At 44.4% G+C, this 288,358-nt stretch overlaps 1 protein-coding gene and 1 non-coding gene across 3 annotated transcripts; both read right to left on the bottom strand.

The window, feature by feature from the left end:
• Positions 1–46,685: 46,685 nt before the first annotated feature.
• On the bottom strand, positions 46,686–202,488 carry LOC147678090 (hydroperoxide isomerase ALOXE3-like). 2 transcript variants are annotated; one of them, XM_086945958.1, is made up of 14 exons: positions 202,234–202,488; positions 175,011–175,215; positions 170,854–170,935; positions 156,067–156,186; positions 155,801–155,904; positions 144,293–144,465; positions 140,878–141,021; positions 120,082–120,285; positions 95,524–95,610; positions 95,273–95,442; positions 80,693–80,814; positions 78,461–78,561; positions 51,994–52,164; positions 46,686–48,552 (listed from the first exon to the last, which is right to left on the bottom strand). In XM_086945958.1, the coding sequence occupies exons 1-14, from the start codon at positions 202,378–202,380 to the stop codon at positions 48,373–48,375; spliced, it is 2,010 nt and encodes a 669-aa protein (XP_086802084.1). In that variant the 5' UTR covers positions 202,381–202,488; the 3' UTR covers positions 46,686–48,372. The 2 variants fall into 2 exon arrangements, with proteins under 2 accessions (XP_086802084.1, XP_086802083.1); XM_086945957.1 differs by having other exon boundaries at positions 95,273–95,610.
• Positions 202,489–283,446: 80,958 nt separating this feature from the next.
• Positions 283,447–283,518, bottom strand: TRNAA-CGC (transfer RNA alanine (anticodon CGC)). Its single transcript has one exon. It is a non-coding gene; the product is annotated as a tRNA-Ala (tRNA).
• Between the last annotated feature and the right edge of the window lie 4,840 nt (positions 283,519–288,358).

Raw genomic sequence — 288,358 nt, 5'->3', positions numbered from 1 at the left:
ATAATCTATTTGGAGACAATTCAAGACTCAGACATGGAAAGTTCAAAGGCTAATTCTAAGTAATAAAGGGGTATGCAATTCAAAAAATTCAACACTATAGCCAGTGCACTGACCTAATAGTGGTTTTGAAATTGATGTGTTAGCAGAAGCACAAACTAAATTTTAGATGTCGTTCCACTAGCAGGCCAAGAATGTGGGTATAATATTAAAATGTAGTTGCACTGTCAGGGTTATAGACAAAATCTACTTCTTTTAGATTCGAAAATGATGACTTAAGTTACTCAAATAATATTGTCTAGCCTGATGAATACTAAAATTAGATGCTATGTTGAAGATCTAAGTTGATTTTCTCTGATCCCCATTGAATTGTTTTATTGGAGACATTCATAATGATAACTTCTCCTAGGATTGTAGTTTAATGGTTGTAAATTTGACTGATAAAGTAAGGACTTCTGAGGATTGTTTATATATGTGCGAATAAGTCATTAAAATCAACATATTTGCATGGTTAACAATTTGAAAAAATGCACCAGTTAAATTTATAGGTGTATATCAGTTATCGTTATTATTATTATTGATGATATTCTGGGTGGAGGGTTTGGGGGGGGTTCTATGCAAAACCACAGGGTGTCCCACTATTACAGGCCGGAGGCCTAAGCAAAGAAGGAATACTATCTGTCCCTCTATGTATAATGAAAGACTCAGGACCCAGGGTAGACCTTTCTCATGATGTTGGGAAGCGGAAAAGGTAAAAGGCAAACAAATATCTGGTGTGTGGCTGGTGCAAGATTACAATAGATACCCACATATTTACAGTTCCTGTTGCTTGTGGCAAAAATCAATCAAATAGGCTAATACCAATAGATTTTAGTAGAAAAAGTGTACAGATTTTATTGTTTCACATATAATATCAGTCATTTAATAGTTATAAAAACAACAAGGGTAATTACACATCGTATTATTATACACAGTTCATAAAAATTAAAACATAATACATAAAACAAGAATCACAGGTAAGTCGACGCAGCGTTTTGTTTTCTTTCTTTATATAGCACTTTCTTCAGGACAGATTCTAAGTTAAAATAAAACACAGAATTACCCACCATTCATAATCATGGTATTATTCATCTGTACACATATTACATTTTTCTTACATAAGGAAGAAGCAAGTCCTACGCATACTGGTGGCTCCTCCGCACAGTGTGTAACGCCAGATGTATAACTAATAAAGGTGCCAAAAAACCTTTATATATTTCTTTTGTGCGAGGAGAATTAAGGATTTAGATACTGATAATGATACCATGTTTTCCTTTTCTGATGTATAGATACTTCCAGTAAAGGAAGCATCGGAAGCTAACAGATCCTATAAGACTGAGGCAAAATGAACCACAATATATAAGTGGGTCCAGAAGTAATGATTTTATTTTTGAGGTAGGTGACCCCCTGGGCTCCTCGTCAACTTAAAAATGAAAAAGATCATTTGGGTAGAGATGGCTTTCTGAACTGACTAGGACAAAGGTAAAGGCAACATTTTCTGATGCAATGTATCTCTTGAAATAAAAGGCAACCAATCCTGTTTAGTTACAGTGTGTCACTTGGCTAAAGTGAATCCCGTGTAATAAAAGCCTTCCAGGATTAAAAGAATAGCGTTGATTTGACATAAGAATTGTGGGCCCTTGCAAACCAAGATAGACCATAAGAAAAAGGTAATATGTGTACAGATAAATAATACCATGATTATGAATGGTGGGTTATTCTGTGTTTTTTTAAAACCTAGAATCTGTCCTGAAGAAGGTGCTATATAAAGAAAAAAAACGAAACGCCGCGTCAACTTACCTGTGATTCTTGTTTTATGTATTATGTTTTAATTTTTATGAACTGTGTATAATAATACAATGTGTAATTACCCTTGTTGTTTTTATAACTACTAAATGACTGATATTATATGTGAAACAATAAAATCTGTACACTTTTTCTACTAAAATCTATTGGTATTAGCCTATTTGATTGATTTTTGCCACAAGCAACAGGAACTGTAAATCTGTGGGTATCTATTGTAATCTTGCACCAGCCACACACCAGATATTTGTTTGCCTTTTACCTTCCCGACATCATGAGAAAGGTCTACCCTGGGTCCTGAGTCTTTCATTATACATAGAGGGACAGATAGTATTCCTTCTTTGCTTAGGCCTCCGGCCTGTAATAGTGGGACACCCCGTGGTTTTGCATTAACCTCCCCCTGGTCCTAGATACAAATAGGGGGCATCCTTACTTTTTCAAATATACACTCGGCTTGTTAGCTGAGGAGGGAACCTGTCAGCTCTGTTTATCAAGAGCGGGTCTTATGTTATGTTATGTTATGGGGATGACTTATAGAGCGCACGGCTACTCATAGTGTCCCGGCGCTATATAGATCTGTAGAAGAAGCCAGGAACACAGCAGACTAAAGGCTATACAGCCAGGTTTTCAGACCCTTCCTGAAGGCCAGCAGGTTGTCTCATTTCCTAAGAGAAAGTGGGAGCTTATTCCAAAGTTGAGGTGCCAATAATCTATAGGAACGGCCCCCAATTCGGGCACGCTTGGTAGTAGGAACAATGGCCAAGGCTTGAGTGGCCGAACGTAGTGATCTGGAAGGAAAGTAAAATTGAACGCGTTTCCTAAGATAGACAGCACCAATACCATGCAAGGATTTGAAAGTCATGGTCAGGGTCTTGAAAAGTATGCGCCTTCTCACTGGGAGCCAGTGGAGCGAGTCAAGAAGGGCTGAGGTGTGAGTCCTACGACTAAGGCCAAAGATGGCCCTGGCAGCAGAATTCTGAACAGTCTGCAGGCGAGCTAGAAGGTACTCTGGGAGCCCTAGATAAAGAACATTAGCATAGTCAAGCCTAGAGCCGATCAATGCCTGGACTATAATTTTCCTGTGAGAGACAGAGAGAAAAGAGAGAAATTTCCTAAGAGTACGCAGCAAGGCAAAGCATTGGCCAACCAAACTGAGAATCTGGGGTTTAAAAGTTAAGCCATTGTCAATTTTGACACCCAGATCTTTGGCGACCGAGGTGCGTGAAGACGGGGGATGCATATCCACAGGCCACCAGGATTTCCAATGAGTGTCAGGGGCGCCGCTGAAAAAGATAATTTCAGATTTATCTGAATTACATTTTAGCTGGTTACACTGAAACCAAGCGAAAACGGCCTCAAGGCAGCTCTTAATGGAATCGCCATCAAACTCAGTGTTCTTATCGCAAGAAAAAAGAAGCTGCGTATCGTCAGCGTAGGTCACGATTCGGGCGCCATAGGGCTCCACCAATTCGGTCAGGGGGGATATAAAAATATTAAAAAGAGTGTTACTCAGTATCGACCCTTGTGGCACACCTACTGCCATTGGAGGAACAATCACTGAAAAAGGAGGGACCCAGATCAGTTGTTGGCGCTCGGACAGGAAGGACTCAAACCAATTTAATACCGTCCCTCTAAGTCCAATCTCCTGCAATCTTGCGAGAAGACTGTTATGAGGGACGGTATCAAACGCCGCGGAAAGATCCAATAATACCAGCATAGCCTTCCCTCCGCGATCAGTCACCTCCTCGATTGACTCAGTTACCTCCAGCAGTGCTGTCTCTGTGCTCAGATTGGAGCGAAAACCTGACTGGGTGGGATGCAAGATGTTATGTGTCTCTAGGAAATTGGACAGAGTGGAATGCTCATGTTTTTCTGCGAGTTTAGCCAAAGCAGGGAGCAGTGAAATCGGTCTATAGTTTGAATGTATCAGCGGGTCTAAATTAGGTTTTTTTATCAATGGAACAATGTGCGCCTATTTCCATGCCTTAGGGACAACACCTGAATCAAGAGAGGCATTGAGAATAGGATTAACCAAAGGATTAAGAACACGGGCCATTTTTGCCAAGATTTTGGCGGGGCACGGGGCACTGCAACTCAATTTTCAGACAATCCGAGAGGCTAATGGAAGGAATAAAAACCTATAGCTTCTCGGAAGACCAGTTCAATAAGATAATTAATGGGTCATCTAAAAACGTCACTTCGGTCAGACTAGATAAAATGGATGAGGAGCAATGGCGCACCTTTTGGAATCTAAAAAAGAAGGAATTCCTTGTGGAATATTGTAAAAATGGCATAATACCCAAAGGGCTACAGGTGACCAATGAGCCGGGTATCTTTATCGCAAATAAAAAATTTATTGAAAACTGGACTCTAGTGTCGAACCGCTGCAGCCGAGACTGGATGCTGCTGATCATAGAGATGGCACGCGAGGTCTTGATGTTTGAGCGGAGAGAGATCGAGGAATTAGAAGCAAAACTAAATGACAGTACAGCTTTAGATGAAGCAAAACTCAAACTTCAAGATATACAAAATGATATAGCAGGGTATAGTGAGTACCTGGTTAATAAAAAAAAGTAACAAACTCAGGAAAGATATTACAAACTACAATCGAGAGTTTGTATATCCTTACCTTCAAAAGGATTTTTATGAACGCCCGAGAGAACAGTTCCAAGCACTTAAACAATGGCAGCAGCTACCTCGGAACTTCCCTAAGAAGAAGGTGAGGTTCTTTGATACATCCTATACAAGTTCTGAATCTGAGGGAGAACAGACAAATGACAAAAGAAACACTAAAGAGAGGGACATCCCAACAGGTTCTAATACGGAGGGGCTGTTGTTGTATTTACCTAAAATGTAATGTTGGTACATTCCAATTCCCACTCTGTTCTGCCCCTGTTGGGCTGACCCCTTGTGCTGTCAACATTCCAAGGCGCACTCCTGTCAGTACCTGACTGGCAGGGTTATGGATGTCGTTGTGTTCTTACTTCAATAAAGTATCTGAACTTATTGTGGTGCGGTCACTTTATTACACTGGCGACGAGGATGGGACGAGAGAAATGTAGTGTTAGAAAGACACAAGTTTTATGGAAGAGTACAAGGGCAAAATGAGAAAGTAGGGAACTACATTGCATGCCTGAGAAGGTTGGCAAACACATGTGAATTTAATGATTTAACAGAATCACTCATAATCGATCAGTTGGTGAGGTGTACCAACAATAAGAAAATTCAGGAGAAGCTGCTGGTTGGTAATCCAGATTTGAAAAATGCAATAGATATAGCCAAAAGTGTGGAACACACAGCAGAATGCGTGAAAGAAATGAATATAAATGAGGGAGCCAGGTAAATGAAATTTGTGACTGTAGGGAGAATTATAGAGAAGTGTACGCTGTAAAGAATAGAAAGGGAAAAGAATTAGATGAGGAACAAAATTATGAGCGATACAAGGAGGAAAACAGACTTAAATGTTTTAGATGGGGAGGTATTTCAGACAGTGCAGGAGCTGTACTAGTAGTGATAAGACTACAGTGAGCAGGGAAGACTGCATATTGGCAGTTGAGGTACCAACCACACTAGAGGAGAAATCAGTACAGGACATGGTAGGACCCCGGGAGGCAAAGGAAGGGGAAGCTAGATGCAACAAGTCCCCGGTTGGCTATCACTCCAGAGGAGTGGGAAAAAAGATTGTAGAAAAGGGGACTGTTAGCTTAGTAACCGTGTGTTGTCAAGAAATGTTAAGGAATGAAGGAGCCTCACGAACATTGGTGTTGGAAAATGGGGTCCAGATTGTCATATCTCAGATGAGTGAGGGACAAAATAGTTTGGTTACATCTCATCAAAGTCCAACATTGTACCGTCCTAGAGTGAATGGAATATTCGAGAGAGTAAATCAGATGATCGAAGAGATTATACAAATGGTTAGCAACAGTAGGGTTAATGTGAGAAAAGCACTCGAGGAAATAATATGGTTGTACCTAATCATGCCATCCGGCGTGACGAGGTCATCTCCATTTGAATCAGGAAAGGCAAAAGGACCAGGCACTAACATGGGTACATTAAGGCTTAAGGGGAAGGAGGAGGAGAAGGATGACAACGGACAGAAGCAGGAAGAATAAGGAATATTAGGATTGGTATTCAAGATGTACTCTCTGACAGTGTACTGGGAAGGGACATGGAAGAGTGCAGACAAGGTAAGTTTGTGTTACTTAGATCTCTTCACTTGGGATGTTCTAAGTTTTCTGGGAGACTAAAATTTTACATCTTGTGCAGTTACCCTGGTGTGCTGTTATGGGGTAGGAGATGTGTTGTATTTACCTAAAATGTAATAATGGTACATTCCAATTCCCCCTCTGTTCTGTCCTGGTTGGGCTGACTCCTTGTGCTGTCAACATTCCAAGACGCACTCCTGTCAGTACCTGACTGGCAGGGTTATGGATGTTGTTGTGTTCTTACTTCAATAAAGTATCTGAACTTATTGTGGCGTGGTCACTTTATTACAGCTGTCTTTTTTGGAATAGCGCCATCAGAACTTTTAATTTTTATGAACTGTGTATAATAATACGATGTGTAATTACCCTTGTTGTTTTTATAACTATTAAATGACTGATATTATATGTGAAACAATAAAATCTGTACACTTTTTCTACTAAAATCTATTCGTATTAGCCTATTTGATTGATTTTTGCCACAAGCAACAGGAACTGTAAATCTGTGGGTATCTATTGTAATCTTGCACCAGCCACACACCAGATATTTGTTTGCCTTTTACCTTTTCCGCTTCCCAACATCATGAGAAAGGTTTACCCTGGGTCCTGAGTCTTTCATTATACATAGAGGGACAGATAGTATTCCTTCTTTGCTTAGGCCTCCGGCCTGTAACAGTGGGACACCCCGTGGTTTTGCATTAACCTCCCCCTGGTCCTAGATACAAATAGGGGGCCTCCTTACTTTTTCAAATATACACTTGGGGGGGTTCTAGCCCTTCTCTTTCATTGCTCCCATGTAGTTCCTAATTCAGGTAGGAAGGCAAGAGTGGGAGGTTTATTGTGCTAGGGCAAAGGGGTTATGGAGGAACCCCACTGTTGTGTTGGCTCTAAGTCTGTGTTTCTCCTTTTTAGTCTTTTTTTCTACCCTCCTATTCCTTTCAATTATCTCACTGTAAAGACGGTTGGTTTTGATGTTAGAACATCCGACAGGCAGTGGCTTAGTGAACCCCCGCTCCAGCAGCTTGAGCGGGGGGAAGGGAGGATGCTTCTCGACCTACAGAGCACTTTGCGCCCAACCGAGAAAAGCTTGTCACTGACAGAAAGCTCTTGCTTGGTTTACTCGTGGCAGTAGGTGAGGTTTATGGTTGGTCGTAGTTCGCAGGCCCATTCATATTGTTGGAGACTTGCCTGTGTTCACCTACAACTCCCAGAGGGCCTCTAAGAACCGGCTTTTCTCCCAAGACCGACGCAAGACAAATTATTTGAATCTCCGAAGTCTTGCTTTGTTTTAACCCCTTGGGCGTGGCCGCGATTCTGCGCCTGTGCGGCCGTTTTTAAGAGTGGGCGGGTTCATGACGGCCACCAGCCGTCATCAGCACATGAGCACCGTGATGCATGACAGCTGGGGGCCGTCATCAGCATGGAAGGGGTTAATAGCATGCAATAGGTGCTGGAAAGTAGGATGATTCTGCAGCATGCACAAAACAGCATTGCTTGAGTTCCAAAGGTGAATGTGCAACGACCAAGCCAGTAAATGTTAGTTTTATCCTGTCAAGTACAGACAGAGGTTAAATGTCAGGCTAGTACTGGCAAATTGATGTTTGTTCTTTGAACTTGTAGCTTTGCATTTACTTTTCTTCAACTGCAGAGAGTATTTTGAATAGTGAACCACTTGGAAATCTTGCTTTTGTGAAAAAAGGCTGTATGTAGAGTATCATTTTTTTTCAAACACACAAAATGTAATCACTAACAAATTAACTGTACACATGTTTAAAATGTATTAGCAGTCAGAAATGCACAAAACAGTCAGTTTTTCTTTAATTCCAAGTGTGATGGAAACAAATATTTTAATAGGATAAGAAGTAATCAGTTACTTGGTGTTGCGCAAATGACAAATATTTGCTGCAACTCAAATCCACACATTGGGCCTTATTTATGAAGGACTTGCGCCGCCGGTGCGTCACTTTTAACATGGGAAAAAGTGACGCACCGGCGGCGCAAGTCCTTCATAAATAAGGCCCATTGTGTTTTGTGCGCTATATAGTTTTATCAGTGAAATGTCAGTACAAATAAGTGAACATTTCAATGGAGAATGTGCTGTCTATAAAGGTCAGGGTGCTTCCTCACCATGCTTCCATAATATATGTGTGACAGTGTGATCCTAACCACACTGCCAGCTACATACCAGACCCATACCACTCTCTAGCTGAATAGACGTGGCCCATTTTCAACACTTGGTCTTTGTGTGAAACTTGGTTATTTCACAATCGGCATGAGTTTAGTTATGTAACATTGATGGGAGCACTCCCACTCTGAAAATTGTTACAGCACCGCTATTTGGAAAACGTTGTGGTAACAGGAGAGTGAGCGGAGCCACAGATGTCCTTTTCTCCCTCCTCTCCTTTAAACATGTGCATCAGATGGAGTGTTTTGTCCATGTGAGAAAATTGACCTACATACTCCAAAACTATTTCTTTTAGTCTCAAAACATATTTATGCTCTTTCTAAGCACTAAAAGTACACTTATGTAATTAATAATTTAAAAATGAGATCAGGGGATAAGACTGAAAGCTTGTTTCACTACCAGGCTTTAAGAATTGCAGAAAATATGTCACTCACTTTTTTATCTTATTATTATTTATATTAATCTTCCCCCTTATGGAGGAAAAATAACAAACAAGTCATTATTTTGTCTAACTTGCTTTATTTAATCAACTATGTTACTTTTTTAGTCCAAATTTGTAAACATAAGGCACAAAACAGGGGTACCACACTGGACCAAACTTGTTTATTGTTATTTCAACTATCCAGAAGGGAGGGAGATATAAAGGAAAGCAGAAGAATAAGTGGGAAAAACATGGCCAAATGGAGGGGTGTGATGGGGAGAAATAAGCAAATGGGAAGAGGTGGTATAGATGAGAAAAGGGAAGAGAAAAATCGAATAGAAAGATGAAGGGAAGACGAGGAGAGAGGCAAATGTTTGATTGGAAGTGAGAGATTGGGTAAGACAAGCATGGAGAGATGAGAGAAAAGGGGGAGTTGTAAATAGGAAGGGGGCAGGCAGGAGAGAGGTGAAAACAAAGGGAGGTTAAGACAAAAGGAGGAGGGAAGGAGATGAAAAGGTGGATTAGAGGAAGGGCTACCTATTAGAAGGGAGTGAAAAGAGAAAAGATAGAAAATATGAAAGAATAACCCATTTAGGGTGAAACAGTCTCATTCTCAGCCATTGTGGATGCATGTCCAAGTGGGGCATATATTTTTTCTGGTTACTCTCCTGCCTACAGGTTAGGGACTAATAGAACACGTGATTTCACAGCACACGTACTCTGCACTCAATTCATGGCAGCTGTAGCCTGAAACACATCTTGTGTCAAATCAGAAAAGTTAATCTATAAAAAAGGTGTCATTATATGCCAATGATGTCAACCACACTATAAAGAGGAGAAAGATCTCAGAATACTTATATACATTTAGATGAGATATTGTGTTTCTTTAAGAAACAGAAAATGCAATAAAAGAATCATCCTTTCTTTGCAGTGGTTGGGTGAGCAATGTAATTTGTCAATTTTAGTTAAACAGTCTAAAATATTGGTATTAGGAAACACAAAGACGAAGAGGTGAGATGGATCTTCAATAACCCCCCCAAAGCAGTGAAATAATTGTATACATTTAATATATACCCGCCTAATCTTATTTAGCTAAAAACTTGGAACACAATCAATGACCTCTTAGCTGTGACTCCTAAAGATGTCACGGTTCTTCTTGAAATCTCCTCCAATCTTCCTTTAGATTTAACAATAGGACACTTCTTCTAAATTCAGATTCCGACGACTCCGTTACATAAATTAATTGAGCATATTTGTGGTAAAATCAATGTGAGAGATACTTGGAGAGTTCAGCACCCAATTGAAAGTGCACGTATGTTCTTCTCCCATCTTTCCCAAACACATTCCAGAATAGATATATTCTAATACCCTGTAATATAGTCTACGTCATACTCAAAACCACAATTTAACCTAAAGTAATCTCTGATCACTCAGCCATTACATTTACAATTGACTGGAAAGGAAGTAGACAGAACATGGCATCTGATCCCAGAAAATGTGCAGGATTCCACACATTAAAATATTATAAAAGTGACAAAAATGTACTTCTTTAAAGAAAACTCCAAAGAATTTTATAGTGCACAAAGATAAATTAGAGACAATAAAAACAAAGATTAAACAATTTGAAACACAGCTTATTTCCAAAAAAGGCAACCAAGCAATTGATTTACTGAATAGTAAGAAGTGTAAATATAATAAAATCCTAAGTAACAGAGCTGTGCAGTGGATAATTAAATGTAACTCCCTAAAAATCTGTGAAAATAATAAGGCAAGTAGGGTTCTAGTGCGATATTGTAAATACAAGCAAAACGGAAGTCAGGCATTCCCAGTTAAGGACAAAGGAGGCATTGTTGTCACAGACCCCCAGAAGACCTCAAACATATTTTTGTTTTATTCTATAAATAGCTGTACAATACAAATAAATTCACATACCCGGAGGAAGTCAAGATGTTTTTAAACAAGTCTGCTGAAGCTCAATAATGACCAAAAAAAGTACAGAAGTAGCAGCATTTTAATGAAAGAAATATACCCATAAATAAACATCTGAAGTGTTATCATACCTTCAGCCGGCGGGGCAAGGGAGCCTTCTGTTAGCAAAGTTCTGCCAAAATCAGTTTCAGCAACATAGCCCCAACCTTGCTCCAAGAAGTACAGCAACTGCTATTCTAGAATCTGACTTGGTTCTGGACAGTTCAGGTGGGAAGACCGCTCTAATGTGAATGGTCAAATCTCAGTAATTATACATTAAACTCACCACTGCGTAATATGATTGTCAAGGGCCCACCACGTTCTGCCTGAACGTGGTGGGAAAATCCAGAAAGAATAAGAATTCTTTACATGCGAGACTACTATGCAAATATCTCATATGTGTAACAAACAGCCCTGAGATGTAGACATTTAGGACATTTTAGCCCGACCTACGTCTCCTATTCTGCTGATAAACTAAGAAGAAAACATTGTTGTTGAAGTTGAATGTTCATTCCTGTCATGAAAACTTGTAAATAGCACATTTAAGGCTGACAAAGAGGAATAACTAAAGTCAGGCTAACACTGAATACATTTAAAAATGGAGTCTGTTTCAGCAACCTAAAGCATTACACTATCACAACTATTGGGATGCATGCTGAAGTATTTGGTTACTCCCTTAATAACATAAATCCGAGGTCTGCCCGCTTAATATTTTCTGCAATAAATCCTCTTGGGTAACTCGGACCGGCTTAGCAAAAAGTTTCCTAAAATATCAAACCATTTAATTTAATAATGATTTGGGAGCATCCTTGGGCCCCTATGAGAACTTGGTGATCAAGAAGATCTTTTGCTCACTTGGTGGGGCCTGATAGAATCAGTTAAAATGATAATTACTCCCATAGTTAAATATTTTGTAAGCATGTTGTCCAATATATGCTCTGAAGAACTTTTTAAGATCATAGGCAAAGTAATTAACAAATTCCTGTGGACAGGAAAAAACATGCATTGGAGAAACAAATCAAGATGACCAAAGGAAGTAAAAGATGCAAATCTAGCAGGTTTTAGAAAATTTCAGGGTTCTTCTCTAATCAATTTGCAACCATACTTTACATGCTGTCTGAAGAATTTTCAGCCTCATCTTTTTAAAATATTTCGGATCAGAAATTTTGAAAAAAACAGCTGGATTGTTCCGAGGGGCCAAGAGTGAGAGCTTGGAAAAATGGTGACAGTTCAGCGGTATCCTTTAACAATTGCCTGAATTTTTTTAAAAGGAAGTCTCTCTGATATTGAAGGAAATCTGGACTTGCTATGCCTCTGTTTTCCTTTTTTTCCCTGAACTTCCGGCAAGCTATTCTAGGTATTTTCTTCCCCCAAATAAAACTAGAAAAGAGGCCTTGCACTTTCTTTATCCATTCTGTCTTAAACTCTAGCGGAATATAATTAAATAGGAAAGTATATTTGGGTATTATTGACATTTTAAGAAGATTAGACTTGCCTAGGAAAGATAAAGTTGAAGATTCCCTCTGTTGTAGTTGTTTCTTAACATTAGAGGTGACCTTATCAAAATTTGTTTTTGCTAGTAAATCAAGAGTCTGGACCACCTCAATCCCTAGATACCTGATATTTTGTCAAACTAAGTCACTCCTATAGTTTGTGTTCCTTTGCAGAATCTCATTCTTTGCTGGGTTAACAGAATATTCAGATACTTCACCAAATTTCTCCAACATTTCCCATATGGCTGCGATTGAGTCCTGTAACTGGCCAGTAACTATCATCAGGTCGTCTGCGTAAAGCTCGATTTTCTCTTCCCACCTGTTACAGGAGAATGGTATAATATCCCTGCACGCCCTTAGTTTATTGGCGAGTGGTTCAATATACAAGTTAAATAATAGGGAAGAAAGAGGACAACCTAGCCTAGTGCCCCAACCTATTTTAACCTGATTAGATAAATTGCCATTCACTAAAACTCGGGCGGATGGGTTTTGTAAAGAGCCTTAATTGCAGAAACAAAAGTGTGACCCAAATTAAAACGCTGGATTACCTCTTGAAGAAAAGGCCAACTAACCCTGTCAAATGCTTTAGCAGCATCACATGTCATCACAGTTAAGGGGCTGGCACTTTCCATTGTTAAGTCAATTGCGCCAATTAGTTCATGGGTCAAATCATGTAAATGCCTGCCCTCAATAAAACCTTTCTGGTCGCTGTGAACCAAGAGGCCGACATCCGATCCAACCTTTTGGTGATTATCTGTGTGTACAATTTATAAACACTGTTAAGAAGGGAGAGCAGCCTATACGATTCACATACCCTTGGATTTTTATTGAGTTTTAGCATTATGACTATTGTGGCTAAGTCCCGGGGATTGGAGGAAGATCATGTTTTAAGATATCGGCCGCGTTAAATAGTAACCCTGGGCGAAGAACTACGCTCCGTTTGCGGAGTTTGCGGAGTTTTGGCAACTCCGCATTCCGCGGAGTTCGCGTAGCTGCCGATAACTCCGCTATCCGGTGCGGAGCGTAGTTGTCGCGCGCTAAATAACATTGTCGCGCGCTAAATAACATTATCGCGTGCGCGGCAATGGCTTACCTTGGTTCTGCGTTCGCTTTTTCCCGGTCGCGTCGGCCACCATGTTTGTAAACCCTTCCGTGCAGCTGTGCGAACGCGATAACGTCATTGGAAGCGCGATAAAGCCATAAGGACGCGCGAGTATGTTTGTTGGTAAGATCGAGTTGCCGAACACGCAGAACCTGCAATCTTGCACAGAATAACTCGCGAGCATGTTAAAAGTTAAACCATAATAATAAATTACCATTTTGGTTAGCAAACAAGTGAGAAACCCCTCAAAGTTGTACCTTTGGATGTATTTTTTGGGGGGAAGGAGTCCTCTTTCTGTTTCTACTGTATTTTTGAATATTAAGGAGGAAGGGCTCTGGAGTTTACAACTTCCTGTTCCTGTCCACCAGGCTCCTCCCAGTGCTTTGTCCATGAGGTGGTCACTATCATTTGGATTTTGAGCTGGCAGGATCACTTTCTGTGTGTGTTGGCTGCATTACTGCTTTTTTTGAATCTTACTGAGGACTTTTGGATTTTGAATTCTCTTTTTCAAGTAAGTTCAGTAATGTATGAGTGAGTATGATGTTGTAGACTTGTGTTTGTTTGATTTAAAATGTTTTAACTACAGTATTCATTCCTTGATTTAAATTATTGATGGGTGCCTACTTTTATGAGGTCCCAACTTGTATTTCTTTTTAAATTTCATCCAGGCTACATAGAGAGGTACCCATGGGTAAAATCATAATTCTGTGTTTAAATTTTTATTCAAGTTTGTAAACAAACATCATGGCTGGCATTGGATTATGGTCATCATTATGCAATAGCAATGTCTGCTGTGGAATTTCTGTTTGTGTAATGAAAAAGTTTTTTTATTTTTTTAAGCCAATAGCTGACCCTAGTACTCCATGTAGTTAGTGTGTAGGCATGTTTGAGTTCATTGTAATAACTTTCTGTGGTTGGCCTGGCCATGTGTTGTTGGCGGCCATTTTATGTTTCCCAGCCACTTTGGTCTTGCCATAGGCCTCCAAACTTGTGGCCTACTCTTCCAGTAGGCCAGAGGTACTAGTCATAGGGTCATGAAAGGTAATCAACTGTTTTTCTGGTGTACCTCTAATTAGGAAATCATGGATGGACTGGATTGATTTAGAAAATCTTATGTTTATGTGTGGGGTATGTCAGGTTTCGGGTGTCTGTCAATTTCTGCCATTAGGTAACCCTAGGAATACAGCTCGGGTAGTTTTGGTAACGTCGCGCCGTGTGAGAACGCGACCTTACCTTTTTTGTCTTGTTCGCGCGCTCAATGTACTGGCTCGGGAACGCGATAACGACTTTTTACTCGATTCGCGTTGCCGAACACGCCGATTTTGCATTCTCGCGAACAATATGTCCCGAGTTGCATAAAAGTTCCTCGAAAATGTTTAATGTGTCCCCTGTGCTACCAAAAAGTCCTCATTTTTGTGTTATTTACTTATTTGGTTGTAGTTTTGTCTTCCTGGAGCATGGGCCACTCCCAGTTCCTTTCTGTCCTCTATGTAATGATTTCTTGTTTATGGTTGGGGTGACCAATTTGGGGGGTGGTGTCTGGTGTGTTCATTTTGTGAAGCAAAGCATTGTCCCTTTGGCATAGGCATTTATTGTCTGTCCTCTCTTTCTTTTCATGTAGTGGTGAGGGCCATTTTGTGTGTACTTACTTCCTTTGTGATGATTCTGCTATGTTGTTGTTGGTGGGCAGGCCATGTGGTGGCGGCCATTTTGTGTATGCTTCCTTTGTGACTGATTTTGCCATGTGGTGGAGGCCATTTTGGGTGCATCCCCTTTCCATGTTGTTTTTGGGTGTCCCTGTCCTCCTGGCCCTATGGAGGCGGCCATTTTCTGTGTCCTTCCCTGGTTCTCTTCTTTTGCCATAGCCATCCAAGGCTTTTGTAGGTACTACCACTCAAAGCCATAGGTGCATTCAAGTTAATCAACTATTTTTGTGGTGTAACTTTAATTACACCGTGTATGGCTTTGGATTGCTTCACATTTTTTTGTAATGGTGGTACTTTTAGTTTTTTGGTTGTTTGTGTGTAGCTATTATGGCACTCCCTGCCATTAGGTAACCCTAGGAATACAGCTCGGGTAGTTTTGGTAACGTCGCGCCGTGTGAGAACGCGACCTTACCTTTTTTGTCTTGTTCGCGCGCTCAATGTACTGGCTCGGGAACGCGATAACGACTTTTTACTCGATTCGCGTTGCCGAACACGCCGATTTTGCATTCTCGCGAACAATATGTCCCGAGTTGCATAAAAGTTCCTCGAAAATGTTTAATGTGTCCCCTGTGCTACCAAAAGTCCTCATTTTTGTGTTATTTGGTTGTAGTTTTGTCTTCCTGGACAGGCCATGTGGTGGCGGCCATTTTGTAGGTACTTCCTTTGTGCATTTATCATTGGCCTCCCTGCTTTTGGTCTGATCTGATAGTAGGACAGAGTCCCAGAGGTGGTAGTTAGTTACTAGTTAGCGGGGCTGCTTTATGTAGCTGTTTCTATTTGGTCTATTTAATTACCATCATTACGGCATGTGTGTATGCCATTGCATTTCCAAGTTGGTTGTCTGGGCAGGGGGGTAGGTAACTTTTTTGTGTGTGTAATAATTTTATGACTTGTATGTGTTTTTGCAGTGAAGTTTTACAAACTCTTAGCCATGGGGTATTTTGATTTTCCTTGCATTAACCTGTCATGACTCATGTGTAGCAGGCAACCTCCTTTTTCTGTCCATATTGGTATATGATAGGCCTGCTTGACTTTATTATTGGTTATTTCTGGCTGGGAGCTGTGGTGCTCGTACTATTAGTCTTCTTTTTTGTGTTTTATACATTGCCCTGTGTGTCTTTCAATTGTTCATGTGTTGTTGGCTTACTGCTTGTTTGACTGACGTTTTCTGTCTTCTTTGCTTGTAGGTGCACAGAAAAAGACTGAGGAGGTGCTGGCTGTTTTCATCCATCGCCCGTTCAACTGCCAGACGGACGTCCTTTAATTGTACGCCACGTGTGGTGTGTGACTCATCTGACCACACATCTCTGCAATTTGTGCTACTGAGTGCTGCTGTGTGCTGCTGACATCAGAAGAAGATGGGTCCTAAGAGAGCAGTTACCAGGTCCTCCACCACCAAGAAAGTTGCTGAGAAGAAGGTACAGAAAAAGGAAGTGTCACTTAAGGCTGGTATGGACCCCCAAACCTTTTTTGGGCCCCCAAAACGTACGCCTGCAGCAGCGGTGTCCGTGGTGCAAGCTGGAGCCAGCACATCCGCATTAGCGGGGGCAAGCCACCAACCCAGGGCCAAGCACATGAGGGTCGAAGAGGTAGCCGACCTAGTGTTACAAAGCAGTGATACTGAGCCTGAACTTAACTTATCGCTGTCTCAAAGTAGCACACAATCCACGCAAGATGAAAGTGCTGAACAACCGCCGCCAGCAGTAGATGTTCAACAACCACAACCACTTCCCGCAATAGTTGTTGAAAAACCACAACCACCGCCCGCAATAGTTGTTCAACAACAACAACCAAATCCCACAGTAGTAGTTGTTGAAGAACCACAGCACGCTATAGTACTTCCTCAAGAACAACAACCACCGTCTCCGCACGCAATAGTGGAAGTTGTTCCTCCCGATGTCGGGGCAGTTCAGGAAGTAGAGCCTCATTCCGAGCAAGAAGAAGAGGAAGCCACTTCTGGAGGTGATCTACTGTCTTTAAATTTACGAAAGGAAAGGAGGGTTAGTGGCAGTGCATCGAGTTCTTCGCATAGCATCCCTTCAGATGACCTTGATAAGGAATGGCATCCACAACGAAGAACTGAGCATTCAAAGGAGAGGCATCAAAAGACCAGGCTGGGAAAAAGGAAGGATCCGTCAAGGCTTGAACTTCCGGAGTTCGATGTAGGTGAACAGGATACTGATGGTGATAAAGACGGGTCTGACACTGACAATGTCATCATCACAAGCGTTATTCCTGGTGCAGAGGATGTAGAGACCAGCATTTTCACCCTATCCAGAAGGGCTGCGATTAGTGATGAGCAGGTAGCACGTGTAACTCCTACACACTCAGCGCCCAAAGTAACACCAGCTCCCATTTTTGCATCAGCGAAGGCCCGGCAGCGTGCGACATCCAGCGCAAGCGCCACCTCAACAGAAGGAGGTAGTGGCAGTACTAGTACTGAACTGTCACATAGGGAAATGCAACAAAAAGGCTCCAGTTCATCCGGGATTGGAAGTGGGTCCTCCTCTTCCTATGGCAGGAGACAAAAGTTTAGTTCCCCAGTCTGGGATTTTTTTACGGTTCACCCACATCAGGAGAACATTGCTATATGCTCCATTTGTCACACCAATGTTAGTCGTGGTAAGATTGGTACAAACTATGGTACTGGAGGCCCAACGACCCATATGAAAAAAACACACACAATTGTATGGGAGAACCACCTTGCAAGCTTACAAAAAGATGTAAGCACTGGTGTTGGTGGGGAGGATACAGTACTACAAGGTCCACTCATGGAAGAAGAGGGAGACGATGACCTTCTATCTGGGAGTGGTACACCAATGAGCCCTGTCGCCAGCACTGGAGTGGTGCAGTCCAAATCCTCAGCATCAGCAACTTCTCAGTGGCACCAGAGTCAGCCGGAGACACCAAGGGCAAGGAGTGAAAAGTCTGCGTTGAAAGGTGGTCCATCTAGCAGAACAGACAGAATTACCAAGCAGCTTACCAATACTGGCATGTTTAGGCAGGAGGGAAAGTACGAGCGTAACCACCAAATAGCACGTTTGTACAATGCGAAACTTGCAAAAATGTTGGCACTGGACCTTCTCCCATTTTCATTTGTTGAGGCAGTGGGATTTCGGCAATTAGTGGCAACACTCGCCCCAAAATGGGACGTTCCCAGTCGCTACTATTTTGCAAGAGTTGCTATTCCAGCACTACACCACGACGTGCTGGGATTGATTGGGAAAGCCTTACAACAGAGTGTTGTCCATTGTATCCACCTGACAACCGACATGTGGAGCAGTCGCGAAGCCACAGCAGATTACATGTGCATCACCGCACACTGGATCTCTTTTGCAGGTGTGAAAGACAAGTTAACATCAGGCCTTCTTGATGTTGCTGGGATTTTCAATGACACTCGCAAACATGCAACTGTAGCCATGTTTGGTATGGAGAAAAATCATACTGCTGACAACATTTTGTCTGACTTTAACAGCAAGGTCTTTGAATGGCTGAAACCAAGAGGCCTTAAGATTGGTTTTGTTGCCACCGACAATGGCAGTAATGTAGTGAGGGCAATGAAAGATGGACAGTATTTCAGGGTACCCTGTTTGGCACACTGCATTAACTTAGTCGTGCAAGACTTTCTGAAAAATGAACTCAAAGTCAGCACCATACTGACCATCTGCAGAAGAATATGCACGCATTTTAACCATTCTTTCAAAGCGCGGAAGCTGCTACGCGTCATTCAGCGGGAGCATAATTTGCCAGTCAAAGCACTGATCCAGGAGGTCCCAACACGTTGGAACTCGACTTATTTCATGCTTGAGCGTCTCTTTGAGCAGTACATACCACTGAATGCTTATGTAATGTCAAGAAGATTAGTGGATCCTACTGTTAATCTTAAAAGCCTGACCGTTGAGATGTGGCAGTGGGACATCATTAAATGCTTGACAGAGATGCTACAACCTTTTGAGGTGTTCACACGTGCAGTTAGCAGGGAGGACTGTACTATGGGCCAAGCCATCCCATTGTTGTACATGCTCGAGCAACAGCTGAAGGAGGTCTGTGAAACATACGAAGGTGACGAAGAAAAAGTTGATGCATGTACCTTGGCCAAGGCCTTACGCAACCGCTTATCTGTAAATGCAAGGCTTAAAATGATTGTGTCAGATCCAAATTACATAACTGCAACAATCTTGGATCCACGGTACAAATTGTTTGTCAGCAGTAGCGCAGTCATTCCTTTTTCAGATGGGGATGTTGCCAATTACAAAAGTTCCATAGCTGTGGAAGCTAATGATTTCGAAACTGAACGGCTGTTACTTAAAGGCCTGACAGTGCCAGCCCAGGACAGTCAAAGTACTCCAGGCCATCCTCCTGAGGCAACTCTGGCAAGTTCATCACAGCATGAGAGCGGTGCGTCCGCTTCCCAGCAGGCACCAACAGTACCAAAAGCAGCACCTACACGATCTGATTCAGCAGACACAACCAAAAGCATAACTGCTTTTTTTCTACAGAAGGGAATGGGTAAGTCCGTTGCTGTTGCAAAGGGGAAAGAGGAGCAGCATAGCCGAGCACCAATGAACACTGAGCGGATGGTTCAGGCCTATCTGGATGACACAATGAGGTTCCGTGACAATTGTAAGTGGCGTTTTCGACTCGCACGAATATGGTCGAGTCGGGTATCTATGAACCGCAAAAGACGAGTTTAGTAAGTGTGCGCAGTTTCGCTGTGCTAGCTTAAACCGTTCGTTTGTTATGTGGGTTTTTCATCTGTACCCACGGGTTCCATCTTAGATACGGCATCCATTTTGTCTCTTGCCCTCAAGTAGCCAGCGAACGGACGATGTCCGCTTCGCGACCCTGGGACTCCCAAGATATTTGCGGAAGACACATGTTCTTTGTGAGTGTCTTTATTACGAGGGGGTTGCTACTGTAAGGCAGATGGCGCCGCTCGAGGCTCATCTTGCCGCACGGACTTATTGTCTCAGCCGTGCATCTCATTAGGCACGTCCCTTTGATGCCTGTATCTCGTGTTTCCCGATACCTCCCCTTTTACACCCTTTCCGATCTCCCCACTGTCTCCGTCTTCCTCTGCACCTGTCTTTGTTCCTATTTCGATCTGTTTTACTGCTGATTGGAATTCACTAATAGTGGGAAGATGGTTTTTACAGTTGGGAACCGCCAAATGTTTCCGCACTTATGTTCCGGACCTCATGTGTTTCAAAGTGACCAAAGCGACCCCTCTGGGGGATAATGATGGGAACCGGGTTGTAAACTTTTGTGTTCAATGTTATCCTATGGGTAAAAACTGTATAAAAGGAGCGATCCACAGAACCAATTTGAAGCAGTCTCCCCAAGTTGCACGTGGTGTACTTGTCGTGATCTCTGTGTTCCCTGCAGCAAATAAAACCTTGAATCTTTGACGTCGAAGGAAGTGTCCCGTGTCTCTGTCATTCGTACGCCGGAGCAGGTTACCCACGAAGGTTTCAGGTGTTGTGCCCTGGCACCGCTGGGTCTTAAAGAACCCAGTCCTTCAACAACAGAGGTGTTCATGGAGCAAAGCCCATTGGTCTATTGGTATGAAAGAAGGAGACAGTGGCCAGTGCTGAGCAGGCTGGCGATAAAGTATTTGGCTTGTCCTGTAGCCAGTGTCGCCTCTGAGCGGGTTTTCAGTGCTGCTGGTGCCATTGTGACATCGAAAAGGACCAGTCTCTCCCCCAAAAGCGTCGAGAGGCTGACAATGATAAAAATGAATCAACACTTCATACCACCAGACTATACTGTACGTGAATCAGAGCAGGATGAAGAAAGCGAGCCCGAAGAATTCATCACTGCTGGGTTACATGACCTACTGCTGTCCGGACCCGCAGAGTTTGAGGACAAGCACCTCTTCCCTGACCAATAGGCTGTTAAATTGTGACTTTTTCCCTTCTTTTATTTGTGTTATTTATTTTCTTATTAAAAATGACTTTCTGGTGCAAAACTGCTAATCTTAAAATAAAAAGCTCAACCAAATCCATCCCCACCACTCATTCTTTTAATGTACCTACTGGAGTTGCACACCTGTGCATTTTATTTTCGCTGTATCTTTTTTAGTTACCTCCTGGAGTTGCACGCCTGTGCATTTATGTTCCATGTTGACTGCACTCCTCAGAGTCTTGCTGCATCTTCTTGACTCCCACTCAAGTCAATACAATTCCATCTTGGCAGCCATACATTTGATGTTGTAGATGGAGTATAGTACAATAACAATAATGTAGCCTCTAACAGTCCCTCCATAATAAGTGAACCGTACATGACTACAGCCATCCTCTATTTCATTTGAAATCTGCAACTCATAATAACTGCCTTGCTGAGTCTTACTGTTAAGGCTACCACCTCTGTCTGCAGGCATTCAGAGACGACTCTTCTGTGTCAAAAGAAACTTGAGCAGGCATCCACAACTGAAGTCAACTTGTTGTGATGACTCGCATTACAAAGGCTCAGCAGCATCTGTGATCAATCTTCTGACAGTGAAAGAGAAGAAGAGCAAAACAGGTATAAAAATGAATGATGCCATGCATTGCATTGGATGTATTTTTTGGCTGACTCTGAGCTAATGTGCATGGAGTTGAAGTATACTAGTAACTTCAGTTCAGACTCACGTGATAGCCAATTCTTCCATGTTATTTACTAATAATAGAAATTATTTACGCACTTGTGTTCCTACTACTACAGATGCAGTCAGGACTTAATTTATCTTTGCTGTCCGGCGGTTGGATCTGAGCTGATTGATGCACGATGTTTCTTGGAGTGGAATACAAGGTAATAAATAAATACAAATAAGAGTCACAGCACAGTAAACCCAGGCTACTACATGTTTGTGCACAGTGCTGTGGTAGAGTACAATAGTGGTATGATTGATGACTGAGAATGACGCATTGATTTTGTTGATTAATTTTGTAAATGCTAGGTTGCTTTTTCAATTTCATTCACCTTTCTGTGGCTCTGAAATTTTTAGGGAAATGCAGTTTGTATAACGGCCAAACCTGTGTCGTCGTGGGCCTGTTGTTGTGTGCTTGCTCCTGTCTTTTTTTGTACTTCTACATTAAAAATGATATGCAACTAGTAGACTTATACAAATTGTATCCAAGCCGCCTCAGTCTGAAAGTCCTCTCATACGACTACTCCTCTTGTTTTGTATTGTTTTATCTTCACTGTATTACAATTTGTTTAGGTCATTCACATTCTTTTGTATTTGCCTTTTCTTTTTCAGGCTGGACATCTTTCACGGTTCACCCACTGCTTTATAGTATGAGCATCAACTCTCATCCTTACCACAGATCCTCATCATCAAGCAATTGGATTGCGGGAAACCAAGAATCATATTCAGCGTGTCCTTTTCTTACGTCCATTGCTTACAATCATTAGCTAGCTGATCAACATCATAAATCATCGTCTTCATTGTTTTGCTTTTGTTGTCTCCAATCTCCATGCGTACTGTTTTTCTTTCTCAAACCTTTCCCAAAACCCCCATACCCATCCATTAAACAATCCCTAACCCTCTTCCCCCGGGCTGCGTGGTTACATTGAGGTGTGATGTTTCTTACATTAAATATACACCAACAATTTGATCACGCGCTTGCTGGGGCAGATGTGGTCAAAGCAACAATAGTGAAATGTCAACAAGGCATGGCCAGGATCTTCTGCGGCTTCCCAACTCAAGCTCTGTGTATAACGCCAAATAATTTACCATTAACATCAAACAACGAATGCATCTAATGAATTGGCGTAATTTTTTGGGTTTAAAGTGTAAAGCATTATGATTTAGAAAAGTTTGACGTTGCCGTGAGTACTACAAGTAAAGTTAAACTTCTTATCTTCTCTTGCACTTTGTTTCCAGTCCCCAAAACCATTGTTTTGTTTCAGTTTAGCAGTTGCAATATTGGGTCACCCATGCAATGTACTGTACTTACTTATACTACCCCCACATTGTCTGTCACGCAAATGACTGTCTCTTTCTTTTTGTCGCTACTGGCAGGGTCTGTCTACTACTATCACAGAAGTTCTGATTCTGAACCACAGATTCTTCGCCATTGTCTTGGAAATCAAATGCAGCCCTTGCAGTGCCACACTTCATGATAAATCATCATCATCTCATCAGCAATCACAGGTAAGATAAGTTTGCAGTGAGGTATAACGCAAGACAGACTGGTCGTTCTTCTAATACTACAAATATAACTCGGTGAGGGTTTACTGCATCTATCTGTTTGCATGTTAAAGAAAGATGTGGGCAATATATTTAATTATTAAAAAGCACTGTCCGCCGACCTGCATGGCCAAATTAAACCTTGCGAGGTTGCACAACGTACATTATTTGGTGAAACACTCCCCCCTCCAACCCCACAAGAAACGCAAATGAACTTCAAATGTTTTCTTTTTAACATAACTTTGTGTCTCGTTTATTTTAACATAATGTAATATATAACTAAAGATGATACAAAAATAAAATATATATAAATCCTACACCAAGCTGTCCCCCTACCCGCCTCCCCTAACCCCAACCAAATTCCCACGCTCAATGTCATGTAAAAAAAAAGTAAAAACCCAACACCCAATTCCCACCCACCAACAAAAGGATTGAAAAAGGGGCAAACAGGGTCCATCTCATAGCCGGCGGGCTTTTAAGTGTTGATCCACCAGGATCTTTACACGCTCCTCTATCTGTTTTTTAGTCTGACTGCTTTGAGCCTCCAGCCTGGCTACCCGGAGGAGAATTTTTCGCTGGAACTGGCGGCACCTACATTGGCAGCCATGTTGTTGTGGGGGGGTGGACGATGCGGGGAAAATCTGGCGGCGGGGGGCTGCCTGAGCACGCCGACGTACTCCTGCAGGCTTGGGGGCCGGGGCATTGGAAGAGGCAGCAGCTGCTGCCGCCGCCTCCTCCTCCTCCTCGGCCTGAGCCACCAGCCGGCGGTAGGCCTCAACGATGGCCTGCAGTTTCCGCTGACGGGCCCGGACTGCCAGCTCCTTCCTCGTTGGTTTAGAAGGAGTAACTATAAAGAAAGAGACAGAATTGTTGTAATCAAAAATCCCAGCAAATAAAGAACGCAAAATGGATCCAACACATAGTGGGCGGCACAGTACAGTAGCAATAGCAAGCAAGTTGAGTACCTAAAATGTTGTTTTATCTATCTTGAACATTCTACGCCTTATATACTTCATTTGTCTGCCTTTTTGGCACGGCATTATGCCTGCCCTAGTAACATAGTATGGGTGTACTTCAACGGTCACATACGAACACCTGTCTTTTTCATATCTCGTTTTTTTATATCATATACTCTGTGCTTCCGGGAAAAGTGACAGTCTCAAACTAACATTAAATTAACAGTGGCCAGCTAGTACTAATAAATGTCTACTCTAGAGACTATCATTCTTTATATCGCCAACAAACGTTAGGTGGTTTGTGTTTCGCCAGCAACGACCCGGAATGCATCCAGTTGTCCCCTCCTTCCCTTGCCTTTGTGTTTAACCAAAACACCGCTGCCAACACTAGTATCCACTATCCACTAACCACCAATATTGGATGTGTCTCCCACCCACGCAGGCAGCTGTGTTTTCCACTTTCTATGCTTCCACAACAACCCACGCATCCAACTGCTCTCAAACACCTGCATTGCTGATTCCAAAGTATCCTTCTATATTATATGATTAGAGCTTTTTCCTTGCACCTTTCATCATACTTAAAATCAATCTCATGTTAATCCATCGCGGTCATGTAATGTTGTGGATAAGACTTTTTTAGTCTGCCACCAACCTTTCACAGCTGAGTTGTAGTCACATAGAAGAGGCATGTATAACTAATTTTATCAATTCTGGCCGGTGGTAATGCTTTTGCTAAGCTTGGTAATGAGAACAGTGGCGTCATATATTGTCCAGTAGAACTTCAAGTTCACTATAAATATCAGAGTACAGTGAGGAAGTTTTCCCCACCCACCAAGTAATGCGGATCACTATTGAATGTAACTTACCATCGCCCACCGTTGTTGTCTCCTCCCCCGCTGCTGCCGGTGCTGCTGTAGGTGCCTCTGGTGGTCCTCCATTCCCCTCCGGGATCGCCTCTGCTGACGGCGTTGCAGCGCCGCTGCCCCCGTCGGCACTGGTGGATGGTACCGGTTCTGCAAAAATAAAAATAAGTAATTAAGTACACCTTTTTAGATGGATGCACAGCCCCCATTGTACTTGTTCACCAAGAACGGAGTTCTGCAAAACAGTTAAGTACAACGTAATCACTAGTAGTCCACATTGCCTAGTACAGCAGAGTAAGTAACACACTACACATATCAGCATTTATTTGGTATGGTATGGTACCCAAGCTCATCTCATCTATACTGGTACTCTAGTCCTTGGAAAGTTAGACTGAACCATGTAACCTAACCAGTTTACTTTGTACATCAATGACATGTCTACAGTTTTGCGCATGCTACCTCACAGCTTGTTGCGCAGTACGAGGAGACGCCTTTGAGGCCACATGATAGTTCAAAGCATACACCTGAAGAGTTTGGAAAATAGAGGCCCGTATTTACTTTTTGAATGTGGATTGTGGAGTCCAGTTTCCTTACAGCCTCAGGTTACACCTTTTTTTTTGCATGACAGCTAAAAAGTTGAATAAATGTATGTAATGTTTTCATACTGTCTAATGTGCACCACTTTTGTCATTATCTTTCGGCAGATGAGAAGATTTACTTCTACGAAGCAAAGATTTGCAGAGCTTACCAACAAGAGGCATATGCAACCAGTATACGTTCAATGGTGAGGGGTCTCGGACATTTCCCACATTTCCCTATCGTGCACTGGTAGCTGTACAAATGTAGAATACTTTTTATTGAGCCTTTTTTAACTCTGGATTTCTTCTGGTGGCCCTGCCCTTGACGTATTTGACAGAACAACTTAAAAACATTGATGTTACTTACTTAGTTACTTCTAACAAAATAAAGGTTTTGAAGTACCACATTGACTCGGAAGTATATTTTCAGTGTCTGTTGTCTTGTAGACTTACACGAGAGAGTGAGAAAAAGGGGGTTACTTAGGTTATGGATTGTGTAATAAAAAAAGCATTTGGCATCTTCATATTGGGGTTCAGGAAAGGGGTAATTGAATAATTGACCAATGACTGAGCCCATATAGGTTGTCGTTCATTGAATTGTGGGTTCCTCTGAGTTCTGTGACTGAGGTGTAAGACTGTAAGTAAGTAAGGTCCAACCTGCCTATCAACAACAACATCCAATTTTGGGGTGCATACATAGTTATGTATGTCACTGCATAGAAGAATACCCGCAAGAGTAGTAGTGGTATTCATTACTAACGCTTACAAAATAGTAGACCAACATCTGCATGCATACTTGGTTGGTGTCAATTGCCAAAGAAGAGACATTACAGAGGAAAAAGCATAAGACAGGAGTGGACCCTGTGCCTTCCGCTATTCGATCACAGATTTTTTGAAAAGATTGATACCTTAACTAAACAGTTAGGTGAAATGTCATTAATCGGTTGGAAAAAAAGCTCCGTTAGAAAGTTAGGGAAATATCATTGTTCCAAAAGAATACACTGTTGGACTTACTAGGGACAGCAGCAGGATCCTCAGTAGAGGAGCTCTGTGCCTGTGGTTCACAATCACGTTCACCCGCCGACTCGGTCCCAGCCTTCTGCTTGCCCCTGGGTTCTGTGGTTCATGTAAGAAATAATAAAGAAAGAGAAAACATTGAGTGCTGTGAAACATAGACAGCAAGCATTTCAAAAACCACTGCTACAACATTAAAAGAAACAAACATTGGTCTACCAAATGACTACTGCCTTGCATGATTCACTGACTAGTGTACTTGGTGAAAACAAATCAAATGTTCCATAAACATTCTGATTGCAGATTACTAAGTAACACAGAGGCAGTAAGACCTGAACAACACCACAGATTCAAGAATGTAAGTAGCCATTTCTTTTTCATTTTTTGCCAGCAAAATACATAGATCGCAAGGAGGAGACAAGCTTAACTTTGTGCATACTAACTAACACGAAATTGTACGTTCATGGCATCATATTTTGTTTTGCTACTGACTGAATGCTACTGCTGCCCTACCCACTCAATAAACAAACTACATCAGTTCTATGGAGGGCTGAGGCAGGGGCGGCTATAGGCTCATGGTGGTCCTGGACTCCTGGCCAGGGAGCGTAGGTGGGGGGCCCGGAAGAGGAGGTCGGGGCGGAGCACGGAGGCCAGTGAAGAGGGGGGAGTCAGGGTGTTTGGAAGTGGAACAGAGCCGGAGGCACCAAATCCCTGCCAGGGGCCGCCACGCAAATATGTATCCATCCTCTGAGGATTATTAAATTAAGGATATATATTGGTGGGGTGGCCCCTGGCGTTTGGTGGCCCTGTGCAGTTGCACAGCTTGAACATGCCTAAATCCGGCCCTGGCTGAGGTAAGAAGAACAAAGTAACTTTTGCATTCATTGCCAGAGGAGTATTATTCATGCAGAAGAGAAGGCCGTGAAAAAAAGATACAATATGCATTGCAAACACGTACAATTATCCATCAACGGCTATTTCACTGACGGACAAAGGAAGGACAAGACTCTATTAATAGCATTAACTAACTTCAGTTCTCTACAATAAAGAAAATCTCACACCAATAAACAGCAAAAGCTAGCGCCAAATTGAACACGCAAGAGTCAGTGAAGATGAAGAAGCGCAGCATAGACCAGTGTCATACAATTACAGTAGATATAATAACGGAATACATCGGAAATGTAACTAGGAGCACCAGTCATTGCGTTACTTATTCAGCCAAGATTTACAAAGATACAACAACAATACTTATACTACTATAGAGATATATTATACACACACTTTTTTTTTTGGGTAGCCACTCACCAAGACCCACGACCTCGACGCCAAGCAGGTCCAACAGGTCCTGCTCCCGGTCCAAAATGTCTGCCCAACGGTGGGTCAGCTGGTGGTGGGTACGCCGGATACCGGAGCAGCGGAAGACTGCCCGGCGCACCTTCACCCACCGCCGGAGACGCTCCTCAATATGCTGGTAGCCGGAGCCGGGCCTGCCACCTGCTGCCAACATCAAGGGGAGGTAGCGCTGGATAAAAAAAAACAGGGCAGCCACCTCCTCCTCCCCAAAAAGTTGGCGGGGCCTCACCCCTTGGGGGCGCATTCTGCCGCAAGGCAGCCTAGTTTTTTGGGGCACTGGCGCCTTGCCCTTTGAGCCGCCGCTGCTGCTGGCGCCCTTGACCATGGTTCTGGGTGGAGGGTAGAAGAAAACTAAAAGTTCAAGACAAAAAGGTAGGGGAAAGAAGAAGCAAGGTAAAAGAACAAGAAGGAAGTAAAAAGCAATAGAAAAGTTGTAAAAGTAGAAATAAAATGAAAAATATAAACCTAGGCACAGAGAGAAATAGGTAATAACTAAAGAAAGTTAGAAAAAGTGGGTAAAAAGACAAGGATTAAAGAGATTTTAACAGGATGCAAAAGTAGGCCCAAAACCATAGCCAGAGTGTGTGATCCACAAGATGGCTGCGCCCATCGCGACCGCATGGGTAGGTTCGCGCGATATTTAGCGCGATCACGCACTTTTGTAGTGCGAACGAGAAGATGAGTTCCCGAACATGTCTTGCACAACGCGACCACGTTAATTGTGACCCGGAACAGGAAATAAGGGAACGCAAGCAGGCGGGACAAACCTCTGTGGTAATTTAGCGCGCTAGCCATCCCGAGCATGCAGGCAACGCCCCGAACACGCGCACCGCGCTCCCGAAGACGAAAAACGGCGCGCGAACGGGCCCAGCAAGCAACTCCGCATGCTTGCGGAGCTACGCGTAGTTCGCGGAGTGCAACTACGTCTTCGCGTAGCTCCGCGGAGTCCGACTCCGCGAACTACGCCCAGGGTTATTAAATAGGTTAAGCAAAATAGGAGCCAACTCTTCTCTCAAATAGAAATAGATTTTGTTTGGGGGGGCATCAGGCCCTGCAGCCTTGCCTTTCTTTAAGTTTTTATTGCACGTTAAACTTCTTCTATTGTAAAGGGGGCAGATAATTCTTCTCTAAGTTCATTACTAAGGAGTGGGAGATTTAAATCCTGAAAAAAAGCTGCTTATTGATCCTTGTCCGGATTTAAGTCTTCTGTATAAAGTTCTTGAAAGAATTGGGCAAATGCCTGTTTGGTCTCCCCATATTCAGAGATAACTATTGCCAGCAATGTGACATTTTAGTTCTTTAACAGCATTTCTGTCCTGGTCGGCTTTTACCTTCCAGGCCAAATGTTTGCCACAACCTTCCCCGTATTCATAGTTAGCAAGTTTACTTGCTTCCCATTTTTGCTTTACTTTAACTTCCAAATAATTAGTTAGATTGACTTTTGCGTTTGCTAACTCAGTTTCAAGACTTAGATTATCAGTTGGGTTTGAAGTACACCCTATACTTGTATTATTGTATGTATTGTTGTAAATGAGTTTTCTAAAAGTTTAATCTCCTTTTTGACCTTTTTATTATGTGAAACATTAATGCCGACTAATATGCCTCTAAAATACGCTTTATCAGTGTCCCATGCCATATTTAAGGAAGCTGAGTCAAGGTTAAAAAGAAAAAACTCTTTTGTTGAATCTTTCAGTTTGTCAATTATTGAACCATCAAATTCCAACGCCTTTCAGCTGTCTTTTCTTTTACCAGAATTTGAAGTGCAACTGCAGAGAGGTCGGATAAATGCTCTGGGATATGAACGGCACTCAATGTGGTTACTAATGGCAGTTGTTACCAAGAAAAAAATCTATCCACGATCGGTGACCATGCTTTTTTATTATAGAAAGTATATTTTCCCGGTTCTGCCCCCGACTTTACGCCCTTTAGGGACCAAATATCAACAAGACCAAGATCTTGGATTATTTGTCTTAGGGCCACTCTTATTTTAGGTACAGAAACAGCCGCCCTCTTAGAAGTTGTGTCCTGAGCAAGGTTAAAGGCTACATTAAAATCCCCCCCCCCATAATGATAGGTTCATTTAACTCAATTAAATGTAAAAAATAGTGTGGTTAGAGGAGCAGAATCATCCAGGTTTGGCCCATAATATCCCACGAATGCAAGCCAAATTACCTGGATCTTTGCCTTTATTATTACCCATCTACCTAATGGATCAACTCAGGTTTCACCTAAAATACAATGGAAAGCTTTTTTAAACAAAATTGCCACCCCTTTTACTGTAACCGTTTGAGTGGTGCACATACAATGCTCTATCCATGGATGGCTTTTTAAAATTTCCATCCATTCTTCTCTTAGGAGATGTGATTCTTGAATAAAAAAAACATCCGAATCACACAACTCCAAATACTCTAATATCCTCCTCCTTCTTGGTGTCACCCTCAGCCCAAATTTTCAGACATCAAGGATTATTTAGCCCTGCTATTTAGTGAGTTAACTTTCTTGTGTTTTCCTAGGTAACTCCGGGATTCAGACAGCGAAGGCAGCCATAACACTACTGGACTAACTGCAAAATTAAACATAATTGACATTTGAGGACTTTTTTTGTATTTTCTCCCATATGCTCTCCCAAGCTTTATGAATCTTTTTTTTGATTTTTCCTATATTTACATTTTGTGGCTGTGTCCTTTCCAACCCTCCCTGGGGAACCCTCCCTAGCAACTAGAGGTATACTATCAACACCTCATTTTGAGATCTCCTACCTCCTGATGGTCTTACTTATATTGCTGTTATACCGCTTGTGATTTAATCTGTTCTATAAAAGCTTTCACATCATTTGGATCACGGAAATTATGCATCTTGTTGTTTCTCATGACCCTTAGAAATGCGGGAAACAAGATATTTGCAGTGGTGCCAAGATCTCTTAATTCCTGGATATATTTACCAAGCTCCCACTGTCTATCATCGGTTTGTACGAGATATATCAGACCTGATACGGAAAGACCAATCATTTTTCCTGTATGATCCAGCATTTAATGCCCCAGTAAGAATGCCTTCTTTTAATGAGTATGTTTTGAAGTTTACAAGAATCCTTCTAGCTGTTTTCCTGCTACACGAAGCACAAAGTGGTCTCAATGGACTCTTTGTATATCCTCTTCCAACGTCGATTGATCAAGGTCCCTATTATGCTATAATAGAAGGGAACCTACAAAGGCCTTGACGCACCACCGGGCAGGGAACATGGCAGCCGCTAGACAGTAACAGTCATGAGCTCTCCTATGCCAAAGGTGGCCATGAAACAGTAGAAGCTGTAGTTTGTGCTTACCGCAAGGGCCTGGTGGTACAAACTTGGAGTGAGGGTGTTGCGGGGTTGATTTTTTCTTTTAACGGCTTTGACTGCATTTGTTTCCCTGCCGCGTTTCGGAGTCTTGGTGGCGTAGCCGCACGGTGTGGTGGGGAAGAATCGCCAGTGAGACGCTGGGAGGATTGTGGGGAGAGGCGGCAGTGCTGCTCGGAAGGAGCAGCCGCGCTGCAGCAAGGACTGGCTTTCTCGCAAAGAGGCATTGATGGAACTCGAACACAGAGTGCCGTCCAGGATCAAGTAAAGGAAAACCGCAGAAGGAAGCGTATGTTTAAAACTGCCTTTTCAACTTTTAATCAAATGGCGCAGGAGCAGGTAAATGCAGACGGAACAACGCCGATGACCCCGGTAAGGAGGCAAAGCTGGTCTTACAAGAGGATGGTGAGTCTGGAAAGGGGGCAGGAAAGAGAACTGAAAATTCTGGACTAATCACAACTACAAAAGAGCATAAGGAGAAAAGGGATAAGAGGGGGGATAAGGCTACACCAAGTAACATGAAAACTACAAATAGGTACACACTAAGGAGTAGAGGGGTTTGGGGAAAGGAGGATCCTACCTTAAGCACTGGGGGTACCAAACCTAAAATTCAGGTGATTTCTCCAACCACGCAAATCAAATGTCTTGCTGATAACTCATCTACATTAGATTTGAGAAAAGGGCTTGCAGAGAAACAAGGGCATAACCAACCTAAAGAAACAAAGATGGGGAAACCCAGGAAAGTAAAAATCACCTCCTCTCTGCATTCTTATTTTAAAGTACAGACGCAAGCATCCCATATTTTATTAAAAGATCACCCTAGTCCACAACAACCCCATAAGGCTATATTAATTGGTCAAAGGGAGGAAATTATGGCTACAGGTGCCAAGGAATAAACGGAATTTCAAATATTAACAAAAAATAGATTTGACCCTTTAGCAGGCATTCAAGATGGTCCAGCCCTGCTTCCAGATAACATAATGTCCGCGGTTGAGCAGAATGTAATTGCCTACCAGTCCTCTATAGAGCATCATGCACAGGCCATTCCGGGTGATTTAGGAACAACAGCGGCACAACCTAGTACCCCTGATCTAGAAAACACAATGTCAACATTGTTGTCTGAAATAAGGGAGAGATTAGCTATTTCTGAGAGTAACCAACAAAAAATCCAAGGGCATTGTGAAACTATGGAAGAAAAAATCAATAGTTTAGTTGACCGAGTCAGAGCTATCGAATCTACATACGAAGAGGTCTCAATGAAGGTGGCTGATAACCAAGAAGAGATCTCGAAGTTAAAGAAAAGCAAACAAGAATTAAGAGACAAGCTAGAAGCCCTTGAAAACAATGCAAGGAGAAATAACATAAAACTCCTGAACGTTCCTGAGGGGCTGGAAGGAGGGGTACCTACTTATTATACATTATTAAATGTTGAATGATTTAATTAGATATTACCATTAAGAAATGTAGCGTAGTATTGCATTATGTTGCTTATGGAATAAAAATGCCAAAGGGAGATGCCTATCAATTAAAGTCTAACATAAATTTCAAGCCATTCTACTTACTCGTTGCACCTTTTCTGCACTCATGGCGCCCTGCAAAGTAGTTTGAGGTGAAAACCAGAGCACCGTGAACACAGCGTTAAATAACCCATCTTTAACTGGCTTGTCTTTCTTGGCCCACATGTTTTTGCACGATAGACGCCATCTTTGAAAAGATGTCGGATACAATGTGGCTCTACGCCATAATTTAGAGTATAGCATATCTTAATATCATGGTCAGAATAGCACAATGGAACTCTAGGAAATACAAGGAGAAGATTTTGTTCGTTATGTGTCAACATGAACTATGGGAAATTAAGTATGCAGTACGCATGATTCTAAAAGTCAAAGCCATTGGTGGTCCAATCCTGAGAGCCATCTTAGAGTGATTAGTCGTCCACATTCCTCATGCTTTAAACGCTAACCCTAAATCAGCATGTCATAGTGTCAATAAACGCAATAAGGTATATATCTTTTATTCATAATAAACTGTGAATGACAAATTGTCAAGAATAATTCAGGGAAGTGGTTAGTGAACAATTGAAATTCTATTTGGTTGATGTCAAAGGAGGAAACAGTAAGGAACTGCGATGGGAACCTGGTTCGCTCAATTCTATGCAAACCTTTTTATGGGTTTGTTTGAGATGGAGCATGTCTGGTGACGTGGTGCTGATGATTGGAGCAATAACATAATTTTCTATGGAAGATACATAGATATTGTGATACTTATCTGGAATGGTGGCGTTGAGGCTCTCCTCACATATCATGGGTATCTGGATAACAATAGGTTTAATGTAAAACTAACTATCAAGTATTCTAATAGTGGAATGAGATTTGAGGGGTTCAGCTTTGTGGTTTTGGTGTAAAAGGCCCTGGCGGTCTTATCAGCGAGGCTCGGAGCTGAGACCTCCAGAGGAGATGTGATTAGTGACTCCTGGGTAATACCATTTTGAAATATCCCAGCATGCTGTGCAGGAGGGTTGAGACAGGGCCAGGGAGCTGAAATGGCACTTTAGGATTGGCCAGGGTTGACTGGTTCCTAGAACGTTCTGCCCACACTTAAAATGTTTTGCACAAGGGCGAGATCTCTCTCTTGGTTGTGCTTTTTGCTGGACACTGGGATTGGAGGAGGCCCCATGGACAACTGCAGGGCAATCCGAACTAAGGACTGTGGCTACAGTTGACCCCACGACCAGCGGGGCTCCCCCAGGACCAGGGATGCTGGTCCTCTTACACCCCCTAAGAAATGGACTTCTGCACCAAAGAGGAGAGAAGCACCAAAGGAGAAAGGGGAGAAAAGATGGAGCAGGGAGCCAGTGGAGCCAGCTCCCTGAAAAGGTTGCCACCTTGGAGGCTGGGAGGCCTAAGTAGAGTATTTCAGCTGGTGAGGGCTTGCCACCAGAAGCACAAGAAGCCCAGCAACAAGATAAACAGCTCACCAGGACCCTATATATGAGGAGGGAAAGGATTTGGCATTTGACCTCCGCAGCTGGGACACACAGAGAATGAAGCTTCACTGCAGAGTTGCTAAAATCCCCCGGGGTGGGCTAAGGCCCGGGGGTGCAAGCAAGGAGGATTTGCCAATATTAATCCAGGAAAGGGTGTGCATGGGGCCTCCTCCTCTGAGATCTAAGGTCCTAGGGATTGCAACCCCTGGCCGGATGTCATTCACAGGGGCCTGGGACCTCAACTCCTGGCCCCCACTACCATAAAAGAAGAGAGGAGCACTGTGGCACCTCTCATGTTCAGGACTAGTACCTGGGGTCCCCAACTTTGAACCCCAACAGAGAGTGGAGGGATGGGGAGTACTGCTGCACTCTCCTCATCATAGTGAGCTTTCTGTACTCCCCCTGCCCGTTTCTGAGGGAGTGGGGGGTCATCACACGAAGTAGCGCACCGGCCATAGGTGAGGACAGTAATGGAGAACTGCAGTAACACAAGAAGTGCTGCCCATGTGGGGAGTCGACCGAGAAGCCAGGTAAGGTCTCCCTGGGCTGCCCCAACATTGGAAATCATGCAGGTGTCTGAGTGAAACCAATCACCTCCAAGACCATAAATGATGAAAATAGAAAGGAAAAAGAACACGCCACATTGCATAACAAAAAAAAGCTTTTGCAGCTACTGATTAATATTAATGCTCTTGAAGGGAGCGCCCAATAATGCCCTGCAGATCTGAAGTTTTCCAGCAATTTTCTACTGTTGGCTGACAGGGGCCACACCATAGACAGAAAAAGGGCACCCGGGAGCTTCAGGAGTGTACAGCCCTCCTCACAGAAAGTCCAAGTACTGGGAGAGGAAACCTTAAGTTTGCGGGACCAAGCCAGGATTTTCTTTCTATTTTGAAGCACTCCACAGGCAGGAGTTTCAGCTTAACAGCTGGGAATGCAGTGGAGCACCCACTAGGGTCTGGATCCATGGCTGGATTTTACGTGGTCTTAAAGTGGTACTTTCTAGGGGCTGTTTCTATTATTGCATTGTATGCAATCTGAAAGTATATAAAAAGCACACAGAAACATGTTTAAAATGCTTTATGGATATAATAGTTTTTACAGTAATTAATTATCAAGGTTGATATGCTTTATTGATATTACTCATTGCATTGACACATGGATATTATTGACTATTGCATTTAAGATGAACATGATGGTGTTTGTTCTTGTAACATGCTGACCTTGATGAGGCTAATAGGCTTGTTTTATTTAAAGTAATGCCCCCCTTTATTGTGAGGTGTAATCTGGTATAGTTCGGGTGTACAGTGATTTTAGGGGGGCATGATATTTTGGGGTGAAATGTGATTACAGAATGTCATCTGTAGTGTTTTCAATCAGCGTTGTGTATGTGTTTGTAAATTAATAGATAGCATTTAGTAGTGTGAGTGTAATAATTGTACTTTTCCTATTTCTAATGATTACTAGCCCACACCACCTGCCCTGAGTAGGACTTGAACTGCTCTGCTTCACTACCTAGAGAAAGTCAAGCATTACAATGGGGAGCTAGGTTCCTAGTAAAGGGAAATTGTGGTCATATTACTTGCACATTTAACTACTCAATTTCCTATGCATCAGTTAAATTTTAAACATATCCTAGTTCACTAACCCGCCCTAAATTCATTCATTCCTGAGTATATGTGAATCCAATTAAAATCATAGAGGCATACCATTAGGCAAGGGAACTTTTTTCCTGTGTTGCATTGTGGATTCACAAAACAGTCAGCAAATTTGTAAATCTGCTGTGCTTTGATTTTCTGCCTGTCACAGAAAAAACTTTTTACAACTACATTACTCAACATGGTGCACCGAGCAAAGCATTGGGCAAAAAAAAAGAAAATGGGCAATTGAAGGCAGGATAAAATACCCCGACAAAGCAACTATAATGCAAAGTATTGCCATATACGCTTATGGCAATGATTTATAAGAATTACTTTCACAAAAATATTTTAAATAAAACATATTTATTCAAAACATCCATAAACCTGTCTGTGAGGTTTCCTTTAACACGCTTTAGGGCACAAAAAGCAGCCATAGGACCAACCACAAGGGGTTCCTGCACTCCATTTGAAGTGTATGCAGCTCCAGCTCAGGCGGCTCCAAAAATGTTGTTAAACTGTCCTTGGATAATGTATTCTATGGCCCCAGAAACTTACAGTGAATTTTTTAGAAACATTCTTGAGGGGGGGCTGATGTGCTCCTTCAAGCCCACCACCATACTTAAATTAATTGTAGTGCCATTGCTCCTCCTTGTAGTGAACAAGGAACACAAACACATGAAATACGCGCTCTTAGGGGATTACAGGGCTTTCTTCTATGTCACTCTACTATATTTAAACATGGCCTTGGGCCATGAATTTATTTTTTATTTTTCTTCTTTCTTAATTTAAATGGTGTGGGTACCCCGGTCCCACCCAGTATGTTGCTTGGCCTCCCGGCCCCTAGATCTATCTAGCGCTACACCTATTCTGGGTTGTGGGTGCAGGAGTCTAACCAAGAGACCCACAATGTTGTCACCGGTTGGGGGCAATGCAGAGAGTCCGAACACCCCGCAACCCCACCAGATCACTGTGTGGGAGCCAGCCACTGTTACATTTTGTTGGGTACCCAAGTCCTACCTAGGGCACCTAAAACACCTGCATTTGTTGGGGGCCTCAGGTCACCCGCCAACACCTATACATGGGTGCTGCTAAGAGCTGTAGTAAACAAAGAGGAGCTTAGAGGGAAAAAAAGGATTGATCATAGGTCACCCTCCACTCAATTATGTGCATACAAAACAAGACCTAGATCAAAAAGGCATAGAAATTTAAATATATTAATGGTTTACCATCAACAGCAAAAACTTTTTTGCACAATACTCCTCTCTTTTCATAATTGAGGTAGGAGGTACAACCAAAATATGCCAGTCAATAAAAACTTTGCCCAACCCTTGAAAGAACAAAAGACAGTTGTGAGACAACCAATAACACACACCAATGTGTCCAAGTAGGAAAATCAAAAAAAGTTAGAAAAAGTGTGTGTGAGCGAGATGGCACCTCACGGGCGAACCACCAATGGGAACCTGGCAGGTACTCACCAGGATTACCCTGATCTCATCATTGGCGCCATCAAGCTCTAAAAGAAAACAAGTGTCCACAGAACAAACAAAACAGTGTTTGTGAAAATATGCAGTGTGTGAAACAAACAACCACAATACGGAAGACCAAACACATATATAAAAGCCACAAGCAACACAGGACTTATCTTTATTCTGTTTCTTTCGTGTTGGTTATGGAATGTAAAACAGTGAAAGTGGCTAATTCCTATCTAGCCATGTTCCACTGTTTTGTTTGTTCTGTGGACACTTGTTTTCTTTTAGAGCTTGATGGCGCCAATGATTAGATCAGGGTAATCCTGGTGAGTACCTGCCAGGTTCCCGTTGGTGGTTCGCCCGTGAGGTGCCATCTCGCTCACACACACTTTTTCTAACTTTTTTTGATTTTCCTACTTGGACACATTGGTGTGTGTTATTGGTTGTCTCACAACTGTCTTTTGTTCTTTCAAGGGTTGGGCAAAGTTTTTATTGACTGGCATATTTTGGTTGTACCTCCTACCTCAATTATGAAAAGAGAGGAGTATTGTGCAAAAAATGTTTTGCTGTTGATGGTAAACCATTAATATATTTAAATTTCTATGCCTTTTTGATCTAGGTCTTGTTTTGTATGTGCTGCTAAGAGCTGACAACATTGAATGTGCTTCTGCTGTGAGAGCAGCCCTAATTCCTGCTCCCACAGCTGGATCTCATTTAGTGTTCCCTGTCCGCACTCTGGCGGGTAGGGATATATATAACTGCTCCCTGAGACTCTGGGTGACCATAGGAAAGCTTGGCTTTCTCTTGCTTGCTCCATTGCACAATTTCTGCATGATTTCTTTGCATGGTGTGCATGGGGTGATGTTCCAGGATCCTATGGTGAAGGTTGCGCACTTGATGAGAGATTCTCCCTTGTGTGCAACACATGCTGTGTGCCCCACATGCTGCGCCCAGAGCTGCTGCCTTCCTCAGCATCACGGGGAATGGCACAAGCAGGTTTGTGGTGAGATCATCTGCTGCTCTGCCACCAGCAGCCGAGGTGTTCTGGCCTTGGCCACCTTCTCCCACCCTGAAAAATGCCATCAAAGGAATTTTAATTAGTGAGGCCATTGAGAACGCTGTTGAAACTGTTGCTGAAAATGGGACCAACACAAGAAAGGACAGATAAAGATCCGGAAATCTGGAGCTACTTAAGATTTTCTTTCCTATAGATCCTATACCTAGTCTTATTCTGTAAAACATCATCCCTTCCTTGGATGAAGATGATTTTTTCAAGTCACTATCTTTTCAGCATAGTTCAGAAGATCTAGAATTGTGATGTAACAAGGAAGATAAAAGCATGGAGGATGAGAAATATGTATAATGTATAGAGATGTATGCCAAAAGAGAAAGCACACATGATGGAATCAATGACACCAAGGTACACTCATTTGTCTGCTTGCAAAGAATGGTGCACCATGAATTCAACAACTACAGCTAACTTTGAATCCTCAGTTCAGCAGGCAATCAGAGCTGTGCCCACCCATCCAACACTTACCTGTAGAATTAAGTTTAGTCCCATCATAGCTAATTCTACAGAAAAAGGCATATTCAGTACAAAACAGTAAAGGGTTTAAGCATGAAGAAAAGTAGAGAAAATAAGGCAAATAGGAAGATTGTTACAGTGCCAGGTGAGGGCCCCACAAAGCTGGATTCTGTACTATATCTCACCATGTTATCTCAAATCAGTGCTTAATTAGAGCTAGTGGTTGCAGGTGGTCTTCAAACTTTCATCCCAGAGCAATAGAGAGAGAAACACAAGGGGGAGAAGAAGGAAGGGAAAGACAGGAAAACAAAATTTGGGGAATAAGTAGGTATGAAAAAGAACCTGAAAGAGTGTGTTAGAGTAGTAGTGAGTACCTGGTGGTGGGTTAAATAGGCATTGGGAGGAATGAAGACTATGCAGCTTTTTGTATTTGACATGTTGACGTTTCATAGCATAGCTGCGGGCATTTGACACGAAATGTAATCCCACCACGTATTTGTTTAAAATTTAAGCACTGGATATCATGTTATTTTAATTTTTTTTATTTTAGAGAGCTCCTGCGCTCCCATCAATATGCCCTTTAATTTCACATTGTTATAATCAGTGATGTATGGTAGAACAGATTTGGTTGTAGTATATCAAGTAGAGAATATTGGTATACCTTATTATTGTGGTCAAAATATCAAGGACAAAAATATAGAAAAGTAGTTGCGTATAGGTAAGTATAGATTAATTATCCTTAAGGCTACGTATTTACACTGAAGTTATATATCATCAAGGTCCATTCTTCTTTCATGTAGCTTCATTCAGTATGTTACAGATAGTCAATGAAGTGGACTTCATTACCTAATGACCATTTCATTTTTGCCAGATAATCACCAGGCTTGCGGTTTGCACTGGCTTTGTGGAGTACCTTTCACTTTTTTAGGCTACTCAGTAAATATAACTGTGTACTTTCTATGACGTCACAAGATAACCTCAAAACGCTATTTTTCTCAATCAGTGGAAGCAATTTTCACCACTTGATTTGCAGGCCATGTGGACCACATGTTATTGACCCTTGTATTGTGACATTTGACTCAAACAATGTTGAGAAACTTTTTGATGCTTCTCTCTGAAAGGTTTTGAAATCAGTGCTGAAGGGGCATTATGGGTACGGTGTAAAGCATAAATAGATGAAATGTAGTCAGTTTTATTTCCAAACCATAGCGCCTCTTAATTTACTGCCCTGCTGACATGCCTGCAGTAGTCGCTCGAGAAGGTAGTGCAGAGAAGCGATAGGATATGTGCATGAACTGCGGTGGGACCTTAAGATTAGAAATCCTGCTTACATTATCTGTGGTACAGGCTGCAGCCTTGCCCAGATGACTCTGGTTCGGGTTATGGACAATGGACTAAGGTCATGTCCTTTGAATAGTACATCTACAGGGCATTATGATAGAATGATAGGTCAGGGACATCAGCCTTGCCCAAGAGCTCTGCCAAAGATAATAATGACATAGGGAAAGTCTCCATTAGAAAGAAGGGTACCAAGGTTTCCAAACCCTCTCTTCTTAGATATGCCTAATACTACAGGGTCTGAAAGAGTAGACTTCCTGAAAAACCCCTTTGATTTCTACCCCATGTCCCCATGCATCTTTATGGCCCCTCTAAAAGTCATGTTTCTTACTCCTACACAGAATCTGAATCTAGGCTTTTTTCTGGATTCTATTGTGAATTTCAGGTAAATAGTTTCATGAAACTCACTTGGAAAAGGAAGCACGTGACAGTTAAGCACAAAAGGTACTCCTATGTTGACCTTCAGAAGTCATGAAGGGAACTTTCCACAAATGTCCAACTTCTGTCATTGCCATTACATCTCATTGTTGCTAAGAATCTAGCGGTTTAACACGACCTCAAAAGAGAGTGCAGGATAAACCCCACAAGTCCTTCATTGAATTGCAAAAAAGAAACCCTTATCTCGAATCTGGGTGTATGCTCAATAACTTTGGGCATATTAGCAAGGGCGATATTGCCGCTTTACCGGGACTTTTTCCCCGCAAAAGTGGCAATATTTTTATTGCCCTTTAGCAAGCTGTTGCTAACAGCAGTTAGCGACAGCTTGTAGGCGATAGCTACAGGTTTGGGGCCCGCTTTGCATTTCAGAGATATTTATTGCTAATGACATGCAAAGTGGGTGTACCCAACCTGTTAGCAACTGAAAGCAGTCGCTAAGCTAGCTATTGCCTATTAGCAAGGCAGGCGAAGCGATAAAAAACTTGCGCTAAGCACGATTATCGCCAAAACCAAACACCTGCTCAGACCACTTCTTAACTTGTATAGCCAATTGGAGGTGGATATTCAGGTTAAGTCCCCATTAGCGATAATGCCTGAATATCGGTGGATTTCCAGCAATATTCAAGCATTGAGCCGCTATCACTGGATATTTTATCGCTTTGGAGAAATCATTGCTAATAGCACGTTATCTCTGCGATAATGTCCGGCGATAGCCGGCGATAAAAAAAATGCGCTAAGCACATTTAGTGATAATTATCGATATTTGTGCTAATATGCCCCTAGGTTAATAAGCATTTGCTCTAGGTTACTGTTTTCCACTCATTTTTAGCTCAAGCCTATAGGCAGCATGCATCCACTGTCGCTATGGCGATGATCTATTGTGTTTAGAAATTAGAAGGGGCTTTTAGCCCGCCCACACTCACCATTGGTTAACTGCATAATCACTCTACTGCGCTGCCTACCAAATTCTACAGAAGTCATGATGCGTCACTACCTGTGGCTTGTGTGGACCACCGCTGAACTACAGGTTGATTAAATTTAATTTGGGTCCCTCGGCTGCAAGCGCTGTGATTGAGGTACTATTTCTACTTTCGCATTCTGGAGTCACATAAAACATCTGAACGGACAGCATCTCAGCATCGATTTACAGCCTAATGGTAACATTCAGCTCCTCACTACGCCCAGATCTATGAGGTGAACACTGCTACATGGCAGATCTGCTTTCAGAACATGCTAAGATGCACAAAAATACAGTGAAAGGCAGCAGCAGGAACCCCAGCTACAAGCCAGCATGAAGGCTGTACAAGAAGATTTCATTTCAGCTTGGGCACGTGGAGTCTAAAACGTAGCATAGGCTTTGATAAACATAAGATATACTGCCTCCTGCTCTGTGCGGCTCCAGTGCCAGAAGACCGGCCAAAAGACACTTGTACCGCAATAAGCTCTTACAATGCAGAATTCTACTGAACACACATAGCTGAACGAATAAACAAAGCTGAGAACTCGTCTAAAGAGCTCTACCATATTCTAAAGGAATTTACCTCCTTAAAAAGTCCGCAAGAAATGCCAACAACTAACGAATGGACGGAAAACCTTTCTACATTTCTAGATGAAAAAATTTTGAAAATATGTAAACCCTTTGAGACAGAGTATATATCCCTCCAACACCTGGAACAGGAGCTATACGCGACTCAAGTGATACACACGCATGATTCATCTCCGAGCTGGTCCACATTTGATCAGCTGGATAACGAAAAAACGAAGCTATTAGGATGTACAATTAAATCAGGCTCCCCTAGCGATCAGCTGACTTCAAAACTATTTACCATTTTTGCACCAGTATTAGCAGCTCCTTTTTCCTGCCTTTTAAATACATCATTGACAGAAGCGGAATTTCCCAAAATTTGGAAGGCAGCCAGAGTCAAACCTTTATTGAAAAAGCCCGGTGCCGATGCAAACACCTTGTCTAATTACCGTCCCATCTCCCTGTTGCCCTATCCAGGAAAAGTACTGGAGGCATTTGTAAATGAACAACTGGTAACATATCTTGAGACAAATAACCTACTCGACTCCTCACAATCTGGTTTCCGTGCTGCTCACAGCACGGAAACAGCCCTGGTCGAGGTTGCCGACAGCATCAGACTTGCTCTAGACAGACGCCAATCTTGCATTCTGGTGCTTTTGGATTTATCGGCTGCCTTAGACACCATCTCCCATCAGATCTTGATTAGAAGACTGTGGGAGTGTGGTGTCAAAGGGCAGGTTTTAAAATGGTTTATCAGTTATTTGTCTAATCGGACAACTACATTACAAATAGGGGAGACCCTGGCCAGTACCCGGCCTGTTACAAGAGGCGTGCCGCAGGGCTCCATTCTTAGCCCCTCGCATTTTAATATTTACATTGCCCCTTTGGCCAAACTGATCAGGACATACGGATTTGACGTGTTATCATATGCGGATGACACGCAAATACTGGTTACCCTTGGCCCGGACGTAAATGACACCAAAAAGCGTTTTAAAATGTACCTGACAGAGGTAAAAAGCTGGATGAGCTTAAACCATCTCCAGTTGAATGGCACCAAATCTGAAGTTATGACCTTTGGGCAAGCAGGCAAACACTGGACCCCTGACTGGTGGCCCCCGGAACTGGGGGAGTACCCCATCCCAAAAGAATCAGTCCGCAACCTAGGATTTCACATGGACAATAAATTGTCCATGAAGGACCATGTAAATCACACTGTAGGCTCCTGTTTTGGAATCATGAGAAGTCTACGAAAGGTCTTCAAATGGTTACCAGCAGAAGCACGCAGAACCTTGGTTCAGGGACTCATATTAAACAGGCTAGATTATGGTAACTCTCTTCTTCTTGCCATAAATGAGTGCCATATTAGGAAGTTGCAAGTAGTGCAAAACACGGCTGCTCGCCTGATCCTGGGTTTACCCAGACGATCCCCCTCTATGCAATGCCTAAAAAGTCTATATTGGCTCCCTGTTAAAAAAAGAGCCATATTTAAAACCATGTGTCTGGTACATAAACACATGTATGGCTCAGGACCAAAATACTGGAATCAAAAACTGACATGGTACCAGCCTGGTCGACAACTGAGATCAAGTTCTAAGTCACAACTTACTCCACTAAGAGTTTTAACTGTTAGAAATGGAGGGCGCGCCTTCTCCTTTATGGCGCCATCTCTATGGAACAAACTCCCCCTAGCTATACGCACGACTACCGAACTCATGTGTTTTCGAAAAAAACTGAAAACATGGCTCTTCAGTTAAAAAATCCCATTTTAGACCTATCTTTTTTTTTTCTGGGACCGTCTGCATGCGCCACGAGACTCCCTCAGGAAGTGATATGTTGCGCAATACAAATATCCAGACTAGACTAGACTAGACTACTGCAGCTCTGAGGTTTTATCAAAGACCACATTTCAGTTAAGCTAAAGGAGAGTACAGGTTTATTATACACCAGCAGGACATTAAAGGAGTAATTTAAACTCCAGTGCTTCTGTAAAACAGCGCTCAAAACTGTATTTGTACAAAGTAGGTTGACTCTTTTGGTTGGTCAAGCAAAACCCAACAAGCCATCGCCAGTGATATTTGCCCATGCACACAACACTGATTTGGGTAATATTTCAGTCAGAACAACTACAAACGAAGTCTGAGCTCATTATTACCTATTATTTTACTCAAATTACATGGGATGACACCTCCAATGTGATGGGAACTTTGGATGCCATATTTTACGCCTAAATGTAAATATTCCCAGCAAATCTCCTGTTAAGTTAATATTCTGGTTGAAACAAAAGAAACCTTATTTTTAAACATGGACCGCGTGAGAATTGATTTACTGGAGAGATAATAAAAGAGCTACTATCCGGTAAAAAAATGGGTATATCTTTATTTCCCGCAGTCTTTTCTTAGCAACAAGCTCGGGCACATAGAGGTTTCTCTGTACTAAATTAGCAATAGGTACACTCATGTTATTTTACTTACCTCCATGCCAACAGGATCGGCTGGAGGGGGCCGAAAGGCTCAGCTTCCCGGACAGCCAGAATGCTGTAACAGGGAAGAACCTGGTGCATCAACCTGCCAAAGATTTACTTATCCCATTTGAAACTCAGTTTCAACTTTACTGGCTATCCAGTTGATGCATCAGCACTGGGGGCATTCATTTCTTTTTAGCTACTGACAGCTACCTTTTCCTAGATATGGTTTTGGGGCAAAATCTGGTTGGAAGGTGATTACTCTCATATATCACCCTTTTAGCACCCATTACTGCTCGCAATATTTTACTTTAAGCAAAGCCTCAAAAAATTGTCATGTTTTATCGCCACCAACATTTATTCCCAGTTCCATGGTAAGTCTGTAGGTCTTGCACTACCCACTGTTCTACTTCCTCAGACCCCATCAGATGCCCTACCATTTTTTGCAGTCTTATGCATATATGTGTGGAAAAGTTACCACAAACCTTTGCTGGTGGGGCACTGTAATAAGGTATATGTAATAAGTAATATCTGTATTTCAGTAGTGCACATGCTGTGAAACTGCAGTATTTTGAAATTCATATCTAAGGGCCTGATTCCGATGTCTTTCGGAAGGCATCCGAATCGGATTTGGCTTTCCCGGATCCGATCCATAGCCCTTTTTTCCAACCGAATCGTGCACAGGTTTGAACAAGCAAGTACGATGCGAGATCACATACGCATCAACCTAAACATTTCCAAACCCGATCCTGTCCGTACGACTCATTCGTAGCCAAATCGTGTCGCACAATGGAGCCGGATTCTGTATGAGCGAGTACGATGCACCATTCGGACAGCCGCAGTGACTCGGTCAAATTACCAGAGGAAGTGGTTCACTATGGTAGATGAGATTTCATCTCTGGATACTCCATCTTATTGAGAACTTTATACAAATCTACTTAAAAAGGTAAACACTAACCTATGAATAATTCACAATTGATACATAAAATCCACATATAAATGACTCCTCACACATCACAGAGGAACATCAAGTTACCATCATGGGGAGTTCATACACACACTGGCACAGACACCCCTGCCGCTTCCTAGTCAAGTTGTATGTACTCTATCCATATAACTTTAAAATTATAAACACCTTTTTTCTACTCAGCAACGTGTGTACTTTGACCACTTAGTTTATTTTAACATAGCTATATCTTTACTGTACAGTAGCTCTGAAAACATAAAATATGGTATAGTGTGCACTTCTTTTCTTTAAATGAATAATCTACTGCAAAAAAATACATAAGAAAAAATATTGCCACTTACAATGCCAGTAGCTCTAGCTTTCACAAATGCAAGACCGATTGCATTGCAATTGCTTGTTCTTCCTCTATTACCTTTATAAAACGTGTTAGCAACCAGTCTTTGAAACATCAGTTTCTGACTTATCTCATGTAGAGGCTGTGACGTCACATCTAATAGAGGTTTACTTTTCTTTTCAGTGAATATTGAAATTATTTTTGATGTACAGCACATAACTTGAATCATCCAGTTTAATTGCATATGTTGTAGAAATGTCATTGCTATGTGAGCATTCATGTACATATCTTGTTGATAGAAATATTTTTTCTTTTCATTATATAAAAATACGCTTTTTGGTAAACATGTTAAAGGGTATGTGTTTTTAATTGTATTTTCAGATAGTCTCCGGAATCGAGTAACATGTTTTTGAAAGTGTGTATTAATATTGGTATCGCATATGTTATCTTAGTACGATAATTACTTTGTTCTTTCATGAATGGGATTTTAACTTCTGTAGCCTAATGCACAATGGCTCGCTTCTTTTTCTTTTTTTTCACAGCTCTTCAAATGTGCATTTAAATATGTTTCCTTTGTTATATCTTCTTTGTGTAATGGCATAAGGATATTTCTCAAAGTCAGCTCTTCTGCACATGGATCTTGTTTTTTTGCATGGTAATCAGTTCGCCTGATGGTTATAGTGATACTGTTTTTGTTTTTCATCTCTACCTTTTTTTTCAGATTGTATTCTTTGTTTTATCACTTAACGTCTTGCAAAGAGTTTTTACAGAGAATCGATGCATAAACTTGTATTTCCATTTTCTTCCTTTTTCAATTTCTTTCTTTTAGATTCTACATTTCTATGTATTCTTGCTCATTATTACAGTCATTGTACATAGGATTTAATTACGGACTGGCCCTGATGAAGCTACGTGTGCCATGGAACACATGTTGGCCCTTGTGGTCGATTTATATTTGAGAAAATAAAAACTCACCCTGTAAATTCTCTTTCAATAATTGGCAGATGTTTATTGAATCATAAGACCGTAAAACCCACTCTCTTTTTTACATCTAATTTCTTGATTTAGGGCCATATGTATCAAGCCTTTTTCGATTCGCAAAGGCCGGAATTCGGCGAATTCCGGCCTTTGCGAATCGCAAAAGGCTGTTTTGCATTTTTTGATATGTATGAAAAAATCGCATCATAAGGAATCGTATAGATCTGCGATTCCTTATTTTGCTATAGCATTTAAGGAATCGCAATTTTGCAAAGGTCTTTCCTTGGGATTGTCTGCGGTGGGTCACTAGGCGCCATCATCTCTTTAGTTTAGTCTAATAGACCAACAAACAATACTCCCTTGCTATTTGGGATTACAACAATGATCAGCCAATAAATTAAGCTGCATGTCTGCAGGGGCTTTTATCAAGATGGACTGTGCTGACTCAGCACAGAGCTGGCTCCTTTTTTTCTGCTTGCAGGGCGTAAAGTGAATTCATTTAACCCCATATTTATTTAAGTTTGTGCTTTATTTTCAGTTAGTACAGCACGGAAACAGAGAGTAAGATGTGCCTCCTTCTGTATCTGAGCTGTGCTGTTTGAAAATAAAACACTAACTCAGGGAAATATTGTGAAATAGATAATCATGGTACTAGAGGCAGATATTGTGGGGTTACTGGTTGAAATGCACCACCACCAGAGGGCATAACACAGACCCCTGCAGCATCTTCGGTCAAATGGGGATGTCTGATGCAGCTCCTAGGGTGCAGTGGTGGACCCCACCTTCATCAGTCCCTGTTCACCTCAAGAGAATAAATATCAGTAATCTACTTTGGAGTGTATGGGGCTCCTTGCGCGGTCCTGCAGGGCAGCCCATCATTTTGTGTTCCACCACGGACGGCCACAGACGCTGTTCTCCCTTTTGAAGTATGCTGTGTTTGCTGAGTAGTGCAACTTTCTATAACTAAAGGTGGGTTACTGACGGGAGACAACCATTACACCGCGATACCTTTACGACGCGGTCATCACAACGCAAGTCGTTACAACGACTTGCGCTGGATGGCGCTATATACTAAGGAATAGTATGATTTACTATTCCAACACCTTCCCTACTGTTACGTGGATTGGAGTTGGAATAGTAAATTATACTATTCCAAAATCCAGCGCCTCTAGCGCAAGTCGTTGTAACGACTTGCGTTGTGATGACCTCGTCGTAAAGGTATCGTGGTGTAAAGACCACGTTGTAATGACATACATCCGTTACTGACTGGGACACAGGGGAACAATGAATCTGCTTCACAACTAGGAGAACCTGGGTGAGGATTTCAAGGTGATGTCACTGTGCCTAGAAGTACAAACAATAAGCGTTGACAAGAGAGAAGTAAATATGGGGCAGGCCAGGCATGGGGGTGAGTGGGAAGGGCTGGGTGACGAGTAAGGTCTGCTGGAGATCTGTCACCAAAGTTCTGCAAAATTGGAAGGAGAACCAAAATGCATGTTGGAAGGCCATGTCATATCATTTTCCTTATATGGAAATGCTGTTCTCTATCTCTTTGGGGTTCAGGTAATTGTACTTCAGGGCCAGGGATCTGTTCCGCTCCTCGATGCGCAGGGCTATCTGGGCCACACGCTGCCGGAAGTCCTTGATGCATTGCTTGGGCTCCTCTTCGGTGAAGTATTCTTCAGGATACCAGCCCAATGGAGTCTGTCAAAAGAGACCAGGATGTGCAAAATGAGCATTTGCAAGGACTCAGATACATAGATATGTCCCCAAGAATACCCAACATTTTACTGAATATTACCTTCTATTTTGACTAATCAAAAGAGTACATGTATAATTCTTGCATTAATTTAAAAACCACCCAGGTATCTTTGGATGTGGCAATTTTTAACCTTCGTTTCATTGGATAGTGTATAACTGAGGGAGGCGTGTTAAAAAAAGACAATGCTGCATCATGTGACCAGAAAGATTAACTACATTTTAAAATCACTCAAGCGGAAATATTTAAATTCAACCGAGGGCATGTATGCCACACAAATCTGCTGAGATGTAAGTGCAGAATCTCAGTGGAGAGCACATATTTGGTACAGTTCACCAGGGGACATATTTACGAGGGCCTTGCATCATGCCTGCACCACGAAACGTGATATATGCAAGACGCAAAGCTCAAAGTCATATCCACGAAGCCACTCAATGCCACTTTGGGAGGCTTTGAATGATTTCATAAATTTGGAGCCATGCAAAGCAGTGCAAATTGCTTCATTGCATTGATCTGAGCAAGGGAGGGGTTCCATGGGCACTGCAGTGGTAGTTCCCAAGCAAATCCCATGGTTTTTGGCGCATTCACAAATTCACCAGGTCTGGTAAACTTGGCATTGCACTAAAAAGATACGCCTCCCCAGATGAGGTGTAGAAAGGAGAAATACATTTATTTCTCCTAGTTTTTTCCTCTTTCTTTGGGGGCTGCCGCTATGGATTGTTTTTGTGCAGGAAGGTGCTTGTTGTCAAAGCCGAAAGGTCTGCTTTATATAGGTTGATGTGCAGAACCTTTATTGTGAGGCAACGTTACCACTGTACTGTATGTATTTATGAAAAAATTTGCTAATAAAATCTGTTGAAATTTTAAAAAAAACAATAAACCTGCCTTTTATATTTTGGTGTTTTGACCCTTTCAGAAAGCCAGTAGGTCTGCCTTACATAAAATGACATATCTTTATATTGTTACTTTCCATTAAAAATAAAAATAGAAATTCACTGAAAAAAACTAAGGTTAATGTGACGTTGTAATTAGGTATGTTTATGATATCCTACTTTATGTTAACATAAAAAAAAAATTCCCTGAATTTTTCAAAGTTTAATGTGATGTTATAGTTAGGTGAAAATGCCAGTTAAAACATAACTTTTTCAACTCAAATTAACACTGACATTCACCCTGTTACACCAGTAACTGAAGTAACAATATCCCACACCCTCATCATGCACGACTTATGACTCACATATTACAACACTGATAACATTTTCTATGACATCATTGATAACATCACTGACCAAATTAGAAATTACATCATTGATGAAAAATTGCATGAGTGCAAGTTGAGGTTGCTTTAGTTAACTATAACTGGAGAATGTCAGTGTTCTCTTTTGTTTAAAATGTTGCGTTTTAACTGACATTTTCACCAAACTACAACATCACTTCACTTCACCTTTGCTTATTTCAATGTGTGTGTGTGTGTGTGTTTGTGTGTGTTTTATATATAAACCTAAAGCCAAAGAACCTCAGTGTTTACAAACAGTGAACACATTTCAATAGCCTGGTGATGTGCATTCTGGGAGGCTCAAATTCTGGTGCCTCGGTATCACCTCACATCTGAACTGAAACCATCTCTTCATTTGAGAGGCTACGGGGTGTGAGGAATGTCTCCTCCAAAGAACCTGAAGCAGACAGAGGGTATGTCTTTGTCTCCTATCTTGATTTGTTAAGGTTTGGTGACTTTTCATCTAGTAGGGCTGGGATCTTACATCCTGTGAACTTGAAGTAATGTGTTCCCATTTGGGAAGACCTAACATTGCTAATGGCATTGTGTGCATATGCCAGCAAGACGATGCATTGTACGGCAGGCAGGCAGCTACTATTGTACAGGCAATCCATCTAGGCCAGGGGTCTCCAAACCGGTCCTGGAGGGCCGGATCCATGCCAGATTTTTAAAATAACTACATGTATCTCAATGGGGATATCCCAAAAATCTGGCATGGATCCGGCCCTCCAGGACCGGTTTGGAGACCCTTGATCTAGGCTATGAGACTCATCTGGCTGTGGTTCCTTTGCACCTGGACTGGTTGCCACTTCGAGTCGTGTTGGGGGAGGGTGGTTGATCTAAAAGTACCATCAGTCATGTATAGCATAGTTATGTAGCTTGTGGAGTCATTATGCCATGCGTTAGTGTGGATTCTATCGTCAAGACTCAGATTATGTGTCAGGGTTCTAGGGAAATCACAACAAAAGAAAGTGATAGAAAAAGTGAGGTAGATGTTAGAGTCACAACTCCTACACATTGATGCCACTTGTAGATTTCTTTAAGCCAGCTGGTTAATTTTTTTTAAAGCTATCAGTTATTAGGATTTAAGGATTATTTGCTAGTTACTTCAGAAACTGCCACATAGCATCTACCAGGTGGGTGTATCTTTTCAAGACCTTGAATTGTATCTTTTTCTGCCACCTGTTTTGTTCTTGTCCCTCAGGGACGGCTCAAGGCACCATCAGTAGAAGGTTTCCCAAACAAAACAGGTGAAGCAAAGGCAATACAGTTCACACATCTCTTACACACAATACAGATTTAGTGGCATAATGCTACTTAAGGTTTAAACATGACTTACTATGTCTTTTAACAAATGACGGAAGGCGCACTCATTGAGATATCTCAGAGACGATGCTTTTAGTCAAAATGGTTATCTTCTTTATTGTGTTAATTATACCAGATAAAACACACAGCCAATGCGTCTTTCCCTGTTAGCATGCCGGGATCCTGTGTTTTGTTGACTGAGCCCATACCGCCACTTAAGAGGTGAATTAAGCGTCCTCTGGGCCCCTTCTTATCGTTGAAGACCTACCAGGTTGTAAGACCTTCTGACTGTGCAGGAGCCAAACTTGGCACCTTCTGATACTCATTTCTCCAGTACTCTGGGAATAATGATCTATTAAGGGGCAAGAAGAAAAAACACGCCTTCTTTCTATTTATAAACTTCTCGCATAACTGAATTGAATCTGGGGCAAGTATATCTACATGGCTCATACTTGATGACCCTCCCCTGTGATTCTTGATACACCTACCATCTCTCTGATTGAACTCATGCAGCCGAGTTCATGCCCTGACGAAGTTCCACCAAAGGAACCAAACACGTTGGCTGTGTGTTTTATCTGGTATAATTACCACAATAGCGAAGATAACCATTTGGACTAAAAGCATTGTCTCTGAGATATCTCAATGAGTGCGCCCTCCGTCATTTGTTAAAAGTATTTTGATCGGGAATTGTGCATTGGGACGACAGGCACTGGAAGTGTGCAGCACCCCAATAATATTGATTACACTACTGTCTTGGTTGTGCTAAACCCTGGTCAAGTTGTCCTGTTCGTTTTTCATTACTTACTATGTCTACGGGCCACCGAGTAAGCATCCACAGGACCGAGATAATAGTGCAAGTGCTGTTCACCTCTGGCAAGGTCTCCAGGACACTCTCCAAGGTGGCCAAACCCTTCGCTCTTGGTGGAGGATTCCTCATGGAGGACGGAGCATTGGGCATCCAGGAACAGAAGTCATACTGCAGTGGTAAAATCAAAGGCATATGGGATTCATAAGGAAAAGAGAGTTAGTCTACCTAAATGCACATTTACAAGCGGAATCTTAGTAGATTGAATTGAAAGCTCTTCCGCCCAAATTCAAAACTTGTAGGACATGTGTTTCAGGAGAGATTGAAGTAATGTCTAAGCCCTGAATCCTGAAGGATAGTACTGTCTCAAGGATTTTTTATTAAATAATTATCTGTTTATTATTTATCAGCATTCTATGCATCACTTCACATCCACAGTGTGCTTGTATACATTGCATTCCACCATTCAAACATTTAGAAATGGCTTAAACAATAAAAACAATAAAAAAGAGAACTGATAATGGTATGTTTACTATGTTCATTCCTCTGCAGAGTTGATACCTTACAAGGATGTCAGCCACCTTTCCCTCCAGGCCCAGTTCCTTTCTCGGCTAGTCCCATCTTTGCCTCATTTTCGGGAACTATTCATCACATGGCAAAAAGAGCAGTCATGTTTTGGGATATTCAGCAGCTGGGTAGTCCTGTTATCCCCCCCCCAAACAATCCAGGAGTCATCAAGGCCTCAGGGCAGTCATGAGTGATCCCCCAACCCCCTCGGTTTGTCCTGCATGCTAAAGGGGCTGTCTCTTGAGATTCCACACCTCTTCCATCCTCAGCCTTTTGTTCTGTGACCATAGTTTCTGTTACTACAACCAATGTTTCCAAGTCCTTTTTCAGCTTGTCATCCCTGCAACTAAGCTTCATATGTATTTCCACAGCAAACACCCATTTGTCTACATCCCTACACCATAGTGTTATGGAAGGAGCCCTAGCACTGATCCATCCAATAACAACTCTTCTCTTAGCTAAGACTAATGCCAGCTTCATAAACTTTCAGTGTATTTACCCTTTTTTAATAATGCCATGCAGGCACTCTTTGAGCAGTCCTTCGATTGTCAACACAGTCACCACCCTCAACCTCACAATCACTCCAAGTCAAAAATGTCGCACCCTCGGGCACTCCCAGGCCACGTGTAGGAATGAGGCTCCCTCCCTTGAAATCGGTGGCAACCCACCCCTCTGTCCGCATACTTCCTGCTGAGATTGACCGGCTTTAGGTAGGTGCAATATACAAAATCACAAGACTGTCTTAACCAGTGTGCAGGTTGCGTCTCATTTTGGAACTGGTAGACTGGTCTCCAAATCCTCCCCCCATGCCCTCCACATCACCGTATCTCCCCGGGTCCTGTCCATCTTGAGTGTCTTGCAGATATGTGTTACCAAATATCTTGCTGACGCCGCCATCAATAATAGGTGGAAGGTTTCTGTATGCTGGGGTGCTTTTGGGAATTCAGTTAAAATTCCTCCTGCCGTACTTGTCAATTTGGCGTACTGAAAAAATCGACTTACCCCCAGCGCAAAAGCCTCCCATGACTCCGCAAAGGTGAGAGACGTCTCCCCCAGCTATAAGTCACCCAATTTTTGCATCCTCCTCTCCATCTCATTATGGACATGTCCTCCTCAATACAACTAAATGGGAGTAGCGTCCATAGCACTAGGTCCGTAGCAAATGGAGTTCACTTAAAAACCCTCATGACCAGTCATTCTCACTCCTCTGCCACCAGATAGGTCAGCTAAGAGGTGCATGGTGGTACACGCTTGACACGCATCAGTAGAGCCATCAAGGAGTACTCGCCATATGTGCCACGCAGTACCAATGTCTCCCGGTTTTCTTCCCTGGACACCCACATTTCAGCAGACTGCCATTTAGATGCATAGTAGTATTTGTATTTTGTTACATCGGACATTTGTGGTATCATATTTTTTAGAGTGTAATTTGACTCTCCCTTTTATGATATGTATTTTTAATAAAATATTGATGACATTTTACAAATGTATTTTATCTATGATGGATTATTGTAATTCTCGGTTCTATGTGATGGGTAGTTTAACATGCTTTTATGGTTTTGAATAATTGAATAAAGTGATTTTGACTGACTGACTGCATAGTAGTATAATTCTAAGTTCATGCCATGCCATGCTGCCCTCCGACTGGTCCTGCTTAAGCTGTAGGAGAGTTTATGAAACAAAACATCTTAGCTGTTAGCTCTCAATACGCCTTCTCAACCTGTGTTTCATATCCCGTCCACAGGCAGCGACCCGCAGCGTACAATTTTTCCACGTATTTCCTCACAATTCAGCGTTTTGGATTTTAGAGGGTAAGGACTTATGTTTTTCACGCAATTTAGCTAGTCGACTAACCATTTGCACTCGAATTTGTTGTACACGTCGGGTTCCTGGCCTTTTTTTCACCCTTTTTTACTCGCTTTCCTAACACCCACACTTCTCATTTTTTCTCTTTTAGCCTAATCGGTTGCTTTCCATGATCGCTTATATTTAACTGTGAACTAGTTATATTCCTTCCTGCAACTCTGCTCTAAGTTTGTAGTTTTTTTTGCTGCAAGAGACATACATATTATAATGTTCATTATTGTTCTCTACAGATTCCCCTGAAGAAGGGCATATGTTAATGCCCAAAATGCATTGGGACTTTTAATTACATTGTGTCGTCCACAGGACTTGTATAAAGTTGGAATTTGTGAATTTCTCAACAATTTCCTTGAACTTTGAAATTTCATTCAATAAATGTCAAATCAACGTTCGAAGATTGCAGACAATAATCTTTTCCTGAAGTGGTGTTATAAATGTACAATAGTGCTTCACCAATGAATGACATTGAATAATTGCAACCAAATGTTTTTTGCGTAGTACACTCGGCTGAGTGACTTTAGCAGTGCACTAAGTGTCTCAGACATCTGTCTGGCTATTCATTTTCTAAGCTGTAGGAGAGCCACCCTACTTCACTTCCCCGCCCACACAAGGAAAACCATCAGGCTGATGAAAGTCTTGAAGAAGCTGCCACACAGCGTATCGAGAGCATTCTGAAGTACATACAAGCATCTGGGTAGGAACACCATCTTCGCTACTGCAACCCTCCCTGCCATGGACAGCGCAGTGTGAGCCAGAATCATACGGGATTCGTCAGTGTGTTGAACAATGGCTCAACACAGTACTGACACTGGACCTCTGTGGTATACCTGTAATACCTAGATAGCAGAACAAGGCGGTTTCCTATTTCAGGCCTAGCGGGGGCAAATCATCCCTGTGGGTGCCTGCCAGGGGCAGAGAGGAAACAATAATGATTTATGCATTTTAATGTGCAAGCCTGCTACCATGCCGAATTATTCCATATGTGCCAAGAGCAGGGGGACCAAATGCTCCAGGCGCTGCAGGTAAAACAGCACATCATCTGCATATAGGGCTGTCAGATGCGGGACCTCACCCACCACAATGGTAAATTCTTTCATGTCTTTCGGAAGCTTTGCCACTAGTGGCTTCATCGCCAGGGCGAAGAGCCGCATGTCCTCCTTACACTCCATTCTTCAGTTAACATCCCCCCACTGCACACCCTAGCCCTGGGCAGAAGAGGGGTCTAAATCCCGTTCCCCGGAGAACAAGCTATAGATATTGCCACTCCACCGTGTCAAATGCTGTCATAATGTCTACTGAAACCAGAGCCAGTGCCCGGTCACTATAGTGCACTGAGTGCCTCACACGTGCAAGCCTTCGCAAGTTCAAGGCTGTGCACCTCCCACGATTTGAACCCTCACTGGTGCTCGTGGACCAGGGTTGCCACCTCACCCTTCAATCTCTCAGCTAGAATCTTGCTGTCTCAAGTATTTAAATGCTTAGAGTCACATTTGAACATTGGGAGCTGTGTTGTCATTCTTCCATTGTGGCAGATGTTTTGCCTCTGCCACATAGGTGGCAGAGAACCCACTCATTTAAAGGTCTAAACCACTGTGGTGGGGCTTTATCCCCATACAGTGCTATCACAAGCATGGCATGAGCCAGTCAAGGGAAAAAAGTCAAAATTCCTCCATGCCTGTCTGGCACGGTGGAACTGCAGTAACTAATATGGGTACTGGAACTGTACCCTCAACGTGTGGGTATATTTCCTGTACTGAAAGGATAACTGGGTGTGATGAGCTAGGACTTTTCTTCTGAGATTTTAAGGGCCTTTTCGACTCCATAACACACTGCCATGGTTCACATGACTGCCATAGAGGAGATGGTGATGGAAAGTCATACATAAGTTGAGCGATCAGTCTACTGCAGTGTTCATCATCCCTCTATCACAGACATGGTGATGCTGCCACCTGTGTCATTGGAAACACGGGCTTCCGCTGCTTCCGCTCTTAGGAGGTGAGATTCAGGGCAGGTTCTAAAGGTTGGGCCAAGCCCACCAACGGAAGATCCTGGCACACCCAAGGTCATTCAGAAGTAAATAAAGCAGGTCCATATACCTATACCGACTGTCCTGCAGGTGCACTACCTGAAAGGCTGTTACAGCTTTGGTGAGTGTGACTCTAAGCAAACCTCAGGGGCAGGCCGGTCCATTGTCATGTGCATAATGTCAATAGCCCGGCCGAGGAGGCGCAGAATGCCAATGGCCAGCTGAGGAGGCACAGAATGGGGTGCACCTCCTCACACCCCAGGCCTCAGGAGATGCCATTGAGTCCTCGGGGAGCTGCAACTTTTGAGCAACACAATTGGCAAGTCTTGTGCAGGGGACTTGGGCTTTAGTCCCTCCCAATAGGCCACAATGATCAAATAAAAAAGATATGGGCCCCTTATGCCAGCCTTTTTGGTTTGAAAACTGTGCAGTGGTATGCCAGATTGAGATTGGGAGTTTAGCTCTCATGAAATTACATCTGTTTATTGAATGGAGAAAGTGCTGTGCACAGCTCACACGGAACTTCAGAAAAAACACTTGTACGCATATTTGTGTAGATTTTGCATCACCCTTGCGCTACGAAGGGGGCACAAGGCTGACACAAAAACTAAGTAGGATTTATCATGCCATGCAAGGCCACCTTGCATGGCCCTGTGTGGCTTGATACATCCAGAGTAACGCAACGCACTGCAAATTGCTGCATTGCGTTACTCTGCTCTGGTAAGGCATTCCATGGGTGGAGCATGGGTGTTCCCACACATCTACCATGGATTCTGAAGCATTCCCAGATTTACCGATACTGGTAGACCTGGGAATGCATCAGAATGCAGGTAAGTACTAATAAGGACAGGATGGATCAAGGCCTCACACACACGTCATAGTTCTAACAATACAGCAATCTACAGCTTAATTTAGAGGTTGGCAACACCTAGAGGAAAAGAGGAATCGAGCGTAAATCCCAAGCAATGAAGAGTAGGGTTCTATCCCTTCAAGAAAGGGATAGTATGATAAATGCAATGCCACCTGTGGATTCTCCGCTGTTTTAAATAGATGGATGTACCTTTACTAGACTATTATGAATCAGACTTTTTGTCTGTCCTCTACTAAAAGTAGAACACGGCCCTCCGATCTCCTGAACAACCTTTGGAAGCATGCAGAACTGAAAGCACTCACAAGAATAGGATTTTCTTTAATGTCTACAGAGAATGGTCTTCTGCAAATGTCAAGGTTTGCTAAAGCAGGAAGTTACTGACAGCAGAAAGTCAGTAAATGGGACACCAATGCTGGGTGAAGGACACAAACAAGTTCAATCCTAAACAAAAATGAGGGTGACTGACATGAAAAAACACAATTGAAGAAAGGGAGAATTTTCAAAACAGGTTAAAGTACTGAAGTAAAACTCAAAAAGTCAATAGAAGTCAACACAGTGGGTAATAGGGACATGAGAGGTAGGAAAACAATGAAGGATAGAGCATATGCACAGGAGACAGAGGAGTGAGAGGGGGGATTTATAGAATAAGAGAAAAAGATGGCAATAGTACAGCGGTGTTGGCAATGGGGAATATCAGAGCAATTAAGGGGTGGAGAGAGAGACTGGAAGAAAGAGAAGTAAAACGAGATAGGGGAAGAATGGGAAGGAGAATGATTCAAATAGATACAGGGGTTTGTAGAATGAGAGAAAGGCAGAAGGCGGGAGACAGAGAATTAAATACAGCAAAAGCGCTAGGTGAGAATGTGATAGTGCAGGTGAAATGAGAGGGTACAGAAAGGGGAGAGAGGGATAAACATTAGGGCTATTCACATGTGTGGGTGAGCGAAAGAGAGAGCAAGGGTGGAGATAATATATAGATAGAAAATAGAAAAAAAGGCTGTAGTTGAAGGGATGTCTTGCAGCATGTCATGAAGGTTCATATCATGTCTCTTCCACATGATATAAAAGTCTAGTAAAAAGCTTTGTTAGATCCTCAAGAAATCACACACAGTGAGACTTGTGTGTGGCAACCAAAAAGGTTCACAAAATACTTGGATGTGTACAGCCACTGAATGCCTGATGTTTAGCAGGGAATTTCCTGACTATCTAAGAGTGGACAGAAACCTCAGCAGACCTCAATATGACCAGGAAAGTCAGTGATCTGACGGTAAGCAGGAATATATGAGATCTGAAATTGAGAAGGATATTCAGCACCATGAGGATGAGCATGTGCCCCAGAGCCCTAAGATGAGCAGGAGCTTCATTTGTCAATATCCCTGGGAAAGATCTTCTGGGACTTGAGCATTGCCAGGAGCTACAAGTAAATGACAGTGAGTAGGAGCATTGGTGCCCCCTGGTGAGCAAGAGACATTGAGACAAACAAGAGCATAGAAGACCTTAGAGTGAGAAGGATTTTTGGGACCTAAGAGTAAGCATGAATCATAAGAACCTGAAGGAGAGTTTAAGACTCAGGGACCTCAAATGAACAATGCCCCTGAAGCATATGGTCACCCCCAATTCCCACTGCAAGGACCGAGGGTGAGCAGGAGCTTTAGCACTCAGGTAGTCACACCACATGCCCTTAGAGCAGCGGTCTTCAAACTTTAGTCAGCCGAGCCCCCCCATCTAACCCTTTTTACAGGTCAAGCACCCCACCGCCACTACCCCCTGACAAAAAAGTTCTGGAAGCTGGTACTCTGCATCATTGATGGCCATTCCCTCCTGCAGAGCCCAGGTTGTATAGGGCAAATAATATTAAATAAAGTAAGAGTGATTAGTAAACTGAAGTTTTTGTAGTGCATGTGCTTATTCTAAAGTTGAAATGCAAAGTCTCCAAGAAAAAAAGGAGCACAAAAAATTACATTGTTGCTTTATTTTTCACATTAAACTCAGAATTTAGGTTAGATTAGCAAAAACACTCCCAAAACACAGGGGTGGGAGTGCTTGTTTTTCTCCAAAGAGACAATATGTGGATGGATTCTTGCTTCTGCCATCCTTTTGAGGAGTGCCTGGAAACGGGAGTACTCACAACATTTTGCAATATATTGTTTGTAGTTTCATATAGGGCGAACATGACCTAAATGTATTGGAGCGCTTTACAGGAGCATCTTTTACATAACACAAGCACACATTCATTTTTTGTAAGCACAGGGAGATTAAGTGATTTGCCCAGAATCACAGGATGTTGAGCAGACATCAATAATTGAACCTGGATTACCAGCTCTACAGTCATCAGCTCTGGCTGATGTGCCACATCCTTGCCTCTAAACAAGATATGAGAAAAAGAAGTTTCACAAAACATGCTTTCTGACACAATCGAAAAATCCATGATTATGTGGAGTATGGCCAGGTGTTGCCAAGTCAGTAGGAGGCCAGCCGCAGTTTTCCAAGAAGGCCTAGGGGACATTTTCATCATACACATGTGATATAAGTGGTTCAAGAGGATATAATCATCTTTATTCTCCAGGAGCATCAAGAGTCAATTTGTTAGCATAGTTGGCTTATAAAGAAGAACCCCTTCCAAAGCTTCAGAAATAACTGCACAAGAAAGCATTTACATTTGGTCTACGAAAGAAGCGAGGACAGATGGTAGGTACACCTCACATTATTTGTTATATTTGACTCGTGGACACAGCTCTAGGGATTGGAACATGTTAAACAAGCACCAGCGACTTTAATCAAGGTCAAATTCATTTTTCGGAAGTCACTGGTAAATTAAGTGATTTTCCCAGGATCACACGATGTTGAGCCGAACCCATGACTCGAACCTGGGTCCCCGAACCAAAGGCAGAACCTATGGCATTAATGCCAAATCCACTCATCCTTGAAATATCCAATGTTCCCACTAGTATTGGGACGAAGGGAAAAGGAGCAAGGCTTTAAAAAAATAATACAACGAGCTCTTCACTTTTACCTGCCAGAGAATGGAATCTTCAGGAAGGATGTAACCATTGTAAACTCCTTGCAGTGAAACGTACTTCCGACGTGGGAAGCAACATGGGACCCAACTAGACAGAACTTCGGGCGGGGGGGACTAAGATTACCATCCAGGGCTGGCCCTAACACTGATCACACACATGAGAGGGACAGGTGATTGAAGTGTCGCATGAGCAGTGTGAGTAGTGTGCTCGTGTGACTGCAGGGTGAGGTACAGGGTAAACAGCACAAGAGTATTGTGAGTGCAGAGTGATCACTGTGAGTGCTAAGTGTGCGGTGTGCTCATGTGACCGCAAGGTAAGTAGAGGGAGAACGGTGTAAGTTCATGGTGAGTGGCATTAGTGCAGTGTGGTCACTGTGAGTACAGGGTGAGAGGGTGGGTTCAGTAAATAGTGATCAGTGGGAGTGCATTGTGATCCCTGTGAGTGCAGGATGAGTGTGAAAGTGAAGGACGAGAATGAGGAGTGAGTTGTCCGAATGCAGGGTGCATTCCCAGACACAGTTGAAGTTACTCAGCATGTTATTGAGGCTTGGCATAGGGTTTCAGATATAAGTTAAACGATTGCTTTTATGGCAAGGTCCAGGATCAAGGGTGGGTGTAAATAAATATTGTGCTCATCCTGCAATAAACGTCCAGTCTTGTGATTAGGGTTGCCAGCTCATTATATTGATGTCCCAGAAGGTACAAAAGTAAGCAGTCCCCTAAAGCCTATTTTCAGCACTGATTGGTGCACACTTGGAACAGCAAAAATACATAGAAAGTATTTTTAATTGTGTTCTAAGGCTGCCTGAATGATCTATGACTTATAATTAAAGGGAACAAAGATTTGAAACGTCACATTACAAAATAATACATACTATTTTATATATAACCCTATTTAGTGTCAAGACAGGGCCTTTGCAGACTCTTTAAACAGCACATGGCTGGCATTTTTATTTTGGTAACCCTACTTTATATTCCTTTTCATGAAATGCATTCTCACATTAAGGCAGTAAAAAGTAAAATGTAAGGAATAGGCAGAGTGGGGACACAAGGGGTACTGGAACCAGAAAACAAACAACCTCTTTAATCATTTTACAAAGGTATGCAAATATGCACATGGGGGCAGATTTACAAGCCCCTTGCGCCACTTTTGCGTCACTTTTTCTATGTTAAAAGTGACGTAAAAGTGGAGCAAGGGGCTTGTAAACGATCCCCATGGTTTTTAACAGGCGCACAACGCCCATGGGTACAAAAGGCTTCAGCATGCCTCCCGCCCCCCCCCCCCCCCCCCCCACCTGTCGTGTGTGTCAGCCCGGGCTGAGACAGCTTGGGCACAGACACAGACAGTTTTGGAGCTGCGCACCTGAGTACTTCACAGATCTTTAAAAGACCATTTAAGCGTTAATGAGGCTTTGTTGTATTCCTTCCTTTTTTAGAGCCCCTGCATCTCCATGAGAATTATCCCCCTACCCCCTCTGAAATCGTCTTGCCTCTGGCCTTTCAAGACCTGTGACTCTTGACACTCTCAGCCGAGCGAGCCCCCAGCAGCTGCAGCAGCCTGGGCTGAGAGGCACGTCTCGCGCCTGGAAACAACAGTGTGGGGTGAAGTGCGCGCCCCCCTGAAGGGATGCAGTGCCCCCCCCCCACGGGGGGCGCGCCCCACAGTTTGAAGAGCTATGCCTTAGAGCCTTAGTGTGAGCATGACATCCAGGGTGCTACACAGAAATATGGGTTTTGTGAAATCTCATGGTGAATATGGTCCCCAGGGAAACAACGGGGTTCTGGAGTGTTAGAAATGGGATTTCTGGTTGGCTAAGACTTGCGCCAAAGCCAGGCAAAAACCACCACTCTAGTCAGGGCAAGGGAGTTACATGCCAAAGATAACCCCTGCTCACCCCCTTGGTAGCTTGGCACGAGCAGTCAGGCTTATCCCGGAGGCAATGTGTAAGGCATTTGTGCAACACACACACACAGCAGCAACACACAAGGCACACCACAAAAGGAACTCCACACAAGGTTATGTATAAAAATAGCCTTTGTATTATCATAAACACATTAGAATAGTAATCACAAAAAATACACTGTGCCAACTGGCACTAGGCAATATAAGGGGATTATATACACCTGTTAGGGCCAATTGAGCCACTGTCAGAACCATCACAAGCACAAATAGTAAATGTAGAGCACAACCAGTAACTACTGGCAAAATACTGCACTCGGCATCATCTCCTGCAACATAAATCATATTATGCAAGAATCATCACATTAAGTGTGAAATACATTCTGTGCCAACCTCATGAGCAGAAACACATCATGCAATAACCTCACCAGCCTAAAAGCATTAGTCCATAACCTCACAAGCATAAACACATTATGCAATAACCTGATGAGTCTAAACACATTAGACAATAACCTCACAAGCATAAATACATTATGCAGTAACCACATAAGTAGAAATCTCAGATTAGGGAATATCCTCCTAAACATAAATACTACAGGCATAAATCACAGTGCACAAATCACAGTACAGGAATCTAATTTCCTAGCACCACATAAATCACAGTAGGGCCTGGTTCCCTATCAACCTCACACTGTCCCACTGGCAAACTGGCCTTCTCAGAGGGCTCAACTGCCCAATGTCCAAAATGTCAGGGCAGCTGCCAATGCAGCAGGATCCACGTGCGCCATTGCGCTGGCACCAATGTGTCTCCTGGGTTTCCCCTGGGACTGCTCAAGATGCTGTGGCCTAAATGTAGCAGCTGCCGCTAATTGCCGTGCAGCTGTGATCACCGTGGTGGGCATGGCACTCACTGTGCCTTCTGGGCCCCCATTGGGGCTCTCTCAATAAATGTGCACCATCGTCGCAGGTGCCCATACTGGTGCGGTGCAGCTGGGGAAGGAAATCAGCAATGGCACCACTGTGCCTCTTCTGTCCCACTCAGGGACTCTACAACAAGATGCCTCCTAAGGAGTTAACACGGGCACTCACTGTGCCTTCAGGACTCCTGTTAGGGACTTTGGAAGCACATGGGCCAACGTTGTAGCTGCCCGCTACAGCGGTACAGCTGTGGCAAATAAGGCAGCACCTTTGGAGCACGGCTCTGGGCTCTCTAATGGAACTGCCCCATTGCAATAAAAATTGTCGCCGGCACTCCACGTTCTTTGGGATGCACCCAAACCCCACTCCGGGACTTGGTGAAACAGGTGGCCCCAATCGTGGGAGCAGCCCCAGCTTTTGCGGGTCCGCTCTGGACTAGGAACTTGCACTGTGCCTCGATTGGCACCACACTGGACCTGGGAGGAGCCTCACTCCCCCAAGTAACTTGGAGGCTCCGTCTCTTCTCTTCGCTGGTCGCTCTGCGGCCCCAGGCATGGACAATGTGCCTCTGTGGGGCCTGCCATCCTGGGGGCCTCGCCTCATCTCAGGGCTCTACCTCGCTCTTGGGAGCCCTGCCTGGTCCTAGGTTTTCACTCCGCCGCGCTCTGCCCACCGGCCGCACTGCCCCGGCCGCCTCTTCCTGGTTTGGGCCTGCCCAGAGTCAGGCAGACTCTGCCTGGCTTCCGCGTTGCGCCGATCGGGTTACGGCTGCGAATTCTACCAAAATGCGGGGAGGGCATCCGCTAATAAAATCAAGCACCAGCGGGGTGGGCACCCGAAATTTTAAGTAACCATAAAGCGGGGTGGGCTCTTGCTCAGAAACACGCAATTGCAGGGTGGGCACCTGCTTGGATTATCCATAAGTGAAACAAATTGTGTTTACCTATGCCTCCAAACTATAAGTTAAATAACACTTGATTGTGGATAAACAATAGTTTATTAGTTTACCCCGACAATGATTTATGTCTTTGAGTCATATCTTAGTTAGCAACAATTCTCTTCATTGTTTTCAAACAACAGACATGAGACCGCCATCAACCTCATATCTAGCCATATACAATTCGAAAAGTGATTTATGCATATATACAGTGCAGAATAAACAATACTATACATTTAAGGAAAAACATTCATACTCTGTACATGGACAAGAATTGTCATGAACAAAAATCAGAAAAAAGAACAGTTCACAGAAGCAAATCACAATTATATGGCGAGCGAGAGAAAACAGTTTTTTGTCAAAATTCAACCCTCAACTCGTCAAACACAATCACTATGTATTCTTGAGGAAAGAAAGCCCATTTTATGCATCAGTCGTATTGACCCTTAGTGACAGAGAAAATGCCGACGCGTTTCGAATCCTGGAACTTGTTTACAGGATTCTCATCAGGGCGCTGTGATTGTAGTCCATGGGAACTGTTTATGAAAAGAGGAAAAGGGGGATTTTATTAAAGTTTTGGTCCTCTAGCCACTTGTGACTGTAAACAACACACGCATAAAGATGCGGTTTACCTTGTGTTTTGATGCCACGAATGGCTCCTATTTGAATGAAGGATTGTCTATGCCACGTGGAGTTTGGGCTGCAACAGAGCACACTTGGTAAGTATTGTATCTTTGGACAGAAGTGTTGGCTGGCAATGAACTACGTGAAATTTGAAAGTTACCTTAGGTTCAAGCCGACCTTCGGCAGGTGTGCCAGTAACGGAGTTTTAATTCTCCATGCTAGCGTGGTATATCTGAAATTGGAGAATTTAAAGGAGGGTTGGAATAAATCAAAGTAGCTAAAGCCAAATGCAACGAAATTGGCATATCGCCGGGGAACTTACTTGTATGCGGTGACACATTGGCAGGCTCGCCGGTAATGAGAGCTGTTTGGTTTTGGATCTACGGAGCAAAGAGGGAAACGGATGTAACTTGTCTCATTTGTTTGGAAAAGCATTACGTACCAGAGACGAGTTGCGGGGGTCTGGGTCTTACCGTCAATTGACGCAGGGAACTCTGCTTGCTTGCTTCGAACCGGCACACTCTGTTTGTGTTTGTGGCTGTCCTGTACTGTGCCAGGCCGGTTTCCTGAAACAACAACCATGTGATGTGCACTCGTCCAATCAGGGACAAGGCCATTTTTGGTGCTTTATGGGAAATGGAGTCAGAATTCGGGTTTATGCCCGATTAATTTCACTAAGAGAGTTAAGTCCCGTATTGATGCTGTCAAATTTTAAAATCAAATATGCCTCTTTGCGAAGTAGCATAGTTTCCACATCTGGAAAGCGTTTGGGGTCTATCCAGACCAATGCTGTCCATTTAAAATCATTTTCAGTGTGATTATTGTTCAAAAAGTGTTCCACCATTGGCGCGGATATAACTTTTCTCTTAATGCGAGAACGGTGTTGGGTGATCCTCGCATTGATGGGTTGATTTGTTTTCCCAATGTAGACTCTGTTGCATGGACAAACCACTGCATAGACGATGTTTCGGGTTTTGCAGTTTGTGAACACCTCGTGTTTCCACTTGGTGCCGTGATTGATGAAAGTGTCACCCTCTAATGTGGTGGAGCATGATACACAGTTTCCACATTTGTGGTGCCCACGGGGAGGTTTCAAATTCCACTGAGCTATGAGGTCACTTTTAGGTGGAGGAATGTAGCTGTCTGCTTTTATAAGTTGTTGACCAATGCTCATATTTTTCCGCATTGCAAAGATGGGTTTTGAAAGGGGGTACTCAAGGGATTCGAATAGATGCCAATTCTTACGGATGATATTTTTGAATTGGTTTGTGTGTTGACCAAATGTGGTTACACACACCAATTTGTCCATTTCCTTCTTTTGTTTTACCTGTAGAAGTGTATCTCTGGGGGTATACTTTGCCCTGTTTTTGGAATGTTTGAGCAGTTTTGTGGGGTACCCTCTTTCAACCATCTCACTGCAAAATCTGGTTGCGTGTGAGTCAAAGTCTATGAGATCACTGCAATTGCGTCTGATCCTTAATAGTTGGCCGTAGGGCAGATTATCCTTTAGGGTTTGCGGATGTGAGCTAGTGTAATGAAGGATCGTATTCCTGTCTGTTTTTTTCTTATGCAAAGAGGTTGTCAACTTGGACTTACTGGTGCCTACTGTGACGTCAAGAAAAATCATTTCTTTGGAACTCGAGTTCAGCGTGAATTGGATATCGGGGTGCCTGGAGTTGAGCCATACATGAAATTGACCTAGTTCCGTCTGGCTCCCCTGCCACAGGAGCCAGACGTCATCAATGTATCTGAGCCATTGAATGATGTGGTCTGTGAAGGGATTATTGCTGTAGATGAATCTCTCCTCGTATTGTGCCATATACAGCACCGCCAGCTCCGGCGCATAAGGACAGCCCATGGCCGTCCCTTTGATTTGTATGAAAAAATTGTTCTCGAACTTGAAGTAATTACTCCGCAGAGTAATTTCAGCCAATGCAAGAATAAATGAGGAAGGCACTCGGTGGGGTCTTTCTCGTTGTTCTAGATACAGCTCAATTACCTCAAGTGCCTCGTCCTGCGGTATTTGGGTGTATAGCGATGCGACATCTAATGTCACCATCAAATCGGAGAGTTCATTGAATGTGCGCCCCTCAATTCGAGTGATAAAGTCTGTGGTATCCCTAAGGTGCGATTTTGCTTGTGTTATATATACATGGTTTCAAAAAGAAGTCAATGTATTTTGATATAGGTTCTAACACAGAATCACACCCGGACACTATGGGTCTTTCAGGTGGTGCCTTCTCGTTTTTGTGAATCTTGGGTAAGAAATAAAGGATTGGCGTCCTTGGTGACTTTCTGTTCAGGAATTCAAACTCTTTAGGCCCTAAGAACCCTTCGTCCAAGCCTGTCTGCGTAATTTTAGTTATTTTATCCTGAATGGCGAGGACGGGATCTTCTTTTGACGGTCTGTACCACTCCCAATTATTAACATGTAGTTGGCCTTCAGTGAGGTACATGGGGCGGGGCCAAAGGACCACCGCCCCGCCTTTATCTGCTTGCTTTATAACAATTGACGTGTCAGATTTAAGATCACCAATTGCTTTCTGAATGCCCTTACTAATATTATTTTTGACAAAGCTGTTTTTCTTCCCAAGTTTAGTGAGTGAAGACAAAACCGCCTGTTCAAAGGCAATGATTTGTTTCGGGATGTTTGTTGTCGGGGTGAATCTAGATTTAACTCTGAGTCCAGTAATTTCTTGTGTTGACGTCATTTCGGCACCAGCGAAGTAAGTTTTCAGCCTGACTTTGCGACAGAAGTCTAGTGCCTCCAATTTCAGTTTCGTGATATCGGTTCTCTTGGTAGGGACAAATTTAAGGCCCAGGTTTAGAAGCATTTCCTCATCTTTATATAATTCTTTGTCAGAAAGATTTACTATAGTAGACAAATTCAATTGTTGTAATTCTTGTTGCGAGTGCGCATTTGCCACGGTTGTTTGAAGCGTGTCTGTGTTTGTCCGCCCCTGGATAAAAAAGGAGTTGATCCTCCTCTTGCTCCTCGTGTTTTAGAGTTGGACTGTCTGGATTCAGAGGAAGAGTCGGATGAAGTGGTGTCAGAGAATGTAATGAATCTGTTTCTAGATCTACCTTGAAATGTGTTTAGGGCCCCTCTCGACTCCCCTGAGGTGTAAAAGTCTTCTTTAAGAAAAGGATAGTCCTGTTCTAGTCGGAATGTTTTGGAGTCCTTGTCGAATTGGGCTGATTTAATATTCAAAGTGTAGTCCTTGAATGAAGCGATTTCCTTTTCTATTTTGTCAAGGAGGGCCTTTGCCTCACTAGTAGTCTGACTGTCATTGATAGTTTTGATTAAATCTTCAATTTCCTTCTCTTCCTGACTGCAAATGCGTTGAGCTGTCTCTATGGTGTGAACCATTAAATCTCTACTGCATTTGGTGTTAATTTGGCTGAACCCTTTCTTATAATCAGCGTCCTCTGTGAAGATGATGGGAATGTTCTTAACCTGGAGGCCCCAGGGAATAGTCCCTGCTTTTAAATGTTTAAGTAAAAAGTAACCGTGAAGCTCAGTTCTAATGTGCTTCTTCTGAAGCCTAGTCAATTTGTCTGCCTCATTTTGTTGTTTAGCTGAGGTGCTAAGGGTAATTGAGGAAAATGGCGAGGACTCGATGAGGTTTTGGATATGGCTTTCCGTGAAGGACAGCGTATCTTTGTCTGCCATGTTACACAAGAGTCGGAACCCTTGCAAACACTTTATGCTGACACAAATCTGTAGAAGACGCTTGTTACGTCGCTCCCGAACCACTCGGGCAATTGCCCGCTCAGAAATATGGAAACAAAGGGGTGGCTGGGCCCAATGGGAGGGAGGGTAGGTAGGGCCACACTGAAGTGAAACAAATTGTGTTTACGTAGTTCATTGCCAGCCAACACTTCTGTCAGGATTCACCGAGTAGCCACTGTAGCTTCCTCAAGACTGTTGGTCCGCTCCCTGTCCTGGCCCCGTTCTGCACGATCTAATGTGTGGTTTCCTTGTTCCTCTGGCAGACTGAGAGATTCCAGAGGTAATCCGAGTCATTGAACTAAAGAACTGTTAAGACTGTATATAGTTCCCCTCCCTAAGATGGCCGCTCAATGTTCCATTTACTGTACTCAATAGATGCGCCCTCTAGTGGACTTCTGGAAGGCGCGCGCTTCTAACTGCGCACTTCAACGAAGATTCCGTTCGAGAGGCTTGTTCTTGTCGCTGCTCCGCGTCAACTATTCATGACGGGAGAATAACAGCAATTATCAAAGACGTTCTAAGTATCATAGTACTAGAGTTTTCAGAGACTTTCATGAGAGGAATCCTTGTCGTGCGCTCTCACTGCTCAGAGAGGCACCTTGGTCAGACAAAGTTCCCAGCCGCTGTCCCAGAGCTGTGACAGCTGTCATCCAAATATCCTGCGGTTCTTCAGGAGAAAGCGAGTGTCGAGGAGGACTTGATCTGACACGACGTAGTTGAGTATTCAGCTGAAGAGAATCTTGAACTCTACAAGTAAGGCGTTACATCTTCTCGTCAAGTCAGCAAATATCCAAACTTTATTGCTTCCACTCGCATTTCCCCACAGGACATTCTCCCTTGCGTTTCTCCTTGCCTTTCCTCCCCCTTGTACCTTCCTTTACCCTTTTTGCGTGCTTCGGTGATTCAGTGAACTTTTGCTCGCACTTCTGACCCGAGGATATCTCTGCACAGAACCCCAAGACAAAGTCTGACGAAGAACTTCACAGGTACAATTCAGGTTGATAGAGAGAGTGAGTGCAAGTGTAGAAATATTCGGGGTAGAAATACTAATGTTCGCATATGTCTTCACTGCAGGAAGTTCAGTCAGATAACATTCCTAAATATAGAAGAGAAGCAAATACCTGGGCAGAAACTGGTAGGACAAGTTTCATTTATCATTTACGAATAGTCAGCACAGTGTAAGAAGGTTTGTGGTATATTCTCTCTCTCTCCCCCTTCTGTGTATTAGGCACCTACAGAAACGACGGCGAGATGAATAGCAGTCGCTGGAAGTAGGGTGCCAGTCGAAGTACAGGTATTCTCTTCTCAGTCCACTTCCCCTTTCCCTGCTGCTGGTGGTCTTGCTCTTGAAGCGAGGGTACCGGTGGAAGGGTGATCGGGACATTCGTCAGTACTGCCCCTGCGAAGCGTTGGAGCACCTGGATATCGTGACAGTTTGAAGTGCCCACGTATTTTACCTTCGCCCAGGCAGTATGGCTGAGGGAATGGACTTGAGGGAATTAGGCGCAATCTTAGTAGGGATTCAGAGAGATTTGGGAGCCGTTCGAGATGAAAACCAAAGTTTAAGGTCAGAGTTAGTGGCTTCCCGTCAAGAGGCTAGGTTGTTAGCACAAAAGGTAGATGGTTTAGCTATGGGGAATCCCGTACAGAGTTCAGCGGTACCAGTCACTAGTGGTGCCGCTGTGGATCCAAAATCTGTAGCTCAGGTAATTCATTCGGTATCCCCGTTGATCCCATTGGCAACTCCTGAAAGGTTTTCGGGAGATCCTCAAAAGGCTCAATATTTTTTGACCCAATGTTCCCTTCATTTCATGTGCCGACCCACATTGTTCCCAGACGCCCAATCTTGAGTGGCATTTATCCTGTCATATTTAAGTGGAGATGCTGCCAATTGGGCCATGCCTTTAGTTAGTGAGGATGATCCTTTGCTTAGTGACTTCACTAAATTCAAGGCTGAGTTTCTTAGAATTTTTGATCGGAGAAGGATATCTCAGGCCACCGATAACGAATTATTGGAGCTGCGTCAGGGATCTAAAGATTTGATTACTTACCTCACACAGTTTAATAAACTGATCCTAGAGACTAGCTGGCCAGAAGAAAAGAGAGCTGCCTTGTTTTATCGTGGCTTAAGAGATGAAATCAAGGACACCCTGTCTCAGATTCCCAATCGACCCACCGAGTTGTCAGCTTTGGTAGATTTGGTTTTGGAATTGGATTTTCGGAACTCAGAACGCAAAGGTGAGAAGAAGAAAGATTGGAAGATAAATTTCCCGCGCTTTGACAGAGCGAAGAGCGAAAAAGGACCCGGAGGGAATTCAGAGTCGGAACCCATGCAAATTGGGACAGTTCGAAGCCCTTTGAGCAACGAAGAAAAAGAACAACGGAGACAAAATAAGTTATGTTTGTATTGTGGTACGGCCGGCCATTTTGTAAAGGATTGTTTGAAGCGTCCCAAGACTCCGTTTAAGGGAAACGAGGTGAACCGCCAGTAGACGGGGTCGCTCTGGTGGTGAAAGAAGATAAGACGACTCCAAAGTCACATTTGATTTTAAATACGCTACAGACCATGACTCCTCATGTAATTCTTCATGTAACCATGCAATTCCGTGAACATCAGATTTGTGGAGTGGCCATTATGCTCGATTCCGGTGCTACTGGAAACTTCTGTGATATCCGCTATGCTAAACAGATGGGAATTAAGGCAATCGCAAAAGATCATCCCGAGCCTGTACGTGCCGTAGATGGGACCAATTTGACCTCCGGACCAATTACTAGCCACACCGAAGAATTGGAAATTACTCAAGGAGAGGGACATCGGGAAGTGTTGCAGTTCAATTTAATCGATGCCCCCCAATTTCAACTGATCCTGGGACTGCCCTGGTTAACCCTCCACAACCCGACTATAGATTGGGAAAACCGGACAGTCAGTCTGCATTCAGAGTTTTGCCTGTCCCACTGCTACGGTACCAAGAATATTGAGAAGGAACCTACGCCATCTATGCTGTTGTCGTTTGGCGGACAGTCCATTGGAGCGATAGTGACGGAAGAAATTCCTCCTGAGTACCGAGATCTCAAGACGGTGTTCAGTGAACAGGAAGCTGAAGTATTGCCACCCCACCGTGCTTATGATTGCACCATCGACTTGGAACCGGGAGCCGCTCTTCCTTGTAGTCGAATTTATGCGTTGACTGAAGCTGAAAATGTGCATTTAAAAGAATACCTGGATCGATATCTTGCGAATGGATTTATCCGGCCATCTCAGTCCCCAGTTTCCTCACCCTTGTTCTTCATACCGAAGAAGCAAGAAGGTAGTCTCAGAACTTGCATAGACTATCGTGCATTAAATCAGGTCACCATTAAAAATAGGTACCCATTGCCGTTGATTTCTGTTCTTTTGGATCAGATTAAGGAAGCACAAATTTTCACCAAACTGGATTTACGAGGAGCTTATCACTTGGTTCGAATGAAAGAAGGGCATGAGTGGAAGACCGCCATTCGAACCAAGTTTGGTCTTTTTGAGTATTGTGTCATGCCATTCGGCCTTTGTAATGCTCCTGCAGTGTTTCAACACTTTATCAACGACATAATGAGCGATTTAATGGATAAGATTGCCATCATCTACCTGGATGATATCTTGATTTACTCGCAGAATCCTCAGGAACACACCCAGCATGTACGTTTGGTCCTAGAACGATTGCAAGCAAACCAGCTATTTGTCAAATTGGAAAAGTGTGTTTTTCATTTGTCACAAGTGGAGTTTTTGGGATTCGTTATTTCACCTCAAGGGGTGACCATGGGCCCAGGAAAAGTACAAGCAGTGGAAGATTGGCCAGCCCCCAAGAATGTGAAAGAAATTCAAAGATTTCTGGGATTTGCCAATTTCTATTGGCGATTTATTCAAGGATTTTCGCAATTGATAACTCCCATCACAGGTCTCTTGAAGAAAGGAGTAAAGTTTGAATGGACAGATGAGTCAAACTCCGCTTTCCTGAATCTGAAGAAACAATTCACCTCTGCCCCCATCTTACTGCATGCGGATCATGCCGAACCGTTTTACGTGGAAGCTGATGCTTCAGATCAGGCCATCGGGGGAGTTCTCTCTCAACGCCATCCAAAGACTGGACAGTTGCATCCCGTGGCGTACCGCTCCAGAAAATTGAACTCTGCTGAAATAAATTATACCATCACAGAGAAAGAGCTATTGGCAGTAAAGGATGCTTTTGAGGACTGGAGGCACTATCTGTTGGGGGCACGACACACAGTCACCGTCTATTCCGATCACAAGAATCTGCAGTTTTTAAAGACGGCTAAGACCTTGACTCCTCGTCAGTTGCGCTGGTCCCTTTACTTTGCTGACTTCGACTTCGTGATTACATACCGACCTGGCCCCAAGAACGGGAAAGCAGATGCGCTGTCTCGATTACAGACCGAAGAATCTGAGCATACTGTAGAAGCGAAACCAATCATTCCAGAAACAAAGATCGTGGGGGCGCTTACGTTGGACAATTTCAAAGAAGAGGTCCGTAAGAGTTTAACCTCAGAAGAAATTCAACAGTGGGTGCTACTAGGAGAAGACCGTCAGTGTCGACAGCAGTTACCATATGTCAAAGAAGCCTTATACCTTCCAACCCTTGAGCTCCAAGAGAAGGCTTTGCGAAACTGTCATGACCATCCTCTAGCGGGTCACAAAGGAATTGCCAAGACTCAAGAATTGGTGCAACGTTATTTTTGGTGGCCTGGAATGTCCGATCAGATCAAAAAGTATGTTCAGTCTTGCGAGTCTTGTGCTCGGAGTAAACCCACTAGACAGGCTCCCCAAGGGTTATTACAGCCTTTGCCCACTCCCCCTTCTCCTTGGCATACAATTTCCTTAGATCTCATCGTAGACCTACCGTTGAGCAAGGGATTTGATACCATCCTGGTGGTGGTAGATACATTCACGAAGATGAGTCATTTCGTCCCTTTGTCAGGAATTCCCACGGCAGTCCAATTAGCTAGAGTATTCAGCGAAAATATTGTCAAAATTCATGGTGTCCCTAAGATAGTGGTCTCAGACCGAGGTCCCCAATTTATTTCCCACTTTTGGAAGGCCTTCCTAAAGGGGATGGGGATAGAGGGTAGACTGTCCACTAGTTACCACCCAGAATCCGATGGGCAAACAGAGAGGACCAATCAAGAATTAGAACAGTACTTGAGGTTATTTCTATTGGATCAGGGTGGGGAATGGTCCGAAAAGTTGTGGATGGCCGAGTTTGCTTGCAATAATGCGAAGAGTGCATCTACTGGTTACTCTCCGTTTTATTTGAACTTTGGTAGACATCCTAACTTTATGGTGTTACAAGAGGAGTTAGATGTCCCCGCAGCCAAGAGGGCCCTTTTAGATTTGAGTTCTTTGCACAAATCCGCTGAAAAGAATCTAGAGAAAGCTAAGGCGTCCTACAAAAAGTTTGCAGATTCACATAGGAAAAAGCCCCCACAGTACCAAGCAGGAGATCAGGTGTGGTTGTCCACTAAAAATTTACATTTGAAAGGAAACAGAAAATTCCAGCCTAGATTTGTGGGTCCTTATATTATCGAAAAGGTGTTAGGACCAGTTACTGTAAAATTGAAACTCCCGGCCAAGATAGGTGTACATCCAGTTTTTCATGTATCCTTGCTGAAAAAGGTTCAATCGCCTATACGGCTTACAAAACCTCCAGATCCACTTAATGTTCAAGGGCATCCAGAATATGAGGTTAAGGATATTTTAGATTCCAAGTACGTACAAGGGAAATTGAAGTATTTAGTGGATTGGAAAGGGTTTGGCCCAGAGGAAAGGTCTTGGGAACCTGTCAGCAACCTTCACGCTCCACAACTGTTGAAACGTTTTCACTCCAGATTTCCACACAAACCAGGACCGATGAATTGGTCCTTGAGAGGGGGTACTGTCAGGATTCACCGAGTAGCCACTGTAGCTTCCTCAAGACTGTTGGTCCGCTCCCTGTCCTGGCCCCGTTCTGCACGATCTAATGTGTGGTTTCCTTGTTCCTCTGGCAGACTGAGAGATTCCAGAGGTAATCCGAGTCATTGAACTAAAGAACTGTTAAGACTGTATATAGTTCCCCTCCCTAATATGGCCGCTCAATGTTCCATTTACTGTACTCAATAGATGCGCCCTCTAGTGGACTTCTGGAAGGCGCGCGCTTCTAACTGCGCACTTCAACGAAGATTCCGTTCGAGAGGCTTGTTCTTGTCGCTGCTCCGCGTCAACTATTCATGACGGGAGAATAACAGCAATTATCAAAGACGTTCTAAGTATCATAGTACTAGAGTTTTCAGAGACTTTCATGAGAGGAATCCTTGTCGTGCGCTCTCACTGCTCAGAGAGGCACCTTGGTCAGACGAAGTTCCCAGCCGCTGTCCCAGAGCTGTGACAGCTGTCATCCAAATATCCTGCGGTTCTTCAGGAGAAGGCGAGTGTCGAGGAGGACTTGATATGACACGACGTAGTTGAGTATTCAGCTGAAGAGAATCTTGAACTCTACAAGTAAGGCGTTACATCTTCTCGTCAAGTCAGCAAATATCCAAACTGTATTGCTTCCACTCGCATTTCCCCACAGGACATTCTCCCTTGCGTTTCTCCTTGCCTTTCCTCCCCCTTGTACCTTCCTTTACCCTTTTTGCGTGCTTCGGTGATTCAGTGAACTTTTGCTCGCACTTCTGACCCGAGGATATCTCTGCACAGAACCCCAAGACAAAGTCTGACGAAGAACTTCACAGGTACAATTCAGGTTGATAGAGAGAGTGAGTGCAAGTGTAGAAATATTCGGGGTAGAAATACTAATGTTCGCATATGTCTTCACTGCAGGAAGTTCAGTCAGATAACATTCCTAAATATAGAAGAGAGGCAAATACCTGAGCAGAAACTGGTAGGACAAGTTTCATTTATCATTTACGAATAGTCAGCACAGTGTAAGAAGGTTTGTGGTATATTCTCTCTCTCTCCCCCTTCTGTGTATTAGGCACCTACAGAAACGACGGCGAGATGAATAGCAGTCGCTGGAAGTAGGGTGCCAGTCGAAGTACAGGTATTCTCTTCTCTGTCCACTTCCCCTTTCCCTGCTGCTGGTGGTCTTGCTCTTGAAGCGAGGGTACCGGTGGAAGGGTGATCGGCACATTCGTCAGTACTGCCCCTGTGAAGCGTTGGAGCACCTGGATATCGTGACACTTCTGTCCAAAGATACAATACTTACCAAGTGTGCTCTGTTGCAGCCCAAACTCCACGTGGCATAGACGATCCTTCATTCAAATAGGAGCCATTCGTGGCATCAAAACACAAGGTAAACCGCATCTTTATGCGTGTGTTGTTTACCGTCACAAGTGGCTAGAGGACCAAAACTTTAATAAAATCCCCCTTTTCCTCTTTTCATAAACAGTTCCCATGGACTACAATCACAGCGCCCTGATGAGAATCCTGTAAACAAGTTCCAGGATTCGAAACGCGTCGGTATTTTCTCTGTCACTAAGGGTCAATACGACTGATGCATAAAATGGGCTTTCTTTCCTCAAGAATACATAGTGATTGTGTTTGACGAGTTGAGGGTTGAATTTTGACAAAAAACAGTTTTCTCTCGCTCGCCCTATAATTGTGATTTGCTTCTGTGAACTGTTCTTTTTTCAGATTTTTGTTCGTGACAATTCTTGTCCATGTACAGAGTATGAATGTTTTTCCTTAAATGTATAGTATTGTTTTTTCTGCACTGTATATATGCATAAATCACTTTTCGAATTGTATATGGCTAGATATGAGGTTGATGGCGGTCTCATGTCTGTTGTTTGAAAACAATGAAGAGAATTGTTGCTAACTAAGATATGACTCAAAGACACAAATCATTGTCGGGGTAAACTAATAAACTATTGTTTATCCACAATCAAGTGTTATTTAACTTATAGTTTGGAGGCATAGGTAAACACAATTTGTTTCACTTCAGTGTGGCCCTACCTACCCTCCCTCCCATTGGGCCCAGCCACCCCTTTGTTTCCATATGGATTATCCATAAAGCGGCATCACGAGGGAATCCCTATGATGGGGATTCCCTCTCAAAGGGTTGCAGGTCAGCGCTGCGCAGTCCAAGCTCTCCTCCTCCTTGGGGAAAGATAAGAAAATAAAACACTGCACTCATGAGGCGCTAGAAGGCCCAACAAGTCCCTGGAGATCAAGGGGCCAATGCAGGGCCCAGGGAGGCAAGCCCTCATGGCGATTCCTCCTGGGCCCCAGGAGCAGCATGAACCAGCAAGGTCAGGAACAGTACCAGCACCCACTCAAAAACATGGGGTCACAGCCCCAATATTTATATTACACCATCTCTTTGTACAGAGCATGGGGGAACCAGATGCAACTGGTTCAGGGGGGATTTGGAGCACTTTGTTTTACAGGCTCCTCTTCCCCTTTGTCAGGTGGGGGCTAGGTGATCAGACACACCACAGGGGGCAGAGTCAGCATTGTACAGGCTGGGCACAGTCCTATTCAGAGTCAGGGGATTACTCCTCCCACTACTCCCAACACAGATGTCCCATTCATCCTAGTGCTGACTCACCCTGCCCCTCCTGGAGCCACACCCACCTCCCAGCCCCTGTCACTCACAAGCCAGACATGCAGTTCACATCAGGCAGGCGGACACATAGCACACAGAAATGCCAACTTCTAAAAGTGGCATTTCTCACATAGCCATAATAAAGCTGCGCCCACTATTACGCAGCATTTATTATTACAATTCCATACATACTAAGCTCAACCACTCAGCCCCTCCCATATCAGGAATTACGACTGACACACTGATCAGGGCATCCCCAATGAATTCCTATGGGAGGGCAGGCCAATCTCACCAATGTAACACAGAGTGCGTGCGCACTTTACACTGGACAGCAGTGCTAAACTTCCCAGAGGCCTAAATCCACCAACACCATGTCAGAAATATGGCGGGAGAAAGGCAAAAAGTTTAGGGATGAACCTCCCAAAAGGGCCAAGTCCAACATGGAGCTTCCAGATAAGTGTGAACAAAAGATACAGGTTCTGAGGGTGAACAGTGTAATCAGGAGCATTAAGTGAGCAGCGAATGGATCAAGTGTTTACAGGAAATGCAATGCTCTGTTTGTCACTTTTGGCCTCCCAGGGAAGGGTACAAAGATGTCCAAATTAAAACTGAGCCACTGGCATCCAGAGGTTATTGCATTGGCCTATTCCAGTTCAGATCTTCCTTGGCCTCTAGGGCCACGGTGTCGTACCATGAGAGGAGTGGCTGCCTCTTGGGCAGAGTTGAAGGCTGTGGCTTTGGAGGACATTTGCAGAGCTGGAACTTGGGCCTCTAAGCACACCTTTAGGAGACATTATCGATTGCATGACCGTTTACATGACTGATGAAATATTGGATAAGGAATTTCCAAGATTATTTTTGATTATTGTGGTGTTTTGATCAGTATGTTTTGCTTTACAACACATCTGGTATTGCATTATATCATGATCTTTCTGAGTTTTTTTCTTTTCAAAGGTCTTCATTGAAGCAGTGGTATACCTCATAGGTAAGGACTGGGTCAAAGATGAGGGAGCAAAGGTAATGCCCCAATGACTTACTGCTAATCTTCATTACTCTTAGCCCAACTCATCCTCGACCCAGTTGTTCAGCCCACCACCTTCCCTGTTATCCAGACATTTGATAAGAGGCTTGTTATTACAGGAATTGCATGGGAAATACTATTCTTTTGTAGTTGTCAGTTTAGGGTGGGTGGGGTTAGTTGGTATTTCCTGTTTTGTTTCCTGTCCTGGGATTAGATGACTAAACCTAGTAGGTAAGGACTGGGTCATGGATGAGTAGGACTAAGAGTGAAGAAGATTACCAGTAAGTAATCAAGCCATTCTGTGTTATACAAATAAACAAACAAATACACTTTATCCTGATTATGGTTGATCGTGGTGAGTGATGCAAATGGATGCAGTAAAACATTCCAGGGTGGTCACAAAGTTTTCACCTACCTGCCCACTATTAATAGCAGCATGCTGGGCAGAGCAGGTGAAAATCACCATGGTTAGATACTTAACCAGCTCTGAACAGGTCTTCAGTGAGTCTGGTACACCTAAGGGAGTACAAATATCAATGATCACAATCGTAAACTACTCACATAAGTTTACATAAAATGTTGCTATGCATTCATTTGTAAACAATGATATAGGCATCAACTGAACCATGTTTAAAATATAGTATATGAGTTTTACAATGGAAAGGATAACAGGACACAAAAAAAGAGAAAGAGCAAGAGAGATACAAGAAGACACAGAGAAACGAGGGACAGTGTCATCTTTGTGTTAAATAGTGATAATACAATTTCAAAACCCCTGTGTATCTCCCATGTCTTACCTTGGGTTTTGTAAGGGATAGTAAGCCAACTGCATCGATCTATCCTCTGTGGAGACTGGATAACACCAGGTATATACAGTTTGGAGACCATTCTTTGCTTCATGGGCCTCTAGACCAAAACAAGGAACAATCTCCAGGCATTTTCTCCCTGTGGAGTCTATATTTTTTTGCTTCCTATCAAGGGACTAGTGGTGCTAAATTGTTGACACAACTGCCATTCATTGATAATCTGGCGGCCGTAAATCCGGATTGTCCACATTGCACAGGTTTTTTGTGATTCTTGAAGACCTGTTACAATCAGAAAAAGGTCCCAGCACCTAGAGGACATCATTCATGGGTTAAGTTCCAGTCGAAGTCAAGTTGCAACTGGTCAGGAGGGCACTTCAAGAAGAAAAGGCCTCCTGCAGCTTGTTGTGTCCTTGAAACCACGCAGGAACTCTGCCAACTGAACCTAGGATTCCACCTCTTTGTCCCAGGTACAAGTGGGAGCAGGGTCAGCCCTTCCGGTCTCCTCATATGTCTCAAACAACAAGTGTAGTCCTTCTTCTGTTCTTCCACAGGTCCAGAAAGTGTTAAAAAGAAGTTGGTTTTGTTTATGGTTGACACTAGCTAGTGAGAAGATGTAACTCATAGCTCCTCCCTAACTGAATGGGTGAAAGCTTCCAGGGGACAACCTATCCACTTTTTCAGCCATTTCCTGTTTGCCCTGATGCAAACAGGTCACCATAAAATGAAGCTAGGGGAACTCTTTCTCCCTTGTGCAAAGCTTACGTGCCCACTTACAGATACGGTCAGGTCTTCTTCTTCTTCTCTACGGTGACTCAAAACTGGGCCTGGCTGGGGGAACAAAGGTTTCCATCTCCAGGTCTCAACATACATGCAGAGAAAATGTAACTTTCTAAAAGTTGATTTATCTAAATATTTAAGAAAAGCACAACTTTACCATTGAGTTGGACTTTTAATAAATAATAAAACAGTTGTTAAACTATTCTTCTAGCTGGTCCCAAACCATAGATAGCAGAATCAATATTTTAATCTGTACTCTAGCTTTCTCACACGGCAGCCAGAGCCTTCTACAGTGAAAACTGTTTTTGAGGGCTTATTCCTGCAGGGGCATGGCAACTGAAATTTGGTTGCACTCCAGTGCAAGTTAACAAACACATTATGCACAGAGATGAGGTAACATCCACTGTAGAGTCCTTCAGTGAAGATTAGGTACACCTATATAGTGTTTGGTCCTGAAGAAATGCCACTCGATTTCTTTTTACGATATATTCATGAAACATGTTGACCTTGTAATTATAACTAACATATTTAATTTGATTACCCCGTTTGCATCTAGGAGAATATAGGATCATCCTTTCCCCCCGCTTCCCTCACTTTTTGGCCTTGATATAGATATTGTCCCTTGAATTAAATTTTCCTTTAGAAATATCTATAGTCATTTCTATATGACAGTTCATTCCTATCTTCCTACTATTGTTCTAGAAATACACAATATGTCCCCAGTATCACTTTGACAAATTGAGAAGATCTCCAGCAAAGAGCGCCCTTGAGGGGCACGTTGGGCATTGCAGTGCCAGCTCCAATGAGGAGCAGGCCCGATGATGAATCATGCCACCTTTTGGTGGGTGAGGGCACTTGCTTCCGCAAGCTAATGCTCCTAGTGATGAGAAATATTCCAGGTCCCTAAATTAGACACCTAGAACTGAGATTTCGAAACATTATATCCTTTTTGCTATTATTGTATGAATTAGGAGACTGTATACTGGGTCTTCTCTTTAGTGTTTCAAATCATTCTGTATTTTCTTAACTAATGCATATTCATTTTCATATAAGTTGTATCTTACCAGAGGATTTTCTCTCCAGGAAACCTTCTCTGTAGATCTCATTCACCCAAGCCTGCAGTTCATGGTCATTCTGCACTGAAGTATCACTCTTAAAGTAGCACTCCACTATGCCCAATACAAACCTAGAAGGTGAATACAACAGTGTTTGTGACATCGGTGTGTGCATTTTACATTTTAAAGCATCAGCCAAAGCATTTGAACACCCAAATCTCTTCCCTATAACAAACTCTATGGCCCATCCTTCATTAGTGCTGTTATGTGGAGCATTAAGGTGCAGTAAAGGACGGTGTGAATAAAATAACAAGGTGACTTCAAAGAACTCAGAGTAGGATGAATGGGCAGGAACAGATCTGATCCTTTTCATTCAACTATGACCTATTAGAGGCAGATATGGCAACGCCTTAATTATGCGTAAGTACTCCAGGGAAGTCAAGAAATTTCATAATTCTTGAAGAAGCGAAAAGTTGTCTTGAATTTGCTATGGCTGATGCAGTCCCACCTCATCCAATCCCAATATTCCCTGCAGTTGGCTATAACTGTGAACATGAATGGGCTACTTTGATGCAGGGAAGTTGTGTTACCCTTCTGTTATCTGAGTGGCAGAGGGGAAACACAATAGCCATAAACTGAATGACCTCTCTCCTCTTTCCTGCTGTTGCCAGTTTTGGCCTTGGGCAACAGGGATAAGCGCTTCTGCAGGGTGGGGCTCTCCTGCCCGCACATGGTAGTAGACATGTTCCTGCTGAAATGTAGTCCCCTTTTTTACCCCAGTTTGTAAAACTTTGGCAATTTTACCATTTGCGAAGCTGACGTAGCTGAAATACTCATTTTTTAAATTTGTGCCACTTTGCACATGGCTAATTAAGACGTCACTACTGTATTAATATATCCTGTGTTCCAGTTCTCAGAAACCTTTAGATTAATGAATTTAAAAAAACTCCCGAATGAAATAGTTCTCTCTCACGGGAACTTATTTATTATTCATCAGCTCTAGAATTTCTCTCACTCTGTAAGATATCACAGTACACCTTTTCTATACTACTATTATAAAGAGAGAACTGTGTCCTTTGAGCCAGGTAAACTCGAAAAGTACACCACCAATCGCAACACCCAATACAGCGTTGGAAAGGGGGGGGGTCCTGTAGATGGACATAGGCTATAAAAATATAAAAATAAATGTTATTTAAAAAATAAACAATAAAAAAAGTAGTCCCTAAGAAGTAGCGCTGGCCGTGTGCGCTAACAACGTGGACGTGCGTGCTGACATCATCTAGCGCGAGGAGGAGCGGTGGACAGCAGCGGTGAAGTTGGGCTGAGATACATGAAGCGCGGGGAGGAGCAGAACGTGTGCGGCTCAGAGAAGCGATGGGAGGAGGCGGAACGAGGAACGGTGAAGTCGGGCTGAGGTAGGTGAAGCACGGGAGCGCTGGGAGGAGGCGGAACGTGTGCGGCTGAGTGAAGCGCGGGGAGGAGTGGAAATGTCGTGGCGGGCGGGGGCGGGAGTGCACGCAAGGCGGAACGTGTGTGGCTGAGTGAAGCGCGGGGAGGAGTGGAAATGTCATGGCGGGCGGGGGTCGGGGCGGAAGTGCACGCAAGCCTGAAATGCTGCCCCCAGCCCCCTTCTGCCCCAGGCAACGCTGGGGCGGGCTGCTAGTTTATAGATAAATATCTCGGGCCAGATGTAATGAGCACTGATCACAAAATACTGGTCGCAATTTGCAGCCAATATTTTTGCAACCAGAGTGGTATTTTGTGAGCTGACGTCCAAACATTAGGAAGACCGATTTTCTAATTGCGATTCTTTCCGAGTCACAATTTGGAAATCGATATTCCTAATGTATAAAACTCATTGAGTTTCGTTTAGGGATTCCTTGTGGGTCGCACATAAACCTACCTCATGAATATTAATGTGGTAGGTTGCAGTTTGTGACCTATTAGAAATCACAGCCATCACAGGGATTGTAGCCTTCTGAGGTCAGCAGACCACCATGTCTCCGATTGCTTTTAATAAGGCAATCTTTTTTTAAATGTAGCCCATTTTCCTTAAAGGAGAACGGGATGCTTTTAATTAAAAAAAATAATGAAACCATAAAGTCTAATTTTTTTTAAAGGTGTCAGTGGTCCTTTCCATGTGTCTTGCTTCATTCTCTATCTTTAAATGTGTAGTATGTGTTCTAGCTGGTTTTTAAGGTCATGTTTATTTTTCTTGTCCTATTTTTCATTAGCAGTCACACTCAGGCTGTTTTCCTTCCTCCGTTCAACTCTGCAACAAACCCCCTGGATTGAAGAGTTCTCCAGGGTTCAGCTCTCAGTTCCACCTTTTTTTTAATATAAACATTTTATTGACCTTTTACAAGTTAACTCCAAACCATTTACCTTGCACACAGGAACATTAATACACATGGTATCATCAATATCTTGTGCATTTGGAACAAGTCCAGCATAATAGCCCCCCACATTTACAAAAGGTCCCTTGGGTGATATCTAAATTGTCAATCCATGGTAGTCCCACCATTTATTCCAGCTTTTATCATATTTGCAGGGGCACTGCCTGGCTTCATAAATCGTTACATCCAGTTTGCCACACCAATCTTTTCCCTTAGTCCACACCTCGATCTGCAGGGCCACAGAGGAGGTCCAGTTGTGGGCAATGTCTTGTTTAGCTAGTAGCATACCCAGGCCGACCGGAGCCCTGTCCCCCTAGGCCCTACCAAATCATCCAGGATACCATGTAAAGCTATTTTCGGATCACTGTCAATAGTCATACCCATCACAGCTGATAAATCAGCCAACCCAGTGGCCCAGAATACCTGTATCACAGGGCATTTCCAGAAAACACTATCAAACCCACTTTCCACAAAGAGAGAGGGGTCATAAATGTGTGGTGGAGATATTTGAATTAGATAAAGAGGAGTCTGGCCAAAATTGTTAAAGTGTGATGAGCCATGTAGGCCTCTTGCCTGTACGCCTCGTCCAGAGCCGCAACCCAAACCTCCTACATTTCTTTCAGACAAGGTATTGAGATAGGCAAGTGTATCAGAAGGGATCTATAAATTTGGGATACCCTGCCCTTGCTCAAGTGGCCTATAAGAATTTTGTTTTCTAGGAGGACTATACTCAGGAAATTCCTGCAGCTCATTGTTATGTGAATGTAGAGCATGTCGGAGTTGTAGGTATCGACAGAATTAGGAGGTTGGCATTGGAAAATCTGTTAGGAGCTCTTGGAAAGATTTCATGTGATGGCTGCCCCAAACATCTGCAACTCTTGATATCGCAATGGAGTTGCACTTCTAAAATCCCTTCAAGGTGGATACCTGAGCCAACCACCTACCCACCCATAACTGGGTCTCCCTTGTGAGTTTGTGATCCCATCTCAACCATCAAAGTGTTGCTATCCACACTCTGACTAATTCTTGGGATACTTCCAGAACATTTGAAGGAATAGGTGCATTGTACAGGACATGGAAAACGTGTCCAGTGAGTCTAGTCCCAATATGGCTAGTTCACCTCTATAGGCTGGGTTGTCCCACCCATCAACAAGCCAGCCATTAACCCTTTCATTGCTGCTGTCGGCCAACTGCCATTGCGAGCACTAACTCCGTAGTGCTGCGCACGTCCGTTGGCCAACGAGGCCCCGCCCGCTCATCAGAACGCCCGCACCGGGGCGGAATTGCAGCCGCGGTTAAGGTGTTAATGGGGATATAGTTGTGTTGCCCAATAAAAAAAGTCAAATATCAGCCCAGGCCAGATCTCCATCATAGATTGCTCAAGTGCATTTCCCAAAAACCACCTATGGAGCGCCTCCGGCCCAAATTAATATACATCCTATGGCCAAGACTGAGTCAAACCATGTTTAAGAAATGTTAAAGGGGTAATTCAGTAAGGCATAGAGGAGCCTGAGCAAGATCATAATTTTGTAAAAGGTGATCCTACCTATGGTATTAAGATGAGGATTAAACCATCTTGAGAGGTCCTCTCTTGCACTGCGCATCACAGGACTTAGATTTAGGCTCCATGTCAAGTCCGGCTCCCAGGATGTATGCATCCGGAGGTTTTAAAAGCTAGATTGCCAGGCCTTGTCCCAACTGTCTCCCTTTATCGGCACTAGCAAAGTTTTGCCCCAGTTACCTGAAGCCTCAATGCCTCCCCAAATATGAAGAGTATCTGGAGAACTCTGGGCCTTGTTTCAACAAGTTTGGTCATAAATAAAAGGATATCATCCGTGTGAGGTGCTATGTGGTCGTCTATCGCCACTCCCCAATCAAAAGCCCACACCTGAGCATCGCAACAAATCCACACTGCCCGCAGCTCAATGGCGAGTGTAGATCAAAGCGAAGACAATGGGCACCCTTGCCTGATGCCTCTCTTCACAGAAAAGGCATCCGATAATACACTGTTAACTCACAATGGGGCCCAAGGTCCCACGTAGAGGACCCAGACATACGCCCGGAATCGAGGCCCCAGTCCCATCCCACCCAGCACCTCATCAAGTTAAGTCCAGTCCACCATATTGAAAGCCTTATTAAAGTCTATTAAAAGGAGAACTGCCAGGCCTCTTAGCATTCTGATATGACATAGTGCTATGTGTACTTGACTGATACAGTGCCTGGTGCTGCGCCAAGGAATAAAGTCACATTGGTCTGGGTGAACCAAGGTATGGAGGACAGTCAACAGTCAGTTAGTCAGGATCTTAGCATATAATTTGATCTCACTATTAATGAGGGCTATGGGTCGGAAAGATGCGCAATCGCTGGACTGTGGCCCTGCTTGGGGAGGACCACAATAGTAGCCTGGACAACAATGGGGAGAATTATGTCAGGGCAGAGCTTGCGCTAAAGCTCTGTAGGAAACCTATCATGTCCAAGTGTCTTTCTGGAATTGAGATCTGTCAGCGCATCCCCAATTTCTCCTTCAGTAATATCCTTGTCTAGGACAGTTTTGTCCTGGGATGATACAAAAGGCAAGGGAAATTCCTTTACCAAAGGGGGAGTCATTTTGGCATTAGGGTGTGGTTTCTTAGCATAAAGCTCCTTGTAGAACTGAGCAAAAACATCAGAGATCCCCCTCAAGTCATTCACCCATTCACCAGAGTACCCATAATGTGGGGTATCACCCTATTTTCATGTTAAAGAGTGACCCTGGGTCTCTGCGGTCTTTAAGGGTATTGAGGTTTCAAGCTTGGGCATTCAGTGATATTTTCTGCAGTCAGCTCTTCGGATGTAGGAGCAGGCCACACCTCTCATATATGCTTTACCTGCTTCCTATAAGTTCATAGCAGAGCCACCAGAGCCCTTGTTGCCTCAAGAAATTATTGAAATTTGACCCATAAATGTTCCTTGAATATCTCATCTTGTAGGAACCTGGCATGAAGATGCCAGGAAGGCAAGTTACCCTTAGAGGGCAAGTCAAATTGAAGCAGAACCGGTGCATGTTCTGATATACCCGAGGCAGGATCAGGGATCTCGATCTCTGAAGGAGGTCAGCAGCTAGTAGGAACAAGAAATCAATGCAGGCTAGTGAGTCGTGGGTGGCAGAGGAATGGGTAAAGCCCAGGTAGTCAGGGTGCCACACCTGACAAGCGTCGCTGAGACCTTTTGACAAGTCCCCTAGAGCCTTGTTATGTCTTGGAGTGAGTCCTTCTGGCCTATACCAGTCTTTTTTGGTCCATGATATCATTAAACTTTCCTTCCAGTATTGTGTTGCCTGAGAGAGGGCTGCCACTAAGTCCCCAAGAGCTTTCAGTGTAACCTGGTTCATTGTGGGGTGAATATATAATCATAGGATACTGTAGTGAACGTCTTCCAGTGTGCCCTCCAGGAGGATATACCTACCTTGGGCATCTTGTGTGACATTGGTATCGCTTTTGGGAGAGACCTGTTGTAGGAAACTGACTCTAAATATACTACACCAAAATGAGGCATAGTGTGTATAGAGTCCAGGTGAACCCAGAGGTAGGCAGAGGTTAAAGTTAGATAGAACCTTATTCTCTATGTGTGGTTGAGTGGTCGAGCAGTAAGGCAGTATCAGAGGACAGTGTTAAGCATTTGATGTACACACTCAGTCAGCAAATGAATTCACACACTCAAGAACTGAACTCTAGGCCAATTGTTTTTGTATAAAAATATACTGTTGTTTTATTTTAGAACCAAGCAAGCCTGGCACAGGTAAGCATTAAATACTTTTCAGTAATAAGTTGCTGAATAAAGAACAGTTTGAAAATGCAATAGAAATTGTACTTTGTTTGATTTACAGGGGATGAAGTAGGTTGCAACATTTAGCAAATACAGTTCATTGAAATGAATGGGCTTTTTCAGTAAATTACAGGTAAGTTACTTTTTACGTTACTTTTCAGTGCTGGATACCTAGATTCAGCACTGGGACATTTCCTGCAAACAGGTAAGTAAATACGTTTTGGTTATTTGTGCGATTTTTAAAGAATATTTTTAGATTTCAAAACTCCACACTTGCAACTTTTTGGAAGAAAATTGTCAATGTTATCCTATGGAGAAAAAACAGGTTATCAGTTCACAGGTAAGGTATTGACTATGGGGGTTAAGGTTCTGGGGTTAGACTCCTGGGTCAGTGATGCACTCGTGTTGCACCCTCAACTGCACTAGGGCGGCTGGGTGCAGAGTGTTGAGGTCCAATGTTGTCCAATGGGGAATAGGGGGCCTCCGATTGGTTCGCTGCTGGCAAGCAGGCCACTGGTTTGTGAGAGCAAAACTCCTAGGATTAAGGTCAAGTGAAACGGGGAAACAAAGCAGTACAAAAGGTGAACCCTCAGCGGCACTGGGGCGGCAGGGTGCAGAGTGCTGTTTCGACATTGGGCGGCCTGTTGTTTTCAATGGAGAACCTCCGATTTGCAGAAGCACTGCAGGCAGGGAGACAAAGGACTTCTGGGTGTGACCACCACTTGGAGGGGTAAGTTGGGAAGTTAAGGGTTTGTTAGGCACCGTCTGTTTGGGCACTCAAGGCCGTGGGGCGTCGGGTGCAGGAGTGCCTTTTGGGATCGGATCTTCTAACCAGCTACTGGTCGCGGTTAGGGGGGGCCTTCTGGATTTATACTGCAGGCGTCGGCTGAAGGCTTGAGGCAGGTCAGGGGTCGCAAGATCTCCGGTCAGAATCGCCGGGGTTACCTCCTCGTGGCAGGGGCGGCTCTAGGCTCATGGCGGCCCTGGGCAGGGAGCGTAGGTAGGGGGCCCCGGAAGAGGGTGTCTGGGCGGAGCGGAGCCCCCCGGAGCTCAGGAGGGGTTGGTCAGGGTGTTAGGAAGTGGAACAGAGCTGGAGGCCGCAAAATCCCTGCCAGGGGCCAACACGCAAATATATATCCATCCTCAGAGGATTATTATATTAAGGATATTTATTGGCGTGGAGGCCCCTGGGGTTTGGTGGCCCTGTGCAGGTGCAGAGCTTGCACATGCCTAAGGCCGCCCCTGCTCGTGGTATTTTTCCACTCGAGCTCAGGACGGGTTCGGCGGGTGCAGAGTGGGCTAGATGCGGGGTCTCTAGCTGCTACCAGAGGCTGCAGTTGAACAAATCCGGTGTTCATGGGAGAAGCAGTCTTTGGAAGTGAAGGCAGGCAGGTTCTCTGGGTTTTTGAGGTTGCTGGCTGCAGGACACACCGAGATTTCGCAGGAGCAGGTTCGAGGGGAGACAGGCCTGTAGGGCTGGGGCCAACTCAGTTTCAGTCCTTCTTCTTTCCTTCTTGTTGTTGCTGGATCTGAGGAAGCAAGGTTCAGGGTGCCCCCTAAATACTAGATTCAGGGGTGTTACAGGTAGGTAAGGGCAGGTACCAATGGGTCCCTTCCCTGGGGTGGGTACACCCCCTATCGTGCCACCCTCCCTTGGAAGGGGGGCAGGAGCCTGTACCTGGTTGGTTGGGTCCCGCCATCCTCAAGATGGAGGGGACTCAGAGTTGTGCTTCACCTCGCCTCCCCCACCCGAGGGGTAGAGTTGGCAGAGGTGGGCACACCTCGTTCCCTCACTTGTTTTTCCCGCCAGCTCTCCTGCCCAAAGTGGGGGGTAGAACCAGTGGGGACCAGTTGCTGAAATCAGCAAATGGTCTGGGGAGGCTCACAAAGGTAGCATGCCTTTGAAACTTCCCTCTCGTGATCCATGCCCATCCTGGGGGAGGAGGCTTGGCACGTCATCCCTGGATGTGCATTGTTTCAGGCCCCCAAGAGCAGCAGGCTCTCGACCCAGAAGTCCAGAAACATGTCTGTTGGTGGCAGCCTAAGCAGCAACTCAGTCAGGTCACTAGAAGTTGGCCAAGTTTCAGGGGGAATCTCTAAGATGCCCTCTGTTGTGCATTTTACATTAGATCCCTTACTGGCATCAGTGTGGGTTTAATGTGCTGAGAAGTTTGATACCAAACTTCCCAGTCTTCAGTGTAGCCGTTATGGTGTTGTGGGGTTCGCAATGACGAAGTCGCAGCACCATATACTCTTAATGGCAACAAAGCTCAAGAATGGACTTGGGCAATGTAGGGGTACAGGGCTCATACGCCTGTACCCTCATGACTGGTATAGTGCACCCTGCCAGAGGGGTGACTGATCTATGCCAGGGCAGTGATTTGTGGGCATGGCACACAGAGATGTGGGCCATGTCGACTCTTCACTTTGTTCTGCACCAAGACACGCAGCCTGCAAAGGCAGTGTGTGTGTGTCAGGGTACAGGACCTCGAAGGGTGGCACAATAAGTGCTGCAGCCCTTAGAGGCATTCTCTGGTCACAGTACCCTGGGTACCTGCTGTACCATTTACCAGGGGCTGACATGTGGCCAGAGATGCCAATTGGGTTTAGGCTTCAATGCAATTTTAAGGAAGGAACATAGGCCCTGGGTACCTGTTTAGCAAGAGCCCAGAGCACACTCAGTCAAAGAACATCAGCAATTCAGCAAAAAGTAGGGGCAGAAAATGCAAGTAAGAGGGCACTTTCTCACACCTGTGAAGAAGGATAGTGACCGCCCTGGAGCCCCTAGAATATCTGGCATGGAGTACTCTGTCATAACCCTTGTGGGCCAAAAATTGACAGTTGATGCCTTGAAGGTGAGTTTCATGCAGTAGCACTATTTGTGTGGAATGGTGCTGAAGATACTGAAAAACAGCCCCTTTCTTGATACCAGCCAAAAAGACGGTAACGTCAAAAACCTGAATGATTGAGTAATGTCCAGGTCTTGAAAAACAAGTGCTAGTCAGTGGGGGCGAATTTGGAAGAAGCCAATAGCTTCAGTGAGAGGGAGATCCCCCAGGGGATCTTACCTGGGGGGCCACGAGTCCTGCTCCCATCGAGAGTAAAGATAAGGCAAAAGAGAAGAAAAACATGGCCAACAGAACAAAAACATAATGAACAATCCCCATTTCCCTAACTCCCTCCTCTCTATACTTCCCACCCATAAAAAAGTACATGTGGTCCAATACCAACCCAATACCAACAAAGGGCCCCCCATCCGCTGCTCCTAAACATTTAACATTTGTTGTGCAAGATACAATGGTACTGGTGTCCAAACAAAAGTTCAAGAGCAGATGGCCCACTCATCCAGAGTTCGCTTTGAGAGTGGGGTCTGGGGCCACATGGCTCACAGGTGCAGCATCTCCCGATCGTAGGCTCTTCTCCCCGTCAGAGTCTGTGGTAGCATCCATGTTCAAGTGGCCTGTTGGTCGATGGTGCGACTGTTTCCTTTGGTGTTGGATCTTCAGTCTAACCATGGATGCTTGTCATCCATCCGAGGCAAGTCGGAGGATCCCAACTGCAGTGGCCGGTTAGTGACAAGTGGTCACTTTTCAGTTAGCCATTTCTGGGCCTCTTTTGGAGACTAGAAGAAGACAGTTTTAGAATGGTGAATAATTCTTAGGTTAGCTGGGTAGAGGAGCATATAGGAGATGTGTATTCTCTGCAGTTTGCCTTAACTTATTTGAATGATTTGCTTTGTGTCTGTAACATGGGAGTAAGGTTAGTAAAGATTAGTATTCACCCTGACAGGTATTTAAAATCTTCGGCCTGGCAGGCACAATGCAGGACTGGGCCCGGTCTTTGTAATTTATGAAACAGGCAATGAGGGGCTGGCAACGGGACCCTGGAGGGGTCTTGTGGCTAAGAAGCAATGTCCCTGTTAGAGAACAAAGCAGGGGGAGAGATCTTCAGGTTGTAAACAGGATCTAATCCATTGTTCTTGGAATCTAAGGGGAGTTTGGCCTTCGGACCCCTCACGAAAGCCAATGAAGTGCAGATTGTTTTGTCATGCCCTATTTTCGGCGTCTTCTGTGTGGTCTTGGAGGAGCACAGGATAGTCAGGACACTTCTGAGGAAAGGTGGTTGACAGTGTCTTCTAAGGTGGAAAGCCTCATCTCTGCTTATGAGATGCTTTTAACTGTTTGGCAGTGTTCTTGGCGCAACAGAGACACATCGGTTCGCACCTCCCAAATCTTGGTTTCTAGGAGCGTCTTGGAATCTTTAATGGCTTTCAGGATGAGGGACGTGTTCTTCTTGATCAGTAGAGCCTCTGGACCCTGAAGCACCCTCGTGTCCTCAAGGGGAGCTGTATTCTTATCCAGCTAGGCGTGACCCACCTTGCCTTTGTCTCGGCCCATCATGTGCTGGCAGCGGCAAGTGGAATGATTCTGCAGTTAGTCTCAGCAGGCAGTGAAATGCCAGACCACCCTGGGGAGCATGACAATGTTGTAGGATGTACAGATGGAGAGAGCTGTGGGCAGCAGCTGACCAGTTTGCGGCTAGTGTGGTGCCCGGGCAGCATGCACAGTTAGTACTGGTCCTAGTCTTAGATGTGTGGTGAGTCCCCAGTGACTTCATCCCCGGCACCGGCAGCAGATTAGCCCAGCACCATGTGACTTTGGGCAATAGCTTGCTTAATCTTCCAGACAGCCCTCAGCGCCAAGAGAATCTTACGGGTGATTGTTCGCGCTTTACAAATGTGGACTATTTTTATTCACAAGCCATACCCTTTTTAATGTTTGCTTGTCACCTTTGGCTAAAATTGTTGAGTCTTGGGGAGTGAGAGTTGTATCCTATGTGAACGATCCTCAACTACTTTTGGCCTTTCATGGAAAAGTTCTTTCTTCTTTGAGTTCTTTTAAGACTTGCCATACCTCTGTTTGGAACTTGAAGAATGCCAGCTTTTTAAAGCTTAACTTAGACAAGACTGGGGATTATTTTCTTTGGTTTGAAGTCCACCCGAGTCTCACCTCTGGTGGCCATCAGAGATGGTCCCTCCCCCTGCCTCTCTCCGGTGGTAAGGAACCTTGGGGTTAGATTTGACTCCAAGCTCACTTTTGAGCCTCTGATTAAAACACTGTCTGTCTCTTGTTTCCTGACTCTGAGGTCCTTGAGAAGAATGCCGGTGGAACATCAAAAAACCATTGTTCATGCTTTGATCACATCTAAACTAGACTATTCCAATAGTTTGTACTTAGGGCTCCCAGCCTTTCTTATTCAGCGTCTCCAAATGATTCAAAATGCTGCTGCCTGGCTGATCATTAAAATCCCTCCCTGGGTCTCAGTATCTAGTTACCTATGTCGGCTTCACTGGCTTCTGGTAAACAAAAGAATCCACTTTAAGGCCCTCACTTGTGCTTTCAGGACATTCAATCAAAAGGGACCCCTCTATCTCAGGCACTGTCTGGAGTTCTCTTCTCGGGCCTGCTCACTGTGGACTAACAATCTTAAATTGTTTCAAACTCCTCCCAAATTTAAGACTAGAAGAGGAGGCAGATCCTTCACCCATCTGGCTGCCAGGCTGTGGAATGCGCTTACACTTGCTTTGGGAAGCAGCTCTTCTGAAATGATATTTAGATTTTTGATTCCACTATAAACATCTACTAACCGTGTTTTCTTTTTTGAAGCTGTGGGTGATCTGTCCCACTAGCGCTGGGATGTCTCTTGAGGCAGCTGTGTGCTTTAGAAATGCATTGTATTGTATTGTATTGTATTGTATCTTCACAGCCTTTGCGCTCTCCTGCTTTTTCAACAAGGTTGGAAATAGGTCCTAGCTATTTCCACCTTGCAAGCGTTCATATGACTCTTGAGATACAGAAATCCTCCCTAATGTTAGGAAGACCATGACTTCCACTTGCTACTGCTGGGCAGATGTTAGATCACCAATCATGTTCCATACTAAACAGATCTAATACTGGACATCCATCAAGCACCCTACTGTCTGTTACATCTCCTGGATTGACATCTGATTTTCATTCCTGCACCTCAGATCTCCTGTAATGCACAATAAGATAAACAAGATAGGGAAGGTAAACTTCCCTCAATGCACCACTCCATATCTCTCCACTTCAGAGATGACCTCAGACATCACATTAAGCTCCATTCAATATGCTCTTAGAGCTGGGAAGACATTTTATCATGCTACATTGTATACTCTACTACTGCTTCTAAGACTGCAAGCCTCCTATCATACACATTCCCAAAACTTTCATTGTCTCCCAGGTCTACAACTCTGGCATCCTAGGCACATCTTTCTTTGCTCTCTTTAATGGATTGCAGTTTTCCCTAATCCATACAGGCTATTCTGCTGGCTTTATACCCCCTCACCACCTTGTCAGCTTTAGCTTTGAGCCCCAAGGATGTAAGTGATTGGGCAGTATAGTTTCGTATTGGCATAAAGTTATTTGGTGACATAGTATACAGGTTTTACTTATAAGTTATATATATTACTTTTCACATGGAAATTGATTGAACTGGTTGTGCTTAGAAAATTAAACATCAGGCAAAGCGGCTCATATTAAGTTGAATGGGTGGCCAGCCAAGTTGCCAGTGTAGAAGAGGACTCCACCCTCCCAATGGATGATCATCCTCCCCATTAAGAGATAACTGCCATGTTTGTGGGGATAACTTCCCTTAAGACACACCCATTGATCGGGTGGGTGTCAAGAAGATCAACATGTTGTTGCGGCTGATTTTGTATTATTTATTTTCAGAAACAAACCTTCACAGAAAGAGGGCATTGCTTATTTTTTTCTGCTTTCATTGCACCCTATACAGGAAAATCTGCATTTGCAAGACAGTCCTTAAAATGGATGGACTCCACAATCAACTGAAGGTAGCTACACTGTGATTGACAGGCTGTCACCCAAGACTTTCACAGGCGAAGATATGGAGCCTGGAAATGTGCACTGTCAGTGGTTTTCCCACCCATAAATTGGACACTTGAACAGTGTATTTTAAAGAATGCAAGCTCTGCCAACTCACTGCAAAGTTCTCAATCTGCCAAACTCTAAATGACACCTAAGTTACTATGGACCCTAGTTTATACAGATTACATCATTAAGGTAAGTATAAAGTGATTGTTCTAAAATAAGGAGGTTCTTGGGGCTACAGCTACCATTCTAATTAGTTACAGGATTGCAAGAAGATCCAGAACCAATAAATTAAGGATTTTGTAAGCTATGTAAAGTGGAATAAGTGATGGTGTACTCCCCTTATCTTCTATCCCACAAAAGAAGGGGCTCTGTCCTGAGAAGAGAATCACAAAGGGAGTCATTGAGCCAGGAATGAGTGGATAATCCATTTTATGAACTGAATTGCAAATACGACATTGAAAGAAGTATTTATAAGCCTCAGAGTGGATGAGACTTGACCCACCAAACCTGCATTATTCTCTTATTTAATATTTGCCACTGATGGTGAGTGATGCTTTTGCAGTTATAAAAGACAGAAGAACATTCCTTTGCAGACCACTTTGGGATTTGTTTTGACTCTGTTATCTTTCAGTACAAGTCTAGGGTGGTAATCATTCAATTCATTTGGTCCTTACTATTCTCCATTAATTAACTTACTGAGCTACAGGTGTAGTCCGAAATTGTTTTGTGCCTTTTGGCCTTTCCCTATTGGAAGACAGATGCTGAATTCCCATTATTCAAGACCATTCTTGAAAAGACTGGGCAGTGTTGTACTTGTTCTTTGCTCTTTCAATGGGTATGTGTGTGTGGCTGTGTGGGTATGTGAGAGAGAGACAGAGTGACAAGAGTGGGTGTGAGAGAGAGAGAGAGAGAGAGAATGTGAGCAAGAGGGTTTGAGCTTGCCAATTTCCATGTTCACAACTATCAGAAGCAATCATGAAGGGCCTTATTGTAATTCTATTTGTAGAAATGTATTCCACCCATGTGCAAATAATCTCTTATTCTGTTATCTCCAGACTGTCTCCTTTTACTTGGGATTTGAAAAACAAGGATGTAAAAATACAGCATACAATATCATATGATGAGCAACCTGATGTTTGTTATAACTGAAGCTTACCAGCAACCACCTTAGCAAAACTGTTTGTTTCTCACCAGCCTTACCATAAACATCACTTTATCTCCATACCTCATATGTATTACCCGGCCTCCTCACCTCGCCTCCTCACATGCATAATGGAATGTCTCTTGCCTTGAATTTCTTAATCATGCACTCTATATTTAAGTTTGACTGATATCTAGCTGTGCACCATATCACATCTCTCATCTTCAGCCTTTCCATCATGCAGCCCATCATTCTCTGATACCCACTAGAGTTCCCACCATGTGCCTTGAATGGCTTCTACTTTCCCCCCTCTGTATCACGCCCCCCACCATACCTCTCTATTGCAGTCCAGACTTCAAGACCATCATCCCTGTAATAATACTGGGGTAGCGAGAGCACGTTGCGGGATCTGAGGTCATCTGGAAGACAGAGGTCACAGTAGGTCATATTCTCCAGCCCTCGCTGTAGGAGTAGAGGTACTCCTCCTTGTCCTGTAGCCACCGCCTGGAAAGAAATAAAATGTTCTGAACTTTGAACAAATTCAGTGTAACTTAATGAGCAATGTCTTAAAAATACTGTTCTTACCCGGTCAAAAGTCCCGCCTGGGCCAAGTAACCCTGTTCGAGCAAGAATATTGACTTGTACCGTATTGTTCATGTGAGGAGTGAGAAGCTGCAGAAAGAAGGAGAGAGAAAAACATATTGTTTCAACCTGTGACCAGACATAGGGTCAAGACCTAATAAAGTCTACTTAACTCAGCTCTACATCGAGCTTAGCGGAACCAACGCATCTAGAACCAAAACTATTCGGTTCACCTTGTAAAAGTCTCCAATAAAAGTGCTGCCACCAACTCCTACACTACCTTAAGCAATCGCCCATTACAGCTCCTGAGGGAATAAATTACTGTGACTCATCGGCCACTAAAGGATCACAGAACATCTATGTGAACTCGTTACAGAGTGCATGTTAGACTTACATCACAGTCTCTGCAACATGATACCAAATGGGGTTTGTCTCCTTGAGGAAAATAGTTTATATCTGCTTAACAATGAAGCACCTCTACAAGGGACATATTGCTTAATTTACCTCTGAGGTCCTTCAGGACTCCACTTGCTATTTATTTTATTATCGGTTTAACTCAACTTTGAGACTGTGACCTCATAGAGCCAATGCTACTGAGGAACCATTACCTGAGTTACATAGCATATTATTCACCTTGAAATCCATGAACTGTTTCCCAGTATTACACAACTATGGCATTGTGTGTCCCTCTGCCTGGCATGACATTTATAAACATATTACCAAGGACACCTAATCTCTATCTTTCAGAAACATCTTGATAAACAATTACAAACATTAGTAGAACCATCATTGCTTCAGGATCTAAACAACATTTACAATTAAAACAGTGAAATAGACAAAAACAGAAAGCTGTGTGACTTGCAGCCTGCATAATTCTCCCCACCTAGTCACCATCTGTGCCCCCAAAACAAAGCTTCATGAGTAAAGAAGAAGAGTACAATACCTCTTCGTAATGACCAAGAGAAAAAAGAGAAGAACATATCCCAGGTATTTCCATGGGACAAAGACCACGATGACATGTTAAAAGGCATCCAAAATGTCATAGACCATGCCTATATGCTAGCTAACTTGTTTAATGACATCCAAAATATTATAGACCATGCGTTTATGATAGTTGATGTGTTTAATGACATCCAAAATATTATAGAACATACGTATATGCGAGCTGATGAGTTTAATGACATCGAAAATCTTATAGACCACACGCATTAGCTAGTTGGCCAACATCTTGACTCTCACAGGTCTTGGGTACCCTGAGCCATGAAGTTTTGGTAATCCTAATGGAAGCTGTGGCAAACACCTTCAGTAAATTGCCAAAATTACTTCAGGCCATTCTTACAAGAAGGAAACAAAGGCCTAAAATGTGGAGTTTACTCCATTGCTAGGTGCCACAGTTGTGTGGAGTTTCCCGGTGTCCCCATAATCCTCTCTACCTTTTTAAGACACATCTATTATCAAGTCTCCATAAGCTCAAGCCTCATTGTCTGCCTGCACTGCTAGGAATACGATACCCAGCTCTACTTCTGAGTAAGCAATGTAGTTTTCTGTGTGGCCTTGAGCTGGCTATTCCAGCGAAGGTGCCATTATTTTCTCCATTCTAACTTACCTAATGTGGGGCCACTATGAAATCAAAGCCTACCAAGTCAGGAAACATACCCAACACCAAATAAGGCAAAATATCTCCATGAGAGAGCTATTAAAAATATCTCCCATGAAGCACAGCTAAAATAATATCAACAATACCCCACAGACTTTGTCTGCCAATCCATTCCCCTCATCGCACGGTCCTTTCTCTTGCATAGTAGGTTGAAACTTTTTTTTAAATTTATTTTTATTGATATTTTGGTATCAGCAAACATGAAACAAAAAAACAAAAACAGTTCTGCGATGTACACAGTATTATTACCATTGCAATAAATTTACCAGTCTCTCGTTTTCAGTGTCAACCATCATTTCTTTTTTTTGGGGGGGGGGGGGTATCCGCATTTTGACTGTACACGTCACATATTCTGTTACTGCAACAAATCTATTTCAACTCTACATGCAGACTGTCATCAGGAAAATGTTTTAAGTTCTCTATGTGATACATGATACCCCTATAGGTCGCCCACATCTGCGTAATGAGGCAAGCTTGTAAATGGGGTCCATATATCTTTGGGGCGGGATCTGGCCAGTAGCAGCTCCCAGTAGCAGGCCAGCTGATCTGTACAGTACGTTATGTTTTTTATCCAGGCCTTTATAGTTGGAGGGGGGGGGGATACTGCGTCCCAATGCAATGCCACTTGTCTTTTGGCCAACAGTAGAAGTCATGCTGTAAGCCTTCCTGCTGAGGATGGGATATTGTGTACGTATCCCAGCAATGTCACCAGGAGGGCTATCGACAGTGTCTGCTCAGTGATAGTCTCCATATGATTGAGTGTTTTAGTCCAGAATGTGTCCATAGTCCGGCACTCCCAGGCTACATGTAAGAATGGCGCCACGCGGCTCCCGCATCGCCAACAGGTCACATCTGCCCGCATCCCCATGCTGTGTAATAGTGTCAGAGTGCGATACAAATGGTGAATATATTTGAAGTATCTTAGTCTTAATCTATAATTCGGGGATAGCTGCTCTAATTGCCTGCAACAAAAGTCATACTGCTCGTCTGTAATTTCCTCACCAGTTCCATCTCCCAAGTCTTACGTGATTGGGGAACAACAATTGGGGATTCTTTTTGAGTGATGGTGTATATGCGAGTCACCAGTTTGTGGGCGGAGTTTATCGTTAGTTTATGTTTCATTGCAGGCAATGGTGGTGGGGCAGCCAGGAATGTAGTATAGCTGGAGTGACATACCGTCCAATCTGATAGTACAATAGTGTGTCTAGTGCCAATCGTTGTGGTTTGTTGCACATTTGTTGGAGCGTTAAGAATTGCGCTTCTGGGTAAATGTCATTGCCGGTTATTATTTTGTTTAGCAGCACCCTAGTCTGAGTGTTTCTGTCCAGTAGTGGGGAAATCCGTGGGTTATGTGCTAACGGCATTGCCTGCGCATATAGTCTGTGTATTTTCGCACGTATGCGTAAGCTGTGCCATGCCCACCTCAATGTTTCAGTAGTATCAATTTCTTGCTGTGGGCATTTGTAATCCTGATACAGTGCAGTGTTCAGGGGAAGAGCTGCTACCTTATATATTTCAATGGCCACATGTGGTTGGAATGGTTTTGGGTACTGCCAGAATTGTAAAAACTGGGCCTGTGCGCTATAGGCTTATAGTGCACAATCTAGAGCTCCGAACCTCCCCCTGTGCAAGAGGTAATGCGAGTATTTCCCAAGCTATCGTTGGCTGTTTACCAGTCCACACTAGTTCAATCATATTTGATCTGAGACATCTGAAGAAGTGTGCGGGTAGTGGCATTCATTGGAATATTTGCAAATAAATACAACAGTTTGGTAAGGATAATCATTTTGGTGATGGCAATGCGACTCGCCCGGGAGAGTAGCAGGTTTATCCACCTATTAATTCTGTCTTCTATCCAGTCCATAGTTTTGCCATAGTTTGCAGACCAGACTTCTTAAAGATTGCTTCTAATCCAGATCCCCAAGTAGCGAGTTGGGCCATCGGCCCAGGAGATCGGATAATCTGTGTTGAAAGTAGATGTTCCTGTGGTTAGTGGAAGTATGGTGGACTTTGCCCAGTTAATTTTAATACCCGATAGACCTCCATACCTCACAAGTTCCCTGGTGATGGGTGTAAAGTTTACAGCCAGGTCAGTGATGTATAGGGCAATGTCATCCGCATACATGGAAACAATCAGGCCCCTGGTAGTAAAGCCAATCCCCTGGTTAGCATGATGTTGTCTAGGTCTGACTGCTAGCGGCTCTGTTATTATGGCAAAAAACAAGGGCAATAGTGGGCTCCCCTGACGTGTGCAGCCTGTGATTTTTATGAGATCCGACAGTAGCCCATTTACTCTAAGCCTGGCAGTGGGTAAAGTGTACAGGAGCCTTATTTGTGGACTGAAGACGGGACTTAGGCCCAATCGAGTTAGTAGAGTAAATAAAACTTTCCATTCCAAAGAATCAAAGGCATTTGTAGTGTTTAATAATGTGGCTATTGCAGATACACTGAGGACTAAATAATGTAGTAGCGCAAATAAGGTACGAAGATTATGTGAAGTAGAATGTCCCAGTATGAACCCGGACTGGTCTGGCTGAACTATCATTGGGGTAGTAGCTGTAATCTATTGGCCAATAATTTGGCAAAGATTTTGGTATCTATTTTGATTAAGGAGAGCGGTCTATATGAATCACATTTCGTGGGATCTTTATCTGGTTTTAATAATGCGATATTAACAGCTTCCTCATGGTCTGCATCATTATCACATTTGGTAGAGCTTCCTAGTACATCTCCAGAAGGCTAGGCGCAAGTATCTTTGCATATTCTTTGCAGAAATTGGTTGTAAGGCAGTCGGCTCCTGGAGCCTTGTCTGCCGGTAGGCTTTGAATTACTTGCCTTATGTCTTCTACAGTAAACAGGACATCAAGATACTCTCAATGTGCTCTCCAGAACCACGACCGCTGCAGTGTGTCTAGGTATTCTAATAGTACGGAGTCGTCCGGGTCAGTTTGTGTTGTGTATAGTTGTGAGTTGAAGCTTTTTACTGTGTGAAGAATTTCTGATAGAGTTCTGGACGGCGGTGCCTCCAGGTTGCAGAGTTCATTGATATGAGCAGCACTTCTGTGGGCTTTCAGGAGATTCGCCAAAATTTCCCTGGCCTCTCCCCTTCTTAGTATCTTCGTGCTTGTGTGTATTTATTCAGCTATTTCGTCTTCCTCACAGCCTCTTCTTAACTCGTATCTGTGCTAATGTTCCGGGAGTAGGGGAATGGAAGTATTGTTGTTTTAAGTCTTGAATCTCATCTTCCAGTCTTTTCACACTATTTCTGATGTATTTGAGTACACCTGACTGTAGGGCAATGCAGGTCCCACGTGCCACCACTTTGAACGCCTCCCATAGTGTACCCATAGAGTCAACTGTGCCTGTGTTGTGTTTGAAGTATTCTATTATGTTTTTCCAAACCTCCACCCTGAACACTGAATCAAGTAGTGCATTTGGGGGAAGCCCCCATGTGAAAGGTTGTATGTAGAGCTTCAGGATCAGGAACTGAATCAGGACAGACGCCTGATCAGATAATGTGCGTGAATGATGTGATATTCCGGATATCCAAGAGTGCATATCTTTAGATGTTAGCCAAAAACCCGAACTGGACCACGCATTGTGTTGCTGGGTTATGCAAGTTACTTCCCGAGCCTGTTGTAGTACCTGTCATGAATCTATCAAGTGTTGGTCTTCAATTATGCTGTGGAGTGCTGCAGCCGCCCGTGGGTGGTGTGTGCGGGAAGTACTTACTTTGTCATCCTGCAGTGACAAGGCAATATTGAAGTCCCCACCCCACAGCAGTACAGTGTCCCCGAGTGTTTGAATCTTGTGCCATAGATGATTGAAAAATTCCAGATTGTCTGTATTGGGTCCGTACGTATTAACAATAATAACTTGCTTACCATAGATCGCGCCTTTTAGTATTATATAACGCCCTACGGGATCTATCACTGTCTGCTGTGTTCTCCAATTCCTCTACGCATTAAAATCACCACTCCACAAGAGTAGTTGGATATCAACACCTCTCCCCATCTATTAGAGTTGAGCTGAGTTTGAGTTGCTTCTGTCAGGTGTGTCTCCTGCAGAAGGCAAATATCTGTCCCATGTCTTGTGGGATATGAGTGTACTAATATTGATTTACTGAGGTTGTTAAGACTGCGCACATTACATGTTATACATTTTAATGTGGACATCCTAGCAAGTGGACCTTTGTTGCAATGTGTGCGCTACGCTGTTCCCTTTTCTGTGTATCCCCCCATGAGCGGAATGGTGCACCCACATGGTTGCATCCTTTTCTAATGCAGTATTTGGGTCTTGCGCTTTGTAGTGGGTTGCATAATGAATGTTGGCTCTTTGAGACATTGGCAATATATCAAGCGGTAATAAACAGTAACAATTAACTGCCCCACTCTTCCTCCACCCAAACCAACCCCCCAATCACATTGTGTTATCATCCCCTTACATGACCCAACTCTTGCGAAAAAGCCAAGGTGAGACTAAGATTGGTGGGAGTTCTCCCTACGGGGGAGGTGGAGTTGCCGACATACACCCCTGCTGTGTACAGCAGGGTAGCCAAATGCATTTTAATATAACTTCCGTGATGTATTACTTATACAATAGGGCAACTCAGGATCATCTCCTGGCAGTGCTATGATAGTCAAACTGCCAAGGAACTCGAAAGCTGCTTGGAACTGGGGGAAGCGAGCATGGACAGTTAATAACCACAGTGGTATTACCATTCAGTGTAGGAATTAACCAGTCGAATCTTATCTGTAGTGGTACACAGACATAATATTGAAATTTAAATATCGATATATAAATATATCGAAATTTAAATATCGATGTAACATAATATCGAAGGTAAGTAAAATTGACACTATTTAATATCGATATCAGTAATATCGAAGTTAAATATATCGATGTGTAGTAATATCGATGTAAATAATTTTGATGTTAGTAATATCGATTTTCTAATAATTTTTTTGTATATTATAAAGTATATAATATGTTTTAAGTATTTATTTATGTAATTTAATTAAATTTAGCATTTTAGTTCAGTAGCGGGTTGTGGGTTTATAGGGGAATAGGGTGGGAAGTAATTTAATTATGTTAAAATAAGTATTAATTAGTAGGAATTATTAATTAATTTTAATTAATTGGTAATTATTTTAAATAATTGGTATTAATTTTTAATTAATAGATTAATTGATAAATATGTTATGTAGCAGGTTGTGGGTTAATAGGGGAATAGGGTGGGAAGTAATGTAATTATGTTAAAATAAGTATTAGTTAGTAGGATGAGGAAATATGAATTTTTATGATCAATTGTGTCCCCTATCTTAGACCCCAACGACTCCGTGTACGTGCTACAAGTACATGTATGTTCCCTCCACTTCCAGCTATGAAGACGCAAATACATTTGCGTCCAACGTTAACATGTCCTCTTTCAGATCCACCATGAATGGGTCGAATATTCCGTTCCTAAGTATGCCTTGCCAACGTCTTTATGTGGTGTACTTAACACGTTTTCCAGCTCTGGCGAAGTAGGCCCTGAATTCTGCCATCGAGCCTTTTCCTGCCTTCTGCCTCTGAATGTTTCAGCCGGGGCCTGCATCTGTATCCGTGACCTTTGTCTCACTCCCTGCGCGGCTAGCGGTGCTTGGATCGGCCTGTTGCCTGCCAAGACTGTATTCAGCCTTCAAGTTATCTGCTCCGCTCCTCGAAAAATACATTCCTGTCTAGTAGTTCAAGTAAACATCCTTCCAGCTGCAGAGCAAAGGGCCCGGCCTCACTGTCTCCGTGCAAGTAATTCATAGCTCCTGTTACCATGGTAGGCCCATGCCCCCTCGCATCTCATGCAGACACGTAGACGCTTATACACGCACTCAGAGTTAGTATAGAATAGCCTCTGCCCGAGAGACCTTTCCTTCCAGATAATACAGTTCCTTAAACACGAGATATTAGATACGATTTGGGATTAGGTTGATCTGACATCCCAGACTTCTGTCTCCTCATGTAGGGCCAAATGTCAAGTCCCCTTCACCCTCCAGTTACACGTCAATCACACGTCATGCTGCCTGCGCGCGCATCTCTGCCATGTATTTCTGCTGACACTGCAGGATTCTCTTATGGATCCACCCACTTGTGACATCTTCTCAATGACGTTTCTAGTACACGCCTTCATGCACGCCTATTGTAATGCCTTTTCGTTACGTATGTGTACTCTTATCTCTCCTCTCAGCTGTTACGCCTACTGCATCTGTCTTTACTGTAATGCATTGACTATATATACGATTAACTGTCAATAAAGTATTGTCTGTCAGTCCCTTCCCGAACCTACGTGGTGACGGAATGGTATGCTACCTTGGTTCGAACCAATATCAATTCCTTTTTAAGGAATAAAACCCCTTTATAAACCTCAAATATCACAGATTTTGCCTCTTCTTTTTGACTGAGTTATTCTTATTGAACTTTACCGCATAAATTAAGTATAGGTAATTTAAATTTACCACATAATTGGCGCCCGAACAGGGACCCCTCCCCCACCCCACGCGCCGAAGGTGCGTTGCAGGCCTAGCCCCCTGCCACAGCCGGACGGACAACTACGCGTACCCGCAGGATTTCCTGTATCTCCCTCAGGCCAACGGAGGTGACTGAGGCTGCGATCAACACCCAGACGAGGCGGTGAGGCGTGCGGAGGATCCCGACTAGAGCCTAGCTGAGAGAGCAAGATCCGAGGTATACAGAGGCCCACCAGGTTCCGAAGTTCCGAAGTATCTGCGTCACGAGTCGAGTCCAGTCCAGTCCAGTTTCCGAGGCCTTCCGTTCCGTGCTTCCCGGTGAGTACCAGTGCTGGGGACGCATCTAGACGTGCGCATTAATTTGTGCCGGTCAAGACGGGTTTGGGTACACAGACCTGGTCTGCACTGTTTAGCAGTGTATCTGTACTGTTTAGCAGTATATCCTGTCTGCACTGTTTTAGCAGTGTATCTGTACTGTTTAGCAGTACATCCAGAATCATGTAGTTAGCTAGTTTTATTCTAATCATTGTTGTTCGTTTTAAAATGTTTTAATGTGTTTTCAAAATGTCGTGGTATGAGTGATTGTTTGATTTTCATTATTGTGATTACTGTGTTAATTGTGTTCATATCTAAGTAAGGATCAAGTAGCCTGAGTTTTAAGATGCCGTTATTCTCCAAATTAAGACAGATAAAAACTAGAAAAGGGATACTCGAGGAAGCCGTTCCTATTCCACCCAGGGACACTCCAGGGTACTTTATGTACCACAAACATGGCCTAGATGCCGTTTTATATCTCAATTTATGGGTGGACTAAACCAAGGATCTAGCAGAGAATCAGAGATGGCCCGCTGCTGGGACATGGGATGCAGATTGCATCATGAGAGTAGAAGAAGCATTATGGAAAAAGAAAGCCAGACAGTCACAGAAAGATGCCATTGAATTATGGCGTAAAGAATCGCATAGGCGTACAGAAAAAGCACACAGAAAAGAAGAGAAAAGTAGAGAGGATTCAGACAAGGCCCGAGAAAATGTATTAGTTGAGGAAGGTATCCGAGTAAAAATAGAACAAGTAGATAGACAACGAAACACCCTTATGAATGGTATGTATCCTCTTCTGGCCGAGGGTTTACCTAAGGCCAACCCGGAAGTACCAAAAGATCTGCCACCTCCAATACTCCCGACTAAAATACATCATAAAACCGCAAAGGATATTTTCCTGTCTTCCTATCTAGACGATGTAGCCCCCGAATATGTTAATACCGCACCGCCCCGCACACCCCCTACTGGCGGCGCTCGACCCCGAGATAGTCAACCCCCACCTCCGCGACAAACTACTCCTCCTCCCGTTCCAACCCTTCCGGCTGTCCTTCCACCTCTTCCTGCACCTATTCCTCCTACTTTACACCCAACGAATCCTTTCGGATCCGGCGCCTCAGGAGGCGCGTCCGGAGGGGCGATAGGTTTCCAAACCCCACCATCAACACATCGATGGACTTATAGGGATCTAGCACAGCAACGTACACCCCAAGCAGCCTATTTTGACATATATAAAGAACGTCTTGCAGATTGTAGATATGATCCAGTACCCGGAAAAAAGAATGATGACAGAATGATGCTCGCATCAGTTCGACTGCGACGAGTTACAAACTTTTTATTGACACTACCTGGAATGGTTGATCATCTAGATAGAATATATCATTTTGTTCAAACAGGGATAGGCCCTGAAAGTATTGGCGAGGCCATGGCTTACCAAAAAGTTGATACTCAAGGCAAAATATTACGGTTTTTCATAAACTGCCTAATAAGAGAAGTGGATAGGCCGGGTGCAAACCCGGAAGAAATAAAAGCACTTCATAGATGGGGTCAGAATATAGCAGACGGGAACCATGATAAACAGGCTTGTATAGAAAATATGTACCGAAGGATCAGAAATGCAGTAATAAAGATACATGAAAGAAGACAGCCAGCACCAGAAATAGATTCGGACAAACTTGAATCCTCGGGGGAAGAGGACGCACCAGAAGAGACAACAGGACAAGCACAATTACCAGTTAGAGAAATGATAGCTTATGTAGGTAAAGGAAGATCCTATAATAATTCAATGCGTCCAGTACGTCCAGAAAGTAAAAGAATTTTTCAGGAAGCCATGTCTAATCCGAGAACGCCTGAACACTTATTCCAAGCCACTGACAACAGACTTCGAGAACGAATGGGGTACCATGTACTCGATTCTATGGACGAACAAGAATTAGCTAGGTCAGCGGTACAATGGGCTGACAATCCTGAGAAATATAGTGATGATGCGTTAGCACACACATTTTTGAATATGACACCAAGCGAACAGCGTTTAGCTGGTATATACATGATACAACACCTACTCATATTGTATAGAAGCCAACACTCCGATCCAGGTCCCCTGCCTGATATATTAGCAGAACTACTCATGAATAAATGGAGAGGTCTAGGTACCGATCTAATTAAAGTAATTCTAGAACATCGGCACAGATATAGTGCTTTCCTGTGTCCACAGCCTGATTCAACACACTCCATGGAAAGAAAAATGTATTACATAGACTGACAGAATCCGTTACGAGAAGTGCACCCAGTCCAGAATGCTGATAATACGCTTCGACGCGTGTTTGTGTACACGCCCATAACTTAAATAGAATTATTGGAAATGAAAAAATTAGTACCCAGCCATGACAAAGATCCAGCAGGTTTTCATCGTGAAATAAAAGACATGTTACTCATGGGTGATTACACTTATCCTGACCTTATGAAAATATTGAAAGTACTACTGCCTGCTGGTATTTACGAGAAACTCAAAGAAAAAGAATGGGAAGTGGGAAATGCAAAGATTGATTGGGCTGCATTAGAAAACGAAGAAAATACCCGAATTCCAGGCCTAGGGCTTGGAAACAAAGTTAAAGCGTTACCAGGATTGTTAGTACAAGTATTGCCACGTTTATTAAGTACGAAAAAGGAAGACTGGGGTGCAATCTCAGCCTGCAAACAGAAACCCGATGAGGACACTAGCGATTTTTATTCCCGATTTGAAAAATGTTTTGGTATTAACAGCGGTCTGAAAGCAAGTAGCGAATCATATCCACATCTTTTTGTAACAAAGTTAGTCGAGAATTCACTACCCCAGGTTAAGAACAGAGTACTGAAAGTCGAGAGTACTTGGCAGGCTAACACCCCTTCACAAATGTTGCAAATGTTACAGTACCACCAGAATAGAATTAGAGAGGAACAAGAACACGAACAAAGACGTATGAAAGACACGAAAATGAAAATGTTAGTTGCTCAGTCAGTTCCAGCTGACGGTCACAAAAAGGGTGCGACCCAGCCCAGTAATTCAACGGCTCCTATTAAAGGGGTATGTAACTATTGTAAACAGCCAGGTCATTATATAAACGATTGTGCAGTTCTGAAACACAATATCTCCACGGGTAAGACCAAGGAGAGACCACGTCCACCTAGACAAGATCAAGCCCAACAACAAGTACCCCAGAATATACAGCATATACCGCCTATGCCAGCTTCACAACAGACCGTAGCAGTACCACAGCCACAGCCTATTGCCGCAACACAAAACACGACACAACAGATGTATCAGTATGCACATAATGACTACCCCGATTACCAGCGATACACATGAAACAGCCTAGAGAGGGAGGTTGGCTTGCCTCTTATTGAGGTTCCTGTAGATCAAGAGGGTCCTTATGTACACAGTCAAGTATTAGGGAAAGACAGAAAGTTTTTAATTGATACAGGGGCAAGCAGAACAACGATTAGTCACGATGAGGTTCCAGGGGCACCCCTCTCAGGCTCACAGAATGTTTCCCTTGGATTTTCAGGAAAACCTATTATTAACGAAGTATCACAACCTCTTCCTCTTGCAGTTGGTCCTCTGACACGGACTACAGATTTATTGCTTACAAAATCATGCCCAGAAAACTTGCTAGGTATAAAGACACTGAAAGCTCTAGGAGCTATAATATGCTGTTCTCCGGAAGGAGTACGATTATTCTTGCGAGATTTTAAAGGTCACTATGTATTGAGAGACATGGATCACCGATTACAGAATGTCCCTGCACATTTGTGGGCACAAGGCCCCACTGATGTAGGTTGTATGCACATTACACCATATCGAGTCACACTCAAAGCAGGAGTGGTATTACCACGAATTCGGCAATACAAGTTACCCCCAGATGCTGTAGTGGCTTTACTGAAAATCATTGACGAGCTCATTGCACAAGGAGTGGTCGTAGAGACCGACTCCAATGTATGTAATTCTCCTATCATTCCAGTTCTTAAACGTACTGATCCAAATGCACCACCAGTTTATCGATTAGTTATTGATCTGCGCGAATTGAATAAATGCATTGTACCACAGTACCCCGTGGTTCCAGATATCTCTTCATTACTGACAGCTATTGATTCAGAAGCAACGTTCTTTACTGTAATAGACCTCAAGAACGCCTTCTTTAGCGTCCCAATCGATCCGGAGAGCCAATACTTGTTCGGATTCTGTTTAAATGGACGAAGTTTCAAATTTGCACGCGCACCTCAAGGATTCACAGAAAGCCCCAGCATCTATAGCCAAGCACTGAAAAGACAACTTGACAGTATCCACATGCCTGTAAACACCGCCCTGCTTCAGTATGTCGATGATCTGCTGATCACCGCCCGAAGCGAACCCGAATGTGAAAAAGCATCACTGACGGTTTTAAATTTTTTGGCCGACAAGGGGCACAAGGTATCCCCTTCGAAGCTGCAATTCTGTGTTCAGCAAGTTGTGTACCTTGGTCACTTGCTGTCCAAAGTGGGGAGACAGCTCACACCTGATCGCATCCAGTTAATTGTAAACATGCCACCACCCAAGCCACAAAAGGAGGTGCGGGCCTTTATAGGCCTCACTTCGTACTGTAGACAATGGATTCCCCAATATACATTTCTAGCAAAACCACTCATTCAGTTGACAACCCAGGAGGCAGCGACATCGACTGTTCTCCCTTGGACTCAAGAACATACACAAGCTTTTGAAGACTTAAAGAAAGCCTTATGTCAAGCACCTGTTTTAGCAACACCATGTTACAGTAAGCCTTTTACACTTTTTGTCACAGAACGTGAAGGTACTGCATTATCGGTACTCACGCAGGATCAAGCAGGTTCACACAAACCATGTGCTTACTTTTCTAGCACATTAGATCCAGTAGCCCAGGCTCTGCCTGCGTGCTTGAAATCTGTTGCAGCGACAGCTTTAGCAACCAGGCAAAGCGATTCCATAGTGTTAGGACATCAATTGACAGTGCAAGTTCCACATTCCGTGGAAGTTCTTTTAAACCGTACACAGACCCAACACTTGACTATAGCAAGACTGACAGGTTATGAATTGACATTGTTTCAGCCACACATAGAAATCAGACGCTGTAGTACATTAAATCCTGCCACACTTTTGCCATTAAGTGGCGTAGACCCATTGACACATGATTGTATTGAAGTCATTACTATTACAACGAAACCCAGACAAGACTTGACAGACGTCCCATTACCAGATCCAGACCTGACACTTTATGTGGATGGTTCATGTATGAGAACAAGTACAGGTGAATTAGTGGCCGCCTACGCAGTCACGACAGACACCGAAGTTATTGAAACCAATTGTATCGACACCCTGTCAGCTCAAGCAGCAGAGCTCATCGCTCTGACACAAGCCTGCATTCAAGCCAAAAATAAGAAAGTTAACATATACACAGATTCACGTTATGCATTCGGAGTCGTTCACGACTTCGGAGTCCTCTGGCGAGAGAGAGGTTACTTAACTTCTCACGGTGCCAACATTCAACACGGTCCCCTCATTCAAGCTCTGTTAGATGCAATACATCTGCCTACTGAAATATCTATCATGAAGTGTAAAGCACATACAAAAGTCACCGATGTCATCTCCCAGGGTAACGACCTGGCAGATCGAACAGCTAAACAAACTGCTCAGAATCAAACTCATGTAACTGACGTGACAAAGACAATAGTTCCGACATCGACACATTGCATGACAGTCAGGGATCCCGCACCTGATGTAATTGACATACAGACACATGCTACACCAGATGAAATCAAGAAATGGACTGAATTAGGAGGGATCCAAACAGATCAGGGATGGATGACAAAGGGAAAATCTACATGGTTTCTCCCCGACTCTATGGTTCAAGTCATCATTAACACGATACATAGTCCAGCACACCTAGGAGAAAAAGCCATGCTAGACAGTATTCAACACATATGGTTCAATAAAAACTTACGAGCAGCAGCCAAACAGAAAGTGCGTACTTGCATGATTTGTTGTCAGTTCAATCCAGGTAAAAGCATTCCCGTAGAGCAAGGTGGATTTCAGCCTCCTGATCACCCTTTTGAAGTCCTCCAGATGGATTATATCCAGATGGAACGTTGTCGAGGATTCAAATATGTCCTCGTAGTCGTATGTGCACTTTCCCGATGGACAGAAGCATATCCAGTCCCAGATTACACTGCTCCGACCACTGCCAAGCAGCTGGTTCGCGAATTTTTCCCACGGTATGGTTTGCCCCGTATCGTGTACTCAGATAACGGTCAGCCATTCTCATCCGAGCTTGTGAAACACATTACACTCCTGTTAGGCTACCAATGGAAATTCCATTGTGTCCGGCATCCCGAGGCAGCAGGTCTCGTGGAGCGCCATAATCAGACTCTGAAAATCCGACTTTCAAAAATCTGCAGAGAGAAAGGTGTTGACTGGATAGTAGCTTTGCCAGTTGCGCTCTTCTACATGAGAATGATTGCGCATTCTCGAACAGGGCTATCCCCGTATGAGGTGGTCTTCGGTAGGCCACCAAATATGTGGGGGACGCCCATACCTCGTAAAATAACAGATGTTGACTGTATTATGCTGACAGATTACCTTGCTTCCTTGATGTCTGCACTACAATCTTGTCGTTCACAGGTAGCTGCAGCCTTTCCCGACAACACCGAGGTGAAGCCCCATGAAGTGGTCCCTGGGGATTTTGTTTTTGTTCGCAATTTTGACCGAAGAAGTCCGCTGGAACCCCGCTGGCAAACCCCGAAATTGGTTCTTCTGACGACGAGGACTGCCGTGAAGATTGAGGGCAGGAAAGGGTGGCTGCACTCGAGCCACATTAAAAAGTTTGATGGACTTCCTTCTGACTTGAACTCTCAGCCCTGCCCTCCTCCACAGACTGACTCAAAACTCCCCCTGGTTGAGAAAACCGCCTCCGAGGAATATAGACTGAAACTACGGTCTAGCAAGTCAGACAGTTTAATTGTTTAAGTCCTCCCCTAGGTGAATCGGTTAAATTAGTCCCTGACATGTATCCCCTAGACCGAGATAGAGAGAGAGATAGACAGAGACAGCTCAAGAAACGTGCATATTGTTAATCACTTCGTAGTCACTGTATAGTGACATTATTGATTATGTTTTTTCTAAGTCTTCTGATTATTGCTGCAAGTATATTACTGCATATCTATTACCCTATTTTCAAGCGTGCACATTCTGCTTTCAACGTCACTGCCGAACATTCTTTTAGCGAATTACCTCCGCATGAATTGTCTTACAGACTTGCGCTGCGCAACAACACATTCATTAGTATGTTACATCACTCCCATCTGACCAATAACGCTAGAAATTGTTGGATATGTGGCCGACTCCCTCCCTTTCAGAAATACAAGGGAGTTCTGCCCCTTTTTCCGTACCCGTTCACACACAATGGCTCATGTGGTGCATGGTTTAGACTGATTAATTCTTTAGATTCTGATACTATAGTTTATGAAGGAAATTGGGTTTGGGGAAACCTGAACTTAGTTTTGCTTAAAGCTTGCTACCCTAACAAGGAGGGACTTCCCACAAGGACAGGAACTGATCTGGAAAATGAAGTATATGGATTAGGTAACTTTACCATTAACCTCATGATTTTGAATGTTGAATCCGAAGCTGCACCAGTTTTGCCTGCTATGTCAGTATTACCAGTCACAGGTGAATTATGTGTTAGGAAAAATGGTTCAGTACACTTAGGTCATAGTAAATGTTCTACTGTGGTCGAATTCAGTGATCAAGGCAAGTCTACATTCAGAGCTACTCGTCATTCCTACTTCATCTGTGGTCATACCGCATATATACGCTTACCTCTAGATTGGGATGGTTCCTGTTACATTGCATTCCTTCTGCCACCCGTCTTCCTAGCCCCTCCTGATTATCATAGAAATAGTAATCTAGTAAACCATAGACTCCGAAGAGATCTCCCGATTGTCGATTACACTGAAACGGCATGGGAGCAATACACAGACTTCAATAAAGGTTTCTTTCCCTACTTAGGTGCTGTCTTCAATAGTAAACTGATACGCAAATTGACTAGAACCCTCGAAGCAGTAGTGAATGAGACTACTTCTGCCCTAGGCAACTTAACAGAGGAACAGCCTGCGATGCGGGTTGTTGTTCTTCAAAATCGTCTCGTCCTTGACGTCATTCTGGCCGATAGGGGCGGAGCCTGTAAGGTCATCGGGTCAAGCTGCTGTGTTTTCATTCCAGAAAACGCGCCATCAGTATATAAAGCCATTACCCGTCTTCATAAGATTGCAAGTTTGATACACCAGAATCCAGGCACCTGGACTTGGTCCGGTTGGTTCTGGACAACGTTGACCGCCTGGGGATGGAAGGTCCTATCCTTCCTAGGCATTGCCCTTCTCGTAGTATTCAGTTGCTGCCTATGTCTGCAATGTGGGCCAGCGATTTGCGGCCTGAGTGCCACATCATGTATTCCACATTCAAGTTCCCATTCAAAACACCATAAGAAGAAAGAAGAGCAAATGATGTTACGTGAACAGATTGATCGATTCATGAGGATCGATATATCATGAAGGGTCCGTAGGGGACAAGGAGGGAATGAGGAAATATGAATTTTTATGATCAATTGTGTCCCCTATCTTAGACCCCAACGACTCCGTGTACGTGCTACAAGTACATGTATGTTCCCTCCACTTCCAGCTATGAAGACGCAAATACATTTGCGTCCAACGTTAACATGTCCTCTTTCAGATCCACCATGAATGGGTCGAATATTCCGTTCCTAAGTATGCCTTGCCAACGTCTTTATGTGGTGTACTTAACACGTTTTCCAGCTCTGGCGAAGTAGGCCCTGAATTCTGCCATCGAGCCTTTTCCTGCCTTCTGCCTCTGAATGTTTCAGCCGGGGCCTGCATCTGTATCCGTGACCTTTGTCTCACTCCCTGCGCGGCTAGCGGTGCTTGGATCGGCCTGTTGCCTGCCAAGACTGTATTCAGCCTTCAAGTTATCTGCTCCGCTCCTCGAAAAATACATTCCTGTCTAGTAGTTCAAGTAAACATCCTTCCAGCTGCAGAGCAAAGGGCCCGGCCTCACTGTCTCCGTGCAAGTAATTCATAGCTCCTGTTACCATGGTAGGCCCATGCCCCCTCGCATCTCATGCAGACACGTAGACGCTTATACACGCACTCACAGTTAGTATAGAATAGCCTCTGCCCGAGAGACCTTTCCTTCCAGATAATACAGTTCCTTAAACACGAGATATTAGATACGATTTGGGATTAGGTTGATCTGACATCCCAGACTTGTGTCTCCTCATGTAGGGCCAAATGTCAAGTCACCTTCACCCTCCAGTTACACGTCAATCACACGTCATGCTGCCTGCGTGCGCATCTCTGCCATGTATTTCTGCTGACACTGCAGGATTCTCTTATGGATCCACCCACTTGTGACATCTTCTCAATGACGTTTCTAGTACACGCCTTCATGCACGCCTATTGTAATGCCTTTTCGTTACGTATGTGTACTCTTATCTCTCCTCTCAGCTGTTACGCCTACTGCATCTGTCTTTACTGTAATGCATTGACTATATATACGATTAACTGTCAATAAAGTATTGTCTGTCAGTCCCTTCCCGAACCTACGTGGTGACTGAATGGTATGCTACCTTGGTTCGAACCAATATCAATTCCTTTTTAAGGAATAAAACCCCTTTATAAACCTCAAATATCACGGATTTTGCCTCTTCTTTTTGACTGAGTTATTCTTATTGAACTTTACCGCATAAATTAAGTATAGGTAATTTAAATTTACCACAAGGAATGAATAATTAAATTTAATTATTAGTAATTAATTTTAATTAATTGGTAATTAATTTTAATTATTTGGTATTCATTTTTAATTAATAGATTAATTGATAAATATGTTATGTAGCGGGTTGTGGGATTATAGGGGAATAGTGTGGGAAGTAATGTAATTATGTTAAAATAAGTATTAATTAGTAGGAATGAATAATTAAATTTAATTAATTGTTAATTAATTTTAATTAATTGTTATTAATTTTTAATTAATAGATTCATTGATAAATATGTTATGTAGGGTGTTGTTAGTTTATAGGGGAATAGGATGGGAAGTAATTTAATTATGTTAAATTAAGTATTAATTTGTAGGAATTATTATATGGTTTTTATTAATTGGTAATTATTTTTAATTAATTGGTAATTATTTATGTAATAGTTTATATTTTGATTAATTAATGTTATTTTTTATTTATAAGTATGTTATTTTAACTCCTACGCTATCCAACACTTTCCCTACTGTTGCACTCTCTGGAGTGGGAATAGTAATTTTTACCCCTACACTATCCAACACTTTCCCTACTGTTGCACTCTCTGGAGTGGGAATAGTAATTTTTACCCCTACGCTATCCAACACTTTCCCTACTGTTGCACTCTCTCGAGTGGGAATAGTAAATTTTACCTCTACGCTATCCAACACTTTCCCTACTGTTGCACTCTCTGGAGTGGGAATAGTAATTTTAACCCCTACGCTATCCAACACTTTCCCTACTGTTGCACTCTCTGGAGTAGGAATAGTAATTTTTATCTCTACGCTATCCAACACTTTCCCTACTGTTGCACTCTCTGGAGTGGGAATAGTAATTTTTACCCCTACGCTATCCAACACTTTCCCTACTGTTGCACTTTCTGGAGTGGGAATAGTAAATTTTACCCCTACGCTATCCAACACTTTCCCTACTGTTGCACTCTCTGGAGTGGGAATAGTAATTTTAACCCCTACGCTATCCAACACTTTCCCTACTGTTGCACTCTCTGGAGTGGGAATAGTAAATTTTACCCCTACGCTATCCAACACTTTCCCTACTGTTGCACTCTCTGGAGTGGGAATAGTAATTTTTACCCCTACGCTATCCAACACTTTCCCTACTGTTGCACTCTCTCAAGTGGGAATAGTAAATTTTACCCCTACGCTATCCAACACTTTCCCTACTGTTGCACTCTCTGGAGTGGGAATAGTAATTTTAACCCCTACGCTATCCAACACTTTCCCTACTGTTGCACTCTCTGGAGTAGGAATAGTAATTTTTATCTCTACGCCATCCAACACTTTCCCTACTGTTGCACTCTCTGGAGTGGGAATAGTAATTTTTACCCCTACGCTATCCAACACTTTCCCTACTGTTGCACTCTCTGGAGTGGGAATAGTAAATTTTACCCCTACGCTATCCAACACTTTCCCTACTGTTGCACTCTCTGGAGTGGGAATAGTAATTTTAACCCCTACGATATCCAACACTTTCCCTACTGTTGCACTCTCTGGAGTGGGAATAGTAAATTTTACCCCTACGCTATCCAACACTTTCCCTACTGTTGCACTCTCTGGAGTGGGAATAGTAATTTTTACCCCTACGCTATCCAACACTTTCCCTACTGTTGCACTCTCTGGAGTTGGAATAGTAACTTTTTACCCCTACGCTATCCACCACTTTCCCTACTGTTGCACTCTCTGGAGTGGGAATAGTAATTTTTACCCCTACGCTATCCAACACTTTCCCTACTGTTGCGCTCTCTGGAGTTGAATAGTAATTTGTACTCATACGCTATCTATGTTTATAATTTTAATATTATTACTTTTATGTTGTTATTAATTGTTATTTATAAAATTAAATTATGTTTATACAATATTTATATATATGTAATGTTTGTATTTTTTTTGTAATGTTATGTTATTAATTGTAATTTATAATACTATTGTATGTATATACATTTATATTTATAATATATTTTTATATATTTATAAGTTATTAAAATAATTAATTTAGAGTTATTATTAATGAAAAATATACTGTGTATTATATATTTATTAATACTTGTTTTACATTATTTGTTGATATTTTATAAAATATTAAATTTTTAAACATGTTTATTACATTCATAATTATTATTTTGCTAATATAATTTTTTTATTTAATTAAAATATAACGATATTGTACAAAAAACAATATTTTTTACATTCGATATTTTTTTTCCGATATTTTGGTACTTACCTTTTTAAAGATAGCATCCCGATATTTTGTCCCTCAATATTTTTGTTGCGATATTTTGGTGTATCGATATTATGTCTGTCGATAATTAGTCAGACATTCATCTGGTGTCAATGCACTCAGTCATTTTCACTCAGTCTGCACCTTGGCGATCCTTCCTCTGCGAGGTTCAATATCTGTAGTTTTTTTATCACCTGCTTAGTAAATTTCAATGCAGCGCTGGCATCTGTAAATATGAGATGTTTGCCATGCATTTGAATGTGAAGCTTTGCGGGGTAGAGTAGGGCATATTTAATGTCAGCCTGTTGGATCAGTTTCTTGGCTTGGACAAACTCGTGATCAGCCACCTGTACCTGGTGTGTGAAGTCCGGATACATAGGTATAATGTTGTCCTGATATTGAATTGTGCCCTGCTCACAGGCCATACACAGCACTGTGTCCCTATCGCAATACTCCAGGAGACAAGGAAGGATTGGGCAGGATGGTGCACCAGGCAGTGGTCTTGGGCCCAATGTACGGTGTGCCGGCTCCACTAAGAACATGTCAGAGAGGTCGCTCCCAAATAAGTCCTTCAGCATCGTTTCGACATATTTTTCCATGCTTGAAATATTCATCGTTTATGAAATTCTAAGGAGTCGAACATTATTGCGCCGAGATCTAGCCTCCAAATCTTCGTTCCTGGCTTTTATTAGGTGGAGAACTTTATCCATGTGCAGCAACTGTTCGTGTGTTTCTGTTTGAAGATCATCAGCACCCAATACTTCCAGCATATCAAGTCTGGCTTCTTGTTTGTCAACTTTTTGGGTGACTTTGTCCAGACGTGCAGCCACAGAGTACAGTTTGGAATCGATTGTCTGTAGGCTAGCTTTAAAGTCTGTCAACATGCACCTCAGGTCATCTTCCTGTGTGATACCCAGGAGTGGCCCCAGTTGTTTCACTAGGCAGAGTTGGGCTGCCCCAGCTGTCACGTCATTCTTTTGTCAAAGTTTAATTTGGGCTGCTTTACATTGGTTTCCCCATTCCTTATCACAGTAGGGAGCCCGCCATTGATCGACAGCCGCATGCAGCCCCTCGCCACGACAGAAACCTTCCTGATGGCTCCAATGGTGCAAAGTGCTGAATTCGTGGCACTCCTATTTGCCACGCTTGCTGATCAGGTGCGCTGTGGCTCTCTCACTCTACGTGTTTTACCTTGTGATTTTGGCTAGAAGGGCCACATCTCCCCCGCCTCAGTCACCAGTGGTGTATGGTTTCTACAAATAGGCCCCTGGATGTGCTGGCCTCTGGTCCTGGTCGCTTTAATGTACTCACTCTCTCTCAGACCTTGAGTGTGTTTCCCTCTGTGGTGCCTCCAACACCCTTAATGCCCGTTCCCTGCTTGTAATGTCGTTTTTGTGCGGCTGGTGTCTTGTGTTAATCAGCCTTATCGCGAGTGCCAAGCTGTTGTAGTCGCGCTTCATATCAGGTGAGACTCGACGCACAGAACTCCTGGCCCGCCGCGTCTCCCACTGCTCTATATGTGCCTTCAGGTGTCGGTAAGCACAAGAGCCCAGCCAGCGCCATGCGCAGCAGGGCCCAAGCTGACCCGGAGACGCCCCATGCCAGAGTAGCAGCGGCCCCACAGTCCCCCACTTACATGCAGAGGCCTACTACAGGACCCCCAGCATACCACGCCCCCACCTCAGCCCTCCTTCTCTCGTAGGCACACAGTACGGCGGCCAGCCCACCAGCTCTACAGGTGCTCGTTTCTCCAATCATCAGCGCAGGCATATCCCCAGCAGTCAGGGTGATGGAGGCGCAGGATCGGCAGCAGCACCACTCACGCCAGTACCGGGCTTCTTCTGGTAGTGTGAGCACAAGGCCGCACCGGGCCGTAATGACCTCTGCGAGCTAGTATAGTAATCCGCAGCACCCCAGACTCGGGAAGGTCGAGTTACAGGTTGCCTGGCAAATGTGCAGGCAGCTGGCATTGCTGCCTGGGAGCAACAGGATGTGTCTGGATAAATGTCAAATTTACGGGCCCGGCCGGCAGAGCCCTCTTAGTAAGTGGCCATTTTGCAACTCAGCTCGGACACGACAACTAGCAGGTTGAAACTTAATTACACAAGTATTGCATAATCAGGGCTTCTAGCATTTACAACATTAGATCTGCAGAAAGCCTATATCAGACAGAAAGCCCAAATCAGTTTGCCTAGACTTTGGTCTGTCTAGACACTTTGACGTCTTTGTCAACGTATCAAGGACATACTTGTGGCTCCCTAACAAACATCCTGTGTGAACCTCACTTTAGGGCAAAGAGTTTACTATGTAGCTGGCTCGTCTGATGTCTGTCACATGATTAATAGAAACTGCCCTAGACACACTCTCTGATCCAGGAACTAGAATCCGCTAACTGGACTGATAGACATATTCTCCAAGCAACTATCAGGGTGTTCTCCTTTATAAGGGCTTGCCTCTGTAATGCCTTCTAAGAATCCTCATGCAAGAACAATAATTACTTCTCATTCTGGATTTTCTCATGGACATGCACCCAAATCCAGTGCAGAAGCATGTTATGATTACAGGCTCAACAGCACTAAAAGTATAGTCAGGAGGTATCAGTGTATTATAACTTCCAAATTCAATTCCTGTAGGTTGGTCATACCAAGGTTTGTGGCAATACTGATAGTTTGAGCTATGGAAAACTTGCTCCTGGTGTGCAGGTGAAAAAGAATCATACCTTCCTCAGAGGCGGCATCAATGGATTTTACCTCACAGCTCCTGTGTTGCTTTAGTAGGAACAAATACCTAAGTCTGAGGCTACATTTTGTAACACCAGGTTTTCAATACCGATTAACCTGAAGCAATTGGTTTTATTTAGACTTGCCCAGCTGTATTTTTCCATACCGGCAGGCTGCCAATTGGTCCTGCTGATGTTGATCTTGATGGAGTGCGTTTAATTTTACTTAAGGTAATCACCTACAATTCTTTTTACCTGTCCACCGTGTCCCTGTACTTGTGTAACACCTTGAGACCTATCTCTAGTACTAAGTTCAGTATTGGGTTTACAGACAATCTTAGTTCTGTATCAATATATCAATGGCACCATGTCCCCCATTTCGAGCGGACATTATTATTCTTTGGCTAATGTTCCCCCGATGTATAATTAATTAATATACTAATGAGCGTGAGTACGGATTATTGCCTACTCAGCTCCTGGTTCCTCCTGTCCAGGGGTCCGTATGACCCGGACTCCATGGCATTAGTTCGTTTTCAATAAGCCACCTTTTAGGTGTACAGGACAGTGACTGTGAAGGTTTTAATTCCATACCCCATTTCCTGACATTGGTTTTTAATGTTTCAGATAGGACGGCCCCTCTCCGTTCCTTCCCCCACTGTAACGGTCCTGATGAAGACCCCGGCAAAGGACTGAATTTAGCCTACAAACAGGGGTCAAAACGTCGACGCCTCTTTACTTTGGGACATCCGGCACATCTCCTGTATTCGATTGAACTATACATGTGACCGTGGAATGTCCTTATTTGAAATACCTGCCCAATGCTTGCCTTAATTGATGTAGGCCGTTTTGGTTTTTTGGAATAATTCCTAATTCCTTGTTGATTCTTGGATTTATGTATATTATGTTTAAGTCTGTGTACTATCTTTAAAATCTTTCACACAGCCTTTGAGCACACCCCCTTCCCTCTTCCCTTTTTGGGGCCATTTCACTTTCCGATTTCTCGTTTCTCTTCTAATGATTGCAACAATGCTTTAAAAATCGTTATCATGTGTTGTTGAATAAATGACAACATTTTTTCCTTTTGAATACCATCTTAGTCTCTTCAAATTTTTTAATTTTGTTTTTGTTTGTTTATAAATAATTCCTCCTCACGGGGACCCCCCTATACATTTACCACATAATGCCCAGGTCCCCGCGATTGCATGGGTTCTACCCCCCTTTGTAATGTAAGTCTAATCTTCAGCATCATTTTCAATGACCATGCAATTTGACTTCTTGTCTTACCTTGTAGACTGGATGACACATAGGAAGGTGTCGAATAGTGGCTATGCAGAACACTTCACTGCAGAGGTGGGCCCGGAGCAGGTGAGAGACAATCTGGTGAACATGGAAGTCGGCATTGCGCACCCAGATCTTGGCCAGGGTCCAATCCCACTCAGAGTCAGTGGGCAAGAAAATTGGGCTGTCTGGCCCTGGAATTTGGCTGATCTAATAAATATGAGACAAAGAGGCATCAGGCACACATGGAACCGGTACAAGACTGCTGAGGACTAAATGGTAACCAGACTTCTGGGCTTGCAATCCCGCAAGAGGAAGACAAGACATGGATAACCATATTGATTTAAATTAATCGTTTTATATTTGTTTTTCTTTTTTGAAGACAACGCACGTGTTCGGGAGTGGTAGGTGGTTAAAATGATTGTTGAAATGGGGCATGCATCAAGGAAACTGAATACACTCACCTAAGAAAAATGCAACTATTACCCTTGGAATAACAATAAAATTGAAAATAGCAGTTCAAACCAAAGAAAAAAGAGCAAATTTTAATTAAAAAAACAGAGAAAAAAATGTTTGTGAGAAATTATTTCAGGGACATTTCTTGAACTCAGATTACAACAATTAGCTCATAGAAAGTGAGCAGAAAATTCAAAAATTTAAATTAACAAATGTTTTTATAGATGTTTAAACATATTCTTATTGGAATCCTAATACAAACCGAAAGCTAATCACTAATTATATCTGTTAGAAAATGGGTTTCTGTTAGGCTAGAGTAAGTACTTCAGCCAGGCGGAACACCCCCTTGACAAGGCAAAGTCTGATTCACAACCTAAATTGACATGTGCTCACCCTCTGGTAGGTTGGCGCAGAGCAGTCAGGCTTAACTTAAGGAGCAATGTGTAAATTATTTGTGCACCACTGTCAAACAGTAACACAGTGAAAACACTACAAATAGATTCCACACAAGTTTACAAAAATAGTAAATATTTATCAGGATAAAACAAAACCAAAACAACAAAAATCCTTTCAATATATCATAAAATACTTGTCAAGTTAAAAGAGTGCTTTAAAATGCAGAAGCTTTCTCAATCATATAACTTTATTTCGCCATTCATGCCATAAACATTTTCTCATCTTCATTGAGCAAATTTAAATACAACCACATATATATTTTAATATGCAACTATTCATAACCTAATTATGAATTCCATAAATACACAGCTTTCTAAAAACATGCCCTAAGGTACTGTAGATGCTTAAATAAGTAAAATGTGGTAAGATAAAACCATCTGAAATAATAAAAATGCAGAAATATAAAATTAATAATCATATAATAAAATTAACACCAATACTTTTGCACGTTTTTCCTAATTCCCACATATGGCCCAAGAACTTGGCAATAGAGCAAACAAACAGGGGTCTAGCATCTGATCTTAAGATTTGCAGAGCTTCTTCGTGATTGCGATTTCCTATCTGCTTACATTTAGGTTTTAACCATTTCGCTCTTGAGAGTGCTTAAGCTGGTCAGGCACACAATATATGGGTGACAGATTCAATGGTGTATTGCAACTAAAACAGAACCAGGTGGCTGCTGGATTGCGGTGCCATGTACTTATGATTATGAATAGATTCAGAGGGAGTGTACCAGAACTAAACTGGACATATAGTTTTCTGTCATTTGGTATCAAATCTAGGTAACCCACCAGAGAACTGTCCAGTTTAAAAAATCCATAACCTCTGTTGTTAACCTCCGCCAAGAGGTATTACTAAGTTCGACTTGTGCTACTCAATCACAGTACTGTGAATTCACAAGATCCTTAGAAGGAAGAGATGAAGAGTCAGTGTTATCCCAATTTCCCTGAAACCCAATGATGGACAGTAGTCTCTTTAAATTCCTTAAACAGCCTATTTTATTAAACTTGTCCAAGTGACTAACTTCCATGAGAGCGTTAGCACAGGGGAGGAGTTCTGAAGTGGACCTAATTCTCTTCCAGAATACCTTTATCAAAGGGGATGATAGACGGAGTGTTGAACATTGCAGGCACTCACCACCAGTCAACTGATCTAGGTTTAATCCATCATCATTCTTTAGCTCACTCCACTACCCCAGTTCAGACATGGCCATGTGCAAATCATTCTGACCCTGTGCCTCATGAGAACAGTCAAGCCCGAACTGCCTAGCTATGTCTTCCCTGGACCGGAAACAAGCATCCTGGGACCGGTTTCTGGGTAATCAGCCTTCATCAGCCAGGCTAGCTTGAATCCTGTGGCAAAGTGAGCAAGGGACCTACGTCTGGGCATACCCTGCCAACTTAGGGCAAACAAAGCAAAACCAAAGGGGATGATGGACAGAGTGTTGAACATTGCAAGCACTCACCCCAAGTCAACTGATCTGGGTTTAATCCATTATCATTCTGTAGCTCACTCTGCCACCCCAGTTCAGACATGGCCATGGCAAGGGACCCAGACTTGGGTCCCTTGCTCACTTTGAAACTGGATTCAAGCTAGCCATGCTGATGATGGCTGATTGGCCAAAAACCAGTCCCAGGGTGCTTGTTTCCGGTCCAGGAAAGACATGGCTTGGCAGTTCGGGCTGGACTGTTCCCATGAGGCACAGGGTCAGACTGATTTGCATATGGCCATGTCTGAACTGGGGTGGCAGAGTGAGCTAAAGATTGATGATGGATTAAACCCATGTCAGTTGACGGGGTGAGTGCTTGCAATGTTCAACACTCCTTCCATCATCCCCTTTGGTTTTGCTTCATTACTTAGCTTTGTCTGCAATGGATTTCCTGCACTTATCCAGCTTTAAAGGATGGAGTGATGTGCTTGGGGCATCAACAACAACTTCCTCAGGAGTAGAATCCTTCCCTTTTTTGCAAATTTCTCTCCTGGCCAGGAGAATACTGTAGAAAAGAAGATATTTAGCAGGGCCGGTGATGCCCTCCACTACACCAAATATAACCAGAGAGAGATTAATTGCAATGGGGTGGCCCAGCGAAGTTCTCAATGATCTACTTATGGAGTCCCAAAAGAGAGACAGAGTTGGACAGGCACAAAACATATGTAGATCTGAAGCAGCTGTTGTCCCACACCGCATATAATTTGCAAAAAATTGAAGGATTCTACACCACCCCCTTTTCTTGACTGGCAGGCGTCAGTATTGCAGGTCTCTAGATTGGACTTAATGAGATCGGGTAACCAAAATAAGCGTGCCTTTTGGAATCTTCTGAAGTGGGGGCAACATTGAGATGACGGATGGTTTTTTTTTGTTTGTTTTTTTCCCCCCTGTCCGATGATTACGCTGCCCTTCCTTTGGCTCAGGCATATCCGGACCCATCAGGTTGAGCCCTGACATGGTTGGGTCGATTTATGCCCGGTAAGGCGGCCCCCTACTGCTCTCCTTAAAGTCCTCTGAGGTTATGACTACACTGATAGGCGTAGGTCAACCCCTCTAAACGCCTATATATCCAGTTTACTGAGGCAGTGTGTCGATCTCTCTTGAACATAATGGAGCTAGTCGAGTGGAGAATAAGGACAAAAAAAGAAGGAAAAACAAACAACTTCCTCAGGAACTTATTCTGGCCAGGTCACCCATTTCAACAAAGCCCCACAGTTCAGCCACAGAACCATTCTAATATGTGTGAATTATAGTGATTCTAGAAGCAGGTGCGCTTCTATTGAGGTAATTCTGGCATCACTGAAGATTACTGTGAGAAGTGCTGTGAAGGAACGTTGTGACCATCCAGGTCTGAAGCAAGTGAACCACAGTCAGTCTAAAATCCAAGCTAGCATTGCTAGTGTGTAGGGAAGCGTCTTTGATAAGCATGCTGTCTCAAAAGCAAGCAATGTATCCCAACAATGTTGGTTCAGAAAGTAAATTGTAGCTGTTCCCTTTAAGGGAGTTAGGGTAATGTCTCCTATGACAAGTAGAACCTCACAAAAGTTAGTGCTGGCGCAGTCTGTGGAACAACAAAAATCCACAGGGACCCAAACTCCTGCTGGCAGTGTGGTTGTCGTCCCTCAGGATCAGTGTGTGACAACAAAGCACCAAAACAACAGCTCAGACTCTGCACACTGCTACGCTTCTGGTACACACACCCTGGGGCTGAGCAGACCACACCACTCCTCTTAGCACATTACATGGTTGGTGTCAGGCAGCGGCAGAGAGTGGTCTTTAGCCCTGGTACTGACCCGGGCATGTCGCAGAGTATTTACACTTCCTCAGGCATCTGGGTCGGCCCATGTAAAGCAGGATTTGCATCAGTGGCTGGGCCCTGCCCACGGTCATCTTCAAGAAGGGCTTCAGTCTTGCTAGGGCGCCACTCAGATTTCGAAGCCGGGGTTTCTTCTAAAGTCAGCAAAGGCTCCAAAACCCGCTGATTAAAATAGCTGGAAAGAGTGCTATACATGCTGGGTACACGTACACAAGTTGTGTAGTGCCCTACTCACACTCACAGACAGAAAGTGAATACAGCACACTGGGAGATCAGACGGTCCTTGGTAAAGCACACTGCCGTTGTGCTCGCAAATGGGCAGAGTCCCTCTGTAGTGGTGCATGGGTGAAATATTTCATAACCCTCAGATTTCTAGCAGGAGACAAGCTTGGCAAACCCTCAGAGTTCCTAGGGTAATTGGATTTAGATGGCAGGGTGCTTCCTCTGTCACTGCAGAGGCAGCAGGCCAACACACAGAGCACAGTCCTAGGTGGCAGTCCCTCCTGGCAGCACATCAATCAGCAGGCAGCAAGTCAACACAGCAAACCAAGTGACAAAGTGGCAATCATTCCTGGCGGCGCCCCTCTTCTTAGTTGCCGAGCCTCCTCAGGACCCCAAAGTGAACAAGTTTGAAGGTGTCAGAGGTCCAGTTCTTTTACCAAAATGTGTCTTTGAAGTGGGGGAGACAACAAAATAGGCCTTTGATACTCACAAGGCCCCTGCTCTTCCTTCCCTAGCTGCAGACACACTGCAGGGGAGTATGCAGCTCTTTGTGTGCAGACAGGCACAGCCCTACTCAGGTGCAACTGTCAGCCCCTCCCTCCTAAACTACCGCAGGAAGATCCATCAGCCTGGTGATGGGCCATCAGGATGCAAATGTCACCCGAGCTTCCTTTGTGTGACTGTCTAAAGGAAATGTACAAAGCCCAGCTGTCATCCTAAACCATGTATGTATTGAGAGACAGGCAGAGGTACAGAATGGTTTAAACAAGAAAATGTCAACTTATAAAAAGTATTTTCTTGCTCAAAGTGGTACATAAGTCTGATTTCTGCTTTATCTATTTTTCCCCTTTTCTTCTTCCCAGTTTCCTCCAGAGATGCTGTTAATTATAAATAAAATGACATGCATTCTTTGCACACCAATCAATGTTATCAGGCACATAGTTAGAAGTCCTGATAATATTCCTGCACCTTAAACACTCTGACCCTTTAAATATGTGTATATGATTTCTGGGTACAGTATTTTTCTCCTTGTTGTAAATAAGTGACTACCCATTGTGGATACAACTGATGGTCATTTAATGTCTCATGCCTGTTTTTTCCCCCATATTTTTAACCCCCGTTGAGGATTACCCAAGTGGGGTTAATCCTCCACACACATATATATGTTTGATTAAAAGTGTGCTACATCGCTTGTACTCTCCTCCTTTCTACAGGGCCTGACGGTTGTTGGGGCGACTTCAACGCAGTCCTGTAAACCTTGCGCGACATAACAGGTGTTCCATCGGCTTCCCGCCTTGCCTCGCAAAATGCCTATCTGACTGGTCCTTTGCTTTGGGTCTCTGCGATGCCTGGAGGGTGTGAAATCCCCACAAGGAACAGTACACCGACACTTCGGCGGCCCACCGCACCCACTCTCGTATCGGCCTGTTCCTGCTACCCGCCATAGATTGTCAATTGATGTCCGAGGTCACAGTCCTACCCAGGAGCATCTCAGATCACTCCCCCATCTCCCTCCATCTCTGGAACTCCCCTAACGGCACCCGTACGGCATGGCGGATGAATGCCTGGTTCCAGCAGGATGCCGACTTTGTTGAATTCCTCGAGCAGGAATTAAGGCTTTACTTCTTAACTAATATGGGTTCGGTCTCCTCACCAGGAACACTGTGGGAGGCAGGCAAGGCTGTGATACGAGGGGTGGCTAGAGGTCTGGTCCACGCGAAACGCACAGGACAGTCCGCCTGCCTTGTGCAGCTGAAAGCCCAGGTGGCGCAGCTGGAAGGTGCCCAGGCTACCAATGATAGCTACGACTCTGCTCGACAGCTTACACTGATCCGAAAAGAGATCTGCCAGATCTTACTGGAGTCCGCTAAAATGCTTTGGCGCTTCTCCGTGGCACCCCTGTATGGTTGGAGCGATCAACATGGCAAACTACTCCATAATTTAGTGTCCTATCCCAAAGCCAATCGCATCATTCCCGAGATTCGGGACGAGACCGGGGCTCACAACGCCACCTCCCAAGCCATCGCCCAAATGTTCGCGGGCTACTACGTGGCCCTTTATGTGGCCCTTCCCCTTCGGACCTCTCTGGCGGCTTTATTGGCCTAGACCGGGACTCGGCTGCCCTGCCTTTCCCAGACGGACTCGGAGACTCTGGATCTCCCTTTTACCCCAGAAGAGATACATGGGGCTATTTCACTGTTGCACACCGGCAAAATGCCCGAGCCCGATGGTTATCCCCAAGAGTATTATGCGCCCTACCGGGACACACTGGTCCCACACGTAGCGGACTTGTTTACGCACATAGTGAATAAAGGGTCCTTTCCTCCGGAGACTGATGTGGCCACTATCGTAGTCCTCCCGAAGACACAGCCGTCCTCCCTTGTCTGTCCGGATTACCGCCCCATCTCCCTTTTCAATACAGAGGTCAAAATCTGCGCCACTGTGGTGGCCCAATGTCTCTGTCCCCATTTTCAAGAGCTGGTTCACCCAGATCAATGCGGCTTCATGCCTGCCCGGGGTACCCGGCATTGCATACGTCGCCTCCATCTTACCCTTGCACATCGCCATCACCTCACCCCATATCTTGCCTTGCTTTTCATAGATTTTGAAAAGAAAAAGCATTTGATACAGTAGATTGGGGCTACCTTGAGGATGTGTTGGAGAGGATGGGTTTCGGACACCTCATCTGGGTCCTCTACTCTACTCCCAAGGCAAGGGTCCTCATCAACGGCGTGCTCTCGGAGACATTCCCTATCCAGAGGGGCACTCGCCAAGGGCAGCCTGCTCTTGCCACTTCTATTTGCATTAGCAATGGAACCCCTGGCCTCCCTCATCCGCAAAGAGCCCCTCATCCATGGTTGGGCCTGGGATCCAAACCAGATTGAAAAGATTGCCCTGTACACTGATGACGTCCTCCTTTTCCTGGCAGACCGAGAGAGCTCCGGCCCACAATGTTTGGACGCCCTCTCTGCCTTTGAACGGGTTTCCGGCCTCAGGCTCAACCCGGCAAAATCCACATTGGTTCCCCTACATTCATCCCGGACGTGCTTCGACTGGCAAACGACCTATCCCCTGCGTAGTCAATCATTCAAGTACTTGGGGGTGTGGGCTGCCCCCTCCCGGGCCTCGAATGGGCCCTGAACATCACGCCCCTGGTCAACAGGGCCAAGGCGGACCTCCGGAAATGGCAATCCCTCCCGTCTCAGTGCCCTTTTTAAAATGATGGTCCTCCCCCACTTCCTATACATCTTACAAAATATTACCACTCATCTCCCAGGCAGCTGGTTCTGGGAATTGGATGGTGTCCTCACCTGAGTTTTGTGGGGAAGAGGGAGGCCGCAAATTTCCACATTGCTGCATACCCCCCTATGACGGGGGCATAGGGGTGACCAATCTTCACCTCTCTGGCCACGAGGCTCATCGTGATCCACGACTGGTTTGCGGGCTGCTGGTCTGACCCAGCGTACTAGCGGAATTCAGGTCAATGGACTTTGCACAGATCCAAGCCTATCTGTTTAGGAGCCCCGTGCCAAAGGCTCTTCCCCCCGTCACCAGAACAGTGCTTATGGCCTGGCGGGCTGCCTTACGCCAATAAAAATGGGACCAGAAACTCACCAGACAGACGCCTCTGTGGAGTAGGGCTTGGCTGGAAGAGGTCTCGTCTCTCCAGGACTTCTGCCGTTGAGACCACATCGGGATCTCGTTATTGGGAGACATCTGGGTGGGGGACCATATCAGATCGTTTGCAGACTTACAACACCGTCACTCCATCCACTCCTCCCAATTTTACAAATACTTACAGCTAAGGCATGCCCTCCAAGCCCACATTCCATCCCCCATCGCCTTCCTGGAATTTAGCCCCCTGGAGGCCCAAGTGATGGTGGGGAACCTGGGCAGAGGGGAAGTGTTAAGGATTTATCGCTCCTTAGTGAACGATGGCCCCGCATCCCGAGACCTGCTTTGTGCCCGCTGGGAGGGGTGGCTGGGTCCCCTGGAGGATGCGGATTGGAGGGACGCCCTTATGGCCCCCAAGACCTTGACTACCTCCTCCAAGTTGCGTCTAGTCCAACTCTATTATCTCCACACGGCATACCTCACCCCAGCATGCTTGTACAGCGCCCGCATGCGGTCCTCCCCATCCTGCACGCGCTGCAGCCACGCTCCGGCAGATTTTTACCACATAGTGTGGCAATGTCCCTTCCTCGCGCCGTTCTGGGCAGAGGTGGAACTTGAGCTTACACAAACCCTAGAGTGGGAGGTTCCCCACAACCTCCTACGCCTGATCCTGGGGGTGTTTGACGGCCTTGATGGATCCCGGGCCGATAAGCGCTTCTTGGGAACGGCAGTGGCGGTGGCAAAGCGCGTTATAGCGTCGCTCTGGTCCCAAGCCAAGCCACCTACTATGCGGAAATGGAGACAAGGAGGGATTGGTGTGGAACTCAGGAGGAGCCCCTCTTCAAGGCCCGCGGCTGCTCCGAACTCTTTGGCAAAATATGGGACAAATGGTTCAACTTACTGCCCGCTTGAGGGGTTCGAGTGTGTCGTGTACATGAATATTTATAAGCAAGTGTTGTACTCATTCCACAAGTGCCTTATGAGTCTCTGTCGTCTTCTCTCGATTGTACTGTATCTAAATGATGTCTGATTTGCTACCAATGTATTTTTGTTCTCTAGAAAATCCAATAAACTTGATTATCAAAAAAAAAAGTGTACTACATATCCGATTTTGGTTCCTCCTGAACATTATTCTGGCCTTCAGAGCATTGTTATCTATTGATTGTCTGTAGGGATATTTATTCCTGAAAATTCTTACTATCCTTGGTCCCTATCAACTCTTGGGTTCCCTTTTACTTATTAACTTTCTAAAAGTGGCACTTTGAGACCTGCCATTTTTAAACCAACTTTACTATAAGAAATGTTTTCAAATTGTGAGTCTAAGACACCAAGCTCAAATTTGACTTACATGTAATGAAAGTGAAGGTTTGGGCCTGGCATGTAGGTTAGCTTGCCAGGTCGAAATAGCAGTTTAAAACTGCACACACAGGCTCTGCAATGGCAGGCCTGAGTGATTTTCAAAGGGCTACTGAATGGGTGGTAAAATCTGTGCTGCAGACCCACTACTACCATTTAATTTACATGTCCTTGGCACATATAGTGCACTGTCCAAGGTACTTACAAGTAAATTTAATATGCCAATTATGGATAAACCACTGTTACCATGTTTAGAGTACAAAGCAGATGCACTTTCTCACATGTTAGCAGTGGTAAAGGGCCTGGATTCCTAAAGCCAATATAAAGAGGGTCAGAAAAATAGGTGGAGAAGGCAAAAAGTTGGGCATAACCCTTCAGAAAGGGCCAGTTCCAACAACAACTAATGAATTCAAGTCAGATACGTTGTTTGTTTTATATTAATTCTCACTCTGCAATCTTAAATGATAAAATACAAATAATTGTACACCTTAGCCTAACCATGGTACTGGTGCTACTCTGATATTTCATTTAAAACATGTTTTGAATCATATTCAATAATAATGTTAGTACCTGCCTTAACTATAAATGTCATAATATTGTTATATAACATACAATTACCTTAATAGGGAGTGTTGTTCTCACACTAACCCTGACCATAATCCTTAAACATTTTAATTGCATTTGGTTTCAAATGAATTACAATAATTCTAAACCTAAATTATATTTATTATGATGGTGTAACTAAGTAAATGCAGATACAGTTAAGAGGTGTTGAATTAATTGCTTACCAAAGAGATGAACAATGTCTCTCTGCAAACAAGAGGTCAAAAACTGAAACACACAAGACGTTCACTCGTTGAAATCTCATTTGACTACCTGCATGTTATGGAATTGTTTGTAAAACATTATTACAATATTTCAGGCAGAAACAGTGTGGTCATTAACTTTGAGCAAATAGGTGTAGTGCAATGTTTATTGCACCTTGCAATTACTGTGTGCGATAAAGTTTGCACCTACCTGAAAATTTGGGCAGGTCAAATTTGCCAGATTTAAAAAGTGGGGAAAAAGGTCCAATGTTCACAAGGTCAAGTGGGGTATGGTGCCATAAAATTAAAAACTGCATGCTATTTCCCAAAAAGCCACACACAGAAAGCCCTACTTTCCCATCTATTCTACAAATTTGGGATTCATAACCACTCTGATTGAAATCTGTGGGCAACAGCATTAACAACACATGTGGAACCTTGCGTTTGTTTTCCCTACAAGCGTTACCATGCTTGCCGTTACCATGCATGCCTTTACCACACATATACATGCTAAAGGCAGTCAGCTATCTACATTCAGAGCGGATTGGTGGGGAGAATAGAAGTCAGGACAGGAAGGATCGGCATGTGGCTTGGTAAGTAGGGCTGGTGAATGGGGTTTTGGGGCTCAGGACACAGGGTTCAGGGTACTTTTTAGGGCTTGGGACCAGTTTTTAAGGGCTCAGAACCAGTTTTTAAGGGCTCAGGGTGGGAGGGAGGTCGGGTCGTTTTTATGGCTGGGGACAGGTTTCAGGGATCGGGTTGGACAGTATTTATGGCTGGGGCTTGTTTTAAAGCTCAGGGTGGGGGGAATCAGGATAGTTTTTAGGCCAGGGCGGGGTCGTTTGCAGGGCTGGGGGGACGATTTTAGGGCTGAGGGCGGGGGGATGGGATGTAATCTATACCATGCATATGCCTTTACCAATCATGCCTTTACAACCAAATTTGTTGCAGAGGCTTGTGTGGAAAAGGCATGCATGGCAAGAAAGAAGTTGTAATTAAGACTGTGTTGTTAAGGCATTTATATTACCGAATGCTACAACCTTATCTCTTCTTTCTGGACCATATCCAAATGTGCTTGCGCAAAAAATTGGAGCCTGGTAAGGGCATGAGTCGGGAGCATAATCAGTCCAGTACTTATGGGAGATGGGGTAATGGAGTGGGTAGCAATACCTCAGGGTCGTGGTCAATAGAGAGAGAATACAAAGGTTCAGGAGGAGACTATATTACCAAATGGTATTTTTAACCGCTACAATAATCCAGACAACAAAGACTGTGAAGATGCTAAGAAAAATGTGCATATCTTTAACTTCCTTGTGCCAAAGATGAAATCATATTTTCCTGTCTAATTCAGTAATGATAATAGACACATCTTTTGCAGTTGCTAGCAAATTATCGTATTTTACATTTAAGCATAAAAATGCTATGTTGCACATTGCACATTTATTTTGCATGTTGTCATAAATAAAGGAAAAGCTGCTTGAAACTAATACCATGGCTAGGTAAACATTTATAAGGGGTATTAGTATGGAGTTGGGAAACATAATGGGCTGATTTACATGAAATTAATATTCTCTTTGTGTTTGCTTTGTTTATTTGGGGCCTAAGAGAACATGGCTGCCTGTGAATTATCAAGGCTATGACTTGCAAATCAGCTTTCCTCAAGCCACGAGGGAGTCAAGGCCATCTTGAACTCTGTACATTCTTGTGATTGTGCCAATGTACCAGTTAGTTATAAATATCTGTCCTACTGCGCTGTGAAAGGAAGGAAGAGAATTAGAATGAAACATTTTTCCTAGCAGATGTTGCAAATATATATAACATTTATTTATTCATGTATGCTTCTTTTGTTAAAACTGGTATAGTCAGGATTTTAGAATGAGTCAGGATAGTGAGATTTCATGCCATCATGACTGACCAATCACGTACAAGTTTTCCTGAAGATGAAACATTTTTGTGTAGTCTGCCAAGAATTAGAGTATAAATAATGACCTCTCTGGAGGCGTGGTTGGCTTCTTGCTCATTTTGGCTACTAGGCTCATTAGGTTTCAGGGGGGCGTGTGAGCTCTTGAGAGAAGGGACAGATTAGACCAGGCATTTTATGGGTTAGGTACGAGGTCGTCACGGGTGCAGCCTTGGGTGTCCGAGGAGAGTCAGGTGGGGGCTTCCCTGGTGATTTTCTCTTCCAAAGTCCTGGCACGTCATATTTTGGCACTGCAGGCCACATTCCTCTGAGGTCCTGTGAAGGGCGGTCTGTTTTGCTCTTTAGACACAGACAGGAGCAGAGTGCAGTGGATTAGGATAGAATTAGATGCTAAGCTTTAAGTTTAAGCTTTGACTAATTAATTAGGTCTGAAAAGATTTATTTGACTTATGCATTTATTTCTCTTAACCCCTTCGATGCTGATGACGAGCTCAGCTCGTCATCAGCCACGGGGGGCGTGTGCGGATGACGAGCTGAGCTCGTCATCTAACGCGGCTTTTGAAAATAACCGCCGCAGCGATGCGGTTAATGGGAGATTTTTTTGCCAACTATTTAATTATTCATTAGCTTTGCAAGACTATTTTTCTTAGAAACTCTTTAAGAATTTTGCGCCACATTTTCTTTCCTACATGTAATGCTTATATGCAGACTGTAATGTGTTCTGTATTAATGCTATTTTTCCTGTTTTCCAAATTCTGTAACCTGATTGATATTTTACTAATGAATAAAGGGTCAGTGAAAAATTTAACTTTTGACTAGAAAATAAAAACCTTTAAAATACTCAACAACTCTCTTTATTGGCTCAAAATTTTAATTGCATTTTTGACTGTTCAGGTTTATTTAAATCTCCAGAAGGTAATACATGGTGTGAAGGGCCCAACACCTTTTCAGCGGTAAATTAGAGGTAGCATGAGGGTTTTGCATTAAGAAATTACCAGAAGAAATTACTGCTCCATCAAGGTGTAGGACTTGGGGAATGACTTTGCAGAGAGAGCCACCTTTTTGCATTCATCACTCTTGTTTTCTAAACCCGTTTTTGTTGGATTTCAGGACTCAATTTTAGTACCTCGTAAAGTGGTTCTACATATGCCTAGGGCCTGCAGCGCTTATTACAATAGGGCCTACAGCCTGCAGGTCTGCAGCACGATTTGTGCAACTCACTTTATTAGCCCTTTTTAAACATGCCTTAGGCCTACCATTGCAGCATGGATGTGCAGTTTAAAACTGCAAATTCGACCTGGCAAAACAAAATTTTTGCCAGATCTAACCTTTCCCTTTTAAAAGACATAAGTAGGGCTCCCGGTTTTATGGTATTTATTATTTTGCTATTTCCATCTGAATTTTTCCATATTTATTTTTTGCTAATTTTATCTGTATCCATATTTTTTTTGGTTTTTGTGGAAAAGTAAGCTGAAATTAGTATATTTCCAGATTTATTTAACCGATAAAAATGCACTCATGCTTGAATGTCTGCCAGGTTCCAATGTTGTCAACACTTGCGGAAGATAAATCAGGGCACCTATATGGGAATATGCACATTTCAATATCAACCTTGTGCATATCTACTGCTGTTAAAGCCTCTTTAATAAAATTCCTTTCTTTTTAAATCCCCTTATCCATCAATCCACACATTTATTGGCCTGGCAGTCATGGCAGACAGTATTTAGAATTACTCAAAAAGCAACCCAATTTCTGATTCTATCCACATTTAAAAATAAATGCAAACAAGATAATGAATGTATTTTGTCTGTATTTATCTGTAAAAATCAGTAAAAACGGAAAACAGGGAGCCTTACATATAAGTTAGTCAGACTTAGGGTAGGCCCTGGACAACCCCAGGGGCAGGGTGCAGTGTATTTAAAATGTTGGACATGTACTTTTAAGTTTTACATGTCTTCATAGTGAAAAACCTCTAAATTTGTTTTAAGTTACTGCAAGGCCCACCTCTTCCATAGGATAACTGTTCGACTTGGCATCTTTTGACATGTTTCCCCTGACTTTTTGCTTTCTGACCTCCCAGTTTTGACTCTTTTTGCTGGCTTTGTGTCTCTGCGCACTTTCTCACTGCTGATCAGTGGTAAAGTGCAAGTGCTCCTGTTGTACATTGTGTTATGGATTGTAGTTTACATGATTGCCATGTTTGATTTACTTGTCAGTCCCTAGTAAAGTGCCCTGATTGTGCCAGGGCCTGTAAGTCAAAGCTGCTAGTAGACTGCAGCACTGGATTGTGCCACCCACATAAGCAGCCTCTAAATGTAACACTGGCCTGCCATTGCAGAGCCTGTGTGCAGTCTGGGACTGCCATGTCAACTTGGCGAGTGCACACGTGTGCCAGTCCCTAACCTTCCCTTTTATTACATGTTAGTCACCCCTATTGTAGGCCTGAGGTTCCCCCGTGGGCAGGGTGCATTATATGTGAAAGGTAGGACATGCCCTGATGTGTGTGGCATGTGTAAAATACTGCCAATTTCGTTTTTCACTATTGCAAGGCTACCTGCTCCCATAGGAAAGAATGGGGAGTTTGTTTATAACATCTTATAAGCATAACTACCCCTAGGAACAAGGTAGATAAATAAAGTTTGATATGACTGAACTCAGAATGTTACAATGCATCTTTTAGTGAGGGTGCATTTTACATTCTGAATTTGAAAATACCATGTTAGAAAGTAGGTATGTTCTTGCTTAGCCATCCAGTATGCCTCTGCTAGGTTGTGTATTTCACGTCTGGCTTTGAATTACAGGGTCTGGAGAGGGACAGTGGCTCCAGAGAGCATGATAAGTCAGGGCTGGGCTGAAGAGGTCTGGTCTGCATTTGGAGTAGTGGGAGGAGTAGCTCATGCACCTGAATAGGGCTGTGCCTGCCTTCCAAAATTATCGCTCCGCCCCCTTGTGGTGTGTTTGGGGCCAGGGCACACACTGACAATGGAGATTGTTCTGCACTTGCAAAGTGCCCCACAGAACTGGTTATGCCTGGGTACAGACTCTCTTTGCCTTCAGAGAACAAATGATGTTTGTGTATAAAAAGAGAGGCCTAGATCCCAGACTTTCAGATCATTTCTGGGAATCAAGATGGACCTTTGCCAAGGAGAACAGCTGGAGAAACTGAGGCGGAATACTGCCCCTGTGCTGTTTGCTGTCTGGGGTTGGCCTGCAGTGGCTGTTTCTGCCAAGGAAAGGAGAAAGGACTTTGCTGTGTGCTGTGTCCCATCCTGAATGAAGATCTGCATGGGCTTGAAATAGAGCTAAACTCCTATTAAGACATCTCAGGGACACAAAAGACTTCTCGCAACTGCTGCTGGACTCTGCCATCTGTGAGTCCTACCCTTGCCTGAGGTGCCTCCTGCAGTCAAAAGGCGTAACAAGTGGGTTTTGTAGCTACTCTCTGCAAGAACCGGTGCGAAGCATCACAAAACCGTGCAAAGCCTCTTGGAACCGATGCTGGGTGAGTCGAAGCTGTGATGAGTCCCGCCGGGCGGCTTGAAGCCTTGCCGCGCAGCCCCAGAACTGACGCCAGACGACGCGATGCCTCGCAAAATGACACCTCACCTCCAGTGTGCAACGCATCGCACTGGGGCGCCAAGTCTAGAAGAACACAAGGGCCACAGTAAGCAACTGACACATCACCTCCCCGCACAGTAAGGAACCGATGCATCACCACCCCTGTATAACAGTAAGGAACTGATGCATCACCTTATCTGAAGTAAGGGACTGACGCACCACCTACCCCGTGGCTTATTTTGTTTGTGACTGTGACGCATCCAAGGTACTTTGTGTTGAAAGTATTGCATCCATAGTTTGCTATGGACAGAACTGTTTCTAACTTTTGAAAGTCATATTTTGATTACTGTATTGTGGATTTTTGTTGCTTCGTCTTGTTTGGTTTAGATTTCTTATTTTTCTAAACTATTGAGGTGTCCCTTTGTAGTGTTTTCACTGTATTAATGTATGTGTTCACAAATGCATTACACACTGACTCTGAGATAAGCCTGCCTGTTCGTGCCAAGCTACCAAGGGGTGAGCAGGGCTTATTTTCTAAGTGTATCACCCTTACCCGGACTAGAAGAAAGGGTCCCTGTTTGGATAAAGGTACCTACCTCTGCCAACCAGAGACCCCCATTTCCAACAATAACATTGGGTTACCTTATTACTTTTAATAAGTGATAGGTTTTGTTTGGAGACACGTAACAAAGATCATGTTTACATTCAAATAGATCCTAATTTAAAACTATCTTTAATGGTAAAGTCAGAACTTGAGTCAGAAATCTAAAAATGCCAGTTATAGAAAGATGTTGTTTTTCTGTCCTAACCATTTGGTGCCTGCAGCCTGTTCCTGAGTCACATGAGTATGTGTAATCAGCCTTTGTGTATTCCTCCCAGACAGCCATACAATGGGGGACTGGATTTTGGCAGGACAAACCATGCTGACTTGTTGGGAGGGGTGAAGCTGTTACCTACTTCACTTGCAGTTCAACTCACCACCTCAGTACACACACAAAGAACTTCACAATAGCCTTTTGTGACTCCAGACATCCTAGAACAAGGGCAGGGAAGGAAGGAAATTCCAGAAGCGAAGTCTAGAAGTTTCTCCCACTTCAAAGTTGGCATCAGGTATAAATACTGGACTCTCAGACCAATTCTTCAGTACAATCCTGGACCTGCAGAAGACTATAGAAGGACTGCGGTTTAGTTCAGAAGACTGCCCCGCTGCTTGAGGTCAGCCTTGTTTCTCAGAGGACTTCACTCCTGCTACCAAATGACTGCTTCTGCTGCATAAGGCCTACCTCGTTCTTCAGAGGACTGCTCTGGTGCGTGAGGCCTGCCTTGTTTTTCAGAGGTTTACCAGGCGGCTTGAGGCCTGCATTGCTGCTTGAAGGAGAGAGAACCATCTCCTTGAATCCAGGACTACTAGAGTGACTCAGAGGATCAATTTTCTGACCTCCTGTACTGAGCTACAGAAACCCATCAAGCTCCAGAGGCCTCACAGCCACTGCACATGGTATGTGAATATTCTACAGTAATGGCATGTCTTTCCTGCTGAATTTAAACTTAAACCTGTACATAACACTTAATTTGTTATAAAAACAAAAGGAGTAAATTCATAGCTCAAACGTTTTCTTAGTAACCCGCCAGTGATGCCATCAAATTTCAGGGTTCCATAATACCAAGACCACCTAATTTTAATTCCACCTCAAGCCTCTTTCTTGCCCCACCTGACACTTCATGTCCCTCTGCCTTTCTTTTACAACTTCTTTTTCGCCTGTATTCTCCCTTTTCTACTGTTTGACTTTTTCTTCTCCCTTTTCTTCTTTTTTGCGTTTTTCTCTACAGACCAAGATTGATAATGAAAAAGAAGTCCTAAAATGAGTGCCTGTGCCCTCCACCTGCAATAATGGCAACATGTTTCCACCTGTCCCCCCAGACAGTGAGCTGTCTCTTATCACAATGACCAGCACTGACATTGCTGAGAATCAGTAGTCACCCAAACCAGTTGCCTTTTATTAAAAAAATGCTCTAGCATAACTTAGTGGCAACTCTAGTAGGCTAACCTATTTGAACGCATATTATTAGCAGAGTGTTACATTTTATTGGACTCTTAGCTGACATGGCAAACGTATTTCCTGCATTGAACACCTGAAATACTTGTTCTATTGGTATATTTGTTCCTAATGGATAGATACTAAAGCAAAAATATTACAAACATGTTATGTTGCCTGTCAAACATTTTCATTAGCCTGTGTTTCTTTTTTCATGCAGATGAAAGGTAACTTGCAGTAAATTGCTTTAAAGTGGCGTAAAAGGGATACAATCAGTGGAATTTGCTATGGGGTGTCCTATTAGCATATATATATATATATATATACTCACAGACTAGGTCACCTTCTTGACCCCATCTTTGGGAATGTTTCCAGAGTTCATGCTCTTTCTCCCATTCCGGTACCCTGGTCAGATCACTCCATTGTTCCTTTCTACCTGCAGAGATCTGAGCCCGATCCGAAAAAAAATGACACGGATCTCCGGTGCTCTTTCTCCCATTCCGGTACCCTGGTCAGATCACTCCATTGTTCCTTTCTACCTGCAGAGATCTGAGCCCGATCCGAAAAAAAATGACACGGATCTCCGGTACCAGCGCCGGAAATGGAAAAATTTCTCTCAGGACACGTTTAATAAATTGATTGGAATAGGAGACTCTCTTGAAAGCACTGACTGTGAAATAGCCTACAGTCAGTTGCAGGACAGAATTTTAAGGGCCCTAGATAAAACCGCTCCTACTCGCAACCTCAAAAATTTCATGAACCCCAGAAAATCCACTCCCTGGTACACTGCAGAACTACAAGCAAGCAAATCTGCGTGCAAAAAACTAGAACGCGATTGGCGTATTAACTTTTGCCCAGTTATTAAACTTCAATATAAACAAGCGCAGAAGGAATACTATAAAAAAGTCCGTATTTCTAAAGCCATGCATTACAAGACACGCATTGGGGAGGCAGAGAACTCCTCTAAAGAGCTTTTTAAAATTTTTAAAGAAATTTCTGTGCTCACTAATGATAATGCGCCTTGCGACAACTCAGTGGAAACCTGCAATAAGATTGCTCGCTACTTCTCAGATAAAATCACCAACATCTATACCAGTTTCTCTGACAAGCTGCCAGCCGGCCGTGATTTTACTGAAAGTGCTGTTGCTAATTCCACTGAGTCTTGCCTCCAATACTTCTCGGTTCCCACTCCCGAAACGCTTGTAAACATCTGCAAGAGCGTCAAATCGGGTTCCCCTCGGGACCCTGCTCCCCCGAAAGTACTCAGAGAGAGCTTACAGGCACTAGAACCCTACTTTAGGCATATAATTCAATTATCCTTCTCCTCTGCGCACTTACCAATTGATTGGAAGAGGGCAATTGTATTACCTATTAAAAAGAAGCCTAATGTAAGTCAGGACACCTTGGAAAATCTGAGACCAATCTCTCTATTACCTTATCTTGCTAAAGTGACCGAAAAAATTGCAAACAAACAACTTATGGCTCACTTTGAAGCTAATAAATCCTTGCACAGCTCCCAGTCCGGTTTTCGGACCAATTACTCCACCGAGACTGCCCTCCTGAGAGCTACTGAAACGCTTCGGGCAGGAGCTGATGAGGGTCATACGATGGCGCTCATAATGTTGGACCTCAGTGCTGCGTTTGACACTGTAGCTCATTCCATCCTGCTACAGTGTCTAAACCAGGCTGGGGTCACAAAGGCGGCATTGGGATGGCTTAAATCCTTCCTAATAGACCGAAGCTTCCAGGTTCAGAGAGGCAATTCCCTCTCAGACAGCATTGCCCTAGAACAGGGGGTGCCTCAGGGCTCTGCCCTGAGCCCCACCCTGTTTAACCTTTATATGGCCCCGCTGGCGGAGGTGGTTCAATCGTACGGCATAAAATTAGTTTCTTATGCCGACGATACCCAACTCCTCATCTCCCTATCCCAGACACCCACCTTGGCTGCTGCTAACTTCAAATCGTGCATGCAGGAGCTTGCAGGCTGGATGAACCAACACTGCCTCAAGCTCAATGGTTCGAAAACAGAGGTGCTTGTGATTGGGGGTAACTCGGCCAGTTGGACCCTGGACTGGTGGCCTTCCTGTCTTGGCCCTATGCCTTCTCCGTGCAAGGAAGCAAAGAACCTGGGTGTATGGGTTGATCCCAGACTCTCCTATGACAGCCACGTCCAGAAGCTAGCAGGAAAGTGCTTTGGTGTATTGAAGACCTTAAACCGCACCCTGGACCTCCTTCCTTTAGAGGCCAGACGCACGATGACTCAAGCTTTAGTCACCTCCCGTATTGATTACGGTAATGTTCTACTCTTAGGAACCACTGAGAAGAACATTAAAAAACTTCAGGTTCTCCAGAACACGGCGGCCCGTCTGGTTCTCAGGCTTCCTAGAAGAGCGGCCTCGAAGCCTACACTAGTGGCTCTTCACTGGCTCCCTATAAAAAAGAGGATCCTGTTTAAAGCGCTCCTTATATGCTACAGGATTACCTCTCAGGTAGCCCCTGAATATCTGAAGGATCTCGCAATCCCCTATATGCCCAACAGAGAATTGCGCTCCAAGGGTACCGGGCTTCTGTGTGCCCCCCGGATAAACAAAGCCAGAATGGGAGGGCGCTCCTTTCGTGCGCTGGCGGCCAAGAATTGGAACCTTCTTCCTCTGCATATCAGATTGGCTGAGACAGAGACCCTATTTAGGAGGCTTTTAAAAACTCACCTTTTCACCCTTTAGGTCGCTCACTTTCTCCTGCTTCTCTCTCCACAGCGCGGGGACACGCCGAGATGGCGTCACCAGGCGCTTTATAAAATCCTTTATTATTATATATATATATATATATATATATATATATATATATATATATATATATATATATATATATATATATATATATATATATATATATACATATATACATGTGTATATATATATATATATATATATATATATATATATATATATATATATATACATATATTCTCATTTTACAAACCATCCTTGCCTTCCTTTGCCTATAGTGGAGGTTCAACAACAATAAAGCTCAGAAATCTGCTGGCCTAGATAAGAGGAAAAATTGAATACCTGGATAGCTATGGGTACAGTCTCATCAGTGGGGGTCCTGTATAGGAGACATAGAGGCGCAGCGATGTACTGCTGGCGGCCATTGATCTCATTAGCAGGGATTCCCTCGAGGATCTTGTAATCAGCAATAAAGATGTTTCCTTTCTGTGAAAGCAGAGAATCCAATCAGACCAGGTGCAATCATTGAAAATATTACACAGATAGAAGAGAATCGTCGCAATATAAAGCACCTATGATTTTTTGCAATATGATATACAAGCCAAGGATGACAGGAAATCAGGTTTTCAGATAGATGGGAGGGTGGGTCAAGAGTAATAATTACTCCTTCTAAGAATGCTTCCTAATGGTGTAACTCCCTAGCAAGACTGCGCACAAAAAGATTGGTAGCTGATTTTGTACAGTACAGAACAGGTGAAAGGGAATAATAGTAGAGTTAAATTACAAGGTAAATGAGAAGGTTAGAAGAACCTCTGAGAAACATGTCAGTTACTGGTGAAGTATGCAGTTCAACCCTGTACTTTTATAGTTGTACCTAGCTATTTCGCAGTATTTTGTGCAATTCTCTAACTGTTCATGAGCCCAGGATCCTGAAAGGCTGGTCAAACTGCTAAGCTGGTGGTCCTATGTAACATACTTTTGTGTGCCCTGAAAGCAGACAACTCTCCATTTGTCCCCCTCCTGCAGAGTTGAGGGGTCGTCCACCATCAGCCCTCAGCATAAGCCTTTGATGTGTCAACAGTTATTGCTTTTTAGTCAAGATGTCTACTGACCTCCTTTTCTAGATGTCGTATGGTTTCCACTTACAGATGTCTACAAGCGTCCTCTTGTAGATGTCTACTGGCCTCCTCTTGAAGATGTCTACTGGCCTCCTCTTGAAGATGTCTACTGGCCTCCTCTTTAAGATGTCTACTGGCCTCCTCTTCTAGATGTCTACGGGCCTCCTCTTGTGCATGTTTCACGGGCCTCCTCTTGTAGATGCCTACTGACCTCCTCTGATAGACGTCTTCTGGCCCCCTCTTGTGGATACCTACTGCCCCCCTCTTGTAGATGCCTACTGGCCTCCTCTTCTAGATGTCTATGGGCCTCCTCTTGTGTATGTTTCATGGGCCTCATCTTGTAGATGTCTACTGGCCTCCTCTTGTAGATGTTTATAGGCCTCCTCTTGTAGATGTCTACTGGGCTCCTCTTGTAGATGTTTATAGGCCTCCTCTTGTAGATGTCTACTGGCCTCCTCTTGTAGATGTTTATAGGCCTCCTCTTGTAGATGTCCACTGGCCTACTCTTGTAGATGTTTACTGACCTCCTCTTGTAGATGTCTACCGGCCTCCTCTTGTAGATGCCTACTGGCCTCCTCTGATAGACATCTTCTGGCCCCCTCTTGTAGATACCTACTGACCCCCTCTTGTAGATGTCTACCGGTCTCCTCTTCTAGATGTCTATGGGCCTCCTCTTGTGTATGTTTCATGGACCTCATCTTGTAGGTGTCTAATAGCTTCCTTTTGCAGATGTCTACTGGCCTCCTCTTGTAAATGTTTACAGGCCTCCTCTTGTAGCTGTCTACTGACCTTCTCTTATAAATTATGCTCATTGGCATGATGCAGATGGGGGTTGCTTTTCTGTTGATTTCATTTATTTCCACAATTGCAAATGTTTGCATATAATGCATGCTTCTTTTTTGTAATAAAGCATGCAAACACTAGAACATGTGCACAGCCGAGGTAATTCATCATCACTCGAGTTGCATCTGTTGTTAGAGTCACTGTTACTTGATAACAAACTTTGTATATTTGCTAGAATGGCTTTCACAAGATGAATAACGGATTCTGCCCTTAGAGAATGATAAGGAACCTTTTCCCCCACTCCTTCCCCCAATCCTGTTTGCTGTGCATCAGGACGTTGGAAAAAGGAATACAGCTGCTTTCCATGACATTGGGCCTTGGAGACTGTACATGGCCTGCCGAACATACACAGTGGCCACCACAGTGCATTTGAGGAATAGTGCAAGGGGTGCCCTCCCCAGATGCCTCTCTGTGAAGAGAAGTGCTTCCCCAACCTATCAGAATGGACTTTCGGTTTTTCAGAACACATCGACTGATTAGCAGTGGGTTGCTGCTCCGCCACCAAGACAGAAATATTATCCCTTGCGCCCTTCAACTTACTGAAGATCCTTGAGCCAAACACATGTAGACTCTGCTGCTGGGCTTTCAGAAAATGGAGCTGAGTGCTGAAGACATATTCTTGACTGTGCACACGCCCGAAGATCTGAAATGTCCCTCTTGTTGCTGCTTACTTTGCCTTTGTTATTGGTCACAGCACCCTTGGTACTCAGGAGATGTGGGAACAGCACACCTCTCTCCAGAGATCAGTGTCAGATTGGTAAAGCGTGCACTCCGGCAATGCCTGAGGAGCCGGTATCCGAATTCCAGCTGTGGGTTGCTTTTTTGAGCCGATTTGGGTGGTTTCTACCTTGTTTGATGCTGCCAGTGGGTGCCTAAGGGGCTTTTCTGGAGGCAGATGGGCATCCATTACCTCCCCTTTATCAACGGGCAGCGGTGTCCCTCCATTTCTCTCGCTGGGCCAGTCCATTATATATGCATATTGACCGGGGCAGGGGGCCTGAGCAAAAGTGTGCTCCCTTGTTTTCAAGTTTGTTTGACCACCGTAAACTAATCCGTATGTTTTTTTAAACCCCTCCCTCTCCTTTTTTTAATAAACTTTCACCGAAGCAGTGTTTTCCCAAAAGGCAATATGCAAATGTGGGCCACTTTTTTTTAGCTTGCCCGGGTCGATTTTTATTCCCAATCCAACCCTGTCAGAGGTTGGTTGCCTCAAGAGTCTTTTGTTTAAAATGTTAGTGATTTGAGTGTTAACTCTGCCTAGTGAGCACACTCTCTCTCCACACTCACTTCCATCTTTTCTTTTCTCCTCAGACCTGCAGTGCTGAATGAGAAGAAGCAGATCCGAAGCCTCTAGAGACCATGGCTCACAAGATGCCCAAAGTTCCAGGTATTGACGCCCATTAATCCAATGCCATCAGTTAGGAATATTTGCCAAGGCTTCCCAGATCTGAGACACCCTTACTTTCCTTGGCATGAGTTCAGTAATGTTACTGTTTGGTTTGCCACTGCCTTGCTTTGATTTTAGCTGTTTCTGGTGTTCGCAATCATCAGTATTAGCATCAAGATACAGAATGTGAACTCCTCATCAAGGAAGAAGAGTTTGACGGGAGGATTGCAACCTTCCATTTTGCAGTATGGAGTTTGTTATGAGGAAGCACTTGTGAAAGTTAACTGAGTTCTGGTGTTCCGTATTCATGTGATGATGGTGAGCAGTATAAAATGTTTATACCCAGTGGTGCTGCCCCTGTTGTGCTTGAGCACCGATATCTAGCAAGAAATGTAAATAATACCTCTACCTGTAACTCGCTCTGGAGGCACGTACTGCCTCCCAAAATGGCCGCTACCATCTCGTCCGTGAGCGGGAAGTTGGCCGGGATTTCAGAACACTTCCGGATGAGCAACGGGTTGGTTCCGTTCAGGAACTGGTATCCAAAGAAGGCATCCTCCTTCCAGTGCTGACACACATACTCTGATGGACGGAAAGGAAAACATGAATATTAATACAAGATAGATGACATTGTTTTCGTCACAAAAGGGCCCGTGCAGGGCAGATAAGCAGGCCGGCTTATTCAGGCACTGAGGCGCGAACGGTTCGGTACACTGAGCCAATGGTGAGGGGAGGCGCTATAGAAGTCTTTGAGAACCGTGTGCACAGTTTAGGTCATACAGAGGGGCTTATTTACAAGCCTCTTGCGCCGCCGGTACGTCACTTTTTCAGTTCAAATATTCTATTGATTTTGATCATATATAAACAAGACCATACAAAAAAAGAGCATTGGAAAAAGGTACAAATATGTTATAATTTACTAACTAGTAATCTATCATACATTTATTACATATTTTAATATTGGCTAAACAATCTTAAGTGGCATGAACATAATTATATACTGTAATAAAGAAACAAAAAGGAAGACAAGAATAATAAAAAGGAAAAGAAGAGAAAAGAATAAAAGATAGAAAATAGAAAATAAATAAAACCTTTAATAGACCAAAATATTACAAGTTATTATGCCTCTTAAAATTTGAGTAGATCCACATAGAGGTATTAAGAATAGTTAAACAATTATTCATTTACTCAACAGATTAGATATAAATAAATGATAATTAGGGGCCAGATGTAGGTAAATACCATTTACCGATTCAAAAATATCGAATTTTACCGATTCAGTATTTTCAAATCTGTAAAAGCTATGTAGCAAATCATTCGGTAAAAATTACCGAATCGTTAAGATTCGGTATTTACCGAATCAGTATTTACGGATTCAGTAATTGCCATTCATTCCTATGCTCCTGGAGGCCCATAGGAATGTATGTCAATTACCGAATCGGTAAATACCGATTCGGTAAAAGGGGGAAAACATTGAAGGGTGACAGGGTGTCACTTTGACACCCTGTTGCACCCCTCAATTGTGTATGGGTGCACATGTTGCAGACATACCTGCCCTAAGGGCAGGTATGTCTGCAACATGGCACTGAAGCAATTTGCCTAAAATAGCTTTTTGGGGTGTTTTCGTTATTTACCACCAACTTGTAGTTGGTGGTAAATAACGAATCCTAACATGGGATAAGCACTCAAATAGGTGCTCCCTACATTAGGAATTCGGTAATTTACCGAATCGGTATTTAAGAAATCGGTAATTTACTGATTCCTTAACTTACCGATTTGGTAAATTACCGAATCGTTAATTACGGCCCTTACATCAGAAAAGCCTATTTCCGGTCGGTAACGGCCGAAATTCATTAAATTTGGCCGTTAACGACTGGTAATAGCCTTCCTACATCTAGCCCTTTAAGTGTTATGAATAACACCTGTAAGGGATAAATTGGCTCCTCTTCTGGAAAAGATTATCTATGCCCACCACGTATGTACTGACAGTAATGAAGCATTTTCCAATTAGCAGTAATAGATTTCAATGCAGCTGAAATTAAAAAATCAAAAAGCTTGCATTCAAGATCTGTCAATTTTGTTGTAATAACGACTGATTTACAAATTATTATAGTATAAGACAATATATTGGTAATATTCAATATTTTCCTTACTATATTCACAAACATCATTCCAAAATGTACTAATGTCTGGACAGTCAAAGAGCATATGTTTTAACCGGTGCGTCATTTTTTAAATGGGAATAAATGACACACCGGCGGCGCACAGGGCCTGTAAATAAGCCCTAGTGTGTCTACAGCAAGCGCATGCTCCCGTTTCATGTTTTAGTGGTGCAGGTACAGAGATTTTAGATAATTGTATGAGATGTCAAAATAGGTAAATGCAAATTGGCCAGGATGCAGCTTGTTTAGTGTTATACAAAATTCTTGAGGAAAGGAAGAAACAATTAAAAGAAGAGGAAATAAAGAAGGAAGAAAGAAAGAAAGAAAGAAAGAAAGAAAGAAAGAAAGAAGAAGAAAGAAAGAAAGAAAGAAAGAAAGAAAGAAAGAAAGAAAGAAAGAAAGAAAAGAAAGAAAGAGAAAGAAAGAGAAAGAAAGAGAAAGAAAGAAAGAAAGAAAGAAAGAAAGAAAGAAAGAAAGAAAGAAAGAAAGAAAGAAAGAGAAAGAAAGAAAGAAAGAAAGAAAGAAAGAAAGAAAGAAAGAAAGAAAGAAAGAAAGAAAGAAAGAAAGAAAGAAAGAAAGAAAGAAAGAAAGAAAGAAAGAAAGAAAGAAAGAAAGAAAGAAAGAAAGAAAGAAAGAAAGAAAGAAAGAAAGAAAGAAAGAAAGAAAGAAAGAAAGAAAGAAAGAAAGAAAGAAAGAAAGAAAGAAAGAAAGAAATCTTATCTAAGTTCAAACACAGCTGCCTTTAACTGTACTTTCCCTTAATCTCAAGGCACAAGAAAAACAAATGATGCTAGGAACCCATCCTGTTCAGCTCTGCATTGCTACAGAGCCCCTCAAGGTTAAAGGTTACTTTATGTGAGTAAGAGTAATGACCCTTGAGGGGCGTTGCTCCATTGGCCTGTTGTTCTATGATCACTTCTAGTCTCTAAAGATGGCCAGATCATGTTTAAAGCTGCCACTGTACAACATTAAATGTTTGGATAATAAAGCAGGCTGCATGGCGAATAAAAAACAAGGAGTAGGAGGATTTTTTCATCATCAAACTTTGACCCACAGTGAGCTAGAGCTGGGCAGTAAAGGGACGAAGACAAAAACAGAAAGGTACCACCCCATCTCCTAAGAAAAACGCCGGGGCCAGCTCTTATTTTGTTGCAAATTAAGCAGTGCTAGTGTCTAATGCAAAAAGTGGGTTAGTAACGATTGGTTTGTGTTGAATTAAAACAAGTTTAATCAAACATCGCCCTCTGCTGGATTTTCGCAAAAAAGGCAAACCCCGTATTTGATAGTAATGTGTCAGTTTCAGTTTCAGGTTATATACAAGACCAGTTTCCAGTATCACATCCGGGTTAGACATGGGAGAACATTTCCATCCTGTTTTATTTCCAGTTTGCCATTCCAAAAATACATATAATTGGCTGTCTCTTTTCATAACTTTAGGTGTTTATGGAAATACTTGTAGTGTCCTGCTAGGACACAGTCTAGTTGTGTATATGTAACCCTACACTAAACACCCACCCACCACAGACGTCACTGGGTCAGGTGACGCTGTTAATAAAAGAGCCAGAGCGCACGTGCTCGGGGCCAGATCTGCTATCCCCTAACTGGTGTCCGGTGTCATGATTCCTTCTACCATGTGGGCCTAGGGCCCAACACCACATTGGCGACGAGGCCGGTAGTGAAGCCACGCGTGCCACTGCCATACATCCTGGTAAAAGGGGGAGAGAGCTGCCCGCCTGCAGGGCACCCCCTGTAGCAGGGCGCAAAGCGCCGGAAAGCCGGTGGGCACGTCGGAGCCCCACAGCCTGCAGCGACGTGAGGCCCACTGCACCAGCCTTCAAGGACGAGCCGACCGGAGCCTACCCGCGTCGGCCGCCACCATCCAACATCACCGGTGCCGAGCGGACCGCCCAGTGCCCACCTGCGACGGCCACGAAGCAGTGACCCCACGGGAGAGGTGTACCGGCCGGGCGGAGCCCACCCGCCACGACCGCGACAGAGCATCAGGCCCGCCGGCCGAAGGTGAGCGAAGGGGGCCACGAATGCCAGGAGCGACCCCCTCTTATACTGCACAACAGCGGTGCCCACCCGCATGGCCTGCGTGCAACGCGGCCGAAAATAAACTCAAAATACGGAAAGACTCGCGGAGCCCACCCGCGGCCTGCCTGCAGCGCCCCCCTCCCCGCCGCGTGTGTGAAGTGCGGCGGAGGGGTGTAAGACTGTGCCGAAGAGCGCCTAGACGGCCACAATGCTGCCGTAAATAAACTGACACTAATGCAGAACCAGCGGAGCCCACCCGCGGCCTGCCTGTGATGCCTCCTGCCCCCCGCCGCGAGGGTAAATGAACATAATTTATGCAGGACTCGCGGAGCCTACCCGCGGCCTGCCGGAGCGTCCCCTGTCCCCGCCGCGTGTGTGAATGAAGGCGGAGCGTCCCCTGTCCCCGCTGCGTGTGTGAATGAAGGCGGCGGGTGAATGTTCAAAGGAAGCGCCCGCAGCGTGCAGAGAGCTAACGGGCGCTAAGCAAACAAAGCGGAGCCACCCGCGATACACCAAATCCTCAGCGGAGCCCACCCGCGGTCAACCACCAGTGCCCATAAGTGTATGTATGCCCGTAAAAGCGGCAAAGATGACCAGCGAGTGTACCCCCTCCCCTACGGACTGTACGCGGCCAGGAGGGAAAACACGGAGAGGTCAGCAACATGTGGTGAGCTGCCGGGCATAAATATGCAAAGCGGAGCCCTCCCGTAGCAGCGTCAACGCGAACCCCACTCACACACACTGCCTAGAAAAGAGACTACATCCAGTTTAGTGCAGCCCCAAGTAAAAGACAACAGAAACGCTTAACAGGGTCCAGGAACGAAGCCCGTAGCGGGTGTGAAGCTGCCGGGGGTCAGTCGGAGCGCTGCCATCTAGTGGCCAAAGTGCATCACTGCGCCTAATACAGAGACAGAGGGCAATGGAGAGAGACTGCACCATAAACACTGGTGTGCCCTACAGCTGCAAGCTGCATACTGCCCCAACTGAAAAAGGACAAAAGAAAGAAATGGGACTTACCTGTAGACAGCAGTAACTCCAGCCCCCTCCTGCACACTCCATAGTAGAAGCAAGTCCTGCAAGCCCTAACAACATGGGAAGGAAAGTCACCAAGAGGAGGCAAGCTGTTGCTGAAGGGAAACCAGCCCACACTGCCATCTAGTGGTCACTAGGTGGCATTGCACCCAAAAGAAGCCACAAGAACAAACAAGCACAAGTAAGCACAAGGGACAGCCTACAGAGGTAAAGCAAGCAGCTGCAGCAAGGGGCCTCAGACTGTGCAACGCCCCAAGGAAAGCATCCAATCTCACGCAGCAAGTAAGTGTGCAACCACGCAGAAGACACCCACACACACCAGCAAAGGGTCTGCAGATGCCACTTCCAGCGCGACGTGGGAAAGAGGCACGAACGCCTCACCAAGCATCCAAGCACTGACAGAACGTCTGGAGGGAAACGCCTGCCAAGCACTGGAAGAACGTCCAGGGAAAACGACTGCCGAGAGCAAACGACGGAGAGAGCAGCGACGCCTTGTGGCCACAGGTGTTCACCGCAGCATCAACCACTCCCGCCAACGGTCCAAAGCAGCAAGTCCCTGACAACAGCCAAAGCAGCAAGTACCCAACGACTCGCAACAAGCGTCCAAGAATTCCACACCCGCACGACAGGACTGCGCAGCACTGCGCCGGAACGTGCCAGGAATCAAGAGCGCCAAAGTGACGCTACACAGCGACACGCCAACGCCACGGGACAGCACACAAAGGTCCCCAACAGAGACAGCGATGTCTCGCAGCAACCGGAGCGCCATCGTCAGCACACATGGCAGCATGCACCAGAGTTGCACCAGGAGCGGTGACGCAACCCTCCTCCGCGCGGACAAAGCACGCCAACGCAAAAGCACCGTGACGGTGAATAGCGACAACAAAGAAAATAGCACAGCATGGAAACTCATGCCCAAGATGAAGACCGACCACCCAGTCTGGTCACCAAGGAAAGAAAAGCAGCAACAGAGAAGATACGACGACAGGTCTAGTCACCAAGCCAAGTGAAGACAGTGTCCTACCACATGGACAAGACCACGGGGACGACATGTAGAGGGCCCGCTACATGGAGAATCCTGGTTAGCATGAGAAAGCAAGAAAGAAGACCGGACCGCGTCGAGAAAGTGAACGGAGAGGAAGAATGGAGTAACACCACATCACTCCACAGAGGAGGAGAGAGAACCACAGCACACAGGAACATCGGTGCTGTCCAAGGAGCATCGCAACATCCGTGTGGATCCCAGTAATCCCTACAACCTGCATTCGAGGAGACCAACCACTGAAGAACTGCATGGGTGCCCCGTGAACCTGAAGCTTGCCGAAGCAGAGCATACCCGAGCACTAGACAATCCACCCTTGTGGACTACACAAGACTCGACTGTGGCCATGTCCGAAGTTCGGCAGCGACCCGTACAGCCCACGCGATCAAGTGGTGGTCCAGGGGACAAGGGCCTCGGCCGCATATCCTGTGAGAGAGGAATCCGGATGGGAGAGGTGCAGCAGCGGCAGCTCCACGACAGGCAACAGGAAGCATGAAGGCCCCAGGTAAACACCTGGCACAGAGAAACGGTCTGGTGAAGACACTGAACCCATGTCCTAACGGCAAGACCATCCTGGCGGATGACATCAACACCCCCGAGGACATCATGAGAGACTTGGAGGTGAGTCCGTTGGCAGTTCGGCAGCGACGCCTTTGCGCGGCTCATGCGAAGCCCGCGCGGCCCACCCGGTCCCGTCGTGTCCGACAAGAGGGTCCTTCCAGCGTCTCTAGTGAGAGAAGAGTCCAAGCAGGAGAGGCCGGTCTTCGAGGCTCCAGTGAGAGAGGAGTCTGGCAAGGAAGGCAAGTCGGAAGTTACTTGGCCGGACGGAGATGTGAAGGCATCAAGATCAGCAAATCCAAAGAAAGACCCCTCGTGACATAGTCGTCTCCTACAACCAACAAGCGTTGTCATCCACTGGACTTGGAACACCTGCAAGACCCCTCAAGGGTCACACCCATCCTGCTCCCAATGCTCCAAGTGATGAACACTGTATATAAGCGTCAACACAGCAAGACACGGATGATCTGAAGTACACCGCCGAGGTGAAGCTCATCTGACTGATTTTATAGTTTTGCAACTTTCAACATTCTCCCAGCTGATCGCCTGAAGAAGATCTGTTGGGGCTATCAAATGTCATTGTTCTGTTTTCTTGCAGGTTGGACTTTCGTTTTTTTCCTTTCATTAAAGTTTGGGAGGAATAATGGCCCACATGCATCATTGTGACATTTTGCACTTCCTAATTTGCGAAAAATAAGGAATCGCAAATTAAGAAGTGCAAAATGCTATGCATCATTATTTTCGGTATTCATTTGTGATTCGGTAAAAATCGCAATTTTTACCGAATCCCAAATGAATACCGAATTCTTAAGTTAATTTTCGCAATTCCCATTGATTCCTATGGGCCAAAAGGCCCATAGGAGTCAATGGGAATTGCGAGTGGCACTTAGAAAATTTCATGGGTGCAGGGGGGGGTCCAAAGGACCCCCCCATGCACCCCTGAAATGTATTTTTCGCATCATGTTTCACACACACATGTCCTAAGGACATGTGTGTGTGAAACATGAATGTTGAAAAAAAACCATTTTAAGCATTTTAAACACTTTTTCCAAATTTACCGAGTGGTTCAACCACTCGGTAAATTTGGAACCCTAATTGCGAATTTCCACTTGTCAAAGTAATGATGCATTGCTTTTAAGAAGTCGCACATCTGCGACTTCTTAAAAGCACCCGCAATTTTAGAACTCGCAACAATGTTACGAATTCTAAAATTGCTTCATGCATCCCAAAAAGCACTTTTGCATTCGCAAACGGCCGATTTTAAGTAATCGCACCGTTTGCGACTACAAAAATGCTTGATGCATGTGGGCCGTAGTGTCCTGCTAGGACACAGTCTAGTTGTGTATATGTAACCCTACACTAAACACCCACCCACCACAGACGTCACTGGGTCAGGTGACGCTGTTAATAAAAGAGCCAGAGCGCACGTGCTCGGGCCAGATCTGCTATCCCCTAACTGGTGTCCGGTGTCATGATTCCTTCTACCTTGTGGGCCTAGGGCCCAACACCACAATACTTTTTGTATCCATTTCCTACACTCTACCGTCAATCCACTTTTATCAATTTCTGACATCAATAGTACATAACTTCAAACATTTGACGCTTCCATTGTGGCCTGTAAATAATGGGGCGCAGTGGCATATCTTATATCCTGCCTTTTCATTGCATTGACAGATTCTGCTATTCGTTATGTAAGCGGATAGGCTGAGTTCACTATATACGGCTTTTAACACCAGCAGCGAATATTAAGCTTTAGTTAGGATCTTTCCTCAATTGATAACTTAGCAAGGGTTATTAATGCGAAGCAAAGTAGCTTATAAATCAATATGTAACATGAGTAAAGGCCCATATTTGTCAATGATCAGAATGAAAACGAATTATAATCCCTGGATTAGTGTTCTCACTTGTATTGGTAGGCATGCAGTTTTTGTTAACATACACCCACACACACATAGCCGATTATGATGGCGGACGGACCTGAGTCCGTCCGCCACCATAGAGTAGGAGGGAACCTCCGCATCGCCTGCAGAGTTCCCTCCTGTGCAACTAGGATGTGACCGCCACCCTGGCGGTCACATCCTCAATGTTTACCATTGCGGCGGGTGCGGCTTCAAGCTGCATCTGCCGCAATGGTAAAAATGCATACTTTGCATTTGTATGCAGAAAGCGGCAGGCACCGTGCGGTGCCTGCCGATTTCTGCATACAAATGCAGGGGGGTACCATAGGTACCCCCCATGTGCACCCCTCACCCCCCCTTCACCCAGGGGGCCCGCAACGGGCCCCCGCAGTGAAGTTACACATGCTTTTCCACGGCGGAAAACCCGCCGCGGAAAAGCATTTTTGACAGCCCATCCTAATATGGCTGACGGTGTCTGAGAGACACTGTCACCATATTAGAGCTTTTCCGCCGCGGTTGTAAGCCAACTGCTGTGGAAAATCTGCGTACAGAAACCAGGACCTACCAGCCATCCTAATGTGGCGGTGGGTCTTTAGTGGGTCCGCTGCGGTTTTTCCGCATCCTCGAGGCCGGCGGTGGCTTCCGCCTGCACCGAGGATGCGGAAAAACCGCAATCCTAATCTGCCCTTAACTTGCATCGCAGTCATGCATTGCTTGTGACATCAAACATAGCATCCCTCATGATTTTTCAAAGTACATTATTGATCACATCAAAGGAGACGTCATATCTGACATCACCAGTGACCATGATTTCTGAAAAGGACTCAGCTTAGCACACCAGTGAAAAACTAAACGTGAATTCCTTACAAAAAGCAGATGTTTAAAAAGGCACCAATGTTAGAAGGAGAGGAATACTTTTTTTTTGCTTCCTTTTATTCATGTCGCCGTTGATGGATCTTTATGTAAATTAGCAAATCAGCAGTAAGTTAAACATACTAATTATCTTTCGAATTCTGTGCAATTTGTGAAACGGCACAAAAGTTATTAGCAAACCTTTTATCAATTGACCGACCTAACTTTGCCATTCTCTTGCCACATCTTCTTGAGGCCCTGAGAGCACTGCCTTGGGCATATCTTACGAACAGGCTGCTAAACCTCATGTAGATTCATTAAACACAGCCGACGTTTTTATCAAAAGAACACGTTTACCCCCACATGCATCAAACTAAACACCGGTCGCAAACTGGCAGATTCCGATTTTTTTGCATCATCCCAAATGCAAAAATCGCAAATTGCGATTGCATTTGAGGAATTGCAAATTGTGATGCCTTCAATGCAATTCAAGATGCCATTTAAATTAGCGATTTTGCTATTAGGGGCCGCTAATTATCGAAAAATTATACCAAGAGGTAACTAGCGAATAAACGTAATTTTATTTACTAAAGTGCATTTTTCAAAGTTCCAGGTTACACACACACATGCCCTTGGGGCATATGTGTATGCAACATGTGTTGACATATCAATTTCAGGAGTGCAACAGGGTGTCCATTTGGCACCCTGGCACCCTTGACATTGCATGTGCAATATGCGTGTACCTATTTGGTACTCGCAAATTGCGCATGCAATTCCCATTCATTCCTATGGGCCTGTAGTCCCATAGGAATGAATGGGAAGCCATTTCTTTATTGCGGCTCGCAATTTGCAAGTCGCAATTAAGGACTGTTTGGTAATCGCTTATTTTTTTAGCGATTCCTGCATGCATAGGTTTTTGCGATTCCTTAATTGCGATTCCTTAATAATCACAATTAAGGAATTGCAAAAGTCTACCTTGATGCATGTGTCCCTTTGTTCCCTGCTATTGGTGTTCCACCCATTAATCACCATGAAACCCAAAGCATCAAGAATAAGCTTAAAATGCTGATATCCGGCCATGTCAAAGTAATGATATGCCAGCATGTACGACAAAACGGCTATGTTGAATAATAAATGTATTTAATCCAAGCCATCACTCACGTTCTGATCTCATTGCCATTACAACTATTACTTACTTTTAAGAGGGTGAGATGCCTAGTAGTTTATAGAGGGTTTTTTATAGTGTGAAAATCGGGGCTTTGTGCCACTTTTAAGTTAAGTGAGGAAAAAAAAGTTCACCATCATCTGTACTTTTTCAAAGTTGTCAAGAAATCAGTTAAAAGTTAACTCAGGAGAAAATGGCACACCCCTAATGACTGCAAACAAGGACTTGCAAAGAAATATTGCTAGTTTGTGGGGAAAATCACACCTAGATTTAAAATCATGAAGAGTTAGAAACTTCTCAAGCTATGTTTAGGCCAATAACAAGGACACATGTAAGACCTTTCTCTTGTAATAAAACTTCACAGACCCCACAGATTTTCTTAGATTCGCCCAAGTAAACATGTTGTCACAAACCTTGGAAGACTGTGAGAGAACCTAAAAAATGCAGTCTGGTATGATGCATTTTATCAGTTCAGTGAAACTGCTCTTAAGGACTTGGACACATTGGACAAGTAAATACCAGGGGGCATATTACCAACAACTAGCGATAATTATTGCTATGTTGGTTTAGCGGCGATTTTTTTATCGCAGCGCTGCGGCGATTTTTATCGCTTAGGAACCTTGCTATTATCAAGGTATATCTCCTAAGCGATAAAAACCGGCCGCAATGCATGAATATCGCTGAAATGTCCGCGATATTCATGCATTACCGAGCTAATGCTCTTAGCCATGTTATCCCCCTCCCATTGGATAACATGGCTAAGAACTGCTCAGGGCAGGTGTTAACTTTTGGAGATATTCACGCTTAGCACAAATATCTCCAAAAGTTGGTAATAGGAGATAGCGATGTTAGCGACTGTTTCCAGTCGCTAACATCTTGGCACGCCCACTTTGAATGTCATTAGTGATAGATATCACTGACATGCAAAGCGGGGCCCAAGATGGTCGCTATCTCCTACTAGCTTTCGCTAACTGGTGTTAGCGACAGCTAGGTAATAGGGAGATAATTTTATCTCTGCTTTCTTGGCTTTTAAAGCCAAAAAAGCGGAGATAAACCCCCTTGATAATATGCCCCCAGGTTCTTCAAGGCTTTCCTCCTGGAACCAATATTTTCTTCCTGATACAAGAACCTTTGGCTCAATAGGTGCTTCATCTTTGTATTGGACACAAACCTGATACAGGTGTCCTGGTGAACCAGAACACCCTCTGAAGGTCTTCAAGGGACTTCCATGAGTTGCAGCAGCCAGAGAAGATCTTCAACTTCTCCCCCACGTGTCTGCAAACCAAAAGGAAAGAATAACACTATGTCTACGTGAGAGAAAGAACACACAACTCGACCATCCTTTGGCCTTAGTCCCACCTTCTGGCAATGAAGGTCTCACACCTTTCTCACCCCCTGGACTATTATTAAACTATTCTTGAAGGTTGTGATACTTACGTAGCTCTGTAGAGAGGCTGAGAGGATGGTTTGAGGAGGGAATATGTAATGTTGGAGTTAAGCTCTTTTGCAGAATTGACGTCGATGCATCTCGGTGTTCCAGGAAAGAAATCTCTCCACCTGGGAAAATGTGAGAGACAACGTTTATAATATACTAAACAATCACTGAAATTAAAGTTGGGTTATGTGCAAAACTTAGGTCTCAATTAAATTCACTCTTCCATCAGGAAGGAAATCCAGGAATTGGCCTCAGATATTGCTAAGGAATTAATTTTTAAGCCCTCGGATAATCATCACTGTAGTGATCTGCAGGTCACTGTTCTAGTTGCTCTGTCAACAGTCACTCCCTGAGGGCTGCCTCAAACTCCACACCACACCCATCCAGCACAGGCTTCACAGGATATGTGACGCTGATAATGCCCATGGCCTGTCCTACACCCTAACCAAACGTGTCTGTCTGGTCACTATATATGCATGGGGACCTAGTGCCCCACACTATTAATTTGGTGGTGAGCAGGCTGAGCCCTCGTGTGCAGCTACCTTGTTTGTTTGGTGGTTGAAGGGGGAGAGTCCTGCACGTGTCGAGGGCACCCCTTGCGTGCAGGCACAGGACGTGCATGATGGCCCGCGGGGCATGTGAAAAGCTCCTGGGTGAAGGAGGTGAGCAGGAGCTCACCGCGCACTTGGTATACCCGCAAGTGTGTGGTAGCACACGGACAAGGAGAGACCACGTGGCGAGTCTGGGAGCCGGTGGCATGCTCCTGCCACCAGCCTACTGAGGCCGAACTGAAGGAGTGGAGCGGGAGCCCACCCGCATCTAAATGCCTGTGGGACATGAGTTGAGCCCCAGAAGGTGCAAGGAAGTGGGCGGCAGTGAAAATAGCTATCGTGGGGAAAGCAAAATAGCCCCAGAAGCCATCGATGAGGCGGACCCCACACGGCACAGGTGAAGGACTGAAAGAGTGCGTCGGGGTGATAAGTGAGGCAGGATGGGGCCAGTCAGCTAAAGGACCTGCGGCCTCTGCTGTGATGACCGAGCAGCAGGAGTAGGATCTGCTGCTCTGATTGAGGTACCCAGTCACGGGTGGTCGAAGTACTGGGCTACAGGTGGTGTCGTGTCGGAATGGTGTGCAGCCCAATTTGGTGGTCGGTGTAGTATCTTACGAGACACGTTCTAGTGTCCCGCAGGAAGTTGTCATGCCAGCCACTCCCTCAAGGGCTGGGCACACTGCACCCCCACACCCATTCATCACGGGTGCCACGCGTGACGTGGCCCCGCCAATAAAAGGGCCCAGGTGTTCGAGGCCAGTTAACTACGATGCATCCCATGGTGTCCGTGTCATTTATTACCGTAATGTGGCCTGAGGCCCAATGCCACAGTCGGGTTGCAGCCGTGAAAAGAGGTGCCCAGCAGCGGAAGTGAAAGAGAAAGCACCTAGGAGCAGACTGTCAGCCGCTAGTGCAAGGGTAGGAGGGTGGCCTGAGAGAACCCCAAGAAGGAAGGAACATGGTCGCAGCATAAAAGGTAAGCTGAGCCACCCGCAGCAAACGCGTGACATCACTGCCTTGTGCCTTCGAGCGCTGCTGAAGGGGTCCCGTCCAGAAGAATGTTAGAAACAAACTTTATTTCAATTTGTAAAACCGGCTGCTGGTAGGTCATGATTTCAAAGTGACGTGATCTGCTGTAAATGGGGTTAAGGGTGCGCCGGGGGCAGCTCACTGACTACCTGCCAGCCACAGAATTCATTAGGATTACGACTTTTCTCCTGTGTCCTGAGCGGACGCGCTGGTTCCCTGAAAATAATGCTTCTCTGTAATTGTGCTTTGAGCTGTGGCTTCAGATAAAGGCGCGCAGGCGGTGTTCAGGCGTCTGGCACAAAGTGGTGAACTGCAGAGAACGTCAACCATTTAAAGAATTAAAAACAGACAGTGCAAACAATAGCTGACAGCTTACACAGTTCAATGTGTAAAGTGTGTATCATATTGGGAAGGTGGGATTTTTAATCTAGAATCGGAATAACATTTCTAGAATCCCACCGCAGGTCGACTAGACCTTTTTATCTGTCATAGAGTGTAGAAGGCAATCTATCTTACAGCATAACTCCAAATGTTTAGCTTTCCCCATCCGTTTCCCCGAAGAACCACTGACAAAAATTCAGGTTTAAAGATTTAATATAAAGACAAAAGCAGTTGTGTATATAAACACCTCAGTAAAAGATTTAGTAGATATACAGGCACTAATACAAACATAATCCTACGGAAAAGTCTCAGTCGACTAAGAAACAACACCAGTATGATTTCCAAGACCACCAGGCTTGCAAGAATTGCTATGATTTGGGTCTTGGTAGGCATGGAAGAAAAGAAGAAATACATCCAGGTAAATCTGTCCCTACTCTATACTAAATGACATCCTTATAACCAGATTCCCTCCTAACAAAGGAGTAAGCCGTGGTGACTTCCAAAGAAGTTCACTCACTTCGTCCGGACTTAGTCTATGAACCCATTCTCGCATGGTACCGCTCTCTGCCTACCCAGCATCTTTCTTCGCCCTTGTGCGCATCTGCTCTGCTCTCCTACCAAGGTGCTGTCCCTAATACAAATCCCACAATATGAACGACACGCCCTAAGGTACGCCCCTCTCAGAAGTATTAATTTTCAAAGAATCTTCATTACGATGTCTTCATCTTTGTTCGTTGAGAAACGTCCTTGGGTCCCAGAGCCGTCTTCTCTTGAAGTTGCTTCCCTAAAATTCCGCAGCCACTCCTCCATGTCTAGAACTAACATCCTAACGCTCATATACAATGGCCCCTTCTTTACTATCTCTGGCTAACCTTGCACCTGCAAAGGAACGCACATAAATTGGTTCGCAGCTACATGCTACTTGCAATTAATTTTCTAAAACAACCTTCTAGGAACAGCCTTTCCATGATTTAATGTTAAAAGAAACATTCCTAGTTCGGCCTGCATAATCCTCTCTCCCCACCTTGGCCTCTACACATTTCGGGATGTCACGTTCTAGCATTGGCAACATTTTCCTGTTCATTAGGCCTTCATTATTAAAGTAAAAGAATACATTTCTAACTTAACCCTTCTATATCGTCTATGTAAATGCAATAATGAATTTCTAAACATACATTTATATACATCAATAACTATTCGAGTAACCTTAACTAGATTGTCATTAAAAGCAGACAACATTTCTAGGCTAACAAGGCATTAGTATTTCAAAGCAATATACGTTACAGATATGTAGATTCAAACATATGGTTTCATAACTCTATGTCACTTTAAACATGGCTATAATCCTTTATATGTGTGGGTGCTGATTATACATGAATATAGTGCACCCCTACAATTTCTAACACAAAATTTTCCACTCTCTCAGTCCCCCCTTTGATGACCTGCGTCATCACCATCCCAACATTCTTTAAGGTAGGGACCGAGCTACACAGCACTTGTTGCAACGTTCCCTCGCCTGAGCATTTCTAATGCCCTCAGACTTCGATATTGATTGTCTTGCAAATTCTCCATTCTCTGCTCTTGTACCCTCATTGATCTTGCCAGTCTGTTTGATCTGTACCATTTGTACAATCTCATCAAACCCCACAATCCAATCAAACATGACACTATGATGATAAGAGGTTCCAGTATATACTCAAGAAAACTCTTTCCCAGGTTGGCAAACCAACTTAACACACCTCTGACACACCGCTTCTGCAGCCGTTCTGAACTTGGGATTATACCAAGTCTGCCTGAACACTCGTATCATTGCATCTCTTCCCAAATGCACAGAACCATGTATCTGTCGAGCCATCGGGCTCACTAGTTCATTTGGTAACACAGCCCTTCCATCTGCTGAAATCCACAAGTCCAAACTCCCTTTGGTACAACCAGAGGTCACCCACACCCTTTTCTCGAAGTCTGAAGCTTGCTCTTGCATCTTCCTCAAGTCATCCCAAGTATCTGCCACTTCAAGTATCATGTTTAGCTCGGTCCCTCTATGCATCCCCTCGATAACCTGGTCTGTGAATGAGTAAGCTTGTTCGGCACAATAACGTGCAACCTCATCCGCATACCTATTTCCCAGGGACACAAAATCAACACCTTTGCTGTGTGCTGTACATTTCACCACTGCTATTTCTGCTGGGCCCTGTAGAGCCTCCAGCAGTAATCTGACAAACTCTCCATTCCTGATAGGGGAACCTGATGATGTCATGTAACCCCTTTGAGACCACAACTGACCGAAGTCGTGAACCACACCAAACCCATATCGGCTGTCGGTGTATATGGTGACTCGAATTTTGTTGGCTGCCAAACAGGCACACGTCAACGCGACTATCTCAGCCACCTGAGCGGAGTGTACTCCTTCTAAGCAGGCAGCTTCGATTATCCCATGAATCGTGCAAACGGCAAAAGCCGCTCTTAACTGTCCAGCATTGTCCCTTATACATGAGCCATCTACAAAGAGAATTTCATCAGGGTCTTCCAACGGCTCATCGACAATGTCTGGTCTTGGCTTGGTGCACAGTTCAGTCACCTCGAGGCAGTCATGGTCTTCACAATCATCATCTAAAACATTCGGCAATGGCATCAGTATAGCAGGGTTCAAAACTGAGCACCTCTTTAGGGTCACATTATCTGCAGCAAGTATAACCTGCTCATAGCGTGTGAGCCTGTTATTAGTCAGGTGCTGCGTTTTGGTCCTGGTCATTAACAATTCTACTGAATGTGGAACGTGTACCACCAGTGAATGTCCCATCACTATACTCTCACATCGCTCAATGCTGACACCTGTTGCAGCAACGGATTTGAGACATCCGGGCAACGCTGCGGCTACTGGGTCTAAGGAAGCCGAGAAATAAGCAACTGGTCTACGGACACCTCCGTGATCTTGGGTCAAAACTGCTAACGCGCAACCCTCTCGCTCGCAGCAGAATAATGAAAACAATTTGGTGTAATCAGGCATTCCCAGAGCCGGAGCACGGCACAAGTCCTCTCTCAACGCCAGGAAAGCCATCATGCAGTCTGTGTCCCATGGTACCGGATCACTCACGTCCTTGAGCGTCAGTTTCTGTAAGGGCTTCGCCTTTAGTGAAAAATTAGCAATCCACTGGCGACAGTAGCCAACCATTCCCAAGAACATTCTAACCTCTCTTTGTGTGGTAGGCACCATCATCTTCATTATTGCCTCTATTCTGTCTGGGGACACTTTTCTTATTCCCTTCTCAATTCTGTGTCCCAAATACTGTACTTCAGGGAGACAGTATTGTAGCTTGCTGGGAGATACCTTGTGACCGTTCTCTGCCAGATGGTTCAACAAGGCGATGGTGTCTATTCTACAGGCATCTTCTGTCTCTGACGCAACAAGGAGGTTGTCTATGTACTGTACAAGGACTGAATTCTGGGGCAGTACTAGACTTTCAAGATTTCTCTTCAATAATTGATTAAAGATCGATGGACTTTCTGTATACCCCTGTGGGATACGACACCATGTCAACACGCGGTCTTCCAGCTTAAAAGCGAAAAGAAATTGGCTCTCCTCATGCAACGGTATTGAGAAGAATGCCTGACATAGGTCTATCACGGTGAACCACCCAGCCTGTGCTGGAATTTGAAACAATATTACTGATGGATTCGGTACCACTGGACAGCATGGAACGACAATGTCGTTCACTTTTCGTAAATCCTGGACAATCCTGAACTTCCCGCTAGGCTTCTGCAAGCCCATGATCGGAGAGTTACACGGACTGCCTATTATCTCTTTTAGGATTCCCTGTCTAATCATGGATTCAATCACAGGTTTTATTCCCGCAATTGTTTCTGGAGTCAGCTTGTACTGAGGTGTCCTTGGAAATTCTGCATTGGGTCTCACTTGTATCCTAACTGGCTCCACACCTTTGACTAACCCAATCTCTTCCCCTGTAAAGTCCCAAACCTCCTGTCTGACCGTCTCTCTCAAATCCCAGGGGAGTTCCTCCACTGTTAGTGCAGGATACAGTTCAATGCACAGACGTGTGTTTGCAACCTTAAAGGCAGCATCATCATCATTTGTCTCTAACTCCACTCCCTTGGGTGTGCAGTAGATGGTACAATTAAGTTTGCATAATAGATCTCTTCCTAGTAGACACACAGGACTAGAATCACATACCACAAATTGATGGTTGTCCCTGAAGTTTCCTATTCTTACTGGAACTGGCTCAGTCAATGGATTTGTTATTTTCCTATTTGCGACTCCCACAACCTGGATAGTTTGTCCGGAAAGAGGCAAGTTAGGAACCACTGCGGACCGTACAGTAGAACGTGTCGCACCCGTGTCCACCAAAAAGGTAGTGGGGTGTCCGGCTACGTCAGCTTCTACAAAGGGTCCCCTCTGATCTATCTCTAATGCTGCTCCTAAGGTGCACTCCTCCTCTTCATTCAGACACCTTCCTGTCACTGGGCTAAAGGCATAGTACATCTCCGTCTATCAGAAGAGGCATCTGTTGGTATATCTTGTTCCCTGCTCCGATCTTCGGTGGCTGGGGAACTGGAGCTCTCGGAGTGAAAGTCCCCCCTTTTGCCGCCTTGAGCTTGACTATTGTTGATCTCGGAACTTGGGGAGTCTGACTCTCCTCGTCCTCTTCCTGTACTTGATTATCTGGGTTATGGGGACACTCACGCCTCCAATGCCCGATCTCGTGACACTGATGACACCTAGTAGTTTTCTTTAGTGTCGCCAGGTCTACCCTTGGCCTTGGACCATCTTCGCTGTCTCTTTTCTGACTGCTCGATCTCCTCCCCAATGTTCCATTCCCAGACTGTCCCTGTCCTCCCGGTTGCATCTGGACTAGCATCAGTTTATCATTGAGCTTCTTTGTTTAAGAGTCTATCTCATCGCTGCAGTGCCTTGCATACCTCAGAATTTCGTCCAGGGGTTTGTTCTGCCAGCAAATCAAATGTTGCTGTATCATGAGACAGATCTCAGGTCTCAGTCCTAAAACAAACTTGGACACAAACTGTCCCATATCCTTTGGATCCATCACATCCAGTCCACTGCACCGCTTGAATATCTGCAACAGTTTCTCATAATACTCGTGGACTGTTTCCTTCGGTTCTTGTCTAGTTCTGTCTATTTTCACCCAGTCTATATCCTGTGGCAGCACCTTGGTTTTTAACCATGTAATCACCTGTTCGTATTTTATCATCACCCTTGGTGACGGTCCATTTGTATGTGCATCTCGTTCTGGCTCCTCCGTGGGCCATTCAATGCTGATTTTACACGCCACCCACAAATCTCCCGGAACCACAATGTCGAACAGTGTGTTCAGGTCAACCCACAGTACCTTCGAAATCTTAACGAACCTCTCTACCTGCTTGTACCATTCTACTGGGCTCTCTCTCAATTTCGGGAATGTGTTCGTAAAAGCAGCCAAATCTCCCCTACTCCAGGGCACATGCACGTATCCTCCGTGTGAAGGACTGGGTTCTTTAAGACCCAGCGGTGCCAGGGCACAACACCTGAAACCTTCGTGGGTAACCTGCTCCGGCGTACAAATCACAGAGACACGGGACACTTCCTTCGACGTCAAAGATTCAAGGTTTATTTGCTGCAGGGAACACAGAGATCACGGCAAGTACACAGCGTGCAACTTGGGGAGACTGCTTCAAATTGGTTCTGTGGATCGCTCCTTTTATACAGTTTTTACCCATAGGATAACATTGAACACAAAAGTTTACAACCCGGTTCCCATCATTATCCCCCAGAGGGGTCGCTTTGGTCACTTTGAAACACATGAGGTCCGGAACATAAGCGCGGAAGCATTTGGCGGTTCCCAACTGTAAAAACCCATCTTCCCACCATTAGCAAAATTCCAATCAGCAGTAAAACAGATCGAAATAGGAACAAGGACAGGTGTAGAGGAAGACGGAGACAGTGGGGAGATTGGAAAGGGTGTAAAAGGGGAGGTATCGGGAAACACGAGATACAGGCATCAAAGGGACGTGCCTAATGAGATGCACGGCTGAGACAATAAGTCCGTGCGGCAAGATGAGCCTCGAGCGGCGCCATCTGCCTTACAGTAGCAACCCCCTCGTCATAAAGACACTCACAAAGAACATGTGTCTTCCGCGGATATTTTGGGAGTCCCAGGGTCGCGAAGCGGACAACGTCCGTTCGCTGGCTACTTGAGGGCAAGAGACAAAATGGATGCCATATCTAAGATGGAACCCGTGGGTATAGATGAAAAACCCACATAACAAACGAACGGTTTAAGTTAGCACAGCGAAACTGCGCACACTTACTAAACTCGTCATTTGCGGTTCATAGATACCAGACTCGACCATATTCGTGCGAGTCGAAAACACCACTTACAATTGTCACGGAACCTCACGTGAGCCACTTCCCTCAAGGGGTATGCTTCCGCATGCATCAGCCCAGCTCCTGGAGATGCCTCTTTAGTGCTCCGTCTAATACTTTTTTTTTTTTTTGACCACTTTTCCTCCCATTTGTCCAGTTGAACCCATATACGGATTCCCACTACTAGTTCTCTGATGTGGGTTTTTAATCCGATCACTCTCTTCTCGTCCAGATCTTGGTCTGTATACTGCAACCTATGGCCGCCTTGAAACGCCTTTGTCCTGGTCAGATCCACTGAATATTTGTTCGCTAATTCCGTTAATTTCTCGTGAGCTGCCCTAGCTTGGCGAGTAACATCTTTCGCTACGAACAATAGTTCATCTGCGTGTGCAATCCATCCTAGACTTATTCTGAGTTTGCCTGTGCCCCTCTCAGTCACAGAGTATGTCTGCTTTGTTTTACTGTTGCGTTACTGCTCAGGTCCCTGGCGGCAGTTGAGTGAGACTGCAAGTCACAGCTGAGTATAATGACATGTTGAACCTCTTGGAAGCTGCTTTTCTCATTTCTGCAATTTTAGCTAGAGTCTGATAAATGAAAGTTGTTTATATTTCTTACGTTTTGCAGCAGTTAACTTAGTTTATCGTTCCTCAAATGTGTGCAATTTCTGATATTATTGTTTCCTTCATCTTCATTGCTTAATTTTGTCTCGCGGGACAGTGTCACTCATAGTCATTTAAATGTCACTCATAATAACTCTAAAATTATTAAAATGTCACACATAGCAATCTGAAACCTTGGCAGCTATGAGAGAGCTGTTATTATTTGTTTAAATTGTGTAGCTGAATGGGGTCAGTCCGCTGCTCCATGTATGCAGCTGTTGGTTTCCCAACTGCTGCACTCTGCAATGGCTAATCCTTCACGCTGGTTTCGTCCTTCTGTTGTGGCCTGAGACCCATGTGGGACAGAGAGGCCCTGGAATCTACACTAATTCTCTGCATGCTGGCTTGCTTTATTGATAGCCGGTAGTAAGGAGGACCCGGGGGACCAGTGTGGGCGAGGCTGCTAGGGCATCTGTGTTTTAGTGGTTAAGCTATCTTGCTATGGATGCTCTTAATAAATAACATTGTTGTTTCAATCAATCTGAGTTACCTTCGCCCCTGTCCTGTGGTGTACTGGGTCTGAAAACTTTGTAGTCATGCAACCTGACACTGCTCTGGTCAGTTTTCAGCTGCCTGCCGTTAGTACACTTTAGTTCAATGACTTCTTAGTTTCTCCTTGCTCAAATGGGTATAATTTCTGATATTATTTGTATGTCTAAATTGCTTATTACTCGTGAGAAAGTGTCACTCATAGTCGTTAAAATGTCACTCATAACTACACTAAAATTGTGAAAATGTCACACTTAGCAATCTGAAACCTTGGCAGCTATGAGCATGATGGGAGCTGCTGCAGCCGCCTGAAACAGCCAAAGCCTCCAAGGGTCCTGCCACCACAGAGTCATCAAGGTAACTGCCTGCAGACAAAGAAAGACAAGATAAGGCATGTCCCACAATCCAGCACCACAGTTGTGGTAGAAAGACGGCGCTTCACTCACCGGCTGTGATGTAGGGAGCCATACAGGAAAGAAAAGGGCGAAGCTTTCCATGGTGCCACAGGAAGCATCTGATGCAGCAGTAAGAGCCTGCACGAGCATGGAGAAAAACCAGCACTGTGCCCGTGTGTGACTCCGGGTGAGAGGCAGCCGGGAGGATGGGGTCTCTTGAAGGCAGGAAAATCTCCGAGATAGAGAGCACGAAGGCCCGCAGCATGAAGTAAGCTGCCGGGGCCTAGAAACAATGCAACAGTGCCATCTAGTGGCCATTTAGCGCTACCACGACTGACAGAAAAAAAAATGAAAAAACTGAACAGAGCACTTCACGAAAACTGAAAGGAATCACTGCTGTCTTTGGCAGAGGAGCCAGACAAGGAGAAGGGGTGGTATGAGTGCCTTGAATTAGGCCAAGGGTGTGACTATCCTGCAATGCAATGTGAGCTACATAAAGCTAGAAGAAAAAAACACATACTAGCGAAAGTACTGGTGAGAAACAGTGACTAAGATAAATGAATGCAGCACAGGGACAGCTGCTGCAGCTCAAAGTGGTTGGGGGAAAAAGTGTACTTGTATGAAGAGAAGTGGCGTGACATCCGATGAAGAAGTAAGAGCGCAAGGAGAGAAGTTGCGCTGAAGATGCACCCCAGACATGGACGGTATCGGCTGAGCGCCCTACAAGGAACAGGGCCCAGGTGGGCACACAGCATTACTCATCCTGTAAAGCCGGCCTGACAGGAGGCTGCAAAGAGAAAGCCACTTCGGTGTGGTATTGAGGTGCCTGGAGCACGTCCTCAAGAGAGGTGATGACCTACAAGAGGTCAGCGGAGATGACCTGCAAGAGGTCGGCAGAGATGACCTGAGAAGAGGTCAGAGAAGTGGCGACCTGAAGAGAGGTCTGACAAGAGGACAGGGGAGAGGTCCGTGAAGAGGACCGAGGAGAGGTACACCAAGATTGACCTGAAATCAGAAGTAATGAATGGAAAAAGGTCGCAACAATAGGTCTGGTCACGAAATGAAGAGATTGCATTATTCTAGGGGTAGGACAGAACCAGGGAGACCCGTGTGAAGAGGCCTGGTCAAAGGAGAAGTGCAAGACCTGATTGGATGAGACTGTGTCGCAAAGAGAAATAACAAGAAGCAGGAATTGTGTGGCATGACGCCATTGTGAAAAAAAAATTCAAGAAGATGAGAGAAAAATAAAGGAGTGTGTGATCTGACAACTCGCACACCAGAAGGCAAAGATGACTGAGTGCAAGAACATCTGGCATGGACCACAGTACCTGGCAGCATCAGTGGCACTTGGAAAAAACAGCTGTTCAAGAGTCTTTGGAACACCGAGCAAACCCAGTGATTGCAGATATGCTCTTATATAGCGCTCGATCACCTGGGGAGGTATCTTGGCGCTTGCCTTGGGAACCCGTCCTGGCTTTTCCCTGTGAGATAGCCCCTACAGGGCATCCCCAAGGTGAAAGCCAGGCATCCCCGTTGTGGAGATTAAGCAAGCTTAATGCCCAGAGTTGCAGAGTGTGAACCCATGATTAGGTCAGGCACCGAAGCGAGAATTGTCAAGTCCGTGGACATTTGAGCTCAAGACCCTGCCGCGTCGGGAATTGAACCCTGGTCCCGGGTCTGACCTCTGCTGCAGGGTCTGCCTGCTCTAACCAGTGAGCCACACTTCTCCACTTGTGACATCTAGCTTTGGGGTTGCACAGGAAAATGGACGATGAGGCTGTTTGGACGTCCTGAAGAAGAGGATCCAAGCACTCCACACCAGACCGTGGTGACCAGGGGTAAAGGCCTCAGGGACACCGGTGAAAGCTGGTCCCACCAGGAGAGATGAGTCTACAGCTACTCTTCTGCAGGTCCCAGGAAGATGAAGGTCTTGTGCTAAGTGGCAGGGGTAAACAACTACCCTTCCGGTGAAGCAAGGGACTTAAAGGTGGGACTTGTAGCGCTTTCTCCACAAACCTAGTGAGGGACGTTGGAGTGGCACAGCAAAGTAAACCCAGTCCAGTGGAAGCCTGGTGAAGAGGGCTTCCGGGACATCCTGTGAGAGGGGAACACCTGCGAGAGGGGCATCCTTGTAAGAGGGATGTTTGCAACAACTCCACCATTCTAGAGAGAGAAGCAATGCTGCATTTGAGAGGATGCCACAACAACCAGGACTGGTGGGTGAATCAGCATCACTCCACCTGCACTATCTCAGAGAACTGGACATAGAGAGCCACTGGTGTCAACTTCCACCCCATGGAGTCTAAGGAGTACTGGACCCGCAGGGCAATACTGAACCCTGCTAAGCATAACTAGTGATCCCAGAGCAGATATACCATCGTCTTGTTTCTGCATGCAGCTGAACAGACTCAGTGGAAGTTTCTATTTGTTGTTTATTTTCTCCTACAGGTTGGACTTTGTTGTTACAGTTTGAATAACGTTTTGGAGGGACGTAGTGACCTGCTGGTCACTGTTCTAGTTGTTCTGTCACCAGCCACTCCCTGAGGGTTGGCTCACACCCCACGCCACACCCATCCAGCACAGGCGTAACAAGACATTTGACCCTCATAATAAAAGGGGCTGGGCGCACGTGCCCTTGGCCAGTTCTACACCCTAACCAACCATGTCTGTGTGGTCACTACATATGCATGGGGGCCTACAACCACTAGGCTAGCATACCCCAAAACCACAGAAACTGACTTTTAAGACTTGCTTACAGAATCCACCCGCTTATTTTCAGATTCTTACCCTAAACCAGTATACCAATGACAGTCCTTCAGGGTTGCAGCCACCAACCAAAATAGGTGAAACACAACACGTAGACTAAATAAATATATTTCAGGGGATCTAGCAGATAACTCCTGAATGCCAAGATTTTAGCAACAACTAACTGTATTACAACTTACTCCAATTATGTAGTGAACCAGCTCCTCAAAATGACCGTACATCAAACAAGTATTAGGTCCACAACTGTATAAAGTACAGTTGAATGAATTACAACACAAAAATATCACCTGTTGGTACACAATAATCAGGTAACAAACAAACTCACTCCAAATACTCATCAAGTGAGTCCTCAGGTACATGACAAAGTAATCAACAATTGACTTCTTACCTCTAACATAAATGTGTAATCAACAGGCCTGTCACCATTTGTAATAAATGAGGAGATTCGTTATTTTACAAATGACCAAAAGAGATAATGCAGATGCCATTATATCAAAATCAACAGTCCTGAATTTAACACCTTTAGGAGTGTGCAGTATTTTACCTATTCTTCAGTGGGCGAGGGAGGAGATTCCACCGTCGCTCATGCTTTTCCATGCTGAACATTCCCAAACAGCTGTTCACGCCGAATATTTTTACATTCTCGCCATGGCAGATTGCATAGTAACAAATACTTTAATGCGTAATTAGAGTAGGCTTTGGGTCTATCCCTTGCTTACAATAGACTCAGTGTGGTGGTCATCTTGAAACTATAGCAAATTACTATCCAAGAAGACCAATTTGCTTCTTTTGAGTTTGCTCATGCTAACGCCGTAATTCTACAAGCATTGGAGAGCCAAGACCAGTAGCTAATAAACATTTGTAAAACAAGAAACTTAGCTTTGCAAATGCTTATTTTATATGAGAATTTGGTGGATAACTATCTACAGGTAAGTTATTTTAGTTATTTTTTCTTTTATTTTTCTTTTTTTACTTGTTTGCTGCTATAACACCCAATTCCGCAACAGAATCACATTGTTGCTGAACTACATAATTTATTACACATATGAAATAAGAAAAGAAAAACAGTTGATTAAGTGGTTTCTCAGTTATATACTATGAAAAAGATATCAAAATCACAAATTACACAATGAGCTATTCAGAAAGATCTCAAACTGTATCTCAAAGAGTGTAGTAACTAAGGGCCTGATTTAGATTTTGTCAGGCGGGTTACTCCGTCACAACGGTGATGGATATCACATCCAGTGAACTATAAATCCAGTAGGCTATAATGTGATTTATCTTACGTCAGACAGGATATCCGTCACCATTGTGAAGAATTAACCATCCACCATCAAGCCCTAACTCCTCGTGTTTATAAGACATATGGAGATTCCCAAGCGATCCCATAGACTGTTACTTCAATTCTTCACTGATGCACTAGAAGGCATTCATTGTCTTCTCATAGCACCCTCAACAGGTCTTAGATCAACTCCACCGCTCAACACCACACCACTGACAAATGAGCCACACAGCAAAGAATGCTGTTAATTTTCTCTCTTCTGGGGTACACTGAAAACATCAACAGACCTTACAAACATAGCATGAAAAACTGGAATGCAAATTTTTCCTATAGGAACATGCGCACATCATTTCATTTTCTGTACCACAACAATATAGAGATCACAGGTTGACTAGATCTCACTTGCATGTTCACCAGTGATACCCATCGCAGACAGGATCTGTGTGTAAACCAAAATCAGCTGGGTAAGAATTTTCAAGCCAGCCTGACAAGCTGCTACTAAAATGGATTTATGGGGGCATGGTTAGGCCATGACAATGTATCCTGCTCTAAAAGCATCCCCTAGACTGCACACTACAAGGGAACTGCTAGAGTGACTGAAAGGCCAGTCTGTCCCTGGTCCCATACACGGTAAACACAACTTATTTTTCAGATTTACTACCTGTAATATTGGAACTGGTCTATTCCAGAAAATTGGATGGATGCTTGGTAGCGCGAGATATCATTGAGTGACCTCCAGAAATTGGTGACAAGCCGATGAAGGTGCTGCAACTATCAAAACTTGGACATTATGATCATGGGCTACACGTCTCTCTTTGCCGTGATCTACACAACATGCAAATTCACAGGTTTTACACAGACCTGTAAGATTCTCTTCTGCTTTTTAGCTCCAATTCTCTGTGCTGCAGAAGTAGAGGGTGGGTTTCATCTGCTGCTGGATGGGCTGAGGGAAAAAAGGAAACAACCATCAGATATTTATAATGCAATGGGTATCTTAGGAGTTATGATTACCATAAAGATTCTCAAGTGCATCTTAAAGCAGTGGTTTCGCAGCCATCATAAGCATTGAAATGCAGATATGTCTATCCCTTTACATTTCCAAATGTTGAGTTGCAAGCGCCCTTATTATATACTCTGCAGATAAATGGTACACAATGTTGTGGCACAATAGTAAAACCTACTGTGTATATCACCCTGTTTAGCCAGTCATAAACTAGGACACCCTCCAATGTTTAGACCCACTGATGGCAGAGGTCATTGTCACCACTGCAGAGATCTACCTAAGGTAAAATAGTACAAATATTTTTAATGTAAAATATTTGTTGGAAACCAGGAACTATAAAAAGAACATGTTACAGCACATTAACTCATCAAATTAAATATTTAATAAATAATTTAATATATTCATTTAATGTGTAATTGTTATTTTTGTAAACAAAATTAAAATAACACCTTTACTATCATTTTATATTTAATTATTATTTGGTAAATGTGATTAAACTTATTTGGTTAAATTAATTTTCTTAATTTTAATCTCTGTATATTTGTGGGTGTGGGCATGTATGTCTGTAATTTTAAATTTGAGATAATTTATTTTAACTAACATTTCCTAAGGGGCAATTCCTGCTTCCATTATTTTCTATTTGAGTGTGTTGCAGTGCCTGTGATGGCCATGTGTGGTGCTTAACGTAGCCCAAGGATGTGCTGTAGAATATATTTATGACTACATGGGCCCTTTTTGGCTGAAGTGTCTTTAGAAGTGCCGTTTGGTAAATAGCAATGAGAATACTGTTTTATGGGTGGGTGTTGGTATTAGCATGATCCTCTCTAAACCCCTCCTCAACCCTCTGTAAGCCCCTCCTTAATGCTCACAAATCCTCTTCCCATTTAGTAATATGTATTCCCCATTCTTCAGTCAATCCCCCACGCTTCTTCCACATCTACTACTAAAATATATACCTACCTCTGCATTGGAAAGATAAGAGAGGCAGAAGTCTCCCCATACATACCATTTTGTAGTACATGAGTAGTTCTACTATAGTACAACTAAAAGTATTACAAAGTGCAGTTTGTGTATAGGCCCCAAGTAATATTTAAGATTTAAAACCAAAAATCTATATTCCGTGTGTTCTAAAATCCACTCTTTCATTCTATACTAAGTGTATATCAGTGCAAGTTTTGCATTTTGGAGGGAGGATAATAATCACTAATCTCTATGCCAGAGACTAGATCCTGGACATCTAGACAAACAGATTGACGTTACCCACACTGCCATCTAAGGTAGTACAGTGTGTTCAGTGTAATTAAAGAAATGCCCTCCTGGAGAGAACGTTGCCTTTCTGTACCCATTTCATGTTTCATTTTCCCCAATTAAAAGTAGAAAGTGAGAAATATTTCTAATATGACGCTAATAGACTGACATGTCACTACAGTTTGTAGGGCCGAACATTTAATGAGAATAAATGCAATGTATCCCGAGCAAAATCAAACAATGGACAAATCATCAATCAAAATAAAGCAGGATAGGTGTCAGTCTTCTTCTTTAATGTTCGCTACAGCATCTCTTTGATTGCTAGCCAACACGTATTTCGTCTAATTTTAGCAGTTTATGCATTTAGACTTCATCAGGGCTAGAATATACAACAAAAACAGCAATTACAAACTAAATATGTCATATAAACCATACTAAAAAGTAAAGTAGAGAAGACAAGTGTTTTCAACCCAGTGACATCAATATCACCTTAGAAGACAGGAGCATCCAAATAGCATTGTCGTCTGTATGTCAAGATAATAGATTCGAACAGCACACCCAAAGTGAGTAAGGCATATTCGAGTGAACAAAGAGTAACCAAAAAGTTCATCTTTTGTTTATAAAAGGATAAGTAGTGCAGAGACAAACTCAATAGAACCCAAAAGATAACCAAAGTGCAAAGTAAATAAAGAATAAAAAAAGGAAAAAAAGAATAACGTGAAGGGACATATCCAACCAAGTTCAATCCACAAGAAACAACATATTTTATTGCTGGGGACTTAATATAAATGTTCTTTTTTAGATGTTGTGACCGGACTTTGCCCTGACGAGGGTTTCGTTTATTCTATAAATTGAGGTGCTACTTCTTCACGGAATCGACTTTATAACTCCAAACTTAGTGAGTATTGCAGATATTCTTAAGACTTTTTTACCTAGCGTGATGATGTAGATGATTGGGAGTGGTAATGCCACTTTAAGGTCAAATTGGATTTCATACGGTAAATATTTCCTTATAATATTTTGTTATGCAGCTAATTCATTGCGCCACTCGGAACAGAGAGTCAGTGGTGTCGCCAGTTTCGTAAATATATGTGCTGGTGAGCGTTTATTTTAATATTCATTTTTTCTTATATTTATTGTTCCTCACTTAGGGTTTATTGAGGTAACACAAGTTTCTTGTGGATTGAACTTGGTTCAACACGTGTTGGCTAGCAATCAAAGAGATGCTGTAGCGAACATTAAAGAAGAAGACTGACACCTATCCTGGAATATGATGCTTTATTTTGATTGATGATTTGTACATTGTTTGATTTTGCTCGGGATACATTGCATTTATTCTTGTTGATGTGGTTTTACTACATTATATGATGACGCTAAATAGACGTCATTTCTATCCCTAGTAGCAGCCATAATAAGTTCCATCTATTACTATTGACAATAGAGCACGATCACATAACCTTCTATCTATTGCTTTTTCATTCTGAACATTTAATGCCCTAAGCTATTTTGTATGTGGCTATTTAATATTCATCGGGGGACAATAGAAATGGAGTGACTGAAAACTTTTTCAGAGTGAGGTCAGGTAGGCTTGTGAAAGTGAAGTCTTTGCTTGGGATGGTCTTTGGTCCTTGTAGACAAGATATGGTCTAGTTGTTGACTAATTAATCACATAAAATTGTGATTAATAAGGCAAATACTGAGTGAATAAAGTGATTTATAATGTGGTTTAGCTGTGGCGCTGTGTGGAGTGAGGCCTGCAGAAAACCGGGAGGCAGACCTTGTGGGTGGTGTAGGAAGAGGAATGCTGCCCGCTGGTACCTCTTTCACCATCCTTGGAGGGAGTGGTACTGGAGGACTGTCGTGAATAAGCACTGTTGCCAAGTCCATTATAATGGTAAGGGTGGGTACTTGGACCCATGATTGAACAGCCTGGAGAGTTTAGGGCAGAAATGTGGTCAAGTGGTTCAATATTAGTCGATTAATGATGATGCCTCTCACCCTAATATCCTCAACCAACACAATTTTGGGATCATAGTCAAATTGCTTGATCTTCTTGCAAAGACCTCACTTTTTTTATCTGCAATAATTAAATATTTAGCAAAAAAGATGAACAGGTGATGCTTAATCAGTTATTTCTATGAACATGATGATACACTGTGCCTGGCCTCGCATAAGACCCAGGCGACACTAGCACTGGGATTCTTCCTGGCCACTGTGCATAGAGGGCTGCTGCTTTTAGGCTACAGGGATAAGAAGACTGAAGTCTGTGGCCACTGTTGCTGGGTCTGCTTAGAAATCCTGGAGTTTGACTGAGTGTAGGGAGGAAGTTTGATCTCTTGGTCAAGTACTATCCAGATACCTGATTTCTAACGATGTCGCTTGACTGAACACAATTGTGTAATTTTGGGTAGATTAGTTTATATCCTGCCTGTGTCTCACTTCATGGTCTCGCGATAAGTCATTGTTGGCAGTGGAACCACAAGACCTAATTTTTAATCCCATCATTCTCATTGTAACCTATTGCATAGTCCTGGGAAGTTGACTTTATCTCCTTGTGCCTCATGCTCCTTACCAGCACAGACCAACCCACACATCCATTAGCTGAGCTCCAACTTACAAATAAACAAAACCACCGTGACAGAACATAAATAAAATGCTCTGAAGCACATGAGATTGAATTTATTGTGCAGTGTCTAGAATGTGGTCCTTTGTAGCTTTTATGTATTCCTTAAAATTGTGGAGGAGATCAGCTGTGGAAGAATAGTACCTGTGCCTTCCCTGAGCTCCATGGTCCGGTAGCCCTCGAGCCACTGGTAGCACGGGAAGTGATAGGTCTTGCCCAGAGGACATTGTACGATGACCCTGTTGCAGTACCAGCTGCTCTCTGGAAAGAAGGGGTGGGGTTCCTTGTAGAGGCGGATGAGAAGAATGTCTCCCAGATCGTCTGCGCCTTTGATAACAAACTGGTCCTGCTGAGGAACAGTAAGAAGACACAATTTCATGGATAAACCCAAATGTATTTCTGTTGTCAGATATTTAGTCGAATGATAGTGATTATATTTGAAAAATTGATAAAATACCTCTTTCTCGCATTCGTACCCACCTTTTTATGATTTATTTTAATGGTGTTTTTTTACTCTATGCACTGGAGAACTGCTATCCAGTGCCCAGTTTATGTGCTCTGAAGTCTAAAACATGCAGAATTTGATTACTCTTGGATTTCCGTATTTAGTTCTCCTATAAGACCATAGTATATGGTGTAGAAACTCCATCCATGGCATGCAAAGTAAAATGTTACTTGTAGACTGCAGCACTTATTATGCCATCCACTAGTGTGACAAGGAAAAGAGGGCTTACCATGGTAGCCCGAATGCTGCAGTTTAAACCTACAGTTGGACCTGTAAAAATAAACCTTTTTGACAGGTAAAAGTTACTTTTTAACTGTTAGTAAATCTCTCTTATGTAGGTTTTGTAGTGTGATTAACCACCCACTTACTATATTGTAACTCAAGGTGAGCCATCTGTAATTATCAGAATAAAGAAATATCACAATCTACCCTTCACTTGAAGTTGAAGAGTAGTAGTTTTTGCTAAATGATAATTAGACAACAGCATCAGGTTAACTCACACAGATGTGATACCATACAAAACCTTAGAAACTAGTCTACTGCTATGACAAGTACATACACTCAAGATATCCACCAACAACAACTAGGATTATAACATAGACACAAAATTCCACCCTGTATTTCCTAATACTCTATCTCACCAGGGGACCTGCAACAAAACTACCATATATGACCAGATGATCACTCCCATTTATTGCTGCCCACCCAAGAAAGATTCATGTAAAGTAATTTCTACACCAACTTGGGTCTATAAAAGTCAGCTTCATTTCACATTAACTCCTTAGTGAGTAAGAAATATTTAATTTTTACATTTTTCTTTCTTCAGCTGGCCTTATATTTTGGTTCTATGGGTGTAAGTAATTCTTAAGCAAAACGAGGGCAAGATGGCATATAAGCATGATAGGTTGTTGGGATGTTTTGCTGTGTGATGCATGAGCTAAATGCTTGAAGAGTGCACAATGACATATTTTACCACAAATTTGTTTGCAGTGTCCACTCACTGTTTCACAAACAAGTCGCCCACCACAATGGAGCAAAGAAAAGAAATAATATTAATTGCTGTTTTTTTCTTTTACTCCAGAGCCTAGTAACTAATGAATGTCAATAGATGTGCCTAAAGATCCTTTGGGTCAAGTACTAGGCTTTTCTGCCTTGTGACTATATTGCCTAACAAGGCCTTTCGTACAGAGAATTTCATCCTGGTCCTGAAGAAAGCTCCCAGCTCCTCTAAGCAAGTCAGGGGCTGAAACATGTTGGCAATCATCTGGGTTTCAAACAGTCCACCTTTCAATTTTACCAGTGCCATATAGGGACACGAATAAAGATTGCTTTTTCCACCATAAGATATTTTTAACCTTTCTTCCTCTGTATTGGAAGTGGTAGAAAAAACATCTTCCCAGCTAAGTGGGTTACCACCACCACATTGCAACTTCATAGGTCCCCTACCTTAACATGCAGAAGAGCTCCCCTGACTATCAGAGTTGAAGCCCATGCCAATAACATTTTGACCTTTGTCAGCATGAAGTGGAGCCCTATAATGAAGAATGTCACTAATTGTTGGGTGAAGGTTGTCATATTTTAAAGAAGGGACTCTGCAATAAATATTCCTTTGGGACATTTTCTATTTCTTCTTTGGCTGTAATTTTTGCAGAGTGCTCATAGTTTGAGTTTGATTAGGGGATTATCCTAGCTTTAGCCTCCCCTCTACCACCTTTGTTATTTGTGATACACCGGAATAAACATTGTGTGTAAGAAGATGTTATAGAACAATTTTAGATGAAAAGTCTTCATCTAATACCCAATGATCGCTGCTTCAATTTTGTGGAGTTCAGATGTCAGTAAGCAGGGAAAGTTTAGTTAAAAGGTCCTCAGGCTTTGGTTCAGTGCAACTCACAGGATGGTGCCTTGGACTCCGAATGGCATATTTATAACCCAGTTTGCATCATGTTCGCATCATGCAACGTGATAGATGAGCAGCACAAACTTTTAGTGAGAATTATGAATCCACGCAAGGCCGCTTTTTGTGGCCCTGAGTGGCTCCATAAATCTGACGTAAAGCAGCGCAAATCACTGCATTGCCTTACTCTGCCCTGGGAAGGCGTTGCACGGGTGTTCCACAAAACTCCCATGGATGTTGACACATTACCAAATTTACCAGAGTTAGCAAATCAGGAAATGCACAAAAAAGATTCGCCTACTCAGGGGAGGCATACAGATGAGAAATATATTTATTTCTCCTCATTACTTGCTCCGCTTTCCATATTTGCTGCATTCTCCAGCACACACAGAAAGAGGAATAAGCCTCAGGGCATAGTTTTTTGTGCACATAAACAATCCTGCTTGCAACTGAGGCCCCCTTGCACCATGGTGCAAGGGTGCCTCGGTTGGCGCAAGGCTGCCAAAAGGGCACCAATGCAGGGGAAAGGCAGGATGCACTGTATTGACTTAAATGTGGCACATTCCTACTCTTTCCCTGTAACACAGCGCAACAAGCTGACTTGCTTTCCTGCACCGCACAGCGTCACAATTTCATAAACATGTCCTCAAGAATCTGCCATCAACCATCCTGCTTCTATGTGTCAGTGCTGCTTGAGTGATCAAATGATTATCTGCAATACACAGGCCCCTATTATACTCTGAATGGAGTGGTATTATTTGTAGGTAGTACAGCCTTTGCCCTAGTAAACCTTAATTGTTGTGCAACGTATTTTAACTTAACGCTGGCAATCATTGAGAGCCAATGGATGTTTTAGAGTTGGTCTTATGTGGTCAATGGAATCACAGTCTAGTTACTTGATTTAGGAATCTTTGATGTTCCTTCACAAGATGCTTTGGGATCCCCCTGAAATCAATGTTACGATAACATAGGTGTGTCATCATCAAGAAGTTTGTGAATGCCCCACAGTCACCTGGTCTGTGAGAGGATTTGACAGAACATGCAGGGTTGGTGGTTTATATATTTGACCTTTGCCTTGATATAGGGAAGGATAGCTCAAAATTCTGAATGACACTAAGGGGCTTATTTGCAAGTACAGTGCACTGCGGAAATGTCACTTTTTATGATGTTTCCGCAGAGCACTGGGCTAACCATATCTAGGCAGTCATGTAAAGCCACCCTGGGTGGCTTCATGGCTTTGTAAATATGGTGGGAGGCAACGCAGGACAAGTCGCTGCGCTACTTCACACTGCGATGGTGAAGCATGCTATGGGCATTATGGTGGGTGTAACCACGTAACACCCATGGCATTTGGCACATTCCCATATTAACACCAAGCTGTAAATGTGAGAATGCATCAAAAGCCTACGCCTCTCCAGAGTGACATAGGGGTTGTTTTTATGAGGGAAGGTGTCTCTTTCTCTGCACAAACAACATGATTTCAATGCAGACACCCTTGCACCATGGTGTAAGGTTGCCCTTTGTTGGCGACTGGCAGCCATTTTGAACCAGCACTGTGAAAGAGGACAGAAATGTGCTGAATCCTGTAGATACAGTGCATTCCTGTCTTTTTCTTTTGACGTAGGGCAGCACAGCAAGAAGGCGTGCGTTCCTGCCTTATGCCATAATACTGTAAATGAGGGCCTAAGTCTCCTTACTATTATTATTATTATTATTATTATTATTATTATTATTATTATTATATGAAACTTGTAACGCGCTCAGCTTACCCGGGGGCATCCCGGCGCGACAGACCAAAGAAGGAGAGACTCGATTACTCACTACTGTGGAAACAAATAGGTTTTAAGGAGTTTCCTAAATAGTAGGATCTTGGGCTCTGAGCGAATCTTAAGGGGCAGAGAGTTCCACAGAGATGCCACCTGTACCGAGAAACGCCTGCCCCCAGTCCTAGCTCTCCTAACTCTCGCAGATTGCAAAAGATGTTGCTGGTCTGAGCGCAGAGGGCGTGGAGGTTTATAAGGACGGGCCAAATTAAAAAGGATGGGGGGGCCTTTGCCATGTAGAATTTTATGGGACGTACACAGCGCCTTGAATTTCACCCGCTCCTTAACCGGGAGCCAGTGAAGCGCTTTGAGGGCCGGGGCAGCGGAATGCCTTCTAGGGATCTCCATCAAGACTCTGGCAGCTGCGTTTTGCACCTGTTGGAGAGTTTTAAAGGTCGCTTCAGGGGCAGCAAAAAACAGGGCATTTCCAAAGTCGAGCCTCGAAAGGATTAAACCACGCATCAAAAGCTTCTTAGCTGGATCCGGAAGCAGTGGTAACACCTTTCGGGCTGACTTCAGTAGACCGAAGCAAACCCCCGCGGTCTTCCTGGCGTGGGTCCTAAAGGACAGATCTTCCTCCAACCATACTCCCAAGGACTTGATCTCCTTCTTGGGAGATGGTGGATCGCCAAGAGACCGGGGCCAACAGGAATAGGGAAGACTGTTCTGCCCCTTCCCAGACTTGGTAGAAACGGTTGGAGAGGAAGGATCCCAACCATTTCAGGGCCGTCCCTGAGACACCTACCTCTGACAGGCGTTGGAGGAGCACCTGATGACTCACGGTGTCAAAGGCAGCACTCAAGTCCAGGAGGATCACTGCCACTGATCCTCCAGTATCAAGAGTGCTCCTTGCTTCCTCCACAACCGCCAGCAGGGCTGTGTCCGTTCCCTGGCCGGGACGGAAACCAGTCTGGGAGTCTCCCAACAGGTGGTTGGACTCAAGATAGTACGAAAGCTGACGGTTAACCAGCTTCTTGGCGATTTTAGAAAACCCCGGCAAGTTTTAGATCCACCTAACATTTGGAAGGGCAATCAATGTGAAATTAGTTAAGCCAGCTCCACCTAGGAACAGGATTTCAGTTTTAACTTCATTCCTGCAAAGTAGGCTCTTGTTCCTCGAATAGAAAACATAGTCCAGGCACATGCTGATGCGTCCCTATTTATTTTATTTTTTCCACTTTACATTTGTAGGCTCACTGTATTGTTTTAAGAGCTGTGCTTAAGAACAAACATAAATGTAACTGTAGAGGTTTATTGGGGCAAATGTTCATAAAAAACTAACGCAGAGAAGGTGATATATAAGGCCAGAGGATGTCGGCATAAATGGGATAAAATGTGGGTGCATTGGAAGAAGAATCAAGGGTATTAATGTTGTTTGGGGGGGGGGTGGGGGGCTGAACTCTAGAAAGGACTAGAGACTTCCTACTGATCACTCTAGGCTGCTTAGAGCCAAGTAAATGTTGCTTAACCAACCACAAAAGATGATGATTTTGGAGTGTGTATCCCTGACATTGTGATTGTGTGACCTGTACTGATCTTTGTTCAATAAAAAGAGTTAAAAAAAAGTTCATAATACATTCTAAGTCCAATACAAAACAAAAAAATCTAACTTAAAAACAGGATAAAACAATCAATATCTGGTGCAACCAAAATTACATTTTATAGATTACAAAATACTCTCCAGTAGGCTTTTCTGCTTAATAAAGAGTAGAAAACACACTATTCCTACTACCACATGAAAGTAGCACGTTAGTCAAAAATGCAATTGCACCAGATCTGTACCACACCTGAAAATTTTAAAATATGGGTTTTAGAAACCTAAAAAAACAATTTTATAGAAGGGACAATCAATAAGTGCATGACATATTGAGCAATTCATGTTTCAAAAATATTAGCCCAAGCGACTTTTGTCTCATAAGTTTTTGTACAAATCTGGTCTAAGGAAAATTGAATTACACCCAATCTGTACTTTAAGAATCTCTATACACAGCACGGGGTCAGGTAACTTTGGGCTATATCCCAATGAACCCTAGGCTGTTCAATGTAAATCTAATGTAAGGTTTCTTCAACAAATAACTCATAACCAACCTATGGCACACTTTGAAGGACGTTTTGCTAAAAGTATGTTTGGAAATGGCACCCACATTCCTATAAGTCCCAACAAGCTGTGAGTAGTTTTAATTTAATTATTATTTTGGAGCAGAACCTTAGCCCATTTCCTTTTACTGACAAGAATTACAACTCAGCATAGCTTTGATATTTTTGTGGAGAATTTGCATAATGACTGCTTCTACAGGACCCTTAAAAGATAGGAACTTGCCAAGAAGTACCATGACATAAGATTTAATTCCTGTTTAATACTTTTTACGATGGTCCCCTTGGATAGAGTAAGTAAACGTTTTAGGGCTGCGCACTCAACTGGCTCCCAAACATGATTAGATTCCAAACACATACCTAACCCCATACAGAGCAATTGTAGAAATTTTGCAATCATACGCTTTCATAAGTGGGGCCAATAAGAGCCCCCTCCATGCATCTGGTTGAATTTCACTAAACATCCCATTTGTGTTGGTTTTACACTTTGCATGTGAGCATCCTACTTTAGGGTCCTGAAAAATGTCAACACTAAGGGGCCGATTATGATGTCGTCCGTAAACTCTATTTAGTGAATTGTTTTAAAGTCGTTTCCGTCCGAATCGGGTTCTGCGAGTCTGACCGAACAATTATGATGCTTCCAGACATCGTTTGGTCAGACTCCCAATGACTTCAACGGAGTCTGTGTTCCAAACGAGAACATAGGCTCCCATTGACAAAAGGGGTGGTTCTGTGTATGTAGGTAGGATCTGACTGCATAGTTACCCCCCACTTTTTGCCTGGTGATTTGCTGGTTTTTGACTAGTCTCACTGGGATCCTGCTAATCAGGACCCCAGTGTATCTGCTGCCTCCCTAAATTGGTTGTGTTATGTACTTCGGTACACTTCAGATTGGACACTGGGGTACCCTTGTCAATCCCTAGTATATGGTACCCATGTACCCAGGGCGGTACCCCAGAGGCCTCCGATGGGCTGAAGCATGTATTATGAAGCCCATGTGAGGCCATGCAAAAAAGATCTACAGGACTGCCATCGCAGTTTGTTTAAGTTGGTGCATGCACCACTTACTTAAGATATTGGTTTACTATATCTAATGGACACTACACTTCAATCCTGTAAGTCACCCCTATAGCAGGCCGTGACAATCCTGTAAGCAGGATGCCTGGTTCTAAGTGAGAGGGTGCCACTGTATGAGCAGGACACCCCGACAGCCTACGGAGTCCATTCTCCCAGGTTGTTAGTGCTGCAGCCATTGCCAATATATATCGAGTGGCAATATCGACTGCGTGATGACAACTCTAAAATGGATGAAAGTAACCCTATCGTGTTTGGTATCAAACACTGTGGAATCATGCCACCACATTGGTAGCCAGTGTGGGAGGTACAATTCAACCCCTCAGAAATTAGCTTTGTGAGGTGCCTGGTGTACCTGGTACCAGCCTTCTAGTCCCGTGCAGCCCAAAAGGGTTGCTGCCGACCAGAGACACATTCTGCCCTCCTGCTGCTGAGCCAAGCTCGAGGAGGGAAAGGCAGAACAATAGGCATCCTGTCACAGGGAGCTGTGACCACCTCCCAGACAGGATTTATTGTATTAGGCCTTGGTGGGTACGCTTGCCAGTGACGAAAAGTCTGCATGAGAGGCACATTTGGTGTCCCTGTGCATAGTCCAGTTCAAACCAGTCTTGGGAGCCGTTGGCTCCTGCTCTGGCATGAAACTGGACAAAGGACATGGGAGTAACCTCCCCATTGTCCTAATCCTCCCCTTGGAGGGTCCCCTGAATCTGTCCAATCCTCTACTGTGGATACAAAAGGGCTTACCTAGCTATAGGACCCTAGATTTGACGTGGATAAGATTCTGATCAAGAAACCACTGAACTTCGACTGTCTGGACTCTCTGGACTTTGCTGGACTTCGTTTGAGCCCGACTTTGTCTCCTTCTCAGTCTGAAGCTTCGTCTGTGCCTGTGCACCATATAGGCTCCCTGCAGGACCTGTGGAGCATCAAGCACAACCAAAGATATCTACCTTGGAGTGAAGGAGTGACTCCCCTGCATTAGCAGGCACCGTAATGCAATTGACCGTTCTGTTTAACCTGAGATCTTGCAGACTCTGAAGGCTCCAGCAATACAGGAGGCTCCATATCCCTCGAGGTCCGAGCTGCCATCTCACCAAGTTTGAGGTCAGAATCCCTTGTGGGGGCTGCAATACTTGTACCCCTGTGCAACGCGTGCTTTTGCAAGTGCAAGTGCAAGTGCATATGCTTCTTGGCATTCCCAAAACAAGTGCGCTGGCCTCCAAGTAGCCCCGACCTCTGCCATCATTTCCACCAAAGAACTTTGGCCTCCTCGCAATGAGTGCTCCGTGGGGTGTTGCTTTGTAAATCTGCTTGCGGTATCCTCACGACTCCTGTGCCTCCAGCCTGTGGGTCCTCTTGAGTGTCAACACTGCTTTTCTCTGGCTCCTCTGGTTGCTCCAGGCTTGCCCCCAACTCCCCTGTGCTTGGTGCGTCTCCTGGACCTTACTGGTCCGAACCGTAACCTTTCTTGTCCACCTTCATGGCTTGCCGCTGGCAAGGCTTGTTGGTGCTCCAGGCAGACACCAACCCCTTAGCACTCTACATCCTTCATAGGACAGCTCATATTTGGCTCCTGGTTGTCCTCGCCATCTCCTGGTCCCAGTGGCTGCAGAGTCAAGATCCCACTCAATGCCCCTGAAGCACCCCACGTCAGTGGGCATTCGTCTAACAACCCCCTGGTCACTCCTGAGTGACCCAGACTGTGTCCCCTCCGCTTTCGGGTACACTTCACCAAGAATCTACCTTTGGATTTCAACGGACACGTTTCTTCTTTCCCGCAGTGGCCTTTCCTTGAAGTCATCCATTGAGACTGACGGCGGTTTCTGACACCAATTCAGCCCTATGCAGCCGGCTTTCCTGGGATAGGTAACTTTGGTACTAGGGTATCCACGGGTGGGGTGTCTCACCAACATCCTAGGATGTAAAAGGCTTCCTAGTAATCCACTGGGAAGGGTTCTTAAACTTTAAAACTGCAACAGTGACTCTCCCATAGAATTGTACGGTACCTGCTGTCAAGTTCCCACACTGCACCCAGCCTCCATGGGGTCCCTACTTACTCGCCTTGGGTGGTTCCTTGGGGTCCCACTGATTCTACATCCTCTATACACTGTCTTTACTCGAGTCATGGTTCTTATACCACTATTTTAGTATATGGTTTGGTCTCCCCCTAGAGCCCACTGTGTTATTAGTGCTACTTACGAGTATTTCTGTGCTACAGCATTGTGTGCTTTGTTTTTATATGCATGTAGCAGACACTGTGAAGTATTTAGAGTGTGTTATAATAATAAATACATATTTTTATAACTACTGTGTGGATCTCCCTCATTTAACCAATACAATAAGGTTGCATTGTGGTAAAACAAGCTGCTTCACATCGCTTCAAGGCTAAGCCTGAAGGCTGCTCTCCACAGCTACCACTTGGATAGCTTTCTAAGGCTATCTTTGACCTCTTTAATCACCATAAGGGTTGTTTGAACTGGTGCAGGGTGCCCACTTTAATTAGTGGACAGCATATACCAAGCCAATTTCTCACACTGGGGAAAAGCTTGCACCCTGTGGTCGACCCCTTATGGTGCCTGCCTCATGTGCATGCATGTGAAGGGGGGCCCATGGGTACCCCCATGGGCCCAATTCGGAGGGCCCTGGGAGAAGGGGGACCTGCAATGGGCTCCTAAAGTCAGATTCCGACAGCTGATCTGTTTCGGAACAACTGATTTGTAAAGGCTGTCCAAATCTGGCATCCTAATCGTTCGGCTGGAAACCTGGTCCGTAGACTGCTATGATCCTGCTCCGATAGACACTGTTACTCACAATGCCTTTCTAAACCAAGTCAGACAGTCTAAACACTTTCCAGAAATCGTAATCGGCCGTTGGTAAAAGTGTCAAAATCGGTCGAAAAAGGCGGGTTCTGAATCAGATTCGACGATTCGAATGCAGAATGACATCGTAATCGACCCCTAAGTATTTATATGAGTTCACCACTTAAATCTGAGTTGTATCATATAACCATTTAAAGTTAATTACTTTTCATAATTTTTTTTTTCTCTAGGTTGAATTTCCCAAAAACTTTTTGGTACAGTATAATTCTAGGGCCTCCAAATTTCTCTGTAGACCAATTGCGTATAATCTAAAAGAATCAAATCATCAAAAAAAAAGGACATTGGATATGCGTAGAGCCCACCTCTGGGGAAAAAGACTTCATAGACTTTAAAACAGCAAGCAAATCTATCACATATAAGGTAAACGAATTGGAGCCAGGACACAGGCCCACAGAACATTCAACATTGATATTTTCCTCAAAAAACACCCAGACTTTCATTTTCAAATGTGCCCAACTCACTGTGTGCAATTCATGCAACTAATATAAAAGGTGCCAAGGAATGTTCCAGGTTCTCAATTTATCCCAAAGCAATCCTCTTCACACTCTTTTGAATGCCCTGCGGAAATCAATAACACAGTAACACAGCCTTTGATTCACTGCCCAAGATTTCCTAATGATAGCCCACAGGGCAAATCAGTGAAACTAGTGGTAAGGCCCTCCCAAAATCCACTTTATTTAATTGGAATAAGGCTGTTGGCTGAATTCATTCTTTAAGGTGGATCAATAAGATTTTCGAGAAAGAATTTTTTGTGTGGCTCAATGATTAGAGCGGCAGACCCTGATGCAGAGGTCTAGCCCGGGACCAGGGTTCAATTCCCCGGCTCGGCGGGTCTTGGGCTCAAAAATTCCACGGACCTGATAATTCGCGCCTCTGTGCCTATTCCAATCATAGAGTCACACTCTGCAACTCTGGGCAATAGCTTGCTTAATCTCCACAACGGCCCCCACAATGCTAAGAATGCCTGGCCTCCACTTTGGGGGTGCCCAGGAGTGGACGCCTCACAGGGAAAGCCAGGATGGGTTCCACAGCGGTATTCGTACAAGCACCTTGAGACCCTTGCAGGTGAGTAGTGCGCTATAAAAGTATCAATTTAAATTTTTACATTTATTTCCAGTTATTCAATCAATCAAGACACTTATAAAGCACAATACATACCCGTTAGGGTCTCAAGGTGCTGTGGGGAGGGGGGTGGGGGGGGGGGGGGGGTGCTGCTATTTATCAAAGAGCCAGGTCTTGAGGAGTCTTCTGAAAGCCAGTAGGTCTTGGGTCTGCCGTAGTTTTGTGCGGAGGGTGTTCCAGGTCTTGCCAGCGAGGTGGGATAAGGATCTGCCGCCGGTGGTCATTCTTCGGATCCGAGGGACTGTGGCAAGGTCGAGGTCTGCGGAGCGAAGCTGGCTGGTGGGGGTGTAGAAGCTGAGTCGTCTGTTGAGGTATGCTGGGCCGGTGTTGTGGAGAGCTTTGTGCACGTGGAGGAGGATCTTGAAGGTGACCATCTTGTTGACGGGGAGCCAGTGCAGGTCTCTCAGGTGGGGAGTGATGTGGCTGCAGCGGGGGATGTCGAGGATCAGGTGTTCCGAGGCGTTCTGGATGGTTGCAGATGTCTCAGGAGCTTGGCCGACATTCCTGCGTAGAGGGCGTTTCCGTAGTCCAGCCTGCTGGTGATGAGGGACTGGGTGACTGTTTTTCTCATTTCGGTGGGGATCCACTTGAAGATCCTGCGGAGCATTCGGAGGGTATTGAAGCAGGATGAGGAGACGGCGTTGACCTGCTTAGTCATGGAGTGGGTGGAGTCGAGGATGACCCCTCGATTTTGTGCATGGTCGGTGGGTGTCGGTGCTGTTCCCAGTGTTGTCGGTCACCAGGAGTCTTCCCAGGCTGAGGGGGTGGGGCTGAGGATGAGGACCTCCGTCTTGTCTGAGTTCAGCTTCAGTCGGCTGTTCTTCATCCATTCAGCGACGTCCTTCATTCCTTCGTGGAGGTTGGTTTTGGTGGTGAGAAGGTCTTTACTGAGGTAGATGATCAGCTGGGTGTCCTCGGCGTAGGAGATGAGTTGAGGTCGTGCTGTCGAGCGACGTGGGCAAGGGGTGCCATGTAGATGTTGAACAGCGTTGGGCTGAGGGAAGAGCCCTGGGGTACGCCGCAGATGATTTAAGTGGCTTTGGAGCGGTAGGTGGGGAGGCGGACGCTCTGAGTTCTGCCGGAGAGGAACAATGGGGTCCAGTCCAGGGCCTTCTCTTGGATTCCGGCGTCGTGTAAGCGTGTTCGTAGTGTGTTGTGGCAGACCGTGTCGAAGGTGGCTGACAGGTCCAGGAGGATGAGGGCCGCTGTTTTTCCGTTGTCAAGCAGAGTCCTGATGTCATCTGTGGCAGCGATGAGGGCGGTTTCAGTGCTGTGGTTGCTGCGGAAACTGGACTGGGATGGGTCCAAGATGTTGTTCTCCTCGAGGTAGCGGGTCAGTTGTTTGTTGACGATATTCTCGGTGACCTGGGCCAGGAATGGAAGCAGGGAGATGGGCTGGAAGTTCTTGAGGTCCTTGGGGTCCGCCTTGGGTTTCTTGAGTAAGGCGTTGATCTCGGCGTGCTTCCAACTCTCCGGGAAGGTTGCTGTCTCGAAGGAGATGTTGATTTCTCTCCAGAGATGGGGTGCAATGGCTGTGTTGGCTTTGTTGAATATGTGGTGAGGACATGGATCTAATGGTGATCCGGAGTGAATGGTGTTCATAACTTTGCTTGTGTCCTCGTCATTGATGCTGGTCCAGGAGAGCAGGCGGTTTGTGCAGTGGTGGGTGTGGGGGTGGTGGTTATCGGGGTGGTCGTGGCACTGAAGCTGTCGTAGATGTTGGCGATCTTGCGGTGGAAGAAGGTGGCCAGTGAGTCGCACAGGTCTTGCGAAGGCAGGATGTTGTTGGAGCTTGGGTTGGAGAGTTCCTTCACAATGTTGAAGAGCTCTTTGCTGTTGTGTGCGTTATTATCTAGGCCGTCCTTGAAGGAGGCCCTCTTGGCAGCTCTGATGAGTTGATGGTGTCTGCGAGTGGCGTTCTTGTGGACTGTGTAGCTGTCAGGTGATCGTTTGCGGAGCCAGTTCTTCTCCAATTTTCGGCATGTTCGTTTGGAGGCCTGGAGGTCTCCGGTGAACCAGGTGGCCTTTTTGCTGGTGCTGCTGTTGGAGGGTGACTTGAGCGGAGCGAGGGTGTTGGCGCAATCGTTGATCCATTGTCGGAGGTTGCGGGCGGCGGTGTCGGGATCGGTGGAGTCGGCGGGTGGGTTCTGGGTGAGGGTGGTGGTTAGCTGGTCTTCGGTGACTTTGCTCCAGCAGCGTTGAGGCTTCTGTTGAGTGCGGTGGTGCGTGGTGGGCTTCCTAAAGGTGAAGTGGATGCAGTGGTGGTCTGTCCAGTGGGGTTCGTTGGTGTGGTTTAAGGAGACGTGGGGGCTTGCGGTGAAGATGGGGGTCGAAAACAACTTGCATGCTGGATATTGCTGTTGTGGCGCATTGCATCACTTTGCACTGATGCAAGCCTTTAATAAATCTGGCTGAGATAAGTTATCAAAATAACTCATGCACCTCTTATCTTAGTCATTAGGTCTCCCCATAGGAATCTCTCCAGTAAACATACCTGTATCTCATAGACTCTCTCTCCTCTATGGTTTGGCACTGCACCTAATAGTCATTGTCTCAGTGTGTGACTAGAGGACATTCTCTGATATAGATGAGGTCAAGATTACTGACAGAAGTGCAGCTTGTGATGATGCGTTGAATTACATTCTTACTTCTCTATCTCAACCAGTCAAAAGTAGAGGTGTATTTATGTTAACTCCAACACTCATACACATGGGCGCCTTCCATTTTCTGCCTGTGGCTATCAAACCATATCGTAAGGATTGTAAAAACGGTTCGATTTATATGAATTCAGCACCTGGTCATTAGTTCCCTTTTATAAAAAGGAACCAATTAGTTATGGAGACCATTGTTTATCTGATTTACGTTTATGTTACATTATGTTAAAATTATTTTTAGAGTGCACATTCACCATACAGTTTCATGGAGCTAAATATAGGGACAGCATGCAGCTGGTTGTTTCAATCATATGCTTGGGAGAATGGCCATGCTCTTAAGAGTTTTCTGTTTTGAAGATAGCACGGTGGGAGTTCCCTAAATGAAGGGGCAAGAACAGAGAACCAAAGGGCATATTATCATGGAACGGCGTTAAAATTATCGCCGCTTTAGCTGCAGAAAACTGACGCTAAAGCGGTGATAATGGGCTTGATAATATGCCTTTGAGAATTCCAATAGAAGCCATGTTCTGGTGTTAACAAGGGCTTCTATTGGAATTCTCTACGGCGTATTATCAAGCCCATTATCGTCGTTTTAGCGGCAGTTTTCTGCCACTAAACTGGCGATCATTTTTACACCGTCCTTGATAATATGCCCCCTAGCTCTGCCTAACCTCTCCTTTTTAAAAGTGGGGATAACCAGGAGGTTGAGGTGGGATGACCTCGAGCAGGGATATACCTCTAGGCGTGAGTAGAGATGAATTGCAGATAGGTGGGAGATTGTTAATCATAGGAGACAAGATACAGATTAGAGGTAGCAGAGTCATTTTAAAGTTAACCTTATTACTTCCTGGCTTTCTCCTGGTGCATCTCTTAGGGAGAAAACTCTAAGCACATGTCTACAGAATACATGAGCTTCTCAGTGGACCACTCTGGCAGCCACTTTCCCTCGTGAAAGCTGCAGTACTCATCTTTACTCTGGTGAAATGATCAGATCCCCAGATTGAGCATCTCTCTCATGCAGCTTCTTTGTCTCCATCATTTTCGAACAGTTGGCCTGTAGGTTGCAGAGTTTTAGATCTATCAAGGTAAAATCTTAGGGCCAGATGTATCAAGATACCGTTTTGCGAATCCTAAATAGCGATTTTTTGCGAATCGCTATTTAGAATTCGCAAAACGGTATGTATGTACAAAATCGCTATTTATTTGCGATTTCTTATTATTCTTTATTTGCGAATTTGCAATTTGCGAATTCACAAATAAAGAATAATTTCCAATGCATTCCTATGGGCCAGGAGGCCCATAGGAATGATAAATCGCAATTTGAGAATTATTTCAAGGGTGCAGGGGTGTCTCAAAGACACCCTGCTGCACCCCTGAAATCTACATGTGTGTGCATGTGGCACACATACATGCCCTATGGGCATGTATGTGTGTCACATGCCACCCTTACAAATGCCAATTAGGACATTTTTAAAAGAAATCGCAAATTACCACCAACTACAAGTTTCTTAACACAAATTCGCAAACCAAAAATGTGTCATACATATCATTTAAGGAATCGCAAAATTTGCGATTCCTTAAATGCTATGGCAAAATAAGGAATCGCAAAAAATTGTGATTCCTTAAATTGCGATTTTTTGATACATATCAAAAATCGCAAATCGGCCGTTTGCGAGTTGCAAAGGCCGAAATTCTGCGAATTTCGGCCTTTGCGAGTCGCAAAAGCCTTGATACATCTGGCCCTTAGAGTGTGCCAGACATCGAAGCTGTGCTACTGAGCCCACCCATGTAAGCACCTGTGGGGAAGAAAGAGGTTTTAATGAAAATGTCCTTGTTTGGAGCATGCTAGCCAAAACCTTTGGGATGAAGCCAGGTTGAGTCCTCAATACAACCTGTCAAAAGGGAATACAGTATACAGTTTGTAGCACCGTGTTTTCTAATATGTGTATGCATTTGTCAGAAGTGCTCTGACGACTGGAACCCTTGTTGATTGATGGGCTGCCCCCTGGAGGAATTGACAAACGCTGCTGGAGCACTGGGAACTTTTATTACTGCAGCTGTTACTTTGAAATGGACTTGGAAGCTGAGGGAGAATTACGGGAGCACACTGGAGCCTGAACTTAAGAACTGACCCACTGAAAATGATAAGTCCGTTGACACCGCTGACTGAAACTCGAGGAGAGAAGTTCAAATGGCGACTCTGAGGAAACTGAAGAGGAGAGCTCAGTGGTGGCTCTGAGGAGACTGGAGCACCGGGAGAAAATCCTTGAAATGTCCGAAAAAACGGCTGGAGCACTGAGCACGAAGAAATCTCTGTTTGGACAAAAGGAAACAACCCACAAGCTGGCAGATATCCGAAGACACAGCCGATGGTAACAGAATGCCGCTGGCCGGGTAAACAGTTCTGAAACAACTCACGCCAAACCCGACACATACGCAGAACACCCGTACCTCGACAAGCTCAGGGTGGGTTCAGCGCTCCGTCACTCCCTGGCAATTACTTTATGACACCAGACAGCTGGTCGCACCAGCTGCACGACCGGGGGAGACGATTATTGAGGTAATCCACTGAGAGCTGTCGTCCTCTCGCTTCCACAGACTACTAGTCCAATGTCAGTCACCCTAACTTCTCCCCTTGAAAACACCACCCGGCAGCTCCGTAGCATATCCCTCACAACAGTACCTTGGACCAGGGACTGGAACACTGCAAACCCACTCCTCCAGACGCTTCACACCTCCTAGGACTCCAAGGCCACTGATTTGAGGAAGCAAGCTCTCACTGCGAATCACGCTTGTGGCAGTTCCTTAATTACTTCACCAAAGTACATGGCACCGAGGACTGCGGAACCGTACATCACCTCTAATCATGAGGGAATTCATCACGCAAAGCACAACCGAACAATGATGAACTGCAGAAGATGGAGAGAGCACTGAAAGGGGAGGTGACAGCTTGGCCCCCTGCGCCTGGTTCTTCACCTCGTCGCCAGTGTTGTAAAGAAAGCTTCAAACGCAGTGAAGGTAAGAACTTGTCTTTATTCTGTCACCCACTCTCCTGGACTGCCTGAGAGATGCCAACATTCCAAGGCGAGCTCTCACGGAACATACCAACAGGGAAGGGACAAACAGGGGGAGGCGGAGTGCACCAAGTGAATATATAAACAAGTAGAAAGATTACAACACATCTCCCTTTGATACATAAGGGAGAAACCTGAAGTTGATAAAACTGTCCAGAAAGTCGTTGATGAGCCAGAATGCAACCTGAAAAGGCTTCAACCAAGGAGGGGAGGGGAGGGGGGGAAGCGAAGGGAGGCCTTCCCAGCTGGAAAGAGACAGTGGGGGGGGAGGACACCACATGAATAGCAAAGTTGTATGGAACATAGGTCACTAAAGTACAGTTCCATCACAAATGTACATTTCCACAACCCAGAAACCCCTTAAGCATTTACCTACAAGATGCTAGGGAGCATAATATGAATGTACAAGGCACAATGAGACATTATCTGGACCTTTATCATTTATATCCTCCTATTGTGCGGGAAAAGATATAGTATAATTAACCTAAAAGGTACCTTAAACCTGACATACACTACCAACAGGTTCTACTGGTGGAACTTCTCCAAGATACACTAGAAGTGTATCCAATAGGTTGGCCAAACTGAAAACTTCTCTTAATGAGGGGAGGAGGGTAGATCTTACCAAAGATTTCTGACATGAGGGTACTACTCTCCCAACTCCCCTGTGCGGGTAAGGCCTTCATCTTTACCATGCCCCTCAGGTGTGTGGGCTCCCCAGCATAACTTATTGGCGATACCTTGTGTTTAGACACATAGTGCGTGGCAAAGCTATCCTGATCGTTCACCTTACGCAGTTCCTCTCTAATGCAGGGATTGTGGGTACACCCTGCATGCTGGTCCCCGAAGGATGTGGACAGGGCAGCCATGGAGGAGGGAAGGGTGGAAAACCCCCCCTAAAAATTTAAAGGAAGAAGCAGAAGTACAATTGGCTAGCGGACATAAGCACCCAGTGGAAGGGGTCCCTACAATGCTAACCCCACTAGAGACAATGGGGGGAAAAGAGGAAGCCCACTTACCAAAGGGTGGAGAAAACTAAATGTGGACACACCAAAGTACTCTGGGTACTAGCATTACCACTGACCGTATATATATATTGCTGAAGATCCGCTGAAGATCCCAAAGACATTGAAAAATGAAAACGCCCCAAAATGTTCTGTAAGCGCACTAACAGTAAAAAAAACTGTATGTGAAGTACAGGGGTACCACGTAGTTACTGTGTGAGTAGATGTAACACATTGTACTGTATCACTGGAGTACTAGGGTTGCCATGAGATTACAAAATTAGCTTTTCACGGGCTGTACACCATCACTGCCAATACGAGGAAAGGTACTAGGTTTACCTTAAAATAATAAATACATAGCTTATCACGGCTGTACAATATCACTGCACACTGAACTGAGATAACACTTAGCTGAGGAAAGAGCACTATAAGATAAATAAATCGAGATTCTATAATCGTTTAAACAGTACCAAACTGAATCTGTGTAGAGTGCTAGATTTACCCTGAGATAACAAATTTAGCTTTTCATAGGCTGACACTATCACTGCACCAAGAACTAAGAAATTTAGCTTTTCATAGGCTGACACTATCACTGCACAAAGAACTAAGATACATCCTTTTTACCAAAACACCCAATACAAGGCGTAAAACAAACAAGGTAGGATAGAGAAATAACTTAGGATGCAGGAGCATTTCAGCAAAGATAACACCTGTTAATTGACTTAAATTTAAATGCCAATCTGTCCAATGGATAATCCTGTATAAAAAGTTGATACCATCGTAGTAATAAGATACAACATGAAATGGTGTGTGAATCACCGAGAATAATGCTGTGACTCACTGGCGAGGGTCAAAGTTCAATAGTGGATTAATATATGTTAAATAGGCTCTAGCAACCATACAGACGGTGAGTGTGTGTGCCTCTAGAGACATACACAGACTAAATTATAATAGCAAAAGTCCTGAGTGAAAAATTACGTGGGCAATAGGTGTTGCTCACCCAATGAGATGTACAGTGAGAGAGGAGCTACGGACGTTGGGACACAATTACAGCAGTCTTACTAGTGTCCTAAAAGACGATGGATTTAGAGGAAGACAGCTCTGCTCCACAGCCGATCGATAAATCCCAGGAACGCTTCTCTGTAGGCTGAAGACTTGGAGGGACGTACTGTGAGGGGAGCGCTCACTGAAGAGAATGTAGGCTCCACGGTAGCGCGGGAAACCCAAAAGGCAACTGTCCCCTGGAAGAGGCGATCACAGTATGATGGAGCTGTAAACAGGGACCGGAAGGTAGGACCGGTTCTGAAGCGGCTGGAGCACCGGGAAACTGACAAGAAATGCACTGAGGAGACTTGACAAACACCGCTCTGACGACTGGAACCCTTGTTGATTGATGGGCTGCCCCCTGGAGGAATTGACAAACGCTGCTGGAGCACTGGGAACTTTTATTACTGCAGCTGTTACTTTGAAATGGACTTGGAAGCTGAGGGAGAATTACGGGAGCACACTGGAGCCTGAACTTAAGAACTGACCCACTGAAAATGATAAGTCCGTTGACACCGCTGACTGAAACTCGAGGAGAGAAGTTCAAATGGCGACTCTGAGGAAACTGAAGAGGAGAGCTCAGTGGTGGCTCTGAGGAGACTGGAGCACCGGGAGAAAATCCTTGAAATGTCCGAAAAAACGGCTGGAGCACTGAGCACGAAGAAATCTCTGTTTGGACAAAAGGAAACAACCCACAAGCTGGCAGATATCCGAAGACACAGCCGATGGTAACAGAATGCCGCTGGCCGGGTAAACAGTTCTGAAACAACTCACGCCAAACCCGACACATACGCAGAACACCCGTACCTCGACAAGCTCAGGGTGGGTTCAGCGCTCCGTCACTCCCTGGCAATTACTTTATGACACCAGACAGCTGGTCGCACCAGCTGCACGACCGGGGGAGACGATTATTGAGGTAATCCACTGAGAGCTGTCGTCCTCTCGCTTCCACAGACTACTAGTCCAATGTCAGTCACCCTAACTTCTCCCCTTGAAAACACCACCCGGCAGCTCCGTAGCATATCCCTCACAACAGTACCTTGGACCAGGGACTGGAACACTGCAAACCCACTCCTCCAGACGCTTCACACCTCCTAGGACTCCAAGGCCACTGATTTGAGGAAGCAAGCTCTCACTGCGAATCACGCTTGTGGCAGTTCCTTAATTACTTCACCAAAGTACATGGCACCGAGGACTGCGGAACCGTACATCACCTCTAATCATGAGGGAATTCATCACGCAAAGCACAACCGAACAATGATGAACTGCAGAAGATGGAGAGAGCACTGAAAGGGGAGGTGACAGCTTGGCCCCCTGCGCCTGGTTCTTCACCTCGTCGCCAGTGTTGTAAAGAAAGCTTCAAACGCAGTGAAGGTAAGAACTTGTCTTTATTCTGTCACCCACTCTCCTGGACTGCCTGAGAGATGCCAACATTCCAAGGCGAGCTCTCACGGAACATACCAACAGGGAAGGGACAAACAGGGGGAGGCGGAGTGCACCAAGTGAATATATAAACAAGTAGAAAGATTACAACACGTTTGCCATGAAGCCCTATGTCCACTATCTAGATTTGAGGGGTTTCTGCACGGATCTACTCAAGATCACATGTGAGTCCCAACTCCTACTTAGTGTATATAAGTTGGGACATACAGGTAGACCAGTAAGATGACATGTGACAACCTCATTAATAGCAATTAAAAAAAAACCTTGTATTGCTCTTGTCTTGTGTGCACTATCATCAGTTGCCACACTGGACATTCATTCGACTAAATGTCATGAGAAATCTAACATCGCCCCATGAACAAGTGAACAGGTTAACGCTCTGTGGCTTGGACGAACAATAGAAACCTAGCATTTTACTTGATTCTGTCAATTATATTGTAACATACAACAACATTCAAATGCCTGTAAATAACTAGACACATCTTTTAAAATATACAGGTCAGTGTAAGAAAGCACCTGGAAAGAATCTGGGGTCTTGCAACATAAACTTCCCGAGTTTAAAAACGAGAGGACAGTAGAATGAAAAGGAGCACGAATTCAAAGGGGAAAACGTGGTGGTCGCGCACTACTCAGAAAATTATGCACACAAAAGAGGCGGGTCTGATCCGCACCAATGTTCTGAGTGAAAACTGAACTAATGAGAGTGTAGAGTTGACATACATGCATAGGGAAAAGAGAGCAAACCACCCTCACTTGCGGTCTTGGAAACAAATGACATATCTAGCTGTAGTTGCAGTTTCATATTTAGCCACTTGGTGGCAGTCTAATCACTCCTTGACAATAAAAAAAGCCATGCGAGAAGTAGGACGGTGTTTCATATATTTGTAGGAATGAACAGTGGATTGAATGCACAGAAGACGAACAAAAACAGACACGGGGGCTGTATTCTTAGCTTCAGGAAGGGAGAGTGAAAACATGGCACAGAATTTGTTCTATATAGGATCTGTCTTGTGGTATGCTTGGATGTCATAATATAGAGGTACGATGCTGCTATTGTATCTACTACATCGACCCACCACTACATTGTAAGGTAAGATAATACTTCAGGTGCGGAACCGAAATGTAAGGATGAAATATAATGACTCAACTCAACAGTAATACCTCACAAAAGTACACACTATTTTCCATGGCCCCCACCCTCCCCTGTCACAGTCATCTCAGATGTTCTTAGGAGCTGAGAGGCTGCAAGGCGCCTCTGAGTCTGTCTCCGCCTGCACGCTGCACCTTTCTCCCTTCTTTTTGCCTCTCCTGACACAGCTTTGGCAGCCCATGCAGTCAATGCTGCTGCAGTGTTGTCTTCTGCTCCCAAATCTCCTCCTGCAGTGCTCACTTCTTTATCGTACCCTTCAGTTTTCTACTCCTCTCTCCCTGTAACTTTTCCTAGCTGAATCTCACAGGCTGTGTTGATGCTTCCATTTTCTCCCTCCACCTGTCCTCTTGAAGCTTTGTATGTTCTCTCTGACTGCCCCTTACCCTGTACCATCCTTATTTCTCTTCCTACACTTTTCGGGCCTCATTTTTGAAAAGTGACGCATCGCTGCGTGAAAACAGCGATGCGTCACTTCTCAGTGCGCCCTCCTTGCGATACCAATGATGCGTCATATTTACAGTATGACGCATCATTGCGCAAGGAGTTACAGATACGTCAGTATTTCTGACGTATCTGTATGGCCCAAAAGTGACGCATTGCTGGAGTGTGTCACAAAAGTGACGCAACTCCAGCAATGCGTCTTTTCACATGGGGCAAGCCCCATGTGAAAGGGCCTGCGTCAGTCTTACGCCTGCTGTGAGGCAGGCGCAAGATATTGACGCATTTGCATCCTAGAAGTGGCGCAGTGAAACTTATAGATTTCACTGCGTCACTCCATGACCCTTTCTTGCATCAATACGCCCCCCCTTGCATACATTATACCTGGCGCAGGGGTTTACAAAGTGACACATCTACCTAGATGCGTCACTTTGTAAATATGGCGCAACAAGGCGCATTTTTTACACCACTGGTGCGTCACAAAAAGTGACGCACCGGCGGCGTAAAAGTGACGCACAGCCTCATAAATGAGGCCCTTCGTTTCTATATCCTACATCTAGTCTCTCTTCTTGTGAACTGTTACGCCCGCTGCCACCCACTGACCTCTGAAAGCCTACACGCAACTTACCAAAGAGGCCCAAACTACTCTCCCTTGGCTATTTACCTCCTAAGGCCCACCCTTTGCCTTTAACCCACCAATGCTGAACCTCCTTCATTTGGCCAGCACCACCTGCCTGAAAACGCCTGGGGTGGGAGCAAGGCTTCAGTGCCACTTGCCCCCTAAATTCCCATAGTTTGATTGAAGACCCAGATGATGTCCTTCTCTCCTGCCCCTGACCCACATCTGTCTGTCTCGTCCTAGAATCATTGCTTTAAATAGAAATGTAGGATACTTACTATGCAGAGTACCTGTCTGCCGCTGAAAAGTGCTGGTTACTCTCACACTAAACGTTTTGCAACAGTGCAAAATTAAAGTAATGCAGGTACTCAGTACCAGAGAGCTCCTGCCCATTTAAAGCACTGCCTCGAATCCTCCCCTCCACCTTATATCTGGCCTCCAGGGCTGTGTTAATCCTCTTTCCTCCTGCTGCTTCCACTGTCAATGTTGCTCCTTCCCACCCCTCTTGCTCACCTACATTAGCTATCACTTCTCCACGCCATGTCTGTTCTCAGTCTGTCCCTTCTCCCTGTTGCCTCTGTCCTTGCATGTTTTTACCATTTCTGTCACTTCTGCTGTGGCTCCAACTTCTGCCTGCCTTCAGTAATGCTATAGCTCAAGTCTACATGGACTACTACACTTTCTATTTCCTTCCAACTCTGCCTCCTACTGCGGCAGCTTCCCCTGCTTCCTGGTATCTCTTCGCCTTCATTGTCTGTTCTCCCTCTCATCTGCAGCTGCGGCCCGTTTCCCACTTTTCCCTTTATTCCAACAATTCTAACTTTCACCTCTCACTTCCTGTACTGCAAATTTGACTTTCCACTCTACACTCCACGCAGATGTTCATTCGCCCCACCTTTGCACCTGTAGCTCATTTGCAAACCCCTCTGCACTCCTGCAGTTTACATTCTCCTTATCACCTTTCCCAATCAACTGTTTCCCTTCTCCTCCAGTAGTTTCCATTCTGTCCTGTAACATTACCTTGTTTTCCTGTAACATTACCTTGTTTTCTTCTCTGTCCTTCTTGCCTTGCAGCTCCAGGTTTCCACCCTCACACTTCCCATTCTGAAGCTCTTCAATATTTCGAAAGCCCTCTGCTGCCCTATGTCGCATCAGTACCGCCCTGGGTGGTTGGGTCCAAGAGGTGAGAGGAAGGGCCACTCAGGTACAGACTCTGGTTGGGTGAGTGCAAGTGATGAGAGGAGGGGCCGATAGCGAACAGACCCTGGATGGTTGAGTCCAGGTGTCGAGAGGAGGTGGCTTGTAGGGTACAGACTCTGGATGGTTGAATCCAGAAGGTGAGAGGAGGGGCCACTAGGGTTTAGGACCTGGACCCTGAAACATTGAGTCTATGAGAGGGGGTGCCCTGCAAGATCATACCCTCAATGGTTGAGTCCAAGAGATGAGAGGAGGGGGAACATCCTTTACAATGCGGATTTTACTCCGCAAGGCTTTCACAATGCATCCGTTACAACGCAAGTCGTAACCACGACTTGCGCTGGAGGGCGCTAGAGGATTAAGAATAGTATATTTACTATTACAACACCTTCCCTAGTGTCCACGGGAACTGGTGTTAGAATGGTAAATTATACTATATACTATTTACAATCCGCGCCCCCAACGCAAGTCGTGGTAACGACTTGCGTTGTAAGGGACACGTTGTGAAAGCACGCGTTGTTATAGTGCGCGTCGTAACGTCTTACATCCGAGAGGAGGGACCACTAGGTTGCAGACCCTGGATGGTTGAGTCCAGAAGCTGGGAGGAGCAGCCATTATGATACAGACCCTTGATGGTTGAGTCCAGTTGAGAGGGGTGGCCATTAAAGTGCAGATATATGTTTAGGTCCAGAAGATGAGAAGTTGAGAGGAGGGGTCTTTAAGGTAAGGACCTCAGATACTGGGGGTCTAGCAGCTCAAAAACTGAGCTGTTAGGTTACAGACTCTGGATGATTGAGTCCAGGAGATGAGAGGAAGGGGTTCTGATAGCACAGACCATGGGTGGATGGATCTGGACGCTGAGACAAAAGGCAATTATGATACAAATACTGAATGGTTAGCTAGGGGGTGCCCCACCAACTGGACACAGGTTTGGGAAAAGTGGACCACCCACAGGGGAGGGATATGAAACCTCTGTTGATGAGGGATGAATCTTTTACACAAGGTTTGACCTCGTTAGAACTCTGATTACAGTACTGTTGTTTTGTAATTCTCCTGCTCTATGCCTCCCCTGACACATGACTTTATTGCCACTGTAAATGTACATGGTTTAATTGTTTCTTTTAAAATGTCATACCTTGATTTCAATAAAAAAGAATTTACAAAAATAAAAAATACTGGATGGTTGGATCCAGAAGGAGAGAGAGGGGTCTTTATGCCAAAGATCCCGGATAGTTGGGTCTAAGAATTGAGAGGGAGGGCTTTTTGAGTACAAGCCCTGGATATGTGAGCCTAGGAGATAAGAGGAAGGTCCTTTAAAGTAAAATAAAATACCTGGAATGATGTGTTCCAGAGATGAGAAGAAGGGACGTAAAAGTACAGGCCATGGATAGTTGAGTCCAGTAGACGAAAGTTAGGCTTCTAGAGTAAAGGCCCTTGAAATTTGGGTCCAGGAGATGAAAGTCTGGGCCTTTAGGGTACAGTGCAACAGTTTACAAATGCTGCTGCATCGCTCACTACGAACACAGATTGTTCCCAAAGTTTGCACCTCGGAAGCATTTGAAGATAGTAGGCACATTATTCCACCCTTTGATTGAATGATGCTGCTCTAGGTGATGTTTCAGTCTACCTAAGCACTGCTCTTCCCTGTGGTCACAGTTAACAATTTAGGGCTCACCTTGTTACTTTCAATCCTGTAATCGTCAAATATGTCCTGGTCATCCTCCATGGGAACATTCACATGGATACTTACAGCTCCTGGTATGAAGCCTCTTCCTGGATCCTGGAGTGGTTCCTTGGAGCTCTCACCGCTGTGTCCTACCAGGGTAAGGGAGATGCAGTCATACTCCAAAGGAACATTCACCCAGATACTTACAGCTCCTGGTCTGAAGCCTCTCCCTGGATCCTGGAGTGGCTCCTTGGAGCTCTCACTGCTGTGTCCTACCAGGGTAAGGGAGATGCAGTCATACTCCAAAGGAACATTCACCCAGATACTTACAGCTCCTGGTATGAAGCCTCTCCCTGGATCCTGGAGTGGCTCCTTGGAGCTCTCACCGTGGCACCTTACCAGGGTATGGGAGATGCAGTCATACTCCATAAGAACATACACACAGATACTTTAAGCTCCTGGGATGAAGCCTCTTCCTGGATCCTGGAGTGGCTCCTTGGAGCTCTCACCGCTGTGTCCTACCAGGGTAAGGGAGATGCCGTCACCCTCCATAGGAACATTCACCCAGATACTTACAGCTCCTGGTATGAAGCCTCTCCCTGGATCCTGGAGTGGCTCCTTGGAGCTCTCACCGCGGCACCTTACCAGGGTATGGGAGATGCAGTCACACTCCATAGGAACATTCACCCAGATACTTACAGCTCCTGGTCTGAAGCCTCTCCCTGGATCCTGGAGTGGCTCCTTGGAGCTCTCACCGCTGTGTCCTACCAGGGTAAGAGAGATGCCGTCACCCTCCATAGGAACATTCACCCAGATACTTACAGCTCCTGGTATGAAGCCTCTCCCTGGATCCTGGAGTGGCTCCTTGGAGCTCTCACCGCGGCACCTTACCAGGGTATGGGAGATGCCGTCACCCTCCATAGGAACATTCACCCAGATACTTACAGCTCCTGGTATGAAGCCTCTTCCTGGATCCTGGAGTGGCTCCTTGGAGCCCTCACCGCGGTGACATAACCAGGGTAAGGGAGATGCAGTCATACTCCATAGGAACATTCACCCAGTTACTTACAGCTCCTGGTATGAAGCCTTTCCCTGGATCCTGGAGTGGCTCCTTGGAGCCCTCACCGCGGTGACATAACCAGGGTAAGGGAGATGCCGTCACCCTTCATAGGAACATTCACCCAGATACTTACAGCTCCTGGTATGAATCCTCTCCCTGGATCCTGGAGTGGCTCCTTGGAGCCCTCACCGCGGCATCCTACCAGGGTATGGGAGATGCAGTCATACTCCATAGGAACATTCACCCAGTTACTTACAGCTCCTGGTATGAAGCCTTTCCCTGGATCCTGGAGTGGCTCCTTGGAGCCCTCACCGCGGTGACATAACCAGGGTAAGGGAGATGCCGTCACCCTTCATAGGAACATTCACCCAGATACTTACAGCTCCTGGTATGAATCCTCTCCCTGGATCCTGGAGTGGCTCCTTGGAGCCCTCACCGCGGCATCCTACCAGGGTATGGGAGATGCAGTCATACTCCATAGGAACATTCACCCAGATACTTACAGCTCCTGGTATGAATGCTCTCCCTGGACCCTGGAGTGGCTCCTTGGAGCCCTCACCGCGGTGACATAACCAGGGTATGGGAGATGCAGTCACACTCCATAGGAACATTCACCCAGATACTTACAGCTCCTGGTATGAAGCCTCTCCCTGGATCCTGGAGTGGCTCCTTGGAGCTCTCACCGCGGTGTCCTACCAGGGTAAGGGAGATGCAGTCGAAGGTCCCCGCAGTGGGACTCGAACCTGTCTCCACACTGATGTGATAAAAAGCCATCCTTGAATACAGAAGGTGTTCTGAGCTCGCTGGCTGCTTTCAATGGATGAATACAACTCCAATGCTCTGGTATATCAGTACTTCCTCTTTATAGAAACAGAGTTCTTTGAGCAGGCAGCTGGGCCCATGGAGTGCTACTGCCCCGCCCATCCTTATTTGTTTAAAACCACAAGAGAAAGGAGGAGGGGAACAAACATTTCAAGAGAATTTTAGCAACATGCTCATTTCCTGTGGAGATAAGCTGGAACATGTTTAGCTCAAAAAAAGCACAGAATGGCCGACAGTTGCCGTGGGAAAGGGTGAGAGCCCTCTCTGCTGGGCAGAAGCACAGCCTATCCGTTGCCTAGCGACGCATATGTGAAGGATGCTGAGCCAGCCTAGCAACTGGAAGCCTTCCAAGGAGCTATGCCAGAACACCACAATGCCCTCTGACCCCACCGGCCACGAGGAGGAATACTGAACATTATGCTGAAGTTGATCAATAACAACAGAACGGAGGAAATGAGGCGATGGGGTCACATTCGATGCCCCAGCCCTGTGTGCATGAGCGGTTTAGAGAGAGACATCTTTAGAGCTGGGGTGTGGACTGTGATTGGCCAAATCCAATGCATTCGAAGATGCTTCTGAGAAAAATGATTTGTTGAACTGTAAAAAAAAAGGAACATTGTATTCTGAATGGAAGTACTGTTCAAGACCGGATGCACTGACATGGGAAGTGAGAATCCCTGACTCGAGCGAAGATACAATCAACACAGGGCCAATCCATGGTTAACAGCATTCAAAGGCACTGCAGTTATACAATTCTGCGGGTGCAGGTTTTTTCACATGATTATGGATTTGCCATATTTGGCTCATATTCAATTATGTTCTGCATATTCTGCAGTTTGTTTGTTATTATTATTTTTAATGTCTAGTTCCACCAGATCAAACGTTATTGGAAACAGGGCAACATGTTCACTGCAGTGGAAGGCCCTCCTCAAAGGTAAGCTGGCCATCTTTCAGATGCTTATTTCTGTATATGGTTATTAAACTGATTTTAATGAAATTAAATTATTGCCCAGGCAGTCTTACCCTCTGTAAAAATGATAAAATATTGAACTAATGCTATTTTAAAATGTGCTGCGTTATGTAGCGTAATTTGCCTTTTCTAGCCACTTAATTTTGTCAACCTCAACCCTGCCGCATAATTTTGTGCTCCCCTGCCACATAGTTCCAGTGGCCCTGGCAGTATTTTATATTCCACATGCTCAACGACCTTGTGAAGAAAGCAATATGAGGTCCAACAGTAATGTGCAGTAAAAGAAAATAATTTCTCTAGATGACGTAAGTGCAATGTGCCAATACCTTTGGCCCCATTTGACTAATCTCCATAAACCGTTCAAAGCTAGTAGGCACCTGAGTTCAGCTGCTTTGTGGATAGTTTCAGGGTGATTCGTCAAGGAGGTGACATGAAAAAGGGGGACCCATAACACTTTTTCCCCATGCAATTTCCTTTAGGAATTTAAGACACAACCACAGCCCACACCACTGGTTGGAATTCCACTGAATTTGGCAGGATGGTAGGTCTTGGTTTAGAAAGCGATCTGTTTAGTAGATGTTGAGATATTAAATGAAAACCAAATGTGTATACCCAGGGACGAGAACACTTCGCAATTTAGTGTAAATCTGTTCAGTACTTGCAGAGTTATTATACAAAAGAAATTTGTATATCTAGGGATGTGGATCCTCCTTGGATCCATTAAGGTGGATAAGTTGATCTAAGTACCCAGCATTGGGATTGACTGGCCGTAACCTGAATGGAAGGTTGCAGCCACCATTTTAACTGTCAGGAAACAGGCCTGGGGTCTTACATTAATTTGTAAAGTGATTAAAGGGGGCAGGTTAGACATACCCTGACCCCTTGGTGTGTTAGAGGGGTCTCAGGGGGATTTATGATGGGCAAGAAATTGCCTTAAAACATATTTTTTTCCACATGTGGGGCTTTGCAGATCCGCCACGGTGCTCAGCGTGGCCCCTGTGTGAATCCATGATGAATTCACAGATCCTGATGCACTTTAAAAAAACACTTACAGACCCACTCAGATACCTGCACATGCACTCTCAGACCCACTCACAGACCCATGCAGGCACTCACATACACATTCACATAACCACACATGTACTCTCACACCCACTTATAGATCTATGTAGCCATTCACCCACCAAATACCAGACCCCTGCAGGCACGCATAGACCCACATAGCTACTCACTCACTCATAGACACACTAACAGACCCATACAGACACTCAAACACACATTCACAAAACTACACAGGTACTCTCATACCCACTCACAGATCTATGCAGCCATTCACACACCCACTCATAGACCCATTCAGTCACTCACAGACCCACTCACAAACACACACAAATACTCACAGACCCACTCACAGACTCATGCAGGCAATCACATACCCTTTCACATACCAACATAGGCACTCACACACCTACTCACAGACCTATATATGCACCCATACAGCCACTCAGAGATTCATACAGGCACTTACACACCTACTCACAGACCCATGCTGGCACTCACACAACCACTCAAAGCCCCATCAGATACTCATAAACATACTCACAGGCCCTCTCACACAGCCATTTATAGACCCACACAGGCACACACATACCCACACAGAGACTAACACACACACACCCTTTCATACACACTCCCCCACTCACACTCACTCATATACCCATGCAAACACTCTACTCAAACACCGATAGACCCTCACATACCCACTTACAGATTCTGCATCTACTCACAGACCCACACAGATACTCACACGTCCACTCATAGACCCACTTGCATACCTATTAACAGACCTACTTACTCACTCACACACCAACTTTCAGACATCCCTACAACCACTCACAAACCCAGACACTCACATACACTCATAGCCCACTCATGCACACCCAGATACACTCACATACCAATTCACTGACCCGCACAGACATTCTTACATACCCACACAGACACTCGTACACTCACATACCAATCAGTGACCCACACAGACATTCTTACATACCCATACAGGCACTCATACATCCACTCAAGACCCACACAGGCACTCACACAGCCACTCACAGACCCACACAGACTCTTACACACCCATTCACGGACCTGCACAAACACTCACTTTCCTACTTATAGACCCACATGAACAATCCCACAACTACTCACAAACCCACACACTCCTACACCCCTTCACAAACTCACTCACACATTCACAGACCCACTTGCTCACCTACCCACTCACAGACATACACAGACTTTCACCCACTCACAGACCAAAATAGACACTCGCACACCTACTCACAGATATACACAGACACTCACATAACCATGTATACGCCCACTCACAAACACTCAGATACCCACTCACAGACCCATACAGACACTCAGACATTCACCCACAAACCCATACAGACACTCATACACCCTCATAGACATTCTCACAAAACCATACAGACACTGAGACACACATTCACAGACCCACATGGACACTCACACACACCCACTGATATACCCACTCATACACTCACATTCCCACACAGTCAATCAGTCACAAATCCATACAACTACTCAGACACCCACTCATAGACCCATGCAGATACTCAGCCACTCACTCACAAACCCCCACAGACAATCACACACCCAATCAAATACCCAAACAGACACTCACACACCCACTCAGATAGCCTCAAAGGCACGCTCACAGATCCACAAGACACTCAGACAGCCACTCACACACCCACATGGACACTCAAACACTCACTCACAGACCCACTTATACATTCACATACCCAATCACAGACCCACTCACAGCCACACACAGAAAATTAGATACCTACTCACAGACCCATGCACACACGGAGACACTCACTCACAAATCCACACAGCCACTCGCACACCTAAACAGACACTCACATACTGAATCACACACCCAAACAGACACTTACACACCCTCGCGGAGACTCGCACAGATGCACACACACTCAAAACCCCACTCAAAGATCCCCACGGAATAGACACTCACATACCCACTCATACATTCACATACCCACTTATAGACCCACATAGACACTCAGACACCCACTTGCAGACCCACACAGACACTCACACAATCATTCACACAATCAATCACATACCCACTCACAGATGCACTCAGATACTTAGATACCCACTCACAGACCATGCATACTCAGACACTCACTCACTCACAAATACTCACACACCCATGTATTTACTCACACACACACAAAGGTACTCACACAGCCAATGACACACTGAGAGAAGCACCCACAGAGCTAATTACACACCCACAGTTACTTACATGCCTTACTTACATGCCTTCTAACACACCCATAAAAACAGTCACACCCCCACTCATATACAAAGTTGGGAAATACACAACTCTACCTTTAAGTTCTCCTGGTGTCTTGAATTTGATGCCTTTAATGTTTTTTTATTAGAAACAAAAATAAATATGGTAGTAAAAGGGGTTAGGTGACAACACCTGGAAAGAAGAACACAGCTTCAGACTCTCAAAAACTTGAAAGTTTAATGGGGAGCAAACAAAAATTAACAGCAGTAATTTTTCTCTACATCCAGGTATGCAGCCACAAACTATATCTTTACACTTATGGGCATGAAACATTTGCTACAGTGAGTAACCATCTCAATTAACTGCTCGCACAAAGCGGGAACAGTGATTACTTTCAGTGTGGATGGGTCCCCCAAAGCTCCTGAAGATGATAACTGTCCTCCTGCTCCATCTGCCTTCTCCTGCATCATCTCATTATACACCCATTATGTATAATTTTAAGGTGCTTCCACTTGGAATTTGTCCCTCTAAATAGTTGCTCTCCACAAACATGACACCGCATAATTTTAGCATTTACTTTTTTCTCCTCTGATAGTATAATAAAATGCTTCCAAACATCACTCTCTTTTCTTGCAGGTCACAACTGTTCCTCATCATCCACACAACATCCACAACAGGATTAGGATTACCTTGCTGGTCAGAAAACACATATGTAGCCATTCTAAGTTTTTCTCCACAAAAATAAATGAAACAACATTAGCACTGCTTCTCTGTATAGAAGAATGAAAGGCTAATGAGTGATTTAGGGTGTGGTTTTCCATATGCATCGGTGGTATCTTAGTACACCCAATCAGAAAGCAAGGATTGGGTGTATCATCAAGCGAGTCCACTGATCCAGTCAGTAGATTCACAATTTTGTCACACTCATAATAAAAGTAACTGCCTTTAAAAGCACACAAAGGGTTACACATATGTATGTAAGAATATGTTTATACTAATATAATTACTAAAACCTGAGGGACGAATATATGTTATTTATCTTTTTACAGATTTTGATGAAACTGCGATTCCAAAATCGTGGGTTTGTTCCGATTACATGACCACAATTAGACACCATAGAGTAGCTGTAGTCACATCCTTTTTTTTGGGACCACAGAAGAACTACTGACCCATCAAATAATTAACAAAATTACTTGTTTTATTGGATTTGCAAAAACAGTTAGTAATTTAAAATATCTTCAATCATGTTTTTTTACTTTTAAATGTATGCTAACTATAAATGCAGCAATAAAATTAATTTCTATAGTTGCAAAAACAAAATTAAATCTGTAGATAAAATTACGGTGCAATTTATACCAAAACAAACCGTTGGAATTCACTGAAAAAAGCAAAGGTTACAAGGACGGTATACTTAGGGAACAGAATATAAAATAAATAAGGAAATTCACTGAAAAAAGCAAAGGTTACAGAATCATTATTTTTAGGTTCAGATTCTACATGCACAAAACCATAGAAATGTAGCAGTTGTAGTGACCTGAGATAACTGTAACTTATGCCCCCACAATGCACTGCTTATGACCTCACATATTACTTCCCCCATGATCCATGATGTGGTCAGTAATATCACTGGTGACATCTCAAATTACATCATTGATGACATCGCTGATGTTATCATCCACACAACCCCTCACACTTACACACAACTACTCACACACCCGTAAAAGTACTCACGCACCTGTATACCAACTCACACACCAACACAACCACTCACACCACCATTCACAGACCCATACAACCACTCACTTACACACCTAAAAAAACACTCGCACACCCACCTGCTTACAGACCCATAGAACCACACACACGCTCTCATACCCAGTCAATCACTCATACACCCACTCACACAACTACTCATACACCCACTCACATAAACATGCAACCACTCACACTCCTGCTCACAAACACACAGCCACTCACACACCCATTCACACATCCATACAACCACAGACACACCCACACAAACATTGACACACCCACTCACAAACTCATACAGCCACCAACACAACCAATTACACAACCACTCACAAACCCACTAACACACACATACAACCATTCACATAGCCAGAAAACCACTCCCATGCCGATTCACAGACTCATACAGCCACTAAAAACACCCACTTACACACTTGCACAACCGCTCACACCCTGATACAAACAGTCACACAGGCACTCAGATAACATTTGTTAGAAATAATAATAGACATTAGTAGTATGAAAACAATACTGATTTAACTTATGCAGTAGCTCCTTATATATATGTTTCAGTTTACAAAACACTCACACTCACTGGATGATGTCCTCAGTGATGATATCAGTGATGTCATTTGAGATGTCATAAGTGATGTCATCAATGATGTCGCTGACCATGTCATGAGTGATGTAATATGGGAGATCATACAGGGTGCATTGTCGGGGCGTAAGTTACAGTAAGTTAAGGTAACTATAACTGCTGAATTTCTATAGCTTTTTGTATCTAAAATCTGAGACTAACTATAAAGTCCCTGTAACCTTTGTTTTTTTCAGTGACTTTTTTGTTCATGTGATGTGATTATGTTTCAACATTGCATTTCAGCAGGCATACATTTATATTAATGTTTTAGGTTTGCAAGATGTTTTGAAATTCATTTTAAACCACATTATAAGCACTTATCATTTATATTACAATCTATGGTAACAAAAATGTGGAACTTCAAAATGGCCACCACATTATGTTCTATGTTTGTTGAATCACTCTTGTCCTTCTTTGATTGTCACATTGTTGTCACTTGATGTTAAAATTATTGTGGAAATAAACAGCCAAACACCCGGAAGCAAGATGTCTGGGAATGGCAAAACGAAATGGGTGTCATCATCCTGTATGCTGCTGGGGGATCTGGTTATCGTGAAATAACCTGTTAATTGCACATTGCTGGAGTGCAAATATTTTCTCAGAAAAATTGGACATCTCATGGAAGTGCATATATCTATCTATCTATATATATATATATATATATATATATATATATATATATATATATATATATATATATATATATATATATATATATATATATATATATATATATATATATATATATATATATATATATATATATATATATTTTTTTTTTTATTTTTAAATCCAGATAGATAGATAGATAGATAGATAGATAGATAGATAGATAGATAGATAGATATTTACTAACGCAAGCTCAGATTTCACTTGTAGAAAACCAGTGAATTTCAGCAGTTATAGTTACTTGCACTAACTATAGCTTATGCCCAGGCAAAGCACTGCTTATGACCTCACATATTACATCACTCATGACATGGTAAGTGACATCCCTGACGACATCTCAAAAGAAATCATCCAGTAATTGAGACTGTTTTTTAAACATTTATGACTTTTAAAAATGTATTCCAAGGTACCACAAATGTTACATTAGTATAGTTTGTGTAATACTAATGAGTGATACTATGTCTAACATTATGCGAGTGGCTGTGTGACTGTTTGAATTTATGCATGAGTGGCTGTATGGGTAATGTGAGTGGGTGTATAAGTGGCAACATCAGTGAGTCTACGGCTGTGTGAGTGGCTCTCTGAGTGTGTCAGTAGGAGTATGCGTGTGTGAGTGACTGATTGGGTGTGTGGGTAAGTGAGTGGGCGTGTAAGTAGCTGTATTGCACAGTCTGTGTTTGCATTAGTGGCTGTATAGGTGAGTGAGAATGTATGTGTGTGTACTTGTATGAATGAGTGAACAGGTATGTAAATGGTTGTGTGGGTGTGTGAGTGGCTCTGTTGAGAGGCTGTATGGGTGAGTGACTGGATGTGTGAGTGGCTGCATGGGTAAATAAGTGGGAGTAGCTGTATGAGTGAGTGACTGCATGGGTCAGTGGGTGGCTGTGGGTGTAGGTATATGGTGAGTGAGTAGTATATTGGTAAGTGAGTGGGTGCAGGTGGGTGTGTGAGTGGCTGGGTATATATGTGGACAGTTCTGTGGATGAGTAAGTAGGTGTGTGAGTGGTTGTAAGGGTAGGTCAGTGGGTTTATGAGAGGTTGTGTGGGGTGTGAGTGGTTCTACGAATGATGTCATCCATGATAGCATCAGGAATGTCAATTGAGATGCTATTAGTGATGTCACTGACCATGACATGAGTGATGCAGTATGTGAGGTCATAAGCAGTGTATTGCAGGGGATAAGTTATAGCTAGCTCAGGTAACTATAACTGCTGAATGTCACTGGTTTTTATGAGTGAAATCTGAGCATAACTATAATGTCCCTGTAACCTTTGTTTGTTTCTGTGAACTTCTGAGTATTTTTAATTCTATTTCATAACTATAACATACCTCTAACCTTTACTTTATTTAATTAATTTCTAAGGTTTTTTATTGTTTTTTTCATAACTATAATGTCCTTGTAATCTTTGGTTTTTAAAGTGAATTTCTAAGGTTTTTTTTTAATTTTATTTCCGAATTATAACCTGTGAGTGCTTGTGAGAGTGTCTAAGTGGGTGTGTGAGTGCCTCCATGAGTGTGTGAGTCAGTCTGTGAGTGAATGCTTGAGTGTCTGAGTTGTTCTTTGAGTGGATGCATTAGCCTCTGAGTAGGTCTGTAAGTGGGGGTGTGCGTCTCTGAGGTGGTCTGTGAGTGGCTGTGTAAGTGACTGTATTGGTCTGTGAGTGGGTATATGAGTGTCTGAGTGGGTCTGTGAGTAGCTCTATGTGTCTGCATAGATCTGCATGGATCTATGAGTGGCAGAGTGAGTGGCTGTATGGGTCTGTGAGTGGGTGCATGAGTGTCTGAATACATCTGTGAGTGGTATTACATCTGTGAGTGGTATATGAGTGGGTATCTAAGTGTCTGTGTAGGTGTGTCAGTAGCTGTGTGAGTGACTCAGCAACAAAGGAACCACACCTGCCCTTTTATCCAACCAGAGTCTACAGTTTTCCACATAATATCTACCCAAGGGGAGTACTTTCTACTGGTTAATTACTAAGTGCTACCTCCTTCGGTAAATGGGCAGTACTATTCTACACTGCAGCTGCACAATGGAGCACGATGAAATGTCATTAGTGACCTTGTGTGTATTTTGGTAATGTGATTGTTCCAGGAGCGTCGTTATCCAGAAATATGTGATAACATGAATCCTCCTATAGAGAAGAAAACAAGACTACAAAGAAGCAAATCTCCACCAAACAAGGGTCTTTCCTCTAAACTCTATGAAGTAAGTCTTCTTTGTTTGGAGGCGATGTCCTCATATTCCTACGCATCAAGAACTCCTCACCAAAATCGTCAGTAAATGCCCCAGGGGGATGCTTGTTGAGCTGTCCATCATCCTTGCAAAGGGCAGGAACTCCTTGGCACACTACTAAGGGTGGCAGTGCAAAATGAGCAAAGCATCCAAGTGTTTTGTACATTTGAATACTCATAGTAATTTAAAGGCAGAACCATGTACTCTGCTCTCACCAGGACAAGGCAACAAAGAACCCACTCATCACAGTCACATACAGATTGCTCTCCAATAGATCAATGATACAGTCACATCCATGAAGTATTTCAGATAATTTTCCACATGGAATTGCCAAGTAAACACACTTGCTTGACCTTCCCCAAGCCCAAGAATTAGGCTCATTTATCCTTTACAGAAGTGGAGCTTTAATGGGGTAACCTGCTATGTTTACATTTGTAAGTGCCTCCTGTTGAAGTTTAATTTCTGTGAAGTGTGCACTACGGAAAAAACAGTCCGTCCAAAACTTAATGGGGGGATGGGGCCATATGTGACCCCTGGGACCCAATCGCTGAGGTCCTGGCCAAAATTTAATGGTGGAGGGGACAGCATGGCCCTCCTTCTCAGGTCAATTTTGTCCCCAGGGACCCCATTCTCTAAGACTGGCCATATCTCCCTGGCTGACCACAAGCAGGGACCCAGTGTGTTATGAGACTGTGGGGGAGCCTTAAGGTGCCTGCAGTTCCAGCCAGCCAGCTTCCCGCCTCCTGCCTGAGCTGGCATTTCTCTTACACACAGGGAACTACTGGAAATACAGCTCCCTGTGTGTGGAAGCAATACTTTCATCTCTTTCCCTGCCCGCATGTCTGCAGGTAGGGAAAGAGATGAGAACTCTGCTTCCAGCAAGTGGGAGTAGTTTGTTATCTTCACTTGCTGAAGTAGGATATTTTACTTTTGCTTGGCAGGATCTGTCAGCTCCTGCCAAGCAAAAGCAAACAGCTTTCTCCTAATTGTGGCACCTCAAGAAATAGCAGGGCCATATATGGCTTCAGGAGGGGGCAGCGAAGCCCTCCTCCTTTGTTGTGCATGCGCCAGCCCCAGTGAGGTGGTGGACCCTGGGGCTGTGTATGGCCCAGGAGGGGGCTCTACATCCACTGTCCTTCATTTAAAAAAAATTGTTTGGCCCCAAGGAGGTGGTGGTCCCCGAGGCCGGGGCTCCGCGTGGACTTCTTCTTTAATATTCACTGTAGCCCCAGGGAGGAGGTGGTCCCCAGGGCCAATGGTGGTTTCTTTGGTCTCCCTGTCTATTTTTTTTATATATATTGACAGGGAGGTAGTGGTCCTCGGGACCCGGGGGGATCCACCAAGCCCCTCCATTTATAATTTACATAAGCCTCAAGGAGGTTGTGGTTCCCAGGGCATAAACATGCCGTTGGAGGGGGCCCCGTGCACCCCCCTCCATGTTTTACAAATACCTTCATTCCCCTGGGACCTAGCCCACTCATGAGCTACATTAAAAACAAGGGAGACTGGGTTTGAGTTTTCAGATGGCAAGGGTATTTTTAGGGTTTAAGATGGGTAAAGGTATTTGGGTGACAAGAGGAGTTGCTTCTGTCATACAACTGTAGGGAAAGCACTGGACTTTGGAGGGATAAGATTTACTAGTCCCATTCCCCTCTGTGCTACAGTAGGAAATGTGCTGGACTTCAGTGCGGTTAAATTTACTGTTCCCACTCCAGCCTGTACAATAGTAGTGATAGCTTCAGAGGGGTAAGAGTTACTATTCCCACTCCAGTCTTTGCAACAGTAAGAAAAGTGTTGGACTTTGGAGGGCTTACATTTACTATTCAAACTCGAGTCCATGCAACATTATAGATAGCATTAGATTTCAGAAGGGTAATTTTACCATTCCAATACCAGTCTGTACAACAGTAGGGAACATTTTAAACTTTGGATGGCGTAAGATTTACTAGTCCCACTTCCCTCTGTAAACAGTAGGAACTGTGCTGTGCTTCAGTGAGGTTAAATTTACTTTTCCCGCTCCAGTCTGTACAACAGTAGTGATAGCTTCAGAGGGGTAAGATTTACTATTCCCACTCCAGTCTATTCAACATTACGGAAAGCGTTGGACTTCAGAGGGGTTGAATTTACTATTCCCACTCCATCAGTGCAACAGTAGAGAAAGCGTTGGAGTTAGGAGGGGGGCAGATTTAGAAGTCCCATGCCAGTCTTTTCAACAGTAGGGAAAGAGTTGGACTTGAGAGGGATTACATTTACTATTCCCACTCCAGTCTATAAAACAGTAGGGCTAGCTTTAGAGGTGTAAGGTTAACCATTCCCACTCCAGTCTGTGCTACCATAGGGAATGTGCTGGACATCAGAAGGGTTACATTTATTATCCCCACACCAGCCTGTGCTACAGTAGATAAAGTGTTGGACTTTATAGGGCTTACATTTACTATTCTCACTCCAGTCTATGCAACAGTGTGAAAAGCGTATGACTTCAAAAAGGTAAGATTTACGATTCCCGCTCCAGTCTGTGCAACAGAAGGGAAGGTGTTGGAGTTTGGCGGGGTAAGATTTTCTACTCCCACTCAAGTCTATGCAGCAGTTGGGATAGCATCAGACTTCAGAAGGGTTAGATTTACTATTCCCATGCCAGTCTTTACAAGCACTGGACTTCGTAGTGGGAAGTTTTACTATTCCCACTCCAGTCTATGCAACAGTATGGAAAGCATTGGACCTCAGAGGGGTTAAATTTACTATACCTACTCCAATATGTACAACAGTAGGGAAGACGTAGGACTTTGGGGGGTAAGATGTACTATTCTAATTCCAGTCTGTGCTACAGTAGCTTAAGTGTTGGAATTCTGAGGGGTAAGATTTACTTTTCCCACTCCAGTCTGTGCTACAGTAGGAAAAGTACTTCACTTCAAACATATTACATATTTGAATATATAACACTCCTAATATTAACAATATTAATGTATATGCAAATATATAAAAAATAAAAAACTACTAAGCAATGTACATATTTAATAAACAATGTAATAATTAATTTTCATAAAAAAGAATTATTACTTAAATAACTGCCCACCCTATACCCTACAAACCTAGCAGCCCACACCTAAGATATAACTAAAACAAATAAGTATAACACAATTTATTTAATTATCAATTAAAGATAATTAACAAGTTATAATTAATTGTTAATTAATTATTACCGAATAAACTTCCCACACTATACCCATACAAACACAGCAGCCCACACTTAAAATATAACTAAAATATATAATTATTATAAAAATACACATCATTATTAATCAATTAAAATATTAATAAATATATTAACTAATTATATGTGTCTATTACTTACTTAACTTTCCCCCATATACCTCTACAAACCTAGCAACCCGCATCTAAAATAAAATTTCAATAAATTGCTATGACATAATGTACAACATTAATATCAATACCATATTTAAAAAATTGCCTGTTTCAGGGCAGAAAGTTTTTATTTGACATATTGCACTAGATCACACTTCATGCCTACTAAACCTTTAGAACCAGCAAGTGGCACTTTAAGCTGAAAGCGTCCTACCTTGATAACGGGAATTATCAGACATGGTTTGATTTCATGGTGGAATCATGTGCAGGTGTCTTAGTTCGGGGTATTTTACCAAACAGGTTGGCTACATTTGGCCTTGCAGGTGACCAGTTGCGCACTAGGGCATTTGACATTTAATTTTATGTATGTGCATAGCGCCCCTGCATGCTTATTAATTCCACGTGATAAGGATGCTTTGTTCTGGACTTTAAAGTTTTGTGCCGCTAATGTTTTAAATGTAATCAGTGCAATCTTAATACCCTCCAGTCGATGCATTGGAATTGTCATTTTATGTCATATTTATTATCTTTGTAATGATTTTAAGTAATCACGCAATAAAGAGGACCAAAATAGAAAAAAATCTAAATCACTTAGATTTACAAGTTATTGATGAAAAAACAAATAATAATTATACATTTATAACTCATACAATTAATATATGCAATTGAACACAATACAATATTCACAAAGCCATATTTTTAACGACTATATTATAGAAATCAATATTAAAAACAATGATATTCTTAAAAACAATACTACTTACCCAAAAAACTACATTCTTGATAATATTTATGCATCACAGTAATTTTGTATCACAATATTTTCTTTCTGGTATTTCTGTCTCCTGCTGAAATTAAAAGCTCTCAATTTTGTCCAAATACCCCCAAAACACCACAAGTACCATCACTCACGCCATAGTCACCAGTAGACTAGACTACATCTACACAGTCTATGCTGAAACCTCTTCTCCCATCTTCTGACCCTCCTGAATGCTGCAGCCAGACTCATCTTGGACCTCCCATGGCACACCCACATCATACCCCACCTCAGAGAACTCCACAGGCTGCTGATACACAAACGCTGCCAATTCAAACTCCTCACACATGCATAGAAGGCACTACACAACATAGAGCCAGCATACCTCAACTGCCGCCGCCACTGCCACCATCCCTCAAGACACCAATGTTCTGCCTCATTCTTACTCGCACACACCCCTCGCATCCACAAAAGTAGAACAGAATGCCTAGCCTTCTCCTACCTTGCACCCAAAATTTGGAACGACCTCCATCTGCACACAAAAGGCTCTTCCTCACTTCCCGAATTCCAAAACAAGCTGAAGACATGGGGGCATGTGCACAAGGAACTGGTGCAGCATTTTGGCACATTTTGCAGCGCCAGCTGCGGCATTTCCAAAACGCAGGGATGCGCCATATTTATAAGAATACGGCGCACCCCTGTGTTTTCCCTAGTGCTGACACTAAAATATCTGTCTAGCGCCAACACCGACACACTTGCGCCATAGGGCAAGGGTGCCTGCATTGCGTGGATGATTGTTTATGAGCAGGAAGGTGTCTCTTCCTACACATAAACAGTCAATAATGGCCATTTACTACTTCTATGTGTGCTGCATTCTTCAGCACACATAGAAATAGTAAATCCCCATTACTTAACTCCTTCACTGCGGCAGCTATTCCGCCGCAGCGCTAACGGTCGCGGTCGGGCGCGCGGCTCACCCGCGCTGGTGACAGAACCGTTCCGTCACGGCTCGCAGGTGAGCTGTGCTTGTGACGGAACGGTTCCGTCACGGCCCCGCCTGCTTAATTAAACCCACCGCGCAGGCGCGAAATCAGCGCCGCGCAGGCGCGGCGGCCGGGCCGTGACGGAACCGTTCCGTCACCAGCACAGCCCACCCGAGGGGCGTGACGGAACGGTTCCGTCAGCAGCGTCGAACAGGCTAATGACTGTTTTTCTGCATGAAGGGAAATCTTCGTGCACATAAACAAACATTAATAGTGTTTTGCTTTTTCTATGTGTGCTGTAGTATGCACGAGTCCTCGGTGCGCTAATCTAACGCCTGATTTGTGTGGCATTAGTTTTGGGTGATGCCTCAGATTTACAGATCCTTGTATACCTGGGGCAGCGTCAAGAAGCAAAGGGCGCTGCTGGTGAATGTGCACAGCAACACCTATGGTATGTTTCTTTCATGCAGATACCTCCGTGAAACGGCTCTATATTTACAAAGCTGCATTAACCCATGGAAAATGGCATAACGCCGCTTTGTAAATATGGTGCAGGGCATTGGGCCAATGGAAAAGTGAGGTTCCGGTGGCGCTAATCCCCATGTACATATGCCACCTGCCCTTTAAACTAACACCCAGCAGATGACGTACACACCTGCCATAGTGCCTGGATACCCTTCGGATGATAAGCTGCGCTTTACAAATCCAAAAAACATACCATAACAGCATGAAGGACTGTGTTGAAGCACGTCTAAACCTAGGTTGATAGTGAGCAATCCTGCCCATCAGACATTATTTAGGGGCGGTGCCATATTAGATAATTAGCAATAATTACTCGAACTAGATTTAGGCTTCAATTGACATCCATGCAGGATCTGTTTAGGCCCCGCAATTACTTTTTCAGACTCGAGAGTCATCCTAACACCAGGTTATTGGGTTTTGCGAAGGTGGCGCAAATTGGCATTTGTACATCCAGGGAAGCAATGATTAACATGAATTTTTTGCACTACTAAGCGTGGCTCGAAAATTGTGCAAAATAAATCAGTGATCTTGCGAAGACGTGATTTGCTTGGATGCCCCCAGAGAGTGTGTTATTCAAAGGGGTCCGTGTGTATTTAAGAATGTGAACAGGCCCAAAAACAGCTTCGAGGGAATCGTATTAAAGTACCCAGGGGTGAGGTAAGGCTGCCATGGCCCCATGCAAGATAGCATAATGACCCCCCACCACCCCCTGCTTGGATAGTCTGGGCTATCCATGATTCAGTATCTTTCAGATGTTCCTGCAAGCCTATACCGTACAAGAGGATGTGGACAGAAATGCAGAGCAAAAGGCGGACACAGAACAGTGATGTTACCTCTTATCTGCTCTTAGAATCGAAATAGAGAAAGGAGGCTGTGTACTTCCTTTTTGTCTCAGGGCACTTCCTCTTTTCGCTGCTTCAGGCCCCGTGCATGTAAATTTTGGTCTTTTGACATTTGCATTTGCTTTAACTATGTGCTGCCTGGTACAAACAGGAAGCATTCTACACAGACAAAACCATTGTATCTTACTGCCTAGTTGCTTTGAACAATTGTCATATTTCATCCGAAATCGAGTTTATTTTTGGACAATGAGTGTTCGCAGTAGATTGGTACAGGAATGAAGGATCCCTTTCACTTTAGGCTGTCTGCTCGTGTTTACTGTGTTAATCTACCACCTGCTAAAAAGGGCCCACTCATACAATGAATGTTAAGCAAAAAACGGTTACTTGTCCTCACAATACTGTAGTAAACAATCTCACAATATCGAGAGCCATTGGGTGTCATGGGCGCAGAAGAGAGGTTCAACATTCAGTCCATTGTAGAAACAAAGATAACAACTATTGGCACAGCCAGAAGGTTTCGCATTTTAAAAGTGGTTCCCGAGCTATTGGCTTTGTCAATGCTTGTTTCCATTTTGTGAATTAGAGTTTGGCTACCAGTGCATCACAACATCTGTGTCACATTGCCCATGCGTGGGTGTCTATCTTAAAATGTTTCTCTTTGCAAGAAAATCGCTCCAGGATCACTGCCTGGGCAGCATGGTGCATACATGCGAAAAGGTGCCATATTGGAAGTTTTTTTCTTTATGAGAACATTTGCTCCTAGGCGATGTGTGTATATATATATATAAACACATCACGCCGAGCGTGATGTGTGTAGCGTGTGTGTAGCGAGCGTGCTGTTGGATATATATATATATATATATATATATATATATATATATATATATATATATATATATATATATATATATATATATATATATATATATATATATTACCTACTGGCGGTCGCCAGTAGGTAGTTATAGTTAGGATTATTGTGAATAGGGAAATCGCAACATTCTATTGGGAATAACTTTGGCGCCGGTTGAGGAATCTGCCTGAAAATTTCCTCAAAAATGCCTGGTGGCGCTCCGGTCCTTCCCTGGAAGTTTGGGGGGGATTTTATCCTTGGGACTGACGTTTTGTGCACACACAAACTTTGACTATGCTCAAACCAGAATTGATTTCTTTCAATATATGCGGAAGTTGAAACTCCAGAAACATTTTGCAAACACCCTTAACCAAAAAGACGTAATTGAAGGGAACATCCAAACCAGTCAAGGACTCAGTGTGGCAAATATGAATGTGTTGAGAGATATGATTGACATTGAACAAGACAACACAAACGACTTGGTGTCATCTGGAATGGCTGCAGAAATTACAGACATAGACATTTACAAAACAGAAAAAACCAACTTTAAGCCAAAATCTGTATTTATGTCAATAACGCCAAAGGATGGGCTTGATCTGTTCACAGAGTATGTAATCAAAGACTTGAAGGAATTGTCTACAAAAAGCTCAGAAGAGTTCTATACGAAATATCAGAACAGAAATGGGCCGTATGAGAAACTAATGGAAAAAATAAAAATGAGATCAGACATTGTTATCAGGTGGTCTGATAAAGGGGGAAACATTGTGCTATGGCCATTACAAATGTACAACGATGAAGCAATGGCGCAATTGCAAGACCAGGATTGCTACACCAGAATAACTCCGACGCAGTTGGTGAGTGTACAAGAGAAATACACAAATGAATTATATAAATGGAAAGGCACAGGTTTGTTGAGCAAAGAAGAATTTGAATACTTGAAAACAGACTACCCAATATGCCCCCAACTATATCTCATCCCAAAGATTCATAAAAATGAGACAACACCACCGGGAAGACCGATAATCTCAGCCATTGGTAGCCTGTTTGAGAAAACCAGCATTTTTATAGATCATTTTCTACAACCCTATGTGAAAGCCCTGCCGGCATACATAAAAGATACTAGTGACTTTTTACGTAAAGTGTATGATGTACATTGGGAAGATGATTTTGTGTTTATGACCCTGGATGTACAATCCTTATACACCAGCATCAGACACCATGACGGACTAAGGGCAGTGAAACACTTCCTAGGGCAGAGACCGATCGAACTATATAATCACACCAAAATGTTGTTGGAAATGACGGAGTGGTGTCTGACTAATAATAACTTTATCTTCAATAGACTCCACTACAGGCAAATCCAGGGATCGGCCATGGGTACTTGTTTCTCCCCCAGCTATGCGAACCTACACATGGGCTGGTGGGAGGAACAGATACTCATGGCTAAACACCAAACTACTCTGTCTAAGAATGTGATAATGTATAGGCGGTACATAGATGACATTTTTATACTGTGGAAAGGCCCTAAAGAAGACGCAGAATTATTTGCTGTAGAGCTAAATGAAAATGCACTTAATCTGCGATTCACCTGCACTACAAACCCCACCTCAATTCAGTTCCTAGACATAGAACTATATGTAGATCAGGGTAGAATACAAACGAGAACATATCGAAAGCCCACAGCTGGAAACTCGGTGCTACACGCACAAAGTTTCCATCCTCATAACCTAAAGGAATCAATTCCCTACGCAGAATGCTTAAGGATGACTAGAAATTGAGTACCAAGACTGGACTAGATGAGGCAAAACAAAACCTGTTTGCAAGACTAAGAAAGAGAGGATACAGCCAAAAAACATGTAACAGAGAAGACATAAAGTGTAGCAAAACCAACAGAAAAGATCTCCTCTTTGCCAAAAAGCAAGAAAATCCAGAGAAAACTCCCAAACCAGAGCCACCTAGATTGATTACATGATTTAACACCTACCATAACCAGGTCAGAAAAATATTGACCAAACACTGGCCGCTAGTAAGGAGAGACCCCGTAATTGGAGAATTATGTGGCAATAGACCAATGATAGCATTTAGGAAGGCTAAATCCATGAGGGAGCACCTAGTTTGCAATGCACCGGCCATTAAAAAAACGGATGATTGGCTGTCAAAAATCAAAGGGTTCAGCAAATGTACAAAATGCAAAGCTTGTAAGCATGGGATAAATACCACAAAAGTAGAAATACCCTTTAGGAAGAGGCCGTACAAGATCAGAGGCAAATACAATTGCAAGACGGACCATGCGGTGTATGTTTTAAACTGCATCTGTGGTAAAAGATATGTTGGTAGTACCATCCACCCTGTACATATCAGAGTCCTCCAACACCTCCGCGCTGTGAATAATGATGACCCAGCATACCCTGTGGCCAGGCACATAAACACAACCCATGCAGGGGATATAGGAGTATTAACATACTTCGTCATTGACAATGTGCCAAAAAACCCTAGAGGAGGCAATCGCCTGCAGAGTTTGAGAAGACTAGAATCACGGTATATTATAATGCTCAATTCTAAGATACCGAATGGTCTTAACTCTGATGAAGCACTCAGTGTCCATATTTAACTATGATAACATGGTTCTTGATGACAACGCCCAAAATCCCGTTAGAGATAACTTCCCCCCTCCCGTCCAGTTAACATCTATTGTTCAGTTTTAAGAATTTAATATCACTGTATATACTAGCACTATCGTGACCCCTAGAGCAGTTTTAGCCTGCCATAGCAGCATCTTAGATAAATCACTACACGCACAAATATGTCAACACATTGGGAATTACTGCTAATGTTGTACATTGATTATCGGAACAGAAATGCATGTATGTAATAGGAATAGGACCACTATTTGATGTCATATTGTATTGCTAGATATGTTAATATCCACCAGCGCAAGGCATTGAATAACGCCTAGAATTTTGTCCACTAGGAATGGTGAATAAAATGAAATGCGTACTTAATATTAGAAATGTTAAATTTCAGGAATGGGTGTCCTTGTCCACTGGGAGATAAGGCAACAGCATTAGAACGCAGGCGCTATGGTAAGGCATTAGCACACTGAAGCAATAGCAGGAATTTTCCCTAACTAACCCCGCGCGCCCTTTAATTACAATACGAGGAGTGCTTACAAACGCAAATCGTGTGTATAAACGCGCCCGTAATATCCCCAGAACATCCCCCGCTGCACCCGCTCACACAGGCGTCCATTAACGCAAAGACGAGGCGGAATGACAAACGCGCGCCCTTTAGGACAAAGTGAATCGTGTGTGTTACAAACGCGCACGGAATATCCCCATAGCATTCCCCAAATGCACCCGCTCAGACACGCACCTAATATATAATTGCTTAGCGCCGCAGGCCCGACACCTCTGAAACAAGGACAAACATTATAAATATCCTAGTGTGCGTAATAACCACGGAATAGTCAGTAATCTGTGTATACAAACTCACCAGCGCCGAGGGAGCTTTTAAAACGCGATTTGACACGTGAAGGTCGGTCAGGCTAGGCATAAGCGAGGCACACACACAGCGATTGACAGGCAAGGCAGGAATGAGGAAATCACTGGGCTCATGTTGCAGGAGGGTTTCTATAGAAACGAAACCACGCATGGGGGCGGATGATGTAATCAATTAACTGGGAAAATGAAAGTAACTCGTTTATGTCAATCTAAAGAGGACGACGCCCCATATTACCATGGGAACTGGGTTAGTCATGGGTGTGAAATGTGAAAAACAAGCTAAAATGTGCATGGAAACAGGAGTTAAACGTGCATGATGTAATGCAATGACTAAGGGGTATAAATACAAGCACAGTCTGTCATGATGTTGTGAACAAGGCGGGTGCTTACCGCCGAAACGCGTCAAGCAGCCTAAATGAGAGAATAAACGTATTTGGAATCAACTATTTTCACGGAGTCAGTGCCTTACTTGCATGAGAAAGTTTGGAGTGTTCCAGATATATATATATATATATATATATATATATATATATATATATATATATATATATATATATATATATATATTACCTACTGGCGGTCGCCAGTAGGTAGTTATAGTTAGGATTATTTTGAATAGGGAAATCGCAACATTCTATTGGGAATAACTTTGGCGCCGGTTGAGGAATCTGCCTGAAAATTTCCTCAAAAATGCCTGGCGGCGCTCCGGTCCTTCCCTGGAAGTTTGGAGGGGATTTGTCAAGCGGAGGCCGAGATAAAAGGGGGGGTCCCAAAACGTGTTTTCCCCATGTTAATTTCCATAGGGCGGTCGACCTCACTTTTAGCCCGAACGGCTGAATGGATTTCCACCAAACTTGGCAAAATTGTAGGGACTGGTAGCCCGATGTGCCTTTGCTATGTCTCAAGGTATGTGCTCTAGTGGATTTTGAGTAATTTAGGTTAAAAAAATATATATATATCTATAAGTGCGCCCCGGTACGCGCACCGGGCGCGCAACGCGAGTTCGCGAGCGGAGAGCTGATTGGCTCTCCGGTGTCTGGCAACATTCCAAGCAGTCCGGAGCGGCCGCCAACTTGTGTCCCGGTAGGATCGAGACACAAGAGGTGGCAAAAACAAAGGGGGAAATGAGCAAAAGGGGGCTTGGTAGACCCCCCTGACTCCCTAGGTTTGATGTGGGGGCCATAAAAGGGCCCGCAGGGAAGAAAAAAAAATCGATTTTCGCGGGGGGAGCGCCCGGTACGCGCACCGGAGAGCGTACGTTAGAGCGTAGCATGGGGAAAACCCAGTTCATTCACTGCGTCACCTCTACGACCCTTTCTTGCATCAATATGCCCCTTTTGCATGCATTACACCTGACGTAGGTATAATGTGGCGCAGGGGTTTACATAGTGACGCATCTACCTAGATGCGTCACTTTGTAAATATGACTCAATAAGGTGCATGTTTTACTCTGCTGAGGCGTCACAAAAAGTGATGTACCGGTCTCGTAAAAGTGATGCATGGCCTCATAAATGAGGCCTTCAGTCTTCTACTCATGCGTCATATTTAATATATGACGCATTATGTCGCAAGTACTTACAGATAAGTCAGTTTTCAGACGTATCGGTAAGCGCAAAAGTGATGCATTGCTGGAGTGTGTCACAAAAATAATGCAACTCCAGCAATGCATCCTTTCACATGGGGCCAGGCCCATGTGAAAGGGCCTGCATCAGTCTTACGCCTGCTGTGAAACAGGCGCAAGTTTTGGACGCAACAGCGTCATAAAAGTGACGCAGTGATATCTCATAGATTTCACTGCGTCACCTCTACGACCCTTTCTTGCATCAAAACGTCCCTTTTGCATACATTACACCTGACGTAGGTATAATGTGGCGCAGGGGTTTACAAAGTGACGCATCTACCTAGATGCATCACTTTGTAAATATGACTCAATAAGGTGCATTTTTAACAGCACTGGTGCGTCACAAAAAGTGACGTACCGGTGGCGTAAAAGTGACGCATGGCCTCATAAATGAGGCCTTCAGTCTTCTACTCATGCGTCATATTAAATATATGACGTATTATGTCGCAAGTACTTACAGATATGTCAGTATTTCAGACGTATCTTTAAGCGCAAAAGTGATGCATTGCTGGAGTGTGTCACAAAAATGATGCAACTCCAGCAATGCATTCTTTCACATGGGGCCAGGCCCATGTGAAAGGGCCTGCATCAGTCTTACGCCTGCTGTGAAACAGGCGCAAGTTTTGGACGCAACAGCGTCATAAAAGTGACGCAGTGATATCTCATAGATTTCACTGCATCACCTCTACGACCCTTTCTTGCATCAAAACGTCCCTTTTGCATACATTACACCTGACGTAGGTATAATGTGGCGCAGGGGTTTACACAGTGACGCATCTACCTAGATGCGTCACTTTGTAAATATGACTCAATAAGGTGCATTTTTAACAGCACTGGTGCGCCACAAAAAGTGACGTACCGGTGGCGTAAAAGTGACGCATGGCCTCATAAATGAGGCCTTCAGTCTTCTACTCATGCGTCATATTAAATATATGACGTATTATGTCGCAAGTACTTACAGATACGCCAGTATTTCAGACGTATCTGTAAGCGCAAAAGGGATGCATTGCTGGAGTGTGTCACAAAAATGATGCAACTCCAGCAATGCATCCTTTCACATGGGGCCAGGCCCATGTGAAAGGGCCTGCATCAGTCTTATGCCTGCTGTGAAACAGGTGCACGATTTGGACGCAACAGCGTCATAAAAGTGACGCAGTGATATCTCATAGATTTCACTGCGTCGCCTCTACGACCCTTTCTTGCGTCAATACGTCCCTTTTGCATACATTACACCTGACGTAGGTATAATGTGGCGCAGGGGTTTACAAAGTTTCGCATCTACCTAGATGCGTCACTTTGTAAATATGACTGAATAAGGTGCATTTTTTACAGGACTGGTGCGTCACAAAAAGTGAAGCACCGGTGGTGTAAAAGTGACGCATGGCCTCATAAATGAGGCCTTCAGTCTTCTAGTCATGCGTCATATTAAATATATGACGTATTATGTCGCAAGTACTTACAGATACGTCAGTATTTCAAACGTATCTGTAAGAGCAAAAGTGATGCATTGCTGGAGTGTGTCACAAAAATGATGCAACTCCAGCAATGCATCTTTTCTTACCGTTCCACACCCCCGTTCCTTTTCTACATTTTCTTTGAATATCCACATTCCCCATGTTCACTCTCCTTCTCCTTACTTTCCTTCCCAACACTCACCTTCTTTCAGTCCCCCTACTTCACTTCCTTTCTCCTCTCATACCTTTCTGTTCTTTCTTACCCATTTTCCTTTCCTTTATCAATGCACTCCACTTCACTTACTCTTTTTCATTTTTTTAAGAATATAGCTCTTTGATGAGAATTGGAGGTAGTTCGGAAAAGAACTTTTTTTTTTCTTCTTTTTTCTTTTTTTAGAACAAAAACAAATACAGAGAATGGAAACTGCTCAACCGGAGCAAAAAAAAAAAATTAGGGCTGGGAACGGCAGCGATGGCTCTCCAATGCTCGAACCATGAGCAGAACACTTTGCTCCCTATAGCAAAGTAGCTGATCACAGTCTCTGCATTTAAGGACACCTTTGTTAAATGCAGGCTGAATGTTCGGAACCAGCTCTTGTGATCTCCCCCTCACCAATGTTGTTGGTCCTCCGGTTGATGTAGAGGCCCCATCACTGGGAACCTCTTGTGCCAGAGCCCTGACACTTTCCCGGGCAAAATCCTGGGGGTGCCTCCCCTCCACATGGCGAATCATTGTGGAGTTCCCAAAAGAATATTTGTTAGTGGGGTCACCCCGTGACAGGACTGTGTGACAGATCCTGCACTCCACTTTTGGAGCATTTACCTTCTTCTGGTCATCAGGTATGGAAAAAATTTCCAGATGAAATGTTCTTTGACTTTTCGCTGAGGAGGCTCTTCATCGATGAATTCTTTGGAGTCATCTTCACTGCTGGATGGTCTGGCAGCCATCATAATCCAAGATATCCAACATAGAACCGAGAGCAAAAAGGCAGGTCTTTCAGTCACAAAAGTGAAAGAAGAAGGGAAGGAAATGAGTGGGGATTTCATTCTTTGTAAAAAAAACTGTTAGCAACTAATGAAAAGTGTTATTTTAAGGTCACTTTACTTGACGCGCGCCCCAGGAAAAAATGATTTAATAAAAACATTTAAAAAATATTATTATAAAAAAATAATAATAATTAATACTTACACAAAACAGCAAATTAAAAAAAATCGTAGATTACAAACTCGATATAGAAAGGAATTAGCTTTTAAAAAACCTTTGAAATTCAGTAAAACAAACAGAGGTTTCACAATCGTTATAGTTAGGAATTAGCATTTAAAAAACCTTTGAAATGCACTAAAAAAACCATAAGTTTCACACCAGTTATAGTTAGGAATTAGCATTTAAAAAACCTATTAAATTCACTGAAAAAACCATAGGTTTGACACCAGTTACAGTTAGCTGGAAATTTTACTGACATAAAACCATGAGTGATGTACTGACCATGTCATGAGTGATGTAATATGTGACGTCATCAGCAGTGCATTGCAGGCGCGCAAGTTATAGCGAGTCCAACTAACTATAACGTGGGAATTTCAATGGTTTTATGTCAGTAACATTTCCAGCTAACTATAACTGGTGTCAAACCTATGTTTTTTTCTGTGAATGTAAAAGGGTTTTTTAAATGCTAATTCCTAACTATAACTGGTGTGAAACCTATGGTTTTTTCAGTGAATATATATATATAAATGTATGTATGTATGTATATATCCTGAAATGAGTAATCCTGCACCTCCAGCTGCTTCCTGGTGAACAAGGACCACAACAAATCCCAAATTAGAGGCAAGATGTTTATTTAGACCAAATTTAACAGCACCACGGTCTGACGCGTTTCGGGCAGATGCCCTTGGTCACAGATGGTCTTGCAAGAATGTGCCATTTTTTAAAATGCTTTAGTGAACACCATGTGACTATGAACATAGAAACATACTATTTGCTTATCTATGGTTACGAATTCACATCAGAAGGGCATACATAAACTGCTGTCATAATTCAAACAAATCCTTAGCTGATTAAATTCAGAATTGAAAATTAATTCCTGCTTAAATGCTTATGTGCAGTGATTTCATCATGTAGTCTGAACAATACCTATGCAGAACGATGCAAATGTAGACAAAGTACGTGCAATGTATCGCAAATGTAAACATTCTGACTGTGCAAATTATGACAAATTAAAAAATTCTGATAGGATGTTAAGAAAAATTCATGAATTAATTTGGTAAAATACCATTATAATGCAACACATTGAAAATGTGCAAAATTCGCAAATGTAAACATAATGACAGTGCAAAATACGCAATATTATAGGTACTGAAACCAACTAAAACCTATACTGTACAAAGCTAGGGAAGTGTATATTATGTAATATAACAGGGACATCGGTAAAGATGGCAGCCCTTCTGTGATTTCCATACATAACCATATAAAAGTGTATGTTAAAAAAGTGCGCTAAAACCCATAAGTGAGATTTCCTGATACAGTGAGATTTAAAAATCATTTCCTGCATCCAAAAATTACATATCCATTAGATAAATAAAGGAAGGAAACAAAGCAATAAGAAAACAAATTTAAAAGATTTATAGATGGCCAAAAAAAGTCACATTATAACTCAAGGGGGAAGGCGGCCATAAAACAGCTTTGTAATATTGTAGCCAGACTCTAGGGGGAGCAGCTTTAAAATTGGCTAAGTCGAAAATCTATAGAAAATGATATAGATCTTCTGTCGTATTCAGACCGTTCGGTACTTTGCTGTCCAGTTCAAGAATCATACTTGATTCCAGTTGCCTTAACATTTTGTCTCTGTCTCCGCCCCTCCGTGGTTTTGGGACAGCAGTCAATACGTAATAGTTGAGACATTGTAAGCTATTATTATGTATCATTTTAAAATGTCTTGCGACAGGATAAGAACTGTCATTATTGACAATTGCGCGTAGGTGCTGTAGAATTCTGACATGCACCTGTAGCATAGTACTCCGAACATATCTCAGGCCACAGGTGCACGTCAGGACATAAACAGCAAACTCTGTTTTGCAATTGTAACATCCTTTAATGGGCAACAGAGCTGGACTAAATGGAGTGGCATATTTGGTAGTGTTGATGCCGAACTTACATGCCCTACAACTAGAACATTTTACAAACCCCAGCCGGGGTTGAAGCCATAATTGGCTTTTCATAAGTTCAGGGAATGTGTTGGAAACGTGTGTGCGCATGGAGGGTCCCTTGCGGTAAGTAATAGTGGGTCCGCTAGATAATTGGGGAGCTAGGACACCATCTGTCATTAATATGGACCAGCTTTTTGTTAAGATGGCCCTGATTCTTCTCTCCTGGCAGTTATATGTGGTAATGAATCTGAGACTGGAATCCTCACTTTTGTCAGTAGTCTCCAAAGTGGGGACTTCCGAAAGATTTAACAGTGATTTCCTAGATCTCTCATTTAATTAAGTGTTGCCTGTTTGAGGATCCTATCACTATACCCTCTGTTCTTAAATCTCGTGAGGGCCTCAGTGATGCAGACTGCCAACTCTTGCTCTGTGCTGCAAATCCGCTTCAAACGGAGTAATTCCCCATACGGGATATTATCGATGACATGGCGGGGGTGTGCACTGCTAGCATGGAGGATTGAATTTCCTGCCGTGTTTTTTCTGTATAAAGTAGTTGCAATTTTGCCATCTTTGTGGAAAACCTTGACATCTAGGAAATCCACAGTATGTTTACTGATTTTGTTTGTGAACCTCAAATTCTCTTGATTACTGTTAAGGTGATCAATGAATTGTATGGCACTGTTCTCATCTCCACTCCAAATCATAAAAACACCATCGATAAAACACGCATAGCTGGGAGAAAAGCAGGCCCCCATTGAAACACCCCTTTTTTGCAGATAAATATCATTTCCAAAAACAAAGTAGTTGTTGTACAGATTCCATGTTATCAAATCAACAATCATCTTATTGTGGTTGTAACATTCTATGGGTCTGGTACTCAAGAGGAATTCTACCTCCCTTAGTCCTGTGGTGTGTTCAATGCTCGTATATAAGGATTCAATATCTAGGGCAATAAATATAGAATCCGACGTCCATGGGGTATCTTTGATCTGTCGTAAAAAATCGCCAGTGTCCTTGACATAGGTGGGCAGGTTGATGACCAAGTTATTCAAAAAATAATCCACATATTGCACGATGTGTTCTCCTACACTGTTTATTGCGGATATGATTGGTCTTCCCGGAACAGGTAGGGTCTCTTTATGAACTTTCGGGATTAAGTATAATCTAGGCATGACCGGATGTTCTATCTCAAGAAACTTGAATTCCTGGGAAGAGATCAAACCCTCCCTTTTACATTTAAATAGAATTTCCTTAAGGGTGTTTCTAGCCAAATCATATTGTTTCATATTAGTTTTCTGATAACATGCCGATTCCGCAAGTTGCCTGTTGGCTTCAATAATGAAGTCTTTTTGGTGCCAAATCACGATATTGCCTCCTTTATCTGAACTACATACAATGTTCTTAAAATCATTTTTCAGTTTCGTCACGAGTGCCCCATATTGTCTTTCCCTGTCATCTTAACGCCTTTTGCGGTGCTTGATTTGGTGGTACAATTTTTTGAGGTCCGCTGTTACTACCTCGTGGAATGAATCAATCGCGTCTCTAGGCACGGTTGGCATGAGGCAGGATGTAGGTTTGAAAGGGATCATGCCAGTACCTGTTTGTCCAATTAATGCGTCCCTGAGCTCTTGTTGTGTTGTTGTGTATATATATATATATATATATATATATATATATATATATATATATCGTTTTTTGCCGCAACAAATCACTTTTTGCAGAAGGAAGGTGTCCGAGGATCTTTTGTATGAAAAGATTGGTGAGAGGACGTTTTGGGACTTCCTGTGTCCCTACTCGGACCGCCCGACAACAGCGTTCCTATCATACCGGAGATCGATGGGAGAATATATATATATATATATATATTCATCCCAAAAGTGCCCTTGCAGTAGAGTCGCACTCCTCCAGCCGGTGATTTATCACAAAACCTTTTATTTACCAGACACAGGCATTTTAATTCCGATTATTTCATCTTCCAGCCTGACGCGTTTCAGAGCATTCATGCTCTTTCTTCAGAGGCTTTTGGCTGCACACAGTGTCTTGGGCTCCCACAGTTCCCTGCGTTTTCATCTTTCATTGGCCTCCGGTGTGCCTGATTAACTGCATTGCTTTCTGATGCACGCCGGAACTTGTGGTTTAGCTCTCATTTCTTTTTAAACCTCCAGTGGTTTTTTGTGCAGTCCCAAATAGTTCATGGATCGAAAAAGCCCTCCAGTGGGCCTCGGAATCAAAACCCTGCAATTAGGAACCAGCTGCGCCGAACATTTTCCCCAAATAGTTCAGGAAATTCGAGCCCTTTTGAATTCCGAAGGGTGGTGCGTTCTCTCACGGCTGTACTAGCCGTGTATTAATTCATCCCAAAAATGCCCTTGCAGTAGAGACGCACTCCTCCAGCCGGTGATTTATCACAAAACCTTTTATTTTCCAGACACAGGCATTTTAATTCCGATTATTTCATCTTCCAGCCTGACGCGTTTCAGAGCATTCATGCTCTTTCTTCAGAGGCTTTTGGCTGCACACAGTGTCTTGGGCTCCCACAGTTCCCTGCGTTTTCATCTTTCATTGGCCTCCGGTGTGCCTGATTAAATGCATTGCTTTCTGATGCATGCCGGAACTTGTGGTTTAGCTCTCATTTCTTTTTAAACCTCCAGTGGTTTTTTGTGCAGTCCCAAATAGTTCATGGATCGAAAAAGCCCTCCAGTGGGCCTCGGAATCAAAACCCTGCAATTAGGAACCAGCTGCGCCGAACATTTTCCCCAAATAGTTCAGGAAATTCGAGCCCTTTTGAATTCCGAAGGGTGGTGCGTTCTCTCACGGCTGGACTAGCCGTGTATTAATTCATCCCAAAAGTGCCCTTGCAGTAGAGACGCACTCCTCCAGCCGGTGATTTATCACAAAACCTTTTATTTACCAGACACAGGCATTTTAATTCCGATTATTTCATCTTCCAGCCTGACACGTTTCAGAGCATTCATGCTCTTTCTTCAGAGGCTTTTGGCTGCACACAGTGTCTTGGGCTCCCACAGTTCCCTGCGTTTTCATCTTTCATTGGCCTCCGGTGTGCCTGATTAAAGGCATTGCTTTCTGATGCACGCCGGAACTTGTGGTTTAGCTCTCATTTCTTTTTAAACCTCCAGTGGTTTTTTGTGCAGTCCCAAATAGTTCATGGATCGAAAAAGCCCTCCAGTGGGCCTCGGAATCAAAACCCTGCAATTAGGAACCAGCTGCGCCGAACATTTTCCCCAAATAGTTCAGGAAATTCGAGCCCTTTTGAATTCCGAAGGGTGGTGCGTTCTCTCACGGCTGGACTAGCCGTGTATTAATTTATCCCAAAAGTGCCCTTGCAGTAGAGACGCACTCCTCCAGCCGGTGATTTATCACAAAACCTTTTATTTACCAGACACAGGCATTTTAATTCCGATTATTTCATCTTCCAGCCTGACGCGTTTCAGAGCATTCATGCTCTTTCTTCAGAGGCTTTTGGCTGCACACAGTGTCTTGGGCTCCCACAGTTCCCTGCGTTTTCATCTTTCATTGGCCTCCGGTGTGCCTGATTAAATGCATTGCTTTCTGATGCACGCCGGAACTTGTGGTTTAGCTCTCATTTCTTTTTAAACCTCCAGTGGTTTTTTGTGCAGTCCCAAATAGTTCATGGATCGAAAAAGCCCTCCAGTGGGCCTCGGAATCAAAACCCTGCAATTAGGAACCAGCTGCGCCGAACATTTTCCCCAAATAGTTCAGGAAATTCGAGCCCTTTTGAATTCCGAAGGGTGGTGCGTTCTCTCACGGCTGGACTAGCCGTGTATTAATTCATCCCAAAAGTGCCCTTGCAGTAGAGACGCACTCCTCCAGCCGGTGATTTATCACAAAACCTTTTATTTACCAGACACAGGCATTTTAATTCCGATTATTTCATCTTCCAGCCTGACGCGTTTCAGAGCATTCATGCTCTTTCTTCAGAGGCTTTTGGCTGCACACAGTGTCTTGGGCTCCCACAGTTCCCTGCGTTTTCATCTTACATTGGCCTCCGGTGTGCCTGATTAAATGCATTGCTTTCTGATGCACGCCGGAACTTGTGGTTTAGCTCTCATTTCTTTTTAAACCTCCAGTGGTTTTTTGTGCAGTCCCAAATAGTTCATGGATCGAAAAAGCCCTCCAGTGGGCCTCAGAATCAAAACCCTGCAATTAGGAACCAGCTGCGCCGAACATTTTCCCCAAATAGTTCAGGAAATTCGAGCCCTTTTGAATTCCGAAGGGTGGTGCGTTCTCTCACGGCTGGACTAGCCGTGTATTAATTCATCCCAAAAGTGCACTTGCAGTAGAGACGCACTCCTCCAGCCGGTGATTTATCACAAAACCTTTTATTTACCAGACACAGGCATTTTAATTCCGATTATTTCATCTTCCAGCCTGACGCGTTTCAGAGCATTCATGCTCTTTCTTCAGAGGCTTTTGGCTGCACACAGTGTCTTGGGCTCCCACAGTTCCCTGCGTTTTCATCTTTCATTGGCCTCCGGTGTGCCTGATTAAATGCATTGCTTTCTGATGCACGCCGGAACTTGTGGTTTAGCTCTCATTTCTTTTTAAACCTCCAGTGGTTTTTTGTGCAGTCCCAAATAGTTCATGGATCGAAAAAGCCCTCCAGTGGGCCTCGGAATCAAAACCCTGCAATTAGGAACCAGCTGCGCCGAACATTTTCCCCAAATAGTTCAGGAAATTGGAGCCCTTTTGAGTCCAGCCGTGAGATAACGCACCACCCTTCGGAATTCAAAAGGGCTCAAATTTCCTGAACTATTTGGGGAAAATGTTCGGCGCAGCTGGTTCCTAATTGCAGGGTTTTGATTCCGAGGCCCACTGGAGGGCTTTTTCGATCCATGAATTATTTGGGACTGCACAAAAAACCACTGGAGGTTTAAAAAGAAATGAGAGCTAAACCACAAGTTCCGGCGTGCATCAGAAAGCAATGCATTTAATCAGGCACACCGGAGGCCAATGAAAGATGAAAACGCAGGGAACTGTGGGAGCCCAAGACACTGTGTGCAGCCAAAAGCCTCTGAAGAAAGAGCATGAATGCTCTGAAACGCGTCAGGCTAGAAGATGAAATAATCGGAATTAAAATGCCTGTGTCTGGTAAATAAAAGGTTTTGTGATAAATCACCGTCTGGAGGAGTGCGTCTCTACTGCAAGGGCACTTTTGGGATGAATTAATACACGGCTAGTCCAGCCGTGAGAGAACGCACCACCCTTCGGAATTCAAAAGGGCTCGAATTTCCTGAACTATTTGGGGAAAATGTTCGGCGCAGCTGGTTCCTAATTGCAGGGTTTTGATTCCGAGGCCCACTGGAGGGCTTTTTCGATCCATGAACTATTTGGGACTGCACAAAAAACCACTGGAGGTTTAAAAAGAAATGAGAGCTAAACCACAAGTTCCGGCGTGCATCAGAAAGCAATGCATTTAATCAGGCACACCGGACGCCAATGAAAGATGAAAACGCGGGGAACTGTGGGAGCCCAAGACACTGTGTGCAGCCAAAAGCCTCTGAAGAAAGAGCATGAATGCTCTGAAACGCGTCAGGCTGGAAGATGAAATAATCGGAATTAAAATGCCTGTGTCTGGTAAATAAAAGATTTTGTGATAAATCACCGGCTGGAGGAGTGCGTCTCTACTGCAAGGGCACTTTTGGGATGAATTAATACACGGCTAGTCCAGCCGTGAGAGAACGCACCACCCTATGGAATTCAAAAGGGCTTGAATTTCCTGAACTATTTGGGGAAAATGTTCGGCGCAGCTGGTTCCTAATTGCAGGGTTTTGATTCCGAGGCCCACTGGAGGGCTTTTTCGATCCATGAACTATTTGGGACTGCACAAAAAACCACTGGAGGTTTAAAAAGAAATGAGAGCTAAACCACAAGTTCCGGCGTGCATCAGAAAGCAATGCATTTAATCAGGCACACCGGAGGCCAATGAAAGATGAAAACGCAGGGAACTGTGGGAGCCCAAGACACTGTGTGCAGCCAAAAGCCTCTGAAGAAAGAGCATGAATGCTCTGAAACGCGTCAGGCTGGAAGATGAAATAATCGGAATTAAAATGCCTGTGTCTGGTAAATAAAAGGTTTTGTGATAAATCACCGGCTGGAGGAGTGCGTCTCTACTGCAAGGGCACTTTTGGGATGAATTAATACACGGCTAGTCCAGCCGTGAGAGAACGCACCACCCTTCGGAATTCAAAAGGGCTCGAATTTCCTGAACTATTTGGGGAAAATGTTCGGCGCAGCTGGTTCCTAATTGCAGGGTTTTGATTCCGAGGCCCACTGGAGGGCTTTTTCGATCCATGAACTATTTGGGACTGCACAAAAAACCACTGGAGGTTTAAAAAGAAATGAGAGCTAAACCACAAGTTCCGGCGTGCATCAGAAAGCAATGCATTTAATCAGGCACACCGGAGGCCAATGAAAGATGAAAACGCAGGGAACTGTGGGAGCCCAAGACACTGTGTGCAGCCAAAAGCCTCTGAAGAAAGAGCATGAATGCTCTGAAACGCGTCAGGCTGGAAGATGAAATAATCGGAATTAAAATGCCTGTGTCTGGTAAATAAAAGGTTTTGTGATAAATCACTGGCTGGAGGAGTGCGTCTCTACTGCAAGGGCACTTTTGGGATGAATTAATACACGGCTAGTCCAGCCGTGAGAGAACGCACCACCCTTCGGAATTCAAAAGGGCTCGAATTTCCTGAACTATTTGGGGAAAATGTTCGGCGCAGCTGGTTCCTAATTGCAGGGTTTTGATTCCGAGGCCCACTGGAGGGCTTTTTCGATCCATGAACTATTTGGGACTGCACAAAAAACCACTGGAGGTTTAAAAAGAAATGAGAGCTAAACCACAAGTTCCGGCGTGCATCAGAAAGCAATGCATTTAATCAGGCACACCGGAGGCCAATGAAAGATGAAAACGCAGGGAACTGTGGGAGCCCAAGACACTGTGTGCAGCCAAAAGCCTCTGAAGAAAGAGCATGAATGCTCTGAAACGCGTCAGGCTGGAAGATGAAATAATCGGAATTAAAATGCCTGTGTCTAGTAAATAAAAGGTTTTGTGATAAATCACCAGCTGGAGGAGTGCGTCTCTACTGCAAGGGCACTTTTGGGATGAATTAATACACGGCTAGTCCAGCCGTGAGAGAACGCACCACCCTTCGGAATTCAAAAGGGCTCGAATTTCCTGAACTATTTGGGGAAAATGTTCGGCGCAGCTGGGTCCTAATTGCAGGGTTTTGATTCCGAGGCCCGCTGGAGGGCTTTTTCGATCCATGAACTATTTGGGACTGCACAAAAAACCACTGGAGGTTTAAAAAGAAATGAGAGCTAAACCACAAGTTCCGGCGTGCATCAGAAAGCAATGCATTTAATCAGGCACACCGGAGGCCAATGAAAGATGAAAACGCAGGGAACTGTGGGAGCCCAAGACACTGTGTGCAGCCAAAAGCCTCTGAAGAAAGAGCATGAATGCTCTGAAACGCGTCAGGCTGGAAGATGAAATAATCGGAATTAAAATATCTGTGTCTGGTAAATAAAAGGTTTTGTGATAAATCACCGGCTGGAGGAGTGCGTCTCTACTGCAAGGGCACTTTTGGGATGAATTAATACACGGCTAGTCCAGCCGTGAGAGAACGCACCACCCTTCGGAATTCAAAAGGGCTCGAATTTCCTGAACTATTTGGGGAAAATGTTCGGCGCAGCTGGTTCCTAATTGCAGGGTTTTGATTCCGAGGCCCACTGGAGGGCTTTTTCGATCCATGAACTATTTGGGACTGCACAAAAAACCACTGGAGGTTTAAAAAGAAATGAGAGCTAAACCACAAGTTCCGGCGTGCATCAGAAAGCAATGCATTTAATCAGGCACACCAGAGGCCAATGAAAGATGAAAACGCAGGGAACTGTGGGAGCCCAAGACACTGTGTGCAGCCAAAAGCCTCTGAAGAAAGAGCATGAATGCTCTGAAACGCGTCAGGCTGGAAGATGAAATAATCGGAATTAAAATGCCTGTGTCTGGTAAATAAAAGGTTTTGTGATAAATCACCGGCTGGAGGAGTGCGTCTCTACTGCAAAGGCACTTTTGGGATGAATTAATACACGGCTAGTCCAGCCGTGAGAGAATTCAAAAGGGCTCGAATTTCCTGAACTATTTGGGGGAAAAATTCGGCGCAGCTGGTTCCTAATTGCAGGGTTTTGATTCCGAGGCCCACTGGAGGGCTTTTTCGATCCATGAACTATTTGGGACTGCACAAAAAACCACTGGAGGTTTAAAAAGAAATGAGAGCTAAACCACAAGTTCCGGCGTGCATCAGAAAGCAATGCATTTAATCAGGCACACCGGAGGCCAATGAAAGATGAAAACGCAGGGAACTGTGGGAGCCCAAGACACTGTGTGCAGCCAAAAGCCTCTGAAGAAAGAGCATGAATGCTCTGAAACGCGTCAGGCTGGAAGATGAAATAATCGGAATTAAAATGCCTGTGTCTGGTAAATAAAAGGTTTTGTGATAAATCACCGTCTGGAGGAGTGCGTCTCTACTGCAAGGGCACTTTTGGGATGAATTAATACACGGCTAGTCCAGCCGTGAGAGAACGCACCACCCTTCGGAATTCAAAAGGGCTCGAATTTCCTGAACTATTTGGGGAAGATGTTCGGCGCAGCTGGTTCCTAATTGCAGGGTTTTGATTCCGAGGCCCACTGGAGGGCTTTTTCGATCCATGAACTATTTGGGACTGCACAAAAAACCACTGGAGGTTTAAAAAGAAATGAGAGCTAAACCACAAGTTCCGGCGTGCATCAGAAAGCAATGCATTTAATCAGGCACACCGGAGGCCAATGAAAGATGAAAACGCAGGGAACTGTGGGAGCCCAAGACACTGTGTGCAGCCAAAAGCCTCTGGAGAAAGAGCATGAATGCTCTGAAACGCGTCAGGCTGGAAGATGAAATAATCGGAATTAAAATGCCTGTGTCTGGTAAATAAAAGGTTTTGTGATAAATCACCGGCAGGAGGAGTGCGTCTCTACTGCAAGGGCACTTTTGGGATGAATTAATACACGGCTAGTCCAGCCGTGAGAGAACGCACCACCCTTCGGAATTCAAAAGGGCTCGAATTTCCTGAACTATTTGGGGAAAATGTTCGGCGCAGCTGGTTCCTAATTGCAGGGTTTTGATTCCGAGGCCCACTGGAGGGCTTTTTCGATCCATGAACTATTTAGAACTGCACAAAAAACTACTGGAGGTTTAAAAAGAAATGAGAGCTAAACCACAAGTTCCGGCGTGCATCAGAAAGCAATGCATTTAATCAGGCACACCGGAGGCCAATGAAAGATGAAAACGCAGGGAACTGTGGGAGCCCAAGACACTGTGTGCAGCCAAAAGCCTCTGAAGAAAGAGCATGAATGCTCGGAAACGCGTCAGGCTGGAAGATGAAATAATCAGAATTAAAATATCTGTGTCTGGTAAATAAAAGGTTTTGTGATAAATCACCGGCTGGAGGAGTGCGTCTCTACTGCAAGGGCACTTTTGGGATGAATTAATACACGGCTAGTCCAGCTGTGAGAGAACGCACCACCCTTCGGAATTCAAAAGGGCTCGAATTTCCTGAACTATTTGGGGAAAATGTTCGGCGAAGCTGGTTCCTAATTGCAGGGTTTTGATTCCGAGGCCCACTGGAGGGCTTTTTCGATCCATGAACTATTTGGGACTGCACAAAAAACCACTGGAGGTTTAAAAAGAAATGAGAGCTAAACCACAAGTTCCGGCGTGCATCAGAAAGCAATGCATTTAATCAGGCACACCGGAGGCCAATGAAAGATGAAAACGCAGGGAACTGTGGGAGCCCAAGACACTGTGTGCAGCCAAAAGCCTCTGAAGAAAGAGCATGAATGCTCTGAAACGCGTCAGGCTGGAAGATGAAATATTCGGATTAAAATGCCTGTGTCTGGTAAATAAAAGGTTTTGTGATAAATCACCGGCTGGAGGAGTGCGTTTCTACTGCAAGGGCACTTTTGGGATGAATTAATACACGGCTAGTCCAGCCGTGAGAGAACGCACCACCCTTCGGAATTCAAAAGGGCTCGAATTTCCTGATCTATTTGGGGAAAATGTTCGGCGCAGCTGGTTCCTAATTGCAGGGTTTTGATTCCGAGGCCCACTGGAGGGCTTTTTCGATCCATGAACTATTTGGGACTGCACAATAAACCACTGGAGGTTTAAAAAGAAATGAGAGCTAAACCACAAGTTCCGGCGTGCATCAGAAAGCAATGCATTTAATCAGGCACACCGGAGGCCAATGAAAGATGAAAACGCAGGGAACTGTGGGAGCCCAAGACACTGTGTGCAGCCAAAAGCCTCTGAAGAAAGAGCATGAATGCTCTGAAACGTGTCAGGCTGGAAGATGAAATATTCGGATTAAAATGCCTGTGTCTGGTAAATAAAAGGTTTTGTGATAAATCACCGGCTGGAGGAGTGCGTTTCTACTGCAAGGGCACTTTTGGGATGAATTAATACACGGCTAGTCCAGCCGTGAGAGAACGCACCACCCTTCGGAATTCAAAATGGCTCGAATTTCCTGAACTATTTAGGGGAAAATGTTCGGCGCAGCTGGTTCCTAATTGCAGGGTTTTGATTCCGAGGCCCACTGGAGGGCTTTTTCGATCCATGAACTATTTGGGACTGCACAATAAACCACTGGAGGTTTAAAAAGAAATGAGAGCTAAACCACAAGTTCCGGCGTGCATCAGAAAGCAATGCATTTAATCAGGCACACCGGAGGCCAATGAAAGATGAAAACGCAGGGAACTGTGGGAGCCCAAGACACTGTGTGCAGCCAAAAGCCTCTGAAGAAAGAGCATGAATGCTCTGAAACGCGTCAGGCTGGAAGATGAAATAATCGGAATTAAAATGCCTGTGTCTGGTAAATAAAAGGTTTTGTGATAAATCACCGGCTGGAGGAGTGCGTCTCTACTGCAAGGGCACTTTTGGGATGAATTAATACACGGCTAGTCCAGCCGTGAGAGAACGCACCACCCTTCGGAATTCAAAAGGGCTCGAATTTCCTGAACTATTTGGGGAAAATGTTCGGCGCAGCTGGTTCCTAATTGCAGGGTTTTGATTCCGAGGCCCACTGGAGGGCTTTTTCGATCCATGAACTATTTGGGACTGCACAAAAAACCACTGGAGGTTTAAAAAGAAATGAGAGCTAAACCACAAGTTCCGGCGTGCATCAGAAAGCAATGCATTTAATCAGGCACACCGGAGGCCAATGAAAGATGAAAACGCAGGGAACTGTGGGAGCCCAAGACACTGTGTGCAGCCAAAAGCCTCTGAAGAAAGAGCATGAATGCTCTGAAACGCGTCAGGCTGGAAGATGAAATAATCGGAATTAAAATGCCTGTGTCTGGTAAATAAAAAGTTTTGTGATAAATCACCGGCTGGAGGAGTGCGTCTCTACTGCAAGGGCACTTTTGGGATGAATTAATACACGGCTAGTCCAGCCGTGAGAGAACGCACCACCCTTCGGAATTCAAAAGGGCTCGAATTTCCTGAACTATTTGGGGAAAATGTTCGGCGCAGCTGGTTCCTAATTGCAGGGTTTTGATTCCGAGGCCCACTGGAGGGCTTTTTCGATCCATGAACTATTTGGGACTGCACAAAAGCCACTGGAGGTTTAAAAAGAAATGGGAGCTAAACCACAAGTTCCGGCGTGCATCAGAAAGCAATGCATTTAATCAGGCACACCGGAGGCCAATGAAAGATGAAAACGCAGGGAACTGTGGGAGCCCAAGACACTGTGTGCAGCCAAAAGCCTCTGAAGAAAGAGCATGAATGCTCTGAAACGCGTCAGGCTGGAAGATGAAATAATCGGAATTAAAATGCCTGTGTCTGGTAAATAAAAGGTTTTGTGATAAATCACCGGCTGGAGGAGTGCGTCTCTACTGCAAGGGCACTTTTGGGATGAATTAATACACGGCTAGTCCAGCCGTGAGAGAACGCACCACCCTTCGGAATTCAAAAGGGCTCGAATTTCCTGAACTATTTGGGGAAAATGTTCGGCGCAGCTGGTTCCAAATTGCAGGGTTTTGATTCCGAAGCCCACTGGAGGGCTTTTTCGATCCATGAACTATTTGGGACTGCACAAAAAACCACTGGAGGTTTAAAAAGAAATGAGAGCTAAACCACAAGTACCGGCGTGCATCAGAAAGCAATGCATTTAATCAGGCACACCGGAGGCCAATGAAAGATGAAAACGCAGGGAACTGTGGGAGCCCAAGACACTGTGTGCAGCCAAAAGCCTCTGAAGAAAGAGCATGAATGCTCTGAAACGCGTCAGGCTGGAAGATGAAATAATCGGAATTAAAATGCCTGTGTCTGGTAAATAAAAGGTTTTGTGATAAATCACCCGCTGGAGGAGTGCGTCTCTACTGCAAGGGCACTTTTGGGATGAATTAATACACGGCTAGTCCAGCCGTGAGAGAACACACCACCCTTCGGAATTCAAAAGGGCTCGAATTTCCTGAACTATTTGGGGAAAATGTTCGGCGCAGCTGGTTCCTAATTGCAGGGTTTTGATTCCGAGGCCCACTGGAGGGCTTTTTCGATCCATGAACTATTTGGGACTGCACAAAAAACCACTGGAGGTTTAAAAAGAAATGAGAGCTAAACCACAAGTTCCGGCGTGCATCAGAAAGCAATGCATTTAATCAGGCACACCGGAGGCCAATGAAAGATGAAAACGCAGGGAACTGTGGGAGCCCAAGACACTGTGTGCAGCCAAAAGCCACTGAAGAAAGAGCATGAATGCTCTGAAACGCGTCAGGCTGGAAGATGAAATAATCGTAATTAAAATGCCTGTGTCTGGTAAATAAAAGGTTTTGTGATAAATCACCGGCTGGAGGAGTGCGTCTCTACTGCAAGGGCACTTTTGGGATGAATTAATACACGGCTAGTCCAGCGGTGAGAGAACGCACCACCCTTCGGAATTCAAAAGGGCTCGAATTTCCTGAACTATTTGGGGGAAATGTTCGGCGCAGCTGGTTCCTAATTGCAGGGTTTTGATTCCGAGGCCCACTGGAGGGCTTTTTCGATCCATGAACTATTTGGGACTGCACAAAAAACCACTGGAGGTTTAAAAAGAAATGAGAGCTAAACCACAAGTTCCGGCGTGCATCAGAAAGCAATGCATTTAATCAGGCACACCGGAGGCCAATGAAAAATGAAAACGCAGGGAACTGGTGGAGCCCAAGACACTGTGTGCAGCCAAAAGCCTCTGAAGAAAGAGCATGAATGCTCTGAAACGCGTCAGGCTGGAAGATGAAATAATCGGAATTAAAATGCCTGTGTCTGGTAAATAAAAGGTTTTGTGATAAATCACCGGGTGGAGGAGTGCGTCTCTACTGCAAGGGCACTTTTGGGATGAATTAATACACGGCTAGTCCAGCCGTGAGAGAACGCACCACCCTTCGGAATTCAAAAGGGCTCGAATTTCCTGAACTATTTGGGGAAAACGTTCGGCGCAGCTGGTTCCTAATTGCAGGGTTTTGATTCCGAGGCCCACTGGAGGGCTTTTTCGATCCATGAACTATTTGGGACTGCACAAAAAACCACTGGAGGTTTAAAAAGAAATGAGAGCTAAACCACAAGTTCCGGCGTGCATCAGAAAGCAATGCATTTAATCAGGCACACCGGAGGCCAATGAAAGATGAAAACGCAGGGAACTGTGGGAGCCCAAGACACTGTGTGCAGCCAAAAGCCTCTGAAGAAAGAGCATGAATGCTCTGAAACGCGTCAGGCTGGAAGATGAAATAATCGGAATTAAAATGCCTGTGTCTGGTAAATAAAAGGTTTTGTGATAAATCACCGGCTGGAGGAGTGCGTCTCTACTGCAAGGGCACTTTTGGGATGAATTAATACACGGCTAGTCCAGCCGTGAGAGAACGCACCACCCTTCGGAATTCAAAAGGGCTCGAATTTCCTGAACTATTTGGGGAAAATGTTCGGCGCAGCTGGTTCCTAATTGCAGGGTTTTGATTCCGAGGCCCACTGGAGGGCTTTTTCGATCCATGAACTATTTGGGACTGCACAAAAAACCACTGGAGGTTTAAAAAGAAATGAGAGCTAAACCACAAGTTCTGACGTGCATCAGAAAGCAATGCATTTAATCAGGCACACCGGAGGCCAATGAAAGATGAAAACGCAGGGAACTGTGGGAGCCCAAGACACTGTGTGCAGCCAAAAGCCTCTGAAGAAAGAGCATGAATGCTCTGAAACGCGTCAGGCTGGAAGATGAAATAATCGGAATTAAAATGCCTGTGTCTGGTAAATAAAAGGTTTTGTGATAAATCACCGGCTGGAGGAGTGTGCCTCTACTGCAAGGGCACTTTTGGGATGAATTAATACACGGCTAGTCCAGCCGTGAGAGAACGCACCACCCTTCGGAATTCAAAAGGGCTCGAATTTCCTGAACTATTTGGGGAAAATGTTCGGCGCAGCTGGTTCCTAATTGCAGGGTTTTGATTCCGAGGCCCACTGGAGGGCTTTTTCGATCCATGAACTATTTGGGACTGCACAAAAAACCACTGGAGGTTTAAAAAGAAATGAGAGCTAAACCACAAGTTCCGGCGTGCATCAGAAAGCAATGCATTTAATCAGGCACACCGGAGGCCAATGAAAGATGAAAACGCAGGGAACTGTGGGAGCCCAAGACACTGTGTGCAGCCAAAAGCCTCTGAAGAAAGAGCATGAATGCTCTGAAACGCGTCAGGCTGGAAGATGAAATAATCGGAATTAAAATGCCTGTGTCTGGTAAATAAAAGGTTTTGTGATAAATCACCGGCTGGAGGAGTGCGTCTCTACTGCAAGGGCACTTTTGGGATGAATTAATACACGGCTAGTCCAGCCGTGAGAGAACGCACCACCCTTCGGAATTCAAAAGGGCTCGAATTTCCTGAACTATTTGGGGAAAATGTTCGGCGCAGCTGGTTCCTAATTGCAGGGTTTTGATTCCGAAGCCCACTGGAGGGCTTTTTCGATCCATGAACTATTTGGGACTGCACAAAAAACCACTGGAGGTTTAAAAAGAAATGAGAGCTAAACCACAAGTTCCGGCGTGCATCAGAAAGCAATGCATTTAATCAGGCACACCGGAGGCCAATGAAAGATGAAAACGCAGGGAACTGTGGGAGCCCAAGACACTGTGTGCAGCCAAAAGCCTCTGAAGAAAGAGCATGAATGCTCTGAAACGCGTCAGGCTGGAAGATGAAATAATCGGAATTAAAATGCCTGTGTCTGGTAAATAAAAGGTTTTGTGATAAATCACCGGCTGGAGGAGTGCGTCTCTACTGCAAGGGCACTTTTGGGATGAATTAATACACGGCTAGTCCAGCCGTGAGAGAACGCACCACCCTTCGGAATTCAAAAGGGCTCGAATTTCCTGAACTATTTGGGGAAAATGTTTGGCGCAGCTGGTTCCTAATTGCAGGGTTTTGATTCCGAGGCCCACTGGAGGGCTTTTTCGATCCATGAACTATTTGGGACTGCACAAAAAACCACTGGAGGTTTAAAAAGAAATGAGAGCTAAACCACAAGTTCCGGCGTGCATCAGAAAGCAATGCATTTAATCAGGCACACCGGAGGCCAATGAAAGATGAAAACGCAGGGAACTGTGGGAGCCCAAGACACTGTGTGCAGCCAAAAGCCTCTGAAGAAAGAGCATGAATGCTCTGAAACGCGTCAGGCTGGAAGATGAAATAATCGGAATTAAAATGCCTGTGTCTGGTAAATAAAAGGTTTTGTGATAAATCACCGGCTGGAGGAGTGCGTCTCTACTGCAAGGGCACTTTTGGGATGAATTAATACACGGCTAGTCCAGCGGTGAGAGAACGCACCACCCTTCGGAATTCAAAAGGGCTCGAATTTCCTGAACTATTTGGGGGAAATGTTCGGCGCAGCTGGTTCCTAATTGCAGGGTTTTGATTCCGAGGCCCACTGGAGGGCTTTTTCGATCCATGAACTATTTGGGACTTCACAAAAAACCACTGGAGGTTTAAAAAGAAATGAGAGCTAAACCACAAGTTCCGGCGTGCATCAGAAAGCAATGCATTTATTCAGGCACACCGGAGGCCAATGAAAGATGAAAACGCAGGGAACTGGTGGAGCCCAAGACACTGTGTGCAGCCAAAAGCCTCTGAAGAAAGAGCATGAATGCTCTGAAACGCGTCAGGCTGGAAGATGAAATAATCGGAATTAAAATGCCTGTGTCTGGTAAATAAAAGGTTTTGTGATAAATCACCGGCTGGAGGAGTGCGTCTCTACTGCAAGGGCACTTTTGGGATGAATTATTACACAGTTAGTCCAGCCGTGAGAGAACGCACCACCCTTCGGAATTCAAAAGGGCTCGAATTTCCTGAAATATTTGGGGAAAATGTTCGGCGCAGCTGGTTCCTAATTGCAGGGTTCTGATTCTGAGGCCCACTGGAGGGCTTTTTCGATCCATGAACTATTTGGGACTGCACCAAAAACCACTGGAGGTTTAAAAAGAAATGAGAGCTAAACCACAAGTTCCGGCGTGCATCAGAAAGCAATGCATTTAATCAGGCACACCGGAGGCCAATGAAAGATGAAAACGCAGGGAACTGTGGGAGCCCAAGACACTGTGTGCAGCCAAAAGCCTCTGAAGAAAGAGCATGAATGCTCTGAAACGCGTCAGGCTGGAAGATGAAATAATCGGAATTAAAATGCCTGTGTCTGGTAAATAAAAGGTTTTGTGATAAATCACCGGCTGGAGGAGTGCGTCTCTACTGCAAGGGCACTTTTGGGATGAATTAATACACGGCTAGTCCAGCCGTGAGAGAACGCACCACCCTTCGGAATTCAAAAGGGCTCGAATTTCCTGAACTATTTGGGGAAAATGTTCGGCGCAGCTGGTTCCTAATTGCAGGGTTTTGATTCCGAAGCCCACTGGAGGGCTTTTTCGATCCATGAACTATTTGGGACTGCACAAAAAACCACTGGAGGTTTAAAAAGAAATGAGAGCTAAACCACAAGTTCCGGCGTGCATCAGAAAGCAATGCATTTAATCAGGCACACCGGAGGCCAATGAAAGATGAAAACGCAGGGAACTGTGGGAGCCCAAGACACTGTGTGCAGCCAAAAGCCTCTGAAGAAAGAGCATGAATGCTCTGAAACGCGTCAGGCTGGAAGATGAAATAATCGGAATTAAAATGCCTGTGTCTGGTAAATAAAAGGTTTTGTGATAAATCACCGGCTGGAGGAGTGCGTCTCTACTGCAAGGGCACTTTTGGGATGAATTAATACACGGCTAGTCCAGCCGTGAGAGAACGCACCACCCTTCGGAATTCAAAAGGGCTCGAATTTCCTGAACTATTTGGGGAAAATGTTTGGCGCAGCTGGTTCCTAATTGCAGGGTTTTGATTCCGAGGCCCACTGGAGGGCTTTTTCGATCCATGAACTATTTGGGACTGCACAAAAAACCACTGGAGGTTTAAAAAGAAATGAGAGCTAAACCACAAGTTCCGGCGTGCATCAGAAAGCAATGCATTTAATCAGGCACACCGGAGGCCAATGAAAGATGAAAACGCAGGGAACTGTGGGAGCCCAAGACACTGTGTGCAGCCAAAAGCCTCTGAAGAAAGAGCATGAATGCTCTGAAACGCGTCAGGCTGGAAGATGAAATAATCGGAATTAAAATGCCTGTGTCTGGTAAATAAAAGGTTTTGTGATAAATCACCGGCTGGAGGAGTGCGTCTCTACTGCAAGGGCACTTTTGGGATGAATTAATACACGGCTAGTCCAGCGGTGAGAGAACGCACCACCCTTCGGAATTCAAAAGGGCTCGAATTTCCTGAACTATTTTGGGGAAATGTTCGGCGCAGCTGGTTCCTAATTGCAGGGTTTTGATTCCGAGGCCCACTGGAGGGCTTTTTCGATCCATGAACTATTTGGGACTGCACAAAAAACCACTGGAGGTTTAAAAAGAAATGAGAGCTAAACCACAAGTTCCGGCGTGCATCAGAAAGCAATGCATTTATTCAGGCACACCGGAGGCCAATGAAAGATGAAAACGCAGGGAACTGGTGGAGCCCAAGACACTGTGTGCAGCCAAAAGCCTCTGAAGAAAGAGCATGAATGCTCTGAAACGCGTCAGGCTGGAAGATGAAATAATCGGAATTAAAATGCCTGTGTCTGGTAAATAAAAGGTTTTGTGATAAATCACCGGCTGGAGGAGTGCGTCTCTACTGCAAGGGCACTTTTGGGATGAATTATTACACAGTTAGTCCAGCCGTGAGAGAACGCACCACCCTTCGGAATTCAAAAGGGCTCGAATTTCCTGAAATATTTGGGGAAAATGTTCGGCGCAGCTGGTTCCTAATTGCAGGGTTCTGATTCTGAGGCCCACTGGAGGGCTTTTTCGATCCATGAACTATTTGGGACTGCACCAAAAACCACTGGAGGTTTAAAAAGAAATGAGAGCTAAACCACAAGTTCCGGCGTGCATCAGAAAGCAATGCATTTAATCAGGCACACCGGAGGCCAATGAAAGATGAAAACGCAGGGAACTGTGGGAGCCCAAGACACTGTGTGCAGCCAAAAGCCTCTGAAGAAAGAGCATGAATGCTCTGAAACGCGTCAGGCTGGAAGATGAAATAATCGGAATTAAAATGCCTGTGTCTGGTAAATAAAAGGTTTTGTGATAAATCACCGGCTGGAGGAGTGCGTCTCTACTGCAAGGGCACTTTTGGGATGAATTAATACACGGCTAGTCCAGCCGTGAGAGAACGCACCACCCTTCGGAATTCAAAAGGGCTCGAATTTCCTGAACTATTTGGGGAAAACGTTCGGCGCAGCTGGTTCCTAATTGCAGGGTTTTGATTCCGAGGCCCACTTGAGGGCTTTTTCGATCCATGAACTATTTGGGACTGCACAAAAAACCACTGGAGGTTTAAAAAGAAATGAGAGCTAAACCACAAGTTCCGGCGTGCATCAGAAAGCAATGCATTTAATCAGGCACACCGGAGGCCAATGAAAGATGAAAACGCAGGGAACTGTGGGAGCCCAAGACACTGTGTGCAGCCAAAAGCCTCTGAAGAAAGAGCATGAATGCTCTGAAACGCGTCAGGCTGGAAGATGAAATAATCGGAATTAAAATGCCTGTGTCTGGTAAATAAAAGGTTTTGTGATAAATCACCGGCTGGAGGAGTGCGTCTCTACTGCAAGGGCACTTTTGGGATGAATTAATACACGGCTAGTCCAGCCGTGAGAGAACGCACCACCCTTCGGAATTCAAAAGGGCTCGAATTTCCTGAACTATTTGGGGAAAATGTTCGGCGCAGCTGGTTCCTAATTGCAGGGTTTTGATTCCGAGGCCCACTGGAGGGCTTTTTCGATCCATGAACTATTTGGGACTGCACAAAAAACCACTGGAGGTTTAAAAAGAAATGAGAGCTAAACCACAAGTTCCGGCGTGCATCAGAAAGCAATGCATTTAATCAGGCACACCGGAGGCCAATGAAAGATGAAAACGCAGGGAACTGTGGGAGCCCAAGACACTGTGTGCAGCCAAAAGCCTCTGAAGAAAGAGCATGAATGCTCTGAAACGCGTCAGGCTGGAAGATGAAATAATCGGAATTAAAATGCCTGTGTCTGGTAAATAAAAGGTTTTGTGATAAATCACCGGCTGGAGGAGTGCGTCTCTACTGCAAGGGCACTTTTGGGATGAATTAATACACGGCTAGTCCAGCCGTGAGAGAACGCACCACCCTTCGGAATTCAAAAGGGCTCGAATTTCCTGAACTATTTGGGGAAAATGTTCGGCGCAGCTGGTTCCTAATTGCAGGGTTTTGATTCCGAGGCCCACTGGAGGGCTTTTTCGATCCATGAACTATTTGGGACTGCACAAAAAACCACTGGAGGTTTAAAAAGAAATGAGAGCTAAACCACAAGTTCCGGCGTGCATCAGAAAGCAATGCATTTAATCAGGCACACCGGAGGCCAATGAAAGATGAAAACGCAGGGAACTGTGGGAGCCCAAGACACTGTGTGCAGCCAAAAGCCTCTGAAGAAAGAGCATGAATGCTCTAAAACGCGTCAGGCTGGAAGATGAAATAATCGGAATTAAAATGCCTGTGTCTGGTAAATAAAAGGTTTTGTGATAAATCACCGGCTGGAGGAGTGCGTCTCTACTGCAAGGGCACTTTTGGGATGAATTAATACACGGCTAGTCCAGCCGTGAGAGAACGCACCACCCTTCGGAATTCAAAAGGGCTCGAATTTCCTGAACTATTTGGGGAAAATGTTCGGCGCAGCTGGTTCCAAATTGCAGGGTTTTGATTCCGAAGCCCACTGGAGGGCTTTTTCGATCCATGAACTATTTGGGACTGCACAAAAAACCACTGGAGGTTTAAAAAGAAATGAGAGCTAAACCACAAGTACCGGCGTGCATCAGAAAGCAATGCATTTAATCAGGCACACCGGAGGCCAATGAAAGATGAAAACGCAGGGAACTGTGGGAGCCCAAGACACTGTGTGCAGCCAAAAGCCTCTGAAGAAAGAGCATGAATGCTCTGAAACGCGTCAGGCTGGAAGATGAAATAATCGGAATTAAAATGCCTGTGTCTGGTAAATAAAAGGTTTTGCGATAAATCACCCGCTGGAGGAGTGCGTCTCTACTGCAAGGGCACTTTTGGGATGAATTAATACACGGCTAGTCCAGCCGTGAGAGAACACACCACCCTTCGGAATTCAAAAGGGCTCGAATTTCCTGAACTATTTGGGGAAAATGTTCGGCGCAGCTGGTTCCTAATTGCAGGGTTTTGATTCCGAGGCCCACTGGAGGGCTTTTTCGATCCATGAACTATTTGGGACTGCACAAAAAACCACTGGAGGTTTAAAAAGAAATGAGAGCTAAACCACAAGTTCCGGCGTGCATCAGAAAGCAATGCATTTAATCAGGCACACCGGAGGCCAATGAAAGATGAAAACGCAGGGAACTGTGGGAGCCCAAGACACTGTGTGCAGCCAAAAGCCTCTGAAGAAAGAGCATGAATGCTCTGAAACGCGTCAGGCTGGAAGATGAAATAATCGGAATTAAAATGCCTGTGTCTGGTAAATAAAAGGTTTTGTGATAAATCACCGGCTGGAGGAGTGCGTCTCTACTGCAAGGGCACTTTTGGGATGAATTAATACACGGCTAGTCCAGCGGTGAGAGAACGCACCACCCTTCGGAATTCAAAAGGGCTCGAATTTCCTGAACTATTTGGGGGAAATGTTCGGCGCAGCTGGTTCCTAATTGCAGGGTTTTGATTCCGAGGCCCACTGGAGGGCTTTTTCGATCCATGAACTATTTGGGACTGCACAAAAAACCACTGGAGGTTTAAAAAGAAATGAGAGCTAAACCACAAGTTCCGGCGTGCATCAGAAAGCAATGCATTTAATCAGGCACACCGGAGGCCAATGAAAAATGAAAACGCAGGGAACTGGTGGAGCCCAAGACACTGTGTGCAGCCAAAAGCCTCTGAAGAAAGAGCATGAATGCTCTGAAACGCGTCAGGCTGGAAGATGAAATAATCGGAATTAAAATGCCTGTGTCTGGTAAATAAAAGGTTTTGTGATAAATCACCGGGTGGAGGAGTGCGTCTCTACTGCAAGGGCACTTTTGGGATGAATTAATACACGGCTAGTCCAGCCGTGAGAGAACGCACCACCCTTCGGAATTCAAAAGGGCTCGAATTTCCTGAACTATTTGGGGAAAACGTTCGGCGCAGCTGGTTCCTAATTGCAGGGTTTTGATTCCGAGGCCCACTGGAGGGCTTTTTCGATCCATGAACTATTTGGGACTGCACAAAAAACCACTGGAGGTTTAAAAAGAAATGAGAGCTAAACCACAAGTTCCGGCGTGCATCAGAAAGCAATGCATTTAATCAGGCACACCGGAGGCCAATGAAAGATGAAAACGCAGGGAACTGTGGGAGCCCAAGACACTGTGTGCAGCCAAAAGCCTCTGAAGAAAGAGCATGAATGCTCTGAAACGCGTCAGGCTGGAAGATGAAATAATCGGAATTAAAATGCCTGTGTCTGGTAAATAAAAGGTTTTGTGATAAATCACCGGCTGGAGGAGTGCGTCTCTACTGCAAGGGCACTTTTGGGATGAATTAATACACGGCTAGTCCAGCCGTGAGAGAACGCACCACCCTTCGGAATTCAAAAGGGCTCGAATTTCCTGAACTATTTGGGGAAAATGTTCGGCGCAGCTGGTTCCTAATTGCAGGGTTTTGATTCCGAGGCCCACTGGAGGGCTTTTTCGATCCATGAACTATTTGGGACTGCACAAAAAACCACTGGAGGTTTAAAAAGAAATGAGAGCTAAACCACAAGTTGTGACGTGCATCAGAAAGCAATGCATTTAATCAGGCACACCGGAGGCCAATGAAAGATGAAAACGCAGGGAACTGTGGGAGCCCAAGACACTGTGTGCAGCCAAAAGCCTCTGAAGAAAGAGCATGAATGCTCTGAAACGCGTCAGGCTGGAAGATGAAATAATCGGAATTAAAATGCCTGTGTCTGGTAAATAAAAGGTTTTGTGATAAATCACCGGCTGGAGGAGTGTGCCTCTACTGCAAGGGCACTTTTGGGATGAATTAATACACGGCTAGTCCAGCCGTGAGAGAACGCACCACCCTTCGGAATTCAAAAGGGCTCGAATTTCCTGAACTATTTGGGGAAAATGTTCGGCGCAGCTGGTTCCTAATTGCAGGGTTTTGATTCCGAGGCCCACTGGAGGGCTTTTTCGATCCATGAACTATTTGGGACTGCACAAAAAACCACTGGAGGTTTAAAAAGAAATGAGAGCTAAACCACAAGTTCCGGCGTGCATCAGAAAGCAATGCATTTAATCAGGCACACCGGAGGCCAATGAAAGATGAAAACGCAGGGAACTGTGGGAGCCCAAGACACTGTGTGCAGCCAAAAGCCTCTGAAGAAAGAGCATGAATGCTCTGAAACGCGTCAGGCTGGAAGATGAAATAATCGGAATTAAAATGCCTGTGTCTGGTAAATAAAAGGTTTTGTGATAAATCACCGGCTGGAGGAGTGCGTCTCTACTGCAAGGGCACTTTTGGGATGAATTAATACACGGCTAGTCCAGCCGTGAGAGAACGCACCACCCTTCGGAATTCAAAAGGGCTCGAATTTCCTGAACTATTTGGGGAAAATGTTCGGCGCAGCTGGTTCCTAATTGCAGGGTTTTGATTCCGAAGCCCACTGGAGGGCTTTTTCGATCCATGAACTATTTGGGACTGCACAAAAAACCACTGGAGGTTTAAAAAGAAATGAGAGCTAAACCACAAGTTCCGGCGTGCATCAGAAAGCAATGCATTTAATCAGGCACACCGGAGGCCAATGAAAGATGAAAACGCAGGGAACTGTGGGAGCCCAAGACACTGTGTGCAGCCAAAAGCCTCTGAAGAAAGAGCATGAATGCTCTGAAACGCGTCAGGCTGGAAGATGAAATAATCGGAATTAAAATGCCTGTGTCTGGTAAATAAAAGGTTTTGTGATAAATCACCGGCTGGAGGAGTGCGTCTCTACTGCAAGGGCACTTTTGGGATGAATTAATACACGGCTAGTCCAGCCGTGAGAGAACGCACCACCCTTCGGAATTCAAAAGGGCTCGAATTTCCTGAACTATTTGGGGAAAATGTTTGGCGCAGCTGGTTCCTAATTGCAGGGTTTTGATTCCGAGGCCCACTGGAGGGCTTTTTCGATCCATGAACTATTTGGGACTGCACAAAAAACCACTGGAGGTTTAAAAAGAAATGAGAGCTAAACCACAAGTTCCGGCGTGCATCAGAAAGCAATGCATTTAATCAGGCACACCGGAGGCCAATGAAAGATGAAAACGCAGGGAACTGTGGGAGCCCAAGACACTGTGTGCAGCCAAAAGCCTCTGAAGAAAGAGCATGAATGCTCTGAAACGCGTCAGGCTGGAAGATGAAATAATCGGAATTAAAATGCCTGTGTCTGGTAAATAAAAGGTTTTGTGATAAATCACCGGCTGGAGGAGTGCGTCTCTACTGCAAGGGCACTTTTGGGATGAATTAATACACGGCTAGTCCAGCGGTGAGAGAACGCACCACCCTTCGGAATTCAAAAGGGCTCGAATTTCCTGAACTATTTGGGGGAAATGTTCGGCGCAGCTGGTTCCTAATTGCAGGGTTTTGATTCCGAGGCCCACTGGAGGGCTTTTTCGATCCATGAACTATTTGGGACTGCACAAAAAACCACTGGAGGTTTAAAAAGAAATGAGAGCTAAACCACAAGTTCCGGCGTGCATCAGAAAGCAATGCATTTATTCAGGCACACCGGAGGCCAATGAAAGATGAAAACGCAGGGAACTGGTGGAGCCCAAGACACTGTGTGCAGCCAAAAGCCTCTGAAGAAAGAGCATGAATGCTCTGAAACGCGTCAGGCTGGAAGATGAAATAATCGGAATTAAAATGCCTGTGTCTGGTAAATAAAAGGTTTTGTGATAAATCACCGGCTGGAGGAGTGCGTCTCTACTGCAAGGGCACTTTTGGGATGAATTATTACACAGTTAGTCCAGCCGTGAGAGAACGCACCACCCTTCGGAATTCAAAAGGGCTCGAATTTCCTGAAATATTTGGGGAAAATGTTCGGCGCAGCTGGTTCCTAATTGCAGGGTTCTGATTCTGAGGCCCACTGGAGGGCTTTTTCGATCCATGAACTATTTGGGACTGCACCAAAAACCACTGGAGGTTTAAAAAGAAATGAGAGCTAAACCACAAGTTCCGGCGTGCATCAGAAAGCAATGCATTTAATCAGGCACACCGGAGGCCAATGAAAGATGAAAACGCAGGGAACTGTGGGAGCCCAAGACACTGTGTGCAGCCAAAAGCCTCTGAAGAAAGAGCATGAATGCTCTGAAACGCGTCAGGCTGGAAGATGAAATAATCGGAATTAAAATGCCTGTGTCTGGTAAATAAAAGGTTTTGTGATAAATCACCGGCTGGAGGAGTGCGTCTCTACTGCAAGGGCACTTTTGGGATGAATTAATACACGGCTAGTCCAGCCGTGAGAGAACGCACCACCCTTCGGAATTCAAAAGGGCTCGAATTTCCTGAACTATTTGGGGAAAACGTTCGGCGCAGCTGGTTCCTAATTGCAGGGTTTTGATTCCGAGGCCCACTTGAGGGCTTTTTCGATCCATGAACTATTTGGGACTGCACAAAAAACCACTGGAGGTTTAAAAAGAAATGAGAGCTAAACCACAAGTTCCGGCGTGCATCAGAAAGCAATGCATTTAATCAGGCACACCGGAGGCCAATGAAAGATGAAAACGCAGGGAACTGTGGGAGCCCAAGACACTGTGTGCAGCCAAAAGCCTCTGAAGAAAGAGCATGAATGCTCTGAAACGCGTCAGGCTGGAAGATGAAATAATCGGAATTAAAATGCCTGTGTCTGGTAAATAAAAGGTTTTGTGATAAATCACCGGCTGGAGGAGTGCGTCTCTACTGCAAGGGCACTTTTGGGATGAATTAATACACGGCTAGTCCAGCCGTGAGAGAACGCACCACCCTTCGGAATTCAAAAGGGCTCGAATTTCCTGAACTATTTGGGGAAAATGTTCGGCGCAGCTGGTTCCTAATTGCAGGGTTTTGATTCCGAGGCCCACTGGAGGGCTTTTTCGATCCATGAACTATTTGGGACTGCACAAAAAACCACTGGAGGTTTAAAAAGAAATGAGAGCTAAACCACAAGTTCCGGCGTGCATCAGAAAGCAATGCATTTAATCAGGCACACCGGAGGCCAATGAAAGATGAAAACGCAGGGAACTGTGGGAGCCCAAGACACTGTGTGCAGCCAAAAGCCTCTGAAGAAAGAGCATGAATGCTCTGAAACGCGTCAGGCTGGAAGATGAAATAATCGGAATTAAAATGCCTGTGTCTGGTAAATAAAAGGTTTTGTGATAAATCACCGGCTGGAGGAGTGCGTCTCTACTGCAAGGGCACTTTTGGGATGAATTAATACACGGCTAGTCCAGCCGTGAGAGAACGCACCACCCTTCGGAATTCAAAAGGGCTCGAATTTCCTGAACTATTTGGGGAAAATGTTCGGCGCAGCTGGTTCCTAATTGCAGGGTTTTGATTCCGAGGCCCACTGGAGGGCTTTTTCGATCCATGAACTATTTGGGACTGCACAAAAAACCACTGGAGGTTTAAAAAGAAATGAGAGCTAAACCACAAGTTCCGGCGTGCATCAGAAAGCAATGCATTTAATCAGGCACACCGGAGGCCAATGAAAGATGAAAACGCAGGGAACTGTGGGAGCCCAAGACACTGTGTGCAGCCAAAAGCCTCTGAAGAAAGAGCATGAATGCTCTAAAACGCGTCAGGCTGGAAGATGAAATAATCGGAATTAAAATGCCTGTGTCTGGTAAATAAAAGGTTTTGTGATAAATCACCGGCTGGAGGAGTGCGTCTCTACTGCAAGGGCACTTTTGGGATGAATTAATACACGGCTAGTCCAGCCGTGAGAGAACGCACCACCCTTCGGAATTCAAAAGGGCTCGAATTTCCTGAACTATTTGGGGAAAATGTTCAGCGCAGCTGGTTCCTAATTGCAGGGTTTTGATTCCGAGGCCCACTGGAGGGCTTTTTCGATCCATGAACTATTTGGGACTGCACAAAAAAACCACTGGAGGTTTAAAAAGAAATGAGAGCTAAACCACAAGTTCCGGCGTGCATCAGAAAGCAATGCATTTAATCAGGCACACCGGAGGCCAATGAAAGATGAAAACGCAGGGAACTGTGGGAGCCCAAGACACTGTGTGCAGCCAAAAGCCTCTGAAGAAAGAGCATGAATGCTCTGAAACGCGTCAGGCTGGAAGATGAAATAATCGGAATTAAAATGCCTGTGTCTGGTAAATAAAAGGTTTTGTGATAAATCACCGGCTGGAGGAGTGCGTCTCTACTGCAAGGGCACTTTTGGGATGAACATATATATATATATATATATATATATATATATATATATATATATATATATATATATATATATATATATATATATATATATATATATATATATATATATGCACCAAACAATTCCCACCACTTCCGGCGTGCGGCGAGGAAGGAACTCAGACCACCACAACGATTCAGGCAAAGAAGATGGTTTATTTGCGTTTCACCAGCCTGCAACGACGCGTTTCGGGCTTCGAGAGCCCTTGATCACATTCAGCAAACATTACGACCATCATGTTTTTTATATGTTTTTTTACATCAATTGTGCACACCCCCTACACTGAGTGGACTACAAGTCACATGATTAATAGGCATGAAAAAAAGACTACCAAGTGGATCTTCGTCTTACGGGGTAATTTATAAAAATAGAAAAATAACCGTATAAATGCAAGTTAAAGGTTTGTATCACATTGATCTTTCATTGAATTTTAAGGCAAGTTGATATTCATTATTTGAATATAGATAAATCCTTGTGTCAAGTATCTACAATATTATGCCCATAGCAGTTGTACTATGGTTCAGACTACAAAACCTTAAACAAATACTACTTTGATCAATTAATATATATCATGAGTAAATTGTACCCCTGCATTCATGCATACAATATAAAAAATTGTATGAGTCCAACCTAACCATAAACAGTGCAAAATACAACCATAAAGTGCTAAATTTTGTGCAAAAGTGCAAAAGGTAATAAATATAAAGTGTCCAACGTGCAATTTATATTGACAAATTAGCCAATGTTAGAGATTCATAGCTATACATTAGTATGTACTTTTAAACAAGAATTTTCATATGACTTATTATTAAAGTCACTATTTACCAGTGTCCATAGGACATATGGAAAAAGCCATGAAATGTGTGTCTTGTTGTAAAAAGTCAATATAGGCTATTTTCAGGGTAGAGGAGAGTCATGAGAGTGAGCTTGGCAGAAAGAATGAATAAATATATACATGGGCTGAAGACAAGGTGCAAATTCGCTACTATAATATACTGTGCAAAAGCAGGCATATAAAATCACTATTTACAAAGTTTTTACACAGTTTTTTACAGATATGTGTACATGTCCTCCGAGTTGTTAAGACCCCTCTGCCATTTGCTGTCTAATTCAAGTATAAATTTGGTCGCCAACTGTCTTAGCTTCTTCTCCCTATTACCGCCGCGTTTGGATTTTGGATCAGCGGCGATAACAAAGTAAGAAAGACAATTAATGTCTCTGTTATGGCACTTGGCAAAATGCCTGGCCATGGGATAAGCAGCATCATTATGGAGGATGGCTCTCAAATGTTGTAAGATCCTGACATGCACCTGTAGCTTTGTGCTTCCCACATAATTTAAACCACAGGTGCATGTCAGGATGTAGACAGCAAAGTCCGTTTTACAATTGAAATTCCCTTTGATGGATATAGGGGAAGTGTTGAACGGGGTCTCATATGTCGACTTGTTACAGCCGAATTTGCAGGCCCGACATGTGGTACATTTTTTGAAACCCTTCGCTGGCTGTAACCATATTGTCGTTTTCCTAGTCTCTGGAGAATTTTTATCCAGGTCATTGCCCATGGATCTTCCCTTTCTGAAAGTCACAGCGGGGGGAATGGATAATCTTTCACCCGAACATTGGCAGTAAGGACAATCGGCCAATGTTTGTGAACAATGGTTCTGATTTTCCTTTCCTGACGTGAATAGGTCAGAATTAGTCTGGGATTGTCTGAGTTGGTGTTTTCAGATGTACCTCGAATGGACCCATCTTTGAATAAGCTGCTTCTAGGCCGCTCTTCTGCTTTGTTAATGGCTGCATTGATGATTTTGTTGCTATAACCCCTCATTTTTAGTCTGGTGCGCATGTCTTCAACACAGGTTCGAAAATCACCCTCATCACTGCAAATACGCTTCAGTCTGAGGACCTCTCCGTAAGGTATGCTAGCGATGAGGTGCTTGGGATGTGAGCTATTGGCGTGCAGTGTGATATTGCCAGCCGTGTTTTTTCTGTGTAAAGTACTTTGTAGTGTGTTGTTAACAATTCTAAGCTTGACATCCAGAAACTCTATTTTGGTGGTGTGTATATGGGAAGTGAAAGTTAGGTTAAACTCATTATTGTTGATATTATCGACGAAACCCTGTGCGGATGCTGTGTCACCGCGCCAGATGATGAAAACATTGTCGATGTATCGGAGATACAACACCATATGTTGATCAAAGACCTCCCTATATTGGTGCCTAAGGACCTGCTCCTCCCACCAGCCCACGTGTAAACACGCGTAGCTGGGGGAGAAACAGGCCCCCATGGCAACTCCTCTCTTCTGTTTGTACAAGATGTTATTAAACAGGAAGAAATTGTTGTGTATACACCACTCGATTAATTCTGCAATCATTTTGTTGTGTGCATACAGCTCAATGGGTCTGGTGGCTAGAAAGTGTCTAACCGCAGCTAATCCTTGTGTATGGTTGATGCTGGTATACAAGGATTCTATGTCTAAAGTCATTAAACATAATTCATTGGACCACTCTACGTTCTTAATTTTTGTGAGAAAATCACCAGTGTCTTTTACAAAACTTGGGAGTGATTTTACCAAATCCTGTAAGAAATGGTCGATGAACTGACCAATATTTTCGCTAGCGCTGTTTATGGCAGATATGATAGGCCTGCCAGGTACAGGTACCACCTGCTTATGTATCTTAGGAATAAGATACAAAACAGGTAGGACCGGATGTTCTTTGAATAGAAATGTGCTCTCCTCATTGGAGAGCAAACCTTCCCTTCTCCATTGGGCTAACATTTTCTGCAAGGTTATTCTAGCGTTCTCATATTCTTTGGAAGTGGCTTTCTGATAACATAGTTCATTGCCTAGTTGTTTTTCAGCTTCAGTTATATACTGTTTTTTGGGCCATAACACAAGGTTACCCCCTTGATCGGATTTCTTAATCACGATATCACAATTTTCACCAAGTTTTTTGACCAATTTATCATATGCAAGTCTCCTGAATACAGCACCACGATGATGTTTGTTCTTTTTAGTGCTGATGTTAAGTTGTTTCAGGTCTTTTATGATCATGTCATGATAGGTATCGATCGAGTCTTTCGGCATCAGAGGGACAAATTTAGACTTATTTTTTAAAGGACTTAAACCCGCCCCTTGTTGGATGAAGTCAATTTTGCGCAATCTGTCTTGGGTGGAAACATCAATTGGATCCAGTGTTTGGCTGTCACTAGGATCCTCCTCATCAAGAAGGTCATGCATAGTTACCACCCCCTCAACATCAGCAGCCTGCAAAAACGGAGTCTCCCCAAAATCATGCACATTGTTATCAGACGCACCATTTTGATTTTTGTCTGCTTTTAATGCATAATATTTCTTCAGTTTGAGTTTTCGTATAAAACAAAAAACATCAATTCTGGTACGTGCATAATCAAAGTTTTCACCAGGACAAAAGTTCAAACCTAATGACAAAAGTTGTTGTTCTGCCTTAGTAAGAACTACGTTGGTCAAGTTGATAACAGTGTTGTCTAATTGCGTTTCTTCTTTCTCCAAAACGTTTTCTTTTTTGTAGCGGTTTTTGAGCCTTTTGCGCTGCTCTCTTCGGCGCTTATTCCTGAATTTGCGTCTTGCTTTTTTTGTGTCCTCGGACGCAATGTCTTGAGTCTCTCCTCGACTAAAAAATCGAGCTCCTCACTCATGTTTAGAATTGGTCGTTTGTAGGAGATCGTTTCCCCTGATGCACTTGAAATGCTCGAACCACTGGTTATGGATACCGTATCAATAGATGCATCTTCATTGGCATTTTCAGCTTGTTCTGCATTTTTCGTGGCGGTTGAGGTTTTGTCACAATATTGTTTCCTTTTGGCCAGATCATATTTTCTAGAAAACGTAAAAATGTGGCCGTTTTCGTAGTCGGCCAAGTCCCTAGCAAATTTGTGGGCTTTTCTCGCCTTGATTTTGTCCTCGTGTTTTTTAAGTCTTTCTGCGATGTCTGCTTTTGTTTTGTTGATATATTCTGTTGGTGGCAGTTTTTCAAGTTGAGATGTTATTTCCTCCAGTTCTTTCAAGATTTCTATGCAGTCTATTTTGGCATATTTGCATAGAATTCGTACCAAATTCATTGATGCCTGAAGGTTGCTTTCTCCCCATTCGCGGAGCATTTCCGGATTAGGTCTATCAAAACTTGGGGCCAACAGAATCCTCAGCCCACGGGGAACTCGCCCCACTTTGCTGCATTCTGAAAGGGATTTGTTCTCCCACCACTTTGTGATTTCTAGCTTAGATTTTGCCTCGAAGAGTTTTAGGAGAGCTTTTGCATCACAGTCTTCATCAGGTTCTGGAACCGGCTGTTGTAATATGTCACGCGCCCCCGCTGGTTGAATGGAAAACATGCTTTCTGCTGCTAACTCTCTTTCTCTCTCTTGTTCTGCCGCCGCTGACATGGCAGGCTGTTTAGTGAACGCTTAGAATGTTTGTTCAAACTGACGAAAAAGTCAATTTTGTTTCTTGTCTTTGCCTGGTGTTGCAACTCCCTTCCTGATATTTCCAAAAATGCCCCCACTCACCGGCGTGCGCAGCCTTCTTGCGAGTCCTCCGACTCGATCGATCACGTACCGACGCCGGTCCGTTTCTGTGACAATCACTGGAATCAGGGAGAAGCCGCCGAACCAATTCCACCACGGATCCAACAGAGATACGGTTGATGGCGGCTTCCGACTTTGTAGGGAGGCGGTCTGGGAACAGAGGCAACCGTCCTCTGTAACGATAAGCACCAAACAATTCCCACCACTTCCGGCGTGCGGCGAGGAAGGAACTCAGACCACCACAACGATTCAGGCAAAGAAGATGGTTTATTTGCGTTTCACCAGCCTGCAACGACGCGTTTCGGGCTTCGAGAGCCCTTGATCACATTCAGCAAACATTACGACCATCATGTTTTTTATACGTTTTTTTACATCAATTGTGCACACCCCCTACACTGAGTGGACTACAAGTCACTTGATTAATAGGCATGAAAAAAAGACTACCGAGTGGATCTTCCTCTTACGGGGTAATTTACGAAAATAGAAAAATAACCGCATAAATGCAAGTTAAAGGTTTGTATCACATTGATCTTTCATTGAATTTTAAGGCAAGTTGATATTCATTATTTGAATATAGTACAGGTAGGGTCTCTTTATGAACTTTCGGGATTAAGTATAATCTAGGCATGACCGGATGTTCTATATCAAGAAACTTGAATTCCTGGGAAGCGATCAAACCCTCCCTTTTACATTTAAATAGAATTTCCTTAAGGGTGTTTCTAGCCAAATCATATTGTTTCATATTAGTTTTCTGATAACATGCCGATTCCGCAAGTTGCCTGTTTGCTTTAATAATGTAGTCTTTTTGGTGCCAAATCACGATATTGCCTCCTTTATCTGAACTACATACAATGTTCTTAAAATCATTTTTCAGTTTCGTCATGAGTGCCCAATATTGTCTTTCCCTGTCATCTTAACGCCTTTTGCGATGCTTGATTTGGTGGTACAATTTTTTGAGGTCCGCAGTTACTACCTCGTGGAATGAATCAATCGCGTCTCTAGGCACGGTTGGCATGAGGCAGGATGTAGGTTTGAAAGGGATCATGCCAGCACCTGTTTGTCCAATTAATGCGTCCCTGAGCTCTTGTTGTGTTGTTGTGTATATATATATATATATATATATATATATATATATAAACAACGCAGAAATCCCCAGTCCTCTGGATTTTCAAGAATTAAGAGCACTCAGAGCCAATATAGCGTAGGTTCGCCAAGTATTTTATTTTCAAAACTCTTCTGCAGATCGAGTCAGTTAACAAAAAAAAAATAAAAAAATAAAAAATATATATATATATATATATATATATATATATATATATATATATATATATATATATATTACCTACTGGCGGTCGCCAGTAGGTATATATAGTTAGGATTTTTTCCCTATGGGATTTTTGAAAATTCTATGTCTAATAACTTTGGCGTTTGTGGACGGAATCGGCTGAAATTTTCAGGAAAATGGCACATTTTGTTTCTGAGCAGCCCTTGAAAATTTGGGGGGGTTTTGTCGAGGGGGGGCCGAGAAAAAAGGGGGGTCCCAAAACGCGTTTTTCCCATGTTAATTTCCATAGGGCGGTTGGACTCACTTTTAGCTCGAACGGCTGAATGGATTTGCACGAAACTTGGCAAAATTGTAGGGACTGTTAGCCCGATGTGCCTTTGCTAGGTCTCAATGTATGTGCTCCAGTAGTTTTTGAGAAATTAACGTTTAAATCAAGATATATATCTGTAACAGCGCTCCGGGCAGCGATCCGGTCCGCTTACTTTTCGCGAAACGGAACTTTGCGCGCAGAAATCTGATTGGCTCTCCGGTGTCTGTCAACATTCTAAACAGTCCGGAGCGGCCGCCATCTTATCTCTCGGTAGGATCGAGAGAGAAGAAGAGGTGAAAAACGAAGGGGGAATTTATTGAAAGGGGGCAAGGTATACCCCTCTTGACCCCCTAGGAATGTTGTTGGGGTTATTAAAGGGTCCCGTGGGGAAAATAAAAAAAAATGATTTTTCACGGTAGAAGCGCTTCACGGGCCGCGAACTGGGCCGCAAACTGGTAGCGAAACGGGAATTCGCCATTTTGTGCTTCGTTTTAATTGTTTAGAGACAAAAATTATCGCCGCACATCGGCCACAATGCATGAATATCGCTGAAAAGTCAGCGATATTCATGCATTATCCAGCAAATGCTCTTAGCCATGTTATCCACCTTCCATTGGATAACATGGCTAAAAACTGCTCTGTGCGTGAGCTTTTTTTTTTTTTTTTTGCTGCGTGACGTTTGTTAACGTTCGATTCGATGGAAATCAGGAAGTGTTGACCACCATTTTGTCACTGCGAGTAAATATTTTGTTATAAATGAATCCTTATTGATAAACATTGTCTGCGCCATCTTGCGTTTTTGTCCAATGCCACAATTTTGTCGTGCACGGCAGCCATTTTAGATGCCTTGACCAGGGCCACTCTCTGCACGCCGCCGATCCTCAGCATGGCTCCCCACCCTCGCAAGCATCTCCCCCACGCACTGGTCACCCCCGCTCTTTCTCTCATGCATGGGCCATATACTTCCCCCATCTGCGCTGCTCTTCTCTGAGAATCACACCCTGTGCCCGCCCGACACCTCCCTTTCACCCTATTCACTACCGCACCCTCTGACACTCCTCTTCCTCTGTGTCCGATTGTCCAGGCCGGACCTAGGCTATCACCTAGCCCTGCGGATGTAGTTTATGGCCCCAGCTGTAGAGTATCCAGACATGCCAACCCTCCCGATTCAGGCGTGAGACTACTGATTTCAGTGCTAGTCTCCCGCCTCCCGATTCCTGCAAGCAAAAACCCGGGGGCATATTATCAACAACTAGCGATAATTTTTGTCTCTAACTTGTTTAGAGACAAACATTATCATCGCACATCGGCGAATTTTATCGCACATAAACCTTGCTATTAGCAAGGTTTATCGCAAATGCGATAAAAAACGGCCGCAATGCATGAATATCGTTGAAAAGTCAGCGATATTCATGCATTATCCAGCAAATGCTCTTAGCCATGTTATCCACTTCCCATTGGATAACATGGCTAAAACTGCTCAGGGCAGGTGTTAGGTTTTGGAGATATTTGCGCTTAGCGCGAATATCTCCAAAAGTTGGTAATAGGAGATAGCGATGGTTAGGGACTGTTTCCAGTCGCTAAAATCTTGGCACGCCCACTTTGCATGTCATTAGTGATAAATATCACTGATATGCAAAGCGGGGCCCAAGATGGTCGCTATCTCCTTTTAGATGTCACTAACTGGGGTTAGCGACAGCTTGGTAATAGGGAGATAATTTTATCTCTTTTTTTTGGGGCTTTTAAAGCCCAAAAAGCGGAAATAAACCCCCTTGATAATATGCCCCATGATTTCTCGGGGGTTTCAGCTGACAGGGCTTGGTATTGTGTTACGTGCTAATTCTTCCAGGAAACGTCAGAGGGTCGATGCAGGGGTTCTAGAAGGGGTGATAAACCATTTAAGCCTCATGAACAAGCGCATGGTCTTTTAAAGATTTGTGAAGTACTCGGGCGGCGGTGTGTGTGTGCCCTCTTTCAGGAGCGGGCGGGGGGGGCACTGCCAGCAACTTGCCAGGCCAGGCAGTGTTCAACACGTGCATCACCCTTTCTCTGCCTGCTATTGCGCTCCATGCTTCGGAAAGGTAAGAAAAAGAACGTGCATTTGAGTTTGAAATGTCCGATCTTGTAGCAGTACACTTGCAAAGCCCACACATGACAATAACCTGATTCAAGGGCCCATTCACCCGATTTTTTAAACATATATAGCACTCCAACAAAGTTAGATTTTAAAACTTTATTAACTTTTAACTATAATGAACGGAACAAAAACTGTAAAAACATTTAAACATTTTTCACCCAAAAAAGCAACAATTGTCAGAAGCTGTCTTTTGTGCGAATAGTCCCAAGGCAGCACAACGTGCTGAGTTCTGGACGGCACCCAGGTGATGTCGCCTGGGTGCCGCACTGGTTTTGGTATCCTACAATGCTGCTCCGAAAATTGGCGTGGGGCGTCCCGGGTGGGGCGGGGGGAGGCCTCGTCAGTAGCGGTCTGTTGTGCGAATAGTCCCAAGGCAGCAGAACGCGCTGAGATGTTGATGGCACCCAGGTGATGTCCAGTAAACTGCCGCACTGGTTTTGGTATCCTACAATGCTGCTCCGAAAATTGGCGTGGGGCGGCCCGGAGGGGGGGGGGCGTGGGGGAGGCGGCGTGAACGGGCCTCCCCAGGTGGCGGCCATCCAGCTGAGTTGCGCCCGCTCTTGCGGCTACAGCGTCTCGCTCACCATGTTGTTGAGTTGCTCCCACTCTTGCAGTGCAGCGATAGGCGGCTGCCACATGACTCTTAAAATGGCGGACGGCTCTTCGGTTTTGGGCCTGGTCCACTGAAATGGCCCTGGGACACCTTGGAACTCGGACGCTTGCCTGCTAGGGCTTGGGCTCCATTCTCGAAAAGCGTCCCCTCAGCCGTGAAGATTCTACAAAAGTCTTGGGGGCCCCCGACTCCCGCAGGCTTCCGGTGGGGAGCGGCTGCCATGATTGCTCGCGGAATGACCACGACGGAGCTACGAGATGGTGGTGCTCTCATGCTGACGCCAGCTTTAGTCTGAAACATCCAGAAACAAGGTGGGGCTTTCATCGTTTGGGAAAAAAAAATGTTCTAAACCAATGAAAAGTGTTATTTTTAGGTCATATGACCAAGCCTTCCATCTTTAGGAAACCAAAAGTAAAATGAACCAATGAAAAGTTTTATAAACAAGTCACATGACCTGTTATGCGGCATAGGGCTACAAAAAGCGTAGAAAATCCGTTGGCACGTGAGGCGGCGTCAGTAGCGGACCGATGTGCGAATAGGCCGAAGGCAGCACAACGCGCTGAGATCCGGATGGCACCGAGGTGGTGTCCAGCAAATTGCCGCACTGGTGTGGCCCTCCTACAATGCTGCGCCGAAAGACGGCGTGTCCAGCTGAGTTGCGGTCACTCTTGCGGTACAGTGAGTCGAACGCGCCGAGATCCGGATGGCACCGAGGTTGTGTCCAGCAAGTTGCCGCACTGGTGTGGCCATCCTACAATGCTGTGCCGAAAGTCGGCGTGGGGTGCCCCGTTGGCTTATGAGGTGATGTCAGTAGTGGACCGATGTGTGAATAGGTTGGAACCAGCACAAGGCGCCAAGATCCGAATGGCAAGTCCTGGATGTTGAGTGCCATAGTTGAGAGTTCTGAGCAGTGCTTGTAAGACTATCTGAAGCTTATTTGCACCTGCTGCAGCTTCACTGTTGCCCAAGGTGGTGTCCAGCAAATTGCTGCAGTGGTGTGGCCATCCTACAATGCTGCGCCGAAAGACGGCGTGTCCAGCTGAGTTCCGGTCACTCTTGCGGTACAGTGAGTCGAACGCGCCGAGATCCGGATGGCACAGAGGTTGTGTCCAGCAAGTTGCCGCACTGGTGTGGCCATCCTACAATGCTGCGCCGAAAGTCGGCGTGGGGTGCCCCGTTGGCTTATGAGGTGATGTCAGTAGTGGACCGATGTGTGAATAGGTCGGAACCAGCACAAGGCGCCAAGATCCGAATGGCAAGTCCTGGACGTTGAGTGCCTCAGTTGAGAGTTCTGAGCAGTGCTTGTAAGACTGTCTGAAGCTTATTTGCACCTGCTGCAGCTTCACTATTGCCCTGGTGTGGCCAAAGGTCGCACATGACATAGGCGGCCGGCTCCCGAGGTCCGGCGTAACTTTTTTCCTTTTCCTTTCTGCTTCTTTTCCTACAATCCGTTTCATCTGAAGACACGACCAGGTCCCTGAATGTGTGCAGGGGGACGCTATTGATTGAATGAAAATGGCGGCTTGACACAAAGCTGACTCAAGCGTTGCTGTTGATGCTATACAGACAAAAATTGGTTTTCAGTTTGTACATTCTTCAGGATTTTTTTTTCCATCCAAGTCTGATTGAGAGTTTGTAGAAAAATGGCTTCAGATTTTCCACATACTACTCTTCAACATTCTTCCTAAATGTAACAATGTGAAACTCACTAGGAGAACGGCTGTTTCTGTTTCCTTTCAAAATGCTGCCAACAATATTTTCTGAATGGAAGACACCATCTTGTAGCATAAAGGGCCGAAAGGGGTTCTGGTCTGGCCGATGGTTGGTGGAGACATTTTGACTATATCTTGGACCTGCCCGGCCTCGCCCAAAATGGCGCCGGTATAAATGGGACTCGTAACTCCTTGCCCGCAAATGTATATCTAGAAAATGTTATTGTAAGTGGCCCTGTCGTATTTTAATTACAAAATGTACGTCCACCGATTCCGCAACTGTTAGACACCTTTGTTCTTGCAACCTAATGGCCCGCTCGTTACGTTCCTCTACAGTGTAAATGTCTCCTCATCATATACGATTTCAGTTTGCTCCGTGGCCGGCCCACGTGGTTATAGGCCCGTATTTGTATACTGACATTTTCACAATAAAGGTTTTTAAAACAAAACACGGTAGTAGTATTTACATTGGTAAAGTTTTTACTTTTAGTCACTGTTTTCGAATCAGTAAAAGGCAAGTGAAATAAAGCAGTCCAATTACATGACGGATAAAAGGTATAATATGTAGGAACGCAGTAAAGATAAATGGTCAAGGGCAGTTGTGTTTTTCATTTCTGCAACATAAAGTGATCGATAAGAATCTGATAATCAGGCGTATCGGCGACTAAGACAGCAGGCCGAATCTCTTTTACTCAACGGCTCCGTCATGGAAGGAAGAAACGCCCATTTTCTCGAAAAAGGAATATATTTTACTTGCAGGACAGTTGTAAATTTTCCGGGAAAGTACATTAGCCTGGAATATTATAACATATGTTTAAAAAAAAATAATGTTCGAAAACAATAAAAAGCGTAATTTTTAGGTCATATGACCAAGCTTTTCATCATTAAAATAACAAAAGTAAAATGAACCAATGAAAAGTTTTATTAACAAGTCACATGACCTGTTATGCTTACGTTACGCGCTGCGCGCCGCGCCTCGGATCACTTCCGGGTGCGCTAACGCGGCGTGTCATATAACGCATTACGCGACAACGTAGGTCAAGAATATAGTCAAAATGTCTCCACCAACCAGCGTTCGGAACACAACCCCTTTCAGCAGTCCAAAAAGTTCTGTTAAATGACAACAGAGGGGACAGGCAACAAGAACCATCAGTCAAAGAGGGGAGGGCAAGTTCTTCTCTTCCGGGTCATGTTGGGGCGCTACCGGAACTGATCGAATTGGTAGTCTACAGTGTTTCTGGATGTTTCAGACTAAAGCTGGCGTCAGCATGAGAGCACTACCATCTCGTAGCTCCGTCGTGGCCATTCCACGAGCAATCATGGCAGCCGCTCCCCACCAGAAGCCTGCGGGAGTCGGAGCCCCCAAGACTTTTGTAGAATCTTCACGGCTGAGGGGACGCTTTTCGAGAATGGAGCCCAAGCCCTATCAGGCAAGCATCCGAGTTCAAAGGTGTCCCAGGGCCATTTTAGTGGACCAGGCCCAAAACCGAAGAGCCGGCCGCCATTTTGAGAGTCCTGTGGCAGCCGCCTATCGCTGCACCGCAAGAGCGGGAGCAACTCAACTACATGATGAGCGAGACGCTGTAGTCGCAAGAGCGGGCGGTAAACAGCTGAATGGCGGAAGAGGCACAGTGTAGCAAAAGCGGGCGGAATGGCAACTGAAACGGTAAAGGGGCGCCCCACTACAGCGTGTCTTCAGGTCAAACGGATTGTGGGACAAGGTCCAGAATTGAAGAGTCATCAAAAGGCAAAAAGTTCCGCCGGACCCCGGGAGCCGGCCGCCTATGTCGGGGGCGATCTCAGGCTACACCAGTGCTATAAGACTTGGGGAGGGTGTCGGAGCCAAGCGTCTTCTCCGAGTCCATGGCCATCACACCGCCCCTCAGGGGCCTCCGTCAAGCTGTTTAGGAAGGTAACATATCACATTGTTTTCTAATGCAGTCAGGTCCACAAACGACACTCACTTACTTTGAGAATAGTGAAGCTGCAGTAGGTGGAAATAAGCTTCAGACAGTGTTACAAGCACTGCTCAGAACTCTTAACTATGGCACCCAACATCCAGAACTTATGCCATTTGAGAATGGCAGTGACATTGAAGCAACTCAGGGACCAAAACCATTAACGTACTTTCACGTATGAAAATCTTACTTGGGGAGGGGGCAGGAGCGAAGCGCCCCCTCCCAGTCCGCGCCACCACACCGTATGTTGAAAATCTGAAGCCATCGTTCTACAAAGTCAACCAACCTTGGATTGAAAAATCTAGAAAAATGTACAAACTGAAAACCAGTTTTGGTCTGCATAGCATCAGTAGCAACGCTTGCTATCAGAGTGCATGAGTTTCATGCTCGATCGATTGAGCTAGCCGGATCGGGCAATAAAAAGTATAAAATAGTTATGTAAATAGTTATTTAATAAAATGTTTTACCCTGTGTCTTTGCTGGTGTGTTGTCTATATTTTTAATATTTGCATAGGGTTTGTCGTTATTTTGGGCGGGGTGGGTGACGGAGTCGAGCTGTCTTGCAGCCCTCATGGTGTGGAGCTCAGTTCATCTCAATATTTTCGTATTTCTCATGAAGGGTTGTTCCTAATATTTCTATTTTAGCGAGGTCAAAAAGAGATCCAATTAGTGGCCTACTGATTTTGCTCGATTACTTTTATTTTTTTGTACACGATTTTTCACTATCTGCAAAGACTAAACAGAGTATTGCGACTTTGTGCTTGTTTGTAAATAGAGAATGATCCAAAGAGAACCAATTCTAAAACAGTAAATGCTTGGATAACAATCAATCAAATGGAGAGACAAGCAGGCACGACGGATTACAACGGGGGCAAAGGCCTGCGTTAACTTCCGTTCACTATCTGCAAAGAGAGAGTACTACTAAGAGAAAAGAGGGGAGGGGGGGGGCAGCGTTCAAAGCACATGAGCGTGCATAAATACGAAAATGTTTTTATCTATCACGTACTTGACATTTTAAAGCTTTTCATACTTGCTATTAAAAAACCAATGAAATTCACAGAAAAAACCATAGGTTATAGTGGATATATAGTTAGGAATTTGCATTTACAAAACCTTGAAAATTCTATGAAAAAACCATTGGTTTTAGGCCATATATAGTTAGGGATTTGCATTTACAAAACCTTATTTTACTCGCATAAAACCATTGAAATTCCATATATAGTTAGATGCGCTAACTATATATCGCGCACCCGCAATCCACTGCTGATGATGTCACATATTACATCATTCATGACATGGTCAGTGACATCACTGATGACATCACTGATGACAACTCAAATGACATCACTGATGACATCTCAAATGACATCACTGATGACATCACTGATGACAACTCAAATGACATCACTGACAACATCACAGATGACATCATTCATGTGTTAATACGATGAACCTCTACAGACTCTGATATATCCTTAGATACACTCAGTGAAAACAGACACTCACAGATTGTCACTCATCCATGGAGTTACTCATACACCTAGACAGTCATGCAAAGAATCAATCACACCTCCAATTCCTCAACTATACAGTTATACACACCTTACTTATTGAAACATATTCTAACACATATTTACTCTCTTATATAATCCCTAATAAAAGTTCACAATGATCCATACAGCCACTCACACATTCACTGGCTCTAATGCACAGTTATTTATATATGTCAACTCTCACATGGAGTGTGTTTTACATATGTACTTACTTTGACATGTAGCACTGAGATATCCATTCACTCACCAATACACTCATGCACACAGTCAACCGCCCATACAGCTGTTTCCACATGCACTTTTGAAACCATACATCTAGTGAATCAACTGCTCACACATCTATGCACAGAGTCACACACCTCCCAGCCACCCCCACACACACACTTACTCTCCCATAGAAATACTTAGGCAACCAATCAATAACCCATATAGTTACTCATATAGCTACTGATTAACACATGCAGCACTTCATAGAACAACAGATATAATGATGCACAAATTAATACAGTTTAATCACTAACCCATGCACTCAGTGAGACACATTTAATCACTCCCTCATACAATCAGTCATGCACCTACTAAATCCTTCATCCAGACATTTATACATCCACTCATTCTTCAATATGTAAGACATATTTTAACTTTACAGAAACATACAGTCACTGGATGTTGTGATCAGTGATGTCATCAGTGATGTCACTGACCATGTCATGAATGATGTAATATGTGACATCATCAGCAGTGGATTGCGGGTGCGCGATATATAGTTAGCGCATCTAACTATATATGGAATTTCAATGGTTTTATGCGAGTAAAATAAGGTTTTGTAAATGCAAATCCCTAACTATATATGGCCTAAAACCAATGGTTTTTTCATTGAATATATATATATATGTATATATATATATAGTTTTTTGCCGCAATAAATCACTTTTTGCAGGAGGAAGGTGTCCGAGTATCTTTTGTATGAAAAGATTGGTGAGAGGACGTTTTGGGACTTCCGGTGTCCCTACTCGGACCGCCCGACGACAGCGTTCCTATCATACCGGAGATCGATGGGAGAATATATATATATATATATATATATATATATATATATATACCTTTACAAAAAAAACAAAGGTTACAGGGACATTATTTTTAGGGTCAGATTTTACTCGTACAATACCAGAGAAATTCAGCTGTTATAGTTACTTGAGTTTTAACTATAACTCGCGCCCCGCAATGCACTGCTAATGAACTCACATATTGCATCACTCATGACATGGTCAGTGAAAGCACTGATAACATCAGTGATGACATCTCAGATGACATCACTGATGACATCATTCAGGGACTGTGAGTGTTTTAAAAAGTTTGAGTGTTAAATATATGTATACCAAGGTGTATTGGTGAATCAGTGGGTTTATGTGTGACTATATGGATGACTTGGTGGGTGCATGACTGACTGTATAAGTGAATGGTTAGGTGTCTCAGTGAATGTATGGATGAGTGACTGGTTGTGTTAATTTGTGTATCTGTCTGTCAATTGATGTCTAATTGGGTGTATGAGTGTGTTTGTGGGTATGTGAGTGGCTATATGGGTGATTGACAGGTTGTCAGACTACCTCTATGGTTGTCTGTGTGTGTGGGTGAGGAGGTGTGTGATTGCCTGAATGGATGAGTGAGTGGGTGAGACAGTGCCTGTATAGGGTAGTGAGTGGGTGAGTGAGTGTCTGTATGGCTGTGTTGGTGATTGAGTACTTGTGTCAGTATGGGTGAGTACCTCAGTATTTGAAAGACAGTATAGATGATTCACTGGGTATATGAGTGACTTTATACGTGAGTGAGTAAATGTGAGAGCGGCTCATGGATGAGTGTGTGCTTCTGTCTTTGACTGTATAGGTGAGTGACTATGTGTTACTATTGTTTTGAGTAGGTAAGGGAGGTGTGTGTAACTGTTCAGGTGAGTAAGTGGCTTTGTGATTGACTGTTTTAGTGAGTCCCTAGGTGTGTGAGTAGTTCTATGGGTGGCTCACTCAGATTGTGGAATTATCAATGGCTGTATTAGTGAGTGATTGGGTGTATGGGTGAGCAAGTGGATGTGTGTCTATGAATCAGTGAATGGGTGTGTAAGTACTGGTATGGCTCTGGGAATGGGTTTGTGAATGGTTGTGTGGCAGTGGCAGTGGATGTATAAACGTTTCTATAGTAAGTAAGTAAGTAATAAATTTATTGTGCAGTTAATTAAAACCATTACAATGATTGACCCACTATTATAAACAATAAAACCTCAATTTTCTTTATAAAAAAGCTGATAGCCATAGTTAAACAAAAACATGCGTTAAGATTGGGAAGAAAATCCACACCCCCGGCCTCGGTAGTCCATAATCTTGTTTCTTCACTTCCGCCGGCGAATATCAGTGGCAGTCCGTGAGATAAAAGTACCCCCCTTGTTAAAATCTTGACTTCAGAACGATGACAGACTGGGATGCGCCGATTTAAAGTGCATAGTGCTGCCTCGGCTTCCGTTGGTTTGTGCAAAGTATGTCGTATAGTTAGCCTTTCAATGGTTTCCTTTGAGGTTTGGGTGTGGAGAAAGAAACTTGACATTGTATGCTTAACACACTGTTATGGTTGTGTGCACTTTTTTTTAAAATGTAGGTCAGCTGCAATTAAAAACTTTACCAGACAGCAGCTTAGTTGAGTATCTTGGCCAGAGAAGCTTGCAAGCACCGCTTGTCTGCATGACCGTATTTGGTTTTTGTTGAAAATTTGTCTGAGTAGTTGCCGGCGCTCCTGCATCAGCTCGCGGCAAATGGCTATAATGTGGACTATGTCCTCCTCTCCTTCCCCACAAAGGCGGCACACTGCTGGCTTTGGAGGGCGCAGCCAAGGGGGCAGGTGGTATGCTGTCGGCAGCAGACCTAACCGAAATTTCAGAAACTTCTCTTTGATGGTTCTGGAGAAGTTAGAGAGGAGGTAAGCTTGAGGAGTCGCTTTACTATAAGATTGTATAGTTAGCCAGCCATGCGAACGTTCAGTCAAGGCCGCTTTGTCCTGTAAGATTGACTCTTTTTTAACAGTGTTATTTACGATTTTCTTGAAGCTTGCCATGGTCCCAGGCGTTGCCCAGAGTTGCCGTAAGCCCAGCTGGTCCAGTGCAGTGTCCAAGAACAGTCTGGCTGGGCAAGTTACTTTCGTTTCTACTTCTCTCCACAAATAGAAATTTTAAGTTTCTGGTTGCCCTTTTTTGATCTTAAACCAGGTTTTAACAAAGGCTCCTTTCCTGTCCAGCTCCTGTTTTTGTATACCAAATTCCAGCCTCATTTGCGCTGGAGATGTATATCCAGGCAGCCCGTATATAATTCTTAGCGCTCTGGCGATGGTACCATTTAATGTTTCCGCATCCCTCCCTCTCATGGCTTCGCTTCCATAGGTGATAGATGGTATGAGTTTGGCCTGTATCACCTTGGTCAGAGGGAGGAAGCTCGGGCCCGCGGTTATGTTCTTCAGGTTTCTTAGTGCTACTGCTGTCATAAGCCCCCTCTTTTTTATTGCCTCAAATTGTACTTTGTAATTGCCTTTGCTATCGATCATAACCCCCAGATATTTGTAGTCTTGTACGACTTCAAGCTTGCATTTTGCCAAGTGCCAGTTGTGTTTTGTTTTTGTTTTCCGGTAATTTATACACATGACTTTTGTTTTGTCTTGGTTGATGCTTAGTTTGTTAGTATCCGAGTATTGAGATGTAATGTCCAGCAGACGTTGTAAACCTATGGGTGTCCGACTGATAAGTACTAAATCGTCTGCATATAGGAGATTAGATAGCTGGTGACCACCTAGCTTTGGTGCATGCGCGTTGCTTCCATTGAGTTGAACTGAGAGCTCAGCCATAAATAGATTGAATAGTGTGGGGGCTAATACACACCCTTGTTTTAGTCCTGAGGTTGTGTTCATCTTTTTCGATAGATGGTCACCTGCCCCCAACTTTACTTGTATCCAGGTGTTACTGTGCAGAAGGGTTAGTTGTTTTAGGAGCAATGATGGAATACCTAATGTTTTTAATTTTTGCCACAGAATATTTCGGTTTATGTGGTCAAATGCTGAACTGTAGTCGATAAAGCAGATGTACAGAGGCTGTTTAATTGTAAGTGCTGCGTCTATCATTAGTGAGAGGGCAGAGATGTTAGTGGCAGTGCCCATGTCCCTACAGAAGCCAGTTTGGTTGTAGGGTATTGCTTTAATTTCCGTGGCCCATGTTGTTAATTCTTGAAGAAGTACCCCGGCATAATATTTGGCCTCGTTATCCAAAAGAGCTACCAGCCGATAGCTCTTGGGATCGTTCCTGTTGCCTTTTTTGTATATAGGGGAGATTATTGAGCCTCTCCATGATGATGGTAATGTTGACGTCTGCAGGATTCTTTCAAATATTGGTTTTAGAACTGTAGCCCAATATGCAGGATCTTGTTTGAATAATATGGGCGGAATCCCATTGGGGCCAGGAGCTCCTTCTCGTCTGCCTTTCAAGATTCTTTTGTGAACTTGGATGTTTGTGATTGTGATTGTGGAGTTCTGTCCAAGACATGCATTGAGATTTTCATGGAGCGGTCGAAGTTCCATATTAGGCTCATGGATATTTACACCGATTTGGGGGGTCTGATCTTTGTTAAAATGGGATTCGAGGTGGGTTATCCATGCTTCTTCTGTAGCATTGGAGCTGATGCGCTGACCTAGCGGATTTGATAGGGCATTTATCTTCTTCCAAAATTGTGCACTATTATTGTTCTTGACATCATACAGAAGTCTGGCCCACAGGGTTTCTTCAGTTTCCTTTTTGTTTTGCCAAATCAGTTTTTTGCGGGTGGCTTTTAGCAACCTCAACTCTTGTAAGGCCGAGGGATCTTTCTTCAGCCTCCGCAGTGTAAGATTTATCCGAGTTTTTAGCTTTTTTAATTTGGCTCTGTTCCGTGGATTGGAGCCAGACTGTGGATTTTGCTGGGACGTTGTTCTCCCGTTTCCAGAGCGGATCTTTGTATCTCCGTAACTTTTACGTAGGGCGTTTGTAAATGCCTCCCAGCCTCCGATTATGTCGGGGGTAACTGCTTTCCCTTCTTCCCAGAGTTGTTTTGCTCGAGCTAGTAGTCCTTCAGGGTCGTTGGTGCTACATTTTACTCTTCTCTCGTTGTTGGTGTATTCTGAGCAGATTATATTTACTGGGGGCAGTTTGTGTAATGATGGCTCGTCTACCGTGATTTCCTGGGGTAAGTGGTCGCTGCATTCTTCGCTCCCAATGCAGTAGTTTTTTACTTTTGTGAACATGCAGCGAGAGCAGAAGGTGTAGTCAATTGTTGACCTCATTGCTGCATTATTAAATGTCGCTGTTTGCGGGCGGTCTCCGGGGAATCTGCCGTTTAATGCACGTGCACCCAGTTGCTCTAAGAATGACAGTAGACTTTTTGAGGTGTTTGTGAGTCTTCCGTCTGTATTAATGTCTTGGGGCGTCTCCTCCCATGCAAATGGGTCCTCCTCTGTGTTGATGTCATCAGTTTGTCTCCTCAGCATGTTTAAGTTGAAATCTCCTGTGATTATCCAATTATTTGTTTCCTCATCTGTTATTATTTTCATCAACTCCTCCTTTAGTTGTTGACTCCCTTTATTTTTATCGCGTGGGTGTAGATAGAGGTTTACCAATATTATGTATTCCTTGCTTCTCTTCCCCTGCAGGGTGATTCGGCATACTTGCATTTCGTTTGGTGGTGCTAAATTGTATGGTAAAAGTTCTGTTGCGTATATGCTGCTTGTGGAGGTATATGTGACTAATCCTCCCTTGTTGTGGCCAAATTTGGAGCTTCTGATTGCAGGTAGGTAGAGCATGTTAAAGCCGTGCAGTGCCGTTGGTAGTACACTCCATGTTTCCTGGAGTGAGATTATATCAAATTTCTGCAGATAAGTTAGCAGTTCAGGGTCCGAGGTCTTATCTCCCAGTCCATTGATGTTCCAGGAACAGATTTTCAAAAAGGTCTTTTTTGGTGGTATATTATGCTTAAAAGGTCATGGTATTCCACTTTTGATTTTTATTGTCCTGGTTACCCTGCTCCACTCCAGCATGGATCTACTTATCTCCACGTGAGCCCTAGGTGCGTTATATTCTCCGTTACCCCTATACTCTATGCTGTTACTACGAGCCCCTCGCAGTACCGAGAATAATCGCGGGCTCAGTTGTTCATGGCCACGTTTTTCTTCTTGGCGCTTTGACTCGACCAGTAGTGGGTCAGGATACCTTGGTTTTGCTATTGGCTGAAGTTTAATGCCCCATTCGTTGAACCGTTTCTGTTCTTTTAAGACTCTCTCGGCCAGGTCTAGTGTGGCCCATACTGTTTTCGTTAGCTCTAAGCCTGGGCAATCGGGTGAGTCTTTAAACTCAACTGACTCCAGGTCGGTGGTTTTGATATTTTTTAGCGTGTTAATAGACCTCAGTAAACGCAAGATGTTACCCCTATTTAGAGTATCAGCCCGTCCCTTTGATATATACTCTGGGTGAAACATGATTGCTGTTGTAGCGCCCGAGGACCCTGATTGTTGGTCCAGGGTGTCCTCTGTCGCTGTTGAGTTCTCCATTAATAATGATGGCGATGGTATAATCAAGCCAAGTAGCTGGCTGTTACTTACTGCAGCTTTCTCCATATTCGGCACTAATGTTTTAGTTGTCTCCCCGACCATGCTGCTTTGTGAGATTATTTTTTCTCCTGCTGGCTCCCTCGACCCATTGATTAATGGGGTGGCAGGGCATGATTTTGCCTTATTAAGTGCCCAGACATTTGTTATTATCGGTGGTTCCACAAAAGGGGTCCCGCTATTGTTCCCCGGTTTCTGCTCCAGTCTATCCATAGTCAATTCTTTGGCGGTTGTTCGCACAATGATTTCTGGTCCTTTTTCCTGGGTCAGGCTCTTTTTCTCTCCCCAACCGGGGCCATATCTTCTTCCTCCCTACATGAGTAGACTAGTTGGACATCCCTTGGATCATCCCTGGTTCTGTGGATTCCTTCCTTGTTGTCTGGCAATGCCTGCAAGGTTTTTTGGTTTCTCCCCTTTCTCCTTTGTTTTCTCCGCTGTTTGGAGGATAATTGTGCCCCTTTAAGCGGAGCCTGATTTTCCAGGAGATTACTAGGTTTAGTGAAATTGCTCTTCAGGGCTACTGTTGCTCTTCAATTAATACACTGATGTTTGGCCCTGATAGGGGTGAGCCCTCGTCATCGCAAGACTGTTTGTTCTCTGATGTCTGTGCCGCGCTTGCAGTTTGCTTAGCCTGTGCTTTGGGTCTTTCGACTTTACTTAGCTTAGTCGTTTGTTGTCCACTAATACTGGAGTGGACCACACCTAGCGTTGGTTGGGCTGGCACTGCTTTCCTTATGTCGACAAGGAGATTATCCAATGCTGATGGTAATGTTGCTAACTTGTCCACAATTGTTATGCAGGTGCAGCTAGCCTGAGCGAGTTTTGTGTCTGACTGTGCCCTCTTGATCAAATTGTTGAGGTCGGCCAGCTTGTCATCTATGCCGGAAACAAAAATGGAGAGTGAGTTGAGGACTGACAGCTGGAGGTCCATCTTGTCTGATTGATACTGCAATGCGTTCACAGACATTTGCATTGTGTGCAGTAAAGTGGACCAGATGTCGTATTTGTTCTGTGATTTATCCTTTTCATTGTTTGGTTTTGGAGAGCTGTTATTCCTTCCATCTGACTCGCCTCCGGTGACGTTGGAATAGGACGCGACTAGTTCCTCCCATTCTTCAGGTGTAAGATACGATGGCTCTGGTTCGGTTTCCTTAGGCATTAGCGATTGTTTTGAATTACAGTCAGGTTGGGCTGTGACAAGGCTGAGGCTGTGTTGGATGTTTGTTTTTGCCCGTCTTGGTTGAACTTGCTCATCTTGTGCTGTTGGAGGTTTTTTGTCCTCTGTGTTTTTTCTCATTGTTTTGGAGTTTGTGCTATCTGTTTTACTCATATTAGCTGTGCTCAGATTAGCTGTGCGTGCCTCCGGATGCTTGCATGTCCCAGGTATCTCTGATGTATCCTGTCCAAGAGTACCCATAATGGGAGGGATGTAATTGGGGTTGGGATTGTCTTCTTTTTTGGCCTGCAGCGGCGTGACTGGTTGCCGTATAGAATCAAGAGAACCCAAATTGAGAGGGTTATCTTTGGGATTAGATTTGTCTTCTTTTTTGGCCTGCGGCGGCGTGTCTAGTCGCTGTATGGAGCCATGAGAAGCTAGGCTAAGCTTCTTAGTTTCAGAAGCCTCCATCTCTCCTCCCAGTTGCTGTGGAAACATTTGGATCAATGAACCATCCTTGATGTGCTCATAGGGGGTGCTGTTATTGGTGATTTCCCCCTTTTTTTCCTCCCCGCCTTCGATTCCTCCCTCTGTCGTTGTTACTCTGCCACTCACCGCTAGGTCAGACGTATTGAGCCTACGTTAATTGCCTTTTACTTTATTTGTAGGCTGGGGTTTCTCCAATTGATTCATGTCATCGTACCCTAGTTGATTTTCTTCATTGAATCTCTGGGTCCTTGCCTCCTTAGTTATGGTTGATGCATCTTTTCCCTCTTTAGGGCTTGCGCCGCCACTAACATAGTTTTTGCATCTTGCTGATAGGCTACTACTGTCTAACCCCTGTTGCTGACCTTGCTGCCAATGCTGCTGCTGCTGCTCGTGCACCAATTGATGTTGATGTTCCGTTTGGTGTACATTGAGAGGTTGGAGCGGCTCCGGGAGGTTAGTTACTTTACTGCTGTTTAAGCACAGTACCGGCCCAGCATCTTTTAGAAATGAAAATGTTGTGTAAATTTTTGGTTGGTATGTTGGCTTAGGCATGTTAAGGCCGCCGCTTGAGCTGCTTGGACTGCTTGTAATACATGCCATCCCGCTTAACGAGAGTTCAGGTCTAGTAAGAAGCGGAGAGATTAGGTTGTGGGCATCATCTTTCGCCCTCACTTGCATTTCAGGACTGTCTTTGTCTATTGACTTCTTATTTGCTCTCTTTGCTCTTTTGGCGGGGTTTGCTGATTCCTGTTGCCTTGTCTTTCCGGACCGCATTTTTGCGAGCGGGCCGATTTAGGTTAATGTGGCTGCCTAGGCTGGCTGCTGTGGCCGCAAAATGTTCCTCATGTCACGTTTTTTTCAAAATTGATGTTTAACTCCCGCTCTCAGTGAGCCTCTCTGGGCGCACCTCCTTACAGGTCAAGAGAGGGGGAGGTGTTCCCGGGATGTAGTAGAGTCTGGTGGACCAGGTAACAGTGACAGAAGGAAGTAAAGAGAAGCAGAAAGTCGTCCTCAAGACCGGAGGGGGCTATAGGTTTGTAGAGGCACACACAAAAATGACAATCAGTAAGTCAGTTAGTCAATTAACCAGTTGGTCAAGTGGCCTCACCTTACGCCGTGAAGCCTGCTATGTCCTGAGTGCCGTCCTCCGATCAACTTTTCCCCGTTCTCAGTTCTCTTCATTCACCAGCACCTCCTCTGCTATCCTCAGGTGTCCCCAAGTATCCGTGAGCGCACAGCCACTAACTGTTTTCAGAATATCCTCGGTAAATTAGGATTTGATTTGCCAAGTTGAGGTTTCAGCAGCAGCAGGGGAGTTGCTCAGCTCTGCTCTGCTCTGCTCGATCTCACTGCCCTCAGATGCCACGCCTTGGCTTAACTTGTGGCTCAATTGAGGCTCCTACCCCTGTCGTAACACAGAGGTACAAGAAGTGCAGGGGGGCTGAAGCCCTGATTGGAAGGGGGGGGGGGGAGGGCCGGGGCAGGGAGGGCCAGGGAGGGGTGAGTCCTTCCTATGCGCTGCCGGTAATGGAGGCGACCGGCCACAGCCTCTCCCTGCCAGTCACCCACTCGCCCTTCTCTGAACTCCTGGCCTGCTACAATGCAGGCTGCTGCTCTCTGCTCTCGTCCTGTATATATTGCAGCGGTGCTGTACTGGGTAGAGGGATCGTGGTGCTCCAGAGATGGCCACAGAGATGGCCACACCGCACCGGACCGCTTCTGCTGTTTTCCGCCGCCTGCCCGCCGCCACCTCAAACACCGTCGTGGAGTGTGGTATGTGCGCTGCGGGCTGTAGATCGCGGGTCATAGAGCTCCTGCCGAGCCGAGCTGCCACTGCTGCCTGCTCTCCCGCGCCTGACACCCCCGCAGTTCTCTGCGCAGATGAGGGGGGCCACAGACGGAATGCGGTTGCAAAAGCTGCCGCGGGACCGAGGTCTGGTGCAGCCGGCGTCCTCCTCGCGTCCTCTCGTTTTCGCGCGCCCTGGGTCTCAGCGTGAAAACCCGGAGCTGGATTCTGGAATAAACGTTTCTATAGGGGTGTGAGTGGGTACGTCAGAGATGCTGTGGATGATGTCATTTGAGATGCCATCAGTGATATCACTGACTATGTCATCAGTGATGTAATTCATGAGGTCATAAGCAGTGCATTGTGAGGGTGCAAACTTTAGTTAACCCAGGTAATTAAAACAGCTGAATTTCTCTGGTTTTGTATGAGTAGATTCTGACCCTCACTATAATCTAGATCTAGATGTATAATCTTCTATCTTTAAAACCTTTGTTTTTTTCAATGAATTTCTAAGGTTTTTTGAAATGCTAATTCCCAACTATAACGTCCCACTAACCTTTGTTTTTATAGTGAATTTCTAAGGTTTTTTAACTAGCAGTAACGTTTGCAGAGGGGTGAAGAAATGTGGCTGGGCCTCTGACCAGCTCTCAGGTATTCTGCTGCGTAGAACTTACAGGAGGTACCAGGAGGGTTACTTGCCCCCCAAGAACCCTCTGCAGCCAAAAGGACTTCATCCCCCAACTAGTCGTGCATCATGAGGCACGTTTGTAGAGTGGTGGAGAAAGAGGCTGAGGCCTCTGACAACTTCTCAGCAATCCTGCTTTTTAGGTGAAAGCCAATTAGTTTTAACACCTATTTCAGGGCTGCTTTTGACTAATGCACTTCTCATATGGAGAGCTCGCGGAAAAATAAGGGTAGGTTTGTAGGGTAATATTTGGCCTAAAGTGGCATCTGTTAGAACTATAGTGCATAGATTTTTTATAATAAATCTAATCTCCCTTTCCTTTTGGCTGTATGTGGTAATTAGTCTAACATTGGTCTCTTCATCTTGCCTTTTTGTATTTGTGTTCAGGTTAGAGTAAATGTTTTATGTGTTTGAAAAAGCATGGTTTCTCAAATTTTTTCATTGGCTTTTAACATTAAACGGAAACGGAAGTAGCCAGATTTACTATCGATTCTAGTAGTACCTTGGGGAATTGTCCTACCAATCCTGGAGGTCGATATACCAGGAGACCTCTGAAGGAAGCTGACGGTGACGGGGCGATGGAGAAGTGGATATTTTTGCACTCAGAAAGTGGGCCGCCTAAAAATCAGCATACTAGGTGTTCCTTATAAGTTGTGCTGTGAGCAGAGGTGCAACTAGAGCCAAATTGTGTGTGTGTGGGGGTGGGGGGGCTACTAAATATTTCAGGGGGGTGCTAATTCTTCCAGCAATAGGCAGAGTGAAGATGAAGGGGTGAAAAAACAACAAAGCCTTTTTAACACGTAAATGGTCTTTTAAAGACATATGAAGTACTCTGGTGCGACAGCGATCTGCTCAAAAACTGTCTGTGTGTGTGCCAAGAAAGCTGTCTCACCCGGACTGACACACACGAGGGGGGAAGCCCTTTGGTTTTTTTTGTGTTTCTTTTTATTTTAGGCGTTTTTATATAGCGTGGACTTTACCCGAAGGTGTCCGAGTGCTTCACAATAGGAACAGTAATGATACATGAGGAGAACATTACAAGTGAGCATCATACAAAAGCAAACCTTACGTTACATGAGGCAATAGTGACTATTGTGCATGTATCAGGCGCGCAACGCCCATTGGACTCAAAGGGCTTCAGCCCCTCCTCTGCCCCGTCGTGTGTGTCAGCCCGGGATGAGACCGCTTCCTGGGCGCACACACAGCCGCACCCGAGTGCTTCACAGGTCTTTTAACCCCTTCAGTGCTCATGACGAGCCCAGGCTCGTCATGCAGCACGGTGCTCGTGTGCTCATGACGAGCCTGGGCTCGTCATGAGCTGTGGAACGCTCACACGCGGGGCTAATTCCCCCGCTGTGCTGAGCGTTCCATTGCGCGGGCGGGTTCATGACGAGCCCAGGCTCGTCATGAGCACACGAGCACCGTGCTGCATGACGAGCCTGGGCTCGTCATGAGCACAGCGGCGCCGTGCGCGGCCCCCCTTCCCCCCTCACGGTGAGGAAATTAGCCCCGCAGTGAAGGGGTTAAAGACCTTTTGCTTGTTAATGAGGCTTCTATGGTTTTCACCCCTTCTTAGGGCCCCTGCAGCTCCACTCTGCCTTTTGCTTGAAAAATCAGCTACCCGCCCCTCCCACCCCGAAATTTTATCTTAGCCCCTCCCGAAATTTGACTCTGGGTGTGCCTCTGGCATGTATCAAGAGCTAACAAAATACAAGAGGTAGCAAACGGTACGTTACAAGAGGCAAAAGTGACGTGTGCATGTTACACACGGTACGTTACAAGAGGCAAATGTGACGTGTGCATGTTACAAATGTGTACAAAGTACAAGTGGAGGTATAATATTGCAATAAATGGCAGACACTCAAAACACAAGAACAAACGTTATGTAACATGAGGCAATGGTGGCAATTGTGCATGTATCAAAAGCACCTGGCTGTATCAGCCCGATTGCACTTAAGAAGAGTGTGTTGTTTTCACCAACCCGCTTTCAATATGTGTGCTGTGCAAAATATAAAAATGTAAATGAATATAAAATTAAAAAGCAATAGATTTCATAGGCAAAACATATTGGTTTTGCCAATGCTTGTTTTATTTTCTTCTGACATTCGAGGCTATGGGGTGGGCGGGTTTTTATTGGTTCAGTTGGTATGTCAGCTTTTTCTTCGTGACATTGTATGAGGCTTTGTAAACGTACATGAATGTTTCAAGGTAAATGGCCGCCAGCTTTCGCAATCCGTGCGAGCTAACTCACGTTTTGAACACTGTTTACAAAATTAATTTATATTTCGTTCATAGCAAATAATTATTAAGAAGCACAATGGTTTAACATAAATCAATTTTCGTGAAATACAGATATATCAAATAAACAGTAAAAAAATCTGGAGATGCCGGGGATTGAACCCGGGGCCTCATACATGCGAAGCATGCGCTCTACCACTGAGCTACATCCCCATCTGTGATGACGTACACGAGTTAACTATATTGAGTAAATGCAACCCGCACCAATGTCGGTTCTACATGATACTGAAACTGACATGGGATCGAGGACCAAGTACCAGAAAAGGATCGCACCAGATCACTAGAGTCCACCAAGCTGAGCGAGATGTGTCTGTAGAAGAAAACAACCATTAGAAAACAGAGATAGCGCGCCTATACTAGAATAGCAATCCAGAGAGCGCCCTCTCCCGTCTGCTTAAGAATATGACACAATACTTGCTATCCTACGAGATTTGTTTATCCCATCTCTGTCGTCCGTCTTTTTAAAATAAAGTTATATGAAGATACACAGCAGCAGATCGCAGGGTTACATTTTTTACAGAATGTTTTTCAATTTGTAGCTTTTACGGAGCTCTCTAATTTCCGAGGTCTACGCATGTGTAGGTCGCCCAGACTTTTACTTTGCGGTCTGTGTCTTGTAATGGGAATGATTTCCACTCATGGATTTTCAATTAGAATATTCGAATCAAAAGACAACCCGCTAGCCAATACTTGTCTGTGGTATGCGCTCTAGTCTACGGGCGTATACGCGATGACGCGTTACGCCGTAGGCTAGAGCGGATAGGCGCGCATGCGCACGAGAGTAAAAGGAAAGGCGCGAACGCGAGGAAACGGCAGTTGGCGACCGGAGCTTGCTATAGTTAGACGCTCGGCGCCCTTGGCTAGGATCTTTCTTGTATTGATAATAAACCTGAGTTCCTCACTCATACCTGTCTCAGAGTGTCCTGTGGGGGGGAAGTACAAACATTACAGTGGCGACGAGGCTGAGATCCGGACACCACCAGGTGCAGTGGACGACGGAAAAACCCCCCACAGCCCACACCCACGAGCCAGCAAGGCACAGGTCCTGCAAGGAAGAGCAAGGGCGTGGCAGCAGCGCAGCAGCACGGCAAGGAACAAAACACCGGCCTCACAAGTCAGGTTAGTGTGCCCCAAGACTCCAGGAGCCCCCAGGCAGCAACCTGGCAACCAAGGGAGACACCCCCAAGCTAGAGGAAGGGGGGAAGATAGCGCAGACAGCGCACACTACGAGGGATAACACCCCAGGCAGCCCAAGGGGCCAAGGTGACACGGCAGAGAGCGCAGGAGCGTCCGGTGAGCCTACCCAAAGGGCCCAGGAAGGAGGACCTAGAGGTGAAGCCAGAATGGCGAATCAAGCGTCAGCCCTAATGGCACCCGTCCCGTTCCTAACCAGACCAGGTGAACCCCAACTAAAATGGGAACACTGGAAGGAATATTTCCTCAATTACATTGAGGCCCTTGAAGATGAAAGTGAAGGTGAATACAAGCCGGAAAGGAAAAAGAGACTGTTGCTCCACAACTTAGGCCCAGAAGGGGTAAGGGTGTTTAAGAATCTGGTGCCCAAAGAGAGGGGTGCAGCGGAGACGGATGTCTTTGTGAATGCACTGGACGACCTGGACAGTCATTACCGACCAGCAGTTTGCGTCTCGATAGACCGCTATAACTTCCAACAGAGAAAACAAGAGGCAGGAGAATCCATTGATGACTATGTGGCAGCTCTCCGCCGGCTAGCAATCACGTGTAGGTATGGGAACCTGCAGGATGAATACATCAAAGACCAAATTGTAATGCACACCACCAGCAGAGCAGTCCAAGACAAGCTATGGGCGATGAATGAGACAACCCTGAAAGAAGTTGTGGCGATGGTCAAGAAGGCGGAAATGTCGAAGAGAGGCGCAGACGCGGCAAAAAGAGAAAGTGGGCCGAGACAGATGATCAACAAGATTGATGAGGCACCACAATCCAGCAAGCCCAAAAGCGCTTACGGAGACCCGAAGAAGGACACAAGAGGGTCTGGGAAGCAGATGTCTCGCCCCAGCCAGGGAACGAAATTCGCGTGCTACAGATGTGGCAGTGCAGCGCACGCGGCCCAGGACAGGCGTTGTCCCGCGTTTCGCGCCAGGTGCTCATTCTGTGGGTTGACCGGTCACTTCGAAAAGGTCTGCCGAAAGAAAGGGACGAAGTCCACGGTCAAGTGCATCGACGCGGCCACGGCCAACGTAAGTGAGGAAGACGACCAGGAAGAAGATGACCTGGTGCTGTGCATAGAGGATCAAGTGCTGGACGTATCCGGGAAGCGAAGGGATAAGCCCCGCACCGACATGCTCATAGGGGGCGTCAAGGTACATGTGGCCGTGGATTCAGGGTCCCCCTGGACCATCGTGCAAAGGTCGATATGGGAAGAGGACTTCGTGCCAGTCATAGGACCCGACCTAATGCCGCCGGACATCAGACCCATCTCGTATACCGAGAATTCCATTCCACTGGTAGGATGCAGGGACTTGGAGTTCGAGTTCAGAGGACGGTCGGCCACATGCACCCTGTATGTAGCGGAGAAGGGCCCATCGGTACTAGGATGGAGAGACGCAGGTGATCTCGGCATCATACTCAATCCTGGAGGGAAAGAACAGATCTTGCTAACAGACGAATGGCCCCTCTCGAAGGAGGAAGACTGGAAGGCAGCATACCCCAAGGTTTTCGAGGGCACGGTAGGCAAACTGGACAAATTCGTGCATAAAATGGTCCTTAAGGAGGGAGCAGTACCAGTAGTGCATAAGGTCCGGAACATACCGATATCCACGAGTGAGGCGGTGCGCCAGGAGCTACGGAAGTTGGAAGAGCTAGAAATCATCGAGCCAGTGGACAGTGCGGAATGGCTATCGCCCTTGGTAGTAGTTAAAAAACCCAATGGAAAGGTCAGGCTCTGTGTGGACCTGAGGGAGCTTAACAAAAACCTCATAGTGGAGAGGTTCCCGCTCCCCAGAATTGAGGAGATGCTAGCAAGGACAAAAGGCATCACCCACTTTTCCACCATAGACCTCACGTCTGCATATTACCAGATAGAACTGCACCCGTCGAGCAGGAAGTACACAGCCTTCATAACGCCCTTTGGATGCTACCAATTCAGGAGAATGCCCTTCGGCCTGGCATCCGCTGCGGCCGTTTTCCAGAAGTTGATGCACAGGTTGTTTAAGGACATCTCGGGAGTGCAATATTTCCAAGACGACATCCTAGTGATGGGCTCCGACAAAGGCGAGCACGACAAGAAACTACATCAAGTGCTGGGAGTGCTGCAAGGCAAAGGCATGACGGCGGAATGGAGCAAGTGCAGAATTGGGTCTCGCTCAGTGACCTACCTAGGGCACGAGATAGGAACGCATGGCATCTTGCCGAAGGAGCAAAATGTGAAGGCAATAAAGGACGCCAAAGCCCCAACAACCAAAGAGGAAGTGCGGTCATTCCTGGGAATGGCCGAGTATTACAGCAAGTTTGTCAGTCATTTTGCCACGAGAACGTACAGGATGAGACAACTAATCAGGCACAATACGAAATTCGAATGGGACAGGGAGGCCCAGTCCGAATTTGAGTCCATTAAAGACTGTATCAGCCATGCCATCCCATTGCAGGGGTATGTCCCCACGGGCAAGACTATTGTAACAACAGACGCAAGCGACAAGGGCTTGGGGGCTGTCTTGGCGCAGGAAAGGGTGGACGGAACCAAAGAAACAATCAGTTTTGCATCCCGGGCGCTGTCCCCGACGGAACAGAGGTACAGCGTAATTGAAAAGGAGATGCTGGCGGTCACGTGGGCGTTGACCAAGTTTCGTCAGTTCATATGGGGCACGAGATTCAGGCTCCAAACGGATCACAAGCCACTCATCAAAGTGTTGACGTCATCGGGCCATGACACTGCCACCCCGAGAATAGCGAAAATGACCCTGAAGTTGCTAGATTATACATACGATGTAGAATATCTTCCAGGTACGCAGAACAAGGTAGCTGATTACCTCAGCCGGGCATCAGCCATGGAAGAGGCGCCGGGAGAGACCCCGGACACAGAGGAGATGGTCGCCGGCATAGAGGATCACGAGACATCGATCAGTGCGCAGGAATGGCAGGCGGCTTACGAGCTCGATGAGGAGAAGATGGAAGTAAGGAAACATCTCACGTTGGGGTGGCCGGACAAGAAGAAGCTAACGGAGGGGGTCCGACGTTTTTATGAAATAAGAGAAGAATTGTCCCTGAGTGACTCGGGGATATTCTTGTACAGAGGAGAGAGAGTGGTGCCCCCAGTGACACTGATACCCCGACTGCTGAAATCGCTCCACGAGGGGCATCTGGGCATAGTGAAAACCAAGGCGTTGGTCAAACAGATGTATTGGTGGCCAGGAATGGATGCCCACATCGAGAGACAAGTGCGGGAGTGCGGGCAGTGCCAAGGAGCGGACAAGGTACTCCGCCCACTCCGACCAGCACTGGGGAAGTTTGACACCCCGCATGGCCCCTGGGAGGATGTGGCCATAGACATTCTGGGGCCCGTTCTGGACAGTAGAGGTGTGAATAAGTACATCTGTGTGTTAATAGACAAGTATTCTAAGTGGCCAGAAGTGGACATACAAGAGTCGATGGACACGGACACGATCTTGAAGTTCCTAACCGTGGTGTTCCTCAGGGAGGGAATACCCAAAACCATCCTCAGCGACAATGGACCGCAATTTGTGTCGGACAAGTGGGGGAGATACATGAAGAGGAACGGGATCGAGGTGAGACACACTGCCGTGTACCATCCAGCCTGCAACGGCCAGGTCGAAAGGTTCAACAGGGTGATCATGGGCTCCATCCAGGCAGCCATATCGCAAGGAAAAGACTGGGAGGTGGAAGTAATGAACATGCTATGGGCCTACCGGATAACGCCCTCTGTAGTGGGGTATAGTCCGTTCCAAGTGCTAAGAGGACGGCATCCCTTCACCCGGGACAACGTAGCATGGAGGGA

The sequence above is a fragment of the Lissotriton vulgaris genome, chromosome 12 (genome assembly GCF_964263255.1).
Source record: "Lissotriton vulgaris chromosome 12, aLisVul1.2, whole genome shotgun sequence".
Classification (NCBI taxonomy): Eukaryota; Metazoa; Chordata; class Amphibia; order Caudata; family Salamandridae; genus Lissotriton; species Lissotriton vulgaris.
This window is presented reverse-complemented; position numbering and strand designations above follow the sequence as displayed.

Bases quoted from the DNA above. Each gene is read 5' to 3' on its own strand.
- LOC147678090 (XM_086945957.1), bottom strand. From the start codon at position 202,380: ATGGCTTTTTATCACATCAGTGTGGAGACAGGTTCGAGTCCCACTGCG. The intron at 95,611-120,081 runs GTAAGACAAGAA...TTCTTTCTGCAG, and splicing joins TGTGTCATCCAGTCTACAAG to CTTCTCACTCCTCACATGAA. The intron at 80,815-95,272 runs GTATGGTGGGGG...TTCACCTTCTAG, and splicing joins GTCTGGACTGCAATAGAGAG to GTTTGTATTGGGCATAGTGG.